The sequence below is a fragment of the Vulpes vulpes genome, chromosome 6 (genome assembly GCF_048418805.1).
Source record: "Vulpes vulpes isolate BD-2025 chromosome 6, VulVul3, whole genome shotgun sequence".
NCBI classification, from domain to species: Eukaryota; Metazoa; Chordata; class Mammalia; order Carnivora; family Canidae; genus Vulpes; species Vulpes vulpes.
This window is the reverse complement of record NC_132785.1, coordinates 130261737-130501633: the sequence shown is the minus strand read 5'-3', so window position 1 is coordinate 130501633 and position 239897 is coordinate 130261737. Positions and strand designations below refer to the sequence as shown.

General features: G+C 65.1%; 9 protein-coding genes and 1 long non-coding RNA gene across 26 annotated transcripts; 2 read left to right on the top strand and 8 right to left on the bottom strand.

Annotated features, from left to right (window-relative positions):
* Window positions 1–1827: 1827 nt before the first annotated feature.
* AHNAK2 (AHNAK nucleoprotein 2) lies at window positions 1828–33639 on the top strand. Its single transcript, XM_072760488.1, has 9 exons — window positions 1828–1865; window positions 4008–4147; window positions 12363–12421; window positions 12534–12632; window positions 13209–13313; window positions 14020–14161; window positions 14465–14649; window positions 14803–16938; window positions 16981–33639. Exons 1-9 carry the CDS (start codon window positions 1828–1830, stop codon window positions 33250–33252), a joined length of 19176 nt encoding a protein of 6391 aa, XP_072616589.1. The 3' UTR covers window positions 33253–33639.
* Window positions 33640–35972: 2333 nt separating this feature from the next.
* Window positions 35973–43332, bottom strand: PLD4 (phospholipase D family member 4). 2 transcript variants are annotated; one of them, XM_072762496.1, is made up of 10 exons: window positions 43207–43332; window positions 40606–40799; window positions 39944–40127; window positions 39649–39769; window positions 38992–39119; window positions 38248–38448; window positions 37478–37617; window positions 37176–37341; window positions 36999–37095; window positions 35973–36482 (listed from the first exon to the last, which is right to left on the bottom strand). In XM_072762496.1, exons 1-10 carry the CDS (start codon window positions 43231–43233, stop codon window positions 36280–36282), a joined length of 1461 nt encoding a protein of 486 aa, XP_072618597.1. In that variant the 5' UTR covers window positions 43234–43332; the 3' UTR covers window positions 35973–36279. The 2 variants fall into 2 exon arrangements, with proteins under 2 accessions (XP_072618597.1, XP_025868466.2); XM_026012681.2 differs by having other exon boundaries at window positions 40606–40805; window positions 43207–43328.
* An 11975-nt stretch (window positions 43333–55307) lies between these two features.
* Window positions 55308–80851, bottom strand: CEP170B (centrosomal protein 170B). Of its 3 annotated transcripts, none has more exons than XM_072762495.1 (19): window positions 80717–80851; window positions 77923–78054; window positions 70824–70913; window positions 69023–69101; window positions 68240–68298; window positions 67088–67226; window positions 66254–66358; window positions 65622–66104; window positions 64606–65330; window positions 64356–64526; window positions 63810–63900; window positions 61931–63631; window positions 60554–60797; window positions 58625–58784; window positions 58183–58326; window positions 57957–58045; window positions 57512–57605; window positions 57358–57409; window positions 55308–57250 (listed from the first exon to the last, which is right to left on the bottom strand). In XM_072762495.1, the coding sequence occupies exons 2-19, from the start codon at window positions 78025–78027 to the stop codon at window positions 57015–57017; spliced, it is 4767 nt and encodes a 1588-aa protein (XP_072618596.1). In that variant the 5' UTR covers window positions 78028–78054; window positions 80717–80851; the 3' UTR covers window positions 55308–57014. The 3 variants fall into 3 exon arrangements, with proteins under 3 accessions (XP_072618596.1, XP_072618594.1, XP_072618595.1); XM_072762493.1 differs by lacking the exon at window positions 80717–80851 and adding an exon at window positions 79270–79862; XM_072762494.1 differs by lacking the exon at window positions 80717–80851 and adding an exon at window positions 72511–72643 and having other exon boundaries at window positions 77923–78055.
* A 6620-nt stretch (window positions 80852–87471) lies between these two features.
* On the bottom strand, window positions 87472–102391 carry LOC112930312 (uncharacterized). Of its 3 annotated transcripts, none has more exons than XR_012002335.1 (3): window positions 101787–102391; window positions 95235–95332; window positions 87472–94300 (listed from the first exon to the last, which is right to left on the bottom strand). It is a non-coding gene; the product is annotated as an uncharacterized lncRNA (long non-coding RNA). The 3 variants fall into 3 exon arrangements; XR_012002336.1 differs by lacking the exon at window positions 101787–102391 and adding an exon at window positions 101541–101778; XR_003237099.2 differs by lacking the exon at window positions 101787–102391 and adding an exon at window positions 100313–101286.
* Window positions 102392–109124: 6733 nt separating this feature from the next.
* On the bottom strand, window positions 109125–112580 carry ZBTB42 (zinc finger and BTB domain containing 42). The gene has a single exon (XM_072762491.1). The coding sequence runs from the start codon at window positions 112470–112472 to the stop codon at window positions 111258–111260; it is 1215 nt and encodes a 404-aa protein (XP_072618592.1). The 5' UTR covers window positions 112473–112580; the 3' UTR covers window positions 109125–111257.
* An 804-nt stretch (window positions 112581–113384) lies between these two features.
* LOC140599253 (uncharacterized) lies at window positions 113385–116163 on the bottom strand. The gene is made up of 3 exons (XM_072760487.1): window positions 114859–116163; window positions 113542–113739; window positions 113385–113440 (listed from the first exon to the last, which is right to left on the bottom strand). The coding sequence occupies exons 1-3, from the start codon at window positions 115751–115753 to the stop codon at window positions 113385–113387; spliced, it is 1149 nt and encodes a 382-aa protein (XP_072616588.1). The 5' UTR covers window positions 115754–116163.
* Window positions 116164–117492: 1329 nt separating this feature from the next.
* AKT1 (AKT serine/threonine kinase 1) lies at window positions 117493–137243 on the top strand. Of its 5 annotated transcripts, none has more exons than XM_072762485.1 (15): window positions 117588–117707; window positions 119537–119660; window positions 119981–120119; window positions 128351–128479; window positions 131547–131658; window positions 131800–131947; window positions 132082–132213; window positions 132293–132358; window positions 133538–133606; window positions 133715–133840; window positions 133912–134040; window positions 134121–134335; window positions 134748–134835; window positions 136266–136368; window positions 136480–137243. In XM_072762485.1, the coding sequence occupies exons 3-15, from the start codon at window positions 120074–120076 to the stop codon at window positions 136557–136559; spliced, it is 1443 nt and encodes a 480-aa protein (XP_072618586.1). In that variant the 5' UTR covers window positions 117588–117707; window positions 119537–119660; window positions 119981–120073; the 3' UTR covers window positions 136560–137243. The 5 variants fall into 5 exon arrangements, with proteins under 5 accessions (XP_072618589.1, XP_072618586.1, XP_072618587.1 ...); XM_072762486.1 differs by lacking the exon at window positions 117588–117707 and adding an exon at window positions 118802–119080; XM_072762488.1 differs by lacking the exon at window positions 119537–119660 and having other exon boundaries at window positions 117493–117707.
* A 3612-nt stretch (window positions 137244–140855) lies between these two features.
* SIVA1 (SIVA1 apoptosis inducing factor) lies at window positions 140856–145320 on the bottom strand. 2 transcript variants are annotated; one of them, XM_026012686.2, is made up of 5 exons: window positions 145001–145304; window positions 143599–143793; window positions 142711–142867; window positions 141277–141360; window positions 140856–141032 (listed from the first exon to the last, which is right to left on the bottom strand). In XM_026012686.2, the coding sequence occupies exons 1-5, from the start codon at window positions 145116–145118 to the stop codon at window positions 140975–140977; spliced, it is 612 nt and encodes a 203-aa protein (XP_025868471.1). In that variant the 5' UTR covers window positions 145119–145304; the 3' UTR covers window positions 140856–140974. The 2 variants fall into 2 exon arrangements, with proteins under 2 accessions (XP_025868471.1, XP_025868472.1); XM_026012687.2 differs by lacking the exon at window positions 141277–141360 and having other exon boundaries at window positions 145001–145320.
* A 3795-nt stretch (window positions 145321–149115) lies between these two features.
* On the bottom strand, window positions 149116–165856 carry ADSS1 (adenylosuccinate synthase 1). Its single transcript, XM_026012682.2, has 13 exons — window positions 165596–165856; window positions 158808–158910; window positions 156660–156722; window positions 155842–155892; window positions 155450–155516; window positions 154509–154616; window positions 154327–154408; window positions 153429–153555; window positions 152763–152917; window positions 151801–151925; window positions 150895–150992; window positions 149551–149700; window positions 149116–149475 (listed from the first exon to the last, which is right to left on the bottom strand). Exons 1-13 carry the CDS (start codon window positions 165785–165787, stop codon window positions 149423–149425), a joined length of 1374 nt encoding a protein of 457 aa, XP_025868467.1. The 5' UTR covers window positions 165788–165856; the 3' UTR covers window positions 149116–149422.
* A 2876-nt stretch (window positions 165857–168732) lies between these two features.
* On the bottom strand, window positions 168733–198071 carry INF2 (inverted formin 2). 7 transcript variants are annotated; one of them, XM_072762478.1, is made up of 23 exons: window positions 197886–198071; window positions 184207–184606; window positions 182016–182131; window positions 181789–181948; window positions 181329–181362; window positions 180314–180455; window positions 179689–179830; window positions 178861–179538; window positions 178349–178494; window positions 178215–178276; window positions 177583–177685; window positions 177271–177356; window positions 176856–176956; window positions 176115–176185; window positions 175901–176008; window positions 175742–175812; window positions 174990–175110; window positions 174312–174476; window positions 174090–174192; window positions 173749–173910; window positions 172813–173418; window positions 172301–172357; window positions 168733–169666 (listed from the first exon to the last, which is right to left on the bottom strand). In XM_072762478.1, exons 1-22 carry the CDS (start codon window positions 197955–197957, stop codon window positions 172302–172304), a joined length of 3705 nt encoding a protein of 1234 aa, XP_072618579.1. In that variant the 5' UTR covers window positions 197958–198071; the 3' UTR covers window positions 168733–169666; window position 172301. The 7 variants fall into 7 exon arrangements, with proteins under 7 accessions (XP_072618579.1, XP_072618582.1, XP_072618584.1 ...); XM_072762481.1 differs by lacking the exon at window positions 197886–198071 and adding an exon at window positions 195606–195745; XM_072762483.1 differs by lacking the exon at window positions 197886–198071 and adding an exon at window positions 194588–194703.
* Between the last annotated feature and the right edge of the window lie 41826 nt (window positions 198072–239897).

Here is a 239897-nt window from a genome sequence, read left to right as displayed (position 1 = left end):
AGGCTTCTGTTTCAGGTTGAGCCTGGGGCTGGCCTGCCTGGGGGTGGGGAAGTGGCGGTGTGAGGGGGAAGGACCCAGCAGGTGGGGAAGGGCACTAGCCGTCTGGGGGCCCCCGCCACTCGCTCCAGGCATGAAAGCCCAGATCTCCCCAGCACAGCCCTCTGGGTGGAGGCAGGAGGAGGCCGACCGTGCACCCCGGGCTCTGGCAGGGGCCCCGGGACCTGGGAGGTCACTCATCAGGGAACACTGTACCATTGTTTATTCGGCTAAGGTGAGTCAGGCACCTCTCGGCTGCACCGAGGAGTCAGAGAGGGCTTCCTGGAGGAACGTGCGTGTGGCCTGGAGAGCCTTGGCCGGGGGACAACAAGCAGATTTACAGGGTGGGTCTGGGGATAGGCGTAGGGGTGAAGAAGGGTAGAGAGGGCAGGGGCCAGCGGTTGGGGGGGTTTGTTCCCAGGGCGCTCGGGGCTCCACACGGGTTCGGGGCAGTCCCCATGGGAAGAGATGAGGCCGGGCAGGGGAAGGGGAAATGGAGAGGCAGAGGGGCCCAGCGGGGAAGTGGGGAGAGCTGGGGGGCTCCTAGCTGGGTGCACGGTGGAACCCTGTGTGCGCCGATCTCCCCGGAGGAGCCTCCCCATGGGCCAGGCCCCGCCCAGCTCCTGCTTCTACCTCCAGGCTTCCCTTTGTTTGTCTTTTTTTGGAAGCCGCAGGCCGCTGGGAGCCAAGGGTCCAGCTCACTGGGGTAAATATTTAATAGTTAGAGACACTTTCTCTAACGGAAAGGTCCCAGGAGCTGGGGCAGGGGGGCGGCAAGTGGTGGCCCCGCCCACGCCCAGCCCAGTAGCCCCCCTTCCCACCTCGCTTCCTGCCCTGCGCTGACCCCTGTGGGTGGGGGTGCCATGCCCCCCCCCCCGTTGTCAAGAGGAACCCCCTCAGGTGACTGGCTCCGAGCCAGCCGCCCCTGCCTGCGGGGTGCACGCTGGGGTCCGGGGCAGGAGTCCCGAGAAGGGCCCTTCGGCGCGCCTGCCTGGACACAGCCCCGGATGCGGGCGCCCGGTGCTGAAAGGACAGTGGAGGTTCAGAAAGGAGCGGCTGGGGACAGGAGCTCATGGGGCCCTGGTGCGGGCCTCCCTGCCCTGTCAACACCCGCTTCTGCTGGAGGGGCTGCCCCGGCACTGGTGGGCACTGCTGTCTGCTGGGCGGGAGACCCCTTTGTTTGGGGGTCAAGCCCCTGGTGGGGGTCAGACCATGGGCTGCCTGCATCAGGTCTGGGTGCTCTGCATCCCCCGCCCCCACCGGCCCTGCACCTCTGTCTCCCATGCATGCTGGAGGTCCCTCCTGGGTGGGGCAGAGGATGGCCTCCCACTCCCACAGGGCACTAGGCCACGTGCAGGACCCCTGGAGGAGCAGCTCCCTCCCCGGCAGGCCTTACTCCTGGGTGGCACCAGCCCCCGGGGGCTCCTCTGTGACACATCTCCTGAGAATGCGGTGCTTGGCCCTGGCCACCTCCCCAGCTGATTCACTATCAGCTGCCCGTGGGCCTGCCCAGCCCCTGCCCAGCCCTTGCCAGCCCCCGATTTCCTGTGGTGACGCTGAGCAGCAGCCCAGGGTGCAGGGGGCTTTGAGCGACGACTGCCTGTGAGGTGGGCATTGGCAGGCGTGTGCTGGACGGCCTGGATCTCAGGACCCTTGGTATGGCAGGTCAGCAGACACCCTGCAGCTGGCCCAGCACCACCTGGGGCAGGGGACCAGGCGGGTGGGGTCCTCGGTTGCTGAGGAAGGGGGCGGGGCCCTACACGGGGCCCCCTACCTGCAGGAGAGTCAGGTATGACCCCTGTGGGACTGGACACCAGCACAGGGGCAAGGTATGGAGGGCGGCCCCCTGACTCTTGGCCCTACAAGGTCACGGTGGCCTGGACCCAGAGCCCTGAGCCTCCGGCTTGAGTCCCTGCCCGCCCGGTGCCCCCGGCTGTCCCGCACATCTGCAGGTCCTGCTGGCACCCACCTCCCGTCTGCAGGGGCCTCACCCGGACACAGCGCTTGCCAAGGGCTGCGGGCAGCTGCCTGTGGGGAGGGAGTCCAGGGTCCGAGCTGGGAAAGCGCTTTGGGCAGAGCAAGCCGCATGTGCTCACAGGGAGTCTGGAGGGAGCTGGGTGCGGCAGGGGTGGGGGGTGAGGGGTGGCAATGTGGGGGCGGGGGGAGGGGGGAGCAGAGCACAGGGAGTTGGGGGGCGGGGGCAGGCCCAGCCACGCAGCGTGGGGCGACCTGGCCGCATCTCCCTCTGGCTGCCGAGGTGGGGGCCCATGTGCTCCAGGACCAGATGCCTGGGGGGCAGTGGGGTTCCCGAGGAGGGGGACGAGTGGCTCTGTGGGCTTGGGGTCCGGGGCTGGAGAGTGCGTGGCCCACTCTGAACCCGCAGCAGCCTCCTTCCGGCTGGGCTCAGCCCTGGCCTGGGGGCGATGAGAGAGCCGTGGGGTGCCAGGCAGTGTGGGGTGCCAGGCAGCGAGTTCCCAGGTGAGAACTGTCTGGGGCTGTGGGAGGGGTGAGGTCACCGCCAGCCGGCCTGGCCAGCTTTCCCGGCTCACTGTAAATAGAGTCATTTGTGACCGTTAAATTTTTAGAGAGGGGAGGCTGGGAGAGGCCTGGGTACAGCACCTCCTTCCTGGACTGGGGGCCCACCCTGGGCCTCTCGCCCACCCTGACCCAAGAGCACCCCTGGCCCCGGGACGGGCTAGAGCCTTCTGTGTACCTGGGATCCCCTTGAGCGGCCAGGTGCTTTCCCTTACTGTCACCCCCTCCGTGTCCCCATGGGCGGCTCGCTGCCCTCGGCTGTCCCCAGAGCCCCCAGTTAGTGGCTGCCTTGCCGATCGAGCCTGGGGTGGCGGGCAGGGGTGGGGTGAAGCCATCCCACCACCACCTCTCCAGGGCTGGGCCTGACCCCTCACTGCCCTGGACCCCCAGGCTGGGTCCCTCAGCTGGGCGGGCCTGCTCAGACCTGCTTGTTGGGTGCAGGTGCCAGCAGCCAGCTGAGCCCCACCCCGCAGGGCCCCGGGGCAGGGCGGGGCGGCTTCGGGATCCAGCAGGAGATCTGCTGATGGCACAGGCTGCGCGGTCCTGCCCAGGCCTGCCGGGGCTCCGGGAGCTGGAGGGGCCCAGGAGCCAGACTCTGCGTCCTCCCACCCGCCCCCTGGGCCCCTGGGCTGGGGGCTGGGTCCTGGGGGTCCCGGGAGGTGACAGGAGGTGGTAGGCCAGGCAGTTGGCGCTTCGGGGAGGGCGGAGCTGGGGTCTTCAGGCTCAGAGAGGCTGCGTCTCAGCTCCCCCTCAGGCCCCGGTGACGCGGGCGCGGGTCATACACGCGGGTTCCAGGGCCCTGCGGCGCCCAGCTCGTCGGAGGCCCCCGCTTTGGGCAGAGGCTGCTGCGGAGCTTTGGCTGAGGGGCTGCAAGGGTGAGGGGTGCACGCCGAGGGGCACGGGCAGACCGAAGGTCACTCACTGGCCCAGGCCGCGGCGAGCTCGGGCTCGTCCTGCTCCGGCCTCGGTGGTCTCTGCCGGGGAAGGGGCTGGCTGTGCCCTGGGCAGGGGTCTCGGCACAGCCTGACGTGCCGTGTCGCCCCGACGTCGCAGGTGGAGCAGGCGTTAGCACCCCGCGCGGGGCTCTCTTGGAAGGGCCTGGGTACCCCTCAGGCTGTGCCTTCCCTTCTCTGTGCCCCCAGCCTGGCCAGCTTCCAGCCTCTGTCCCTGCACGTACAGGGAAACTGAGGCACGGGGCCAACGAACAGCCTGGGGGGGTGGGGGGATCCTATCTGACATCTGCGGCTGCCTACCTGTCTACACAGCAGGACCGGACTGGACTGCGCTGGCGGGTGGTAGTGACTCAGACATCCCCAGGCGGGCGTTTCCTTTCCCAGTCAGCTGCTTGGGCTGGGGGGGGGGGGCACCCTGGGGGAGGGGCCTGGCCCGGCTCCGGGCCTGTGAGGGGGCCGCCCAGCCCCCTGGTGGGGCTCCAGGCCAGCGAGGAGGAGGCCAGAGGAGGAGGCCAGGGCGGGGCAGCGGAGCGGGGCTCTGGAGGGGAGGGACCCAGGAGGGCAGCGGAGGGAGCGCCAGCTGGGATCTTCACTCTGGGCAAGTTGGGAGGACATCGACCTGGGTAAGCCACTGCGGCTGTCTTCTGTACCTGCCCTGCCCCTGTCCCTGCCCCCTGCTCCCAGCCTCCAGCCCCCTTCCCGGGGTTCAGCCCTAGGGTACCTGCGCCCCTCACCACCCAGTAGGCCTGTGGGGGCCGGGTGGGGGCTCGGGCTGCGGGCTGAGCAGGGCTGTCATCTCCCAGAGCCCCTGCCCTGCCTCATCCCAAGCCCACGTTGGTGGGACGGGCCACCAGGTCGTGGTGGCCGAGGGCACCGACACAGCCATCGCCATCCCAGGGCAGGTCCCCAAGGTGGGACCATGTGGCCGGGGAGGATTCCTCAGGTGACGTCCACCATCCTTGTTTGGTGCACTGGGGACCCCGGGAGTTTGGGGCGGGCGCTTCCAGCGAGTGCAGGCTCCCCTGCAGCGGGGCAGGTGGGCAGCGGTGGGCAGGACCTCCAGGGTACCGGCCTTTCAGCTCAGAGAGAGAAACAGGCTCAGGCCCACTCCCCTCCTGGCTGCTGGGCCCTCTGGAGTCGGAGGCCGGCGTGCCTGCCTCGGTTTCTCCAGGTTCAGAAGGACCCTCCCAGCCCCACAGCTCGGCGGCACCCTCAGGCCCGTGGACTTGCCCCTTCCCAGGAGAGCTGCCCTGCGCCTCCTCTTTCTTTCCCCATCTACTCTCTGCACTGGCACTTATTATGCACCTACTGTGTGCAGGGCTCTGAGTGTTGGGGACCAGAGAGGAAGGGGGGCAGTGGCCAGGCTTGGACTGAGAGTGGCCGGGGTGGAAGAGCGAGGTGCCGGGGCTGGGGAGGCTGCTGGTGTGCAGCACAGTTTGGAAGGTCTGGGCCCAGGCAGCGGTGGGAGGGCTGTGCACGGTCTGGGGGCGCTGCAGGGTGACACGAAAGTCCTGGAAAGTCCTGGCTGCAGCCGGGCAGCAGCGGGAGGGGTGTGGCTGCGGGTGGGTGCCAGCCCTCACTCCCAGGCCCAGCCGGCCAGGCGAGGGCCAGGCGAGGGCCTTGGGGGCAGAAGCGGGAGCCGAGCTGGCCTCCCCACGCAGTTACCTTGGGAGGGCCTCGCTGCCGGCTGTTGCTGTGGGAAGGCTGAAGGTCTCATGACCAGTCAGCCGAGCCCAGCACTTTCCTCGCGCAGTTCCAGGCTGGGGTGAGGCCTGAGCGTGCCGTGCGCCTGTGTGGGCACTGGGCTCCAGGCCCAAGGGTGAGCCTGCCTCGTGGGGTCCTGCCCCCGCGGCTCCCTGGGTGGCTGGGGGACTGTGCGCTGTGCTCGGGGAGGGTCCCAGGCCCGGCACACACGCCCACGCTGGATCTCTGAGGCCACGGCCGGTCCCGGTTGCAGCTCCCCTTCCTGCCAGTGTCCTCGTTCCCAGGCCCACCACTGCCCTGGCGACATGCAAATGCGCCCACTGTCCCTGGCCCCTCTGGAGGGCGGCCAGTCTCCATGCAAACTGGGCTTTTGTTAAGCACACTTGCCGCTGAGAACCCCCACTTGGGGGGCTGCCTGGAGAGTCCCGGGCTCGCCCCAAGTATTAGAGTCATTATTTCATGTGGCTGCTGAGCCGAGTCCCCATGGGGCCCGTCTGTGGGGCCCGGGTCAGGCCGACGGACGCTGCCCCTGCACTCACGGCCGAGGGGGGCCCTCGGGTCACAGGGCCCGGCAGGACGATGCTCTGGGGGTTCCTGGGGTGCCTCGGCCTCCCGCCCCGGGGTGCAGGTCCGAGGCCGGCAGGCCCCTGGCAGCTCTGCCCCGCAGCAGGCAGGATTTCCTCCTTCCTGTTTGTGTGACCCTGGGCCAGGCTGGGGCCAGCTGGTGGCTCTGAGGGGCGCCCAGGGACCCAGGGCTTAACCCCGCAGCCCCACCTTCCAGCCGGTGGCCTCGGGCTGGGCCCGCCCCCTCCAGGGCCTGCTCCTCACCCCCCAGTGGCTGCGGGTGCGGCTGCGGCTGCGGGTGTGGGTGCGGGTGTGGGCAGTGCAGCTGGCCCGCGGGAGCAGGGCAGTGGGCTTCTGGGCCTGCCTGGGTCCCCAGGATCCCGGTGCGGGCGTGCACCCACTTCCACGCCGCCGCCCCCTGCGCCCTGGTCTTCGATGCCTACGAGACACCCCGGGGTCGATCTGGAGGTGCAGCTTCCCAGGGCCGGGGATCCCTGCCCTGCCCGGAGCCTTCCCTGCGGTGGGCCCCCTCCCCCGGCCCGGCCGCTGGCTGGAGGCCCTGCCCGGGGGTCCTGTCCCGGGCCTGTGGGACTCCGCCCCCCGCCTCTCCGGGTCGCCTGCCCGGAGAGGGGGGAGAGGGCGGCCACCAGGATCTTGTTTTGTTGTCTGACTCACAGAAAGGGCTGCGGCCGCGGAGGCGCTGGGCGGCGGTGAGCTTGGCAGCCTCCCCAAGCCCCTGGCCCCTCCCCGGGGCACACCCTCCTCTAGCCCCTGTGGGTCCCCTATGCCGCCTCCGTGGGACTCAGCCAGCCCCTGTGCCCCGCCCCAGGTGGCCGCCCTGGGCAAGCGGCTCCCCCCTCTTCCAGGCTGGGCATTCTCATTCCTCGTTGCTAACACACGGCGACCCCCCGGGGCTGGGGGTAAGGGCCTGGGGGGGCCTGGGTGGTAAACTGAGGCCGGAGAGTAGGGCCGGCCGCCGTCAGCGTCGGCTGCTGTGCGGGGGCAGCAGGCTCGTGGAGAAGAGGCGAGGCCGGGAGTCAGAGGCAGGGCTGTCCCCACTCTGTGTCCCCACCCTGTGCCCCCGCCCTGGCAGGCCCTCTGGTTCTCCTGGGCGCACGCAGCAGCCCTCAGATGCCCACTGGGAAATCAGGGCCCGGAGGAGGGACGGGCTTGCTCAGGGCCACACAGCAGCTTGGCCAGAGTGCAGTAGCCCAACCCGCGCTCCTGCAGGGACTGGGCCCCCATGTGCTCCACAGGGACAAGGACCTGCCCGGTCCCCGAAGTGGGGTGCCCACCCCACGGGGCTGGCTGGGGCACCCGTGGGGTTGGCAGGGGGCACTTGTCCCCCTGGTCCCCGGCAGTGTGGGCGTCTGGAGAAGGGGTGTCCCCAGCCCCAGGCAGGCATGCCAGGGTGTCCCCAGCGCTGTCTCTTCCTGGAATGCGTAGTACGGTCCCGGGGGTGGGGGGGCTGGAGTCGTGTTGCTGGAAAGGCCGTGAATACGGCTTTCATTGTTCAACCACGACACAACCATGGAGAGTCCACTTCTCCTTGTGCGGCGTTGGCACGGCGCTCCTCTGCACGTGGGTCCTGCCCGTCTGAAGGTTCAAATCTGTGGCCGTGAAGTCTGTCATTTCCTCATTTCAGTTTCATGGAGAATTTTTTAAAGTCTCTCTTGAGAAGGAGGGCAAGTTGTAAGTGTGTGGCTTGAGGCATTTTCCCCAGGTGGCCACACGCGTGTCCCCGGGACAAGGCGCAGCCCCTCCACTCCCTGAGGGTCTGTGCCTGCAGCTGAGCTGGCTGAGAGAGAGAGAGAGAGAGAGCGAGCAGGCAGGAGTGGGGGGAAGGGCAGAGGGAGAAAGAATCCCAAGGAGACTCCCCGCTGAGCGCGGAGCCTGAGGAAGGGATCGATCCCATGACCCTGAGATCGTGAGCTGAGCCAAAACCAAGAGTCGGTGCTTGACCGACTGCGCCCTCCAGTCTTGCCCGTTTTTCTACTGGGTTGTCTGTCTTTTCCTTCTGGTCTGCAAGAATCCTCCGTGCGTCCTGGGGAGGAGGCCTTGGTTCCGCCAGCGCGCTGCACGTCTCCGCCCGGTCCGTGGCCTGACGGCTGGCTCCCTCGCGGGGTCTTCTGGGGAGCGGAGGCTCTTCGCCGTGACCTAGACCACTTTCTCAGCCATACCCCGTGGGCCTAGCGCCTTCCCTGTGCTGCTTAGGATTTGTTTCCCTTCCCCCAAAGTCATTCCTATTTATCTGCTGGAAGCTTTACCGTGAGACCTTCTGCTCGGGTTCTACAGCCCACATGGAATCTCTACTTTCTGGGGCTGCCATAATGTTGAGATTAACGTTTTTCCCGGGGATAGCCAACGGCCCCACGCGGGCGACGGAAAAGACCGTCCATTTCCCGCAGCTTTGCATCTGTGAGATTGGTTCTGGGGTCCTTGTTCTGTTCTGTTGGTTTTAATTGGCGTTTTCCTGCCTGGCTAAGGAAGTTGACCGTCTTTTCTCGTGGGCATCGGTACAGCTTCTTTTGTCAAGGGTCTGTTCAGAGCTTTCGCCCATATTTAACTGAGGTGGGGTTGTTTTTGTTTGGTGTTTTTGTACTGATTTGTCAGAGTTTATCTGGATGCAAGTCCTTTGTCAGATCTACACGTTGCCTTTGCATCTCCTTAAGAATGGCTTTCAAGACCGGACGTACTTAATTATGATGAAATATAATTTATCGCATTTTCTTTTGTGAGTCACACCTTTGGTGTTCTAAGAAAACATTGCCTCCCCAGGGTGGCACAGAATGTCCAGTGTTTTCCTCTGGAAGGTTTATAGTTTTAGGTTTTACATTTAGCTCTATGATTCATTTTGAATTCATTTTTATGTGTTATGTAAGAGTCCAGGTTTTTTGTTTTGTTTTGTTTTGTTTTCCAAACACACATCCAGTTGTCCCAGCACCATTGTTGCAAAGACTGTGATTTTCCTATTGAAATAACCTGGCCGCTTTGTCAAAAATCAATCGACCAATTCTGGACTTTCTATTCTGTTTCATTGATCTTTCATAGTTATATCAGACTGTGTTGATTCCACCGGGCGTGATTCAAATTGTCTTTTTTTTTTAAACTTTATTTTTTTTATTTTTTATTTATTTATGATAGTCACAGAGAGAGAGAGAGAGAGAGAGAGAGAGAGGCAGAGACACAGGCAGAGGGAGAAGCAGGCTCCATGTAAGGAGCCTGACGTGGGACTTGATACCGGGTCTCCAGGATAGTGCCCTGGGCCAAAGGCAGTCGCTAAACCACTGCGCCACCCAGGGATCCCTCAAATTGTCTTAAACTTAGTGAAACATTTTATTTATTTCACTTTTTTAAAAGATTTATTTGTTTTTGAGGGAAAGAAATGGAGTGCATGAGCGGGAAGGGGGAGAGAGCCAGAGGGAAGGAGAGACTCTCAAGCAGACTCCCCGTTGAGCACAGAGCTGAGATCGCAACCTGAGCTGAAACGAAAAGTCGGATGCTCAAACCACTCTGCTCCCCAGCCCCCCCTTTCCCCCTAAACTTACTGAGACATTTTCAATGACACATAGTCATTTCTTTTTTTTTTTTAAATTTTTTAAAGGTATTTTTTATTTATTTATGATAGTCACAGAGAGAGAGAGAGAGAGAGAGGCAGAGACACAGGCAGAGGGAGAAGCAGGCTCCATGCACTGGGAGCCCGATGTGGGATTTGATCCTGGGTCTCCAGGACTGCGCCCTGGGCCAAAGGCAGGTGCCAAACCGCTGTGCCACCCAGGGATCCCCACATAGTCATTTCGGCACATAGTCTATCTTGGTGAATGTCCCACGTGCACATAGGAGGGAGGTGTATTTTGTTGTCCGAAGGTGGAGTGGTCTCCTAGCGCCAGTGTGGTCTCACCGGTTCACAGGTGGTTCACCTGTTGTTACGTGTCCTGTTTTGTACCCAGAGGAGGACTAGGATCTCCTGTCCAAATTGTGGATTTAAGTGTCCTGTCAGGGTTGCCAGTTTTCTCTTCTGTGTTTATACCCTCTGTTATTAGGTGTATACAGACATTATTAAGTTCATTGGTTTTTTTTTCTTTTGAAGAATTATTCCCTTTTTAAAAAGATTTATTTTTTTATTTGAGAGCGAGAGCGTGAGTAGTGGGAAGGGGCGGAGGGAGAGGGAGAGAGAAACCGAAGCAGACTGTGCTCAATGTGGAACCTGAGATTGTGACCGAAGCCGAAACCAAGAGTCAGACGCTTAACCGACTGAGCCCCCCGGGGCCCCTCTACTTTCATTGTTATGACATGTGAGGATAGTAAGTGCATCGTGTATGTTTTTCTTTCCTTTCACTTTTTAGCCGATCTAAAGCTTGATGTTTATAACCCAGTGCTTGTAAATAGCATATGGATAGGTCTTGCTTTTTTTTTTTTAATAAATAAGATTTTTTTAATTTATTCATAAGACACAGAGAGAGAGAGAGGCAGAGACACAAGCAGAGGGAGAAGCAGGCTCCATGCAGGGAGCCCGACGTGGGTCTCGATCGGGGGACCCCGGGATCCCGCCCCGGGCTGAAGGCAGGCGCTAAACCGCTGAGCCACCCAGGCGTCCCAGGTCTTGCTATTTTAAATCTCCTCTGACAATCTCTACCTTTTGGTTAGAATTATTAAGTCCCTTTATAGTTAATGTGATTGTCCGTGTGGTTGGTTGAAATCCCACCGTCTTGCTAATGGCTTCCTATTTCATCCTTGCTCCGTTCCCCCTTCTTCCTTACTATATTTTGGGATTGACTAAATACATTTACGCATATCTAACTACGCAGTAATATATGTTATACATATACCCACACACTCATTGTAGGTATTTATAGATAACGTAGTTTTAGGATTCCATCTCATTTCCACTTCTGGCATATTAGCGACGCGTCTTCGGTAATGCCTCCTTTGTGGCTCATATGGTGTATTCTGTACCCGTCGCTGTGCACTGGCCTCGTGTATAACGTGAGAACCTTAGAACTCACCAGGAACTGCCATTCCCCATCCCCATCCCCATCCTTCAAGCTACAGTTGTCATTTGCTTCACGTCTACATGTGGTCAATTTCACATTTTGTCGTTTTCATTTTGTGCGATTATATTTTTCTTTTTTTTTTTAAGATTTTTAAATTTTATTTATTCATGACAGACACAGAGAGAGAGAGAGAGAGAGACAGAGAGACAGAGAGAGAGGCAGAGACACAGGCAGAGGGAGAAGCAGGCTCCATGCAGGGAGCCCGACGTGGGACTCGATCCCGGGCCTCCAGGATCACGCCCCGAGCTGAAGGCGGCGCTAAACCGCTGGGCCACCGGGGCTGCCCAGATTATGTTTTTCTTTCACGGCGCAGTGGAGGGATCACTTACACGCCATAAACCCTCCCCCCAGTTGTGAATGTACAATTCAATCGTTTTTAGTAACTTTATGGAGTTGTCCGACCATCACCACGATCCGTTCTGGGACGTTTCCGCCCCAGACTCTCGTGAGCCTGTTTACGGTCCACGCCTGTGTCCACGCATAGCCCTAGTAATGTTGACTTCCTTCTGGCAAAGTACAGAAATTTCAATCCAGCGTGTGCGCAGTCCCCCGCCCCCTCCCGTGGTGGCCACATATGGACCGCATCTGTATATGCTGCGATTCCCACGAGACGGCCCCGGATGAGCGCCTCTCGTCTGGGGAGTGGACAGACTGGCCTGTGCACTAACCCCGCCTGCTGGTCTGGGGAGTTGAGGCTGTTGCTGTGCTCACGTGGCTCCTCTGCCCCAGCTCACGTGGCCTGCAAAGCCTAGACTAGTCACTGTCTGGGCTTCTAGAGAAAAGTTGCCCAACCCCTGCTTCCTACAACCTCGTGCCTATTTTTTTTTTTTTTTAAGATTTTAATTATTTATTCATGAGACACACAGAGAGGCAGAGACACAGGCAGAGGGAGAAGCAGGCTCCCTCAACGGGGGACTCGATCCCGGGACCTGGGATCACGCCCTGGGCTGAAGGCAGATGCTCAACCGCTGAGCCACCCGGGCGTCCCGTCGACTCCAGGATATCCATGTAGCCTGTTACAGCTTCTCTTCCTCAATGACAACCTCCCTTCCCTGAGCGGTGGTATTTTCCACCTACAGCAGTTGCCGTGAAGTGTGCGCAGCCCCCCTCCGTGGGCATTCAGAGAGCTCCCGGGAGTTCTGTTCCCGGGTATGCATCACAGGCTCTTGGCGTGTCCTGTAACTTTTGGTTGAGTGCTGGACACTGTGGGTGAGATACCGCAGCCGCCGCGGACTCTGGCCGCCCCAGGGCTGTCATCGTTGTTACCCTGGGTTTGTTAGCGACCTCCTTGGCCTCCATCTGTGAAGTCCACTTTGTGCGGGCTCACTGCCATCTGGCCTCACGTCACAACCTCCCCACCCCTGCATGTGCTCTCAGACCCAGGGTCCAGGATGGGGCAACACGGGCACAAACACAGTGCACGGCCTCGCCCGGGCCCCGTCCCCTGTCCCCCCGGGGTCCACCATCTGGTCTCCCCACCTGCAAGGCTCCACTGACTCATCCTCTCTCTTTGCAGTGTCTGGCCGGCAGCTGCAGCCCGAGGAGCCAGATGCAGAAACGGAAGAGGACCAGTCTGTAAGCGAGGCCCCGGGAGCATGCACGCCCTCGCCACTCAGCCCCCAGCCTCTCCTGGGCCCTGGGCAGAGCCCAGGTGGCTGAGGGTTACCTGGTTTTTGTCTCCCACCAGGTGACGGAAGGACCCGTGGACGAGATCATTCGGCCACGCCCACAGGGGTCCTCACCTGTGTATGAATACGCCGCTGAGGGTGCCAGCTTTGGACTCCCGGTAAGGCTGCTGGACAGGGACCCCCAGGCTGAGGGACAGGCAGCTGGGGCCATGGGCAGCCGCGCCTCCTTCATCAACCCCCCATTTGTGCAGCCACGCTGCCCTGCCTGCTGCCCACTGGGCCACAGTTATACCCCTCCCGCCATCCTCTCTGACCCCTCCGTCCCCCAGGACCCCTCCGATCAGCGGGCCAAGACACAGCTGAGGTAGTGCACGCGTGTGGGAGAGAGGCTCGGTGCTCTGGATGTGTGCGAACACACGTGTCTCTGGAGACGAGGCCGGGGGTGGGGGGGGGGGCGGGCCGGGCATGGGAGCTGGTGAATTTACTAAAGGACTTGTTCTTGCCGTGTTTCCTTCTTACCCTGCACACAAAACCCCAGTTCCTGTGGGGTTTCCCTGGGCGTGGGTGCGGGGCCCAAGGCTGGGCCCTGCAGGAAGCAGCAGGACCGAGAGTCACCGAGCCCCCTTCCCATGAGACCAGCGCCCTGTGCACACAGCACTGCTCTGGGGCCTCCTGGCCTCCTGAGTCCTTCCCTGGGCCGGGCAGGGGGTGACCTCTGGCATCTGTGGCCGCAGGACACACCGAGCAGGCGGGCTTCCTCGAGCTCTGGAGGACGGAGATCCTGGTGGAAGCGAGACTCAGGGGACTCACGGACATTCTCCAGGATGAGTCGTAGGCAGGTGGGTGAGGCAGTGCCTGAGGGTCAGGGAGCTGGGGTCTCTGCAGGGGCCCCTGGAACCCAGACCCCCGGCTGGGCAGACCCAGGCACACAGACCTCAGTGTTCTTGGCTCTACAATGGGCAAAGTGCTGCCCACTTCCTACACAAAGCATGGAAGGTGCTAGATTCTGGGGCCTCCCGGTGAGGAGGGTGCCCTGCCCCGAGGCAGCCTGTGCTGTCATCGGTGGCTCCCTCAGTTCTAAAGCTCTGCTGGACCCAAAGCGCCTGGGGTCAGGCTGGTCGCACCGTCTGCTGCGTCAGACTTGCACTCGTGACCCTTGCACTCGTGACCCTCCTGTGTTTGAACACCAGCCTCCTTGCGTGCCGTTGACGCTCGGAGTGCGTGTGAAGAATGAGCAAGCCTTTGGCCGCTGAAGGCCCCCTGTTTGCTCACCAAGCCTGCTGGGCCCGGACTCGACTCCCTAGTGCTGGCAGGAGGGGTGCTGCTCCCAAGGGACGTGGCCGGCAGCTGGCTCTCCTCCAGCACGTGGACGCAGCAGCCTGGGCCCTGGCTGGGGGCTCCCACTCATGCCCTGTGTCCCCCGGATGATGGGCGGGACTCTGGGGTCCCCGTGCTCATGGGAGGTAGGGCCCCACACCGATGCCCACGATGGCATAGGAAGAAGCTCACGATGGCCCTGACCTGCTTCTGCTCCGGTCCACGCAGGAGGCAACAGAGGTGACGCTGCAGACCGAAGTGGAAGCTGGGGCCAGCGGCTACAGCGTCACAGGTGGCGGGGACCAGGGCATTTTTGTTAAGCAAGTGCTGAAGGACTCCTCAGCTGCCAAGCTCTTCAGCCTAAGAGAAGGTGTGCTGACCACCCCCACCCCGGGGTCCCCGACAGGACGGGAGGGACCTGGGGGGAAATGGGCCATACCTATACCTCGGGGTGCCCCCGTTGACGCTGCCCAGGCATGTCCAGGCGGTGGCCACCGGCCGTGCAGGGCTTCCTCGCCGGGGCCCCGGGGTGGCCTCCTTCCCAGCAGGGCCCCTGGAGGCCGGGGTGGGCTCCCTGTCAGGGGGCCTGTCTCGCGTGCCCCTGGAGTCGCATCTGTCCAGGCCATGGCGGGACTGGGAGCTGACGCCCTGGGCCCACCCTGTCTTTGTCTAGGCGATCAGCTGCTCAGCGCGACCATATTCTTTGACAACATTAAATATGAAGACGCTCTCAAAATTCTTCAGTACTCAGAGCCCTACAAGGTTCAGTTCCAAATCAGACGGAAACATCCTGCCGCAGAGGACGAGGAAGGGGCCTCGAGCGGGGCTCAGCTTGGCCCGGAGGGCAGCGAGGGGCAGGTGAGGCAGCACGGCGCGGAGGCTGGGCGCCGTCGGGCCTCCCCGCCCCCGGGACTGGGGCTGGGGGCGCCACCAAACCGTCCTCTGTGCTCTGAGCCCAGGGCTCAGATGTCTTGTACCAGCAGCGCCAACTTCACTGTCCTTGTGTTTCAGGACAAAGATGTCGCCGATGGGTGCAGAGAGACCCCCCCGCAGACCCTGGAGGGGAGCGGAGACCGGGAGAGACTGCTCGCCAAGCCCAGGGAGGGCAGAGGCAGGCGGCCCCAGAAGGAGAGGCTCTCCTGGCCCAAATTCCAATCAATAACGAGCAAGCGCAGGCCAGGCCCGCGGAGGTCACACAGCTCCTCCGAGGCCTATGGGCGGGGAGGTGCCCCGGACGTGTCCCCCACAAGCACAGACACGGAGGCACAGCCGCCAGCAGAGGAGCAGGAGCAGAAGGCAGGCCCCGACGACCAGCGGAGGAGGAGCTTCCTGAACCTGAGATTCAGGGTGCGCTCAGGGAAGGCTCCCACGCTGGAGGGGCAACCAGGCACGGCGGGCCAAGGCGGACCACTCGCGGCCGGCACTGTGGAGGAGGCCGGATCCCACGAGGACAGCCAAAAGGCCAGTGAGCCCACCATGGACAGCAGGAGAGAGGACAGGACGGCAGAGGTGCCAGAGGGGCCACTGGCTCTGCCCAGCCACAGAGCCCTGGGGGAAGGGGCCAGCGTGGCATCCAGGCGCCGGAGGAAGACAAAGGAGGTGAAGGACCAGGAGGACGCTGTGTCAGAAGGAAGGCCGGGGCCGGGCTCAGCCCCACGACAAGGTGGGGAAGGGCACGGCATAGAAATTGGGATTGCCAGATCAGCTCTGCAGGGCAAAGGGGACACACAGGGCCGCCAACCAGAATTCCAAATCCAAATCCCCACCACCTTAAAAACACCGCGGTTTAAATTTGCCAAGGAAAGAATACAAGAGACAGAGGAGGCCACAGCAGTGCAGGGACAGGTGCACGGGGAGGCAGGGACCCTGGCAGAGAAGGCCCCCTTCACCGAGGAGCGGCGGCAGGAACCCGAGTTACCTGCACCCAGGAGACCCTCGGTACACCTGCTGGAACGAGAGGCAGGAGCTGAGGGAGCCGAAGCAGCTCACGGGGATGGACACCAGAAGGAAGGGGAAAAGGACAGAGATGGGAAGGAGGACCGGACGACAACGCTCAGGTTCAAAATTCCCACTTTTGGGTGGTCACCAAGGAAGGATGGGAAACCAGCAGGAGAAAAGCCAGAGCTGGAACTGGACGGAAAAGGAAGAAGCACCATTACAGTGTCCACGGTGCACACTGAAGGAAGAGCAACACAGAGAGAGGGTGAGGAGAGAAAACCTGACACCCCAGGGATCCACCCAACAGTGGGGGAGGACCTAACATCCGACGGCCAAAGGAAGCAGGCCGACCTGTCCCTGGGAGACAAGGGGGTGGCCGCCAGAGACAGCAAGTTCAAAATGCCAAAGTTCAAGATGCCGTCCTTTGGCGCGTCGACGCCGAGCAAGTCCTTGGAGGCGTCCGTGGACGTGTCTGTGCCCAAGATCCAGGCCGAAGTGTCCGTGCCCTCCATAGAGGCCGACGTCAAGACCACTGATGTGACCGTTGAGCTCCCACCTGCCGACCTAGAGCTCACAATCCCCGCGGCCGGCCTGAAGCTCCCTGAGGGCCAAGTGCCCGAGGGGGAGCCCCAGGAGCCCTCGGCCGCAGCCGGACTCAAGGGCCACCTGCCCAAGGTACAGATGCCCAGCCTCAAGATGCCCAAAGTGGACATCAAGGCGCCGCAGGTGGACATCAAGGCGCCCAAACTGGACCTGAAGGGCCCCAAAGCCGAGGTGAGTGCCCCCGACGTGGAAGTGTCCCTGCCCAGCGTGGAGGTGGACACCCAGGTGCCCGGCGCCAAGCTGGAGGCCGACTTGTCCCTGGGAGACAAGGGGGTGGCCGCCAGAGACAGCAAGTTCAAAATGCCAAAGTTCAAGATGCCGTCCTTTGGCGCGTCGACGCCCAGCAAGGATTTGGGAACTTCCGTGGACGTGTCCGTGCCCAAGGTCGGAGTGGAGGCCACCCTGCCCTCCGTGGGAGGGGAGATGCGAGCTCCCGAGGCTGCCGTCCAACTGCCCACTGCAGATGTGGACCTCCCTGGGGGAGAGCTGGAGGTGTCCCTGCCCGAGGGAGAGGTGTCTGTGTCCGGGCTCAAGGGCAAAGCAGAAGGAGTCAAGATCAAGGGACAGCTGCCCAAGGTCCACATGCCCAGCCTCAAGATGCCCAAAGTGGACATCACGGCCCCGCAGGTGGACATCAAGGCGCCCCAGGTGGACATCAAGGCACCACAGGTGGACATCAAGGCGCCCAAACTGGACCTGAAGGGCCCCAAAGCCGAGGTGAGCGCCCCCGACGTGGACGTGTCCCTGCCCAGCGTGGAGGTGGACACCCAGGTGCCCGGCGCCAAGCTGGAGGCCGACCTGACCCTGGGAGACAAGGGGGTGGCCGCCAGAGACAGCAAGTTCAAAATGCCAAAGTTCAAGATGCCGTCCTTTGGCGCGTCGACGCCGAGCAAGTCCTTGGAGGCGTCCGTGGACGTGTCCGTGCCCAAGATCCAGGCCGAAGTGTCCGTGCCCTCCATAGAGGCCGACGTCAAGACCACTGATGTGACCGTTGAGCTCCCACCTGCCGACCTAGAGCTCACAATCCCCGCGGCCGGCCTGAAGCTCCCTGAGGGCCAAGTGCCCGAGGGGGAGCCCCAGGAGCCCTCGGCCGCAGCCGGACTCAAGGGCCACCTGCCCAAGGTACAGATGCCCAGCCTCAAGATGCCCAAGGTGGACATCAAGGCGCCGCAGGTGGACATCAAGGCGCCCAAACTGGACCTGAAGGGCCCCAAGGCCGAGGTGAGCGCCCCCGACGTGGACGTGTCCCTGCCCAGCGTGGAGGTGGACACCCAGGTGCCCGGCGCCAAGCTGGAGGCCGACCTGTCCCTGGGAGACAAGGGGGTGGCCGCCAGAGACAGCAAGTTCAAAATGCCAAAGTTCAAGATGCCGTCCTTTGGCGCGTCGACGCCCAGCAAGGATTTGGGAACTTCCGTGGACGTGTCCGTGCCCAAGGTCGGAGTGGAGGCCACCCTGCCCTCCGTGGGAGGGGAGATGCGAGCTCCCGAGGCTGCCGTCCAACTGCCCACTGCCGATGTGGACCTCCCTGGGGGAGAGCTGGAGGTGTCCCTGCCCGAGGGAGAGGTGTCTGTGTCCGGGCTCAAGGGCAAAGCAGAAGGAGTCAAGATCAAGGGACAGCTGCCCAAGGTCCACATGCCCAGCCTCAAGATGCCCAAAGTGGACATCACGGCCCCGCAGGTGGACATCAAGGCGCCCCAGGTGGACATCAAGGCGCCCCAGGTGGACATCAAGGCGCCCAAACTGGACCTGAAGGGCCCCAAAGCCGAGGTGAGCGCCCCCGACATGGACGTGTCCCTGCCCAGCGTGGAGGTGGACACCCAGGTGCCCGGCGCCAAGCTGGAGGCCGACCTGTCCCTGGGAGACAAGGGGGTGGCCGCCAGAGACAGCAAGTTCAAAATGCCAAAGTTCAAGATGCCGTCCTTTGGCGCGTCGACGCCGAGCAAGTCCTTGGAGGCGTCCGTGGACGTGTCCGTGCCCAAGATCCAGGCCGAAGTGTCCGTGCCCTCCATAGAGGCCGACGTCAAGACCACTGATGTGACCGTTGAGCTCCCACCTGCCGACCTAGAGCTCACAATCCCCGCGGCCGGCCTGAAGCTCCCTGAGGGCCAAGTGCCCGAGGGGGAGCCCCAGGAGCCCTCGGCCGCAGCCGGACTCAAGGGCCACCTGCCCAAGGTACAGATGCCCAGCCTCAAGATGCCCAAAGTGGACATCAAGGCGCCGCAGGTGGACATCAAGGCGCCCAAACTGGACCTGAAGGGCCCCAAAGCCGAGGTGAGCGCCCCCGACGTGGACGTGTCCCTGCCCAGCGTGGAGGTGGACACCCAGGTGCCCGGCGCCAAGCTGGAGGCCGACCTGTCCCTGGGAGACAAGGGGGTGGCCGCCAGAGACAGCAAGTTCAAAATGCCAAAGTTCAAGATGCCGTCCTTTGGCGCGTCGACGCCCAGCAAGGATTTGGGAACTTCCGTGGACGTGTCCGTGCCCAAGGTCGGAGTGGAGGCCACCCTGCCCTCCGTGGGAGGGGAGATGCGAGCTCCCGAGGCTGCCGTCCAACTGCCCACTGCAGATGTGGACCTCCCTGGGGGAGAGCTGGAGGTGTCCCTGCCCGAGGGAGAGGTGTCTGTGTCCGGGCTCAAGGGCAAAGCAGAAGGAGTCAAGATCAAGGGACAGCTGCCCAAGGTCCACATGCCCAGCCTCAAGATGCCCAAAGTGGACATCACGGCCCCGCAGGTGGACATCAAGGCGCCCCAGGTGGACATCAAGGCGCCCCAGGTGGACATCAAGGCGCCCAAACTGCACCTGAAGGGCCCCAAAGCCGAGGTGAGCGCCCCCGACGTGGACGTGTCCCTGCCCAGCGTGGAGGTGGACACCCAGGTGCCCGGCGCCAAGCTGGAGGCCGACCTGTCCCTGGGAGACAAGGGGGTGGCCGCCAGAGACAGCAAGTTCAAAATGCCAAAGTTCAAGATGCCGTCCTTTGGCGCGTCGACGCCCAGCAAGTCCTTGGAGGCGTCCGTGGACGTGTCCGTGCCCAAGATCCAGGCCGAAGTGTCCGTGCCCTCCATAGAGGCCGACGTCAAGACCACTGATGTGACCGTTGAGCTCCCACCTGCCGACCTAGAGCTCACAATCCCCGCGGCCGGCCTGAAGCTCCCTGAGGGCCAAGTGCCCGAGGGGGAGCCCCAGGAGCCCTCGGCCGCAGCCGGACTCAAGGGCCACCTGCCCAAGGTACAGATGCCCAGCCTCAAGATGCCCAAGGTGGACATCAAGGCGCCGCAGGTGGACATCAAGGCGCCCAAACTGGACCTGAAGGGCCCCAAAGCCGAGGTGAGCGCCCCCGACGTGGACGTGTCCCTGCCCAGCGTGGAGGTGGACACCCAGGTGCCCGGCGCCAAGCTGGAGGCCGACCTGTCCCTGGGAGACAAGGGGGTGGCCGCCAGAGACAGCAAGTTCAAAATGCCAAAGTTCAAGATGCCGTCCTTTGGCGCGTCGACGCCCAGCAAGGATTTGGGAACTTCCGTGGACGTGTCCGTGCCCAAGGTCGGAGTGGAGGCCACCCTGCCCTCCGTGGGAGGGGAGATGCGAGCTCCCGAGGCTGCCGTCCAACTGCCCACTGCCGATGTGGACCTCCCTGGGGGAGAGCTGGAGGTGTCCCTGCCCGAGGGAGAGGTGTCTGTGTCCGGGCTCAAGGGCAAAGCAGAAGGAGTCAAGATCAAGGGACAGCTGCCCAAGGTCCACATGCCCAGCCTCAAGATGCCCAAAGTGGACATCACGGCCCCGCAGGTGGACATCAAGGCGCCCCAGGTGGACATCAAGGCGCCCCAGGTGGACATCAAGGCGCCCAAACTGGACCTGAAGGGCCCCAAAGCCGAGGTGAGCGCCCCCGACGTGGACGTGTCCCTGCCCAGCGTGGAGGTGGACACCCAGGTGCCCGGCGCCAAGCTGGAGGCCGACCTGTCCCTGGGAGACAAGGGGGTGGCCGCCAGAGACAGCAAGTTCAAAATGCCAAAGTTCAAGATGCCGTCCTTTGGCGCGTCGACGCCCAGCAAGTCCTTGGAGGCGTCCGTGGACGTGTCCGTGCCCAAGATCCAGGCCGAAGTGTCCGTGCCCTCCATAGAGGCCGACGTCAAGACCACTGATGTGACCGTTGAGCTCCCACCTGCCGACCTAGAGCTCACAATCCCCGCGGCCGGCCTGAAGCTCCCTGAGGGCCAAGTGCCCGAGGGGGAGCCCCAGGAGCCCTCGGCCGCAGCCGGACTCAAGGGCCACCTGCCCAAGGTACAGATGCCCAGCCTCAAGATGCCCAAGGTGGACATCAAGGCGCCGCAGGTGGACATCAAGGCGCCCAAACTGGACCTGAAGGGCCCCAAAGCCGAGGTGAGCGCCCCCGACGTGGACGTGTCCCTGCCCAGCGTGGAGGTGGACACCCAGGTGCCCGGCGCCAAGCTGGAGGCCGACCTGTCCCTGGGAGACAAGGGGGTGGCCGCCAGAGACAGCAAGTTCAAAATGCCAAAGTTCAAGATGCCGTCCTTTGGCGCGTCGACGCCCAGCAAGGATTTGGGAACTTCCGTGGACGTGTCCGTGCCCAAGGTCGGAGTGGAGGCCACCCTGCCCTCCGTGGGAGGGGAGATGCGAGCTCCCGAGGCTGCCGTCCAACTGCCCACTGCCGATGTGGACCTCCCTGGGGGAGAGCTGGAGGTGTCCCTGCCCGAGGGAGAGGTGTCTGTGTCCGGGCTCAAGGGCAAAGCAGAAGGAGTCAAGATCAAGGGACAGCTGCCCAAGGTCCACATGCCCAGCCTCAAGATGCCCAAAGTGGACATCACGGCCCCGCAGGTGGACATCAAGGCGCCCCAGGTGGACATCAAGGCGCCCAAACTGGACCTGAAGGGCCCCAAAGCCGAGGTGAGCGCCCCCGACGTGGACGTGTCCCTGCCCAGCGTGGAGGTGGACACCCAGGTGCCCGGCGCCAAGCTGGAGGCCGACCTGACCCTGGGAGACAAGGGGGTGGCCGCCAGAGACAGCAAGTTCAAAATGCCAAAGTTCAAGATGCCGTCCTTTGGCGCGTCGACGCCGAGCAAGTCCTTGGAGGCGTCCGTGGACGTGTCCGTGCCCAAGATCCAGGCCGAAGTGTCCGTGCCCTCCATAGAGGCCGACGTCAAGACCACTGATGTGACCGTTGAGCTCCCACCTGCCGACCTAGAGCTCACAATCCCCGCGGCCGGCCTGAAGCTCCCTGAGGGCCAAGTGCCCGAGGGGGAGCCCCAGGAGCCCTCGGCCGCAGCCGGACTCAAGGGCCACCTGCCCAAGGTACAGATGCCCAGCCTCAAGATGCCCAAGGTGGACATCAAGGCGCCGCAGGTGGACATCAAGGCGCCCAAACTGGACCTGAAGGGCCCCAAAGCCGAGGTGAGCGCCCCCGACGTGGACGTGTCCCTGCCCAGCGTGGAGGTGGACACCCAGGTGCCCGGCGCCAAGCTGGAGGCCGACCTGTCCCTGGGAGACAAGGGGGTGGCCGCCAGAGACAGCAAGTTCAAAATGCCAAAGTTCAAGATGCCGTCCTTTGGCGCGTCGACGCCCAGCAAGGATTTGGGAACTTCCGTGGACGTGTCCGTGCCCAAGGTCGGAGTGGAGGCCACCCTGCCCTCCGTGGGAGGGGAGATGCGAGCTCCCGAGGCTGCCGTCCAACTGCCCACTGCCGATGTGGACCTCCCTGGGGGAGAGCTGGAGGTGTCCCTGCCCGAGGGAGAGGTGTCTGTGTCCGGGCTCAAGGGCAAAGCAGAAGGAGTCAAGATCAAGGGACAGCTGCCCAAGGTCCACATGCCCAGCCTCAAGATGCCCAAAGTGGACATCACGGCCCCGCAGGTGGACATCAAGGCGCCCCAGGTGGACATCAAGGCGCCCCAGGTGGACATCAAGGCGCCCAAACTGGACCTGAAGGGCCCCAAAGCCGAGGTGAGCGCCCCCGACGTGGACGTGTCCCTGCCCAGCGTGGAGGTGGACACCCAGGTGCCCGGCGCCAAGCTGGAGGCCGACCTGTCCCTGGGAGACAAGGGGGTGGCCGCCAGAGACAGCAAGTTCAAAATGCCAAAGTTCAAGATGCCGTCCTTTGGCGCGTCGACGCCCAGCAAGTCCTTGGAGGCGTCCGTGGACGTGTCCGTGCCCAAGATCCAGGCCGAAGTGTCCGTGCCCTCCATAGAGGCCGACGTCAAGACCACTGATGTGACCGTTGAGCTCCCACCTGCCGACCTAGAGCTCACAATCCCCGCGGCCGGCCTGAAGCTCCCTGAGGGCCAAGTGCCCGAGGGGGAGCCCCAGGAGCCCTCGGCCGCAGCCGGACTCAAGGGCCACCTGCCCAAGGTACAGATGCCCAGCCTCAAGATGCCCAAGGTGGACATCAAGGCGCCGCAGGTGGACATCAAGGCGCCCAAACTGGACCTGAAGGGCCCCAAAGCCGAGGTGAGCGCCCCCGACGTGGACGTGTCCCTGCCCAGCGTGGAGGTGGACACCCAGGTGCCCGGCGCCAAGCTGGAGGCCGACCTGTCCCTGGGAGACAAGGGGGTGGCCGCCAGAGACAGCAAGTTCAAAATGCCAAAGTTCAAGATGCCGTCCTTTGGCGCGTCGACGCCCAGCAAGGATTTGGGAACTTCCGTGGACGTGTCCGTGCCCAAGGTCGGAGTGGAGGCCACCCTGCCCTCCGTGGGAGGGGAGATGCGAGCTCCCGAGGCTGCCGTCCAACTGCCCACTGCCGATGTGGACCTCCCTGGGGGAGAGCTGGAGGTGTCCCTGCCCGAGGGAGAGGTGTCTGTGTCCGGGCTCAAGGGCAAAGCAGAAGGAGTCAAGATCAAGGGACAGCTGCCCAAGGTCCACATGCCCAGCCTCAAGATGCCCAAAGTGGACATCACGGCCCCGCAGGTGGACATCAAGGCGCCCCAGGTGGACATCAAGGCGCCCAAACTGGACCTGAAGGGCCCCAAAGCCGAGGTGAGCGCCCCCGACGTGGACGTGTCCCTGCCCAGCGTGGAGGTGGACACCCAGGTGCCCGGCGCCAAGCTGGAGGCCGACCTGACCCTGGGAGACAAGGGGGTGGCCGCCAGAGACAGCAAGTTCAAAATGCCAAAGTTCAAGATGCCGTCCTTTGGCGCGTCGACGCCGAGCAAGTCCTTGGAGGCGTCCGTGGACGTGTCCGTGCCCAAGATCCAGGCCGAAGTGTCCGTGCCCTCCATAGAGGCCGACGTCAAGACCACTGATGTGACCGTTGAGCTCCCACCTGCCGACCTAGAGCTCACAATCCCCGCGGCCGGCCTGAAGCTCCCTGAGGGCCAAGTGCCCGAGGGGGAGCCCCAGGAGCCCTCGGCCGCAGCCGGACTCAAGGGCCACCTGCCCAAGGTACAGATGCCCAGCCTCAAGATGCCCAAGGTGGACATCAAGGCGCCGCAGGTGGACATCAAGGCGCCCAAACTGGACCTGAAGGGCCCCAAGGCCGAGGTGAGCGCCCCCGACGTGGACGTGTCCCTGCCCAGCGTGGAGGTGGACACCCAGGTGCCCGGCGCCAAGCTGGAGGCCGACCTGTCCCTGGGAGACAAGGGGGTGGCCGCCAGAGACAGCAAGTTCAAAATGCCAAAGTTCAAGATGCCGTCCTTTGGCGCGTCGACGCCCAGCAAGGATTTGGGAACTTCCGTGGACGTGTCCGTGCCCAAGGTCGGAGTGGAGGCCACCCTGCCCTCCGTGGGAGGGGAGATGCGAGCTCCCGAGGCTGCCGTCCAACTGCCCACTGCCGATGTGGACCTCCCTGGGGGAGAGCTGGAGGTGTCCCTGCCCGAGGGAGAGGTGTCTGTGTCCGGGCTCAAGGGCAAAGCAGAAGGAGTCAAGATCAAGGGACAGCTGCCCAAGGTCCACATGCCCAGCCTCAAGATGCCCAAAGTGGACATCACGGCCCCGCAGGTGGACATCAAGGCGCCCCAGGTGGACATCAAGGCGCCCCAGGTGGACATCAAGGCGCCCAAACTGGACCTGAAGGGCCCCAAAGCCGAGGTGAGCGCCCCCGACGTGGACGTGTCCCTGCCCAGCGTGGAGGTGGACACCCAGGTGCCTGGCGCCAAGCTGGAGGCCGACCTGTCCCTGGGAGACAAGGGGGTGGCCGCCAGAGACAGCAAGTTCAAAATGCCAAAGTTCAAGATGCCGTCCTTTGGCGCGTCGACGCCGAGCAAGTCCTTGGAGGCGTCCGTGGACGTGTCCGTGCCCAAGATCCAGGCCGAAGTGTCCGTGCCCTCCATAGAGGCCGACGTCAAGACCACTGATGTGACCGTTGAGCTCCCACCTGCCGACCTAGAGCTCACAATCCCCGCGGCCGGCCTGAAGCTCCCTGAGGGCCAAGTGCCCGAGGGGGAGCCCCAGGAGCCCTCGGCCGCAGCCGGACTCAAGGGCCACCTGCCCAAGGTACAGATGCCCAGCCTCAAGATGCCCAAGGTGGACATCAAGGCGCCGCAGGTGGACATCAAGGCGCCCAAACTGGACCTGAAGGGCCCCAAGGCCGAGGTGAGCGCCCCCGACGTGGACGTGTCCCTGCCCAGCGTGGAGGTGGACACCCAGGTGCCCGGCGCCAAGCTGGAGGCCGACCTGTCCCTGGGAGACAAGGGGGTGGCCGCCAGAGACAGCAAGTTCAAAATGCCAAAGTTCAAGATGCCGTCCTTTGGCGCGTTGACGCCCAGCAAGGATTTGGGAACTTCCGTGGACGTGTCCGTGCCCAAGGTCGGAGTGGAGGCCACCCTGCCCTCCGTGGGAGGGGAGATGCGAGCTCCCGAGGCTGCCGTCCAACTGCCCACTGCCGATGTGGACCTCCCTGGGGGAGAGCTGGAGGTGTCCCTGCCCGAGGGAGAGGTGTCTGTGTCCGGGCTCAAGGGCAAAGCAGAAGGAGTCAAGATCAAGGGACAGCTGCCCAAGGTCCACATGCCCAGCCTCAAGATGCCCAAAGTGGACATCACGGCCCCGCAGGTGGACATCAAGGCGCCCCAGGTGGACATCAAGGCGCCCCAGGTGGACATCAAGGCGCCCAAACTGGACCTGAAGGGCCCCAAAGCCGAGGTGAGCGCCCCCGACGTGGACGTGTCCCTGCCCAGCGTGGAGGTGGACACCCAGGTGCCCGGCGCCAAGCTGGAGGCCGACCTGTCCCTGGGAGACAAGGGGGTGGCCGCCAGAGACAGCAAGTTCAAAATGCCAAAGTTCAAGATGCCGTCCTTTGGCGCGTCGACGCCCAGCAAGTCCTTGGAGGCGTCCGTGGACGTGTCCGTGCCCAAGATCCAGGCCGAAGTGTCCGTGCCCTCCATAGAGGCCGACGTCAAGACCACTGATGTGACCGTTGAGCTCCCACCTGCCGACCTAGAGCTCACAATCCCCGCGGCCGGCCTGAAGCTCCCTGAGGGCCAAGTGCCCGAGGGGGAGCCCCAGGAGCCCTCGGCCGCAGCCGGACTCAAGGGCCACCTGCCCAAGGTACAGATGCCCAGCCTCAAGATGCCCAAGGTGGACATCAAGGCGCCGCAGGTGGACATCAAGGCGCCCAAACTGGACCTGAAGGGCCCCAAAGCCGAGGTGAGCGCCCCCGACGTGGAAGTGTCCCTGCCCAGCGTGGAGGTGGACACCCAGGTGCCCGGCGCCAAGCTGGAGGCCGACCTGTCCCTGGGAGACAAGGGGGTGGCCACCAGAGACAGCAAGTTCAAAATGCCAAAGTTCAAGATGCCGTCCTTTGGCGCGTCGACGCCCAGCAAGGATTTGGGAACTTCCGTGGACGTGTCCGTGCCCAAGGTCGGAGTGGAGGCCACCCTGCCCTCCGTGGGAGGGGAGATGCGAGCTCCCGAGGCTGCCGTCCAACTGCCCACTGCAGATGTGGACCTCCCTGGGGGAGAGCTGGAGGTGTCCCTGCCCGAGGGAGAGGTGTCTGTGTCCGGGCTCAAGGGCAAAGCAGAAGGAGTCAAGATCAAGGGACAGCTGCCCAAGGTCCACATGCCCAGCCTCAAGATGCCCAAAGTGGACATCACGGCCCCGCAGGTGGACATCAAGGCGCCCCAGGTGGACATCAAGGCGCCCAAACTGGACCTGAAGGGCCCCAAAGCCGAGGTGAGCGCCCCCGACGTGGACGTGTCCCTGCCCAGCGTGGAGGTGGACACCCAGGTGCCCGGCGCCAAGCTGGAGGCCGACCTGACCCTGGGAGACAAGGGGGTGGCCGCCAGAGACAGCAAGTTCAAAATGCCAAAGTTCAAGATGCCGTCCTTTGGCGCGTCGACGCCGAGCAAGTCCTTGGAGGCGTCCGTGGACGTGTCCGTGCCCAAGATCCAGGCCGAAGTGTCCGTGCCCTCCATAGAGGCCGACGTCAAGACCACTGATGTGACCGTTGAGCTCCCACCTGCCGACCTAGAGCTCACAATCCCCGCGGCCGGCCTGAAGCTCCCTGAGGGCCAAGTGCCCGAGGGGGAGCCCCAGGAGCCCTCGGCCGCAGCCGGACTCAAGGGCCACCTGCCCAAGGTACAGATGCCCAGCCTCAAGATGCCCAAGGTGGACATCAAGGCGCCGCAGGTGGACATCAAGGCGCCCAAACTGGACCTGAAGGGCCCCAAGGCCGAGGTGAGCGCCCCCGACGTGGACGTGTCCCTGCCCAGCGTGGAGGTGGACACCCAGGTGCCCGGCGCCAAGCTGGAGGCCGACCTGTCCCTGGGAGACAAGGGGGTGGCCGCCAGAGACAGCAAGTTCAAAATGCCAAAGTTCAAGATGCCGTCCTTTGGCGCGTCGACGCCCAGCAAGGATTTGGGAACTTCCGTGGACGTGTCCGTGCCCAAGGTCGGAGTGGAGGCCACCCTGCCCTCCGTGGGAGGGGAGATGCGAGCTCCCGAGGCTGCCGTCCAACTGCCCACTGCCGATGTGGACCTCCCTGGGGGAGAGCTGGAGGTGTCCCTGCCCGAGGGAGAGGTGTCTGTGTCCGGGCTCAAGGGCAAAGCAGAAGGAGTCAAGATCAAGGGACAGCTGCCCAAGGTCCACATGCCCAGCCTCAAGATGCCCAAAGTGGACATCACGGCCCCGCAGGTGGACATCAAGGCGCCCCAGGTGGACATCAAGGCGCCCCAGGTGGACATCAAGGCGCCCAAACTGGACCTGAAGGGCCCCAAAGCCGAGGTGAGCGCCCCCGACGTGGACGTGTCCCTGCCCAGCGTGGAGGTGGACACCCAGGTGCCCGGCGCCAAGCTGGAGGCCGACCTGTCCCTGGGAGACAAGGGGGTGGCCGCCAGAGACAGCAAGTTCAAAATGCCAAAGTTCAAGATGCCGTCCTTTGGCGCGTCGACGCCGAGCAAGTCCTTGGAGGTGTCCGTGGACGTGTCCGTGCCCAAGATCCAGGCCGAAGTGTCCGTGCCCTCCATAGAGGCCGACGTCAAGACCACTGATGTGACCGTTGAGCTCCCACCTGCCGACCTAGAGCTCACAATCCCCGCGGCCGGCCTGAAGCTCCCTGAGGGCCAAGTGCCCGAGGGGGAGCCCCAGGAGCCCTCGGCCGCAGCCGGACTCAAGGGCCACCTGCCCAAGGTACAGATGCCCAGCCTCAAGATGCCCAAGGTGGACATCAAGGCGCCGCAGGTGGACATCAAGGCGCCCAAACTGGACCTGAAGGGCCCCAAAGCCGAGGTGAGCGCCCCCGACGTGGACGTGTCCCTGCCCAGTGTGGAGGTGGACACCCAGGTGCCCGGCGCCAAGCTGGAGGCCGACCTGTCCCTGGGAGACAAGGGGGTGGCCGCCAGAGACAGCAAGTTCAAAATGCCAAAGTTCAAGATGCCGTCCTTTGGCGCGTCGACGCCCAGCAAGGATTTGGGAACTTCCGTGGACGTGTCCGTGCCCAAGGTCGGAGTGGAGGCCACCCTGCCCTCCGTGGGAGGGGAGATGCGAGCTCCCGAGGCTGCCGTCCAACTGCCCACTGCCGATGTGGACCTCCCTGGGGGAGAGCTGGAGGTGTCCCTGCCCGAGGGAGAGGTGTCTGTGTCCGGGCTCAAGGGCAAAGCAGAAGGAGTCAAGATCAAGGGACAGCTGCCCAAGGTCCACATGCCCAGCCTCAAGATGCCCAAAGTGGACATCACGGCCCCGCAGGTGGACATCAAGGTGCCCCAGGTGGACATCAAGGCGCCCAAACTGGACCTGAAGGGCCCCAAAGCCGAGGTGAGCGCCCCCGACGTGGACGTGTCCCTGCCCAGCGTAGAGGTGGACACCCAGGTGCCCGGCGCCAAGCTGGAGGCCGACCTGTCCCTGGGAGACAAGGGGGTGGCCGCCAGAGACAGCAAGTTCAAAATGCCAAAGTTCAAGATGCCGTCCTTTGGCGCGTCGACGCCGAGCAAGTCCTTGGAGGCGTCCGTGGACGTGTCCGTGCCCAAGATCCAGGCCGAAGTGTCCGTGCCCTCCATAGAGGCCGACGTCAAGACCACTGATGTGACCGTTGAGCTCCCACCTGCCGACCTAGAGCTCACAATCCCCGCGGCCGGCCTGAAGCTCCCTGAGGGCCAAGTGCCCGAGGGGGAGCCCCAGGAGCCCTCGGCCGCAGCCGGACTCAAGGGCCACCTGCCCAAGGTACAGATGCCCAGCCTCAAGATGCCCAAGGTGGACATCAAGGCGCCGCAGGTGGACATCAAGGCGCCCAAACTGGACCTGAAGGGCCCCAAGGCCGAGGTGAGCGCCCCCGACGTGGACGTGTCCCTGCCCAGTGTGGAGGTGGACACCCAGGTGCCCGGCGCCAAGCTGGAGGCCGACCTGTCCCTGGGAGACAAGGGGGTGGCCGCCAGAGACAGCAAGTTCAAAATGCCAAAGTTCAAGATGCCGTCCTTTGGCGCGTCGACGCCCAGCAAGGATTTGGGAACTTCCGTGGACGTGTCCGTGCCCAAGGTCGGAGTGGAGGCCACCCTGCCCTCCGTGGGAGGGGAGATGCGAGCTCCCGAGGCTGCCGTCCAACTGCCCACTGCCGATGTGGACCTCCCTGGGGGAGAGCTGGAGGTGTCCCTGCCCGAGGGAGAGGTGTCTGTGTCCGGGCTCAAGGGCAAAGCAGAAGGAGTCAAGATCAAGGGACAGCTGCCCAAGGTCCACATGCCCAGCCTCAAGATGCCCAAAGTGGACATCACGGCCCCGCAGGTGGACATCAAGGCGCCCCAGGTGGACATCAAGGCGCCCCAGGTGGACATCAAGGCGCCCAAACTGGACCTGAAGGGCCCCAAAGCCGAGGTGAGCGCCCCCGACGTGGACGTGTCCCTGCCCAGCGTGGAGGTGGACACCCAGGTGCCCGGCGCCAAGCTGGAGGCCGACCTGTCCCTGGGAGACAAGGGGGTGGCCGCCAGAGACAGCAAGTTCAAAATGCCAAAGTTCAAGATGCCGTCCTTTGGCGCGTCGACGCCCAGCAAGTCCTTGGAGGCGTCCGTGGACGTGTCCGTGCCCAAGATCCAGGCCGAAGTGTCCGTGCCCTCCATAGAGGCCGACGTCAAGACCACTGATGTGACCGTTGAGCTCCCACCTGCCGACCTAGAGCTCACAATCCCCGCGGCCGGCCTGAAGCTCCCTGAGGGCCAAGTGCCCGAGGGGGAGCCCCAGGAGCCCTCGGCCGCAGCCGGACTCAAGGGCCACCTGCCCAAGGTACAGATGCCCAGCCTCAAGATGCCCAAGGTGGACATCAAGGCGCCGCAGGTGGACATCAAGGCGCCCAAACTGGACCTGAAGGGCCCCAAGGCCGAGGTGAGCGCCCCCGACGTGGACGTGTCCCTGCCCAGTGTGGAGGTGGACACCCAGGTGCCCGGCGTCAACCTGGAGGCCGACCTGACCCTGGGAGACAAGGGTATCTCCTTCAGTCATCGTGATCAGCGCAGTTTCCACGTGGAAAGTGATATTTCTTCGTCATTTGGAAAAAGTGATGAAAAAAGTAAAAGTAAAAAATCTCTTTTTAAAATGCCCAAAGTCTTCTCTCCAACTGGTAAAACAGCTAAATGCTCCGTAACCTCTTCCAGGGAATCTGAGGTCGAGTCCTCGAGCCCTGCTCCTTGTGATGGTGTCACTCTTACAAAGTTCCAGGTCACTGTCCCCAGAGGCCCCATCTCCCCCGAGCTGCCTTGTGAAACCCCGTCTGTGTCCCAAGCGGCATCTGAGCCTCCCAGCGCGGCCAGTGATGTTGACCTCACCTCCAGTGAGAGCCTTCTCCTGTCCCAGTCTGAAGGTCCCACGGCCCCAGTGGACACTGCACTTGCTGAATCTGTAGGCCGGGTAACGTTCCCAAAGTTTCATCGACCGAAGTTCCGGGTGTCACTCCCCAAATCGGACCCTGGAGGAGTGGAGCCTGGAGGTGCAGAGTTTGCGTCCCCCACGTCTCCTTCCCTCCCTGTGCAGGGGCCGGACTCCTCCTCCACGGAAGCCACGGCGTTCCCAATGCCAGGCAGCCAACTGCCACCTGCAGTTGTCTCTGCCGCCACCGCGGGCACCTCAGCAGAGCCCCTCGTGGAAGCCCCAGGTGACAGTACAGAGCGCAAGGGGAGAGGCAGTCCCGTAAAAGCACCAAGGCTGAAGCTCCCCTCTTTCAGCTGGTCCCCAAAGAAGGGGGCGGAGTCCAAAGCGGACCCTGGCGTCAGCGTGGTTATAGATGCAGGTGCTCTGGGTGCCCCGCATGGGGTTCGTGTTCCAGCCACAGAAGCGCATGGGGATGTGGCTCTAGGGAAGGAGGAAGAGGCGGGAGGGGTGAGAACGCATGCCCTGGTCCTGCAGACGGTCGCCCCTCCTGGAGTGAAGGCTTCCACGGGAGGGGCCGGCCTGCTCCCGGGAGACCCCGACCGGGCCCACACGGCCAGCGGGGAGGGTGGAATTGGGGGTGCTGGCGCCGCCGCGGGTCCCCCGGATGGGGCGGACGTGAACCTCCACCTGCCACCAGCCCATGTTCCCAGTTCTGACCTCAGACCCGGCAATGCCACAGTGGAGGGGAGCCTGTCGACGGGAGACCTTCCTGTTTCCAAACACGGCCTGTCTTTCGGAGGCAGCGCCAAGGAAGCCGGGCTCGGGGACAGCTCAACAAGCCAGCTTTGTGGGGAGGGGACGGCCCCCTCAGCAGAAGATCCCGTTCTGCTCTCCCCGACGGTTGGGAGCCCGGAGCGGGCCGCAGCCGCGGGAGGGGCGCCGGCGGGGTCCAGGGAGAGCTGGTTTAGGATGCCCTCGCTCCGCCTGCCCGGCTTCAGACGCTCCTCCAAGGAGAGAGCTGGGTCTGCGGGGCCGGGGGCCCAGAGCCCCACATCTGCTACCAGCGCTCCAGGGGAAGGAGAGGCACTGGCTGCAGGGCAGGGTCAGGACGTCCGTGTGCCCGGGTCAGAGGTGGACGCCCCTAAGTCCCCGCAGCCCCTGGAGGCTGGTGCAGACGGGGCGGCTGCTGGCAGCCCGGCTCCCTCCTACTCGGATGTTCTACAGAGGCACCTGGACCTTCACGCCCCTGCGGCAGGGGTATTGGCCTCCGAGGCCAGGGTCCGGCCCGGTGCAGGCTCCCTGCCCCTCCAGGTGCACGGGGCACCCGCAGAGCCCTGCGCCCCTCGGGGAGATGCAGGCCGGCCCCCTGTTCCTGGGCCAGCGGGCCAGGGCCCGGTCAGGGGGGCGGGGGGTGCCGAGGAGCCGCCTTCCCAGCCGGAGGGCCCCCTCAGACTGAGGGCTTCCAGCACCGATCTGCTGTCCCAGGTCTCCGTGGTCAACGTGGGTCAAGTCTGGGAAGACTCTGTGCTGAGCGTGCAGTTCCCCACCTTAACCGTGCCGAGGTTCAGCTTCCCGGCCCCCGGCTCGGAGGCTGATGTTTTCGTGCCCAGCCTCAGAGAGCTGCCCTGCCCGCAGAGTGGGCCTGACACGGCCCTGCACGAGCAAGGCCCTGGTGTGCGGGCCGCCGGCATCCCGACAGCCGCCGAGGCCCGAGGCCCCTCGGAGGCCGCCCCCATCTGCAAGGTCCGGGTGCACATCCAGGGCGCGGAGGCCGAGAGCCGCCAGGTCACCGTGCACAGCACAGTGACGGCCGTGTACACTGAGCTCTCAGGGCCCGAGGCTTTTCCCACCCAGATCGTGCGTGAGTCAGAGGTCCCCGTGTCTGAGACCCAAACACCCTCTTATGGGTTCTCCTTGCTGAAGGGGAGGGTCCCAGAGGCCCCGGCTCGGGCGCGGGTGCACGTGGTGACCGCCGACTCCGGGCCGAGGGGGCGCCTTCCGGAGGCCCCTGAACCAGTGGTCCCGGGAGCTGACCCCGTCTCTGGAGACCTCCAGTCCGACACCGGAGAGCCGTTTGAAATCATCTCCACCAGTGTAGACCTGTCGGGACCCCCAGAGTGCTCATCCGACCTTCACTCTGGCCTCGGCCCCGCTGACAGCTGCTCAGACGAGGAGCCCGCGGAAATTCTGGAATTCCCGTCTGAGGAGGGCCAGGAGGCGGCCGCCGGCCTGGGAGGGGAGGGCAGGGCTCCCAGAGCAAGGCCGGAAGGTAAACGGGCCTCGGGCCTCTTCCGATTCTGGCTCCCGAGCCTCGGCTTCTCTTCCTCCGTGGCCGAGGCGAGCCCCGATGCCCTCGCGGAAGCCCCGAGTGCGGCCCCGGTGCAGACCCAGCCCGCAGCGCGGCCGCCTCCCTCCCAGGAGAAGGGGGGCTGGTTCCGATTCCCCAAGTTGGGGTTCTCCTCCTCCCCTGCCAAGAAAAGCAAAAGTGCAGAAGAAGGGGCGAGTCCGACCGAGCAAACTCCCCAAGACGAGGCGGGTACCTTCTACGACGCCCGAGAAAGCTTCTCCCCCGAAGAGCGGGGCGCCGGGGAGCGGGCCCCGGGGAGCATGGTGGCCTCGGCGGCGAGAACCGAGCTCATCCTGCTGGAGCCCGACGGGGCCGCCCGCCCGCCGTCCGCGCCCAGGCCCGCCAGCAAGTGAGCACCGGCCGGCGGAGTCCTCCGGGGAGGCCCCGCCGCTCGCAGTCCCGACCCCGCGTCCACCCCGCTCCCGGAGTAGGCCCCACACCAGCCGCCGGACCCCTCCCATGTGGGGCCGGGGGGCGGGGCCGTGCCGGCTGCTGGGGTGCTGTCTCCATTACCCACGCTTCCAGAGACCCACCCCTGCAGAGCCCCTCGACGGAGGCTTGCTAACGTCCGCGGGTGTAGACGTCGGGTTGCTAAAGTCTGGCGCATCCCAGTGCCCGTGCAGCCCTGCGTGTGGCCCCCGAGCCCCCACCCCCCCGCAGTGTACACGTTGCAGCCAGGCTGCGGGCAGAGCCTCCTCGGCTGTCCCCTGGATGGGCAATAAAGGACAAGATGCATCCCACCACACCGACTGCGAGGTCTTTTGTTCCGGGTCGGAACACCCCTGCTTGCGCTCCCCCCGAACTCGTCTCTACGGGCTGCCCTAGAAGAGCAGGGCTGCTGCACAGCCCCGGGACCTCGTGGTGGGCCGGGCGGGTAGTGGGTGCACTGTGGGCACAGCCGAGAGAGCCTGCCGTGAGCCAGGGCCGGGGCAGGGTGCTGGCAGCAGGTTGGGTGCTGGCAGCAGGCTGGGACAGGGCTTGGAGCTGCCCAGGCACCTGCCCCGCAGAGGCAGGATCGGAATCCGCGTGGAGCCGGGTTCTGGCCCGCCTGCTAGATCAGAAGCCTGTCTCTGCGGCCCTGGCCTCTCTCGGCCCCTGGCTTCTGACCAAAGCTTCAGAGCCCACCTACCCTGCAGGAGCCCCCTACGCTGGCGCTCAGGGCTGGCCAGCGGCCCAAGGGACAGCAGAGTGGGACACCTGGGTCCTGCTGTCCCACACCCTGGGGTGCCCCTCCCTGTCCCCCTGTTCTCTCTGCCGCCGGGTGAGCCGACAGGCTGCAGCCGGCCCCTTACACGTCAGCATCCTCGCTGGTGAAGAAGGTCCCCGAGCTCAGCCTGCTTCCCTGCCCAGACCTGCGAGGGTCCCGGGACGGTGCCAGCGATGCACGCAGCCCTGCAAGGCGTCCACGGCCTCCCGGACCCGTCTGTGCGTGAGCGGCACTGGCCCAAGCCAAGGCCCGGGGGCCGCCGTGGCCGCTGCCCGTGTCCCGCGCGGGAGCCCCGTAGGAGCAGATACGCGCAGACCCACCCTGCTCTCCAGGGCTGCCTGTGGGGTTGGCGCTCTGGTCCTGGCCTCACAGCCGCCTTGTCCCGGGCGGGTCAGCCCCGAGCTCGCAGGGCTCCGGGCTCCCGGCCACGCTGCGACGACAGGTGCGGAGGCCACCCAGCAGCCCAGGGGCCATCACACCTCAGCGGCAGCCCGGGAGGCCTGCTCCACAGCGGGAGACCCAGCTTGATGAGGCTCAAGAGCCCCCCCCCCCCCAGGATGCCTCCACGTGGCTCCTTCTGTGGCCGCAGTGGACAGACTGACGTGGCCCTCCTGCCCCTGCCCCCCGGAGCCCACGCCGTGTGATCCCGTCCCCTCGGGAGCAGGCACAGCCCATCTCTGCTTGTAAGCAATAGAGTACACAAAGGTGACACGCGTCCTTCCGTGATTATGTGACGGACGTCTGTTGCGGCGTCCTCGCTGGCTGATGAAGCAAGCTCCTCGGCCGTGGCAGGTCCTGCAGAGAAGCCCGTGTGCCAGGGCACAGAGGGGGGCCCAGCAGGACAAGCAGCCCTGGGTCACCCGGCCTGCGAGGGCCGAACGGAGCTGGTGGGACAGGTGATGAGACCCCAGCCCCACTCACACCCCCACTGCAGCCTGCGGGGCGCTGAGCACAGGCCCCAGAGGAGCGGGTCCCTAGGGGCCGGGAGGTCGTATCGTGCGCTGTCGTCGGCCGCGATGTGTGGCAATGCCATCACGTGTGGAAAAGTCACGCAGGGAACGGACACCGCGTGGGAAGACTGTGGCCCCTGCCTCGGGCACCAAGGCCCGGGAGCTCAGGCCTCGACTGGAGCTCCGGAGGAGGAGGAGGAGGCTGACCCCCACCGGGGTTCACAGGACACCCACAGCCTCGCATGACAAACGCCCCGCGGCTTCCTCCTGTCCTCGCTCATGAACTGCCCGTTCTCCAGGGGATCCCACACCCCCTACCTCGGGTGACCCTCCCCTCCAGCCGCGGGCGGGGGCTCACTGCCCAGCTCTTGCTGCTGCCCCCACAGCTGGAAGCAGCCATTCTCCTCGGGGCGGGTGAGCAGGAGCCCCGGGCCTGGCAGGGGTGGGGCAGGCCGCGCTGGGGTCTGCTGAGCAAGCGCCGCAGCCGCGGAGAGGGGGACGCTGGGTAGCTGGACGGCAGTGGGACACCCGGGAGCCTCACTCCGCTGCCCCACCTGGGTTTGCTCCCCGGCGCTGCCGCAGGAGGAGGAGGAGGAAGCTCCCTGAGGTGGGCCCCCATCAGGACCCCTGCGCTGCCTCCCCTCTGGGCGCAGTATCCCGTGCCCACAGCGCTGCCCACTACCCACCAGGCCCACCACGAGGTCCCAGGGGCCATGCAGCAGCCCTGCACACCCTCCCCTCTCCAGGACGCGTCCCCACCGGGCTGGGTCCCTGCGGGTGGCCACTGGACACTGTCAGACAGGCAGAGCAGCCATGCCCAGCAGCCATGCGGACACGGGCCCCGCACACGGTCAGGGGTGCTGAGCTCCAAGCTGGGGCTGGGGGACCTGCAGCCCACGCGGGACTCACACAGAGAGGCAGGGAGGTGCGTCTGTATTCTGAGGCCCCCCTTTGTGGGTGGGGACGGTGGCTCTGTGGGTCAGGGAGGAGCATCCCGGAGGGCTCTCCAGAGGAGGTGGGGTTTAAGAGAGGCTGGTGTGGAGAGCTGAGGGCGAGGAAGCAGTCTCCACCTGCCAGGGGTCGGGAAGTCCTGGCCCCGAGCAGGGCTGGCAGGATGGGCCGCTCGGAGCCCCGACGAGGACAGGTGTGGAGGTGCGGGGCGGGGGGGTGGGGAGCAGCGTCCACCAGGAGCCGTGGGGCCGGGGCGGGCACGGAGCTGGACCTCAGCCCTGCCAAGCACAGTCCTGGCCCTGGGCTTGCCCGTCCAGGCCCACGGCGTACTGGGAATCCCAGTCCCGTTCAAACAGGCGGCGCAGCTGCTCCTGCACGGTGCGCACCCCTGGCCGGGCGCCGGGCGGCCTCTGGCTGACCACCAGGCTCACCCCCGACGTGCTGCTGAAGTAATCTTCCGACCAGTTGGAGGTGCCTGGGGGCGAAGATGGGAGAGAGTCCCTGGATGACTGGGCTCACGCGGCCCCTCTGCAGGGCAGCCGTGCGGCCCCGTCGTGCTCTGGGGACAGAGGGGGCACAGCGGCAGCTCGGCGCTCGGACGCTGCGGCCGGGGCAGCCCCTTGGTCGCAGGGGGGCGATGAGCTCTTCACGCATGGGGCTCCATCCGCACCATCCTGGGACGGAGGCCTGAAAACCCAGTGCTCAGGCCTTGCCGCCCTCCCCGTGGGCCCAGGTAGGGGCTGCGCTGCTGGCCTGGTCCCTAGAGCCCCGCTGGAGATCCCAATCCCCCTCGGCTGCCCTGGGCCCTGAGGGGTCCCTGCGGCCTGTGAGGGCAGCGTCCCCTTCCGCACCCCAGCCTGGCCTCCACTCGGGCTCACGTCCCGGTCCTGGGGGTTTATGAGGCCTCTGGGGTTGTGCGCACTTGCTGGGCCCCCTCCAAGACTCCAGGGTCCGGGCCGCAGGCCTGAGCCCGCCACCCGCGGCTGCTCACCTACGTAGGCCGCCTTCTCCGTGACCACGAACTTGCTGTGGTTCACTCTGCTGAACGGGATGTTGGTGTGATTCCTCCCGGGCACGATGAAGACTTTCTTGGGGGAACAGAGAGGGGGGAGCGTGTGGGAAAGCGGGGAGGGCCCTCCCCCAGCCGGCCCTGGGAGCGGGTCCTCACCACATCCACCGAGACACCGGCCGCGGGGTTGCTGAAGGCCTGCAGGGACCGCAGGCTGGGGAACATGCTGGGGTCCGTGTGGGGCCAGCAGCTGACCAGCAGGCGCACGCGCACACCCCTGTTGAAGGCCGCCGCCCGCAGCGCCGTGTCCAGCACCGGCCAGTACCTGCGGGACGGAGGCTCAGGGTCCCCGGGCCTGCAGCCGTGGGGGGCGGGCTCTCGGCGGGACAGGGGACGGGCGGGGTCCCCAGCAGCAGGGCGGGCCGCCCCGGGGCCGCCGGGCTCCCCTGGCCCACACGCACCTGGCGGGGTGGACGAAGCGCGTGGTGGGGAAATACTCCATCACCGAGGCGTAGAGGAAGTCCTGGGCGCCCCCCATCACCGCCAGCAGCGCTTCCAGGTCCCTGGTGCGGCCGTGCGGGCACAGCACCGGCGGCGACGCCTGTTCACGGGCAGCGGTCACTGAGGGCACCGAGCGCCCCCTGACTGCGGCCCTACCGGGCGCCCACCCTCCAGCGTTTGGGAGCCGGGGGAAGGCAAGAGACACCACCTGGAGAGCAGGGCAGGGAGGAGGGGGCCTAAACTGGTCCCCCCCCGCCCCCCGCCACCACTCCTGGTTGGTGGGACTTCCCGGAACGAGGGGGCTCAGCGGGGCCCGGTGGAGGAGCACCCCCCGCGGTGCGGGGCCCTGACCAGCCAGCGGGGCAGCTGGAGGGCCGTCTGCTGCCGGCGGAGGCGCTTGGCCCTTCCTTCCCCGAGGGCAGAGCCACTGGCTGAGCCGGCCCTCCCGGCTTCCTGGCCCCCAGCTGAAGCCACCTCGGCCCCACCGGGCAGCTTGGAGACTCCCCGCCCCGGGCCGCAGGATGCCCTGCCAGCCCCGTCCCCCGGGGGGCCATGGCCGCGTCCTCCCCCACGCCAGCCTGCCGCTCGCCAGGGGACCACGGCCCCGTCCTGGGCGCTGGCTCCCCAGCCTCTGCCCGGAGGCCCCGACGGGCACTGCGGCAGGACGGGTTCCCCGAGGGCCCGTGCAGCCGGGAGAGCCGGGGCATGACGGCCCCTCAGCCCCTCTTACGGAGAGGTAGGCCGTGGTGGGCACCCCGTCGAAGCGGCCCCGGAGGGGCTGGAAGCGGTTGATGTGGGACCAGAAGTTGTGAGGCCAGGCTTTGGGGAGGACGGCCTTTGGCGTCCCCAGCACCCAGTAGGTCTGGAAGGTCTTCTCCAGGTCGAGGGCCAGGTGGCTGCAGTTGTAGATGACGGCGCCGAGCTCCTTCACCTGCAGGGACGGGGCAGCGGCTGTGTGACCCCCCCCGCCCCCCGGGCAGAGCGCAGCCCCCCACACCCCCACCGGCCCGGCACTGCCTCTCCCGCAGGAGTCACAGCGGACAGGTGCTCCGCGGAGCTGGGAGGTGGGGGCCCGGGGTGCCCCGCCGGCCTTCAACATTGTCTTCCAATGAGCACAGAGACACGTGTTTGTGAAAAGATAGAAAATGCACAAAAGCCCCAGAAAGCCAGAAAATTCCTTCTTTGCGTCCCTGTCTGGCTGCCTTTCCCGCCACGGTCTGGTTTTTATCACGTTGCTTCTCCTAAAGGGATGGTGCTGTGCAGTGGGCAGGTTTCCCCGGATAAAGACACTGGGACGTCCGTCTACGGGGTTGACGTGACGTTCCACGGGGCGGGCGCGACAGCCGTGCGTGACTCCGTAACCAGTGCCACCGGGTGAAGGCCCCAAAGCTGCACGGGACGCCAGGCCCAGCCCCCGGGGGCGCGGGCGGGGATGGGGCCAGGTGCGCCTCCCTTCCCGGGGCTCGGCACTCACCTGCGTCAGGGACCGCCAGTCCATGTTGGCACTGCCCAGGTAGATGTGCCGCCCGTCCACGACCCAGAATTTGGAGTGCAGAACACCGCCGGTGAGCTTCTCCATGGGCACGTAGCGCACCTGCGCACCTGGCGAGAGTTCAGGACCCCGGGGTCCACTGGCTCGTGTCAGGGTCGCCTTCACGGGCCGAGCCTGATCTCGGGCCGACGACCCTCACGGCAGTGCTGCTGGGCTCATGCCATCATCGTCCCCACTTGACGGGCGGAGAAACGCAGGCCCTGATGCCCCGACTGGCCCCAGATCCCCCCGGGCAGCCCGGCTCCGGAGCCCGGGTCCGCAAGGACTGCTCCCCGGCTGAGCTCCCAGCCTGAGCCCACCCGCAGGTCTAAGCAGCGGGGCTCAGGGGGGCCCCAAGGCCACGCCAGGCTCTGCCCCGTGGAATACGGCCTCGGGCTCCCTGGAACCAGCCCCGGCCCCGGGGGAAGCTGACCCCAGCATGCCGCCCTGGGTCCCTCCGTCCCGGGGAACTAGGGAAGCACGGGGAGCCTTTCCCCGCCTCCCCCAGGCCGCCCTGCTCTGCTCGTCCCTGTCCCTGTCCCTGTCCGAGGCACATGCTTACCCCCGGGGCAGAGGCGCCCAGGACGGCCGGGCACCTACCTCGGGCCGCCAGGACCTGCAGGTCCGTGGACTTCTTGGCCAGCGACCGGCTGCTGGTAGCCACCACCAGGGAGATGTTCTTGTCCAGCAGCTGCTCCAGCTTCCGCAGAAGGGCCTCCCCCTGTGAGGCCGGGCCAGCCGTGAGGGGTGACTCCCTGCCCGCTAGGAAGAGCCCAGACCTCTCCCGGGAGGCCCCCCGGCCCCCCCCCACGCAGAGGCAGGGAGCTGTGCCCTGGCACCCGGCCGGGCGGGACGGCCTGCAGCCTCCGAGCGGGGTGGGGAGGCCCGGGCATACCAGCTGGGAAGACGAGTCGTTGACCCCGATGTCAGCCCCCGTGAGGGACCAGTAGAAGGAGGCCACGTGGATGCTCTCCTGGGCGGCGTCCAGCAGCTGCAGCCAGGCCTGGGCCAGGGGCTGGGCAGACGGGCTGCCGGCTGCAGAGGGCAGGTCCTGGGGGATGCTCTCCACGAGGACAAGCCTGCAGAAGGGGCACATGGGGCCTGAGCGGAGCCCAGGTGCCACCAACCTGCCTGCATCACCCGTTCCGTCCCCGCTGGCCAAACCGGGGGGCTCACTGCCAACATGGGGCCCGAGCCCAGGCCAAGGGTGCGTGGAGCGGGGCCCAAATAGACTGGACAGGGCAGGCCTGAGCCCAGCAAGCCGGCGGGGGGCGGCAACAGCCAGGAGGGAGCAGGGCGGGTTAGGGCCAATCCCAGGCACCGCCTTGGAGAGCCTGGGAGCCTGGGGAGCTGTGGCTCCGAGCGGAGATTTACTGGGGGGCAGGCCCTTGGAGGCGGCCCAAGCTGAGCCCGAGGAAGGGCTGGACCAGCAGCTGCATCTTCCAGGAGGCGACAGAGGCCCGTGTCCTCCCACGGGGGGACAGCGGGAGGCACCCAGAGGCGCAGCGCTGAGAGCCGCCCCCGCCCCCCCCATCCTTGCATCGCGGCCTCACTCACCGGCAGGAGTCCTGCAGCGGCTTCAGGGCCTCCCCTCTCGGGGGCTCCCAGGCCCGGCTGGCCCCGTGGCCCCTGGACCTGCTGGGCCCTTCCTCGGGGCACACCTGGCCGCAGGTGGGAGGAAGGTGCACCTGCCACAGGACGTAGGCAAGGGCCATGGCGCCGAGCCACAGCGTGGCCAGCATTCCCAGCACCTGCAACTGGAGAAGGCGTCACCACGGGGCCCCTGGACGCCACGGGTGCGCCCTACTTCGGGGCGGGCTGACGCGGCCCCTCCAGTGCTGACAGAGACTGTCCCTGGCTCCCCGAGGGGACCAGGCCTGCAGCAGGGCGAGGGCAGGGTGGACTGAGCAGAGCCCAACCTGCCCATGTCGGGGGGCTCGGGTGGCCTGGGGCCGTCCCTCGGCTCCCCCTGAGCAGGGACGTGGGCAGGCGAGGGCAGCCCACCGGTCTGGCTGCTGTCGTTGTCGCCGCTCTGCCCACCTGCCCCCGGGTCCCCCGTGCCGGCCTCTCTGTCCTGCGGGCTGTGGGGCATGTGGAGCGGCCAGGCAGGGGCCCCGGCGCTCTCTGTGGAGGCCTCAGCACCTGACGGGGCGACCGGGCCTCACCCACAGCCCAGCCCCGCCTGGGCCGGGACCCCGCAGAGCCTGCTGCCGAGGTGGTGCCTGGGCTGTGAGGCCAGTGCCAGGCTTCCCTCTGCTGCGGGTGGGGCCCTCTGCCCGGAGCCTGAGGCTGGTGTATGGGTGTGTGCGTGCGTGCAGGCGTGTGTATGTGCATGCACACGTGTGTACGCATGACCCCACCTGTGCCTTGTGTGTGCATGTGCACGTGTGTGTGCATGCAGGCAGGTGTGTGATGCACATGTGTGCATGTGTAGGCATGTGCGTGCCTGTGTGTATGTATGACCCCACGTGGGCCTTGCGTGTGCACATGTGTACATGTGTGCGTGCAGGTGTGTGCGTATGTACATGTGCATGTACGTCTGTGCATGGGTGCGCATGTGCGTGCACGCGTGTGTACGTGTGTCCCCATCTGTGCCTCTGACCCACCTGGCCCTCGGGCTGCTCCCCCCTCTCCGTCTCCCTCCCTGGGGGCGTCTGCGTGTCTGAATCTCGCTTCCTTCTTTCAGCCACGCGTGTGGCGAGGCCCGGAGCCATTTCTGCTTTCAGCAGATGGGCCTGTAAGTCGCCGCTTCCCTTCCCAGGGCCGGGCCCCGGCCCCGCTCTCTGCAGGCCCTCCTGGGACCCGGGTAGCACCCCACCCTTCCCATGGCTGGGAGGGCGTGGGGCGGCTGACTTGGGGCCCTTCACTGCTGTCCCAGGGGGTCGGGGGAACTGAGTGAGGACCCCGTGGCACCGTGTGGGGGTTCCCCCCGCACAGCAGGACTCTGTCACCCGCCAGGACACGTCCCCCTAGGGCAGCTACTCCCAGAAAGACCGGGGAGCCAGGTGGGCTGGGCCGCTGCTGGACCCTCCCCGCCATGGCCTCTGATGCCACCACGAGCCGGGCGCCCCCGAGTTCAGCACACCCCCTTATGCAGGGACTGGGTCACCTGGCTAGCCACGCACTGTCCAGATGTCCACAGGCCTGGGCCGTGGTGGGGAGGGGGCCTCGGGGCCCGGGGCCACACTGCAGGCCTCGTGGGCAGCCTAGGCCAGGCACGTGCAGCCAGGCTGTCAGCACTGGCCCCGTGGGCTCCGTGGTTAGTGTCCAGGCCCCTGGGCTTTGCTCTAGGACTGTCCTCCCTCCCGTGGGACACCCTGGCCTGCCTCGGGGTGGAAGAGGGAGGCTGGAGGGGCTGTGTCTGTCCTCAGCCAGAACATTATTGGACGGTGGGGGCCTCAGAAGCCAGAACAAGGACCATAGCAAGGCCTCAGGGCCTCAAGGTGCTCATGCACCGGGCAGAGCCAGGCTCAGGGGGCCGCCCTGCCTCACCACCCCCTCCGCGGGTTCATCAGGCCCTCGCTGACCCTCAAGAGAGGCAGTGGGTGTGAAGCGGGGGCACCAGGGCCTCCTGGGACTGGCCGCTCCCCTGCTGCACCACAGGGGAAAGGCGCCCATCCCCCAGACCCAGACGTCCCCCGCAGAGGGCAGGTGAGAGCCCTGCGGCCCCACTGGGACTTGGAGCTGTCCTAGCACCTCCCCGACCACCGAGGCCCGGGCACATCCTCTCCTCTCTTGGCCGCTGGGAACAGCACAGGGGCCCGGGAGGCCGGCCGCCCTGGCTGCAGACCCGCTCACTCACTGCAGCACTGGGGAGCCCATGTCCCTGGGCTGGGGGGCCGCGGTGGGAGAGGGTGGCCCACTAGGGATCGTGTCTCAGAGCTGTGGCAGGCTGGGGGACCCGGTGGGGCAGCCGTGGGCCCCCAGCCATCAGAGGTCATGGCAGGTGTGGCGCTTCCTGCCTGCAGAGCGTGGGGTGCCGCTGTCAGCTCGAGGGGAGGCTCCCGGCCCGGTGGTCCCTGCTGCGCAGACCAGAGGAGGGACGGTGGTCGGCAGGCCCCGCGGAGGCTCTGCGATCCCCTGGGCCCGGGGTGCTGGCAGCCGGCTTCCCCGGCCTTCGGGCTGGCTCTGCCCCTGCGCTGGGCCCCCTGGACTCACCTCGGGGGGTCGTGCCTTGGCGTCCATCTCGCTGCAGCCGCAGACTGCAGCTCCCGGTCGGGCAGGCTGCCTCCGCCCGAGCCCACCTGCCTCCTCTCTGCAGCCTGCTGCTTCCCCTTCTGCCACTTCCTCTTAGCCCCGAGCACCTCCTTCTGCTCCCCCGACACACATCTGGAGCCCGGTGGGCCAGCAGGAGCGTAGGCCTGGGCATGTTCACCTCCAGATTCTCTCCCCCGGCCCCATGGCCCAGGCGGAGGCGTTCTCCAGCGCAGGCCCGGGTGTGGGTTAGGCCCGGTGCCCCCCCACAGACCCAAGGAGGCCGGGCTGGAGCGAGATTGTTCATTTCTCTGTCACACTAACCAGGTTTAGGGGCTGGTGGCCTAGTGCTGTGGGCTCCACGGCCATGGGGTGCCAGGTCCTCCAGGCCGCTCCTAGGGAATCCCAGCTCCCAATCCCTAGGGTTGGCCTGTAGCCTCGAGGGCCCACAACGGCTGCTGGAAGTCAGCCGTCACCTCCGTGTTCCTAGGAGCATAAGGGACGTCCCGGAGGAGACATCCTGGAAGTCCCATGGGGCACTCCCGCTCGGGCATCAGGATTTAACGAATACCTTCCCGACAGGGTCGCAACACCGGTACCAGCCCTGACAGTCGGTGGTGCCTTGATATGGCCAGTCGCGGTCTGGTGCCGTCCTCCCGAGGCGAAGGGCTGCGGGCTCCTTCCTAAGGGCACGAATCCCGTGGCAGGGGCTCCACCCTCCCGGCCTGACCTCCTCCCTCCCCGCGGAGTCTCGGCTCCTCTTCCTGCTACCCCGGCCCTGTGAGTGAGGCGGGGGCGGCTTGTCCTGGCAGGGGTGCGGCCGGGGGGGGGGGGGGGCTGCCCCGACAGCCACGGGTTCCGCTGGATCTCAGCTCCCCCACTAGTGACGCTAAGTCTGCTTGTCAGTACAACGCGCTCGCTGCCTTGCCGGCGCCTGGATCCTTACCGACCTGCACCCGCTGGTGCCCGCGCGGCCGACGCCTTCCGAAAGAAGGTTCCAGCTCAGCCGAAACATGGCAAGGGCTATCTTGCTTCTCTTGCTTTTTAACTTTATTATCCACTCCCCCACCCCCCAGCCCTGCCGTTTTATCGCGACCCACCTGCCATGTGCACGTCCGTTTCCAGCGACGACATCACGGTCGATACTTGGAGATGCTGCAAAATGCCCACCACGATGGGTTTGGGTGGCACCTGTCACCTCCGGATCCAGTGCTGTTCGTCGCGGCGAGGACGGGGAAGACATGCCGTCCTGGCCACCTCCTAGCACACGGCCCTGCGCTGCCAGGCCCCCGCCCAGGGATCCCCGGATGCCCAAAGTGTGTCCCCACTCCCCCGCCCCCGCCATGCCCGGGTCTGTCCACGAGTTCGGGTTTTGCAGACTCCACACCTGGGTGCCTCCCAGGCTGCGTGACTCAGCTCCCTGCACAGTGCACCCTCCAGGTCCAACGGGGGGCGGGACCCCCTCTATCTCATGGTTGAGCAGCGTCCTCCAGAGTAACAGTCCTAACGCCACTACAAACAATGACACTACGAACTGGAATTTAAGATTTCTCTGCAAGGTCTTTCTCACGATTATGTCTGACCAAGGATGTAAACAGCAAGCACCGTGTTCTAAAGTCAGTCTTTCTTTTTTTTTTAAAGATTTTATTTATTTATTCATAGAGACACAGAGAGAGGCAGAGACACAGGCAGAGGGAGAGGCAGGCCCCATGCAGGGAGCCCGATGTGGGACTTGATCCAGGGTCTCCAGGGTCAGGCCCCGGGCTGAAGGCAGACGCTCAACCACTGACCCACCCAGGCGTCCTAATCATACCCAGACCTTAAGGGCATCTGAAAAGAATTACTGGAATGTTGATAATTCCTAGTAGAAATCTCAGGTGCTCCAAGGAATAGCAATGACTTGAACGTGAAGTCTTGCCACCCCCGCGCCCCTTATAAATCATTTATTAACATTTTGTCTCCCAGGCCCCGGAGTCGCTGGGAGGTCTGTGCTGGTCTGTGGGCGGATGCTTGCCTCCTGCAGGGAGGGCCGCACGCCAGGTGTCTCTTTACCCCCCTGACTAAACCACGTGCCACCGTGCACGACCCTCACTTTCCCTAATAACAGCTCCTGTCTTAAAACCTGCGTTGTCTGACTTTAATTTCCCTACGCCCGCTGTGCCTCGACGAACACTCACATGACTTTTAAAAATATCCTTCTCCCTTAGGTTGGTATGTGTCTGCTCTTCAGATCTGTGTCTCCTAAGTAACAGAGCTGGAATTTATTTTTTTTTAAAGATCTTATTTATTGATTTGAGAGAGAGAACAGACGCGCGTGAGAGGGCACGAGTGAGGGGAGGGGCAGAGGGAGAAGCCGACTCCCCCGCTGAGCAGGGAGCCCGATGCGGGACCCGATCCCAGGACCCCAGGATGGTGACCTGAGCCCAAGGCAGATGCTTCACCACCTGAGCGGTGCCCCCAGAGTTGGAATTTAAAACATATCTAACCTGACCATCTCTGCCTGTTCCAGCTGAGTTTAGTCTATTTACATTTATTGTGATAACTGCTACATTGTTATTTATTTTTCATTCCTTATATTGTGTGTTTGGCCCACATCGTACGGTTCTGTGCGCCTCTCCCGGGTCCCCTGAGTTTTCTCCAGTTTTCCCCTCCCGGTCCAGCTATCCCCTGTCTTGGTGGTCTGGTTCCAATGCCCACCCACACCCCCCTTATCCTTTCCGTGAGCAGACAGGGTCATCCTTCCTGGCCGTCCGTGGTCCACGTGGTGGCCCCAGGGCACGTTCCGACCCACGCACTGCGAGTGGAGACGTCTGGTCAAGGGGCCTCCATCGCTTCCTCCTGCCGCGTCCTGGGCTCCTATGGACGCAGAAGCGGGGGGCACCAGCTTCCCACCTGAAGGACGGTTTCCCCAAAGGGCCACTCGGACCCACTGCACGTTTTACGTCCACAATAAATATTCTTTTTCTTTTTTCACAATAAATACTCTTTTGTTGTGTTGAGGCACTCACCTCCGCGTCCCCAGCGCTGTCGCTAGCTTGTCTTTGCCTTTCTCCCCTGCACCCGTAAGGAGGCAGGGACATGTTTAACATCTTTCCCTCTCCTGGGTGACGCAAGGACCTTCGGGTACCTCGGCACGACCTCCGATGATCTGCAGTGTATGTTGTCTCTCACGTTTGTCCTGTCTTGTCATGTTATGATTCTATTTTTTTTTTTTCATGTTATGATTTTAAACCCCATACATTACACATCTATCATCAGTTTTTCCAGTCAGGCTGTGTGAGACTGATCTGCTTGCATCTCTGTCCGCGCAGCCTTCCTTCTCATTCCAGACCCACCCAGCGTCCTGCCTCCTGAAACACGTCCTCTACAACCCACCTAATAGGAATTCCGCTGCTTATAACATTCTTGGCCGCCAGTTATTTTCCTTCAGTGGGAATGTGCTGAGGGACGCTCAGTCCTTAGCGACATGCAAATGTCTCTAATTTCCCTCCGTTACTGAAGGACAACTTTCCAGCCACAGGATTCTTTTTTTTTTTTTTTTTTTTTTATGATGGTCACACAGAGAGAGAGAGAGAGGCAGAGACACAGGCAGAGGGAGAAGCAGGCTCCATGCACCGGGAGCCCGACATGGGATTCGATCCCGGGTCTCCAGGATCACGCCCTGGGCCAAAGGCAGGTGCTAAACCACTGAGCCACCCAGGGATCCCCTTTAAAGTTCACTTATTGAAGCCATCTCTACCCCAACGCAGGGCTGGAACTCACAACCCCGAGATCAAGAATCTCATGCTCGGGGCGCCTGGGTGGCTCAGAGGCAAGGATCTGCCTTCAGCTCAGGGCGTGATCCCAGGTCCAGGGATCGGGTCCCGCGTCGGGCTCCCCGCATGGAGCCTGCTTCTCCTCCGCCTGTGTCTCTGCCTCTCTCTGTGTGTCTCTCATGAATAAATACATAAAATCTTAAAAAAACAAGTCTCCTGCTCTACCGACCGGAGGCTGGAAGGCCTGAATCCAGGCATGGGCACGGGGTCCCTCTGAGCCCCTGGCACACCCGGCGGCCTCGACGACTCTTCATCCCTTCTTCCTAGAACTTAGAAGGATGCTGGCTCAATGCCTCTGAGTTAGGCCGAGGAAAGGAGCAGAGTACGGAGTCCCAAGGCCCAGAAGGTCCCCTTCATGCGGAGACCATCGCCCGGCTGGGGCCCCCCTGGCAGGGCCACCCAGGGGCCCCGATCCTCTCACATCTTCAAGGGTGCAGTCCGACTTGCTGCTTTAATCCTATTCCTGCAGGTGAGGCTGGCGGGAGCCCCCACAGGTGGGGAAGTTTGAAGGTTCATTACCCCACGGTTCCCCCAGGCCCCCCCAGGCAGCACAGCACCCGGACACGGGCGGAGCGGGCAGCGGGGGGCACTGCCTGGCTCTGCTGCCTGCGGGAAGGGGAGCTGGGCGGGAGCAGCCTGAGGCCGTGTCCCCCGCGGTGGGACTCCCTGAGGGCTCCAGGGGTCTACGCGGAGGCCACCTCCCGGGGGCGGCTAAGGGTCTGCGGTGCACATGGGCCCGCCCCAGGAGCTGTCACCCGCCTCCACCCACATCTACCCGCCCCCTTCACACAACACAGTTTGTTTCGAGTGGTGTCTTACCCAAAGCATGAGTGGACACAAACAGGCTTCTTTGAGTTCATTCGTGGGCTGGTGGGGCTTTTGCCTTTTGGCCCCGGAGTGGAGAATAGCCCTCAACAGGCTCACACACACCCAGCAACGGGGATCCCCCAGTGTCGGGGAGACCCCCCAGTATCGGGCAGAACCCCAGCATCGGGCAGACCCCCCAGCATCTGGCGGACCCCCCAGTGTCGGGAGACACCCCAGCATCGGGGAGACCCCCCAGCATCTGGCAGACCCCCAGCGCCGGGCGGACCGGCCAAGCCAGCGTCAGCCACCGCAGCCCCAGCCGAGGCGTGCTCCGCGGAGTCCCGCAAAGCGTTGGCCCGCGCTCTCATCCTTCAGGCACATTTTGCTCGGTGGAGCCGTCATCCCGCGTGGCTGGAAGCGAGCCCCCCCTTCCTGCCCGTGGCCAGCACCGGGCATCTCAGGGGTCCCCGCACTTTAGGGGCTGCCGCTAACCGCTCTGCCCGCGCTTCTGAACAACGAAAGGAACTTGGCTCCAACTGCCTTGGGGATTCCGTTTATTCCTCTCCAGGGTGCCAGCCCCACCTTTGGTGGGGGGTGACGGGTCCCAGCCACCGTCACGGCCACGGGGATCTGCCGCATAGTTACCAGCCTCTGCACCTGCTTGCACGCCCAGTCTGCGGAGCTCCGCTCCTTCCTGAAGAGCAGTAAAGCTGCAGGCGTCATCGGTGGAAAACGTCTCTCCCCCGTCACTCGGAACGACGGTTTCGCCGGGTGACGATTCTCTCCTGGCGCCTGAAGGGCCCGGCCCCCGACGGCTCTCGGGGGGGACGCACGTCCGTCCACCTGCTCCTCTCCTACCTCTGTCTCCTCTGAAGGTTTGCTCGTAGCTCTGTCTCCTCTGAAGGTTTGCTCTTTATCTTGGGTCCTCCGTGTTTCAGCGTGGCTGTGTCCAGGTGAGGCCGGTTCTCATCCACCGCCCTCCCCCTTGGGAGCTCTTAAATTGGAGGATTTGTGCCTGCAATCATTTCTAGAACATTCTCAGCTGTTATCTCGTTGGAGACGGCCCCTGCCTACTTTCCGACCCTCAGTGTGGAACTCGGGTTAGGTGTGCACGGAGCCTTCACATCCACACCCCACACCACAGACTCTCCTTCCACAGCGGCACGTCTTCGCCTCAACCTTCGGGTCCGGCTGACGTCGGGCCACCCAGCTGCATCTCTGGCTGTTTACCGGCTGCTCTGCGTTCCTGAGGTTCCCACTTCTTACCTCAGATTTTTTTCTCCTGCCCAGAGCCAGGCAGCAGAGGAGCTTCCCTGCCCTGTCACCAGGCGCTGGGTGGGGTGCTCTGACCCCTTGCCCTGTGCGACCAGCCTTGGGACACTCGGCTCTGCGCAGGATTCCTAATTTCACCTCCGCTCTTACTGGGCGAGTGTGGACAGAAACCGCGAGTGCTCAGCCACGAGGAGGTTTCTGGGCCTGTAGCTGCCCCCGCGGGCTCCATACTCCAGCTCCCAGCACCCAGCTCCTGCTGCACGTCTAGTACCGGGCACTTCCCTTTCTTTACCAAAATCTCACATTTGCATCTGGTTTCAATTTTACTTTCAGCCAACAATTGTAGCTGTTCCGGTTGGCAGAGATGAAGCAGAAGTGTGAGAGGCTGAGAAGCCAGGCAAGCAGACAGAGCAGTTTTGGCAGACTCACGAAGCCGGAGAGGAACACGCGGGCATTCCCGTGGTCCAGGGCCTCTAGGACTGGAGGGGTCGAGGCGCTGTGGAGAAAGAGAGCAGAGCGGACAGCGGGGCACCTGCCAACTTGTGCGCTGTGCAGGAACAGGAGGCTGAGCAGAGTGGCCGAAAACCTAAACAAAGCTCCATAATATGGTTCTGGGGACACAAAATTGAGGTCAGACTCTCTTTCAAAGGAGGAGGGTGTTGGTAAGCCCACCTGACTCGCAGGTGGGGCTCTTGCGGACTCCAGGAGAGCAGAGCCCTACAAGGATGGGCAGACAAGACACAAGAGGTAGAACAAGCCCCATCGTGTCTAAAGCTCAGTCCCTGGCTGCATTGAAGGGACCTATCCCTGCTGGGTGATCCTCTCTGTTGAAATATGGCTTCATCCAGGCCAGCTCTGTTCTTCTCCATTCTCAATGTCAGTCGCTTTAAACCAAGAGTCACCAGAGGCACCTGGGTGGCTCAGTTGGTGAAGAATCTGCCTTCGTCTTGGGTCATGATCCAGGGTCCTGGGCTGGAGCCCCATGTCAGGCTCCCTGCTCAGCGGGGAGTCTGCTTCTCCTTCTGCCCCTCTCCCTGCTCCTACACTTATCTGTCAGATAGACAAATAAAAGCTCTAAAAAATTTTGAAAAATAAGTCAAGAGTCACCAGACGTCAAACCATTGAGCCAAGAGCAGAAACAAGGATCCAGGTATTGGGGCTCAAACAAGCTTTGAAATAGCTGTGATGACTATGCTCAGAACAACAAATGACAAGATGGAAATTTTCACTTAGAGAAATTAAGTTTTTAAAAAACATTTTTATTTATTCATGAGACACAGAGAGAGAGAGTCAGAGACACAGGCAGAGGGAGAAGCAGGCTCCCCACGGGGAGCCTGATGTGGGACTCGATCCCACAGGATCATGCCCTGAGCCAAAGGCAGATGCTCAACCACTGAGCCACCCAGGTGTCTCTGAAATATTTTTTTAAGTCAAAGAAATCCTGGAACTAAAAATACAATAAAGAATGCAATGGGGGGATCCCTGGGTGGCTCAGTGGTTTAGCACCTGCCTTCGGCCCAGGGCCTGATCCTGGAGACCCTGGATCAAGTCCCACATCGGGCTCCCTGCATGGAGCCTGCTTCTCCCTCTGCCTGTGTCTCTGCTTCTCTCTCTCGCTCTGTGTGTCTCTCATGAATAAATAAATAAAATCTTAAAAAAGAATGCAATGCATGGGTTGACAGCCAATTGGACAAGGCTGAGGGAGGCCTAGTGAGCTGTAATGTCAGTCACTGGAGAATAAAAGATGGGACACAGGAATAAAATGCATAGAAAACACAGAAAACAGCATGAGAGACACATGGGACATACACGAAGGTTTAACACATGTATAAATGGAGTCCCAGCACGGAAAAGTTGGGAATGGGACAGAATTGTGTCTGAAGAGCAAGGAGACAAGGCTCTCCCCAAACTCCCAAACTAGTGAAAGCTGGACAACACCACTTTTAGAACAGCTACAAACCTCAACACAGATGAGTACAAAGATGCTCCTTATTATAGTAAAGCCACTGGAAAACTAAAAACAAAGAGAAAATCTAAAACAGCCAGAAAAAAGGACATCATTTAGAAAGGCAACAATAACACTTCTGACTGCTCTGTGGAAGCACTGAGATCCAGGAGACAATGGAACGATATATTTTAAGTGCCAAAAAACAGTGACTGCCAACTTAGAATACTGTATCAATCTACCAAGTGAAAGGAAAAGGCAAAATAAAAACATTTCCAGACACCCCTACTCAAGACATTGAGAGGTTTTCTTGCAGCAAACCTATACCGAAAATAAACTCAGTGACGATCTGCTGGAAAATGATTCCAGATGGAAACATAGAAATGCAGAGTGAAAGAAGAGGGTACCAGAGATGAAATATGTCAATACATTTAGGGCATGTTGACAACAGAAAGTAATAAAATAGTTCGTTGTGGGGTTTACAACATTTGCAGAATTAAAATGCCCGATCATGATAGCACAAAGGTTCAAGAGGCAATCAGATTTAAAGTGTTGGAAGGTCTTTACATGGTCTAGGAAGTGCTAAAACTGTAAACTTACATTAGGCCCTAAGTGAGAGAGAAATTTTATAATTGGATTTTATTTTTTTATTTTTTAAGATTTTATTTATTTGTGAGAGACACAGAGAGAAAGGCAGAGACATAGACAGAGGAAGAAGCAGGTTCCTCACAGGGAACCTGATGAGAGACTCGATCCCAGGACCCCAGGATCAGGACCTGAGCCAAAGGCAGATGCTCAACTGCTGAGCCACCCAGGCATCCATATAATTGAATTTTATTTTATTTTTTTAAAGATTTTATTTACTTATTCATGAAAGACACAGAGAGAGAGAGGCAGAGACACAGGCAGAGGGAGAAGCAGGCTCCATGCAGGGAGCCCGACATGGGACTTGATCCAGGGTCTCCAGGGTCAGGCCCTGGGCTGAAGGCCGCGCTAAACCGCTGAGCCACCAGGGCTGCCAGAATTTTTTTTTTTAAAGATTTTTACTTATTTTACTTATTTATTCATAGAGACACACACACACACACACACAGAGGCAGAGACACAGGCAGAGGGAGAAGCAGGCTCCATGCAGGGAGCCTGACGTGGGACTCGATCCCAGGTCTCCAGGATCACACCCTGGGCTGCAGGCGGCGCTAAACTCTGCGCCACTGGGCTGCCCTATAATTGAATTTTAGAATTGTGAATTATTTTGTAATTGCCAGGAATTAGGAGAAACAATTTACATTAGACCATAATAACTGAAGGATGAATTTGATAATTGTTAGGGTGACCACTAAGAGTATAATGAAAGTATTACTAACAAGCAAATGGGGAAATATGGAATAATAAGACAAAGAATACTAGGGCAGCCCTGGTGGCGCAGTGGTTTAGTGCCTGCCTTCAGCCCAGGGCGTGATCCTGGAGTCCCGGGATCGAGTCCCACGTCGGGCTCCCTGTATGGAGCCTGCTTCTCCCTCTGCCTGGGTCTCTGCCTCTCTCTCTCTGTGTGTCTCTCATGAATAAGTAAAATCTTTTTTTTTTAAAATAATGCTTTATTAATCCTAAGGAAAAAAGGAAAGAAAAACAGAACAAGTACCAGACATAGTACAGAAGATTCAAAGTTAAATACACCAATAATTACAGTAAATGTACTAAAAATACTCCAAGTAAAAAATATATATGGTCTTACTGAATTTTATAAGATAAAATCTACAAAAGTTTAAGTAAAAGGATGAAAAATATGCTATAACACTAACCAGAAAAAAGCTAGCACAGCTATACTAATATCATACAGAGTAGACTTTAAGGCAAGAAAAATACCTAGAGATAAAGAAGATGTCGCGATGATAAAAGGGCCCATCAGCCAGGACTGTAACAATTCTAAATTATATGCACCGAATAACATAGTTTCAAAACACATAAAGAAAAACTGGCTCAAGTCATGATCTCAGAGTTCTGGGATTGAGCCCCTGTCGGGCTCCTGCTCAGTGGGGACCCTGCTTCTCCCTCTCCCTCTCTCGCTTGCCTTGTGCTTGCGCTTGATCTAAGTAAAATCTTTCTTAAAATGGACGTAAACATATTCTTTTCAAAGGCACATGAAGCATTTATCACAATTGTCCATATTCTGGGTAAAAAAGCACACTCTATGCCTTTCCAATGATTGAAATAATTTAAAGTATATATTCTGACCACAGTGGAAGTAGGATGGAAGTGAATTATGGAAGAATACCTGTGAGGAGAGCATGTGATGGGATGAACACTCGGTGTTATATTTTGACAAATTGAATTTATTTTTTAAAAAATATTTTATTTATCTATTCATGAGAGACACACACAGAAAGAGAGAGAGAGAGAGAGAGAGAGAGAGGGGCAGAGAGAGAAGCAGGCTCCATGCAGGGAGCCCGACGTGGGACTCGATCCCGGAACCCCAGGATCACACCCTGGGCTGCAGGCGGCGCTAAACTGCTGAGCCGCAGGGGCTGCCTGACAAATTGAATTTAAATTTAAAAAATGTAAAAAAAAACAATAAATATATAGACTAATGTAAAAAATAATAACTGGAAAATTTTCAAATGTTTGGTAATTTAGCAACACATATCTAATAACTCAGGGCCAAGGAAGAAATCCTAATGAATACTAAAAATTTTTTCACCCAAGTGATAATGAAGATACAACGTATCCAGCTTTATGAGGTCAGCTAAAGTTATATTTGGAAGGACATCCGTAGCCTTACATCTGTGTGTCAGAAAAGAAGGAAAGCTGGAAATCAAGGATTATCCATCTCACACGTAAAGGAAGAAAGGAAGAAAGCAACCTTCAGACGGGGAAGAGAGGGGCGAAAACCAACGAATAAACATAAATCGAAGAATAACAGCAAAATTAACGAAACAGAAAACAAATGTGTCATAGAGAAAATCAAGACCAAACAGCTGGCTCTATGGAGAGGATAATAAAATTGATGAGGGCAGCCCGGGTGGCGCAGCGGTTTAGCGCCGCCTTCGGCCCAGGGCGCGATCCTGGAGACCCGGGATCGAGTCCCGCGTCAGGCTCCCTGTATGGAGCCTGCTTCTCCCTCTGCCTGTGTCTCTGCCTCTCTGTGTGTGTCTCTCATGAATAAATAAAAAAATCTTAAAAAAAAAAAAAACTGATGGGACCCCAGCAGGACTGAGCATGAGAGAGTGAAGGAAGGAACCCTCTAGATGGGCCGGAACGAGAGCGCGGAAGCCAGAGGACGTGATGAGCAATCTCAGCGCCCCGACAATTCTGTGTTAATACAGTCATTTTCCCTATTGCTCTTCACTGCTCTGAATTCTTACTGCAGGTGTAATATGCACGTGTGAGGATCCCTGGGTGGCGCAGCGGTTTGGCGCCTGCCGGGCGCGATCCTGGAGACCCAGGATCGAATCCCACATCGGGCTCCCAGTGCATGGAGCCTGCTTCTCCCTCTGCCTGTGTCTCCGCCTCTCTCTCTCTCTGTGACTATCATAAATAAATAAAAGTTTAAAAAAAAGTTTTTAAAAAAAATATGCACGTGTGGGGAACAGAGCTGGCGTGGGAACAGCTGGGACACTGGTGACTCCTGAGCCGGGTCGAGCGACCTGGTGAGCAGGGTCGGTGGCAGCCAGCCGGAGGGCTGACGGCGGGTCAATGCTTGCTCCAGCCCCATCGTCCACCTCCCCTAGGTCCTCCCTGCAGCCAGAGTTGGGGGATGTGACCCACCTGCCCCGGGTCTGAAGACCCAGGGCTCTAGGCGCTCGGCGGTGTGACGTCACCACGGTCACGGTGCAAAGTCAGAGATGCTCCAAAGCCGGGAAAAGTGTGAAGGCATCTGAGGCTGGAGCTCGGCAGGTGCCCGTACCCATGCCCCCCCCCGCGGCTGCCTGTCCCAGGACGGCCTCCCTGAGCGTGCTTCTGGTCGCCATACCCTTCAGTGGCTAGAATAAAATAGCCGTTTTTTTTCTTTTTTTTTTTTTAATAACTCTTTTTTGAGGAGGAAACACCTGAAATTTCCCGGGTTTTCTTTCTCGCCTACGCTGCTCCCTGGTGGCAGCGTCTCCGCACTGCAGCATCCCTGGTCTCGGGTCAAATCGGGTTTTCCAGGCGGCGGCGGCGACCCAGAGCACAGGGCCAGGCGCCCCCACTCAGACACCTCGGGTGGAGAAAAGAGGCCGAGGCAACAGGCGCCGGGGGCTCGCCATGTGATAGAATGATTTATTAGAACAAATTCCATGACAACTCATATAAAATAACCATTTTCTGAAAGACATCCATAAGACCACCCAGGACAAACATACAGAAGTACCTCCAAGAAGCCAGACAAATAAGTTACCGATCCCAAGTCAAAGGCTGGAGGGGGAGGAACGGGAATTTGTGAATAAAAAAAAGTGTACAGCGATCACTGAGGGTGCGTGTGGATGAGAATGGCCACTGTTGGTCTCCAGGGGACAGGCTGGAGGGGACTGTGCGGGGCATGCAGGAGGCCTCCTCCGTGTGGACACAGCAGGCCCGGGGGGCGGGGTCCTGGCAGGAACCCCGTCCCCACTCACACACATACGTAAACATCACGGGGGCGGTGGGGGGACAGGACCCATGCACGCAACTCCAAGTCAGCTAAATGTAAACACGGACACACGCATCACCCGTGGCGGCCCGGACTCACACCCACTGGCCCCCGGGCCCCATCCCGCAATCGCCACTCACACAGGCGCCGGGCACGGTGCGGAGCGACCCCCGGAGCGGCCGGGGTGGGCCAGCCCCGCCCCCACCTGCCCCAGCCCACGGGCTCTTTGGCTTAGAGGCCCCAGAAGCAGCCTCCTCTTGCCCCGGGGAGGCGTGCCCCGCCCACCCGGCATGTTCCCAGCTTAAAGAACCCTGAGAAGGCAAAACTGTCCCTGGGGGCCTCTCCCTGCCCTCCACCCCCCACGGGACCAGGAGCACAGCAGCCTGCGGGGCTCAGAGCTGGCTGCAGGCACCCACGTAATGCCCACAGCGTCAGGGGGTACGGGGGCTGGGGGAGGGGTGCAGCCCAGGGAGCTGCCGGAAGCCTGGTTCCCAGCCCCTGCGGTCCAGTGCTCGCTGCCCGCCCCCCCAGCCTAAAGCCACAGGAAGCCAAGTGCAGATGCCCCGCAGCCCTCGCTGGGAAGACCTGCCCCACGGTGTGGACGCGTGCCTGGGCGTGGACGCGTGTCTGGCATGTGTGTGCCCGTGTGCACAGCCGGTGTGGCAGCAGCCTGCACACTCAGCAGGTTTGGCAATTGCATTGGCACCAAAGGCTTGAAGTACTGGGGTTCCGGCCCCAAACGTCTCCACGGGCCACAGCCCGGGCCCAGGCGGCAGAGGCCGCTGGAGGGCCCTGGCCAGGCGCACCGAGCCCTCGAGTCCTGGGGCTTCAGGGCCCCTCCCGGCTCCGTGTTTGGCACTGAATGACGCCCCCCACCCCTGGCCCAGCCCCTCTTCCCCTGCCTGGCCCGGGCCAGCACCCAGGGAGGGACAGGTGAGCACGCACCCCAGCGCGAGAGGCGGGAGGAGGGCCTTCCAGGCCCGGGGGCTGCTGCCGTGGCACAGACCAGCCTTTCCTTAAGAGCTACAGACAGAAATAACAGCAGTGGAGAGGACGCGGGGTACACACCTGTGACGCCAGCCCTCGGCAGTGGCCCCGACAGGGGCTGGGCCGGAAGGCCAGCGGGGGCAGCCCAGGGGCTGGGCCGTCCCGCTGGGGTGCTGGCCGGGAGCGAGGGAGGGAGTCTGGGCACGGAGGCCCTGCCCACGGGGTCCTGGCACGTGGGGGGTCTCTGTGGCGACCCGTCCGCAGCCGGGAGGGGCCGCAGCGGCCGACAGAGAGGCTGGAGGCGCCAGACCCGGGGCCACGGGGAGGCCGCCCCGGCCCGCGCCTAGATCAGGAACCTCTCTGCGTCGGGGAGGAAGTCGGGGAGGAAGGCGGGGTCCGGGAGGCCAGGGGACCCGCAGGTGCCCCGCTGCGGGAAGCTCCTCAGAGGCAGGGCCAAGGGGGGCGAGGACGGACTCTGGGCAGCCGGCCGGCCCTTCCCAAGCTGGGCCGAGCCCCCGGAGCCGCGGTTCCCGGTCAGCAGGTCCAGGTTCCCGCTGGGGTCCACGATGGCGTTGATGACTGCGGGGGGTGCAGGGTCAGGCCGGCCGGCGGGTCCTGCCCTGCCTCCCACACCCACCCGGCCTCCCTCTGCGGGCGCCACGGCGAGCAGCACCGGCCATACCCACCTTCCAGCTGCTTCTGCACGCGTCTCAGTTCTTTCAGGATGGAGCTGATCTCCTGGAAGTGAGCGGGAGGGGGTGCATGGAGCAGGACCGCCACGGGGACCCCCCACTCCCTGCAGCCAGGAGGCTGTTTGGCGGCGGCGGGGGCGGCCCTCACCTTGTTGGACGTCTTCAGGATGGGCACCTCGTTCTCCGAGTTGATTCTGGCTTCTAGCTCCTCCCAGGCTCGCCCTGTGTTCTGAAAGAGGATCCTGCCACCGAGGGGGGCAGCAAACAGGACAGGGAGGTTGGAACCTACACAAGCGCACCCAGCCCGCTGCCCCCACCCCTCCCCGTCCGTGCCCACGGGGGAACAGAGGCCCGGGGCAGGAGTGGGCTGGCCAGAAGCAGAGTCTCCCTCTCTGGGCCTGACGTGGGGAGTACTGGGGTCGTCCCGGGGGCTCGGGTTGGCGCAGGGGGGCCGGCTGCCAGGCCCAGGTGCGCGCGTGCGCATGAGCACCCCCTGGGCGGTCCTGGCTTTGGGCACATGTTAGCGTCTGCGTCTGAGGGGAGGCTGGCGGGGCAGCTCCCACCGGCCTGCAGAGCCCGGGGGCCCCACGCACTTCATCTTCTCCGCGAGGTGCTCCGTGTTCTCCCGGATGGCATGAGACAGCTGGGACACTGGGTTCAGCATCAGGTTGTCAAAGATCACCTGCAAGGACCAGGCGTTGGCGTGGCACCCGGGACCCCCTGGAAGGCCCTGCTCCCTGGTGCACCCCAACGCCCAGCCTGGAGGGCCCTGTGCACACAGCCAGGCCAGCTTTCTGCGGGGTAGGTGGGGTGACCTGCCTCCTCGCGGCTCCGGGGCCGCATCTTGCTGGCGAGGGGGTCCTCACAGCGGTCGTTCATGTTCTGGTCCACATCTCGAGAGCTCAGGGAGCCGGGTGGCACCTTCTGGAAGTTGAGGCTGGCCTCGGGGATGCGTTGTACCAGCTGTAGACAGGGGCAGGGTGGTGTCAGCCCTCCTGGGGGCAGGGGGCATCCACCCACAGGGGCAGACCATGTCCCTCCCCTGCTGTGACAGTAGGGGGACTGAGCAGACTCGGGCCCCGGGATGCCCCTACCCCCAAACACAGGGGGTCCTGGATCCTGTGCTCCGGGGTGGCCGTGTGGGGAGCCGAGCACAGGACACACGGCCTCGGCGAGTGCCCCTGGCTGAGACTGCCTGTGCAAGGAGCTGCCTGAAGGCCGGGGGTGGGCCAGACCTCAGCAGGGTGGCGGCCGGGCTCACCTCCTCACGGGCAGAGATGGTCGAAGCAGGGGTGCTGGGCATGTTGCTGAGAGAGGGGCTGCGGGCGGGCCCCGGTGAGCCCAGCGAGTCACCGTCCCCAGCCACATCGTGGATCTCCCGGGCGAGGATGGCCACGTCCTTCACCAGCGTCTGGCTCAGCCTGCAGCCCGCAGGAAAGAAGGCAGGTCCTGTCGGGTCCCCCTGGGCCGAGGGCCCGTGTTGGGGAGGTCGGGGAGCAGCAGCCTGATGGATCCCTCCCCGGGCCGACCTCCCCTCGCAGGTGCAGGCAGGCGTCCTGCCCAGGAGGCAGGTGCTGGGTGAGGGTTAGGGGTCAGGGGTGTGCAGCCTCCAGCCTGACCCCAACTGCGCCCACCCGGCCACTGGCAATGCCAGACCTCACAGGGCCCCGAAGGGAGGCCCCAGGAAGAGTGGCAGGGGTGGGGCTGGGGCCAGGCAGGAAGGGCGGGCAGGCACAGAGGTCCCACAACCAGCCTGTCCTGTGTCACCTGAGTCCTCGGCCCAGGCTGGGGTACCGGAGTCCCCTGTCACTGTGCACCACCTCCTTCACTCGACAGGGGTTACGAGCTCCACCTGGAAGCTTCCTCGGCACATGGACGCCTGCAGTTGCCCCAGCAATGGGGCCTCCGAGGCCCACAAGGCCCCGACCTCCGGCCTCCATCGTCCCAGCACTGCCCAGGGCACCTCCCAGCCGGCCCTGAGGGCCTGTCCACCCTGAACGGCACCTGCACCCCTGCCTGGCACGGTCACTGCGCTCAGTCCCTCCCAGAAATGCCGAGCACGGCTGGAGACTGTTCCAGCCGCCCCCTACCCCCAGCGTGGCTGACCTAGACCCCTCGAGATGGGGGTCCCCCAACTGCACCCACTCTCCCTACACTGAGAAACACAGAACATCCCTCAAACTCACAGTGATGCCACATGGGCGTGCACCCCTGCCTTAGTGCCAGCCCCCAGCCGGGCAGGATGCCCAAGCTTGCCCACTCGGGAAGCAGAGGCCCCGAGGCCCACAGGGGCCGCCCACCCCCGCCCCCGCACGCCCCTCACCTCTGAGGAGCCCACCTCGGCCGTCCTCCCCATCGTCAGCCGCTGCCCGCCCTCCATGTCCTGGGAGCCGCCATCCCTGGCCCCTCTCATGCCCCGCAGGCCCTCCCTGCTCAACCTTGAGCCACCGTGGCCTGTGTCCTCTCTGCCTGCATCCCCACGGGCCATTTGCCCAGGAACCACCTGCCTCTGGTCACCTCTTTCTAGGAGCTCAGCAGCCTCAGCACCAAACACCCACCGTTCACCCTAAAGCCCCGGACTCCTGCTCCTGCACGAGCCCCGCAGAGCCCAACCCCCGTGGCACTGAGCCCTGCTCAGCCAAACACTGCCCTCTAGTCCCACTGCCTCTGCACCAGCCTCCCAGCTCCTGGCCTGGAGCTGACCCAGGGAACGACCACGCGAGAGACATGATCTTTAACAAAAATAATACAGTTCTCCCTCATACCAGAGGACCCGCACTCTTCTGAGATCTGCCTCCATCCACCTGCCCGCCCACCTGATATCCATCCACGCATCCGGGACCCATCCGCCCACCCAGGATCCATCTACGCACCTGGTACCCATCTGCCCTCCTAGGACCCAACTGCTTACCTGGGACCCATCCGTCCACCCAGGATCTATCCACGCACCCGGTACCCATCCACGCACCTGGTACCCATCCACGCATCCGGGACCCATCCACCCACCCAGTACCCATCCACGCACCCGGGACCCATCCGCCCACCCAGGATCCAAGCCCCCAATAACCGCATCCACCCCCCGACAAGCAGAGCTCAGGCGGACAGAGCCTCCAGCCCAGTCCCGGCCCAAGGGGCGCTCTGGCCCTAAGGGAGGCGCGGCCTGCTCAGCGGCTCCGCTTGCGCCGCTCACCTGGCGATCTCAGCGATCTCCGCCGTCTGCACGATAAAGCCGTAGGGGTCAGGGTCTTCCTCCTCGTCATCCGTGTCCCGGAGGCCAGGCGCCCGGGGTCGCGCGCGGCCAGAGCCGCCAGCCCGCGGGGTCTGCGTGGCTGTAGAGGCATGGGAGCGTGTGTGTTTGGGGGAGCCGTGGTGGGAGCCGTACTCCTCCTCGGACGTGGACGTGCAATCCGAGCCCTGCTGCCGGCGGCGCGTGCCTGGGAGCGCGAATCGGTTCCAGAAGCAAGAACAGAACAGAGCGGCAGCTCAGCACCCCGTGGCAGCCCCGGGGTCCCAGGCAAGGGCCCAGCGCTGCGCAAAGCCACGCTGCCGGCGCCCCCCCACCCATGCCTAGAGGCCCTTTAGCTGAAGCGCCAGCAGCTGCAGAGCTCCAGGGCCTGGAGGCCACCAGCGGCCCAGAGGCGGGGGGCGGGGGCAGCCTGGCATTTCCATGGGCCTGGGGCTGGTTGGCCTGTGGGCAGAGGCCACAGGGACGGTCTGTACCCATCAGATGGGAGGTGGCAGGCGTGGTGGCAGGGCAGCGTTACACCCAGAGATGCCCCAAATCAGGGCAGCCCTCCCCACGTGGACCGGCCCCAGGCCTGGGTGGGACCTGAGGGTGGCTGAGCTCGGCCCCCGCAGCCCCCTCCCTTGCCCGCCTGCCCCTCGGACCCGGCTCCTCACCCACCCTGCTCTGGGGCCCCGCGGTGGCAGCAAACACACGCAGCCAAAAAAGCGGCGGAGGGGCAGCGGGCTCCCACCCAGCAGCGGTCCTCAGCCTGCCACCACCGTCCCCGCCCATCCCTGCCTCCAGCGGACCCTGCCCCTCAGCACTCGGCGCCCCTAGCGGACCCAGGAGGCAGGGGGGGCCCCACCCCGGCAGCCTCAGGAGCCCTGAGGAGCTGGGCCAGCAGAGCCTACGTTCAGCTCACTCGGGCGAGCGGCCTGGCTGAGCACATGTGCACACACACACACACACACACGCACACGCAGCCCCCCGGGGCAGCAGCGAAGCACCGGCGGCCACAGCACTGTCCCTGCTGGCCACGCACGTGCACAGGCCACAGGCTGCACGGGGCCTCTGCCTGGGGGTGTGGGGGGTGGACACAGCCCTCCCCCGCCACGGCATCCCGCACGCCCTGGCAGGGCAGCCGAGGGCAGAGCACCCCAAGCGCGAGGCCTGGCGCGCAGCCGCGGAGCCCTCCATCCTGGCTCCCCGAGGATGGTCACACATGCACACGGTTCGTGTGTGCGTCCGTGGAGACGGGCCTGCCTATGGGAACAGGGAAGCTGCGCACCCTCCGCCCCGGCTGCCTGGGCCCGGGGCCACCCGCCTGCTCCCGGCACTCACTGGGTGACGAGTATCGGGCACTGCCCGGGCGCGCCCTGCTAAAGGGCTGGCGGGGGACCGCGGTGGCGCTGGCGGCCTTCTTGGCGGCGGCCCGAGCCTCGGCCATGACGGGCTTGCGGCCCGAGCAGTACAGCTCGACGCTGCGGCCGGAGAAGCCAGGCCGCGCGGGGGCCGCCTCGGAGTCGCTGGGCCCTGTGAAGGAGCCGGCCCGCTTCCGGGGCATGGCCAGGATGTCCAGGCGCGACAGCTTCTTGGCCTGCTCGGGGGCGGGCCGCCCCGCCGGCTCCGGGGTGGCTGGGGGGCCCCGCTCCCCGTCGGCAGCCTCCGTGTCCGAGGCCTCCCCCAGCCGGGCCCGTCTCAGCCGGGAGGCCCGCGTGGGCCGCGGGGTGGACAGGCTGTTGGAGCGGGTCAGCACCTGCTGGGCCTTCTGGGAGCCGGCGGGGCCGCGGCTCTGCTCCTCCCGGGCAGCTGGCGGCGGCGGCGGGGCGGCGGCTTTCCGCCGAGGGCCTGGCCTCCCCGCCCCAGCGGCCCCGGGGGCCTCGTGGTCAGAGGTGACCGCGTCGGCGCCAGGCGGGGGCGCCAGGCCACAGCCCCGATCGTCGTCAGGCCAGTCCGAGGAGCCCCGGGGCCCGGGGCCACGCCGCACGGCCAGGCGCCTCCCCTGCTCCGCACGGCCCACGTCGCTCGGGCCCAGCGGGCGCCGCTGCTTGTCCGAGAGCCGCTCACGGGCGCTGTTCAAGGCGACACCCCCCGGGTCCTGTGCCGCCTGCGGGGACGGCGGCTTGTCCCTCTGCGGTCCCGCGGGCTGCGGGCTGGTTGGGCTGGGCCCGTTCTTCCCGCTGAGCAGACTGACAGTGCTGGCCGTGTCCACGTCAGAGTCCCCGGACAGCGAGTCCTCCGGCGGCCTGGGGGCACTGGCCGTGGGGCCCTCTGCCTCCTCCGCGGATCTGGACAGCAGCCGGGCCTCCAGGGCGGCCAGGGCCGTCTCTGTCTCCTTCAGGATCAGGTGGGTGTCCTGGGGGTGCAGGTCCATGCGCGAGGCCCGGGCGGCAGCCAGGTCCTGCAGGAGGGGGTGGCTGGAGATGTGCGGCAGCTGGCCGTGCGCTGGGGGGCCGCCAGCCGGCTCCTTGCTGAAGCTGTCCTGCCGGACCAAGGCCGGGGCGGGGCTCTCGGGCTCCGGGGACCGCCCTGTCCGCAGCTGGATCACCATCCTCCCGCTGGTGCCGACGGAGAGGCTGTCCCTCGCCGGGGGGCTGGCCTGGGCCACCCGCCCCGGGCCCTCCACCTCCCCTGGAGCCAAGGGTTTCCTGGGGAAGGCCGTCTCCCCGTTCTGGTCCCCAATGAAGAAAGAGGTGGGGGCTGGCTCTCCAGGGGCCCTCGGCGAGCGCCGGCCCTTTGTCCATGCCAGTCCCTCCTGGGGGCTCCGGCGTCTCTCCTCTTGCGGGCCCCCACCCCGCTCGGAGCCCCGCCCACCGTCCGACCCGCTGGCATCGCTGAGGCTGTCAGGCTCCAAGTCCTCCTGGCCCAAGAAGCATCCGGCCTGCTCACTGCCTGGCTCCGGTGGCCCGGGGCCGCTCCTCCTGGTGGCCTCGGGGCCCCCAGGGCTGTCTGCACGGTCGCTGGGCAGCTGTGGGAGCAGCCGTCGCTGGCGCACGGGCAGCGTCCCCTCGAGCTCCCCGGCTCTGCGCCCAGGGCTCTCCTCTGCAAAGACAAGGGCAGCCTGGTAGGGAGCGGTCGCTGGCTGCGGGCCCCGGGTGCCTACGGGACGCCCGGCCCTCCGCCAGACTCGGCCGGCACGCTCGCGCCTGCAGGTCCAGTAAAAGGCCTGAGCCCACCCCCAGCCCCAGCCCCACCCCACCGCTGAGCCTGAACCACTCACCTGCCAGGCCTGGGTCCGAGTAGCTGTCAGCCAGGCTGGCCCAGCGGGACACCCACTTCTGACTCCCGGGAGAGCCCGGCACCGTGAGGCCCTGCAGAGCAAAGGGCAAGTGTGTGTCTCCCGCAGGGGGGGCAGGAGGCGCCCGGGCAGCCACAGCAGCTCGCCTGACACCTGGCCCTACCCATGCCATCTCTGTACCCGTGGCACACTCCCCCACGGACGCAGCCAGGAAACCCCGATGCGCTCCTGCGTTTGTCCCCGACACAACTACCTAACCTGAGCCCAGTACAGGTGCTCACAGGCCAGCCGCTGTGACTCAGCGCAGCCCTGCCTGTGGGTACACGGGACACACCCAGGGGCCCAGCCTGACTTGGGGCCTCCGGGCCCGCACTTGAGCCCTCCACGCAGGGGCCCCAGCCCACCTGCCAGGGCACGCTACCCAGCCTCCTCTGGGGCCTGGAATCCGACACAGGTGAGACCTCCGAGCTCACACAGGCCCCCATGCGGGGGCCCCCGCCCCTCCCCAGGCAGCGTCATCCCAGGTACCTGGAGCTCCCCCTGGGGGGCCATGCCCGCTGACCGGGAGGCAAACTCCTGCAGTAGGGCCATTCGCTGGGCTACCCCGTCGCCGGCCTCGTCTCTGTCCCCTCTGATGACAGGACGGAAGGTGGCGGAGGACACCCTGGAGAGCTCAGGAGACTCGAGTACCCCAAAGACCTGCCAAGAGGGATGGCCAGGCCCCCGGGTCAGTGCCGGCCCACCCCCGGCCCGGCCCCCACCGCCCTGCCGTGCTGACCTGGTCGATCATCTGGCGGGCCTCCTCCACCTCCGGGTCCTGCACCTCTGTCTCGATGGTGTAGGTCCCTGCATCACTCAGGCTGTCGTCCTCGTCCTGTTTGCGCGCCTTGGTCAGCTGGGGGTCGGCGGGGGGTGGTGGTGGGGTCGCCGGGGCCACGGGGCTGGCCCCACGGGGTGTCTCGGGGGCCGGTGATGCTGGGGGTGCCTTGTCAGGGCCAGGCCGGGCGGCCGGGGAGCCCTCCCGCAGGCACTGCGCCATGAAGTCCTGGGCCAGACGGGAGCGGCGTCCCACACTGCCAAAGGGCCGCGCGGAGCCCCGGGGGGTGGGCGAGGGCCCCCCCAGCCGCTCCTCTGTCCTCTCCCGCTTGAGCGAGCTGGCCCGCTGTGGCCCCGAGCTGCCGCCCGTGCCCCGCGCCGGGGCAGGGACGCCCGAGCGGTCTTTGTCAGCCGGCCCGGGGCCTCGGCGCTTGTCGGCCTTGGGGTCCCCGGGAGGGGTGTGCGTGAAGGACTGGGAGCGCTTCTTGCGCGGCGTGTCCTGGTCAAAGAACTCGATGACAAAGGCCTGCTGGTTGTGCAGCAGCTCCTGGGGATCTCGCTTCATTTGCCTCTGCAGCCGCACCTGCGCCCCGCCGCCCTCCGCAGGGACCCCGGCCGCCACCGCCGCTGCCGCCTTGGCCGCGGGGTCCTCCGAGTCGCTCTGGGTGCCGTCCTCATGCTTGTGGCCTGGGGGTGGGGGAACCGCAACTCATCAGGCCGAGGGAAAGGATGCAGCGATCTGGGGGGTGGGGGGCTCTTCACCCCATGCCCAAGGTGTCACGTGTGGCTGGGGACCCAGCGCCCATCCCACGGAAGCCACCACGTGTGGCCAAGATGAGCGAGGGGAACACGAGGGACTGCCCCGTCGCGGAGGCAGGTCTTCAGCAAGGAACCGCCAGCGGGCAAGCACTGAGGCCGGTGGGGACGCCCCGCGGCAGGTCCGGAGCCCCCCGCTGGGCCCGCCAGCCCGGCACTCACCCTTCAGGGTGCGGGTGTGGACCGGCAGGTCGCTCTTGGTGCTGTGACGGTCGTCGCCGGGGCCGGCCCGGCACAGCAGGCTCGGGTCATTCTGCACCAGCCAGTCGGCCACCTTGGTCTCCGCAGACACGGCCTCCGCAGGTGCGGCCTCCTTGCCCGGCGGCCGCCTCTGGCGCAGGGAGAACTTGGTCACGTGGTCCTTGATCTTCACCTTGCCGGGGCTGCAGTCGTCAAACTCGATGGTGAAGGAGGCGTGGCTCTGCACTACGGGGGCCGCCCCGCCCGGCTCCCCTTCCTTGGTGGGTGCCTCCTGCGCCGGCCCCTCGGGGGGCCGTGGCGGCGGCGGCGGGGCCTCCTTCGTGGGGATCTCAAAGTAACTGGGCTCCCGCCTGAATGAGTAGCTCTGAGGCTCCACCGAGGCCCGGAAGCCCCCCATCGTCCCGGGGAGCTCCCCGTCCTGCTGCGCCAGCTCCTTGGGCCGCTCTGGGGGGAGGGAGGAACATGTCCTTGGGGGCCCCCGGGTGGCAACGCCCGCCCACCCGCCCCGCCAGGACTGTCCGCTCGGTCTCCCCCAGAGCGGGCATTTCCAGGCCAGGCCGCCTTCAGGAGCTCTAGCGACCTCTGGGACCCACCTGCGTAGGGCTCCTCCTGGCGCCGCTCCTCGGGCGGGGTGCCACCATCATCTTCTCCCCACCAGGAGGGCTGCCCGTACAGGGGGGTGCGGTAGGCCGCTGCCTCTGCACAAGGAGAGCGTTTGACCCTGGGTCGCTGTGGCCCCAACGCAGACCAGGAGGGGAGACCCGGGGCTGGGGAAGCCCTGGGTCCTGGAGGGGCCCTGGCCTCACCTCCCACCTCAGCCCAGGCCCCCCTGCCCCAGGGCTCCAGCCTCATCACCCTGAGGCCCGTTTCCACATCTGTGGCGAGCGACCACTGTGAGTCTGTGACCCTCGCTGTCCCCAGCCCCGCCCAGGCCTCCCTGTGGAGGAGGCACACCTGGGGCAGACAGTCCTCAGCAGCCCCATCCTGAGGCAGGCAACCCCCCAGCCCTGCCTGAGCCCTCTGCCCCCAGAGCCCGCCTGCCAGAAGGACAGGAGGACAGCAGAGTCCACAGCCAGGGCGGGTCCCTTTCCAGGGTCTGTAAACGACTCAACTCACAGAGGGACGACCCTGAAGCCTGGGCCCCCCGCAGGCTGACCGGACCACACGGGTCCCAGGGGTGCAGTGCGCACAGGTGGGTGTGTCTTGGGTGCAGAGGTGTGGGGTGCATGGGTGCCTGAGCTCACCCGAGGGCAGCTTTGTGCTGTGCCCGCCGGGATGCCATGAGCCCAGGAGGCTGGCGGGTGGAGGGGCTGTGCTGGGAGGGGAGCGTGACCCAGATGAGGCAGGTCGCGGGGAGCCGCAGGGAGGCCCGTGGGGGGCAGGCCCGTGTGCACCTCCCTCCCAGGCCCCATGCCATGCCGCCCTACCTGTTCCTGGCCTGCGGTCCCCCCTCTCTGGCCTGGGACCCAAGGACTCGCAGTACGGGGGGTGCTGGGGCAGCGCTTCGCCCTTCCTGGGTGCCGGGCCCTTGATGCTCACCTGCAGCTGGCTGGTATACTTCTCGTGCTGTGGGCAGCGAGGCAGGGGTGAGGGCAGGGCCCACTCCAGGAGGACACCCAGGGCAGCCTGCCTCCCTCTTGGTCCAGGGACGGCCTGCACTGCCCCTCACGCCAGGAGGTCTCCTTCATGACTCCCGTGGAGGTGACATCCTGAGGCTCAAAGCCAGGGGTGCTTGCCCCAGCCTGGGGTGGGGGGTCCTCAGAACACAAAGCTTCCAGGAAGGAGCCTGGAGTGGGCAGCAGCTATCGAAGGTGGTTCATAACCCCCACTCAGGAGACACAGGGGTGGGGACAGGCCCCTGGCCATGGGGTCAGCAGCTCAGGGGCCACGAGAGGCGGGCAGCAGTGGTCTATGTGGGCACACCGTGTAGGTCTGTGTGTGTGCCTGTGTGTGCACACGTGTGAGGGCGTGTGCGTGCAGCGGCCCCACCTGGCTGAGCTCTGCAGCTGTCAGGGCCAGGGTCACACTGGCCCTGCGACTCTGGGCAGGCCACCCACACTGCCCGTGCTGCCCACAGCTCGGGGCCAAGGCTAGTCTCCCCCACGCAGGGTTCCTGGGCAAAGCTCTGGGCAGTGGCCCCAGGTCGATGCTCCATGACTCCCACCAAACGAGCCAGAGCGGAGTCCTCCCACCATGGCCCCCGACCCAGGTCCCTCAAGCCCCAACGGGGAGTACCCGAAGGCACTCATCACCCAGGAGTCCCCCCAGGGCTGTCCCCAGAGGCTTCCCCTCCTGCCCGTTCCCGGCTACCACCTGTGATAGCCTCCTCGAGCTCCTCCCCGCCCCCAGCCAGGTACCGCAGGCTCCTCTCCACGCCCGCCAGCCGCGACGGCCGGGGAGGGCGGGGAGCGACCATCTTCCCCACCTGCTAGACCGGGCCATCCTGCAGGACAGGCCGGGCCAGGCTGACTCATGGCACCACAGCCAGGCCGAGGCAGCCAAGAGATATGGGAGCACCGGGCGGGGCGGGGCGGCGGGGTGCGGGGCCGCGGGGCCCTGGGCTGAGCGCGGGCACTGACCCTGAGCGCCTCCTCGGGGACCCGGTGCTGCACACGCTCCAGTACGTACATGTTGGAATGTGACAGCGAGTTAAGGCGAACCCGGAGCAGAAGAGCCAGGACGGCCTTTGGACGGGGGCATGGGGTCACGTGGGGCGGGCCTTCTCCGCAGGGAGAGACCAGACAGCTCCCGATCGGGTCAGACGGAGAGGGGAGGCCCGGGGGGACCGCGCTGCCCCCCACACCCCCCTGTGCACCTAGCGTGTGTCCACACTGCACCTGCTCGGACAAGCAGCACACACGCGCATGAGTGTGCCCTTTAGCCCCTCACCGCAAGGGCAGGACAGGGCAGGGCAGGCAGGGGATGTGCCCGGAGCCAGGCAGGGCCCCAGCTCCCACCCCAAACCACCCCTCAGCCCTGGCCTCCCCAGGTTCTAGGCGTTGGGGGGGCTTCAGATGGTGGCTGGGCCCACAAGTGGCAGCCGAGGCAGGCAGAGAAGAGGACACACTCCCGCCATGCGTGTGGGGGCCCAGGGGAAGCATGCTCCTCGGGGCGGAGGCACAGAATGCCACATCCGGGCAGCCCCCAGGTCACTGGGGACCCTGGGTCCCAGGGAGGGCTCACTTTTCCTGAAGTCCTGTGTGAGCTCAGACCAGGAGGCAGGAAGCAGGTGCCTGTGATGGGGGGCTTCTGTCGGGGGAACAGGGGCTGGAGCCCCGCCTGGGGTCATGCCTGCTACCCTCTCACACCGGCGGGCCCCTGCTGCGCCCACTGAGGCCCCCACCACTGCCAGGAAAGGATATCGTAGCCGAATCGGATGACGTCATGGAGCTTCAGCGTGATGTACTTCTGGTCCGGGATGCGCACATCATTCACGAACGTCTGGGGGGGGAGACGGGTGAGAGGGCCAGGCCAGCAGCGGGCAGGGCAATGGCTCTGGGGTCCCCCTCCCTCCAAGCTGCTCTGGGCCAGGCACTGTCCCTCTGATGCACATGCACCCAGCCTCACACCACAGGAAAGACAGGCGGCCGCTGAAGGACTGGACTCGCCCAGCACCCCGGGACCCTGGGGTGGCAGTGGCCCCGCGGCAGGGCTGGCTGGGCTAGGTGATGCCCGCTCCCCAGAGATCCTCTTCCCTGCACCAGGGGCTCTAACTGGCCACCGACACTACGCTGTGGCCAGATGTGTGAGCGCCCAACACGCCCGAGGCCTCTGCGGCAGCCCGGGTGACAGCGGGAAGACAGATGTGGCTCAGGCAGGGCCACTGTGCCAGAGTTTGGCGGAAGAAACCAGAAGCGTGGAGGACTGGGGACAGGACAGAGGAGGGTCCCGGGAGCCGAGCAGGAGGTGGGTGCGCAGGGCGGCGTCCCGGGCCAGGGCCGTGGTGTGCAGGGATGGGCAACACGGGCGCTCACTGCCCCCGCAGCCCCACTCAGGTCGGGCTACTGCATCTGACAGGAGGGCCCACAGAGGAGGGGCTGGGGGGACAGATGCCGCCCGGGGGCCCCGAGTGGAGGCAGCTCGGGATGGAGACGGCAGGCGGCCCGAGCTGGGCGGGACAGGGCAGCAGGCAGACCCGAGCACGGCCACACTGGACCCCCCCTGCTCAGGGGTCCCGCATCCCCCAGGACAGGGTATCCCAGTCTGCAGGAGGCCCGCCTCCCCTGCACACCCTAGGGCCCTCCCCCCAGAACAACCCTGCCCTGCGGGAAGCCCTCCCAAGGAGGCCTTGGAGCCACTGCACCTGAAGGTGGCTTCCCCCCACCTGAGCACGAGATCCGGGAGGAGGCCAGGTGGGGACAGAGCAGAGGGATGCGGTCCCCGAGGGGAAAGGACCAGAGCAGGTGGGCAGAGCTGCAGGGGGAGCTGAGAGGGGGGAGGCCAGCACAGGGAGGAGGTCACGACGAGGGGCGGGGCCAAGGCGGAGGAGTAGGTCATGATGTGGGGGGCAGGGTGGGGAAGAAGCTGGGGTGAGGAACACAGGCGGGGCTACTATGGGGGGCAGGGTGTTCTGAAGGGGGACACCACGAAGGGAGGGTGGGGCCCGCAGGAGAGGGAGGGAGACAGAAAGGTCGTGAAAGGGGCGGGGCCAGCAAGGGGCGGGGTCCTGGAGGGGGCGGGGGCGGCACAGGGATGGAGACGTGGTGGAGGGGGCGGGGCCAGCAAGGGGGCGGGGCACGGGGGTCCTGGAGGGGGCGGGGCCGGCACGAGGAATGGAGATGTGGTGGAGGGGGCGGGGCCAGCAAGGCGCGGGTCCAGGAGAGGGGTGGAGCCAGCAAGGGGCGGGGCCCTGAAGGGGCGGGGCTGGCACAGAGAATAGAGCCGTGGAGGGGGCGGGGCCCTGAAGGGGGTGGGGCCGGCACAGGGAATGGAGATGTGGTGGAGAGGGCGGGGCCCTGAAGGGGCGGGGCCAGGAGAGGGGTGGAGCCAGAGAGGGGCGGGGTCCTGAAGGGGCGGGGCCAGCACAGGGAATGGAGATGTGGTGGAGGGGGCGGGCCAGCAAGGGGGCGGGGCCAGGAGAGGGGTGGAGCCAGAGGGGGCGGGGTTCTGAAGGGGCGGGGCCGGCACAGGGGGCGGGGCAGCACCAGCACCTCTGGCACTCACCCCGTTCAAGCTTCCCAGGTCCTTCACCCAGTGCTCGTCCCTGTCCTGGTCGTAGTTGATGACGGCATGCTGCTTGTCCACGCTGCGGGACTGGGGACACACAGACGGCCGTCAGCTGGCCTTCCTGGCGAGGTGAGGCCCAGGAGGCCGAGGAGCCCCCCCACAGGAGCCCCCCACAGGAGCCCCCTCCTCCACCGCCCGGCAATGCCAACACTGGCCACCCAGGCCTGGGAGCCCACAGCGCCCAGCCCGCGCCCCCACACCCGGACAGCCCACCCAGGCTTGACTGTGCCAGCTGTCTCAGCCACTGGAACAGGCCACAGGGACTTGCTGAGATGCCAAGGGCAGGTGCTCCCGCCCCACTGCCACCCAAGCCCCTCCTCTTCTGTGCAGCCCTCTGTGGCACCCGTGGGCCAGATCCCTGGGTCAGCCGGGGCAGGCCTGAGAACCTCTGCTCATCTGGGACATGCTGCTCACTCCCAAGGGCGGGTGGGGGCAGGCAGAGACCACGGGGGGCTGGAGAGGCTGGGGGCTCAGGGAGAGGCCCCCCCACTCCTGGCAGCCTCTCAGGGGCACAGCCTCTCCAAGCGATGGCCACACACATGCAGGATGGGTCTCAGACCCTACAGCTATGTGCCTGCATGCACAGGGCTCACACATGTCCTAAGCACACCCTGCCGCCCACGTGCAAGCGTGCGCGCACACGTGCTAGTGCGCACACATAAGAGCTGAGCACTTCCAACTTTCCCTGGCCACCAGACCTCCCAGGATGGCTCCCAGGACGCACCCCGCCCCCTCAGTCAGGAGAAGAGCACACGCAAGTCCCCACCACACCTCTCCACTGCCAGGCTCGTGGTGCAGAGGCAGGGACGGGCTCATGGGGTCACACTGTTTGCTCAGGCATGGCCAGCGCAGCCACGAGGCCCGCGGTCTTGGCACAGAGCACAGCACCACTGCCCACCCCACATCCACTCTGCTGGAGGCCCTGGGCATCCCTGGGTGGCCCCTGCATCCCTCTTCCGCCACCTAAGGAGACACAGGCCTGGGGACCAGGCCCTGGAGAGGCCAGCAGAAATGGCCAACCTAGATCCAGACCTGCCAAGATGACAGTATGGGACCCTGTGGTCCTGCCAGACAGGGCCTCCACAGGACACCCAGACCTACCTCCAGGTCACATGCATGGGGACAGGGCTGCACACCAGCTCTCCACGGCGAGGGACAGGATGGCCCCTAACCCACGAGAGGGTGGCCCAACACCTGAGTCCCTGCGTCACCATACCATCAGGGCTCTCAGTTCTCACAGCTGTGTGCCCAGACCCTCCCTCCCCCAGGCAGCCAGCCCTCCACACAGCACACTTGCTCCCTGGTTTCCAGGGGAGGCCCCAGCACCCTCCCAAGGCCTAGACACCCCTAGGGCACAGCAAGGTTGCGGTGGGGGTGAGCACAGGCTGTGGCCTAGCCCTGCCCCGCCCCGGGTCACTCAGCTTGGCCGACGTGCCAGGTGCCCTGGAGGGCAGCCCGCAGCGGGCAGGGCTTGTAGGGGCTGTGGCCCTCAGCCCAAGCAGTAGGCAACATGCTCCAGCCCTGCCTGCACTCCCCAGGTGGCCAGCTGGACCCACAGGGATGCTGCCGCAGTGGGGGAGCTGGGGGAGTGGCACGAGGAGGGAATGGGACGCAGGACCCATACCTCATCCTGCGTGGACCTTCAGTCCTCTGGAAGGAAGCAGAGGTGCAGGGGCGATCCAGTGGGTAGAGCAGTCAGTGGGGCCAGCCGGAGCCTCCCTGACACAGAGGCCACCCCTGGGCCATGTGCCCCAGTGCTGCCCAAGGGAGCCAGGGAAGCACGGGTCAGCAGCACAGCCCGCTGCAAGCATCTGCCCTACGAAGCCCCCAGGATAGCCTGGTGGGGGTCCTAGTGCCAACTCATCTGCTCCCACAGCAGTGGGTATCTGACCCGTGTCCAACCGTGAGACCTACTGCCTCTCCCCCCAGACGTCACCTCTGCCCCCATCCCGAACTCCTCACCCAAAGCTGGCGCTCTCGGTCAGACAGCTCCTGGCCACTCCGGCCACAGCCTCTTGCCTGGATGCCAGGCACCCCCTCCTCCATCAGACTCCCCTGCCTGTGCCAGGTGTGGCTCCACCCAGTGCTCACCTACCCCCAAAGGGTGACCCTGTACGGCAGGCCCGCCACCTGGCACAGGTGGGGGTGGGGGTGCAGGGCTTGCTGGGGCCCCCGGCATCCCTTACCTGGGCCTCGGTCTCCTGGCTGCAGTGGGGTTGGCAAGAACCAGCAGCCACGTGGGGGAGCCTGAGCCCTCGGGCTCGTCTCCCCCCAAGCCAGTGAACCACCCCTCTGGGCGCCCTTGTGAGTCCGCGACCGCAACTCCTACATTCCAGCCCGGCAGCTGAGAGAACTGGTGAGGGCTCTGGGGTTCTGCACCCTTTCTCGAGAACAGCCCAGCTGCCCACCTCAGCCCTGTCTGAGGGCGGGCCCTGGCCTCCTTGCCGCCAGGTATCAGCGCTCCGGGGTGCTGCAGGCCTGGGAAGGGGTGGCCACGGGGCTCTTGCCAGCTCCACACCAGCATGCGGGGTGACACAGGCTGGCCCAAGGCGGCCCGGGCAGGCAGCAGGAGGGCGCACCATCCCTCAGGCTCGGACGCCACCTCTGCCAACGAGTAACCCCCTCCAGGGGCCTCCGGGCTGACCTCCCAGGCTGAACAACTCCCTTCTCTCCCCGAGCCTCAGACCTCCAGCCCCTGGACACACCCCAGCACCTTCTGGGCAGCTCAAGCCTGGCCGGGCCAAACCAGACCCCCCTCCCCGCCCCCCTGGCCCCGCAGCCTTCCCCTAGGAATGCCAGCAGCCGAGCGTCCGGCTGCTGCCACACAGCCCCTTGCCCCAGGCACCCACCGGCCCTTCTCCGCAACCTATCACCCCCTGCGGCCCCCTTTCTCCCATCCTCCCAGCCCTCGGTCCAGCCCATCGTTCCTCTGCAGAAACTTCTGAGGCCCCCGGCCAGCCCGGGAGGAAAGGCTGGCCTCGTCCATGAGCCACAGGCCCGGAGGCCTCTCCAAACCTCCTCCCTGCCCTGCCCTGTCCTCTGGCCAGACCGCCCTGTGGGCTCTGGAGATGCCATGCCCATTCTTGGACCTGGGTCCTTTGCCCAGGACTGCCACCCTCCCTGTGCCCACCTTCCCACCCGCCTCACCACCCTTCCCTGCCTTCTGGCTCCTTGGACCCTGCAGTGCCCCCCAACATTTGCACCCAGAGCCTGGACTGCCCCATCTAGTCCCCAGGCCTACCCTCCACCCACAGCTGGGGCTCCAGCACCAGGCACGTCTCCTGCAAAGCCCCCTCCCAGGCTGCAGGTAGCACCAGGCCCGGTGGGGAACAGGCAGAGGGGCCCCAGCTCCAGAAGCCACCCTCCCAGCGCCGGGCCCCGAGCCAGCAGCCGGCCCCAGATCCACACCTCGGAGGCCGCGCAGCCCAGCACAGAAGGCAGAGCAGCCCCTTGTCCTGGATCAGAGACTTAACGGGACACAAACCAGGGGACGCCCGGTGGTTCAGCGGGTGAGCGTCTGCCTCAGCCCAGGGCGTGATCCTGGCTCCTGGGATCGAGTCCCGCATCGGGCTCCTGTGGGAAACCTGCTTCCCCCTCTGCCTGGGTGTCTGCCTCTCTCTTTCTGTCTCTCGTGAATAAATAAATAAAATCTTAAAAAAAAAAAAAAAAACAGGATACAAACCAGGCCCTGCAGAAAGCAGCTGTGCCACGCGTGATGGGAAATACTGTGAAACAGGCTAATAAAAGGGCCCTGAGAAGCTCCCAACATAGATTTTTGGGAAAAGGTCTAATTGTTTCCAAAAGGTCTAAATGTTTCCAAACTTTATGTGTCCCTGTGCGGAAATTGGGCCCTGCCCGGAACAGCCTGATCCCGGCAGCGGCCAGAACCCGGGGCTCTGGGCACAGCCTCTTGCCAGCGCACCCCGACATCGCCCTGGCGGGGCTGCGAGCGCCCAGGGCACTCCCCGCCTGCCCTCTCGGGGTGGGGGTCTCCAGACGGAGCCCGGCTGCCACACGCTCCTATGGGGCGAACTGGGCAGTCGCAGGGCAGGCATCTGTGCACAAGCACACAATGGCACGCGGGCGCACACACACATGCACAGGCACCCGCCGTGCCCCTGAGTGCCGCCCCCCCAGGGCAAGACCCACGGCAGGCGGCCTCGGCTCTGCACCCGGCAGACCTGGGCCTGCACCCACGTGCACGTGCAGCATCCAGCACCCCGGCGGGGCACCAGCTCGGGGCCAGGCTGGCACCACATGGGACACGGTGGCTGCTGGAGAGTGTGGGGGGCATGGGGCCAGGCTGGCCAGCTCTGCCTCCAGGATGCCCCCCACACTCCCTCTGCCCCCTGAGGTCCAAGCCACAGCCCCTCTTGCCTAATTCATGGCATGGGCCCCCTGGACAGGCCTCTGCTCCCCGGCCTCAACCTTGCGGGCCCCCCGGGCCCCTTGTCCTCCTGAGTGTCCAGTCGGCCCCTCGTCCCCCATCCCGTTCCCAGCGCCACCTCCTTCGCCTTCTCCCCCGGGGAATCATCAGGTCCCTGCTCACATGTGTGTGGCCGGCCCCACCCCTGGCGAGGTGACCCCGGGGGCAGGGTCTCTGCATGGCCCTCCCGGTGGCAGGACAGTGCAGTGCTCCATCACAACTGCTGCGTGACAACACGGGTATGAAGCACGGACCCCGCAGAGGGGAGGCCCGGGCCCTCCGGGAGCACGAGGCAGGGAGGGGGTGAGGAGGAGCGGGCTGGTGAGGACGCGCAGGGGAGGGCGCCGGGCAGAGGGGCTGCGATGACGCAGCTGTAGGACGAGGCCGGGATCCACTGGCGTGTGTCCCCGACCCGGGGTGTGGCAGCAGCGCCACCAGGGGATGCCCAAGCACAGGTAAGGGAGAGGGAAAGTCAGGCCTCGTCCCTGGACCGCTGGCGGGGACCCTGCTGCAGAGGCGGGGGCTGATGGGTTTTGCTCGGTAGCACAGAGCTTGGGCACAGGGAGCTGGAGGCTGGGGACAGGACAGGCGAGGACACCGTGTGAGCCACCTGAGCAGATGTGGAATCCAAGGCAAGGGTGTGACGGGACCTCCAGGAGACGCAGGGGGGGACTGCCCAGTACGCTCAGGGCCCAGATGGGGAGGCTGCAGGGGCTGGACAGCACCCTGGTGCTCGCTCTACACACGCACAATCTCCTGGGGCCTCAGTTTCCCCAACTGCTGGAGGACAGCCAGGGCAGGAACACAGGTGCAGCCGAGCCAAGGGCTGCCCCGCATGAAGGGCTGAGAAGCCCCTGCTGCTCCTGCCCCGCTCAAGGCTCCACCACCGACGAACCAGAACCAGGAACTGGACCCAAACTCGCTCTGGGCGCCCTGACCCCTGCCTCCCGAGCCAGAGGCCTCTCCACCGGCACCTGCGAAGGGCGGCAAGCAGAGTGAGGGCCTGGTGCGGGGGGCAGAGCAGGAAGGGCAGGACGGGGCGGGAAGACCACGCACGCTGGGCCCCGGGCACCCACAGCGTTCCAGGATCTGCGGGCCCCTGTCAAGTGCCGCCTCCTCCAAGAGGTCTTCCTGGCCACCCTAGGGAGACCGGAGAAGCCATCAACATGCCTCACAGCCACAGCACCTTGCCAGGGGTCAGGGACCCAGCACACTTTCAGATCTGCTTCCAATGGCAGAGAACGGGGGTCATGTTACACGACACCATGAGGGAGCAGCTGGCCGCATCCAGGCCTCACCTGGGCCGCTCGGGGGGCCAGGGGTGCACCCCGCAGCCTACACCTGCTCCGTGTGGACCATGTGCTCTGGGGGCTCTTCATATTTGTAAACGGTCTTTAATAAATCAAGACTACTTCGTGCCAGGCGACAACGGAAGAGGAAGAGGGACGTTTTGACGGCGTGAAGAAGCCTGACTGGCGCCACCCGCCTGCCGTTCCCCTGTCCTCAGGCCACTGCTTCCCAGAACCGGCAAACCTGAGCGGTGGCCAAGGAGGTGCCCAACAGGCCTCAGAGATACACCCCGGGCTTCACAGAGACACCTGCCCGTCCCCGGACAGTCCCTGACGCGGCCTCTCCAGCGTCCAACGGCAGGAAGAGGAATAAGGGGACAGGCTGTGCCAAGCCGCAGACACCAGGCGGCCCAGCAAGCAGACAGATGTGGGGGCTTGGCCGGTCTAGTCAACCAAGTCTGAGGACCTTTGCGGAGAAGCCAAGGGGTCCAGACAGGGACAGCCTCGCTCTCAGGAGAGGGAGACAGACGACATCTGCCATCTGCGTGTGGGGAGCCCGAGCCCCCCGTCTGCAGCCCGAGCCCCTCGCGTCCCAGGAGTGGGCAGTAGCAGCCCGGCTGGCACAGGGAACCAGGGCCTGAGCGAGGCCTCACCCTGCACCCAGGACACGTGTCTCCTTCTGGGGGTCCCATAATGGGGGGCGTGAGCGTAGGGGCAGGGGCCAGGGCTGCAGGAGGCCCGGCTGGATCACCCCCATGGGGAGCAGCACAAAGGACGGCTGAACTAAGGGGAACCCTGAAGGGTCAGTCCACCTCCCCTCCGTCCTCGTTCCCAAACAGCCAGACCCAGACTCTGAGACCAGGGCTTGAAGGTCCTGCTTGCCAAGTGCACGGGGTGCTGGCGCCACCACCCTTTTCTACCTGGGTGCCTCAAGGGGCGCCAGCCTCCCCTCGGACAGCTCTGACGGCCAGAGTGGGCCTCACGGTTCCCCAGTCTGCCATGGCCCCAGACAACAAAACCACAGATAGGTCCACTTTCCAGCACCTTCCAAAGGTGGGTCCCCGACGCCCTGAGAACCTGACAGAAGCCTGAACAACCTCCGACACGCGGAGGCGGGACTGGCCTGTGAGCACACACGCAGGCCTGCACTCGCCCCCCGTGGGTCCCAGGCGAGGCGGAGGCCCAGGCGGAGGCCCAGGGGAGGCGCGCAGCACTAGGCTGCCTCCAGGGCTCTCAGCAGGCTCCTGCAGCAGGGAGGACGGGCGCCGTCCTGCCCTGGGCCCGCCCCTGCCTTCTCTGCCCCAGAGATGCTCACACTCACCTGCAGCATGAGCTCACACTCATCACGCCCCACGAAGATGAGCTCTCGCGGGAGCCGGTGGCGGGTGCCGCTGCTGCTCACCAGGAACCAGGAGGTGACACTCATCTTGGCGCTGGCAAGGCCCGTCTGGCCCTGAGGGGAAGGAGGCGTCAGAGCAGGCTTCCCTTCCTGGGTCCCAGCCCCTGGACGCGAAAGGCCGGCGCAGATCCGCCCCCTGACGTCCAAGCACCCCCGTGGCAGCACAGCGGCCACCACTGGAGACGCTGGGCCCAGCCGCACGAGACCACCGCCCTCCCTGGAGTGCGCCTGCCCCTGTGGACGCCTTCCCCAGCTAAGTTCTCCTGGCCCTCCCTTGTGCTCTGTCCCCCCAACCCAGGTACCCGGCGTTGAGTCCATGAGGCACGGCCACACTGTCCACGTGTGAAGCTGCACACGTCCTCATGACCCAACCAAGAACAGCTCTCGAGTGGGACTCGCCATGGCCCATCAGGGTCCCCACAATGCCAGGTGTACAGGGCCTGACCCCGCCCTGGACACAAACTCTGAATCAGAGGACCTATTTCCCCCACCAGACGCTCTGGGGTGGGCCCGGCAGGAGGACCAGGGGGTGGGGGGACAGCTGAAGACAGGAACTCTGAGCCGTCAATACAGCAATCGCTTACAGGAGACCCAATACCCCCGCGTGGCCACAGTGGCCATCCCGCAGGGGTCCCCAGGCCAGGACAGCACCAGGTAACGGAGGCATCAGGCTCCAGAGCCTACAAGGCCCTGCGGGCATCAGTGAAGGAGAGGTAGGAGGGGCTGGTATAGTCAAGATGGGCAGGCAAGCGCCATGGTAGCTGGCGAGGCACGGTGGGGGCAATCTGAGTGACAACAAGGGCCCATGCCACCTCGACACCAGGCTCTGGGGCAGCAGCCTGCCCACGCTCTCACATAGGCGCCCCGCTCACCCAGGGCAGAGCTGTGTGGCTCCAGCAGCACAGGTGCATGGGCACCAAACATGCACACGCTCACAGGACACACGTGTGCACAGGGCCTCCATGCGTACCCAGAGCACTGCCCACAAGAGTCCTGGCCACTCTTCTCTGCACAAACACACACACACACAGGATAGATCCCACCCCGAGCACTGCCTGTGTGCCAAGGGGTGCCCTGGGCTCTGAGCCCCCTGTGACCTGCATCACCCGCCTTCCCGCCAGCTGGGGAGGCAGACAGCAAAGGTGAGAGGCTCTGAGAAGGTGTGAGTGTCCCAGAGGAAAAATGAAGCAGTGGGTGTGGGGGGATGGGACGGGGGGGGGGGGTGTCTGGGAAGGCTCCTGGGGAAGGCATCATCTGAGCAATGCCCACCAGGAGCGGGAGCAGGAGAGGAAGCAGATGGATGGAAGTGGGCTTGTCAACATCTGGGGACTGTGCTGCAAGCAGAGGAAGTCACCGGTGCAGATGCGGGGGGGTCACAAGGCTCGGGGAGTCCTGGGCGTGTGCTGGAGCCAAAGGGTAGTTCCAGGACCTGCCTCATCTCTGGGAGGCTCAGCACAAAATGAAAACGTGGCCGCCTTGCCTATAAGTCATGAACAACTTCAAAGACGCCGGGCACGGAGCACTGGGCAGAGCACATGGTGCAAGGGCGTGGGTGGGTGCGGTGGCCAGCCGGGGAGGTCCTGGGGTCACAATGGGACTCCGAGGACAGGGCACAGAGGGAGGTCAGACGATGAGGGAGAGAAGTGACAGCGGGAGCAGTGGGGGGATCCCCAGTCCCTGCGGTACCCACGCCCAGAGGCCCAGCCTCAGCCCCCTCCCGGGCGGGCGGTGAGCGAGGCCACCACCAGGACCACGGTCCATGAAGGTCCAAGTGCCCGCGGAGCCCTCAGCACACCCACAGGGCACCTGGGGCAGGCAGGTGGGAACACCAGGAAAGCCCCGCCCCGGCGCCCCAGGACAGCGCGGCCGGAACCCCCTCCCCGGAGTCCCAGGCGCGGCCTCAGAGTCCACCCGGAGCGCTGGGCCCTGCAGGCCGAGGGGGTGGGGACCTGCCCCCCCCCCCCCCCCCGCAGGGCTCCGGAGGCCTCCGCAGCCCCAACCTCCTCCAAGGCCCCTCCTCCCGGCGGTGGGGGAGGGGAGGCCTGGGCCCGGCTCCGGCCCCATCACCGCGCTTCCCAGCCCCCACCCCCTCCTCCATCACCTGCCACCCCCCACGGGCCGCGACCCCACCCGGCGGAGGGCGCCGCCTTGCAGCTTGGGGAGGCCCAGGCCCGAGCCGGCTCTGCGCGCTGCCAGGGCCGGGCCCGCCGCCACCAGCAGCCCTTCCCGACCGGCTGGGCCGCGAGCTGGGCTGTTCCCACCGCCTGGGCCGGCGCTGCCAGGGGAAGCTGCGACACCCCAAGCTGCCCCCGCGCGCCCCGGCCCGAGGGAGGGGGAGCGGGATGGGGGAGCCGCGGGGCGGATGGGGCAGGGCCGGCGGCGGGGGCACCGCAGCGGAGGCCGGGCCCGGCCGAGCCGGGAGGCAGGGGCGGCGGCGACACGGCGGCGGGAGGCCGCGGGGGGGCCGCGGGGCGGGGGCGCCCTCTGGATCCGCCGGCGCCCGGCCTGCGCCCCCCCGCGGGCCGCCCCCCCGCGCCCCGGCCCCTCCCGGCGGCGGGGACCCTCCCGGCCAGGTGCGCCGCGGCCCACGCCTTTGTCCGGCCGCGAGGGCCCGCGCCCCGCCCGCCCCCCGCGCGGCCCCGCAGGCGCAGGTGCGGGCGCAGGAGGCCCCGGCGGGCGCGGGGCGCGGGGCGCGGGGCGCGGGGCGCGCTCTTACCTGCGGCTCGCCCGGCCCGGCGCGGCCCCGCTCGGCCCGGCCCCGGCCCCGGCCCTCCCGCCCGCCGGCCGAGCGCTGGGCGGGGCCGCCGCCTAGGACATGCCCGGCGCGGCCAGCACGCTCGCGGCAGCCCCGGCCGAGCCCACGGCGAGCGGCGGCCCCGGCCTGGCGCGCGGGTCCCTGACGTCTGCGGGCGCCCGCCCCGCCCCGCCCCGCCCCGCGCCGCCCCGCCCCGCCCCGCCCCGCGCCGCCCCGCCCCGCCCCGCCCCGCCCCGCCCCGCCCCGCGCCCCGCCCCCGGAAGCCAGGTTAGGGCGCGCCCCGCCGCCAGGTGCACGCCGCCCGGGTCCGGGTCCCTCCCCGCCCGAGCCCCCGCCCCGCCCCCAGGCCCCCTCGCCGTCGGGGTCGGGGTCCCCCGGCCCGCCCCCCCATGCTAGCTCCCACCCCGCGGGAGCCCCCTCCCCGCCTGGCCGCCCCCGCCCTCCCCCCACACCTCCCTGGCTGTCGGGTCGGGGTCGCCCCCCATACTGGCTCCCACCCCGCCCGAGCCCCCTCCCCCGTCCCCTCCCCCGTCCCGTCCCCCCCCCCCCCCGGTCCCCTCCCGGTCTCGCCCCGCCAGGGCCTCGGCTGGGGGACCCGCCCCCGCTTGCGGGGACGAACCTAGAACCTAGGTCCGGGAGCTGCCCCCGCGCCCTGGCCCTGGGCCTGCGGGTTATCGCTTAACCGGACTCGGACTCGGGAGCCTTCCCCAGCCCCTAACCTTGAGCCCCGCCCGCCCGAGTGAGGGGGAGCTTGGGGTAAGGGGGGAGTCCCCGAGGCCCGGGGTGGGGGGCGAGGGGCGGGGTGGGTCGGGACCCGCGGGGCTCACCCCTCCCGGGGTTAGGGCTCGGGGACCGGGAGTGGGAGGGGGAGGGACTGACGCTGGGGCGGGGGCAGCGTGGGTGACGCCTGGCGGAGCGATGCCTCCCAGGTGTGGGGAAGGCCTGGCCAAGGGCCGGGTGCGCAGTGGAGGGAAGGCCTGGGAGCCGCTGAGCCTGGCAGCCCGAGGCCCCCTGTGCCAGCTCGGGCAGCCGGGCCCCCCGTGGGAGCGGGCTTGAGGGGGCGGGCGGAGCAGGCCCGGGGAGGGACCTGCAGGGGGGATCAAGACGCTTGGACTTCATCCCAAGGACAACGTGGCGCCGCAGGAGGGTTTGATGCCAGCCAAGACCTGCCCCGACGAGGGTATTAGAGAGCTCTGGATGCCCGGGAGAGGGGGCGGGGGCGGGGAGGGTCAGGTATCCAGCCAGAGGCCCTGGGCTGGACAAGGTGGAGACAGGAGAGGGAAGAGGTTGGCCTGGGCATTCCCGGCTTGCCCCCCCTACACCCTGCCCTGAGCTCCCGACTACACTAGTGGCCCCATCCCCCACCCGGGCTTCCGGGAGAGTTTGGCCTCCAGCCCAGAGGTTGGGGAATTTCCCCAACTACCTGCTGGACGCAGACCAAGCCTCTCCCTGAGGCCCCAGCCCTTGCCCAGTGGCCCTTTCCTACCCTGTCAGGGCTCTGGGGCCAGCCCTCACCCAGAGCTTCACCCACCTTGGTAAATGGCCCTAAATAAAAGTCCTTTTCTCTCTTTGTGTCTTTTTCCTGCCAGGATCCTGACTTCTTCCAAGCAGAGGGAGAGGGGAGGCAAGTACGGTTCCCAGCAGTGACCTGGACAGCCTGCTGTCCCTGGAAAACAGGTGACCAGGTGTGCAGGGGCCAGCCGCTGAGAGTTTGACACGGGGTGAGGACCCGGAGGACAAGCAGGTGAGCCGTCCAGTAACATCTGGGAGGCCAGGACAGAACTGGGGAGCAGCTCTAGGCGCCATGAGGTATGGGGGAAGACCTAGAGCCACAGGGAAGGGCTGGAAAGAATGAGGCGCACCAGCCAGGAACCCACAGAGGAGCGACGGAAAGGAAAACAGGGCAAGTGGGGCCACAGCCCCCCCAAACTGATCTGTACACTGAATACAACCCAGTAGAAGTAGCTACAAGATATTTTTTTTTACAACTGCATAAACGAGTTCTAAAGTTCACGTGGCGAGTAAAGGTACAAGAATAAACAGGCTGGAGGGGCGCCCGGGTGGCTCAGTCGGTTGAGCGTCCGACTCTTGGTTTTGGCTCCGGTCCTGATCTCAGGGTGGTGGGATCGGGCCCTGCGTCCTTGTCCTCAGGCTCTATGCTCAGCGAGGAGTCTGCTTCTCCCTCTCCCTCCACGCCTCCCCCTGTTCTCTCTCCCTCAAATGAATAAATCTTTCAAAAAAAATAGGGCCACCCAGGGGGCTCAGCGGTTGAGCCCCTGCCTTAGCCCGGGCCATGACCCCGGGGTCCCAGGATCGAGTTCCACATCCGGCTCCCCACATGGAGCCTGCTTCTCTCTCTGCCTGTGCCTCTGCCTCTCTCTCTCTTTCCCTGTGTGTCTCTCATGAATAAATAAATAAAATCTAAAAATATATATATATTTAAAAAAATAAAAAGAATAAATAGACTAAAAGTGCTGAACCGGACGTGTTCTCAAAGAAGATGCGCAGACAGCCACGGCACATGGAAAGGGGCTCAACACCATCCCTTCTAGGGCGGCGCAAAACCTCCCACACCCATTAGGATCGTTACTATCAAGAAATGTAGGTAGAAAAAAAAAAGAAGAAGAAATGTAGGTAGATAGATAAACAGACAGATAAAATAAGTACTGGCAAGGATGTGAAGAAATTGGAGCCCTGTGCACTGTCGGGGGGAATATAAAATGGTACAACCGCTCCGGGGAACAGTGTGGCAGTTCTTTGAAAACTTAAAAATAGAATTATTATATGATCCAGCCATTCCACATCTGAGTGTTCACCCAAGAGCTGAAAGCGGGGACAGGGACAGACGTCTGTCTCTATGCTCAGTAGCATTACTCACGGCAGCCAAGAGGTGGCAGCGCCCGGTGCCCCTTGATGGACAGATGGAGGAGCAAAAGGGGACCCATCCCTACTGGGGGTGGAGGGATGGGGCGGGGAGTGTTCAGTGGACAGTTTCAGTTTGGGGAGATGAAAAAGGTTCAGGAAAAGGGTGGTGGTGGTGGTTGCGCAGTGATGTGGATGTACTGAATGCCACTGAACCGTACCCGTAAAAATGGGTCAGACGGTAAATTTTATGTCATATATATTTACCACAACAAAAAAAGAAAAACGAAAGCCGCAGAAAATCCTGTAAAATTCTGTAACAGAAGGCTCTAGTTGTGCTGGAGGGCAGACTCTCTCTTAGAACCAACCGGAACATTTCGTTAGGGGCAGTTCACTGGCCACACAGATCAGAGGTTTGTGTCACCATTTAGCATTTGATTATTTGGCATTTACAATCCATGAGGAAAAGGTCATTATTTAATTAAGCGTATTGGGACAACTGGCAGCCATCTGCAAGAAAAGCATTGGACTCCTATCTCCATAATAAAATCCTTGTGGTCCAGAAACATAAGAAGAAGAAGAAAAACCCCACAAAAGCGTTCCAAGAAAACACAGGAGACCTTGATAGCCTCCGGATGGGGAAGGCTTTTCTCAGCGTGACACAAATGCAGAGGCATTAAACGGGAGAGTTTATAAATGGATTAAATTACAAATTGCAACATTTTGCATAGATACAACCTTTTAGGCCCAGGGATACCTAACATGGGGGTGCGGGGGGGACTCGGTAAGGCATGCGCTCAGCAATGGGCCGGCTCCCCTAACCCAGGGCTCCCCTAACCAACCCAGAACTCCGTAAACTAGTGAGGGGAGGGAGTGTCCAGCAGCCTGGACACGTGCAGAGGGAACCAGGAATAGTATTTGCCGAAAAGCGCTGAACTTCACTCATCATCCGAGAGGTGCAAGTGCGTGCTCCCCGCTCCCCGGAGGCGGTCCTCTCCCCCTGCAGGGACACTGAGGAAGTCTTGAAGGGGGTCAGGAGGGGAGGGGATGGAGAGACAGGCGCACCCAGTTACGCCCAGTTACTTCCCCACTTCCCCGAGTGGGAGGGTGCGGTTGGGGTGGGGAGCCAGGGCCCGTCAGCCCCAGGACAGCAGGTGTCTGGCCAGCCCTGGGCCCTGCTGGGGTCCGTCCCACGGGAACGCCCACACGCCTGCACCCAGCCGTGATTCCCATGGCCACCTTGCTCCTGCCAGCAGAGCTAGAGACAGCCTGAGCGTGTGTCCGTGCAAGGGCACCCCTGAGTGAGCAGCCTTGGGCACAGCAGCATCCTGGGCCGCACGGAGCCTTCTCTTTGATCCTTGAAGTGACCCCGCAGCCCCTCTGACTCGACACTGTCTGGTCCAGTGGTGGCCTCGGCACGTGGGAGCGGGGGGCCGAGAGGCCTGGTTTCCACCACTTACCTGTGGCTCGGCTCGACGTTTTTTAAACCAGGAAGCCCTTTAAAGATGACAAAACACGGGGCGCCTGGTGGCTCAGTGGTTGAGCATCTGCCTTGGGCTCAGCGCATGACCCCAGGATCTTGGGATCGAGTCCCAGGGAGCCTGCTTCTCCCTCTGCCTCTGTCTCTGCCTCTCTCTGTGTCTCTCATGAGTAAATAAGTAAAATCTTAAAAAAAAAAAAAAAAAAAAAAAAAGATGACAAAACGTGCTGTATTCTTTAGGGAAGAGACTCTGCCCTGCAGAATGTGCCAGAGTCGAGGGAGCACCCAGCAGCTCCCGGGAGCTTCGGGGTCAGGCCGGCCCCGAGCTTTAGGTGGAGCGAGGAGACGGCCTCCGCTCGGGGATGTCAGAGATGAAACAGAGTTGCCTGTCCCCAGCCAGGGCCCCGTGGCCCTTTGAAGCCATCAGGCTCTGCAGCCTGCAGGTGAGGTGGGGACTGGACCGGCCTCCTCCTGGGCCTCATAGCTCCCCATAGCTCCGGGAGTGGAGTGTGGTCGAGCCCTCATGAGCTGGACCTCGGTCAGCCCAGCTGCCTTGTCTTCCTCGGGAGGGTGGTGGCATCAGGGGTCCCGGAACTGTGACCATCCCTCCCCTTGCCTTTGGATTTTTGCATAGCTTATGACAGAGGGGTGCCCGACACACACCTAGCAGACGGACCCCACCGGCTCTTCCCTGCCCAGTGGTCTGTCTGGGCTGGGCCTGGCACATCCCTGCCAGTGACCAGAAGCCAAAGGTCAGCTGTAGCCAGGCGCTGGGTCCCCCGGAGGTGGGGCCAGGGGCACCTCCTTGTTTGCATCCACCGTGTGGCTGCCCGGTCTGCATGGGCCTGTCTGGCCTGGGAGGGGACAGGGGCCACGCTTGTCTGCAGGCCCTGGGCCCACGGGCCCCCAGCTAGGGAACCCTCTGGGCTTGCCTGTGGCCTGAGCACTGGGACAGCGGCCATGCTCAGGGACTGGAGACAGTGACCCCGGCAGAGCCTCCACACTGGCCTCACTCGCCACAGAGGCCTGGAGCCCCCCACTCCCCCGACAACCCAGGCTTGCTGGCCTCCTAGACACCAGTCCTCTGGACTCGGCCTCAGGGCTGAAGGTAATTATCTGCACGCAGCAGGAGGCCGGGCCGGAAGCCTGAGCTGCATTGAGTCCACGTTTAATTATTCACGCCAGCTGAGACCACTGTGCTGGGGGGGCACCCACCCGCCCTCCCGGGCCCAGCTTGGGAGCAGCAGGGTGCTGGGCTGGAGCAGAATGGCATGAGCCCCAGGACTGGTACACCCAAGGGGTGAGGGCGGGGGGGGGGCGGGCTGTGCGGTGGTGTCCACGAGGCCCTCTCGGAGCCTCCTTCCATAAGGACAGTGTATCTGGGACCTTCTCCCTCTGCCTGTGTCTCTGCCTCTCTCTCTCTCTCTCTCTCTCTCTGTCTCTCATGAATAAATAAATAAAATCTTTAAAGAAGAAAAAAAGGGACGCCTGGGCAGCTCAGCAGTTGAGTGCCTGCCTATGGCTCAGGGCGTGACCCTGGAGTCCGGGGATCGAGTCCCATGTCGGGCTCCCTGCATGGAGCCTGCTTCTCTCCCTTCTGTGTCTCTCATGAATAAATAAATAAATGAATCTTAAAAAAAATTAAAAATAAAGAATCTGCTGGCACCGCTCCCAGACATGACCCCACACAGGTCACCGACAGGTGAAGGCAGCGTCCATGTCCCACTGTCCCCCCACACCCCTGTCCCCACTGCCCCTCCCCCCCGTGCTCCTGGCTATAGGACAGAGTAGGACAGAGTAGGACAGTGAGGAGCTAGGAGAAGGTCCGGTCAGGAGGCCCCGTTGCTCTCGTGCGCCGTCAGGGTGGGGCGCAGAGCCCATCTGCTGAGAGCCCGGGCTCATCACACCCCGACACTTGCGCACAGCCCTGCAGCTCCCCTACAGACAAGGCCGCGGGGTCCTCTCAGGGCGGCCGTCCCGGACCAAGGAGGGCTGCTCACCTGCTGCAGCTCAGGCCTCCCGTGGCAGGTGCAGGGCGCTGTGGGATAGCCCACGTCCCCTCTACAGTCCTATAGTCCGGAAGGCCCCATCTCATCCCTTACTGAACGGAGGCAGAGAAGGCTTCCGCTGCGGCTCTCATCAAAGACTTCTTAAGATATTGAAATGTCCTTTTTTATTAAGCAAAATGCCTTTCTATCGTGATTCACATGACGGAATTTTTGGTTCCATGTCTCAGATTTACATTTTACTTTTATACGCTTTAGATACTTATGTTTATTTTGACACTCTACATTGATTTGTGTATTTTGACGCATGCACAGGGGTTCTTTGTACAGTTTTTCTTTTTAAAGATTTTATTAAAAAAATAAATGAATAAATTAAAAAAAAAGATTTTATTTATTCATCCATGAGAGACACAGAGAGAGAGAGAGAGGCAGAGACACAGGCAGGGGGAGAAGCAGGCTCCATACAGGGAGCCCAATATGGGACTCGATCCCGGAACCCCAGGATCACGCTGTGCTGAAGGCAGACGCTAAACCGCTGAGCCACCAGGGATCCCCTCTTTGTACAGTTTTTTTTTTTTTTTCAGTTTTAAACTTCTAATGGAAGCCGACATGTTTTTAAAATGCATCACACCAGCAGATGTGGATGTCGTTAGGCATGACGTCCCTGTGAGCCCACCCCACTCCCGGGGCCTGGGGCCGCACCTCCTCGGGCCCTGTCCTAGCAGCACCTGCCAGCTCTGCGTGCTTCCTGCCCCAAATCAGGCATCCTGCTCTACAATTTCAACACACATCACAAAGCCCGTGGGTGTTGGCTGTATCCCGAACACGTAGGCCACGCACACTGTTTTCCTGGTTCTATGGCTCCAACAGGGCAGTACTGAACAAAACGTAGCGAGGTTTTGTGGCCTCACACTGGACCCAAATCAAATGAGGCAGAAATCCAAGTGCTTCCAAGTGAAGATAAGTGATTGCAGCCTCCCAGACGCAGGCAGAACCGAAAGGCCCAACTCCCAAGTATCAGAACAAGATGTACGCGTGCCTGCTGCTCTCTTTTGCAGTAGATAAACCGGAGTTTTCCGACTATTCTGGAATTGTGCTAGTGCTGAGCGGAGTCCAAGATTCCCACGGAGAAACCACGTACCAGGGGAGTCAGACAATCCTGATGAAGGGTTTTGCTCTCAGGTCCAAGTGTATAAGGAGGAAAAAAAAAGAAAAATACTCTATCTTGACATGTTTTCTTTCTTAATATGTTTCTTACCTAAAATGAATGCAACCTACTTCTCTCATTATTCTGTTATACAGTTAAAACACAATACATATATAATTTTAATAATTTCTTACAGGAAGTCATCTAGTAGGTTGATTTTACCATCTCCCTGTCAAATGTATGGCACTCATTATAGTTTATTGCACCACTTAATTTTTATTTTTTTATTTTATTTTTTTAAATTTTATTTATTTATTCATGAGAGACACAGAGAGAGGCAGAGACACAGGCAGAGGGAGAAGCAGGCTCTATGCGGGCAGCCTGATGCAGGACTCGATCCCGGAACCCTGGGATCATGCCCTGAGCCGAAGGCAAGATGCTCAACTGCTGAGTCACCCAGGAGTCCCTAGACCATTTAATTTTTAATCACAATCATGAAACTCCATGCACCCAAAAGTAAAGTCTCAGCACAAAGCAAAAACTTCTGCTTCGAGCTGTGATGAATAGCAAATACTGGACAAACCTGCCTACAACAAGTCTAAAAGCTTCATTGAAAAGCACATAGTAGGGCAGCCCGGGTGGCTCAGCGGTTTAGCGCCGCCTTCGGCCCAGGGCGTGATCCTGCAGTCCCGGGATCGAGTCCCGTGTCGGGCTCCCTGCGTGGAGCCTGCTTCTCCCTCTGCCTTGTCTCCGCCTCTCTCTCTCTCTCTCTCTCTGTGTGTCTCTCATGAGTAAATAAATAAAATCTTTAAAAATGAAAAAAAATCAAGTAACTGCAATTAAGAGCTCGATGGCTAAGTCCCATGGCCGGTTAGCCGTGGACTCCCCCTGGAGGAGAGGCTGTCAGCGGCTCCCGAAGGAGCCCCCCGCCGCCCCTGCTCCTGGGAGGCTAGCCCCCAGCTCCGTGGCCCACCGGGGCCGCCCACCCCCCCGCCCCACCTCCCTCACCGCACACGCTGGCCTTCACCTCGGGGTCTGCTGCGGGGACACCCTACCGACAGGGGCGTCCCGGCATTAGGGAGCCCTCGCTCCGGGCAGGGTGGGGTGAGAGGCGGCCACTGCAGGGCTGTGGGCAAGGGGCCTGGGGCCTGTGGGAGGGAGGCAGCCTCAGGAAGAGGGGTCTCTGGGTGGGAAGGAGGAGCCCGGCCTTCTGCAGAAGACCCACAGCCCCCCTTCGTGGCCTCCGAGCCCCCCAGCTCGCCAGAGAACATTCCCGAGGTGAGGGGCTCTTCCCCCGGATCCCGGGGCCCAGGGTGGCCTGGGCTCTGGCCCCGTCCCTGCCCGGCAGACAGCGGCGGCCCCGCAGCACAACCTAACTCCCCGTGGCCTTCGGGGCCACACCGCAGACCCGGGCCTGCGGGAGCCTCTCCCCTCCAGCCCCGTCCCCAGTCTGTGAGTGCCGGGGCCACCCCTCTGCCACCCCCACCCTTGTCCTGGCAGAAGGCCCCTCCCGCGGGGCACTCGCCCACCCGCCTGGCTCTGCCCTGGACGTGCTGTGCTGTCACACGCGTGTCACACTGCATCCACCCCCCAGTTAAACCCGCGAGGGCCTGCCTGGCTGGATGAGGAGGGCCGAGGCCAGGGCTGCGGGTCCCACCGCTGGGTCACCGCCTTCGCCTTCCCACCCAGACTCCGGGCACCACGTCCCCTCTGCACCCACTGCGCTGTGAGCCAGTGTCCCGACCCGGTGTCCTGACCTGCGGCAACAGAGACCTCTCCGCCGGACCAACCCACGGCCAGAAATAGAGGCGCGGGGAAGGGGCCTGAGCTCACAGAGCTACCCTGGAGGCCGGGCCGCCCCCCCACCCCCTAACACAGAGGGACAGAGGAGCGGCCGTCCAGCCTGGAGCGCAGACGCAGGTCCTGCCGTCCCGGAGGCACTCGTGCTCCACCCAGCAGCTTGTGGTTTGCAGCGAGGAGTCCCGTGGCTTCTCTGGGACTCAGTTTCCTTACCCTGCCATCAGGAAGGCTGGACGTGGTGCCCCTGCGCCAGCGGCCGGGACGAAGGAAGGAGGGGGCAGGAGGGGCCGGAAAGAGCCCCCGCCTGGCAGGGTTGGCAAGCACAGGAGCCAAGAGGAGCCCCGAGCCACCTAAGTTGGGGGCTAGGGGAGGGGCGAGCTGTGAACTGGCCCCAGAAGGGGGACAGATGAGATTTTTGTGTTTTTTTTTTAAAGATTTTATTTATTTATTCATGAGAGACAGAGAGAGAGGCAGACACACAGGAGAGGGAGAAGCAGGGTCCCTGTGGGGAGCCCGATGTGGGACTCGATCCCGGGACCCCAGGAATCAGGATCCGAGCGGAAGGTAGATGTTCAACCACTGAGCCACCCAGGCGTCCCAGATGAGGTTTTAGATATGTGCTTTCTTTTCCTATAAGAGAGGGGCCAAGAACCACGCAGCCCCTTCTACCTCGGAGGGGCCCCAGGGACAACTGTCACCTTCTTCTGACTTTCCAAAGCCACAGGGAAACCCGGGTCCCAAAGCCAACATGCTCATCCTTTTCAGCTGGTTGCTTTTCCCTGAAGTTGGGGGGAGAACTGGGGTGTGAACAGGCATGAAGGCACTGGGGGGTCACCAGGGGAGGGGGCACTGCAGCATCCCCGTGGTGGCAGAGAGCTGAGGTGTCAGGGAACCCTCCTGAAAGCTCTGCGCCAAGGCCACGGCCCAGTCTGCTCAGGCTGGACTCCCAGAGCCCTACCCGGCTGTGAGCCCCTGACTCTCCCAACGGGGACCCCGCCAGCTCTGCCCCGATGCACCAAGGACAGGGGTTCCAGGAACATGCCCGCTATGCCGCGTCGTGGGCACCCCTGGCCCAGCCTGGGTAGCTCAGAAGAGCCAAAGACCACAGACTGCAGAGAGCAAGGGGGGGCAGCAGGAGGTTCCAGACAGCCCACCGCGGGGGCCAAGGAAGTCAGGGAGGTGTGGGGGCAGGCCGGGACGAGGTGGCGATGGCCAGGAAGGTGGGAGGGGCAGGATGTCACTGGCTTCACTGGTTTCTCAGGATGGGGAGCCTGACAGGTGCGGATGGTGGGCAGGATGATGGACTCCGTGGGAGCGTGGCAGGGAGGCACAGGAGAGCCCGAGAGGGCCGGCTCAGGAGGGAGGGACACTTGCAAGACTGAGCACCACTGTATGCCTGCTTCTGGGAAGCCCTGGCCTTGCCTTATGCCCGGGGGTGGCACATACCACCTGCACTAAGGGGGGTGGGGACTGGGGTAGGTGACAGTGCACCCAACAGCTGCACCGGCCTGGCTCCTCATGGCCCTGCGCAGGGGGCTCTAGGCTTCCCCTTCTCAGCCTTCAGGCCTACGACTGGGGGCTCACACTCACACCCCAGGCTGAGGGGAGGCATCGGCGAAAGGGCCAGGCCGTCCCACACAGGACTCTTGGATCCAGGCGAGCAGGGACCAGTCTCACCTCCCCCCCAAGCACCCTGGGTGGGCAGGGAGCAGACGGCTTGTCCTGCGGGGACCACAGCAGGTGGTGAGCAAAGGAGGCTGGAAAAATGCAGGAGGAGCAGTACTGACCCTATTCCATCCCACAGGGAAAGGCGGGCCTCCGCCTCCCCCCAGCCCACTGGTAACAGATGGTACAAGAAAAAGAAGATAGCCATCCCACTTATGAATATAGATGGCAGTAGGGTAATTAGCATAAATATTGCAAATTACAAAGCCACCTCGATGGGAGGATGAGATGCTTGACTACCTGGACAACCTGAGACACTCTAGTAAAAACTACTGGGATTAATAGAATAATCTGGTGAATTGGCAAGAAGAGAAGCATATGGAATGATCTGTCTTTTATTTATTTTCTTAAAAGATTTTATTTATTTATTCATGACACAGAGAGAGAGAGAGAGAGAGGCAGAGACACGGGCAGAGGGAGAAGCAGGCTCCATGCCGGGAGCCCGACGTGGGACTCGATCCAGGACCCCAGGATCACGCCCTGAGTTGAAGGCAGACACTCAACCACTGAGCTACCCAGGTGCCCCTTTTTTTCTATTCCAGTAATGAGATTTTAAACTAGAAAATCTGGGGATCCCTGGATGGCTCAGCGGTTTGGTGCCTGCCTTTGGCCCAGAGCGCGATCCTGGAGTCCCGGGATCGAGTCCCACGTCGGGCTCCCAGCGTGGAGCCTGCTTCTCCCTCCTCCTGTGTCTCTGCCTCTCTATCTCTATCTCTATCTCTCATGAATAAATAAAATCTTAAAAAAAAAGATGCATGCAAGTAAATGCCCACAATAGCTGAGAAAAGAGCAAAAGGGGATAAAGTATAAAAGATGCAAAAGGGCAAAGGACAGTCTGCCTTCCCAGATACTAGGCCAACCTCTAACGCTACTATAACCCAGTAAATGTGGAACTGTTTTAGGAATAGACAGACAAATCCCCGGACCAGAGTGGAAATTCTAGAAATCGTCACCAATCTACAGGTGAATTTCAGCCAGGACAGCAGAGGAAGGTGGCTTCAGGGGGAAAGGCCCGGCTGCTCCATAAGTGGTGTCAGCACGAGACAACCATCCGTAGGAAAATCTCCCATAGCGTGTCAGTGCCAAAACCAGATTGACTAAATCATTAAATATAGAAATTGAAAAATTGGAGGGGAAAGAAAACAGATCAGCATATATGTAACTCAGGTTGAAAAAAACATGTTAATCCAAGCAAGGTCCCCTAAAACTATAAAAGAAAGGTAGACATTATTTGCTCCATGGAAATACTGCATTTTGTATAGAACAGGAAACAGTAAACAAGTTCAATATAAAAATGGTAAATGAAAAAAAAAGTGATAAATGGGGGGGGGGGGGGCACCCGGCTGGCTCAGTCAGTGGAGTTGGGACTCTTGATCTCAGGGCTGTGAGTTCAAGCCCCACATTAGAGGTAGAGATTACTTTTTAAAATATGGTAACTTTGGAAAAAAAACATATATTTGTAAAGCAGACAATAGACAAATGATGAATATCTATAATACAGAGAAGGCTTTGGAAAAGTGAAAAGAAACCATTTTTTAAAAGTTTTATTTGTTTAAGTCATTGCTTAACTGGTGTGGGATTCGAACTCACAACCCTGAGATCAAGAAATGCATACTCTTCTGACTGAGCCAGCCATGTGCCCCCAAGAAATGATTTTTAAGAACTTTTTTAAGAAAGGGACACCTGAAAAAAAAAGAAAGAAAAAGAAAGAAGAAAGAAAGAAAGAAAGAAAGAAAGAAAGAAAGAAAGAAAGAAGAAAGAAAGAAAGAAAGAAAGAAAGAAAGAAAGAAAGAAAGGAAGGAAGGAAGGAAGGAAGGAAGGGACACCTGGGTGGCTCGGCGGTTGAGCGTCTGCCTCTGGCTCAGGTTGCTGTCGCAAGGTCCCGGGATCGAGTCCACATCGGGCTCCCTGCATGGAGCCTGCTTCTTCCTCTGCCTGTGTCTCTGCCTCTCTCTGTGAATAAGTAAATAAAATCTAAAAAAAGAAAAAAAGAAAGAAAGAAAGATGGACAAAAGGTATAAATAAACAATTCAGGGAAGACAAAGACAAGTGGTCACTACACACATGCATTCACTCCCTGTTGGGGAGATGCCCAGTACAGCACCAGTGACACAGGCCTCCACCCTCAGGCCGCCAGACACTGGACGGGGGCTAGTGCCTCGTGGTTCTGGGGGTGGAGGGGTCAGGGACCTTCACGCTGGTGGAGGCGCCTCGCAAAGCAGCCTGTCAACCACAAATAACATCAAAAAGACAAATAGGTATCACTCCCCCGATTGAGAATTTCTGCCATAAAAATAAAACCTCCATTGCAAGGAGCATGTTGACCGACGCCTCGTGTAGCGGCCTTCACGGTGGCACAAGGGGGAAAACTCTGGTCAGTAGAGCGAACGCCAACCTAGGCAGACACGTCCTCTGGCCATTCGTGCACTCAACAGTTACGTGCGGAACTGTGTGCGGGACACTGTTTTAAGATCCAAGACTGGCAGTAAACAAATCAAAGCTCCAGCCCTTATGGAAGTTTTATTCTAGTAAAAAAAAAAAAAAGAGAGAGAGAGAGAGAGAGAGAGACAAAAAATGTATTTAAATGTTAGGTAGTATCAAGTGCTAAGATCAAAAAAAAATAATTCAAGAGACAAAAAGAAATTAAGAAAGCAATTCCATCCTCAACAGCATCTCAACAAATTAAATATTTATTTTTAAATATTGACTGGCTGGCTCAGGCCGTTCCGCGTCTGACTCTCCCTTACCGCACAGGTCACGATCCCGGGGCGTGAGATGGAGCCCACTTGGGGCTCTGAGGGCAGCAGGGCGTCTGCTCAGGATTCTCTCTCCCTCTCCCTCTGCCTCGCCCCCCTCCACTACCACCAGCACCACCCCCCTCCCGCGTGCATGCACACTCTCTCTCAAAAATTAAAAATAAAAATAAAAAGAGAGAGAGAGAGAGAGAGAAAGAAAGAAAGAAAAAAAAGAATTAAATATTTAGGAATAAATCCATCAAGTTGGTAGAAAGAAAAAAAAAGGATTAACTATTTAAGAATAAATCTACCCAAGTTGGCGAAAGCCTTGAATGCTGAGAACTATAAAGCATGGCTGAAAGGAAATTCAGAGGACCTGCATAAACAGTGGCGTGGAGTCACTGATCAGAAGACTCAACATTAAAAAAAAAAAAAAGAAGACTCAACATTGTTCAGGGTCAGTACTACCCAAAGCAATCAACACTGTCTCCATGAAGCTTCCAGAAGCCTCCCCCACAGAAATAGGAAGGCCAATCCTCAAATGCACGTGGAATTGCAAGGGGCCCGAAGTAGCCCCGCTGTCTTGAAAAAAAATAAAGTCGGAGAACTCACACTTCCTGACTTCAAAACTTACTGCAAAGCTACAGTGATTAGAACAGTATAGCGCTGGCACGAGGATGGGTGTAGAGACCAACGGAATAGGACAGAGAGCCCAGAAACAAACCTTCACACGTAGGCCTCTCGGTTTTTCACGAAGGTGCCAAGACCACTCAGTGGGGAAAGGACAGTCTCTTCAGCAAATGGTGCTGGGAAAACCGGCCACTGACAAGCAAAAGAATGACGTTGGACCCTCACCTCATGTCATAATCAAAAATTAACTCATGGGGCCCCTGGCTGGCTCAGCATGCGACTCTGGATCTTGGGGTCGTGAGTTCAAGCCCCGCGTTGGGCATAGACCTTATTTTTTAAATAATTAATTAATTAATTGGCTCAAAATAAATCGAAGACCTAAACGTAAGAACTAAGGCTATTAGGTTCAGAATAAAATATGGGGTAAAGGGATGCCTGGGTGGCTCAGCGGTTGAGCATCTGCCTTTGGCTCAGGGCGTGACCTCCTGGGACCCCTAAGTGTATGGGGTCCCGGGACCAAGTCCCACGTTGGGCTCCCTGCATGGAGCCTGCTTCTCCCTCTGCCTCTCCCTCTGTCTCTGCCTCTCTCTGTGTGTTCTCATGAATAAATAAATGAAAGCTTTAAATAAATAAATAGATGAATGAATGAATGAATGAATGAATGAATAAATAAATCGCAAGGCGATGCCATTTCACCCCTACTGGCATGGCTGTCATCCAAAGACACCCAGTAACAAGTGTCGGTGAGGATGTGGACCCAGGGGCCCTCGTATGTCACTGCTGGGAAAGCACACGGTGCAGGCGTTTTGGAGACACTTTGCCAGTCCCTCAGCAATTTAGGCCTGGCAGCTCCCGTGCGATCCAGAGATTCAGCTTCCAGACACCTGGTCACGAGACTGAGAAACATACGTCCGCACAAGCACGTGCATGTGTGTCCACGGCAGCAGCAGTCACGATAACCCGGAGGACAACCAGCCCATGCCCGCCCGCAGCTGAGCGCAGGAACAACGTGCGGTCCCTCCGCGGCGAACATACTCAGTCATGACAAGGAACGAGGCACTGGCGCCGGCTGCCGCGTGGACGGTCCCCAAATCGTCGTGCGCCGTGAAAGGAGCCAGTCGCCACAGGCCACCTGTTGTGTGACTCTGTTTACATGAAAGGTTAAGTCCGGGGACACAGAGAGCAGAGCTGGGGCGGCCCGTGCGGAGGGGGAGGGACTGCACATGGGGACCGGGTTTCTCTTTGGGGTGACGAAACGCTCCGAAGTTAGATGATGGTGATGGATGATGTTGGCACAACCCTGTGAACACTAACAGCCCCTAAGCTGTACCCTCCGAAAGGGTGAATTCTATGGTATGTGAATCCTATCTCAATTTTTTACGTTTTTAAAAATAATGAAGGGATCCCTGGATGGCACAGCGGTTCGGCGCCTGCCTTTGGCCCAGGGCGCGATCCTGGAGACCCGGGATTGAGTCCCACGTCGGGCTCCCGGTGCATGGAGCCTGCTTCTCCCTCTGCCTGTGTCTCTGCCTCTCTCTCTCTCTCTCTCTCTCCCTCTCTGTGACTATCATAAATAAATAAAAATTTAAAAAAAAATTAAAAAAAAAATAAAAAGATAAAATGAAAAGTGAGAATTAGAGGCTTTGCCTACAAGCAGTATCTCACGTGGGGTGCTTGGGGGGCTCGGTCAGCTGGCTCCTGGTTTCGGCTCAGGTCACCATCTCAGGGGCGAGAGATCGATCCCCGCATCAGGCTCTGTGCTCAGCGGGGCGTCAGCTGGAGATTCCCCCCCTCTCCCTCTGCCCCTCCCCTCCGCTCGCTCTCTTTCTCTCAAATAAATAAATAAAATCTTAAAAAAACAAAACACTATTGCTCCATCCAACACATGGATGGATCCCGAGCACATCTTCCTAAGTGAAAGCAAGCGAGATGCGGAAGAGAGTGTGGGCCCGAGTCCCTTCGGATGAAGCTCCAAACCGGTCAGAGCCGGTGTGCGTGGTCCAGGTCGGGGCGCCCCCGAGTGGACACAAGGGAGCCCGCTGCGCCCGTGCGCTGGGAGTCCGCAGGGCCGCCTACTGCACGCCCAGCTCCGGGCTCCGCACCGTGTGTCAGGCACACCTCGAGGCAAACGGGAAGTACAGAAGCAGCGTGATTCTGAACACGGTGCCACTCGTGTAAGTTTAAAACACACACGTGAAATCCGCTTGAACCCTGTTTAGACAAACATAATCACTTTACCCGGCGGGCGCGGCCAGGAGCGCCGCCCCCCACCCCCCATCACAGGTCGGGGTGAAGGGACGGCGGGGAGGCGGTGTGTAAGCGGAGCTCATCCTGGCCCGGCCGCCCCTGAGCCCTGGTGGCCCCTTCTCTCCCCTCCTCCGCGTCCCCAAACCTCTCCCGCCAGGGCCCAGGGAGGGGCAGCAAGCCCTGTGATCACCGGCCCTGGGCAGCCGGTCAGCTTGCTGGGTCCCCGGGGAGGATGCAGGCGGTGATCTGCATCCCAGGAGGGAATCTGAGGGCACCTGAGGGCACCCCGAGACAGCATCCTAGGCACGTAGACTGGGTTCCCACAGAGGGCCCCCTCCAGAGGCCCCAGACGGAGCAGCTTGGGGGACAGGCTGCAGTGACCATAGGGGAGAAATGAGCAGAGGGACAGGACTGCGGGGCAGAGGGCAGCTGGGTGTGGACCCTCCGCGGTCCTGGGGGTCCTGGAGCCCCTCCAGCTCCCACCCTCCTGGGACTGCTGCTCCCAAGCTGCTCAGAGACCCCCGGTGGGCTCCGGGACCCTCGGCTGCCTCCTCCACCAAGACCACCTCTCCAGGGCCCACTTCTCTCCCACCGACCCCCTGGCCCCCCCCACCCTTACGGGCCCCCATAACCTCAATACCCAGGCCTGTGCTGGCCCCCCCTCAACTCCCAGGACCCACCCATGCCTCTCTCCTCCCCCAGCGCCGGGTCAGAGCCCAGGTCACCACCCTGGTGCCCCCCATCCCCCTCCGTCCCTGTCCATAAGATCCCGGCCCTGGCCACCTGCCTCTCCGCCTCCCGTCCACACTGGCAGCCCAGCAAGGCCGTTACCGCCTACTTGGTGGAGGTGGTGGGGGGATTCCAGGCCTTGCCTGCCCCGACCAGTGCGCCCCCCCCCCCCCGCCCCTGCCTGCAGAGCCACCTGCCTAAGCCTTGCCTAAAGCCCCCGTGCCTGCCCTTCTCCTGGGAGCCCCCACGGCCGGGTCGCCCGGGTCTCCCCAGTCCCCACCCCGCGGGGCGGGACCCCAACCTCCACCTGCGCCAGCTGCACTGGGAGGGCAGAGGGTGCTGTCTGCAGCCGCTCGGTGCGGAGGGGGTTTGCGCAGACCCGCAGCGCATCCCTGGGACAGGCGGGTCCTGCGCGGGCCACCAGATGGCGCGCTGGTCGCGGGGACGAGGCCCGAGGCCTCCCCGGAGGTCCCAGGATGCTGCGAGGAGGCCGGAAGCCCCCCAATCCCAGATGCAGAGAGCCCCCAATCCTGAGGGCCGCGGGAGGCTGGGAACGTCCCGCTGCCAAGCAGCCCCGAGCTCCTGCAGGAAGGGGGTCTCTCCCCGCAGACACCTGGTTCCACGCTGCCGCAGAGCAAGGGTACAGGGCTCCCCTGGGACCTGAGGATGACTGAGGACCCCGTCCCCCAGCCGCCCCCTGGCTGACCCAGTCCCACAGCTTTCCCAGTGGACCAAACCTCTCCCCCAGGAGCCCTCACTGGGAACCGCAGAGCACTCGACCCTACCCAGCAGGGCCTGGTTGGGCGAGCTGCGTGGCCACCCTCCCAGGGGCAGTGCCCACGCAGCCTGAGCACAAGAACCAAGGTCCTCCTGCCTTGGCATCTCGCCCCAGCCCCCCGGCCCGCCCCCTGCACTACCGTCTTGCACTACTGCAGCCCCCTCCCTGGCCCCGCTCCTTCGGCTTTGCACACGGCAGCGAGGAAGATGCGGCCAGAAGCCAAGTCTGAGCTTCGCACTCAGGGACCCAACGGTTCAGTGGCTCCCACTCACTCAAGGCCAAAGTCGAAATGTCTCCAATGGCCGCAGCCTCTCCCGTCCCCTGCCCCCCTCGCCTTCCTCCTCCAGCTCCAGACATACTGGCCAGCTCATGCACCTCCGCACCCCAACAGGCTCGGCCTGAATCTCCTCCAGCCTCTGCTCAAGCCAGCCAGGCCATCGCCGCCACGACCTCACACCGTCAGCATCTGGCACCCCAAAGACTTCCTTTCTTCTCTCCTATTGGGCCACAGGAATCTGCCACCTGCCGTTATTAACCCCCCCCACCCCCGGACCAGGCCCCAGAGCATACCTCACCCCGTTCCTGCCTCTGCTCCACGCCGGCCACGGCCCCCTGACCTCGCCCAGGAGAAAGGCTCCCTCCCTCCTGCACCCCCAGCACGCAGGACGGGACACTGAGTCAGGGTTCCACGGACGCAGGCGGAGTTTCCAAACCTTCCAGAGTTCTCAGGCGACATCCCTCCCTCCGTCCGTTCATCTTCTCCTACGCGTCCACCCCTAGGCACCCATCCACGCACCTGCCCCTGAACACCCGTGCACACTTCCATCCGAACAACTGTCCACGCATCCATCAACCAATCTCGGTCCATCCACGTGTCCGTCCATCCTTCCATCCTCCACCACCACCCGTTCTCAGCCCGTCCGGTCATCCAGCTATGCCTGCTGTTTGGAGGCATCTCAGCTCGTGGGGCGGGGGGGGGGCGGTAAACCCCGTGTGCCCCATCCAATCCCACCTTTCCTGCCTGTGTTACATCTCAGACTCAGGCAGAGTGCACAGGGTCAGGCAGCAGAATAACCCGGCTCGTTACAAGTAGCCGTCTCATAGCCAGTGTAAGCACCACCGCGCCCCGCTAGTCCTCCCTGCGGGCCCTACCCGTGACTCAAGGCAGCTGAACCGGGGCAGAGGCGTGGTCCCGGCGCTCACACACTCCAGCCCCTGGGGCCGAGGAGGAGCGAGGTGGAGCCGCCGCTGGGACCAGCGATTACCTCCTTCTTCTGGGTCGTGGTCCCTCAAAGTTAGGGGTGCAGGATGGGCCACGTGCAGTGGAGACTCCCATTGGTGCCCTAGCCCGGCGCTCAGCGATGCTGGGGTGAGTCTGGTAGCGGCGATGCATGTCCGGAGGTTCACCGGCCTCTTACCTTCTCCTTCCCTCTGCTTCCTAAGACGAGGATTACTGGGGCTAACGCACGACCTGGAGCTCAGCTGGAAGCACGGCCTACGCCGACCCTCCTCTCTGACTTCATTTCTTTCTCCTTGGGTACGAGCATCACGTTCCAGCGAAGGACAAGTGTGCACGCGGCGCTCAGGGGTGTGCCCTGGACGGGTGCTGTGTCTCCCCCCACCCCCAGACCACTGGCTCAGAACGTCACACGGTCTGGCTCCTTGGCCAGCGGGATCTGCATGGGGGGGAGGCCGTGGGAGTCACAGGCAGGAGCCGGGGGTGGGGTGGGCTGAAAACAGGCCGGGGCCGTGCCTGCCCAGCCGTCTGCTTTGGTGCTGGTGGAACCTCTGCACCCACAGCTCTCCAGGCCTCAGTCCTCACCGGGGTCCAGACGCAGAGAACCCCACGGCTGTACGGCCCCGGATGCACACGCTTCTGAGCTCATCTTTCAGGAGAAAAAAAAAAGGTGTGGATAGGTACAGGCACATGCGACACCGGCGCGGCTCCATGCACAGGCACCGGGCTACGGGCGGGTCGGGCTCGGCCGGACCGCGGCTCCCTGACGTTCAAACTTGCGTGTCCTTTGTTCTACTCTTCTGAGAAGTAGCCGGGGAGAGAGCCCGGGAGGGGACAGGGAGGGCGCGGCGGGAAGCAGAGCCCCGGTGGGCAGGACTCGATCCCAGGCCCCGGGATCATGGTCTGGGCCGCCGGGCCCTGAGCATCCGCTGTCTTGGCCGCTCGAGCGGGTTCGTGTCGCGCATCTTTGCCTTCTCCCCGCGCTCTACGCTCCACGTCTGCGTCTATTTTCTCCTCGACTTTTTTTTTATCAATTTTTATTTATTTATGATAGTCACAGAGAGAGAGAGGCAGAGACACAGGCGGAGGGAGAAGCAGGCTCCATGCACCGGGAGCCCGATGTGGGATTCGATCCCGGGTCTCCAGGATCGCGCCCTGGGCCAAAGGCAGGCGCTAAACCGCTGCGCCACCCAGGGATCCCCGTCCCTGGGCTTTTTTAAAAAAGATTTTATTTATTTCTTCATGAGAGACAGAGAGAGAGGCTGAGACACAGGCAGAGGGAGGAGCAGGCTCCATGCACCGGGAGCCCGACATGGGATTCGATCCAGGGTCTCCAGGATCGCGCCCCGGGCCAAAGGCAGGCGCCAAACCGCTGCGCCACCCCGGGGTCCCTTCTCCACGACTTTTACCGGTTTTCCAGACCCGGTGACTCTGCGCTTCTGGGGCCCCCGCACCCCGCGGTGCTGGACGGGCTGGCGGGGTGGGGCCCGGGGCTGCCCAGCGACCCTGCCTCCTGCCCCGCCGCCCGGCCTGGACCCCACGCGGCTCCCGGGGCTTGGTGCCGGCGGCCCTGCGAGGCCCCGCGGTCTGGGGGTCACCGGGGAGGGCGCGGGGTGATGCGCTCCGCGGGGGGGGGGGGGCTCCGGGCCTGTCACCTGCTCGCCGCGGGGCCTGCTGGGAACCGGCCGAGTCAGGGCCCCGCCGCTCGGGGTGCGCAGGGGCTCGGCGGGACCCGGGACACACGACGCGGCCACGCAGCGCGGGCGGTGCCGGGCCTGGAGCTCTGGGGCCGCGGGGGGGGGGGGCTGCGGTGACCCCCGGCCCGGACCCCGCGCTCCGCCCCGGCAGCCGCGTGCGCAGGGAGCAGCGCCCCGGCCTCCCGGGGGGTGGGAAGGCGGCTCCGCCCACGGCCGCGCCGCGCCCCCGCGCCCCCCGACGGCCGAGCGCCCGGGGCGGAACCCGCGGCCGCGCGGCTCGCGTTCCCCGGGGGACTGACTTCCGGGCGCGGCCCACGCTGCCCACGTGACGGGGGAGCGCGCGGGGGCGGGGCGAGCATGCGCGGCAAGGCCGGCGCTTCCGGGTGGGCTGCGGCGGGGGCGGGGCCCGGTGGGGGCAGGGGGCGGGGCTCCCGAGGAGGGGGCGGGGCGGGGCTCCCGACCCCAGACCGCGGACCCCACGCCCTGGACCCCGCACCCCCAACTCGCCCCCGACGCTGCGGACCCCACGCCCCCGACTCTGCACCCCCAGCGCTCGGCCCCGGACCCCGACCGCGGACCCCACACCCCGGCCCCGCACCCCCAACTCCAGGCCCCAGCCCGGACCCCCAGCGCTCGGCCCCGGACCCCGCAGCCCCGGACTGTGGCCCCCAGTCCTCCGAGCCCCGGACCCCGGACCCCTCCGCCCTCCAGGCCCAGGCTGCAGCCCCGCCCCGAGGAAGCCGCAGGCAGGAAGGCGGGGGCGGCCCTGGCCTGGGCGCAGCGGGGTCCGCACACCCTGGGGAGGAGCCGGGTGCGGGGCGTGGGGGCCAGAGGGAGGCCAGGCCGGGATGTGCTGCCCCGGGAGGAGCGGCCGGTGTGCCCGGAAGTCGGGCCGCGGCGGGGACGGGGACTGGCGGGCCCGGGGCTGGCGGGGCGGGAGGAGGCGCCGCAGAGCCCCGTGCGGGGGCGCCGACGGGCGGCCGGGGAGAGCCGCGGCTCGGGGAACGGGCCTCGCGGCGGGTCCAGGGCATCGTCCAGGAGGCACCTGCAAGAGGAGGCACCTGCTGGGGGCGCCGGGGGGCAGCCGGGGGGCAGCCGGGCCTCCGACACTTGGTTCAGCTGCGGCCAGATCTCGGGGCCCGGGACCAAGCCCCACATGGGGCTTCACGCTCAGGGTGCAGGTGGCTTCGGGACTCCCCCTGCCCTGCCCTGCCCCTGCCCCTGCCCCTGCCCGCTTGCACACACTCTCTCCAAAATAAATATGTTTGGGCAGCCCCGGGGGGCCCAGCGGTTTAGCACCGACTTGGGCCCAGGGCGTGACCCCGGGGTCCCGGGATCGAGTCCCATGTCGGGCTCCCTGCATGGAGCCTGCTTCTCCCTCGGCCTGTGTCTCTGCTTCTCTCTCTCTCTATCTCTGTGTCTCATGAACAAATAAATAAAATCTCTAAAAAAAAAAAAAAAAACGTTTTTAAAAGAAATGGCATTTGTCACAGGAAAGGATGAGACTGGATAAGGGACAGGCAGTGGCAGTGGTGCCAGTGTGTGAGGTGGGACAGAGGTGAAGCAGAGCACGAGGCAGGGAGACGCCCAGAGTGTGGGCAGCAGGAGCAGCGCACCATCGGGAGCAGCCGTGGGGGAGTCGCGGGGTAAAGAGCTTCCCCCCCACCCCCCGAACCAGGGGAGCGGATTCTGGAGTCCACGTGGAAATTGAACGAGCAAAACGTGGTCAAGGAAACTGAAAAAAGAAGAGGATGGAGCGGCCAGCCCCGCCGGACAGCAGAGTGTGTCACCACTGGGCTGGGTGCAGCGGGAGTAGTGGGGCCGCAGGAGACCGTGGGAGGGCGGTGGGAGGCACAGGCCGCAAGCCGCGGCACGACTGGGAGCGTGTGCGGGGTCACGAGTGCCGGCGGGGGTGGAGCCGTGCCACGCTCACACATGCTGCTCCTGCCCATCTGAGCCCAAAGAATCGGCGACTCCTTTGACGTTGGGAGTGGAGATGCCCACTGGGAAAAGGGACGCAAGACGTGAGCCAGGCGCGGGCCCAACGAAGTACAAAAGAGCCGTGGGGCGGGGTCTCCCGCAGTAGGAGCCTTGCACATCAAAGTCGCACCGAGTTGCAACTCCTTACCTACTAGATTTGGGAAAAAATCACGCACAGGGTGGGAACTCACTGTGGTTGGCACGTGGCCAGGGAGGTGAGGACGCCGCTGTGCCGGTGACCGGGCGTCTGTCGGGACTGCAAGTACGTCCACCTGCCCAGAACGGGTGCCTGATGCCTCGGCGTGCCCAGCCTGCACCACCACGGCTACCGGCCAGAGCGCCGCTTAGAACAGCGAAACCCTGGAAACCGCGCTCTGTGTGTCTCAAGAATAAATAAAATAAATTTTAAAACCTCTGGAAACCACCCAGGTGTCCACGCCAGATCAGGTGCTGACAACCACACGATGCGACACGGCGTGGCCCTTCTTACAAGTTTCGGCGTCGGGGAAGCGTATGTGCTGCCCCGGGAAGATCTCTACCCTCTGTTTTCAGGAGAAGAAAAACACCGTTGAGAACGGCTCCTCCGGTGTGACGCCTCTCTGGGAACACTGGGGGACACCCAAGAAATGAGTAGGAGCGGGAGCCCAAGGCAGGGGCGCGTGGGGCACGCGCCGGAGGAAGCAGCTCCGGTGTCTGGCTTTTAAGGACGGCGCCACGGAGGGAGCAAGGGAGGGGAGACGTTTGCGGGCTCAGGCAGCCGTGTGACAATGGAAGGGGTGAGGGTTCCATGTTTAACCCGACTCCTGTACGTTGGGGACTGATGACCTGTCATGTGGTTCGAAATAAAACCAGGAGACGGGTGGGTGGCTCAGCAGTTGAGCGTCTGCCTTCAGCTCAGGGTGTCATGCCAGGGTCCCGGGATCGAGTCCCGCATCTGCCTCTTTCTCTCTCTGTGTGTGTCTCTCATGAATAAATAAAATCTTTTCAAACAATTAAAAAATGTTCGCTTGGAAAACCTAAAATACAAAAACAAAAACAAATCAAGGTCTCCGGCAGCCTGGGTGGCTCAGCGGTTTAGCGCCACCTTCAGCCCAGGGCATGACCCCAGGGTCCTGAGATCGAGTCCCGCATCGGGCTCCCTGCGTGGAGCCTGCTTCTCCCTCTGCCTGTGTCTCTGCCTCTCTCTGTGTGTCTCTCATGAATAAATAAATAAAATCTTTAAAAACAAACAAAAACAAGGTCTCCCCACCTCTCCTGTCCCTGGAGGGAGGGCGCACCTGCAGGCCTCCGGGGGACGTTGTAAGTGGCTCTCAGCAGCGGCCCAGGGACACGGTGGCCAGTGGCACCCCGTCCACACCTGCACGGCGGCCGCTCCGCTTGGTCCCCTGCCGCTGGTCACAAGCCCTCACCTACGTTTTGCCGCGTTGAACGACAGCCTGACGCGTCGTCGCGCACACGCCCGAGCTTCTCTGTGGGACGGACCCCTGGACCTGCCGGGTGCAGGCCGTCGTGCCCTCCGAATCAGACGGGCGCCAGCTCAGGGCCGCCGGGCTCGGGTCCGGGCTCGGGTCCCGGCACCGCCGCCCCCTGGCCTCACGGATGAAGGGTGTGACCAAGCTGCCATCGTCGCCAGCCTGCAGCATGGTGTCTCTAAGCATTTTATTACGGGAAGTTTCTCGCTGCGGGTAGTGGGAGCGACAGGCTCCCCGCGCCCAGCCCCGCCCCCGCAGCGGCTCGCGTCCCGTCCTGCTCTTCTGTTCCGGCCCTTTCGCCGTTTTATCGGGTGTTTTAAATGTACATACATCAAAATGCACAGTAAAATTGGGTACATTTTGGCAGCTACGTGGCATCCCACCCTGTAAACCTCAAGAACTGCCCACCGGCCCCCAAGAGTCCCCTTGCATCCCCAGTTGATCCCCGTTCGAATATCCGAATATCCGATCTTTCCCGTGGACGCTCCTCGCCTGCCCCGGGGCTTCATGCAGGTGGCACTGCAGCCCCTCCCGCCTGCTGGCTCTCCAGCAGAACAGGGACCTTCGTCCTCGTCGTTTCACCAGCTCCTCCCTTCATTGTCACATGGCGTCCCGAAGGGGGGGTGAGGCTTCTGCAAGGGGTGCGTTCGGGCTGCCGGTAGCTCTCCGGTACCCTGGCTATCACTACCAGGGACCCCTGGGGAAGGTCCTGTGGGGGCGCACGTCTCGTCTCCCCCGATGATCCCTCTGGGTGGAAGTGGAAGCGTCAGGTCCCGTGACAGGTGCATGTTTCGCTTCCCCGGGAACCGGCCTCCTTTCTCCACGTGGCGTGCGGTTCCTGAGTTCCCGCCGGTGGTGTGAGGGTCCAGGGCACCACATCCCACCCGTGCCCCGGGGCGTCGGGCTTTGGGTTTCAGAATGGGCGCGGACTGAGCCCCACCGCGGTGCCCCTCGTGGCTACTGGTCCACCCGGGGCCTCGGGAGCTTCTGAGGCGGGCCCGGCCCCCCTGGCTCTGCAGGCCTGCACGCCGCCTGGCAAACACTTGGGCTGTGCCGCGGGCGGTGCGTCCCGCACTCGGCTAGGATGGGGGCATGCGCTCAGCGGACGCGCCATCCTTCCCTGCGGGTTGCGCAGCGTCGGGGGCGGCTGCGGCCACTCAGGCTTGAGTCCCCGGGGAGTTAGAGGCCGCCGAAGACCGAGGCCTGGGCAGGGGAGCCGGGTAGAGGGAAGGGGCCAGACATGGTGAGGTGGCCACGCCGGCGGTTCCAGACATGGGCGGGCCAAGACTCGTAACAGAGAAGCTGCTCCGTCAGGCAGACGGGGACACGGAGCTCGTGCTGCGGTGCAGGGGCTGGCCCTGGGGTTCCAGGGGGGGTGCGGCTGTTGTGCGACCCAGGCTGGGGGGTGAGACTCCAGTGTGGGCCCCGTGAAGGTGTGGGCAGGACGGGCTCGGGCCCATCGAGGGCAGTCCTCCCCGAGCTGTGGCTCTGGCCCCGGGAGACGGCAGGCAGCTGCGCCCAGCGGCCCGTGGGTTGCCCAGTGCCCTGGACGGTGAGCTGGATCCTCCGCAAACGTCACCGACAAGAAAACCGCAGTGGCCGGCTCAGACCTGGGCCTCCGGGTCCCTCTGAGCCCCAGGGGTTGATTGTCAGGGGTTGGAGTGTCTCTCTCCAGAATCTGTGTTGGAGGCCTCACCCCCCAGCACCTTGAAGTGTGACTGTATTTGAAAGTCGGGTCTTTAGAGGGTGATCAAGTTAAAATGAGGTTCCCAGGGTGACCCTAGTGCACTAGGACTGGTATCCTTAGAGGAGCGGTGATCAGGACACGGACACAGAGAGGACAGCCGTACGCCTGGAGAGACCCCAGGAGCAGCCCTGCAGCACCTGGGTCTCACACGTCCAGCCCCTGGAACGTCGGGGGTGTAACCGCCTGCGCTGTGAGCTGCGGCCAGCGCGCACCGGACTCCCCCACGGTGGGTTTCCCCGCACACAGGCTTCCGTTCAAATTGCTGAAAACAAAGCCATTTGGCTCCACTCAGGGAGTCCCCGCGCCCCTAGATTTCCGGGGATGCCCCAGACCCACCAGGTCTGCAGGGCCAGCGGCGGCCAGGCTGGAGCCGGGGGGTGCGGTGTGCGTGCCTGGACACAGCCTCCCACCCCGCCCGCCCCAGGGCCCGGCCAGCTGTTCCCGTAGTCCTCCCACAGCCCCGCGTGCGTGCGTGGAGAACCCTGCAGGGGGCTCTGCCGGGACAGCTGCAGGGGCACGCAGCAGGGACGACCAGGGCTGGTGACTCCATGAGGAAGCCCAGGCCCCAATGGGACCGGCACCGGTCCTCGAAAGCCAGCATATCCAGCACCCCCAGGACGAGCTCGGCTTGCTCTTTGGGGCCCGCTTGCCAAGGCCCTCTGCCCCGGGTGCCCCTCTGGGCTGGGGACGGCCCACGGGGACCCAGCTGTGTCATCCTTGCTGTCATCCGCGGCGGCAGCGCTGGCCAGCACCTAGTGGCCGCTGCCCCCGTGTGCCCACCGGGCACGACCCCGATGCCCCTCTGCAGTGCTGGGCCGTGATTCCCGTCTGACACGTGAGAAGACTGAAGGACGGAAATGCCCTGGGGACAGGGACGAGGACGAGCACCCGGTGGCCCTCCCGCAGGGTTCTGTGACAGGCAAAGGAGGGCTGCTGCCCAGGGTGTGGGGGAGGTCAGGTGGGCATGGGACGCCCAGACCCACTTTCCCTTCGATATGGACAAAGGAGGTGCGGTGGGACGGAAACACCGGGAAGCGGGCCCGCAGGGGAAGGGGGAACGGGCACGGGCTCGGCGCACCCCTTCCCCACCGCTTGTCAGCGTGCAGGTGGCCAAGCTCTAGGTCCTCCCCCACTTGAAAGTTGGCCCAGACTTTAGGGTCAGTTTCTGTGGGGATCTACTGTAGAGATAGTGCTGGCGGGGCAGGGGGATAGGAGGGAGGAGGAGGCCCCAGGCCCTTCCACGCGCCTCAGTTTACCATCCAGCCAGTGGGTCCGGCCGGATGGCTCCAGCCCTTGAGCAACAGGGCTGATGGCTTGGGTGATGGAGGGGGCAGGGAGCTGAGTGTGCTGGGCGGCTGAGGAGCCCCGGGAAGCCCCGTCCCAGCTCAGCCCTCCCCCAAGGGGGCCTCTCGGCGCCCTCCTCCCCTGCCTGGTTGGCATGGCAACAGCCTCCTCCCCTGGTTCTGAGAAGGCTGAGTCACAGGCCCAACTGGGAACATGACAGGGTCTCCCTGCAGGACAGTGGCCCTGGTCCAGGAGGAAGGCTCAGTGGGAGGCAGGCTGCGTGGGGGAGGGGAGGTGCCGGGCGCGACCTTCCAGAAGCAGTGACCTGCATTGGGGTCAGGATGGGTCAAGGCCTCAAAGTATAGCCCCAAGCGTGGCAGCCTTTTTAGCACCACCTTTGGGGACCCCTTGGCTTGCCCTTCGGTCTGCTTTGGCTCTTCTGGAGGACACTTTGGCCAGGACCAGGTGAAAAAGGCACAGCTCAAGGGAGTGCCCAGAGGGCCACCAGCTTCATGTCCCCATGCGAGGGCTGGGCCAGGAGGGCCACGTCCCCTCTGAGCCTTGCCCACCTCACCAGGTCTCAGCCTGCATCCTGCACCCCCCAGGGCAGGGAGGGCAGCCTGAGGAAACGGGGTGTGTCACCTGTCCAGAGCCCTGCCCTACCCGCCCCCCCACAGGGCACAGCAGGCGATGAGACATGGGCCCCAGAGTGGCTGCCTCCCACCTGGGACCCTCCCCTGCCCCCGGGGCCTCCTCTGCCCCCAGCGGTGCCCACACTTCCCGCACACGCTTGGAGAGGCACACACTCCTGTCCCCAGGAATAATCCCGGCCACCTTCACCTGGGGCGGACTTTATTAGCACTGTCATGAAGAGGATGATGTGAGCACAGGAAGACAGCAGTCCCTTCCAGACTGCCGTGGCAGGGGGCGCCTGCAAACAGAACCGCCCGCCGAGCGCTAAGCACAAGCAGGTGTCCCCGGGTCCCCGGGAGCTGCCCAGCCCAGGCTGTGGGCACGGGGCGGGCCGGCCCCGAGGACCCCGCACGGCAGGCTCCCCTCGGGCTGCATCTCCGCGCCTCTACCACGCGTGCCCACGCACTGTGTGCGTTAAATACATAAATAGAGATTTCTTCTGGACTGTGTGGGTTCTCAAGTTAAAAACTAACCACTTCCCTTTACATTAACTTCACAGTAACTGCAGAAGACAATGAATCCAGTGTTGATAAGTCAGGACGGGAGAGTTCCCCATGGAACCCCCGGGGAAAACCAGGGCCGCCACCACGTCTCCCTGCTGCCCGCTGGGGCGGTGGGCATGGCTCGGCCTCGGCATTCGCTGGACACACACAGACACACACACACACGCACACACGGGAACACCTGGCCACGGAGTACAGGACACTGAGTGCGAGGTACCAGCAGCCCTTCCAGAGGTGTGGGCCGAGTACCAGGGCGTCCCCTGCCCGGCGCTCTCTGGTCTGCAGCCAGTCCAGGGCCTCTGAGCCCCACGCACCAGGAGAGGCCCTGCCACGAGGGTGGGCTGCCCACACGGCAGGGGAGCCGAGGGCGCGCAGGGAGCCAGCCCCTTCTGTGCACCTGCTGTGAGGCCGCCGGTCATTCCACTCCAGACCAGGCAGACAAATAAATATGACATCAAGTGTTGCCAGGAGACGAGAAAATAACTTAAACTGGGCTGGACTCTGTCCTCAGTGCCTCCAGTTGGTGGATACCAGGAGTCCGGGGGGCTCTGTCGCCGGCAAGACCCCCAGGAGCTGGGACAAGCCCCCGCCTGCCCTCTCCCTTGTCTTAATCACAGAGATTGTGGCAGCAAGATCTGCTGGGTGACGGCCACCAACTGCAAATGCAGAGATCAGTCCCTTCCAGGAGCTGTGGGTGATAGCGGGGGAGCTGTGACCCCAGGCCGGCAGGAGCTGATCGCCTCCTTGCTGGATGGCTGCTGTCACCCAGCCCCGCTGGAGGGAAGGGAAAGCCCGCAAGCATCGCCCGAGTAGAGAGCAGCATCTGGAAATGACCCGCAGCAGGGAGGCAGGCAAACCAGCGACGTCAGGGTGAGGCCCACAGCAGCCCAGTAGCAGCCTGCGAGACCCAAGCCCCCCCCCCCCCCTCGCCTGGGGTGCTCAGAGGCACCCGGACCCTGTGCTCAGGCAGGGAGGCAGCACGGCCCATCGGCCCGACGCCTGCGGGCAGACATCTGGCAACCTCGGGGAGGGGAAGCTCTCCGCGTCTGAAGAGAATCATCTCCAAATTGCGACTTCCTCTCACTGACGGAATTGAAGTGTGGTCAGGATCCGAGCCCTGGGGGACCCACGTCCCACGCCAGCACCTGGAACTCAAGAGCCACTCAGCTTCCTGCTGGTTCTGGTTCTGCCTCTGCGCCCTGCCGGGCTGCCTGCGCTCCCAGCGCCCAGGGCTTCCTGGGATGCTCCTGCTGCCACCCACCAGGAGCGGCCTGTTCCACCCGAGTGCCCTTTTTGGGACAGGCTGACAGCTTCTGCGATGTGTGCCTTCCCTACCAAGCACGGTGCCAGGCTCACAAGGGAAGGCCCGAGTGAGTCAGGGAGGTGGTCAGGAAAGGCCCCTGTGGGAGGACAACAGCGGTTCTGAAGCCAAGGAGCCTGGGCCGGGGGCTCAGGGCCCTCGGGATAGCCCCTGGAGGTGACAGAGGGGACACTGGCTGGAGGGATGGAGAGGAAGACAGTGCTCACGGTCAGGGCACAGCTGGGAGCAGGAGTCCTCCGGAGGGTGGGGGAGGAGCGAGGCAGGAGGAGGGTGACCCCAGCTCTGAGCCGCCGCCGGCGCCCGCGGTGGGGGCTGCAGTGGCCCCTCTGCTGGGAGCGCGGCACAGGGGCGCCTCCGGCTCCCCAGCTCCCATCCCGCGGCCTCCACCCCAGGTTCCACCTGGGCGGCCCCGCCCTGCCTCGGGGCAGGTCACAGCAGCAGGGACTTGACCAGGCCGCAGTGGAACTTGCGGACGTGGCGGTAGAGGTCCCCGGACTGCGTGAAGCGGCGCTCGCACCAGCGGCAGGCGTGCGGCTTCTCGCGCGTGTGCACCACGGCGTGGCGGCTCAGGTTGTGCGAGTACTGGAAGGCCTTGCCGCACTGCGCGCACGTGTAGGGCTTCTCGCCCGAGTGCGTGCGCTCGTGCCTCTTCAGCGTGTAGGCGCACGAGAAGGTCTTGCCGCAGAGCGGGCAGGTGGGCGCCGCGCCGTCGGGGGACAGCCGCGCCCGGGGGCCCTCCCGCTCGCGGAAGTGGGCGCTCAGGTGCCCCTGCAGCACGTGCGCGCCGGGCAACAGCTTGCTGCACAGCGGGCACACGCACGGGGCCCCGCGCCCCGCCGCCGCCTCCGCGCCGCCCGCCGCGCCGCCCCGCCGCGCCCCCGGGGCCCCGGCCCCGCGCTCGCCCGCGCGCGCGCAGGGGGGCTGCGGGGGGCCGCCGGCGTCCTCCGCGTCCGACCGCGAGCCCCGCGACTCCTTGCCCCGGGGCGGCGGGCCGCACGCGGGGGTCTGGAGGGCGCGCGGGGGGCGGCCGGGCTCCCGCCGCGGGCCGGGCTTGAGCGACAGGTCCAGGGCCGCGTCCGGGTCCCCGGGGGCCGGCCAGGGGGGGCGCCCCGGCGCTCGCGGAGGGAGGGCGCGCGGCCCGGCGGCGGGGGCGGGGGCGGGGGCGGGGGCGCGGGGCTCCGGGGAGCGCGCGGGCTGGGGGCGCGGGGCGCGGGCTGGCGGCGGCGGCTGCGGCTGCCCGTGCCCCTGCCCCTGCCCCTGCGCCCGCGGCGGCGCGCGCCCCCCGTCCCGGAGCCGGCCGCGGCACACCTTGACGACGTCGTACATGTGCAGGTAGCTGGCGGCGGCCAGGACGTCCTCCACCGGCAGGCCGCGCAGCTCCAGGCGGCCCTCGTACATGAAGTCCAGCAGGCGGCCGAAGGCGGGCGCCGTGACCACGTCGCCGTTGAGCCGCACCGCGTCGCGGCCGCCGGCGGGCCGGTCCCTGTAGAAGAGGTGGAAGTAGACGCTGCAGGCGGCCAGCACGGCGCGGTGGGCCGGGAAGCGCGCGGCGCCCACCAGCACGGTGCAGTCGCACAGGAAGCCCTGCAGGCGCTGCTGCCGCAGGCGGACGAGCAGCCGCGCGCCGTGCCCCGGGACCTCCATGCCGCCGCCGGGCCGGGCGCAGACGGGGCGTCCGCGCAGCCCGCGCTCCCCGCCGCGCGCCCCCGCACCTGCCCCGCGGCCAACGGACGCCGCCGGCCGCGGGGCGGGGCGCGAGCCGCGCGCGCCCCCCGGGCCGCCGCTGAACTTCACTCCGGGCCCGCCCGCCCGCCCGCCGCGCCCCCCGACGCCGCCCGCCGCCGCCGCCGCCGCCGCCGCCGCCGGCCCCATTTATGGCAGCGCGGCCGCGGGGAGCGGGAGCGGGAGCGGGAGCGGGGCGGGGGGAGCCGGCGCCCGCCCCCCGCGCTCACCTCGCCGCCGCCGCCGCAGCCCCGGTGCGCGCCCTCCCCGCGGCCCCCCGGTGCGCGGGCTCCGGGCGGCGAGCCCCGGCGGGGAGGGCGCGGGCGGGGCGCGCTCCAACTTGGCCGGGCAGACAGCGCCCGCCCCGCCCCGCCCCGCCCCGGAGAGAGCGAAACTCGGGGCGGGGGCGGGGGCGGGGGCGGGGGCTGGAGGGGGCGGGCCGAGCGCCTTCCCGGAGCGGCGGAACCGCTGAGGTCACCCGCGCCCCTTCCCGGCCCGCCCCGCCCCGCCCCGCCCCGCCCAGCGGGGCCCGGCAGCCGCCAGCTGGGGCACCGGGCCGGGAGGGGCGAGGGCGCGGCGGGGAGGGGACGGGGCCTCTCGCGATGTTTGCCGCCTGCGCCCGCGTGTCGGGCCCCCCACGGGACCCCGCGGCGCCCCTCGGCGAGGGAACCGCGTCCGAGGCCCCGCTCCTCCGCGGGCCCCCGGGGCTGTGACCCGAGGGCGCACCTGGCGGGGCGCTGGCCGTGGGACGAAGGAGGCGACACCCGGAGCGGGGCGTAAATTTTGCACGCGTGACACCCCCTTCTTCTTTCAAAGCCTGTTTTTGAATGCGGCTCATTTGGTACCTTCTTCCGAGCACTCGAGTGGGATCTCCACCGCGGCATCCAGAACTGGGGTCCCCACCCTATCAGGGGAGCCCTAGTGCAAGGTCTGCAGGGTGGGGGAGCAGGCACCCTGAGCTGCGTGTCCCAGGGCCTCGGGCACAGGGTACCTGTCAGCAGACCCGGCGGAGATGGTGCCACACACCTGGACGGAGGAGTCCCGAGTGGCCGAGGGTCCAGCGCAGGCACAAAAGTGTTTAGGAAGGGGGAGACCCTGTGGACTGCAGAGTTGGCATCCTGGGGACAAGGTGCAAGAGCAGCCCCAAAGGTGTCAGGGTACACCTGGTCTGCAGGGAGACGGAAATAACCTGAGTGAAATAGAAAGCGAAGATTTTGAAGAAGTTGGGGCCCCAGGGGTGGGACGTACTGCGGGCCGGGCGGTCTCTGGCCGTCTCTTCCCAGGGGAATGATCTAAAGGGGCTGCCCTGATGGAGCACCTCGCCCCGCTGCGCAGCTCCCCTTCACGGCAGCCCGGCTAGCCCGGTGCTCTGGTGATGGCACTGGCGTGATGGGGGAGGTTAGTTAGGTCAGCGGCCACACAGCAGGCCACCAGCGGGCAGTAAGTCCCTGAATCAGGATTCGAATCCTGATGGTCTCCTGAGATCCCACCGGCACCAGCCCCGCAGCCCCACACATGGAGAATGGGTTCGGGAAGAGGAAACCCAGCCAGGGGTGGGTGGCAGGTGGAAAGAGGCCTGGACTAGGGTGGAGGAGGTGCTGGCGGAGGGGCTGGACTGCGAAGGCTGGGACCCCAGGTTGCGGATCAGTGGGGAGGCCTCCAGCCCGCTCCTCAGGAGGAGGGAGTGGCACCTGTGGGGTGGGACGGACAGAGCCACCCAGGGGTCCTATTCAAATCCTGGGGGGGGGAGATCTGAGGACTAGTCCAGCGGAGCTAGTATCTCAAGTCTATGGCAAGGAAAGCCACATTTTTACACTAAAAAATTACTCCGTATTCATTTGAAGTTGAAATCTGACTGGACATCCTGCAGTTTTCTTTCCCTAAATCTGGGAAATCCAAGCACCCTTGGAACCCTGAACCCACAGGGCACTCGGCCATGGAGACTGCCCTGGCTCCCAAGGTGCATCCGCTCTGGCCACCCCGACCCCTGGCCCCTCCCCCCACCTCAAGGAGGGCCAGCCCCCCTCCCGGCCCCCCTGGAGCAGGCTCCCAGCAGGAGGAGCCGAATTCAGGCAGGTCAGGTGAACCCTGGTGGGACTGCCCCTTGGGGTCCTGTCCAGCTCTCAGCCTGCCCCCTGCCCCCCCTCGACCTTGCATACCGCCCTCGACCCCCTGGAACCTTGAGATCCTCATCTGCAAAGTGGGAGGAAGAGCTGTCGGGCCCGGCACCCAGTCCCCGGGGTTCCCATGGGTCCCCCCAGACAGTGGCCTTCCCCGACCACCCCAGCTGAGCGCCGCCCCAGCCCACCTTCTCCTTCCGCGGCCTTGGCCTTCTCCAGAGCGCTCCCCGTGTCCAGTGACCGCGCCACCTCGTGGCTTTCCCGCCCTATCCTTGACGCTGACGAGGTGGCTCGGCACCAAACGGGTTCAGAACACGCCTCTGGAGTGAGTGCGGTGGCTTCCGTGAGGGACGGACGACCCGCCAAATCCTGGCTGCTCCTCGGCCCTACCTGTCCAGGGTTGCTTCCCCAGTGGGGCCCCCGAGGCCGCGGAGGCGAGGAGGGAGGGCGGCCCTCCTGGGGCTCTGGGCGCACAGCTCCCCAGGCAGCCCAGAGGGAGGCCCCGGGGCGGGCAGGGTGTCCTGGCCTGTCCTGCCTGGCTAGTGGGACAAAGTGCTCCTTGGGGCCCTGACCGAGGCTGTGGGGCGTGGAGAGGGGCCGCAGCAGGTTCGGACGCTGCCTGTGGGAGCTGAGAGGCCAGCCCAGCTGGGCGTGAGCTAGAGGAGGGGCATCCCCGCGGGGAGAGGGGGCCCCTGTGCCTCTAGGTGGAAGTCGTGTCCCTGAGTTGGGTGTCCCTGTCCCACCCCCCACTGCCCAGGAGGAGCCGTCCCAGGCAGCTCCGGGAAGATGGCACCGGGAGGTGCCCCCCTCCGCAGCCCTTGGATCCCCTCTCTGGCCCCGCGAGGTCCCCGGGCGTGAGGACGACAGGAGGCCACCGCAGGCGGAGCCTCCCTGGACGCAGCTGGCCGGGCGGCCATCTGGCCTGGGAGCTGCCCTCGGGCCCCGCCCTCCAGCTGCTGCTGAGACCAGGCAGCCCGACGGCTGGCAGCTGCAGAAGGTGACAGGCCCGAGGCCGCGGAGCTCCGGAGGGGCAGGCAGCCACCCTCCTCGGGGCCCTGCTGCAGCACTTCTCGTTGGAAACATCTGGCCGAGGGATCCCCAGGGGCCCCAGCGTGGGCCGGGGCGGGCAGACAGGAGTGGGGCCTCGTCTTGCCATTCCCCCTGAGGTGCAGAGGGGGTGTCCTGGAGGGGAGCGCTCTGCTCTCCCTCCGGGAGGTCTGAGGACAGGCACACAGGGGGCGCAGAAACGGGCGCGGGGCTCCCGGCACGTCTTGGGCCCTTGGTGGGCACCGGAGGTCCGTGCAGAGCCGGCAGGGGGGCCTCCTGGAGACGGGCCGGCGGCCAACAAGCCGGAGGTTTAGGACGGTAGGACTACGGCGGTGCGGCCTCCCGGCCAGGACGCCTGTCCTCTCGCGGCCACTGGGCCCTGGAGCGGCTGGGGAGTCGCCACATCTTCCATGAGAGGGCGCCCTCCCAGACCCCCCTCCCCAGTGGCTGCCGGACACCACCGACCCCCACCCCGTTCTCTTCCTGTCCTCCGCCTTCTCCACAGCGTGCGTGGCCAGGGGGGCGGGTACGGACACCCTTCCTGGGGCAGCAGTGGGTAGGTGGGAGTCCCAGGGGGCCAAGGGGAAGGTTTGCAGGGTAAGGGAAGGACAGATGCGGGACATCTGGTGGGGAGCGAGGAGGAGTGTCCCCCTGAGCAGGGGAGAGTCCTCTAAGGACTATGACTGTCCCTCAGCCCCAAGGAGTCTGGCAGGAGCCCCAGTTTTGGGTGTAGGTGCTTTGCTGGCCGCTCAGCTGGGCTGCACCTGCCTCTGACCCAGATGAAGTATCTATACCCCCCAGGCTGAACTCTGACCCTGGATAAGGAACAGAAATGGGCCTCTCCCCCGCAGAACACATGCCGACTCCAGGAGGGTAACTCACGGAGTTTTCCCTTCACAGAAGGATCCCTACGACTTGGAGGCCTCGGGGATGGGGGGAGGGGCAGCTGTTGGAGAAATCTCTGGCTCTAGCCAGCGCAGGGCCTGGGGAGGGGTCATCTGCAGTGTCCTCCCGCCTCGCCCGCGCCTCTGCTGCCCACCCCTGCCCAGTGGACGGTGGGAGGCCGGGGCCCCACTGGGGCGGCAGGCTGGGGCCTGGGCTGCCCTCTGACAGCCCTTCTCTGGGTGCCTGTCCCAGCGCAGGACAGGCTCCCCCGCCAGGTGTGCGGTGGAAGCCGCCTACCTGGTGGATGCCCCCCACCGCCCCACAGTCCCTGTGGCCCGCTTGTCCCGCTGTCATCGTCGGAAGCCCCCATCTGCTCCTGTAGAGCTGCCGGTGTCTTGCTTCGGGGCCACGCGCAGCTCTGGGAAGGCCGGGCCAGGGATGGGGGGTCGTGCCCAGGGCAAGGTGGCTCTGCAGCCGGGGCCTGGGGCCCCTCCCTCCGCAGCCCCCCCCCCTCCCCTGTCCCGTGCGCGCATTGCAGCAGGGTCCCAGGCCCCATGGGGGGGGCAGGGGCCTTTGACGGTCACCTCGGCTGCGCCTCCCCCCCCCCAGCATCCTCCCCCCGCGCACGGGGCCAGGAGCCCCGGGATGGCCCCACCGGCCGCGGCGGAACCGGGCCGTGCCGGGAGACTGAGGCCGGGCAGCACGCGGCCGCGGGGAGCCTGGGCCGCCGCCTGCCGCGCGCTCCCGCCGCCGCGCCCTCGCCCCGGCCGCGCCGGGGGCGCCCCGGGCGGCGGAGGCGGATGTGGGCGGGCGGCCGGGCGGGGCGGCGCGGGGCGGGGAGAGGGCGGGCCGGCGGCGGCGGCGGCGGCGGGACGAGCGCGGCGGGCGGGCGGGCGGCCCAGCGCACCAGCGCAGCAGCGCAGCCGGGGACGCGAGCCGGCGGCCGCCACGAGCACCGGGCCCGGCGGCGCGGAGCCCCGCCCGCCCAGCGCCCGCCCGCCGCGGCCTCCAGCCCGGCCCCGCCCGGCGGGCGCGCGGGGATGCGGAGCGGCGGGCGCCGGAGGCCGCGGCCCGGCTAGGCCCGCGCTCGGCCCGGAGGCGCCCGGTGAGTGCCCCCCCGCGCCCCGGCCCGACTTCCTCCCGCGGGCGCTTTGTTGGCGGCGGCGGCCCGGGCGCGGCGGGGGGCGGGGAGCGGAGCAGGAAGTGGCCGAGCGGCCTGGGCGGGGAGGGCCGGGCCGGGCCGGGGCGGCGGGGGTGCGCCCGCCTCCGTCCTGACCTTGGAGGCGGCGCGGGGCGCGGGGCGCGGGGCGCTCGCGGGGTGCGCGCGGCCGCGGCAAGTTTGCGGGGCCCCGCGGCCGAGCCCTCCGCTGCCCGGAGACAAAAAGTTGTGCGCGATGGCGAGGTGCCCGGCGGCCCACAAAGGCCGCGCCCCTGCGGGCCTGCAGCCTGCGCCGGAGCGGTGGCCTGGGGGTGCCGCCCACCGGCCCGGAGGCGGGGGCGCGGGCCGACCGGCTCCTGCGCGCTGTCCGGGGCTTGGGGGCCGGGGGTGCCCCGAGCCCCGCGCCCCGCGCCCCGGTGCGAGGGGAGGGCGGGGGCGCCGGGCGGGCCTGGGTCCCTGCCCTGCGCCAGCTGAGCCCGCGGTCCCACGGCGGCGTTTGGGGGCAGAGGCCGGGGCCCTGAGCAGGCAGCGCCCCGTGAGCCACCCCCTAGATAGTAAGGACGCGAACAGCCCTCGGGGTGGAGGCCCCTGGGTCCGGAAGCCGCGGGAAGCGGGGACCCCGTCGCTGCGGCCGCGCGCCCCGAGTGCGCCCAAGGCTGCCCCGAGGCTGCCCGCGCTGGCCCGCGCGTGCGTCTCTGCAGATGCCCCAGCCTCACCAGCCTGTGCCCGCACAGATATATTTTTACACGCGGGCCCCGACAGCTGTCCGACTCTGTCAGCCCCACGTAGGCCAGGGTGGGGGCGGGGGACCTCCAGAGGTCTCCAGGCCAGCCCTCTGCCTCCGGGCCACGCCCACGTGTGTCCCCAGAGGGGCCCGGCCTGCCGCGGGGGCTCGGAGCCCTGTCCTTGGAGGTCTTGCTCGGGCGCTGGGCCGCCACTGGCCTGCGGGGCACGTTGGGCACTTTCTCCCTGGGCAAAGTGTGTTCCCCGGCCTGGCGGTACACACAGCCAGCGGGGGCTTCTCGCTCTTCTGAATTTAGCCTAAGACCGCAGGTTCCGAGCAGCCGCCTCGGGGTCCCCACCCTGCCCCAGGAGGCCGGGAAGCTGCGCGGCCGGAGGGTGCCTAGACAGCTGTAGGAAGAGCCGTGCTGGGCTCGTTGCGGAGGTCCCCGGCGTCCTGGGCCCGAGGTCCCCAAGTGGAGAGGCTCCCGGGGTGCCCTCGGCAGTGCTCGCGTGGAGGGCTCGCAGAGGACTGCGCCTGGGAAGAGGACTGCGCCTGGGAAGAGTGCTCTCTCCCAGGACGCACAGAGTGGGTGAAGGTGTGAACTGGGTTCTGAGGGATGCCTAGGAGTTCATCCAGCAGGGAGCGACGGGGAGGGCCCCTCAGGTTCAATGGCCAAAGTGTCTGCTCCAGGGAAGGCTGCTGGTGGGCCAGGGCGGGTGCCAGGGCCTCTGCATTTGTCTAGAGCACCCCCCCATTTGTTGCCTCCTGAATGCTGTAATTATGGGTCTGTGACCAGCCTGGACTGGGTGCTTCTCAGAACCTCTCTTTGTCCCCGGGGCCGAGCCTGGCGAAACCAGAGATGCCTGGTCCGTGCTGGCCGGATGAATGAACCAGATTCAGACCAGCAGGGGTGCTGTGGTTTAGGAGGGGCTTGGGGTTTCTTGGGGGGAGGTATTTTATGTCACCCCGGAGGGCTCCGGGCTCTCATTTGCGCCAGCCGCCTGGTCTCCTGGCCCTACTTTGTTCTGTTTGAATTTCTCCTCTTTCCTAGTTTGGGGCGAGAAGGAGGAACCCCGGCCTGTGGGCAGGGAGCTCAGGGGCACTCACCAGGGCCCTGGAGAGGCCAAGCAGCATAGACCAGAGCAGTCAGAGGGGCTGCCTGGAGGAGGTGGCAGGTTAGGGAGGGCCTCTGGGGTGGGGAATGGTCTGTGGCCAGGCGGGGGGAAGTGGGAATGTAGGAGGGCCAGGAGACCCTGGGGACCTGGGGGTCAGAGAGGGGTGGCAGGGGGATTGCAGCCTCGGCCCCAGGGAGCAGGGCCAGTAACCTGGACTCTGTCGGGGGCCGTGGTGGGAGCCATGGGGGGTGGCTGTGGCTCAGAGCTGCGAGGGGGCGGGAGGACGCTGAAGGAGACCCTGGGTGCGCAGGGCCTCCCAGCCTCACCGTGGGGCTGGAGGGGTGGACACAACCTCACACGCTGCCCCTTGATTCTTCCAGAGGCTGGGTACGCCGGCTGGGCTCGGGGAGACCCTGCTGAGAGGGGCCAGTGAGGGGCGCTGGGGTGGCCCCGGCCCGCTGGAGCAGGGCGCCATGAACGACGTGGCCATCGTGAAGGAGGGTTGGCTGCACAAGAGAGGTCAGTGCCCGCGGGGCTTGGGGCTGGGGAGGGGGTCCCGGGGCCGGCTCCCCTCGGGAGGCCGGGCTGGCGTAGTGGCCGCCTGGCCGGGTCCCTAGGGCGGGAGAGCCACCGCCACCTCCCTGCCCGCTTTCCTGGAAGGCAGGGAGGACACTGGGGCGCGTCCAAGGCCTGGCTCGCTGGCGGCCCGGGGCACTGCCCGAGGGCTCCTGAGGCCAGGGCCGAGGTGCTGCGCCTGGCCTGCTGCCTGCCTCTGGCCTGGGCTGGGGGGGCTCCACACACCCCGGGGCCCGGCACGGGGCGTGCATGTGCTGGAGCAGTGAGCCGCCTGGCCCGCGCCCGCCCGGCCTGCCCTGTCCGCACCCACGGGGCCCCGGGCCCGCGGCCCTCTGTTGCTCCGGGATGGGTAGTGGCGGACGGACAGGCCTCCCGTCCAGGTGCCCCTGGCGAGTGACTGCCTCCTGGCCCAGAGCGGGAATTAGCTGCCCCCACCCCACTTCCTCTTCCTCCGGACCTGTTCCTGCCCAGGCTCTGGTGACCCCAGCTGGCTAGTCAGCCACTCCTCGAGCGCGTCCTGCAGCAGATGGCAGGAGGGTGCCCCGTCCCCACCGCAGGGTCCCACGGGCTGTGGGGAGGGGGATCCTCAGACATGGGAAGCAGCCAGGGGGCGTGGCAAAAGCAGGTGTCTGGGCTTTGGAGGGTGCACAGGGGCTCCCCAGTGGAGCAGGCCGGGGAGCTGGCCGGGGAGCCGCAGGAGCGGCGGGGGGAGGCGCAGAGGGGCAGGGAGGGGCTGGGGCTGCCGAGCGCTCGAGGCGCAGGGGCAGGGATGTGGTCAGCTGTGTTTCTAGAGCTTGTGTGGCCGCTGCACGGGGACTGCAGACAGAGGCCAGGACGCTCAGGGCCCTGCGGTCCGGGGGAGCCCTTCCGCCTAGCTTCCCCTAAGAACCCGGCCCCCCGCTTCCGTCCTCCTCGGCCCCCCAGGACCCCTGGCCAGCCCTCCCCCTCACCTGCCCCGGGCCCGGCAGCAGCACGCGTCCACAGTCCCCTTCGTGGGACCGGTGCCTCTTCATCCTTGACAAGCGTTTGCTGACCGACTGTTAGATGAAGGGCTGACCCAGGAGGTCCTGGGCTTCGGGGCTGCCCAGGGCCCCTGACCCAGGCACGGGGACGTCCCCTGCCAGCCGGGCTGGGGCAGGGGTGCCTTTCCGGTTGCTACTCAGGGCATGTGCCTTCTGAAGGGGCTGTGGGGTGTCGGGCCAGGGGGCATCCGGAGAGCTGAGTTTGAATCTGATTTGGTTGCTTTGTGACTGTCCCCTCCCCCCCAGAGCAAATCTGTTGAGCTTTCAGGGCCTTGGTCTCCCCATGTAAACGATAGGAATGGTGGCAGGGCACGGCCTGCTGACGTTTGTCACGCGGCTTGTGGGGGGCCTCCAGTCAGGGTGCAGCCAGCCTTAGCAGCCTCCAGGCCCCAGCCTCAGGCCAGGAGAGGGGATCCCAGCTCCCCGTGGGGAGGCGGGTGTCCAGCTGTGGGGAGTGACTTTGGGGCTGTTCCCACGGTGACCTGATGCCACGTGCCGGGGCCGGAGCCCTCGTGGTGGGTAGCGGGGAGGCCGGCCTGGGTGGGGACGCTGGGGCTTGAGCCCTGCACTGACCCGTTCCGGGGGCCAGGCAAGCCCTCCAGGCCTCAGTGTCCCCGTGTGTCCAGTGGGGAGCGGGTCCCCGGGAGAGTGAGCCCAAGCTGCTGAAGGCTCGGGTGGGTGGGCGGCAGGCTGGGCCGACGGGGACCCCAGAGCCGGGTGGGCTTCTGAGCAGAGGCGGCTGTCCTGACGCACGTTAGCCGAGTGATAAGCAGACACCCGAGCCCAGGCCTGGCTGCTGGAGGCTGGTGGGCTTGGCATTTTGCTCAAAAAATGTGCATTCTCAAAGCTCCCTTATGTGCATTCTCCTGATTTCTAAATGTTCACAATTAAAAACCCACGTGCGCTCCAGGGCGTAGGTCTAGGCAGCGGCCTGCGGCGTCCAGTTTTGCCTTACAACCACCGTGTGCGAAGGTCACGGCCTGCGTGTCTGCAGCTGCTCTGGGGCTCCCCTGCCCCCCGGGCCCCGTCTCGGAGCCCAGGACAGCGTGGGCACCGTCCGCCCAGCCGGCTTGTGGTTCTCCTGGGGGTCAGGCCAGCAGGACCCGGGGGACCAGGAGAGGGGAGGAAGGCAGTGAGGAGCTGGGCGGATGGAGGGGGGCTCTGGGCCTGGGCGGGGAGCCCCGGGCACCCATGCGCTGACCCTGGCCGGCCATCGGCCAGGAGGGACCCGCAGGGAGTGCGCTCGGCTGGCCTGCGGCCCCCAGTCTGGGAGCTGGGCTTGAGGGTGGCGGGGTGGGGGGGTGGGGGAGAGCTACGCTGGGGGTGTGGGCGCCGCTGCTCCCGGGACCTGTGTGGCCGGGGGTCAGCAGGCCTGGCCTTGGCCTGTCCCCGCCCTGCGGTGCCCCGAGCCCTTTCCAGGTCCGGGCGCCCTGGTGGGGCCTGGGCTCCCCGGGCCGTGTTTCTCCCACTGCCCCTCCCTCAGCTGTGGCTGGTCCTGTTTCCTGCCGGGGCCCTGGCATTACCTGTGTGCCCCACGTGGCTCTGAGGTGGGGGACAGTGGTGACGCCGTCCGTTACCCCGTCCCTGTCCTGCGGGCCTCGTGTGGGTGCGGGGGACCGTGGAGGGTGCAGCCTGGCTCCCCTCGGAGGGGGTGGCAGCTTTGCCGAGCCCACGCCAGCGCCAGCGGATGGGCCTGTTGAACACACTTGAGCATATCCCGCCCTGGGGTCAGCTGTTGTTTGTTGCGGGGGGGGGGGCTGGCCGCCCCCCGGGGTGAGGGGCTCAGCAGGACACCGAAGCAAGCAGGGATCCACTCCCCTGGCGCGGTGGCCTGGCTGGAGGGCAGGGCTGCCCCTCCTCGGCTTCTCTGGCGAGGTGGCTGTGGCTTCGGTCCCGGCAGCCCCCGGTCCGTGAGGCAGCTGGTGCCGTGCGGGGTGGGGTGTGGGGCCCGGGGCTGCCCCAGGGCAGCTCGGTGCAGGGGGGCCAGGCCTGGGGGCGGGAACCGGGCTCCAGGGCCTGCTGGCCCTGGCGTGTGGCCGTGGCCGTGGCCACCACCACTGGGGGCTGTTTCCTGTTTTGTGAACATGTTGGCTTCTCCGTGCAGAACAAACAACAGAAGAGGAAGCTGGGGTGGCTCGCTCGGGGGGTGAGGGGTCACCGCCCGCCGGCCCTGGGTGCCTGGGCCCGTGCTGTGGCGTGCTGTCTGAGCAGGGCTGCCCTGCGGGGGCGGGCTCCGTGCAGGGGGTGGGAGGGGGGTCACAAGCAGGGGCGGGGCAGGGGCCTGGGCGCTGGTGGGCCGTGCTCCCTGCAGCGGGCCCTGGGCAGCACCACGCACTGATGCAGGAGGGGCGCGAGGCCCGGGCTGGGGGGCGGGGGGGATGCGGGGGGGCGGCCCCGAGCGCCGCGCCCAGACCCCCACCTGCCGCCAGCTCTCGGGAGAGGCGAGCCGGGTTCCTAGAAGTGCTGAGGAGCCGTGCGGGTGGGGGGGCCTGGCTCGGCTGCCCCTGGCGTCCCTCCTGCCCAGGCACACCCGGCCGGGCTCGGGGCCAGCGCCCCCCTGAGGAGGGTGGGAGCCCATGGCGGGGGCTCTGCGCCTGCTCCCCACAGCGGCCTGGTGCCTGCCGCTCCTGTCGCTCGGCACGGGCGGCCCCAGCCCGGGGCTCCTGTGCTCGGCTGGCCCAGGTCCCTGGGGTCCCAGGCCGCGGTGGGGTGGGGGGGGCGGCGAGCCCCAGGCCAGCTCCGGGACCTGCACATTCCCTGCGGCTGGGCCCGCACTTGCTCCCGCCGTCAGGTGTCCCCAGCCTTCAGGAGTCGGCCTGCGTTTCGGGGCATTAGACTTGATGCCCTGTAGGGGAGGGGTTCCTCCGTGCTGCTTCTGCCAAGCCCGGGGGCTTGAGGTGGCGTCTCTAGACTCTGGATGTGGTTCCCAGATCCCCAGGGGGCCCCATGACCGCAGCCCCCGTCCCCAGGCCTGTGGCCCAAGAGGCTGGTGTACACGGGGGAAGCTGGTGGACCCACAGCCTGGCGGCTGCCCACTCCCCTCCCAGCCCCCAGGATGCTCGTTGAGGCGGAGGAGTGGCTGCGGCTGCCCCCGAACCCCCCACCCAACCCAGCCTCCCCGAGCCCCTCTGCGGTGGGGCCAGGTGCACGTCCATTGGAGCGGGCGGGTGAGGCGGGTGACCCAGTGGCTGGCTCGTTGGGGGACACTGGGAGGGGGCGGGGGCGCGCAGGGAGATGAGCAGGGGCCTAGCAGCTGGCCGCAGGGCAGTGGGGCTGTGGCCTCTCCGAGGGGGCGCCGAGTGAGCCGTGATGTGGGTGAGGGTCTCCGGGCTGCGGGGGTAGGACGCCAGCAGTGAGCCTGTGGTGTGGGCGGGGGCCCCCGGACCAGGGCGCAGGCCTGGGGACCACGCCTCGTGGGCATGTCCCCGGGGCTGGACTCAGGCGGCCCCTCCTCTGGCCAACGTGCCGATGTAGGTGGTGCCCACGGAGGAGGTGGGTGCGCGGGGAACACGGCGGCTGGAGGGGCGTCTCGGCTGGGGTGATGGGCGGGTGGCCGTGCCCGGGAGAGGGTCTGGACGATGTGGAGGTTGGTGGGGGGCACCGTCCTGGGCAGGAGGGAGCGCCCGGCGGCCCCCAGTGCCTTCCTGTGTTTCTGAGGCTGCCTGTGTCTACCGGGCCGTGACTCGGGGGCCTGCCTGCGTGGGGGCAGAGCCGAAGCCCTGTGAGCAGCTCAGCCTGGCCCGCAAGACCGGGTCTCTGCTCAGCATCGGTGACTGTGAGAGTCCTCAGTTTCCCCAGGGAGCCAGGGGCATAAGGAGCCCCCCCCGCCAGGCGGGCCCTCCGGGAGGGCAGCGTATACCCTCCTCCAGCGGCCGCTCGTGCCCTGCCGGGGGCCGACCCCACAAACGCTGCCCTCGGGACGGCTCAGGGTCACGGGGCGGGTTGGCGTGATTCGCCCCGCCAGGCCCGGGGCCGCGTGAGTGGGGCTGTGTCGGCTGCTGCACCGGCAGAGGCCTGGCAGGCCGGGCCCCCCGAGATGACCCGTGCCCGCCCCTTCCTGGAGGGCGGCGATGGATGGGCTGCCGTCAGCGGGGCCGTTTGCTCACTGTGCTGGAGAAGGTAAATGGGCGCCCGGCAGCTGTCGGCCCGCGATGGATGTGTTGGCGGCAGGGGACCGCACGGTCGCCGCTGTCAGCTGGCGCCCGCTCCCCGGGCCTGCTGGGGCTCGCTTTGCTGTGGAGAAACAGCTCGGCGCCGCCTGGCACCCCGCCAGCCGCCGCCTGCCACCGCCACCGCTGCTGCGGCAAAGTGTTTATCTAGCACTTTCCCCAAAAACTGGGGACTGGGAGGGAACGTTCGCGGGGCTCGGGGCGTGGCGGCTGAGTGGGCCGGGGCCCAGGGGTGACGGGCCGGGTCACGGTGTGGAGGACTCTCGGGCGTCAGGCCTGGACTGAGCGTGCGGCGCGACCCCCGACTGCCCCCCGCGTGGGTGCCAGCCCTCGGTGTGCTGCCGCCCGGGCTGCCCTGGCCATAGTGCGGCTCGGGACCCATGCCCGGGTGGCCCGGAGGGCGCAGGCCCGCAGCCCCTGCCCGTGCCGTCCCCAAGCCCTGTCAGTGTGACTTGGGCTGCGGGAGGCCAGGGCTGCCTACGAGGAAGCCCCTCCCTCTGGGGTCCCCAGCCTCTCCCTGGGGACGAGCTGGCTCCGAGATGAGCAGTGTCCGAAAGGCCCCTGTAGTGGAGGATGCGTGGGGCACGTGCCGGAGCTGTGGGGCCCTGAGGGGGGCAGGAGGACGTGGGGAGCCCTGGTCCGCGGGCCTGCGTGTGCCCCACTCCACGCCGCCAGGGCAGCTGGAGCCCTTACTGCGGGTGGACGGGCGTGGGGTGAAGCTGGGGCGCCGAGTCCTCTCTGCTGGCCGGGCAGGACGCGGCCTCCGAGGGCGGGTGTGGGGCTGCAGGGCCGAGTCGGGGCGGGGAGCCAGACGCCGCCCGCCCTGCCTGCCCGCGGGGGGCCAGGGGCAGACCGTCTGGGGGGGGCGCCTCGCCCGCGGCGGGGGTGCAGGGTGAGCTGTGCCGAGCGCCCCTGAGGCTGGTCCCGGGGCTGTGCTGGGACCCCGTGTGGGGTGGACGTGGTGGACATGGTGGACGCAGTGGACGGAGAGCCCTCGGGGGTCGTGGCCTGGCTGCGGGCAGGCGTCTCCCCGAGGCAGTGGCAGGGGCCCCCGTCGGGAGCAGCGCCCTGATGGCACTCGGGCGTCCGTGGTCCTCAGCTGCACAGTGAAGGCTGGAGTGTGTGTCCCCACCCTGACCCCACGGCCCCAGCCCCCGAGGACAGCGGTGGGCAGGCACAGGGTGGCTGCGTCCCCCACTCCCTCCGTCCTTGTCAGCCCAGCGCTGGGGGGAGGGCTCTGGGGTCCCCGACATGTGGCTGAATGTGTTCCCACGCAGCCCCAGCCCGGGGCGCATCTGGCACCGCCTCGGCCCCCTGCCCGGCAGAAGGGGGTCTGCGAGTCTCAGAGCCTTGGCTCCAGCCTCCCCGCGGTCCCTGCTCCTCCTCGGGGGGCTCAGCTGTGTGGGGCACGGCGGGGGGACAGCTGGGGGCCGACCGTGGCCGCCCTTGATGCCCTGGGTCTGGGGCTGGTGGAGGGCTCAGCCTCGTGCCTGCCTGCGTTGCTCCCGGCCCCCATCCCCCAGTTCTGGGTTCCAGAACCTTCCTGGCCCTGCAGTGGGGTGGGGTGAAGGCTGCTGGAGTGCTGCAGGTGCGCAGCCAAGTGGCCGGGTGAGTCCTGGGTACTGCAGCACCGGCACCCCTGTTCCAGGGATCCTGGACCCCGTGGGGAAACTGAGGCCCCGGCCGGCGTGTGGGTGCGGCTGAGCAGGCGCACATGTGCCGGCTGCACGCACGGGGCACGGTGCCGGGCGCGGTGGGGGCCGGCGGCAGTTGGTGAGTCAAGATGGATTTTCGGGGCGCCGCGCTCGTCACTCCCCCGCCCGTCGGCGTCCCGGGGAGCGGCAGCTGGCGGGAGGGGAGGCACTCCATCAGGGGCCGACAGCGCCAGACTGCGCGCAGGCGGGTGGGAGCGCGCCCGGCCCGCGCGGGTGGTGGGCTGCACACGGCCCGGAGCCTCCTCGCTCGCGCCCACCCGCGGCGCCGGCGGGGAAGGGGTGTGGGGGAGCCGGGCGGCGGCGGGTCCCGGGCCCCCGAGGCCCCCCCAGCCTTCCCAGCCGACCGGTCGCGGGCTTGGGGGCTCGGCGGATCCGGTGGAGGTACCGGGCGGGTCGCTGCCCTCCCTCGGGTCCCTCTGCGCCAGCCGTGTAGGGCTGGGGTGACCCCCGGCCCCACCCGGTGTCGTGGAGCCAGGGCTGGGTCTCAGAGGCCACTGGGTTGGTGGAGGCGCTGGGCAGTGAGGCGGGGAGCCCCCCACCCCCGGTGCCTGGCCCTGAGCAGGCCTGTGCTGGCGCCCCTGCCGCGGGGACCCGGCCTCCCCCCACCTGCTGCCCGGTGGCCCCTGCGATAAAGCAGTTGTCTAATTAGTAAGTTCTCGTCGCTGTGCAAACTCCTTGCTCGGCAAAATGGAAATGAAACATTTTTTTTCCGGGTGTCAGTATGAAAAATGACAGTCGCTCGAACATCGCTGAGGACATCTGCTCTGCTTCTTAAGTGTGAACGCCTGTTTATGGCTGATGTGGCGAAACTTGGGGAGCACTTCCCCGTGTACCTGGGTAGCCCATCCGTGGGCGTGGGGGTCAAGGGTGGCAGGTCGCAGCCCGGGGAGCGCACGGACACCTGGGCCTGGCTTCACTGTGATGCCCACGCTGTGCACGGTGGCGGGGAGGGTGGGAGGCAACTGTCCCAGTGCCCGGCCCGGGGGGGCAGGGGGCTGCTGCAGACGGCGCCCTGAGTCCCACTCGCTGTCCCCTCAATGCCACAGCCAGGCTCCATCCTGCAGGCCGGGGGCCGCCGCCTGGCCGGACCCAGGTGGGTGGGGGGAGCCCTTAGCCCTGCCACGCCGGCACCCCCGGCCGCCCTGCTGGCAGCGAGGGCAGCGTCCTCGGGTTAGCGTGTCCTGGGTGCGTGTGCCAGGAGCGGGGTTTCCGTGGGCAGACGGGGCAGGGTCCGGCGGCCGCGGCCCCTCACCGCGCCGTGTCCTCAGGGGAGTACATCAAAACCTGGCGGCCCCGGTACTTCCTCCTCAAGAACGACGGCACGTTCATCGGCTACAAGGAGCGGCCCCAGGATGTGGAGCAGCGAGAGTCCCCCCTCAACAACTTCTCCGTGGCACGTAAGTGCGTGCGGCCTCCCCAGGCCGCAGCTGGGCACCGCTGGGCGCGGGGGCCACCCTGGCTGGACAGGAGGGCAGGGCGGCAGGGCTGGCTTTGAGTCCCCGTGGGAACTAGCGTGTGGCTGGTTCTGGCTGCCGGGAGCTCCGAGACGGGCCACCCAGACCTGTCCCGGGGCCCGCTTGCTCTGGCGTCCGAGGGCCTGGCCGAGGGGCACAGCCTGGGGACAGCCAGCGGGCTGGACGCCACCTGGAGCTCACCGGGGTCTGTCCACAACGGCCCTGGGTGTGGAGGCAGGACGAGAGTGCGAGAGGGGCACTCGGCTTCCAGGAGCCTCTGTCCCCCCAGGAGGAGCCCCCAGAGGCCTGGGCCCTGTGGTGGTTTGTGGGGGGCAGTGCCACGCAAGGGGCCTGGGGCAGCCTGCAAAGCTGGAAAGCCTGGTGCTTTCTCTAAACTCTGCGTTCCGGTGGCCTTACTCTGTACCTGCAGGGGTGGGGACAGCTGGTGCGACCCCACCTGTGGGGCTCGGGTGACCTGGGCATGGAGCTGGGCCGCCCGGGGCTGACCCGGGACACGGCCCGGAGCGGTGGGGGGGACGGCTGAGTGATGGGCTCCTGAACTGACAGACCTTCTGGGTCCCTCTTGGGATGCCACCCGGGGTACGAGGTGCCCGCTGTGGGGGTCTGGCCTCCACCCTAGGCTCCTTTATACATCTCCACGCTCCGGGTCCCTCTGCCTTCCCTGTCATTCAGCCTGGGAGCCTGGGGTCCTGTAGCTCCCCCACGTCTGGCCCAGGTCTGGTCCAGAGTCTCGGGGAGGTGGCAGGGGTGATGGGGAGGGACTCACGGCTTCCGTGCGGGCGGCAGGGACATAGAGCTGGGCGGTCCTGGACCTTGGCTGTCCTGCCCACCCTCTCGGTGTAGCCGGTGCTGTGCTGTAGGGGCAAGGGGCATGGCCAGCGTACCCCCCCGAGGGCTTCTGTCCGGCGGGGAGCATAGCCCCTGCCCTGTAAGTCTCCCGCCTGGGGGTCTCCCAGGGGACCTTTACCATGACCTGGGTCCACTGAGTCCTGACCCCATCCGCGTCTTCAGGCTTCCTCGGAGCAGCCATAGAGTAGGGGCTCCAGGGTGACAGGAGACCAAGGAGGTAGGCACCCCTGTCCCTGCAGCCTGGTGGCTGGCTGGGCTCCACCCAGTGCCTCCTTGGCTGGGGTGGGTGGCACCTTGCTGGCAGGGCTGTGGGGACCCTGGGGAATGTTCCCTGTGGGCAGAGTGCAGGGGGGATGGGGGCGACTCTGCAGAGGCTCTCGGGAGGCAGGCGCCATTCAGAGGGGCTGGGGATGGGGCCCTGAAGCCGGGGAGGTGGCTGGGTGGGGGCCTCTGTGGCTAGGGGCTTCTCCTTGGGGATGGATTCCAGGGGTGGGGGCACAGGAAGCCAGGGTGGGACGGACACCAGGTGCCTAGGTCCTGGGAAAAGCTGGTGGTCTCTGATGAGCGAGTGGGAGGTAGGTGTGCGGGATGGAGAACACAGGCCACAAGGCTTTCTGTCCCCCATCCCCATGTTGACATAGGCCAGGCCCAGCCCCGGTAGACCACTCCTTACCTCTGCCGAGCCCGGCCAGGGCCCCCTGAGGTTGCTAGGGCCCTCACACACACTGGGCCAGCGTCACCCTAGAATTTCTCAGCGGTACCCCGGACTGGCTCACACCCCTCTTGGGGCCTCTGCATCCCCACAGCCCCTGTGCTGCTGGTGTGTATGCATTACTGGCGTGTGTGCGTGCTCCAGCTGTGTGCCTGCTCCAGGTGTGTGTGTGCTCCAGCTGTGTGCCTGCTCCAGGTGTGTGTGTGCTCCAGGTGCGTGCGTGCTCCAGCTGTGTGCCTGCTCTAGGTGTGTGCGTGCTCCAGGTGTGTGTGTGCTCCAGCTGTGTGCCTGCTCCAGGTGCGTGCGTGCTCCAGCTGTGTGCCTGCTCCAGGCGTGTGCATTCTCCTGGTGTGTTTGTGCTCTTGCTGTGTGTCTGGTCCTGGTGTGTGCCCGCTCCAGGTGTGTGCACTCCTGGTGTGTGCGTGCTCCAGCCATGAGCGTGCTCCTGGTGTGTGCGTTCCAACTGTGTGTGAGCTTCTAGTGTGCGTGTGTTCCAGGTGTGCCCGCGTTTCAGCTGTGTATGAGCTCCCAGTGTGCGTACATTCCAGCTGTACGTCTGCTCCGGGCGTGTGCAAGTTCCAGCTGTGTGAGCTCCCAGTGTGCACACATTTCAGCTGTGTGCTCCAGGCGTGTGCATGTTCCAGCTGTGTGCGAGCCCCCGGTGTGCACGCATCCCAGCTGTGTGCCTGCTCCAAGTGTGTGCCTGTTCCGGCCATGAGCATGCTTCTGAGCTCCTTAGTGTGCGTGTGTTTCAGCTGTCTATGAGCTCCCGGTGTGCACACATTCCAGGTGTGTGCATGCTCCAGGTGTGTGCGTGCTCTGGATATGTGTCTCCGTGTTCCTGCCATGCGCCTGGAATCCCCAGCCTCGGGTGGTGGTGGGGGAATGCCATCGTGTGGGGTGGGTACAGCCTGAGCAGCCTCCAGGGAGGGTCATGTTCTCCAGCTGCCTGCCCAGGACAGGTGACATCTCTGAAGGGTGAGTCCCCAGCGGCCTTTGCCCTGGGACTGGCCCTTCTTTGGGGGGGGGGGCTGGGAGTCATGGCTGGGGAAATGGCTGGGTTCCTGCTCGGGGGCCAGCTGCTTTTCCTCCTCTGTCCCGCCCCTGGGGCATCCCTCCTCCTGTCCCTCCGGCCAGTTGAGCTGCCTGGCATGCAGCATGGGCTCAGAGACCAAAGGACCCGGGGAGAGGATGGCATGGGGCCGAGGTGACCGGGCCTCAGCCAGCCCTGCGGGGGCACCTCACTGCCTGCAAGCACAGTGTCAGGGCTGGAATAGGGGTCCCACCCCTGGTTTTACAAGCAGGGGAGCCAAGGCGTGGAGTGGGAATGGGATAGGGCTTTGCATGACCTGGTGGTGGGGTCCCGGGGGCGGGGGCAGGTGGGCCCTGTGGGGGGGGTGCAGACTCACCTGCCAGCCCTGCCCCCAGAATGTCAGCTGATGAAGACTGAGCGGCCCAGGCCCAACACCTTCATCATCCGTTGCCTGCAGTGGACCACGGTCATTGAGCGCACCTTCCACGTGGAGACACCCGAGGAGCGGTATGAGATGGATGCACGGGGCGGCTGGGTGCCCGGGCCTCTGCTCCCTGGTGGGGAGGGCACACGCCCTGTGGGGAGCCAGGCCTCGCTGTCCCCCGTGTCCAGGCCGGGGTCACGGGGCCTTACGTGCCGGCCCTGCAGGGAGGAGTGGACGACTGCCATCCAGACAGTGGCCGACGGGCTCAAGAGGCAGGAGGAAGAGATGATGGACTTCCGGTCGGGCTCGCCCAGTGACAACTCGGGGGCTGAGGAGATGGAGGTGTCCCTGGCCAAGCCCAAGCACCGTGTGGTGAGGCGCTTCCCCAGCTCGGAGGGGCCTGGCCGCCCCATTGTGGCCACCGGGAGCCCTGTGGGAGGAGTAGGGCTGGGATGCGGGATTGTGGGGGGGCCCGGGCCCCCCTGACCCCAGGCGCTGCCCCACAGACCATGAACGAGTTTGAGTACCTGAAGCTGCTGGGGAAGGGCACGTTTGGGAAGGTGATCCTGGTCAAGGAGAAGGCCACGGGCCGCTACTACGCCATGAAGATCCTGAAGAAGGAGGTCATTGTGGCCAAGGTGGGGCACGGGGCCGGGGCCTGGCCGGGGTGTGGGGGCGGGCAGGGGCAGGCGGGGCTCACCGGGCTCTGTCTTCCAGGACGAGGTTGCCCACACGCTCACGGAGAACCGTGTTCTCCAGAACTCTCGGCACCCCTTCCTGACGGTGAGTCCTGGAGGCGCCGGGCTGCCTGCAGGGGTGAGGCTCTGGGCCGGGGGCTCCCTGCCACCAGCCTGTCCGCGGAAGCCCCGCGTGCCTGGCCGAGGGTGGGCACACCTGCGAGGATGCCGGGAGGCGGGGGTGGTTTGTGCCCCCGTGCACGGAATGGGGTCTTCCTCCCCCCGCTCTGCCCGAGGCCCTGGGAGGCCCCCAAGCCCCCGTGCCTGCCCTGCACGCCCCCTTCCGGCTGCTCCCCCCTTGAGGCTGGAGCCAGGAGGGTCTCATCCTGGGGGGCCCTCGGCCCAGGAGGAGCGTCCGGAAAGCTGTTAGCCTTAGCGCCGTCCAGGGCTCGGCCGGCTCCTGGAAGGTGTGGATGGGCCCGCGCTCACCTGCAGGGTCTGGCCGGGCGCTGCCCCCACCCGGGCGGGCTCTCCCTGGGACCCCCCTCCCAGGCCGCGTCACCTACTCAGGGTGTCCTCAGCCCAGGGGACCGCCTGATCCAAAGCAGGAGCAGAGTAGGGAAGGGGCTGTACTTCTCTGAAGTTTCTGTTCCTTAAAACATTTTCTTAGGAGAAGTGACGGACATTTTTAGAAGAAGGTCTCATTTTTTTGCCCGGACTCGTTCTTTATGCTGGCTTTGCCTCAGATTTGTGTCACCTTGCTCCTGCTGCTCGTGTCCAGGCTGTGTCCTTCCCTCCCCCTCAGCGCACCCCCACGACCACAGCACCCTGCCGCGCTCGACAGGGCCTCCGGGGTCCGTGCACGCTGCCCCCCCCCCCGCCCTGGCGGTGGCACCCCCTCCTGCAGGTTCTCCAAGGGGACAGGGCTCACGGGGCACAGCTTATCCCCGCTGCCCGAGCCTGTGGCCGGTAGAGACCAGCCTGTCCTGTGTTTTCCGTGGATGGGGCTCCTCCCCGGCAGCTGGGCTAGACCCGGGGTCAGTCACTTGTGGGGACGACTCGGTCCCCGTACGGCCAGGCGGCCGGGAAGCTCTGCCCCAGGCGTGTCCTCCCCTTGCCGACCGTACCCCGTCCCGGGCTGGGCCCCGAGCCCGGGGGCAGCCTCCACGCGGTCCCCAGGATCGCCAGCTTCCGGGACCCTACCTGCTGAGATTCAAGACCGGCCCGTGGGCGTGGGGCGTCCTGCGGGGCCCGGGGGCCGCGTACCAGCTCTGCTTCCTCGCAGGCCCTGAAGTACTCCTTCCAGACCCACGACCGCCTCTGCTTCGTCATGGAGTACGCCAACGGCGGCGAGGTAGGGTGGCCGCGGCGGGCGTGGCGCTGGCCCCGAGCCCTGGGGTCCCCGCCCGGGAGGCAGGGTCTCGGCCCGCAGCCCGCACACCCTCACGCCCTCGTCCCGCAGCTCTTCTTCCACCTGTCCCGGGAGCGGGTGTTCCCCGAGGACCGGGCGCGCTTCTACGGCGCCGAGATCGTGTCGGCCCTGGACTACCTGCACTCGGAGAAGAACGTGGTCTACCGCGACCTCAAGGTGGGCGGGCGGGAGCGGCCTGGGGGGTGCGCCGCAGGGGGTGGGGCTGGCACTGACCCGCCCCCCCACAGCTGGAGAACCTCATGCTGGACAAGGACGGGCACATCAAGATCACGGACTTCGGGCTGTGCAAGGAAGGCATCAAGGACGGAGCCACCATGAAGACCTTCTGCGGGACGCCCGAGTACCTGGCCCCCGAGGTGCGCACCTGCTGCGTCCCCAGGGGGCCTGGGCCCCGTGTCCCCCAGGCGGCCTGTGACCCGCGCCCCTGCGTCCCCAGGTGCTGGAGGACAACGACTACGGCCGGGCGGTGGACTGGTGGGGGCTGGGCGTGGTCATGTACGAGATGCTGTGCGGCCGCCTGCCCTTCTACAACCAGGACCACGAGAAGCTCTTCGAGCTCATCCTCATGGAGGAGCTGCGCTTCCCGCGCACGCTCAGCCCCGAGGCCAAGTCCCTGCTCTCAGGGCTGCTCAAAAAGGACCCCAAGCAGAGGTGAGCCCGCGGCCCTGAGCCAGCAGGAGGCTGGTGGGCCACCCCACCCCCGTGCCCGTGCCCCCCAGGGCCAGCGGGCCAGCCTCCGGGCCACGCTGGTGGCTGATGTGTGACGTCCTCGGCCAGGGCCGGTGGGGACCTCGCAGCCTCTCACACCTGCTCAGGAAGACCCTGCCCTGCCTCCCCGGTGTCCTCCTCGTGCAGGAGCCTGGCCCATGGCCTGGTGTTGTCCACAGCCCCCAGGGAGGCAATGCCATCCCTCGCCCCCGACCATCACCCTCAAACCGGCTCCCCTCTCCCGTGCCCCCTGCACCGTCCTCCCTGCTGCCCCGAGACCCCAGCAGGAGGAGGGCCCGGTGAGGGGCCCGAGCCCTGAGCCAGGCATGGCAGCACCTGACGTGTCCCTCCGCAGGCTCGGAGGGGGCTCAGAGGACGCCAAGGAGATCATGCAGCACCGCTTCTTCGCTAGCATCGTGTGGCAGGACGTGTACGAGAAGAAGGTGCGTGCGGTGGCCTGGCGCATCTCCCCGCTTCTCCCCCCTTCTTCAGGCTTACAGGGTCTGCACGGTGGGATTTCCTCCCAAGCCCTGCACAGGGTCCTCCCGCAGGGCCTCCCTCGGTCCAACCCCCAGAGGGAGTGTGGGGGCGTGGACTCCCCGAACCCGGCGCCCTGTCAGCTTTGGGCCTCAGGATTCCCCGTCCCTGAGGCTGCCTGTGCACAGTCCGTCCTGCCGCTCTGAGCATGCGGGATCAGGGCACACCACCCGCTTGCCTAGCGCATGCAGGAGGCCTCCCAGGAGCGAGGCAGCTGCTGCTTGCCCCCATCCCTCTGTCCTTCGCCTTCTGAGGGACTTGGGGGGCGCAGTGGCCCAGCAGGTCAGGAAGCCTGTACCAGGGCATGCTGCACACCTGTCACCAAATAGACTCCCACCTGGTTTCCATCCTCCCCTCCCCTCTCCTCCGCCCCATCTGCGAGACGGGGCGCCCCCACCCTGTTCAGCTCCCAGCCACTTCCCTGCCCTGAGGTCTGCCACCACCGGGCCCTGCCCTCCGACAGCCCAGCTGCTGCCCAACCTTGACCCCTGCTAGCTCACGAGGGACAGCCTGGAGTACTGCAGGGCAGTGCTTGCTTGGGGGACCCTCCCACGGGCACGTCCCCTACAGTTCCCCTCGCAACCTCTGCAGCCTGACTCAGCCAGCTGCGCTGTTGTCCTGGAGCCACCAATGAGGCCAGCCTGGCCACGCACTCAGGACTGTCCCTTCCCCGTTGTGCCAGGCGAGGCCCTGGAGGGCTCCTGCAGAGGAAGGCCTGGCCTCCTCTCCTGGTGGGAGGTTGGGCAGGGAGGGCCCTGGGAGCCCTGTGTGGACCTGGGGCATGTCACATGCACCTCATACCCCAGCACTGGCTGCTTCTTGGGTCACCCCCAGCCACTGCACGGGAATACTACTCACTGGCCCTGGTGAGGGGTCAGGGGGCCGTGGGGATGGGCCTGGCCCTCTATCATGAATGATCAGAGTGGAAGCCCCTGGCAGCTGGGCCAGTGGCTCTCTGGTCAGGAAGGGGTGTGCACGGTACCTGAGGGTGGGGCTGGGAGCCCATCCTGGCCTGTGGAGTCCCTCTTCATCTCCTTCCTACCTCGTCAGAGAACCAGAAAGTCATGAAAGCTAGAAAAGAGAATGGACTTGTGGCCTTCTGCGCGGGGGCTTGGGCCTGCAGAGCCAGCCAGCTGCGGGGCCAGCTGCGGGGCACCCGGGAGCCCGGCCCGGGGGGCCCCTACTGGGGGGGCCGCGTGTGCAGGGCCTAGGCCGCCCCCTCTGTGCATCTCCCTGCCAGAGCCCCGTTCCCGGGGGTTCCTGGAGGGGGAGAGCTCAGGCCCCGGGGCAGGGCAGAGTTCAGCCCCTGACCTGCCGCCCCTAACCCCCCCCACAGCTCAGTCCGCCCTTCAAGCCTCAGGTCACGTCGGAGACGGACACCAGGTATTTTGATGAGGAGTTCACGGCCCAGATGATCACCATCACGCCGCCCGACCAAGGTGAGCAGGGAAGCCCGCCCAGCTGCCCCGGGAGGGCCTTGGGGCCGCCTCCGCCCGCTGCCCGGCAGCGCCCCCGGGGTCTGAGCGCGCCTCCCGCCCGCCCGGCTGCAGGTGACAACATGGAGGGCGAGGACAGCGAGCGGAGGCCCCACTTCCCGCAGTTCTCCTACTCGGCCAGCGGCACGGCGTGACCAAGGCCGCTGGCCGCGCCGCGCTGCCCCCGCGCCGGCGAGGAAGCCCGGCGGGACCGTTGGGATGTCGTGTGTAGTCCCGGATGCGCTGGGAGGAGCCGCGCCCCCGGGGATGGGGAGACCGGCGGCCCCAGGAAGGGTCCTGCGCGCTTCTCTAATTTATTTCATCCGGGTCTCCAGACACGGCCTTGGCCTTCAGAACGATTAGCCTCACGTAGGAAAAGGCTGAGGACTCGCGCAGCCACGCGCCTGCGGCCCCCGTCCCTCCCGCCGGCTGTCCTGGCCCAGCCTGGCCGTGGCACGCTGGCCTGGTCCCCTCCCGGGGCAGGCCAGGCCGGGCTCGCCCGAGAGGCAGAGGAACGACGTTGCAATCCGTTGCTGTGTATTATGCTATTCACGTGCATCGTGGGGTTTTGTTAATCTTAGTGACAAGAAAGCCCCCCTCCCCCCCTTTTGTCCCTTTGGGGCCATCCCACTTCGGTGGCGTCCCAGGTATCACGTGTCCTCCGGAGCAGCTTCACTGGCCCGCCGTGCGCCCAGTGCCCTTCGGAGGGGCCTTCGGAGCACCCTCCGCGCCTCGCGGCCCGACGTTGTGCTGCACGGGGCGCTTTTTACATTCAACTTTACTATTTTTACTATTATGAGACTTTCCCTCCGAATTCTTCAATAAACACTGCTTTTCAACTTTGTGGCTGGTTTTGGTGGGTGGCGGGTAAAGAGTGAGGCGGCCGGTGCGTCGGGGGGCGCCCCCAGATCAGCCTACCCCGCTGAGGGAAGACGGCCCTCCGTGGCAGGGCTCACGCAGCGGGGACATGCCCCGGCAGTCCACACGCCCAGCCGTGTCACCCCCGTACAGTCCAGGAGGCCTGGGGGAGGCCACGCAGCAGGTCTGGGACTGCCGGGTAGAGGGGTGCAGGTGGCCCAGATGGGGCCCAGGAACCCAGTGGGACGCGCTGCAGGCGCCACCTGGTGGATGCCCGGCGGTCGCTTGCTCGGAGCAGAGCCAACTGTCCAAGTGCCTGCGAGCCTTGGCTTCCTCACCTGGGGACTCCCCCTGCAGGTGTGGCCGGGACGCCCGGACGTCTATAGGTCCTGGTGCATAGGCCTGGAGGTGGAGTGAGGGCCCCTCCCTCTCTGGACTCCAAGGTGATCCCAGGTGGGGTGGCTGCCCCTCCTGCTGGGGGCACATCTGGCGTAGCCCCCCGACACGGGGGCACACAGCTTTTTTAGAACCACAAACACACACAAACGTTACATAGTACAGGGAGCTTCAGAGGTAAGAGGAACGGGCATCCCGTCGGACCCCGCGCTCCGTCGCCGCGGTGTGAAGTGGTGCGGCTGCTGGGAGCAGGCTACGGCAGTTCCTCAAGACATTAGACACAAGAGATCGTTGCATTTTAGGTTAACACTTAGGTGTTAACACACTTAACACCGTGAAGAGGAAAGGCAAAAGTGCATCATAGGAAATAAGAGGAAATCCAGTGAGATGCTTCCATGGGCCTCAAGCTTGGAGCAAACAGTGACTGCAAGTGGCAGGTGTGGGGGGAGGAGGGAGGTGCCTGGAGCCGCTGCCAGGCGGCTCACCTCTTCCCACAGGTGATGCGGGGCGCCGTCGGTCCCAGGACAGGTGTCAAGGCCGAGGGCATGGACATGGCACCCCATAGGGGGTGCTGAGGAACGAGTGAACGCCCTGAACTTGTGGGTGGGAGCAGTAGGGGGTGCAAGGAGATGGGCACCTCAGGGAACTCCCGGGGGCCCAGCTTGTCCCAGCAGGCAAGGCCTGTGCAGGCGGCAGGCGGGTGGGGGCCTCAGGTGGGGGCAGTGAGGCCGCACCACCTCTCCTGGCCCACCCCCACCTGCCTTGCCGGCCCAGGGCAGCCTCAGGAGGGACGTGGGTGGGGGGTGGGAAGCGGTGCTCAGCCCCTGGGCTAGCTGGGGGCTGCGGGCGACGTGGGGTGCGCTGCCGCGGGCATGCCCCGCAGAGCTGGGGGCGTCGGGCTGGGCCTGCTCTCCGGGGGCGGCGGGCCCGGGGATGCGTGCGCATGGACGGAGTCGATCAGCCCTCAGGTTTGTCTGCCTACGTCATCCTTGACCAAGGCGCTGGGTCTGCTGCTCGCACTGCAGGCGGCTGAGGTGGGACGGAGCCGAAGAACCCTCTTGCTCTTCTGGGTCCCATTTGTTCTCACTCCTTTCATCTTTCCTGCCTGACTTTGGATTAAAGGACTTTTTCCAAACATCCGTCTTATCTCCTTTATTGGCTTGCTTACCAGTTTTCCCACGGACGTTCCGTGTCCATGGAAGGACCCAGCCCCCCGGCTGAGCAGCTCTGAGGGCCCCCAAGCCCCGTGGCTTTGGGATGCCCAGCGCACACCCCGTATTTCTCCATCTGCCTTCCAAGTGCCGTTGGGGCCCCATGCACAGCAACAGGGCAGGGCACACTCCCATTTCCAAGCTCTGTGTCCACAGATGTCAAAACTAAACTCCTATTACTTCTGCTTTCAAGAGTCAACTGTTTGGTTTTTTTTTTTTTTTAAATATAGGTACATGTGTCACTATGCAGAATGACACATGCCTCTTTAGAAGCAATTTTTAAACATTTTTTATTTGCTTATTTTAGAGAGCGAGACTATGCATGTGTGTGAGCAGGGGGTGGGGCAGAGAGTGACTCTCCAGCAGACCCCCTGCTGAATGTGGACCCTTATATGGGAATCAATCCCAGGACCCTGAGGTCACGACCTGAGCCAAACCAAGAGTCGGCCGCATAACCCGCTGTGCCCTGACCCGACTTTAACCATTTCTAAGCGTGCAGCTCAGTGGCTCTACATGCAGCAAGTTGCTGTTGTGCGGCTCTCACCACCGCCACCCACCTTCCCAAACTGTCCCAGTGAAGCTCTGACCACCCCCCCACCTCCCACCGCAGCCCCTGGTGCACCCCCATCCTACTGTGTCCATGAATCGGACTCTGCGAGGGGACAGCATGAGGGATCACAGGATTGGTCCTCCCATGCCCGGGTCATGTCATGGGCCCCACATGCTCACAGTCCATCCAGGCCACAGCAGGGGTCAGGGCCTCCTTCCCCGAGGCCGGATACCCCCCTGCGGCCCAGACAGGCTGGTCTGCTGACCCCCTGGTCTGTCGATGGACACACAGGCTGTTCCCCTCTTCTGGCCACGGGGACTCACACCGCAGTGAGCACGGGAGTGTACACGTCTGCTCGTGTTCCTTCTCAGTTCTTTTGGGTAAACACACACAGTGGAGGGGTGGCTGCATCATACAGGGTTGCTATTTTTAACTTTTTGAGGAACCACCACACTTGTTTTCCACAGTGGTCAGACCATCTTACACTCCCAACAGTGCACAAGGGTTCCAGCTTCTCGGCATCCTCGCCAACCCTTGTTTTCTTACTAATGGTCATCCTGATGGGTGGGAGGTGGTGTCTCCTTGCGCTTTTGATTTGCATTTCCCAGATGACCAGTGTGACGTGCTTTATTTGGGCCACGGCCTGTAGGTGACGCCTGGAGAGAGGTCCCAGGGCTTCTGCAGGAAGCCAGACGAGAGGAGGTGGTCCTATGATGACTGATGGGCAGCTTGCCCCGATGGCACATCAGCCTCTTCTGTGTGTGGCCCTTCCCATCTGAACTTTGGTGGTTTTGATGCTTCACCCACAGTAGCACGTCACAGCCTGGGCCCTGCTCCAGCCTGCCACCCTGTGTCCTCTAAGAATCATACCCCACTATCCCCGGACATATCTGCCCTGCAGGGGACCCCCATGTGTGGGGACCAGGATGGAGGCACCAGGAGAGGGAGACCCACAGGCTGCTTGTGTGACCTCCCCTGGCTTCCTCTGCCGTCTTCCTGGCCACCCTGCTGCTCCTGTTAACTCCCCTCCCTTCAGGCCACTGCCCCAAATGCATTGAGGACATGGCGCAGCTGGCTACCCCTCCCTGGAGAGCAGGGACTGTCCAGTCACCTGGAGCCAGGCCACGCAGGCATCTGAAAAACCAAGTGGACACCCAGATGGGGGCACGTAGTGGTGGCATTTCAGGGGCAGTGTGGGACATCACATCCCGTCCCGCCCCAGCTGCTCTGGCACCATGGTTCTGCACTCTGGCGTCAGAAAGCCTGGATCCAAATGCTCTCTCGTCATCACTGGCTGGAGGGGCTGCAGTAGCTGACTCTGGATGCCCGTTTCCTTTTCCCATCTATACACCTCACAGGAAGCCCAGGGGGCCAGCACACCACCTGTGGGGCGCTGCTCCAAGAGGCCACGCCCCCAAACCGGTAACTGAGTCCTCTTGTCCAAATATAAAAGGTTTATTCACTTCTGCCCTCGGTACAAAATATAAAACAGACCCCCACCCCCCACAGTTCTACGGCATCGACACCGGTGCAGTCCATCCGGGAAGACCAGCCCTCAGGCCTCGAACATGGCGCAGCTGGCACAGAGCACCGACTCGTGAACGTCACCACAGCTGCAATGTCACAGGGAAGAGAGAAAACGGCTTTTAGGGGCTCAGTTGTGTCCGCCTGGATTGGTATGTTGTGGTGCTGACCCCAGTCCCTTGACTGTATCTGGGGACAGAGCCGGGAGCCGCAGGCAGAGCTAGCTAAGCCAGGGCCACACCGCAGGCGGGTGGGCCCTAACCCCACACGCGAAGTTACCGCCCACTGCTGTCTGTCACAGCAGCCCTACCGGACTGAGAGCCGACGGCCCACCTGTGGCCCCCCACACGGGAACCTCCTGGCATCCAGTTAGGATTTACTGGACCACAGTAGTTCAGCAAATCGCAGAGGAGGGTCCTCAGGAGAGACCATGAAAAGACAAGAAAATTGGAAAGAGGCCTCAGTCTGAGATGCGCCATCAAAAAGGCAGCGCAGCTTGCCACCAGGCGGGGAGGGGAGACGGTAAGCCCGTGGCCCACAGCACAGGACGTGCCACAGGCGACCAGCTGTGGGCAGGACGCCGATGGCCGCAGGGCTACTTGTTAGTGGAAGCAGAACCTTGCACAGCTCCCAGCTCTGTGGCCCTGGATACCAGGACCCAAAGGGGCTGCCCCTGAAGGGGAGGGAGCAGCAGGCCCAGGCCGCCTTCTAAACCTGGGGATGCCACCTCAGCCCTGGGACCTGGAGCAGGGAGCCCGTCCCCCGGCCGTAGCTCTAAGAAATGGACACTCCCTCCCCCATCACAGGGTGAACTCTGTAGGTAGCTGGGGAAGAGGAAGCAGAAGATAAAGGCCAGGAGGACACCGTCAGGACAGGAGGAAGGCTGCCACACACGGAGGGGGAGGGGGAGGGCCCAGGAACTCCTCCCTAAACCTGCAGGCTGCCCAACTGGGTCCCTCCCCAGGGAAATGGCCTCGAGGCACGGGGGCCCAGCCCTCTTCAGTCTGCACGGAAACAGGAAAGTAAAAATAAGCTCGCAGAAGCAAAGGGAAGAGTATTCCACATGCATAACTGGCCAACATACAACCCAAACAGGACAGCAGGGGTTCCCAGGACCCACCCCGCCCCTGGCTTTCCCAGGCTCTGCCGGCTGGCCCACCTGAGGTGGGCTTCTGCCTTCCACGTTTGGCTTTAGCTGCTATGACTAAGCTAGTGTGAGGTCTGCACAACCAGCTCCAAGTCTGCGTGGGGGCCTCGTCTTACACTCCCAGCCGGCGCCAGAAGTGGCCACTGGGGTGGGAATGGTACCTGGTGCCTCTCAAGCAGGCGCGGGATCCAGACAGCGGAGGCAGACACGCGCACTCAAGTAACACACTAAGCAGACGTCCGTTCTGGCTCGAGACAGCCCGCACCCAGCACACACATACAGGCCTGCGCCTGCTCCCCACCCCCACCCCTGCTTCCTGCACTGGCGAGCAGACCAACAAGAAAACCATGTGACGCAGTCCTTACGTCAGAGCCTGAAAGATCAGATCACGAAGTTACTGAGACAGAAAACTATGAGCAAGGCAGAACTGGCAGTCTACGTGATCTGCAGTTCCGTGACGAAAGCTCAGTCTTCAGAAAAACTTAAAACCAGGCAAAGCAGTTATCGGCACCACCGCGTCCCCAGGGGCAGTGCCAGGCGTCCGCTCTCCCAACCTCCAGGCCTCAATGTCACAGGGGTGCTCAAGTGCCTGCGCGGGCACCCCACGGTCAACCACTTACTCCACAAGGGCACACAGGGCACAGGCCACGCCCCCGCAGCTGGAGCAGACGTGCACACACCGCCCACAGAGGGCACGCTCACACTGGCCACACGCTGCCTTCCCGTCCACGGCTCGCACACACGAGGAACAGGCTCTGGTCGCTGCCCCGGAGGGGTCTGTAAGAAAGAAACGCCATCCGTCAGCCCTGCAGGGATCTGAAGTGCTGGAGGCTGTGGGGCCACCGACATCCCGACCGGACTCCCTGCAAGCGGGTCCTCCTGACACCCTACAAGAAAGCACGGCCCACAGACCCTTGTTCACTAGGGAGACCCCAAGTGCCCGGGAGCATGTTACAGGGCTGGTTCCGTGACTCTGGGTTGAGCGCTCCTTCCATTCCCACTATTCAAATGTCGGTACTGGAAGGATCGGTTCTTCCCACTGTGGCTTGTATGAGAACTCTTGTGGGCCCCGTCTCGTGTATCCAGCACCCGTGTCTCAAAGTGTGGCCCTGCATCACTGGTTAACAGAGCTCCTGGGCCCCAGTCCAGGCCCTGGGGAGGAGGACAGCAGGGACTATGGCTCTTAACCAGCAACAAAGGTGGTCGTCTGAGCTGCACACCACACAGGCGCCGGACCGGCGGAGCCACCCAGCTGAGTCTCTGGATCTTGCTGCACGTGGCTCCTGATCCCCCAGCTAAAAGCTGCTTCACAACCTGCATGCTTGCATATCAGCTGGGGGTGGGTGGGGGTTAGAACCTCCTAAGGTCGGGAGCCTCCTGGTGCTCACCAGCTCCTGCCCCTGCAGGGAGGGGAGGAGAACCTCCCAGGCAGACAGTGTCAGGAGTCAAGTGCTCAGATCCACCCTTAGCGCATGGCTGGGCAAGTGCCTGCTGTTGGCCTCACTCACCAGCTTCAGAGGCCTGCGCTCGGCTCCTGGTCAGTCGGCCATCTGGTCCAATCAGCATCTGCCCACGGGCTACCCGAAGGGCCTCTGTGGGGCCAGGCTTTGGGGACTCCGGCAGGTCAACAATGGCACAGCCTTCCTCCCACAAGTGGTCCATGTAGGCCTGGGCCCCTCGAAAAAGGAGTTGCTTGGTTTTCTCTGAGGAAGAGAAATCAGTCCCAGTGTTCACAGCCCTGCGACGTGGAAGCCCTGGCACTGCCCCCTCATCCTGCCAGCTGCCGTGGCCAGGCCTCCATCGTGCTGTCATCCAGCCGCCCCGGCCCAGGATGCTCCCTGGTGAGCTGGGGACCACTGGGTCTGCTCGCCCTTCCTTACCCGGGCTCAGCGGCCACCTCCGCCAGGATGATCCTGTACCACGCAGCCCTCCCCAGGCTCCCTCTCATGACCTTCCACGCGGTTTTCCCGACAAGTGGCCTCATGTCACTGCTGTTTCTCTCCTGCCCGGCACCCTGCAAGCCGGCTGGTGTATAGCACAGAGGACGCTCTGGGCTTCAGATCACTCATTCACACCAGAGGCTCAGGGCTGGGCCTACAGCCCCGGCCAGCGCGCACCCCCTTCACCTACCACAGAGCACGACAGAAACCGGCTCCTGACAAAGCGGTCCTGGAGCTCTGCAGACGCCTGTGGGCCCGGGACACTCCCACCTGAGAGCTGAACTGGTGGCTCGGCACCAGCAGCAGAGGCTCTCCGTCGCGCCACACGTCCGCCATCGGGGGCTTTCACAAGATCAAACGCCCACCTCCAGCCCCCAAATGCTCTGTGATTCCTGCCTCCCCCACGAGGCCAGGCCCAACAGGCCCTGGAGGCCGTTGGCTGCGTGTGTCGTGGACGGTGACTCAAATGGGCGGCTGGTGGGCCCTGCCCCACGCAGCTCCTCCTCGCCTTGTCCTGGGATCCCGCGGCCCGGCAGTGGCCCGGGGTGACTGCCCGGCTGGAACGCCCAGGACCTCAAGGCAGCGGGAAAGGGCTGCCGGACTGTCCCCCGCTTGCAGGTAAGCGGCCTGCCTGCCAGCCCTGACCGGGTCAGCCCCAGGCTGCGCTCAGCTTTATCACTCGAGGGCTCAGAAAGCCTCGTCTGCGACCCAGGGCTGCACGGGAGGGCCGGGGACAGCGGGGGAGGGCGACCCCGAGCCCCGCTCTGCAGCCACAAGCGCGGCGGCAGGGGAGCCTCACCTCGGGCAGCTCCGGGTACTCACCGGCGCGGCCCGGCGCCCGCAGCCCCCGCAGCCCCCGCCCGCCGGGCCTCCGCCTCCCCCTCCCCGGGGCCTGCAGCGGGGCCGACGCGGGGCCGGGGCGACGCCGCCGGCTCGGGCCCCCGCGGGCGGGAGGGCGCCCCGCACTCACCGAAGACCTCCCGCGAGTGCTGCTCGCCGCACACGCCGCGGCCCAGCTCCCTCTGACCCACGCGGACCTTCAGCTGCAGGGGGGCCGCGTCCGCGAACGGACAGCCCCGCTTGGGCATGGCCGCCGGCCCGGAGCGGCGCAGCTCCGCCGCGCGCCTCGCCGCCACCCGTGACGTCACAGCCGCGCGCCAACGCGGCGCGGCGCGGGATAGGCCGGCAACGAGGAAGGGGGCGGAGCTCGGCGGCGGCGCGGCGCGGGATAGGCTGGGGGAGAGGACGGGGGCGGGACCCGGCTGCGCGGGAAAAGCCGAAGGCCTGGGCGGGGGCGGGGTCCGACCGCGGAGCGGGACGCACGGAAGGCAGCGGCGTGGGGAGAGAGGCTCGGAGGGTGCGCCGCACTGGCAGGCCGGGGGCGGGGCTCGAGCGCGGCGCCGGATAGGCCGAGCGTAGCTTGGAGGCGGGGCCGGCGCGCCGGGGGCGGGCATTGCGTAAAGCGCGCCGCGGGATAGGCCACGGTGGAATGGGCGGGGCCAGGGCGGGGGGCGGGCCGCGGCGCGGGATTGGCCGAGCGTAGGTTGGAGGCGGGGCCTACGCGCCGCGGGCGGGCCTTGCGTAAAGCGCGCCGCGGGATAGGCCGCGGTGGAGTGGGCGGGGCCGCGGCGGGCGGCGCGGGAGGGGCGGGGCGGCTCGGGGTTCGGCGCGGGGCGGAGCCGACGCGAGGGTTGAAACTGGTTCCCCGCCTTCGTCCAAGCCGCCGGCGCGGGAGGAGGATCCGCGCTCTCGGAGATGCGAGGTCGGAGGAGCTCCTCGTCCTCGCGGAAGTGGGCAGGCCGGTCGGCCGCGTTTCCGGGGCGGCGACGTCACTTCCGGCCGGCGGAGGGCGGCCCCTGCGGGGTGTGGGCCTAGTCGTGCGGGGGACGTTCTCTGGGGGCGCGTGGCCGCGCTTGGAGCCGCTTCGGGGCCTCCGAGGACGCACGCGGGGCCGAGTGGGTGTCGGGGGCCGGCGCGCCTCATGCCCACCCGCCGGCAGCGCCCGGGCCGGGGTCACGGCCGGGGTCACGACCGAGGTCACGGCCGGGGTCGCGGCGGGTGCTGAGGCTGGCGACACGGAGGGAGGGAGGCACCGCGGGGTCCGCGCGGCCCCGGCCCCGGCCCCGGGGCTCGAATGTACCGAGCGGGTCAGCGCGGCCCTGTCCAGGCTGCCGAGGGACCCTGCGGCCCTCCTGGGCGGCCGCCGACCCGGGGAGCGCGGCATTTGCAGGAGCGCGCAGGAAGCCGGGGACATGATGCTGCGTGGGGTGAGCCTGAAGGACGGATGCTGGACTGTGCCGCTAACCCGAGACACCTCACATCGACAGGCTCCCAGAAGCAGCAGAGGGGGTGGCGGTGGATGGGGGTGGGAATCGGGGTGGGGATCGGCGGTGCTGGCCGAGGCCATCTGTGCAGCCCCCCCTTGACGATCCTGCGCTTGGAAGATGCTGGGAGCAGGTGTCAGCTGCTGTCCCTGCAGCCGCGGCGGCCAGAAGATGGGCTGCCGTGTGTTAGCCGAGCTCGGGTGGTAAAGATCCTACTGTGCGTGCATCGGCTCGTCGCCCCGAACACCCCGTGCCCACGGTGGTTCGTGTGCCAGTAGGGCCTGTGCCGGACGTCAGTTCTGTCTCAACGCTAGGAAAGAAGCTTCTCTCCAGCTACAGTCCCGTTCGGAGGTGCAGGGAATCGGGTGATCCAGGAATCCCCAGGGCGGACACGGTTCAGCCCGTAACATGCCGGGCTCTGCGCTGGGCTCTCGGAGCGGCGTTGAGGACAGCCAGCGGGGTCCCTCCCCCCGGCTGGGACAGATGTCACCGAAAGGGAAGTACAGGGGCCTGTGGAGGGACAAGGTAAGGACACCCGCCCTGCCCAGGCCAGAGGATGCTCCGAGAACACTTGCCGCCCAGGGTCAGGCTGAGTGTGAAGCAGGTGCCGAGCGGCCTAACCTCAGAAAGTGGGACGTTGTGGAAATGAACGCCCACCAGGTTGAGGAGGGAACACGCTTCCCCTGCCCAAGAGACACACCGCGGACACGGCTGGCAGGAGGTGCATTCTCGCCCGTGTCTGGTCAGGGTGGCCTCGGGGCCCTAAGGTTTTGAGCAATGACCACCTCAGCCATCCCAGGGCTGGGCAGTCGCTGCGCTTGCATCCCTGTGAGTAACTTAAGTTGCAGCGTAATTTAGTTACGGCAAAGTCAAACGGATGTGCTCCCGGAGCAGTGCCCGGATGAGCGAGGGACGGTGGCGTCCGTGACAACGAGCGCATAGGCTTGTGTGGCCACAGGAGGCCTTGGCTCCGCTCCCCTCCCTGCAGCGCAGCCGCTGTCCTAGAGCCTCGGCAGCTCACTCTGCAGACGCACGTGTGCGTTCGTGTTGGGCCCCTCAGCGCGCCGACTTTGAGCCCCTCGGCGAGGTTCCTTCGTTGCTGAGTGAGGTGGGTGTGTGCTGCACCACCGCTCGCTCACTTGCTGACCGACCTGGGCTGGCGCCCGGTTTGGGCTCTGGCGAAGGCAGCTCCCCTGGATCCCCTCTAAGGATGTCTCTGGCCGTCCAGCTCCCCTCACCGGTCAGCGCCTCGGAGCGGGGTGGCCGAGTGCAGGTAAGTGAACGTCCAGAGAACTGGTGGCTTTTCAGGGCACTTGGAAGAGCCCAGCAACCTGGATCGATTAGGGATTTGTCTCCCTCGTGTGTTGAGCTGAGACCACTGCGGGCCCCTCCATGCTGGGGCTGTTACGGGTGCAAAACAGAGAGCGCCTTACCATCGCTCAGACCCTCCGACACCTGCTGCAAAGGGGGGCTGCGTGCCCCCGCCCACCCCTCAGGACGGCCTCCCGTCCCTGGGAGTGAGGAAGTTGGCGCCACGCAGGAATCATCGCCCCCATAAATTGGTCTTTTCAGCCTGCAAAACGCTAGTCACATGAGGGCATCGCCTGAGGCTGCCTCTGCAAGATTTTGTCCGGAGCTGGAACAAAATCTTCAAGCGAAGGATTTAGCGGCCACTACAAGGTAGAGAATTGAAAATTTGGCAGCTAATTTAAATATGCGGGTCAGCCTTCCAAAGCCAGGCTTGTAGCTTTTTATACAGAATGAAATGGTTTCTCTTTCTTTTGAAAAATGCCTACCCTGGGTGGCTGTCAGAGGCGTGCATCCCTCTGCTGTGGCCAGACGGCCCGCTCGCCTGGAGAAGCGTGTCCCCCTGGGGGCACCGAGGCCTGGGGACGGCTCCTGCCTGCCTCGGGGCTCCTCCCGTCCCCCTGCACATCCCGAAAGGAAATTCTCCTCGGGAAACGGAAAGGACCGTGTCGGCTGGTGCTTCTCCCGCGGCCTCCGGGTAGCTGTGCTCTCGGCGACTGGAAGGCCAACGAAGCGGCTGCGACCCGTGTTCCTGGCTTGTTTCACGTCGCCCAAGACTGTTCTGGACACCGTTTGGAGCCGTTTGCTAGTGTGCATGAAGGCTCAGAATGGGGCCTGCTCACCAAGGATGCTGTCCCGCGGTTAGCGTGTCCTCGGTGTGAGCCAGCCCCGCTGGACCACCGAACCTTCGGGCCCTGCGAGGTCCCCGGGAAAGCCAGCCCCGTGGGCACCGACCCACTCCCCGAGCCCAGCTGCCAGCGCCAGGTTACAAAGCCGGTCTCCCCGTCTAACTCCTTCCCTCACCAAAGCGATCTCCCCAGGACAGTTACTTTTCTCCATTTACCCCAGGCTCCGAAGAGCTCCAGGGGGCTCCTCAGCTCCCAGCGGAGACCTCAGGAAGCTCGTGGCAGCTGTGGCCAGCTAACAAGTGACCTGCTCCAGCCGGTGACCTTTGGAGGGCTGAGGGCGGGTGCACACGGCTGACATGAAGGGGGCTGCTGGGGCGCTGCCTGTACCCCCACAGGGGCTCAGAGCTCAGGCAGCGGCGCTGCAAGGTTCCCCTCTGGGACGCACTGAATGCCTGCGGTCTGCCCACCTGGGCTCGCTCCCGCTTGCCCTCCAGACAAGCACACGGCTTGGCTGTGTGATCCCGGAAACCTGTGTCACCCCGACTGGTCACGCCAAGCGTTAGTGTTCAGAAGTCAAAACAAAAGGACGGTCAGAGCCAGACGTGTACTGGTCACCACCGCTCGGTGGCTACTGGATACGTTTATTACTAAACTGCTCCAGCTGGCCACACCACGTGGGACAATGCACGTGCCGTAAAAGTTCTCTGTTCTGAGTACTTTGGCTCATTTTAAATAGCAGGATTTAAAAAATAAAAATGTACACAACGCTGGCTGTCAGATGTTGGGGTCACCGTGGAAATCAGCTGAGCTGAAGGCTTAGAAACATAAAAGTACAGAAAATACTTCTCCTTCCTCCTTTCGGGCGTTGACTTGGTGGCTGTGGATGCGGGGTGGGGCCGCGGCTGCCTTTGCCTAAAACAGCTGGATCATCGAGTCTCTTGATTTGCCGACACCAACCCATTTCACTGGAAGGGAAAGGGAGGCTCAGCCCCGGGTGTGGGGGCCGAGGGCAGGGTGGTGGCGGGGGCACGGGCACCCACCTGCCACTCCGATGTGATTCTCCACGAACCGGATGTAGTTCTGGGCCTGCGGGGGGAGGTCCTCCCACTTCCTGGCGCCCGTGGTGTCCGCCTTCCACCCAGGCAGCGTTTCATATTCGACTTCGACCTTCTGTAGTATCTCCTGGTTCGCTGGGGAGACAGAGGGGGGCGGGGGGGACCCATGTCCTGAAGACCTGGTGCCCATTCGGCAGGGGTGGGGGTAGCTGCTCGCCCTATTTGGCCAAGCGGCCCTGTTTGGTCTTCAGGGGGGTGGGTGAGGTGGTTCTGGGACATTGGCGTACCCCTTCCAGACCAGGGGACTCGTCCACCCCGGACACGGATCTGCCAAGTGCTGGCTCAGCTGCGGAATTCCATGGACCCCACTTGGAAATTTTTTTTTTTAACATTTAATTTATCCATTTATTTAGAGATCTCTCTCTCATGAGCACACGGAGCAAGGAGCAGAGAGAGAGAATCTCCTGCAGACCCTGCCCTGAGCACCGAGCCCGAGGCAGGGCACGATCTTCGGACCCGAGAGCATGACCCAAGCCAAAATCAAGACTTGGATGCTTAACGGGCTGAGCCACCCAGGTCCACCCCCCTTGGAAATTCTGAGGGTCCTGAAGTGTGAAGGGATCTGTGTGTCCTGTTCCCAGGGCAAGGCCCCTGCTGCCGCCGGGACTCCGTGGCTCCGGCATGTGGCTCCCAGTGGACGCCACCCATCCCTCACTGATGGAAGGCGCTGGGACAAGCGGTCCTACTGCCAGCGTCCTCACTGCGTGCTCCCTGGGCCCCGGATCCCGGGGGTCACACCACCCCCCTGCTGTGCCTTCTCAAAGGTCAGGGGTCAGCAGGGCCGGGGACACGGGTCGACAGGACACATGCAGGTCCTGCAGCCAAGCGGCACTGGTGGTTCTACGTGTGCACTTGGGGAGCGTGAGCGCGGCTGCCCCGTGGCCGCGGGTAGAAGTGGCTGGGGCGGGCGTCGAGGTGCGTAAGGAACTGGGCCATCCAAGGAAACATGACCTGCGTGCTTTTAAAGAGGGGACGTGCGGTAGCCCACACCTGTCCAGGGAGCTTCCAGCGTGCCCCGGAGGTGGGCCTTGGTAGCACATAAGCGTCCCTGGGGCCTGGGGTTAGCAGGGGGCTGGCCTCCACCTGCCACCCCAGGTGTGTCTGTCCCTCTGAGCCCCTTCCCTGGGCTGCCCCACAGCCAGCCGGTCCCGGTCCCCACTCCACCCCCATGGGAGGGAAGAAGGGGGCTCCCCACAAGCACTCACTCTGCATACTTCCCGTGCAGACCGGTCCCTTCTCAGAAAAGCCACCGTACCCCGTACCTCGTACCTGGGAAATAGGGGATCCTCTTCCCGTTCAGCTTGTATGAGACGCCGACCTTCACCTCGTCCAGGGCATCCAGGATGTCCAGTTTCGTTAAGGCCAGCCTGTCCCCAACCAGCAGACGGCCACCCACTGGAGAAGCTGGGGCGGGCTGGCCTTCTACCCTTGCGTCCCCCCTGCTGTTTACGGCCACCGGGAAATGCAGACAGCAGCCCCGGTGACAGGCAGGCGGAGGGGGCCCTCACCTCGGGTGCCCCCACGGGACCCTGCTCCCGCCCCCCTGACCCTGTGGGCCCTGCGATGGGGCTGCATTCAGCTCCTCTGTGGCCAGCACCCCCAGGGACATGCAGGGACTGTGTCCAGCCCCCGGTGGCAGCGACAGCGGCCGCCTCCGCCGGTTCTTCCTGGCACGGGCTCTGAGCCCAGGGCCTCATCCTGTCCTTCCTCCCGTCCAGGCCAGGCCTGAAAAGCCTCGCAGGTGGGTCTCTGTGCTGCCTGAGCCCGTGGGGGCGGTGCCACCCTGTCCTCCGCTTTGCCGTGGCCTCCGCGCTCAGAGCGCAGCCTCTCTGGCACCTGCTCACGGTGTGGGGACAGTGTCTCCCTCCGGCCGCCCAGCGCCCAACCCGTGCAGACCCAAGGGAGGTCTTGGCAGTCGGGTCCGGCCAAGCCCGGCGACGTCCCACTTAGAGGGCGTCGTGTCCGTGAGGACAGCTGCGTAGGCCGTCACGCCAGGTTCCTCTCCCTCCCGCGATGGCCGGCGTTAACCTCCTGCAGGTGCCAGGACGCCCTCTGGCCGCCTGCTGTCGCCCTCCCCACAGGTGCTCAGGAGCAGATGGCAGGCCAGCTCCGATGTCACCCCCGTCGGCCCCACCGTGGCCCCCCCCCATAGCCCGTGCTGGGTGGGCTGCTTACGCGGTAAAGCCGTTGACCATGTGAGCGTATCTGAGAATCATCAGGTCCAACCAGCCGCAGCGCCTCTTCCTGCCCGTGGTCACCCCCCACTCGTGGCCACGGCTCTGCAGCAGGTCCCCGATTTCCTGCGTGATGGCGGCAGAGCAGCGAGGTCCACCGCGGCATGAGGGGGGGCCTGAGCCTGGCGTTTCTCTCTGTGCCTCCCCCTCCCCTCCTCCCCTCCTCCTCCTCCTCCCTCCCCCCTCCCCCTTCCCTCCCCCTCTCCCTTCTCCTCCTCTCTCCTCTCCTCCTCCTGCTGTCTAACCCTCTTCCCCCTCTTCCCTCTCCCTCTCCCCCCTGGGGACTGTTGGATGCTGTACCCCCTGACAAATCCTTCCTCGTGCCTGGCCTCCCCCGTCCCCACGTCCCTGGCAGGTGTGCCCTCAGCCGAGGCTCCCACTGGTGAGGCCGTGCTGACCAGCGGGGTCCCGTGTCCTTGAGCGCCTGCTCCTGGACACGTGGAGGACCCGGCCCTGGGGACGGCCGCCTCCTGCCTCCCGGCTATGGCCCGTGCAGGTACGTGAGGATGGGGGGGCCGGCCCCGTAGCTCAGCTTCAGGGGCAGGTGTGTGCTTGTTTCTGGGTGAGGCCCCGTCCCTGCGCCTGCTGCCCCTGCCCCGACAGCCACGGGGTGTTCTGGATGCGGCGCCCTTCCCTCCCCACGCCGGCCTCACAGCCCCCGCTCAGGACGTGACCTTGGGCCCTTGCTGAGGAAAGGCGGCCAGCGGCACCCTGAGGGCTCCCCGAGCTGCCCGCATGGGGTGCTCTGAAGGGCTGGTCCCCGGGGCTTCCCGGGAGCTTCTGTGGCACGCGACCCGGCGGATGCCCGCCTCTGCCCTTGCCTGTGTCCCTGCTCTGCCCAGCACGGGGCCGGGCTCTGCCTCTGTGGCCCCTGCTGTGGCCCCGCCGGCGCTGGGGACTCACGTTGATCTGCTCGGTGGGGAAGGCGCCAATGCCCACGCGTGTGGTGTAGGCCTTCACCACGCCATACACCTCGCCTATGTTCTGGGGGGGGATGCCCAGGCCCGTGCACACGCCGCCCACGGTGCAGTTGGATGACGTCACAAAGGGGTAGGTCCCTGCAAGACAGAGCCGTCAGGGGCGCCTGCCACCCCTGCAGAGCAGCCCGGCCCAGGGCTCCGGCTTGGCAGAGGGCAGCGTCTGGGTCGGCCTCCTGCACGTCCCCTCGGCGGGTCTCCAGGGCGAGTGACCCAAGGGACCCTCCCGGGGGAGTGACCTGTGTGGGCACCGTGCGTCGGGCCGCGGTGGCCCACGTAGGAGTCTGCGGGGGAATAGAGACAGAAGGTTGCCCCTGGCTCGGAGGATGGGCGCTTCCCCTGCCTGTACGAGGTGGCCTTGGGGCTGGTGTGGCCGTGGGGTCAGGACGGGACGTGCTGAGGGCCCACAGCTCTGGCCGCTCCCCTCCCGTCTAGGCCAGCTCTGTCGCCTGCCCCCTCCCAGCTGAAGCATGAGGACGACGGGCAGCAGCGTGGCCCCGGAAGGCAGCCCTGCACACCCACTCAGCGGCCAGCCTGGTCCCCGGCAGGCAGCAGAGGGGGGATCGCGGGAGCAGCCGGGCCGGGCACCTACCGAAGTCAATATCAAGGAGGGCCGCGTTGGCACCTTCCACCAGGATTTTTTTGGGGGTGCCGTGGAGCGCCTCATACATAAAGTAGACACCGTCTCGGACCATGGGTCGGATCCGCTCTGCAAAGCCCTGTGGGGAGGCAGAGGAGGCTGCGGTGGGGCCAGGCCACGGCCCCCCACTCTGGGCCCTCCTGACGGCCGGACGCCCGGCACATTCCCTTCCCGCAAGGGGCCTGGCCTGCAAACCTGTCCCGAGACCCGAGCCACCCCGGCCCGTCTGGGCGTCGTCTGTGACGCTCGCACCGGCCCCTCCTGCGGCCAAGGGCTGAGCTGCATCCCCCCGCCCCGATCTGTAGAAGTCCTGACCGCCCCCCCACCCCCCTGCACCTCAGAACGTGACTGTTTGGAGACAGGCCTTTATAACAAGGGGGTTACACTGAGGTCACTACGTGGGCCCCCATCCAGTGGCTGGCATCTTCACTGGCCTTGTTCACAGCGCCCGAGAGCCAGGAGCCCAGCTTTGGAAACTTCCGGAAGGGCTCTGAGCTCCCCTCATCGTGGCCCTGACCCAGTGCTGCCCCTGTGTGAGTCAGCCAGGCCCCAGCCTCTTTCCCCAGCACATCCTGGGAAACGTCCCCTGTGGGAAAGTGGGGGGCCTGAGGGTCCCCTGCCCCTGGGGAGGCACCCTCCTGCCCTCACTGGCATGAGCTTGCACAGGGGGCCTGTGGTTGCCAAGAGGGCCGGCCGCTCCATAGCAGTGCCCGGGACAGTGCACCCCCCGAGTGTTCCCTGGGCTGCTGTGCCCCCGCCATGCCCCCCCACACCACGCCATGCCCTCCCCCACCACCCCCTGCCTCCCCCCACATCCCTCCCTCCCCACCACGCCAGCACCCCTATCTACCTTCAGCTTTTTGAGTTGCCCTTCGACGTCCACTTCCAGGCTGGGGAACATGGACTGGTGCTGGCGGGCCAGGTTCTTGAATCTGCGGGGGCGACAGTGACTGCGACCCCTCGCCCCGCCTGGGTGACTGCGCCCTCAGCACTAGCCACGGTCCCCCCTGGGGCTGCGGCCGGCTCAGGTACCTGGCGGAAAATTCATCAAAGTCCGACAGGAGGTCGCAGACGCGGAGGCCCGTGCGGGCAGCTTTGGAGGAATAGGCGGGTCCGATCCCCTTCCTGGTGGTGCCGATACTGCAAGACGGGGCGGCCGTGAGCCTGGGGGTGGTCTGGGGGTGCTGATATGCAAGAGGGGGCTGGGAAGGAGCCGGTCGCTCAGGGCCCTGGGCTAGCACCCCACTGCCTGTTTGCACCCCTCGAAAATGAGGTTGAGCTGGAGGGGCTCTCCCTGGCAGTACCCCGGCAGTCTGGGGGTGCTGTGAGAGCCCACTGGCCCCTCCAGTGGCTGGCTGTCAGGGATCGGGGCCTGGGGCCCCCGCAGGTGGTTCTGGGCCAGCCCTAACCCTGCCGTCATTCGGGACCTGGGGCTCTGAGACCTCCGGTCTGCGTCAGGCCCCCCTGCCCCCTGGGCAGGCGGTGACGATGCTCTCTGCCCGCTGCTGCCTCCCGGGGGCTGGGTGTACTGGCCATGCCCACCGTACCCACTGCCCGCCACCGCCCTGGCCCTGGGCTCAGGGAGTGGCCGCTCGGGACTGCCCCCGGCTGTCCTGTGGACGAGTGTGTGTGCGTACCTGTGTGCACAGGGTGTGAGTGCGTGCACACATGCGGCCAGTGAGAGTGTCACTTGATGGGGCAGGACGGCCACAGCCTCTCCCTGCCCTGGCGTGGAGAACCACTCCCACACACGTTCTCATGCATATCTTTGGAGGACAAAGGAATGGGCGTGGGTGCTGGTGGGGCCCTGGTGGCGCTGTGGCCCGTGTGTGTGTGTGCGCGTGTGTGTGTGCACGCGTGTGTGTGGTCAGGCTGGGCTGGGATGCCCGCAGTCGTGCTGGCTTCGGGGGGACCCCGCTCCCCTCTGGGCACACCCCAGAGCTCCCAGACTGGAAAGCCACCGAGATACTCACTTCTTCCCCTCCTGGGCTTGCCGCTGCACTTCCTGCAGCCCGTCCACCGCCTGGTGAAAGTCAAACACTGCGCGGCCAGGCGAGGGGCCCCAGTGGGAGACAGACACAGGGTTATGGGGCTCCCCTGCGCTTGCCCGGGCCTCCCGGCCAAGTGGCCCCATTTGAAAGGGGACTAGAACCGCCTGTGCTGAGCGCAGTCTCACAGGGGACTGTGAGCCCTTGCGCCTGTTCTCCCTCTGCCGAGGGGACCGTGATCCCGACCCCCTGCCCGCTCTGAAGGTCCTGAGAAGGCCCCGTGGAGCTGCGTGGGCTCCGCAGGTGGCGGGGCCGCGGTGGGGGGGTCGCGCGGCAGGTGGTGGCACCCGGCCTGCACCCGGCCCGGGCGTGCTTACCGAGGTGGGCGCGGTCCGAGATGACCAGCCTCTTCTCCCAGTCCTTCAGACCTGCGGGCACGCGGCACGCGGTCAGCCGTCACGGCCAGAGGGCCAGGCTGGCCCCGCTCCCCGCCACCCCCGGGCAAGAGAGCACGAAGGTCGCCCCGGCTATCTCCCCCTGCAGAGGGCCCGGAGTCTCCCCCAGGCCGCCCCACCTCTCCCCGCGGGGCCTCCGTCCTGGCACGTCCCGGGCTCGTGTCCAGGCTCAGGCTCCCCATGCTCCTCTCGCTCCTGCCCTGAGTGCTCCGGCCCCGAGGCCGAGGCCCGCTTCCTCCTCGGACCCCGTCAGGGCATCAGGGCGGCTGCCTCTGCCTCTCAACGGCCTTCAGGGGGAGCAGCTTGCCGTGACGCCCTGGCCCAGTGGCCTCGGCCACTGCCTGTCCCCAGGAGCCCCCAGGAGCCACATCCTTCCCTGGAGGCGGGGCCGGCCCAGCGGTCCCCAGTCCTGGCCGGACATCAGGGTTTCCTGGGGAGCTTCATCAAATTCCAGGGCTTGCTGACTGTGAACCGCCTGGTGCCACACCTGTCCTGCGAGCTCCCGCAAACACTGAGCCCCACGGCCAGGGTCCGGGGCCTTGGGCTGCCCTGCTCTCCGCATCCTGGGCCAAGACCAGCTTTCTGCACAGCCAAAGCCCGCGGGGGGCGGGTGGGGCCCGGAGAGCTGGGGAAGGTGACCCTGCCCCTGCCTCCCAGGACCCACCCCGGGGGGGGTGCTCCCCAACACGCCGCTGGGGCCTCGCCCGGGCCAGGGAGCATGGGTGGGGACTCGGACCTACCTTTCTTCTCATTCTTTTCTGCTTCTTCGAACAAGCCCGGTAAGTGGACGACCACCCCGTTGCCTGCAACACAGCACAGGGCGGGCTGGAGCGTATGGTGGCCGCCAGCCGCTTAGCTTCAAGGCCGCACGAAGCATGTGCCCCTCGCTCACAGCAGCCCTGTCCCCAGGCTGTGGGCGACCCAGGCCTCCAACCCGCGCGCGGACAGGTGAAGCACGGGGGCTCCAGCACACACTGGAACCCTGCTCAGCCTAAAAAGGAAGGAAATTCTGGCACCTGCCATGGCACGGATGGGCCTTGAGGACACGGTGCCGAGTGACAAGGCAGGTCACCGAAGGACACAGCCCTGTGTGATTCCACTCACAGGAGGTCCCTGGGGGAGTCGATGCACAGGGACAGGAAGCCGAGGATGCACCAGGGGGTTAGTGTATAAAGGGGACAGAGCCTCAGGTTGGCGAGATGGAAGGTTCTGGAGACGACAGTGGTGGTGGGTGCAAAACAGTGTGAACCTGCTTCACGCCAGCGAGCTCTGTGCCCAGCAATGGCTAAGATGGCAAGTTTGTTGTGTGCTGTGTGTATTCATCACAACAGAGAGGGGGCCTGGTGAAGCATCTGCAGAGCCCGAGGCTGGAGGAGCGGGTGCCGACGCTGTGGTGGGAGGGCCTCGGGGCCTCCAGCAAACGGCTCGGGGGCACTTCCTGCAGGGGCCACAAGGCTCTAAGGCTGGATTGTGTTGCGTCCCATGGCACAGAGATTGTACGTTGGTGGGGCTGGTGCAGTTTACTTGCACAGCACGAAGATGGGAAGGCAGGAGAAATGCAGCCCCCAGCCCTTCCCGGGAGCCAGGCAGGGGCTCTGGGGAGCCGCGTCTTCTCTATCCACATTCACCAGAAGTGGGGTCCACGTACGTGCTTCACGCGGGCAGAGCCTGAGGCCCGAGAAGGACGGGGACGCACCCAGGTCACACCGCACGATAGCGTGGGGTCCAGGCCAGAGCGAAATGCTAGCCCTCTTCTCTTAGAGCGAAGGCAACCGGGCCGGGCCACCTGCTGCCTTCCCAGGAGGAGCCCCCGGCCCCCACCCCCGGCCCCGCCAAGCCTGCCGGTGGCACCGCCTGGGCCCGAGGAGACCAGACATGGGTCCAGGTGGGAGTGGCGCAGACTGCAAGCCACACCGAGTACAAAAGGTCACCTAAATGCCACGGTGTCCTGAGATGACAGCGGGGCAGGCCCGGCGAATGTCGTAAGCGGAGCGTGAGTGCCGGCACGTTCGCCCCCTGCAGAGCACGCCGGTGGCCAAGCCGAGACCCCTCGACGCTCCCTAGTGACCACCCAGCCTGGGCTCCGACACCGGGCGCAGCACCTCTCATCAAGCACGGCCTCTGGCCTCGGTTCCCACCACGTGGCCCTGGAGAAGGCTGGGTCAGAGCCCCCCCGAGGCCCCCGCCCCCCCAGGGCACCGGCTGGGCCCCGAGGTGAACTCGCCCACGGCAGTGGGCCCGAGTCTGCACCCGGGTGGGGGAGGCTCTGGGCGCCCCCTCAGCTCGGCCTGTCCACACGCAGCTCCTCGGCCAACACTTGCCCCAAGTCCTCACCGGGCCCACACCCGCAGCTGTGGCCCCCGCTTCCCCACCGGGGCGGGGCAGGGGCACAGGAGTCCCCAGCGTGGCCTTGCTGCGTCATGGACAGGGCCAGAGGAAAGGTCTGGGACGCGGTGGGAGGCCAAACCAGCGGCCTGGCCGGGGTCGGGCGGTACTGGGGGCCGCCTGGGGGGGAGGCTCAGGCTAAGAGCTGACCTCAGGACAGGCGGTCAGGCCCGGTGGCCAGAGGGGGGTGGGGGGGAGACAGAGCAAGAGACCCCACAGTCCTAGAGGCCGGGGGTGCTAGCCGGCCAGGCCTCCGCCCCTGCAGCAGGGGTCTGGCCACTGCTCACACACACGCACCTGCTTGCTGCACCCCTGCGCGTACCCCTCCGCACGGCACACTTGCTCACGTCCTCACACCCACACCCCTGCACAGGTGTGCAGCCCTCGCGGTCACTCGCACGCCGCTCAGCGGGGCCTCCTGCCCTCTCTCCCTCCGGCCAGGCTGGAGGGCACCCAGGCCCACCCCGCCGACACACTCGGGACCCCGGGCTGGGGGGACTCACCGATGAAGGACACGGCCTTGGTGTTGATGATGCCGCTGGGCAACAGGTGGAAGTCGTACTCCCTGCCGTCCACCACTACGGTGTGGCCAGCGTTGTTGCCCCCCTGGGAACAGAAACCTGGCTGAGTGTGCAGGCACCTGCGGGCGTGGACCTCCCCTGGGCGGGCCTGCCCAGCCTCACCCTGGACCAGCTCCAATCACGTCAGGAGCCACGTCGGAGGCTTAGGGCAGTGGGTCTGTCCCCCGGGGCCCCAGGATGCTGTCCACGCGGTGGTTGGCTCTGACGGATGTCTGGGTACGCCAGGTTAGTGACCCCATCCACGGACGAGGAGTAGGGGCCTGACCGGGGGACTGGCTTGGAGGGGACCTGGCCTGGGCTGGTCCCACCGTCCCCACCCCGTACCCTGCCCGGGACCATCTCCTGGGCACACGCTGACGCCCCAAGGAGGCGGGCTGGGTACAGGTGGCACCTGCGAGCCGCTCTGGAGGTCCCTCCTCTGATGCAGGAATGAGGGCCAACCCTTCCAGGAAGCACAAGCCCAGGCCCCCCCAACCCGAGCTCCGTGGTGGCAGACAGTGGGTGAGGTGGCACCGTCGTCTGGGGTGGGGTGGGGTGAGGGACAGGGGCAGGCACTGGCCAGCAGGGCCCGCACCCCCAGTCCCCATAGCAGGGGCCGCTCCCTTGGGGCCCGTGCCTCCCATCTAAAAATAAAAAGGAAAACACGGCTCTGAGTCCACCTGTGTTCTGGGGGACACCCTCCTGCTGCTGACGGCGGCTGGGCTGGGCTGGGGGGGGTGAGGGGAGCCCAGAAGGTCCAGCCGGGAGGGAGGCCCATCCCTCCACCCAGACAGCCCAGGCAGGGGGCTGGCCCGGCGCCTGGGGACAGTGAGATGCAGACGCCACAGACCCCAGGCCACGGGCTTTCCCTCCCGGGCCTCACATCACACATCCATAAATGAAGGTGAGGGGCTGGGGCCCTAACGCCCCACCCGGGCTCGCCCCGCGCTGTGCCAGCCGCCCAGACGGCCCTGCCAGGAGCCACTCCCGGGGGGGCCCACACACCCCGGCAGCCCGTGTTTGAGGTGCACGTGGACGGTGTGTGCGGCGTGGAGGGCCTCTCCCACGGACTCCCGGGGTCACTGCAGCGCGGGTGTGCCACCCGACGGCCCCGCGGCACGACCGGGCCACCTCCCCCGGCGCCCCGTGGCCAGCAGGGCCGGGTTCCCTGGCACCTCCAGTGTTGCTGTCGGAAGTGACCACAGGCTCTGGGGGAATGACGGTGGACACGACGGGCGCCCTGTGGGGGGCAGACGGGAAGGACGAAGGGGGCGGAGGGGCCTGGGAGCCAGGGGTTGGACTCGGGACTCAGGATGGAGGTGGCGCTGGGGGTGAGCCAGGTGGGCTGCTGCGGAGGGGGGCGGCTGGAGGGGAGCGAGAGGAAGACAGCAGGAGCTGACGGGGTGAGGCCACGGGGCGGGGGCAGCGGGCCCAGCCTCAGGCAGACCCCCCCCCCCCGCTCTGCCCTGGCGCTGACGCCCCTCGCACGGGCATCCTACACGGCCACTGCCACCACCGTGGTGGTGGGGGGGCTGGGGCCGTGGCCTCTATCGGTTCACCCGGGACCTGGGTCCCTTCCCAGAGAAGGGAGGTGGCAGCGGGATCTGGGCCGGCGGGGATGCAGGCCCTCTGCCTCTGCAGACGCTCCCCCCACGGCCACTCCCCGCCTGCCGCAGCCCGGGCCAGCACCCCCCGCCCCGCGCTCTCCCCACGCCCAGTGCCAACGTCAGCTGGCCCGAGGGCACACACAGACGAGCACTGTCGTGCACAGCCGCACCTTTGTTGGGGGTAAACACGGGCACCTAGGAACAGGCAGGGGCCATCGTGGGCCAGTGGGCGTCAGATGACCCCGGGCAGCCCCAGGGCCCAGACGTCAGACCACGATCCACTCCCAGGGCCACGGGCCCGCCCCAGGATGCCGAGCCCGGGGCCTGCTGACCGCCGGGAGGGCTGTCCCAGCAGCTCTGCAGAGGCCCTGGGGGACCGTCCCAGAGAGACCCCGGTCTGCCCTCCCCCGGGTGGCAAGTTTGGGGCAGGAACACCCCCCTGCTGTCCTTAGGCTTTAGCCCGATTGCTAAGGGTCGTCTGCAGGCCCAAGGAGAGCCGGGCCAGGGGCTGGGGCTGGGGCTGGGGTCGCCGCTCGGCCAGCTCCCGCCCGGTGGGGAAAACCAGCTGGAGGGAGGAGCTTGTCCAGGGTCCCCGGGAGAGACGGTGAGGACGTGTGGCTCAGCTCCAGACCCACTGCCCCTGCCCGACCCGCCCAGTCACTTACAGTCCCCCGTGGATGCCCCTGCCTGATGCCTCCCAGGACACAGGGATCTGAGAAGGGGAACCTGGCCAGCTCTGACCCTTCCTGCCCCTGCAGGAGTCCAGTGGGCCCCCCCTCCTTGGCACCAGGGGGTCGGCACCAGGCCTGGCAGGGAGCCCCCAGACACCCACAGGGCCTGTCACCAGAGTGGTGCCCATAGGCCGTTCAGTGCAGACACCCCCCAGCCCACCCCCCACATCTAGAGAGTGTGGCCTCTGCTGCCCTCCTTGGTACCTCGTCCCCACCAGGCCCCAAAACCTGGAGAACAGAGAGCCCCAAGAGCATCCTCCCGGCACCCGTTCTCTGCGCCCCTCAGCCCCACCCCACCGGGCCCCTGAGTCTCGAGCAGCGTGTCTCCCGGGGCCACTCCCAGGCCCGAGGGACCGGCTCCTGCAGCCCCGCTGGGAGGCAGCGGCGCCCCGTGAAGGCCAGAGCTTCGGGCCCCACGTCTGCTCTGGCTCCTCAGGTGCAGGCCCCGGGAGCGGGAACAGGGTGGGCTCAGCTGGCCCAGAGAGGCTCCCACCTCCTGGGAGGCAACGGTGTGTGTGGGGCTGTGAGTGTGCACCGGGTGGGGGCGCTGCGAAGGGGCTCGGGGCTGCCCCCGGGGTGCCCACTCCCCCTCTGCACACCCGCGGCTCCGTGAGGCTCCCCCGTGAGCACATCCTGCATACGTGTCACCCACACACATACCCCTGCTCCCCAGCATCTGTCCCGTTCCGGCCCTCGTCCTGAGCACCCTGTCGTCGTCTTGGATGGCCTTCCGCTGACCTCCGACCTGCCCCCACCCTCACGACCCACTCAGCCAGCACCACCCCCCTCCTGTTCTCTCTGAACCCCCCACGACACGGGTCTCCATGCTGCTCTGGACGGCTCCGTTGGCCACAGTGCCCCCTTGGCCTTGGTCCCCGGGGACGCACCAGCCTGGCTGGCTGTCCCGTGATGCAGCCCCCTGCCCCCCACCCCCATCCCGTCAGCTTTGAGGGGCCTAGACCTCTGAGCTCCAGACTCCCCGTCTCTCCAACATTGCTGATCTTGTGTCCCTGACAGCCCCGGCCCCATCCCTGCCGGCCTCCCCAGCCCAGCTCACTGGAGAGGGACCAGCTCGTCCACCTGTGTCCATCGTCCATCCCCAGCTCTGCTCCGACTGCCAGACAAGTGGACAAAGGGAGCAAGGAGGTGAGGAGGGGAGCGGGGAGCTTCCCTGAGGCCCTGGAGCCGCTCCCGGCCAGCCCTGCGTGACGTTGGGGTCCGGCTGAGTCTGGGTCCTGGGCCGCAGGAGCAGCCGGTTTTATCAGGATCCTGTACGGCGCACAGCAAGGAGCCGGCTCCCAGGGTGGAGACACCGGTGACCAACCCCCGGCCTCCTGCCCGTCAGGGTAAACCTGAAGTCCACCCACCTATGCAGCGCTTGACCTCGTCTCACTCACGCATCCAACCCAAACACAAAGTTGCCCTCTGCACAGTGAGGCACTGGGGCAGGTCGGGGGAGCCAGAGGTCGCGGGCTCCGGTGGGTATGCGGGTCTCACCTGCCCGGGGCGGACGTGCCCAAGGCCACAAGGGGCTGTGCAAGCCGGGGGACCCTCCCTCTAGACCCCCCACTGCGTGACCAGTGCCATCACAGGGTGCAGACACGCAGGGCAGGCCTGCTTCTGGCAGCGACACCAGGCACTCCCGGCCCCACTCCCCATGGAGGGCCCTGAGCAGTCTGGGGTTTGAGGTGATCCCCACCTGGGGAAAGAGTTCCCAGGACACCAACAAGCAGCGGGACGGGACGTGGAGGGGTGACCTGGCTGGCCCCCGCCCCTTCAGGATGGGGTGGTGGCATAGACTGCGGTGGAAACCGAGAGAAACCCACCACCGCACCCTGCATGGTGCCCGGTCACGCGTGAAGCCCCAGTGCCACTTACAGGCAGCTGGGACGGAGGGAATTTTAAACCTCTACCCTGGTGGTCCTGGGCAAAGTAACTTCGGAAACGGAGGAAGAGCTGGGCGTGAGCAGCTGGCCGCGGGGGCCTGGGGCCGACTCCAGGCCGGGGAGAGGGCCGAGCAGGGGAAGGACACCGGTCGCCATGGAGAGTGAGCCCGGTGGAGGTGTGGGGACCCCACGGGGCACCCAATGCCATGCAAAGACAGTGCAGAGGACAGGGGGTGCCAGAGCCACTGGAGGCCAGCAGCAGTTCCCCGGGGAGCCTGCACCCCAACCAGCAAAGGGAGGCCTTCACGGTCGTGCCCTGACCCCAGCGCCCCAGGGCAGCCCCACAGACCCAGGATGCTGGGGGTGCATGAGGGGCTGCCGGGGTGCCACGGAGACGGCATCAGCCGTGGCACATGTGGGATCTGTGCAGTGAGAAGGGGAGGCTGTCCCCCACCTGGAGAACGAAACAGCAGGAGGGACCCAATCCCGAGGCCAGGACGGTAGTGCTGACCACAGGCCCCACGTGATGGGCAGCAAAGAAGCCGGGACGGCTGTGGGGGTGCAGGTGGGTCTGGCCCCAGACCGCGGACGTGTGCTGAGTCGGAGAAGGGGAGACACAGGCCCGCGGGCGGCGAGGGTCAGCAGAGGCAGAGGCGGAGTGGAGCCGGGCAGCTGTGGGGGATGGAGCTGCCACTCGGGACGGCCCCAGGCCCAACGACAGGCCAGGTGACCCTCTGGTCACTGGGGCTGGCCGGCTTCAGCCCTTCCAGGCAGCCACCCAGACGGGACTCGTGCCCACCGCAGGTGCCCTGCCGCCTGCTTCCCGGGGCCCCTTGCTCCCACGTGCCGCCTGGCTCCCGGGGTCAGGGCGGGTTTGGCTCCGTGCACCTGTGGCCACGACTGTGGGCGTCCTGCGCACACGCCTAGGTAAGAGGCAGCTGCAGCCTTCCCCAGGGCAAGGCCCAAGGGCCCCAGGTCTCCGAGGACCCACACGCGCCGCTCGTTCTCACTCCTCAACTGTTCCCTGCCTCACCAGCGGGTCGGGCGGCTGGGGAGGGGCCAAGGCGCTGCGGGCTCCTGGGGCGGCCCCCAGCTACCCCCTGTGAGTCAGCCGGGGCCCTGCAGGGGGACACGCATCTAATCTCGGTCTGAGTCGGGGGGGTGAGGGGGCGCTGCCTCCCCGGCCCCCAGGTCAGCTGACGGCGCTCCAGCCTGCTCTGCGGCCGAGCAAGACTGCCCAGTGACAGATGGGGGACGGCGGGGCCTGGCCTGCTGGCCCAGGTGGCAGCGCGGGGAGGCCCCACTCCATGGGCAGGAGGGCCTGCAAAGCGCCCCAGTCTCTTCAGGACGGAGATGGGCCACCGGTAGACTTGAGAGGCTCCCCAGAGCCAGCAGGTCCCAGGGCGGGCGCTGGTACCACGTGCCTGGCCGCGGAGGGACAAGGGCCGCCGGCCCATGCAGCAGGGCACCCCGAGGCCTCCCTGGCACCCGGAGGCTCTGCGGGGCCGGGGCGGGCATGCTGGCCTGGCCCGGGCGGAGGGGGTGTGTGGGGGTCTGTCCTGGTCCCAGGAAGCACCTTCCAGGAATGTGCTGTCTGCCCGGGGCAGGCGAGGCCAGACGGCAGCTGAGGCGTTCCCTGCGCCAAGCGCTGGGCCCAGGTCCTTCCCCGGGGGGTGTGCCCCAGCCCCAGCCCTCCTGGCAGGAACTCGGGAATGAGGCCACAGACCAGTGAGCAGCCGGGGCGGGGGGGGGGGGGGGCCTTCCCCTTGGGTCAGCCCTCCTGGGCCTGGCTCTGAACCCCAACCCGGCCGAAGCCTGCACCCACGCTGGCCCCTCTGTGCCCAGCTCTAAGTCTGCCCAGGCAGCAAGTGTGGCTCTGGGCCCTGGCACGGGGGCAGGGGCCCCAAGGGAGCCCCGTGAGAGCAGCCTGCAGCTGGCAGGGGCCACCCTGGGCTCCTGGGGACACAGCCTGTGTCTGGCCTCCCCCGCGGTCACCCTGGCCAGCCGTCCCCGGCCCCTCCCGCTCCCCCGAGGCTGGCCGGGACCCTCCTTGCCCCTGGCCTGTCTGGGTCCCGGCCCACTGTCCTGCCCTTGCCTCTGTCTCCTCTTGGCCGGGCCCCCGGGGGCCACCCCGTGGCCAGACCCAGACAGAGCGGGGAGGGAGGGCGTCTCAAACCAGCCAGGAGCTGGGGGGCACCCCGCCCCCAACCTTGGGCCGGTGTCACACCCCGGGCGCACCCCACCCCACCCCCTGAAGATCGGGTGTCCCCAGCTCAGCACAGGTATTTATAGCTCCTCCCTGGCCGCGGCCCGAGGGGTGGGGCTGGCGGGGAAGGCGGTCCGGGACCAGGGCGGGGGAGGGGAGCGTGTGCGGGCGGAGGGTCGGCGTCCGGGCAGGGCGTCCAGGAAGGGGAGGCATCCAAGAGGCGTGTCCAGGTCGGGGCGGGAGGACAGGGAGGACAGGGTCCCCGGGCCGGGGGAGGAGGGGGCTCACGGGGGGCCCGCACCTGGCAGCGGCTGACGATGTCGGCGTCCGTGGCCAGCAGGTCCACCACCTTGCCTTTGCCCTCGTCCCCCCACTGCGCGCCCAGCACCACGGTCACCCGGGAGCCCGTCGCCGCCGCCTCCTGCTGCAGCCGCCCCCTCTTGACGCCGCCCGTGCCGGGGGGCCGGTCGTTGGAGGCGCGGGTCCCCGACATGTCGGTCTGGCTCCTCTGCTGCGCTGGGCCACAGGACGCCCCGCAGCCACCACTAAAAGGAGCCGGCCCGGGGCAGGGGGCGGGCCGGGGGCGGGCCTGGCGGGCGCACTGGCGCCTCTCGGTGACCTCCAGGCCGCTGGGTCCCGCCCCCGCCCGCCCAGCCACCACGGGGCGCCGTGTGGGGCTGCGGGCACCTCCTTCTGGAGCTGGGGGCCCAAGGACAGACCGTGGGCCCCCAGACCCAGGCTTCTCCTGCGTGAGCGCTAACGGGGCACCTGTGCTGCCCTGCTCCCAGACCTGGGTCCCCACTCCACCGTGTCCCCATCAGGCCTAGGACCTCAGGGTTTTAGAAACTCGGGGGTGGCGGGGGGGCTCTCTCCAGGTCAGGAGTGCCACTTGTAAAAGGGGAGCGTGTCCTCACGCTCCACCTGGAGAGTCTGCATCCTTGGGCGCTCGGGGCCCGCACCTGCCCTGAGGTGACCCTGGGTCCCCTGGACTGATGCATGTGCTCTGGCCGCCAAGGAGAGAGGACAGCGTGTCCCCTCCCCCAACACACCCACCCATTCTCTCAGGGGCTCAGCGTCCAGCACAGGCGTGCGGTGGCGGCAGCAACAGGAGCAGCCGGCAGGCTCCACCAGGCGGCGCAGCCTCTGGTCTGCAGGACCCAGAGCCCAGGGAGACGGGACCCGTGATGGCAGGGCCACCTGGCCGGGAGAGAGACAGCCAGGGATGCTCCCAGCCCCACGCGCCGGGGTCTCCAAGAGGCCCCACACCAGACCCCTTTCCTGGCCCGCCTACCAAGGGACTGGGCTTCCAGAGACCATTTGCGACAGTCTGCTGGGCGCCCGTGTTCCCACCATCTGCTCCACCCTCTGGCCCACCTGGAGCCCCGACACCCCGTGTGGACCCGGCTCTGGGAGCAGGGGCCAGCGATGGAGCCCTGGGGCAGGAGCGCTCTATTAGCCCCTCTCCCCAGGGCCAGGAGCCAGTGCCCCTTCTCTCTGGGGGCTGGGGGACGGCATCTCAGGACAGAGGGACCTGCCGCCCAGCTGTTAACCTGTTGCCAGGGCTCAGAGCCACTGGGCTCCGTGGGCGCCCGGGGGACCAGAAGCTCCCATGGAGGGAGAGTGGTCACACCGAGGTCACTCACAGATGGTCCCCGCAGAGGCCGGCACTGCCAGCCGCCCCCCTCGGTCCTCCCGCTGGGGCCCTGGCTCTGATCCCTCCGGGTCCTGGGCCCTGTTCTCTCACATGGGGACACCAACAATTCCTTTCTCCCAGCACTGCGAGGGGGGGACGGGGGACAAACACCACAATGCAAGTGACAAGTGGGGTGTGAGGGGCAGGCTTCACCTCCTTGCCTTCCTGGGTGGCAGCACCGGCCCCCGCCCGCGGGAGGGGCTGAGCGGGGCCAGGAGGGCCGCCCGGACTCTGGGTCTGCATGCTCCGAAGGCAGGCCAGGGTGAGCCCTGAGGGCTCAGGCGGCGGGAGTGAGCAGCGGGACAGGAGCTGGAGCTCGGAAGCCTGCAGTGTGGACCGGGAAAAGGCAGGATTGTCGCCGCAGGGACCACCAACGTGGGAAGAAGGGCTGTTTGCTTGTTTCCAGAAGGCAGCTGAGGCTCCTGCACGCCCGTGGGGCCCGTGGAGGGGCGGGCGCCGAGCCGGAGTCCTGTCACATGCGGGTGTCTCCCTGTGCTGCAGGGGTGCGGGCTCGGGGCCCTTGGAGGGGGCACCCGCAGGTCCCGCGGGATCTGCAGGGCCAAGGCCGGCCGGCAGGGGCGCAGCTCCCCTAGCCGGGGCCTATAAATAGCCCGGGGCCTGGGGGGAGTCCGGCTTTTCTATAAACAGCCCGTCCTGGCCCAGCAGCTGGGGCCCCGCCAGTCACACGGCCCGGCCTGAATTAGAACGGGCCCCCCTGCGGCGGCCTGTGCACCGTGGGCCCGTCGTCCCCAGGGCAGTGGCAGTACAGGTCGCCGACCGTGGGGGACTCACCGCGTGACCTCTGGGCCCCCCGCTCCAGGGGCAGAGCGCACCCCAGGACCACAGGGCACGCGGTGGTCCCGACACAGCCCTCATGCGCACCCGCACGGCCGCCAGCGCCTGGAGCGCCAAATAGGGCCTGGCGGGGACGACACACCGGCCGCCGCTTTGTGGTCCTGTAAGAAGTTAAAACCTCAGCCTATGAGAAAGGGAAGCCCACGTCCACAGCAGTTTCACTCGGAAGCACCCCCGGGGTGGGGGGCCAGGGGGCGTCACCCGAGGAGGCAGAGCCAGGCCGACCCGGACAGCCGGGTGTTACTCAGCCACGAAGAGGAATGGAGTGTCCACACGCGCTACCACACCGCGGATCTCCAAGACACGCTACGTGGGAGTCACCGGCACGTGGTGTGACCCTTTGCAGGAAACGTCCACAGAAAACCAATCTATGGGGCAGCCCGGGTGGCTCAGCGGTTTAGCGCCTGCCTTCGGCCCAGGGCGTGATCCTGGGGACCCGGGATCGAGTCCCACATCCGGCTCCCGGTGCACGGAGCCTGCTTCTCCCTCGGCCTGTGTCTCTGCCTCTCTCTGTGTGTGTCTCTCATGAATAAATAAAATCTTAAAAAAAAAAAAAGGAAGCCAATGTATCGAAACAGAGAGCAGATTTGGGGGCCGGCAGAGGCAGCATGGGGAGTGAATGCTAAGCGGACTTTCAGGGGATGATGGAATATTCTAGAATGGACCATGGTGCTTGGACACCTCGTACATCTGAAGAGTCACTACCTATACACCAACGGGGGGTGAGCCTCCTGTAAGGGGTGTGCTCACCTCCCGCACTGGGGTCTGCTCAGCACCGGCTCGGCCCCGGGTGCTCTGTGAGGCAGGCAGCCCCCCCCACGCCCCCCCCATACACGGCACTGCCTGCCCCCCCGCACGTTCGCCCGCCGCTCTGAACGCCACGCAGCCACTCCCTGGGCCAGCTCTCCTTTATTGGTCTGAGCCTCTCCAGATGCCAGCCTTGGGCTACCTCTCAGCCTGGGGGGGGTGGGAGGGGGTCGTGGCCAGCCTCCTGGAGGAGGCGGCGGTGGCAGGGTGCGTCACTCCGTTGACAAGGTGGCCAGGCCCTGGCCGTGGCAGCGAGGGCGGACACCCTGCTACCCCAGGGCTGTATGTACCGGGATGGGGGCCGACTCCGTGGGATCGCCCGCCGGTCTGCGGAGCAGGGGGGCCGTGGCCTGTTTGTGCGGATGCTGGCCAGCCCGCCCCTACCCAAGGCCCTAGGGTCCTCGCTCCCTCCCTCCCACGCACCCACGCACAACTCAGCTACCACAGAAGAGCAGAAGTGCATACGCAATCCTATTTCAGTTAAAACCCGCTCTGCTCCGGCGCAGCTCAACAGGTGGAGGGGCAGAGCGGGAGCAGGGGCCGGGGGCTGAGGCCTGGGACGGGGCGGCGGCAGGGTCGGGGCTCCCGTGGCTTTGTGGGGAGAGGGCTCGAGGGCCGGTCTCCAGAAGCATCCGGGCCGCTGGCTGGAGGCCTGTAAGCTGGCGCCCTGGGGACACGGCCCCTGCCCTGGGGACTCAGCCCTGCGGGCAGCGCTGCGGTGCATGCGGGTGCAGGCGCGGCCATCGGCATTCAGGGAGCAGACCGCGGGGCGCTGGGGCGTGCAGGCTGTCTAGGAGGGGCCGGGGCCGGGCCGGGCCTGTTGGGGTCCCGGCCACAATGCCCCAAGAAGCTCGGGGAGCCCCACGTCCCTGGAGGGTAAGGCACAGAGTTTTGGTTTCCCAGGGGCCCGGTTCCAGCCTGGCCCGGGGGAGCCCCACTCAGCGGCACATCCGGTGACCCAGTGCTGGGGGGGCAGCCGCGGGCACGCTCACTTGGCTTTGGGCTTAAGGCTGAGGCCTGCGGAGCGAGAGGAAACGGCAGCGTTAGCAGGCGCGCGGGGCCGGGCTCCGGACGTCGTCGTCATCGTCGTCACCACCACTGCCCCATGGCCGCACTGGGTCCCCCTGCGTCCCCCCCCCGACCCCGGGCCCTTGCCCTCGGGCAGCAAGACCCTTCCAGGAGGAAGGTGCGGGGATGACCCCCAGCCAGCTGGCTCCTGTCCACCTGCACCTGCCCAGGCTGGATTCGAGGCCTGCTCTGTTCCCGCCCCCCTGCCCCTCTCCTACCTCCCCGTTCTCTCCCCCCCAGCTCAGCTCTCCCCCTCCCCCTTTTCTCTCCCCCTCAGCTCAGCTCTCCCCCTCCCCCCTCCTCTCCCCGCCAGCTCAGCTCTCCCCCTCCCCGTTCTCTCCCCCTCAGCTCAGCTCTCCCCCTCCCCCTGTTCTCTCCCCTCCAGCTCAGCTCTCCCCCTCCCCCTGTTCTCTCCCCAGCTCAGCTCTCCCCCTCCCCCCATTCTCCCCCCAGCCCAGCTCTCCCCCCTCCCCCCGTTCTTTACCCCCCCAGCTCAGCTCTCCCCCGCTCCCCCCGTTCTCCCCCACAGCTCAGCTCTCCCCACTCCCCCGTTCTCTCCCCCCAGGCCCAGGCCACACCACCTCCCCTCATCAATCCCCACTGCTGCGTCTCCCCACAGCATCCTCAGCTGCATCCCAAGCAGCCCCTTACACTGGAAGCCTCCTGACTGGTCTTTTCCCAGCTCGGTCCTGAGGGCCAGAGCCCACCCCCACAGTTCCCTCCACCCGCAACTCCCCCCAAGCCCCGTGGCCCAGGGCTCAGCTCTTTCCCCCACATGCCCCCTGTGGGTCTCAAGCAGGCACAAAGGTCACTCATCATCCAGAGCAGGGTTTTTGTCTGCACCTCCCCCACCCCCCACCCTGCCACTGTGCCAGGATCCAGGGCAAGGCAGGGCCAGGTCACTGGCTGTGGGATAAATGGCCCGAGCACCTCCTGAGGTGTCATGTGTGTGCAATTCCTGCTCCAACACAGTCCGGAACCCGTGGGTGGGGGCATGGGACCCACCCGAAGTGAACGTGCCTTCCACGGTTCCAGCGCACACGGGACAGAGGCTGGAGGTGTGGTCCCGGCTAGGATCTCAGTTCCCCAACCCACAAGGGGTGACAGGCCTGCCTGAGGACACCTGCCTGGGCCCTGCTGGGGGAGGGGGAGGGGCGGGGAGAGCAGCCCCCTTCCTAGGAGGAGACCCCAGGTGGGCTCAGGGGCCAAAGGGCATGACGTCCCTGGCTTTGAACTCCTTCAGGGAAGTTGAGAGCAATGCAGCAAATGCTGACCGTCACTTTGCTACGTTTTGCTAGTTGTGGCTGCTTCAGGGTGAAGGGTACGTGGTGTTCACTATGATCTTACAAGTTCCCTGTCAGGTGTCAGGGTGAAGTTTTTCCAAAAAAAAAAAGTTGAGGCGATAAGGAGGCTGGGATTCCTTCCTCCTGCCTCCAGCTGCCGGGATGGTGGGCCGGGGCAGGGGAGCGAGCGTGCAGCAGCAGACCCCGTGCCGGGGGACTGGGAGCCACCATCCCCCGGGGCTGATCCCTTTGGGAGCACAGACTCGTGCTGGGCACACGGATGGTTCACTGGGCAGCGGCCACATGTGGCTGCCGGCCCCCCAGACCCCCAGACCACACGGCCCAGCGTCCCCCACACCCACCCAGGACCAGCAGCTGGGCCCCGATCCCAACTCCTAAGGGACCCACCAGTGCAAGTGTACGGCTGTGTTTTATGCTCAGAAAGTAACCCCAGAAGCAAACTCTGGAACTGAGGTTAAAGACTATACCCAGCAGCGCCCCCGACTTCACCCCTGCCCTTGCCTCTTCAGGGCACTGCTGGGTCAAGGGGGTCAGCCCAGCGCGGTGGCACCCAGCCGGATGCAGGTGGGTGGAGAACCAGGCGGCCCCCCAGAACGGGATCTGCGCTCCAGCAGCACAGTCCAGAACACAGTAGGGACCCCAGGCCTCCATCTGCATCTGTGAGCTTCTCGGGCCACGTCAGGGGGCACTGATGGTCCTGCCCATACTCAGGGGGCCTGGGGGGCCTGGCACTGTTGCCCAGGACCTGCCTACAGACCCATTTGTGGTCCTGGCTGCCAGGGAGAGGGCTGGTGGACCGCTACTCCCTGGCAGCTGGCCCTGGGACTGTCCCTGTCCCTCACTCCTCCCCGGGGGCTGGGAGTCAGGAAAGCCACAGGTCAACCAGACTGCATGGGACAGGGGCAGCCTGTCCCGCTGGGCCTGGGAGGCCAAGCTGCCCCTGCCCTCTCTGACCTGCACCCTGCTCCCTGGAGGGCGCCCCAGGTGGTCTTCCCCCCCCCCCCCCCCCGCCGCCCTCTCAAGGCCCGTCTGCCTGGCGCGCAGCTGAGGTCGCACCTTGCCACCGCGCAGACACCAGCTAAGCAAGGCTCCCGCCCTTGCAGAGAGGGAAGGGACGACAGAGGGCCAGGCGCGTCCCACCACCAGCGGCAGAGGAGGGCAGGGCTTGCTGACAGGCCCAGGCAGGCTGGAGGAAGCCAGGTTAGTGCCCGGGAGGGGCTGGGCGCGGCCCCTGCCTCTGCGGCCACCGTTAGTGCGCAGCGCCAGCTCGAGTACGTACCTTACTGAATCACACACGATCTTTTTGTTTTATTATCATCAGGGGCAGGGACAACCTCTGCTTTCAAATAAGAGAAATGCACTCAACGGCCTACTCCTAAACTACCCTGAACTCAGAGCTGGGGCCGGCGACCTGGCACTCGGGCTGCGTGGACGAGGAGCCAAACGCGGCTGGGCCTCAGGCAGCCCCTGGCTCCACGGCCCGGCTGCCACTCCCTGCTGGAGGCAGCGCAAAACGGGGGTTAGTGGCTTAGGGGCGTGGGGACGAGGCCAGCGGCCCCCCCCAGAGCTGCCCCTCCCAGTGCGTCAGGGTGGCCACCTCCTCTCCTGCAGGCCGTGGGCACGTCCCGGGAATCACCCGCTCTTGGGGGGCAGGGGAGGGAATGTCTGGGCTGCAGCATGAGGCTCAGGGCCCCACCGTGGGACGGATGAGCCCCAACCACACACTAACGCCTCCCAGCAGGGCCCTGCTTTGAGGGGACAAGGAATGATGGGAGGGGAGCCCCGAGTTACCTTCCTGGCTCCTGGAGGGGCGCTTCTTCCTTCGCCTGCCCATCCGCTTCGAGGCCTGTCCCCGGGCGCTGGGGAGAGTGCCGGACCCCGAGGAGTCCGTGACTGCGTCCTCAGAGAACGACCTGTCCAGGGATGTGTCCAGCGCAGAGTCTGGGGCTGTGTCCTCCTGGTCCCCATCCCCGTCCCCGTCCCCGACAGGGCCTGTGGCGGGGGGGTCGGTGCTGCGGCCGCGGGCGGCTGCCTCCTGCGGGGCCCGGACGGTGCTGTCGGCCTCGGCCAGGCAGACGCCCCGAGGGACTGTGGGCTCTTCAGCGTCTTGGGCCCCGGAGGGCTTGTCACCCGAGATCCTGAGAGGCTTCAGGGCCTGGGCCCCTCCCAGCACCACTGGCCAGGCGCCCTGAGGAGGCGGGGGCCCCTGGGGGTCCTCGGGGGCCAGGAACTCGCTGGCATCGGTGTACCAGGAAGAGCGTCTCTCCTGGGGCCCGGGCCCGCCGTCCTCGGGTGCGTCCACGGTGGGCTGCGGGCTGGGGGCGACGGCGTCCGCGAGGTCCAAGCCCTGGGGATCGGAGGTGGGGCCGCCGCCTCCCACGGGGCCTCTGGCGGCCGCTGTGGACACAGGGTAGGACCGGCGTGGGCGGGCCCGGCTCCCAGGCCCCGACTCGGGGTGCGCCCCCAGGGGCTCCGTCCATCCCAGCCCCGCAGAGCCGCCTGGCCCGGGCCTTCCCGGGGGGGCTCCGGAGAGCGGGCCTCGGCGTCCAGGGTCAGCCCACGCGGGGCCTGCTTCCCCCGGGGCAGCCACGCAGAGCGCAGCACCCCTCCCGCAGGCCCGGGCCGGCCTCTCCCGCCACCGCAGCCCGGAGCCCCGGGGCCCCGTGTCAGAGCCCCCCGCCCCCCAGCCCCACCTCTCGGGCAGCGCAAGGCGGGAGAGGGTCTCACCAGGCGCCCTGTCCCTCGGGGGGTCTGCGGCGGCCGCCTTGCTGCCCCCCTCCGCGTCCCCTCGGCCGCGGGCCGTCTTCCGCAGCTGGAAGCCCTTCCTGATGTCGGCCAGCAGGGCGTCGATGACACACACCTCCTCCTGCTTCCCGACGCCCCTCCTGACTGAGAGGCCCCAGAGACCCTCAGAGATGCCGCGGTCCCTGAGCCCACCCGGCTGACCCTGAAGGTGACCTGGAGGGCTGGGGGGCCACCGGAGCCTGGGGTCGGGGTCGGGGGAGCGGCCCACGTGCAGACCCGGCCCCGCGAGCCCCCCCACCCCGGCCTCCCGGGCCTGGCCTCACCAGGCTTCCCATCCTCGCCCCGCGGCCTCCGCGCCTCCTCCTCCGCCAGCTGCTGCTTCCTCCTCTCGGCCTTCGCCGCCTGCTCCTTCCGCTCCTTGTTCTCCTGCGAGGGGGACACACGGAGCCCGTGACCCCCAGCCCCCGAGGGACGGCCGGGCCTGGCGCCGCGGGGCCATTCCACCTGCAACGCCTGAGGTCGGCGAGGGGCTGCGGCCGGCCCACCTTCAGGGCGCGGATGAAGAGGTCGCGGAAAGTCTTCATGATGCCAAATGTGTCCTCCAGGGACAGCTGCTGGGCGTCCTCACACAGGTAACTGGCCAGCTCTAGCTTCTTCTGCTCGATGGCCTGGAACACCTCATCCAGCGCCTGGGAGGCCTTGATGATGGTCTGGGGGCGGGGGGGCACGGTCACAGCCCTGCGGGAGCCCCACAGTGGTGCCACCTGCCACCACGGGGATGGGGCCGGGCTGCAGGAGGGTGATGGCCACCTGCACTGGCCCCCACAGGCAGCGGCGTCTGGGTGGGACCAGGAGGTCTGGATACTGGGGTCCCTGGGATCAGGGAAGCCCCACACTTATAGGACCTACTCCGGAGACCAAGGACAGCAATGCAACCCTCCTGCAGCGCCCCAACCCTGGGGTGGTCTTCTCCCACGCTCACCTGGCCCTGCCTTGTTCACTAGCCTAGCCTGGCACAAACCCTGCGGGGCCCCCAAACCCCCAGATGTCATTGGGCACTGCCTCCCCCGGCCCAGACCACCCCCCCGAGGTTGCCGGGCACTGCCTTCCCTGGCCCAGACCCCCACCCCGAGGTCACCAGGCACTGCCTCCCCCGGCCCAGACCACCCCCCACAGGTCACCGGGCACTGCCTCTCCCAGCCCAGAACCCTGCTCGAGCTTGCCTGCAGGCGCTGGCTGTACTGCTCCTGCACCTCTGGAACAGAGGAGGACACCTTCCGCTCCATCTCCAGAAGCTTCTTCAGGTTGCTGCTGGACTCAGAACGGATGATCTCAAGATTGATCCTAAAACATATCCCAGAGCCAGGTGGGGTCAGGAACAGCTGATATCCGGTCTTGTGGGGCCCGTGGGGGTCCTCAGCCCGCACACCTATGGGGACAGTAGGGGACACTGGACTGCACCCCTGCAGGTCACCAGAAGCAGTCAGAGCTCTGGAGAGGGCCATGTGGTGCCGGTGACGGACAAGCCGGGACAATGACCCAATGCTTCAGCCTGACTTTGGCTCTCAGGCCTGAGAACCCTCTGTAGCAGCATGTACCTGCAGTTGGAAGGTCTAGGCCACCCTCCCTGAGTTGCGCCCCCCCGGGCTCAGTGACCCCACGGACGCAGCCCCACCTACCCCGGCCTGTTTCCCCATCCGTACAAGGGGAGTGGCACAGCCTTCCCCGTGGGCTGCTGTGAGGATCCACCTTGAACAGAGGCAGTGTCGGCCTAGCTCCTGGTGTGACTGTGACCAGGTCACACCCCATGTCTCCTGGGCCTCAGTGTCCACCCAAGGTCTATCCCGAGGTGACAGTAAGCATTCTCTGGGGCAGGGGCTCCCGGGGGCCCAGGGTTGTGCTGCGGCCATGAGGCCCAGCCTGGCCCAGCCACCTCCCAGGCCAGGACCAGAGGGGGGCGGGGCGGGGTACCTACCCTGCCGCCTGGGAGGGCTGCTCCAGGTCCTGCGGCAGCTGCAGGAGGTCCGGGTGGCTCTTCTCCGCCTCCTGCAACAGGACGTGTCCCCTGAGCGCTGCTGTGGCCACACCCTGGCCCAGGGATGCCCAAGCCTCAGGGGCCACCCTGAGGACCCACCTCCAACACGTGGTGCAGCAGCGTCACACGGCTCTGCTGGGACTTGGTCTCCGTGAGCTTCAGCAGTGTTTGGATCTTGAAGCCATCAGCGTCCCCCGTGTGGCTGCCCTGCGAGGGGCAGGGTGAGCAGTGAGTGCCATTGAGGCTTCGGGGGAGGGAAGTGGGGGGTGGGAAGCAGCAGGGGATGGGACGAGCTGGGGCGGGGCCCACTTACATAGTTGAGGAAGTTTCCAATTTTGAGGATCAGCTGGCAAAAGACGGGCAGCCGGTGGCTGTTGAGCAGGCCTGTGGGAGGGCGCCAGGGCTGAGGGAGGGGAGGGTGCTGCGGGTGTCTGAGGCTGTGGCCCGGGGGTCTCAGCGTTCTTCACTCCCCTCCCCTAGGCGCTTCCCCCAAACCCCCTCCGAGCTTGGTCCAGGGCTGGGCAGGGGGGCTGGAACCCCCTCCAGGTTCAGGGGCTCTGGAACCAGGTGTGCCACTCTTAGCACTCACTGACCCCTCACCACCCCGGGGGCAGACGACCCCTGCCCCTTCCTCTGGGTGACGCTGCTGAGAGCAGCCTTCCTGAAGGTCATGGCTGTGGCCTCCCGGGTTCTCAGCTAACTGCCCTTGGGGCTTCGGGGAGGGGAGATGGGAGCAGACGTGCGTCCCTGCCCTGGGGCTGTGGTATTTTCCTGCTCATCCCTCATTTGGAGAAGCGGTGAGCGTACGGTGTCCCGAGCACATATCTGTGTATGCACGCCTGTATCTGCGCACGCCCATGTGGCTGCGTATGCGTGTGCATGCGTGTGTATCTGCGCACATGCAGCCGCGTGTGTGCACCGTGTGCCTGTGGATGCGCACGTGAGTGCATGTGCTCGGTGTGTGTCTTAGAGCAGGGACACGTCTATGTGGGGGGAGGCCAGCAGCCACGGGCCCCCTCCCTGTCCTGAGGCCCCAGGCTTGCCCCCCACTCACTGTTGCAGGCAGCAAGTACCAGCTGGGCCTTGGGCTGCACCATGTCCAGCACGACGGCCGTGCCCTCGCACAGCAGCATGCACTCCACCCGCAGCTGGTAGCTGGGGACACAGCGGGACGTCAGTGGCTGGGCCCCCACCTGCTCTGGGCCCGCGGCTGGGGGCTGCTCACAGGCCGGGTCCTGGGCCGGGTCCCAGGGCGCACTCAGCAGGCCTGGGTGGGGCCCCGGAAGAGCACCAGGCAGGGCTGTGGCCTCCCAGCGGGACGCCCCTCCCTGCCAGAGCTGCGGGTGTGTGAGCGCTGAGTGGAGCCCCCACGGAACAGGGTGCACGGCCCCAGTCTGTCCCCGGGTCTGGGCCCGCTCGCCCTGCCCCTTCCCCACCACGGGCCCCGGGGCCCAGGCCTGCCCGCTCACCAGGGAATGGCCAGCAGAAGGAGGTAGAACTGGTCGGCGTTGGCCAGCTTGGTCCGCTCCTCTGTGAAGGAGCGCAGGTTTTCAATCTGCGGGGAGGAGGCCACTCGTGGGGTTCCAGCTCCCAGCCCGTCCCAGGGAGCCCCCCACTGCCCGGCACCTGCATCTACCTGCTGTCACCACCGTCCCCTCATGTGCGGCATGACAGCTCCCGGTGTCTGCCCACTGAGGCCCCAGGCGGGCTGAGCTCCCAGCTCCCAGCAACCCCGCTCCTACCCTTGCCGGGGAGCCCCCGGGGCACTCACCCCCACTCACCTCATGCTTCTCAGGAAGGAGCTTGAGGAGCTGCTTGAGAACCTCCACGTCGAATTTGCTGGTGTCCCCAGCCTGGATCATAGCAGCGACGTCCTCGTTGGAGCTGCAGGAGAGGGGGCGCAGTGGGGGTGGGGGCAGAGGGAGCGCAGCGGCCTCCTGTGGGCCCCCGGGGACCCTGCGGTCGGGACTGCCCTCAGCCAGGACCCCTCTGCTGCTCACACCCGTGAGGCTGCAGGGGCCCAGCTGCCGGGGGCACACAGGAACCAGGCTGGGGGCTGAGCACCACACTCCCAGTCTGCACCCTCTGCCTCCTCCTCCCAGGGGGCTGCTCAGGACCGGGGCACGCCGGCTCACGCATGCCCGCGAGCTGCAGGGAAGGACTCGGCGGCTGGGAGTCCCGCCCGCCTGGGGCCTCAGCTTCCCGGGGTGGGGGTGCGGGTGGGGGTGCGGGTGGCACGGCTGGTCTCCAGGGCCCGCCCCGCGAGGGGGTGTGTACTTCCCAGGAGCGGCCTGCAGAGGGCACCGTGGAGCCCAGGACGGCGGGGGCGGGGCCGGGGCGGGGCCAGGACCGAGGGGGCGGGGCCAGGACCTAGGGGCCGGGCCAGGGGCGGGGCCTAGCCCGGGCCGCTCACCACTTAAACTGCTTCAGGAAGATGTTGAGATGCAGGCTCTTCTTCGCGTCCAGAAACGTGACCTGGAAGACAGCCCGCAGGCGTTGGGACGTGCAGGGCGGCCAGGCCCCGGCCCCAGCCCGGCCCGGCCCCACCTCCTTGGGCTCCTTCCTGGCGGCAGCGGCCGCCGGCTCCTTGGCCTTGGCCTCGGGGAAGCAGAAGAGCCGCTCGATGCTGCAGAAGTCAGGCTCCAGCACCAGGGCGCCCGGGCAGCTCAGCGAGGCCCACATGGAGCTGTGCTCTGCGGACCAGGTGTCCCCGTCAGGCTCACGGCCACCCCGGGGCCCGAGAGCCCCCGGCCGCCGGCACCTGCGGCATGTGCAGGTGCCATCCAGGCCTTCCAGCGGCCCTGGCCGTGACCCGCTCCGAGCATCCGCACCCAGGGCCTGGGCAGCGCAGGGGGCGGCATCGGAGGCACACCTCGGCTTACAGCCGTGGGCACGGGGGGGGGGCCACAGGGTCTTCAGGCATGACCTCTGACCTGTTCCCCCCAGGACCCAGGGCTACGTCGGGAGCAGGGACTGAACCGCCGCCCTGGCCGGTAGCAGGGGGACACAGACACACAGGGCCGGGCCCCTGCCCCCCGCGGAGCCTGGGGCGCCCTCACCTTGCGCCACGTTGGACGGCAGCTTCTGCCAGTTGAGCTTCTTCATGCGCACAGTGGGAGGGTTTACTCGCCGGTGGCTCGGGACCCAGGCAGAGCCCAGGCCCGGGTCCCTGTGGGGCACGATGATCTCCTCCTCGCCGCCACCCGCCGCAGAGGAGCCAGAGGTACCCGGCAGGGGTGGGGGTGGAGGGGCGCCCATGCCAGGCGGTGGGGGTGGGGGTGGGGGTGGGCACCCCGGGAGCGGCGGAGGTGGGGGAGGCTGGGCCCCACCAGAGACAGGCAGTGGGGGTGGTGGAGGGGGTGGGGGGGCTGGGGCCCCCAGGCCTGGCAGTGGGGGCGGTGGAGGGGGAGGGGGAGGAGGCCCTGCCCCCAAGCCAGGCAGTGGGGGTGCAGGGGGGATTGGGGTGGGCGCCTGCGGCTCCAGGCCCTTCGGCTCTGGGGCAGTCACGCTGCTTGTGCTCTGGACATCGACCACGTGCCGGCTGGTGAGGTCTGCCTCGGGCTGCTGGTCCTCCACGCCCGGCTTCGGGGTGCCGCTGTTTTGGGGCACGCTGCCCCTCCGACTCTGGCCGAGGTCCGCCTGGACACTCTTGTGGGCCTTGTTCAGGGGACTTGGGCGTGGCCGCCCCTTGACAGCCAGGAGCCGCTCCACCATCTCCTCTAGGGTACACTCCTGGACTGTGGGGGTTCGGGGTGAGGGCCCAGGTCAGAGACGTGGGTGCGGGGCGGCGGAAAGGCCTGCTCACTGCCCCCCGGCCGCGGGCGGGTCAGGCCGAGGCCCGAGCCCTCCCACAGCGCTCCCAGGGCCCCCGCGTGCCCCGCGCTCACCATCGCTGGCCAGGAGCACGGCCCGGTTCACCAGGCTCTCCAGAGCCTCCCAGAGCAGCTGGCTGGAGGGGAGGCCGGGCTCCAGGTAGAGCAGGCCCTGCAGCACGGACAGCAGCTGGGCGGAGGCCGGGGAGCAGCTCACCTGGGCGCGGCCGGAGAGCGGGGGTCAGCGGCCGAGCCCTTGCCGGGCGGGCTGACAACGGTGGGCTTCCGAGGCCGGGACCGTCCCCGCTGTCGCCGTCCTGGGCCTGGTGAGGGGCCGGAGCCCGGGTTCCCTGATGGCCACGCTGCGGCCAGCTGGGGTTGGACAACTGTCCGTGCCGGGCGCTGCCCTGTGCTTGGAGGGACGCCGCCCAGCATCCCTGGTCTCTGCCCACCCGAAGCCAGCGGTACCCCTGCCCACCCCAGATGTCTCCAGGTGTCCCTGGACGCCCCCCGGGGACACGTGCCCGTGGCTCTGAGGGACAGGAGGTGCCGGCCAGGGAGGGCCAGCTGGACCAGACACCGCCCCCCGGCCCCTGCAGCTCCATGACGTGGCTCCCGATATGGCCTCAGTGCTCCGGCCCCGGTGGGTCTGCCGGGGTCACGGCCTCTGACCCCGGCCGGGAGACAGGCCCCGGCTCACCTTGTGGAACACAGAAGCGAACACCTCCTGGTGGCTGTTCATGTTGACGCCGCCACAGACCCGCAGGAGCTCCTCCTCGTCCTCCGCCTTGGCCTCCTCGAAGGCCTCCAGCTGGATCAGCAGGTCGGCGTCCTCCAGGTCCCTGGGGTGGGGTGGGGGGCACAGGCTGAGGCTGTGCCCTACCAGCCGCCCCCCAACCTGGCACACATGTGCAGACGACCCGGGCAGGGCTGTGCTGGGCACGTGGCCACTGTGGCCAGGACGGGCGTGGCTGGAGGTCACCAGTGCCCTAAGGCCCTTGAGAAGGGGGAGAGAAAGTTCTCACACCTGGGGGGGCACGCTGGCGGCTTCCCAGCATGCAGGGGTGCTGGGAGGGCAGCACCCACACCACATGGAGGGGTCCGCCCTGGCCTCTGTGAGGGGCAGGCCTTCCGGCCTGGGCAGTGGGAGCTGCAGCGCGCACGGGGCCCTGCACCTGCCGCTCACCTTGGCCTGGCCGGCGAACGGCGCCCCTGGCGGCAGGGCGGGCCCCTCTCGGCATCTAGCAACCTCACACCCAGGCTCCTCCTCTGGGCCCCCCACGGCCCAGCTGACCGCCCCCACCCAGGAGAGTGCACCTCATGGGGCCCAGGATGGGGTTTCGCGGCTACGTGGGCTCCCAGGCACCACCAAGTTTGAATTTCAGACAAACAGCAAATGATTTTTAGTATAAGTGTATCCTATACGACATCTGGGATATACTTGCACTACAGGAGGGCTCTGCTGTCTACCTAACTCCCACTTAGCGGGGCGTCCTGTGTTGCACCTGGCAAGCCCGGTCCCTAGGGGCAGCTGCCCAGCCCCCGGTTCTGCGCAGTGACCCATCAGGCAAACCGTCGTCACTGGGACCGGGGCCCACAGGCTGGGCCCACTGGGGCTACTGCTGCACGTCCCCTCCTGCCCGTCTGGGGGTACTGCTTGGGACCCAAGGGCCTCAAGGTGAGCCTGGCTTCGGAGAACAGTGATGCCGACTCACCGTAGCCGCGTCAGAATGTCCAGCAGCTGCAACCCTGGGAAGGGACAGTGGGGTGAGCGGCCTCAGGGGCTGCTCTGGTCAGCTCCCACCCCGGGGCCGCTTGCACCTGCTCCTGCCTTCCCCTCTGCTCTTGCCCTGGGCTTACTGCCACCCCCAGGATACTCAGCCCAGGGGGCAGGAGGGGGACCCTGCCATTCTTACAGGTACCAGCAACACTCTGGAGGGGACACGCGGTCGTACCCACTCAGTGGTCATTGCCACCCCTGGCAGGACAGCACTGGGGGGTCAGCGTCACATTGAGAGCCACCCCCAAAGGCCCCGAGTCCACCAAAGGGAGCAGGTGGGGGCAGCTTCCCAGAGACCTCCCCTGGGGTCCTGGAGGGGAGCGCGTGGGCCGGGTCAGCCAGGGGGCACCAGAGGCAGAGGCACAGCGGGGCCTCCGGGGGGCGTGGGCGGTCACCAGTGAACTCCCCGCGCAGCTGGGTGCGGGTGCGGAGGTCCTCAGGGCCCAGGATGATGGCATTGATCACACTGAGCAGGGTGACGACATAGGGCACGTTGTCGCTGTCAGAGAGCTCGTTCATGATGACGCTAAAGCGGTACTGCTGGTTGCACACCGTCTGCGGGGTGGGCAGGGGTCAGCGTGCGCCGAGGCCCACCACGGCCCCAGGCGCCCCCGAGGCTCACCTTGTAGTGGTCTAGGGCGTCCAGGGTCAGCATGTGGCCCTCGGGTGAGTAGATGCACAAGGCAGCCAGCAGCTCGAACACCTGCTTCTTGACCATCACGTTGGACGTGTCCAGAGCTGTCAAGGGCAGGTGAGTCTCAGGGGGACCCTTCGATCCCAGGCCTGGGCTCCTCCTTCTTCTGTCCCCCCAACCCTGTGCCTGGCTGACCTGACTCACACTTCACCAGGAAGGGCAGGACCTGCAGCTGGGCTCCAGGGGGCGCTCTGCACCAGCCCACTGGCCATGTCAGGGGCTGGCCTGGCCTCTAGGGTGGGCTGGCCTCTGGGGTGAGCTGGCCATGGGGGTGGGCTGGCCTCAGGTAGTTGGGCTCTGGGGGTGGGCTGGCCTCTGGGGTGAGCTGGCCATGGGGGTGGGCTGGCCTCAGGTAGCTGGCCTCTGGGGGTGGGCTGGCCATGGGGGTGGGCTGGCCTCAGGTAGCTGGCCTCTGGGGTGAGTTAGCCTCAGGTGGGCTGGCCTCGGGGGTGGGCTGGCCTCAGGTGGGCTGGCCTCGGGGGTGGGCTGGCCTCGGGGGTGGGTTGGCCTCAGGTGGGCTGGCCTCGGGGGTGGGCTGGCCTCAGGTGGGCTGGCCTCGGGGGTGGGCTGGCCTCGGGGGTGGGCTGGCCTCAGGTGGGCTGGCCTCGGGGGTGGGTTGGCCTCGGGGGTGGGTTGGCCTCAGGTGGGCTGGCCTCGGGGGTGGGCTGGCCTCAGGTGGGCTGGCCTCGGGGGTGGGTTGGCCTCAGGTGGGCTGGCCTCAGGTAGCTGAGCTCTGGGGGTGGGCTGGCCTTGGGGGTGAGCTGGCCTCAGGTGGGCTGGGCTCTGGATGGACTGGCCTCAGGTGGGCTGGCCATGGGGGTGGGCTGGCCTTGGGGTGGACTGGCCTCGGGGGTGGGCTGGCCTCAGGGGTGGGATGGCCTCTGGGGTGAGCTAGCCTCAGGTGGGCTGGCCTCTGGTGTGGGTTGGCCTCAGGTGGGCTGGGCTCTGGGATGGGCTGGCCTTGGGTGGGGGGGGTGGACTGGGCCCTGGGGTGGGCTGGCCTCGGGGTGGGCTGGCCTCGGGGTGAACTGGCCTCGGGGGGTGCTGACCTGCCTCTACTAGGGTACCAGAGAGGCAGGTGCCACAGGGAGGGGCTCAGAGGCGGGGGTCTCGGGCTGGGCTGCACTCAGAGTGGCTCCTGCTGGCCCTGGCCCCAAGGCCCACACTGGCACAGCTCCCCGGGCTGAGCTCCTGCCTCCCACCTCATCCCCTGAGCTGGGCAAGTTTTGGGGGTGTCCCTTATGGGCCTTGGTGAGAGGCCACAGAGGAGTCTACATGGGCACAGCCAGGCCCGAGCTGCATAGGACAGGCCGGAGGTAGCCTCTGCCTTGCTTACCCACACGGGCACTCACCCACCCACGGGCCGACCCACCCGCGCTCCCCAACAGAGCACCAAGCATCCAGGAGATGCGGTTGCTGCCAGAGAGCGGCACAGCCTGGCAGGCAAGGGACGCACAGTGACCTCTGTTCACTCAGGGCCGCCTGAGGTCACTCCCACAGATAGAAGACTGAGAGCAGCCTGGGGAGACTTCCTGGAGGAGGTGACCGTGAGTCAGAACTTAAGCAGTGAACAGGTGCACGAAGGCAGAGAGCAGCCTGAGCCAGAGTGGAGGCTGGGTGCTGGAAGGCGAAGCCCCCCGGGGGTGGGAGCAGGGCATGGACAGGGTAGGGGTGTGGGGAAAGGGGGAAGAGGACGCCGCCAGCCGCCAGTGCTGGCCAGAGCCGCAGGGCTGCGGGCCTGTGAAGCTCAAGGCGCTTGGGGCCAGGCGGAATGTAAGCGGGTCTCCTCAGGTGGACCCAGGTGAGCCTGGCTGCCAGGGCCTGGACCAGGGTGGCAGGTTCCAGGGCGGAGGGAGGGGTGTAGGCCGGAGAGGGGGGCAGGGTGAGGCGAGGCCAGGCGAGGCCAGAGAGCAGAGAGGGCAACCAGGTGCAGCGGCTGGAGGACCACGCTGAGCTGACCCGGAGGTCTTCTTCCTCCAGGAAGCCCTCCCTGCCTGGCCCGTGAGTCCTCTCCTGTGACCCCAGCCCTCCCTCGGCCCTCCCCGGCCCGGAGCCTCACCCTGACCGACCAAGGGGGCGTCCGCGCCAGCCCCCCCCCCCGCGGCGGGCCGCGGCTCACCCAGGGACAGCTGGCGCACGTAGGCCTGGTTGCTCAGGATGTACTCGATGCCCTGCTGCGAGTTCATGACGGCGCGCACGCAGCTGATGCAGGTGAGCTGCAGCAGGGCGTCGGCGATGCGGGCCACCCCGCGGCCGGACAGGCGCGCCAGCGCCTCGAGCAGCAGGTCCAGGCCGCTCTGCTCCAGGAACTGCACCATCCAGCCGCCGTCGCTGCCCTCCAGCCGCTTGCGCAGGCCCGAGTAGTTGACCACAGAGGGCATCTGCAGCAGCCGGATGCACAGCTCGGGCTCCGCGCTCTCCAGGTTGGCCTCGGTGGGGTCCGAGTCCTGCGGCCCCAGCTTCTCCTTCAGCGCCGCCCACTTGCGCTGCACACCTTCCTTCACCGACATCCTGCCGAACTGCAGGGCGGGGAGACGGGCGTGACTCCCGGGTCGGGGTGGCGGGGGCGCCCCGCTGGTGGAGGGACCGGGAGAGGCCGGGGCGCCAGCGGGGGCAGTGTCCTCGGTGTCTCCCAACCCCCGCCGCACGGGGTGGCCCTGCTTCCCGCTCACCCCAGGCCTGCCCCGGGGGCGGGGGGGACGCTGTGCCCTGGTCCAGTCAGGGCCGCCACCGCCCACGGGCTTCCCCTGTGCCAGCCAGGCGCTCCTCCCCACCCCCGACGGCCGCCACAGCGGCCACCGCCCCCCTGTCCCCCCGGGGTGCTGGGAACACCACTGACCCAGCGGTGACGGTGCAACAAAAGTGGTGTCTCTGGGGCTCCCTCCCTTATCTCGTCCCAGAGCACTTCCCCTGCCCAAGGGACCAGATAGGGACAACAGGGTGTGGCAGGTCCAGACCCTGGGCACTTCTGGGCTGCCCAGGCATCGGGTGCATGGCCGGGGAAGGGGCTGACCGGTGCCCACCCCGATGGCGAGCAAGGCCGGGCCCCGTGAGGAAGCAGCCTGGCCAGGCGGTGGCCTCTGGGGCCCTCAGCATCCCTCTGTGGGCCGGAGGACCGGGCGTCCCCCTAGGCCGAGCATGTGCAGCCTCAACAGGTGTGACCCCTACCCAGAATGCTCCCGAGCACAGGCCTTTCCCCAAGGAGGACAGGCTGGCTGAGCCTCTGTGCCCTCGCCACACCCACCGAGTGCCCCCCCCCGCAGGGCCCTCGGCGGTGACGCTGTCCTCAGCCACAGCCCCTGGGGCCTGGCCTCACGGTCAGGGGCAGCCCAGGCTCTCCTGCAACCATGTATGGCTCGGGTCTCGTACTTACCGTGAGGAGGGCGGCTCGGAGCTGCTGAGACGGCGCCCGAGAAGCAGAGCCCGGAGGACCACTGCCTCGTGCCCGGGGCCCGGCCCGCCACCAGCTCCCCGGCACCCCAGCACCCCCAGATTACAGGAGAGAAAGGGCCGTGGCACCTACAGCAGCCAGGCCACAAGCCCACCCCCAGCGCTGGGAAGCGCAGAACGGAGCCAGCCTGGACCCCAGTCAGGGGGAGGCTGTCCAGCCCGGCCCCCCTCTCGGGGCTGCCCGACCCGCCAAGTTAGGGGGCGCCTCTGAGTGTGGACAAGAGCCCAGGTGCCCATCGCTGGCCCGGCCCGGGGTCCCCAGCACCCAAGGTCGGCTCTCCTGGAGCCCCGCACCCCCTGTGCCTTGGGGAGCTCTTGGGTATCGTCCGGGCTCCCCCTACCCCAGGCATGCGATGCCCTGGCACTCCAGCAGCCCCTCCTCTGTTCGCAGTAGGTGCAGGCCGGGAGCCCAGCCCCCCACCCAGCCCCCCGGGGAGGCGGCCTGGCTCAGCAGGCTGCGGGTCCTGGGAGGGCCCCACTGTCCTCACCGGGACCTCTGGGAGCACCCGGAGAGGCAGTGGGTGTGGGCGTTGCTGCAGCGGCATGTGGGGTGCCCGTCAGCCCTCCCTGTGACCCCATGGCCTCCCCTGTCCCCCTCAGGCCTTGACCCTCTCACCCCCTGCCCCACCGCCCACTCACCCAGATGCGCAAGACCTTCCGGCTGCCTCTGCCCACCCATTCCAGGCCCTGCCTCGGGCTGCCCGGTGCGCTGTCCTGGCTTCTCATCACCGCTGACCACTGAGCCGCCCGGCTGCCAGCGGTGGCTCCGCACAGGGACGCTGCCCGGGGAGAGGGCCGCTCCCACCAGCATGAAGAGCACAGCAGAGGGGCCTCTGCTCACGCTGCCACCCGCCGTGGGTGCTGCCGCTTAAAGACGCAGCCAGGACTGACCCTCCCCTCCCCGCCCCGCCCCCGCCCCACTGGCCCAAGTCCCTGTTGCCTTGGCACAGGCTGAGCAGCTGGAACTAGAACTCTCCCAGGCCGGGCCCCCAGCATCCTCCGGGCCTTCTCTGGCCAAGAGCCCCAGGGGTCCCTGGCTGCAGAAGACAAGCTCCGGGCACAGCGTGCGTGGGCTAGAGCGCCCCGACCTGACACTGCCAGGTCCTCTCTGCGCACCCCAGCCCCCGGGGCCACGGGCTCACTGCCCCGGGAGACCCCTGCAGGGGCCCCCTCGGTGCACTGGGGGCTGGGACCAGGGCAGGCGGAGACCAGCCCCCTCCAGCTGCTCGTCCGCCAGGGATCCTGCGCCCTGACTCTCTCAAGCTGGTCACGCCCCTCCTTGTACACATTGCACACGTGCACATAACCACGCACGTGCGTGTGAACACACATCATGTAACACGTACACACGGACGTGACCGCCTCACACACGCACATGGCGTTACACGTGCACCACAGGATGCACAGAGGCACCACGTGCGCGCACCGCACGCCCGCGAACGACACCGTGTGACCGCAGGAACAATCCCCGCGCTTGGGACGGGACAAGCCAGCCGGCGCCCCCTCCCGCGGCCTGCAGTCGCTGCCAAAGGCAAGTGCTGGTGCCCGATCCAAGGGGCTCCGCGCGGGATAAACAGCCCTTGCCTGTTCCCATGGGGGGGGCGTTTGAACGTTCCTGCCAGGAGCCCCAGAGGGAATCAGGGAGAACAGCGTGGGGAACAAGCCTTCCCGGCGACACCCGGGACCCGCGTGGGAGGCAGGAGCCAGACTCCTGGGCTTGCTTGTGCTCGCGGGGAAGTCACGCTGCCCTGGGCTCCCCGGAGGCAAAGGGACAGCAGCTGTGGGTTCCCAGTGGACGAACGGGACCCGGGAGCAGGCAGTGAGCACCCAGGGGCACCCCGGGCTGTTGTAATACCGTCCACGGGCGACCGGCCCGGCCCTCCCGGGGCCAGAACCCCAGGCTGCAGGCCAGGCCTGGCGCCCAGACAGGGCGCGGTGGCAGGGACCCTCCCAGAGCCGGCCAGGCTGGGGCGGGCCGCAAGCTCAGGAATGTGACCTCGGGGCTCCCCACCCCACGCGGGGGCGGGGCCGGCCTGCCGGGGGCGGGGCCTGTGCAGGATTCCGCATTTCCAGAGCCTTTTTTGCAGTGGGCACCACCTGCTGAAGAGCACGGACTGTCTCCCAGGGTCCGAGTATCCGGAGTCTCAGACCCTACCCCGACCCTGGGGCAGCTTCAGCACCCCCCACGTGCCCCGCAGGCAGACCGTGCCTCCCCCTGCACCCGTGGAACTCGGATGGGCAGGGGCTCTGCAAAGGAGGATGCTGGGGCTTGGACATGAGTGGCACGTCCGTCCCCGATGCTGCTCAGCGGTCAATCTTTTCTGCACTAAAGTGGGGCTCCCGCTGCAGGGGGTCATGCCTCCCCCCCCCCAGAACCCTCCGGGGTCAGCCCACTGGCTGGGGTGTGCTGCTGGCCCATGCTCAGCCAGCCCACGTCGGGGCTGCCCCGAGGACCGGAGGAGACCCGCCGCTGGTCACCCATCTGCTTCCTGCCCACGCGCGGCCGGCCCCGCACAGCAGCACCGGCCGCTCCATCCGGGCACCACACGCCCAGGCAGCTGTGCTGTGCTGACTCATGGGAAACCGCCGCCCCTGCCTGGCAGTGCTCTGAGTGTATTCACAGGGGGACGGGGGACACAGGAGCACGGGCGAAGCTGCCCCCCCACCCCGACCTCAGAGTCCAACCTCTGCTATGCAGGTGGAGAAACAGCCAGAGAGGGAGCATGTGTCCTGGGCATGGCTGCTGGGCGGCCCCGGCCTGGGTCCCCTGGGCTCTGAACCGTGTGGTGGGGTGCAGACGCCCACGCCAAGTGCCACCGCTCGGCTCGGGCGAGGAAGGGCTTTGGCCTTCTCCTAGACCCCCGCGAGGGCTGCTGGGGGGCCTGGGGCCCAGGGGTGGGAGTGAGGCGTCGGGAAGGCACAGGCTGGGGACCTGGGCCCCCGGAGGGGGGTGGGCTACTGTGGGGAGGCGGCTTCCCGGTGGCCCTGCCAGCATCGCACAGGGGCTGGGGTGCTTCTGGGCCCAGAGCCAGCGAGGGCGCGGGGGCGGGGTGCAAAGAGGGAGCTTGTCTTCCTAGGGGAAGGCGGGTAAAATGGCAGGAGCGGGGTTCCGGGGCTGCCACACTGTATTTTTAGCTCCAAATTTTTCCACTGCCTGGCAACCCTTGTATTGTATTTCCAGCAGCAATTCCCTGGAGCTCAGGGGCAGCCGGGGCCCTGCGTGACTGGGGGAAGCCCCTGGAGCCGAGTCCTCCTCTGGCTCCCCAGCCCCGGCTCCCCTGGGCGTCCAGGGCTCGCACCACCTTCCCCACCAGGCCATTAGCCCTCAAAGGACTTGCCCGCCGTGGGCGCCTCCCAGGTCACGGTGCTGTGCACAGTGGGCCTTGGGTAAGGACCAACCACCCAGTGCCTCCCCGCCGCCCACTCACCCACAGGCACGGAGCACAGGGCCTCGGCCGAGGGCGCTGTCCTGGTTACCTAGGGGTACCCAGCCCCCTGCTGCCTGCCGTCGCAGGTCCCAGGACGGCCAGCAGGGCCTGTGTGTCCGGAGGCCTCACCTGGCCCCGCACCCCCACCCCGTGGAGGAGGCCGGCCAGGCCACTGCGGCATCGGGCAGCAAACAGAGGGGCTGCCTGGGGGCGGGGGGCATCAAGACTTCCACAGCAGCGCTGAATTAAAAACAGAGACAGGAAGTAGGACACGGCGCCGTACCGCGTGGGACTTCAGCCATGCAGCGACACGCCACGCAGGACACACGCCCGGATGCGAGCAAAAGTTGCATCTGGGGTGAATGTGGTCGCTTTTATCATTAGAAAGAGAGAAAGAGCACAGAGACAGAAAAGGCCCACCGTCCCTGGGGGACCTGGGCTCGGGTGGGGGAGCCGGCCACCAGCCCCGGGCGCCGGGGGGCAGGGCAGAGCGGGCGCTGGGCCCCCTCCTGCAGCGACGGGGAGTGGAGGGGGTATGGGCGGCGGGTGCTGAGCGCCGGGAGGCCAGGCCTGGGCTTGAGCCACTGGTCCCAGGGTCCGGGGGCGGGTGGGGTGATGGCAGACCTGGGGCGCCCGCACGGCCTGTCTGGTCCTCCACGGTCCCACCCTCCCGGCTTAGGAGGAGAAGCGGCGGAGGGGGCTGCCCTGGTGAGGTGAGGAGGACACACCTGGGCAAACAGGAACCCCCCGCCCCAGGGCATATCCCGGGCTGGGCGCTGCGGGCTGCACCTCCCGGGAGGGCTGGGGGTGGCCTGGGACGCCAGGCTTGCTGACGGGGAGGACAGGAAGGGCGGCGGCGCCCGCGCCAGGAAGCTGAGCTTTCGCTTCCACCTGCTGCGGCCCGGCCTCCGCCTCCCTGCCGCCGAGGGGCAAGGCCCGTGGGCCTCCCTGGGGGTCTGGGGGCATCCGCAGGGTTCGGGTCCTGAGTCTGGCGGCCGGGGGTGGGGAGGGGCCGCCCGCCCTACGCACAGGAGAGTGGCACGGGTGGCTGAGCCAGTCGCGGCGGATGCTTGAGGGGAGCGATGGGTGCAGACCTGCGGTCGGGTGTGGGGCAGCGCGAGGAAGGTGGCGGGGCGGCGGCTGAATCGGGGGCTGCTCTACCGCAGGCACCTGGCCGCGGCTTCCAACCGCAGGGCTTCCAGTGGCCGCGGAGGACCTCGGGCTGGCCGCCCCAATCCCTCCTCCCCGGGTTCCGGCCCCCAGATCAGAGGCAGCGCAGAGACACCTCCTCCGGGAGGCCCTCCGGTGTCCCTCTGTGTCTCCCTCCGTGTCTCCCTGCTGCCCTGGGGGGAGGCCTCTCGGGCCTGGGAGGACCCTGATGCCTGCTCGCCTAGGCCTCAGGCTTTGGGGTGAGGCTGAAGTCTGCCCACTGCCTGCCCCAGCAGTCCCTGCCCCTGGCCCCGGCCCACGTCCCAGCTGGAGGCCAGCGGGTGAACAAAGCAGTGGATTGAGGGGGGGAGGGGCCGCCGGCCGTGCCAGGGGCCATGGGGGGCAGGGGGCAGGGCACAGCTCAGGTTCCGGGTGACATCAGGCTCTGCCGCTGGCTGGCTCTGTCCCCGGGACTTCCCAGGGCCCGGGTTCCAGTCCCCAAGTGGGGATGAGCTGCTCAGCGCCAGCCCGACCCATCCACGGAGCGCCATCGGTCAACCGGGCCCTGGAAATGCCAGCAAGTGCTGTGCCCACTGCCCCCCGTCCCCTGCGCCCGCCGCCGCGCGTCCTCCTCCTCAGCCAGGCTGCCGGGGGCCCACACTGAGCTGGGACGCAGGCCCGCTCCGTCCCTGGACCCCCTGGCTCGGGCAGCCTGGCCCGCCAGGTGAGCAAGACCCCGGCGTGCAGCAGGGGACGCCCCGAGCCATTCCTGGCCAGTTGCCCCCGCCAGGCCCATCGAGGACCTGGTTTTCTCATCTGTGGGGTGGCCAGGACGTTCTCCAGGGGTGCACCTGCCAGCTACAGGGCCTGCCTGGCCTGCAGCGTCCCTCCCGGGCTGCGCCCCCACCCCCACAGCAGCCTGGGAGCACCAGGCAGGGCCCTAGGTGCCTCCAAGAGGGCAGGAGCCCATCTGGGCACGTGGGGCTCCTGTTCTCCGGCGCTCACGTCTGCACACGTGGGAAGGTAGACACGGACGGGCAGGGGGGGCGGGCGTGCCCTCCCCACCTCTGGGGGGGTGAAGAGCAGACGCCGGCCTCCCTGCTGTTGCATGCAGGCGGCCGAGCCAAGCCGTACTTGGGAGCAGAAGTGGGGACCCGGGTGGCGGGGGAAGCAGGCTGCACACTGAGGCCACACCCAGGGCCCGAGAGGACCCAGGACCAGGCGCAGATGGGGAGACCGAGGTCCTCTGGCATAGCTGGCCAGCCCACGCGGGCATCCACACCCACGTCCACCAGCACTCAGCAGGGCCGAGGTGGAGCTCAGAGACCCCTGCCCCACCGGCTGCGTGTGTGCGTGAGTGTGCGTGAGCAAGTGTGTAGGGCAGGCTGGGCGCGGGGCCGGTGCAGGGAAGCCATCACCCAGGGCTGCGTGTGTGTCCGGAACTGGCCTCCTCCGCCCTGACCCACTGCGCCCTGGGCTAGCCTCGAAGTTCAGGCCTCAGTGGGTCTGCCTCCACCTCCCCAAGTGTTTCCCGACTGGTCTCCCACCCACAGAGGGCTCCAGCCCGCAGCCCTCAGCAGCCCTGGCCCCTCACCCTGCTCAGTCGGCCCGGGCCACCCCTGTGGGAGCAGGGGGCCCCGGTCCACCCTCCCACCTCCCAGCCCCTCTTCTGGCTCGGGCCCAGCTCACAGGAAGGGGGGCGGTGGAGGGTGCTGCAGCAGCACACGGGTGGGAGGGGACCCCGACCTGGGCGCCACCGGTGGCAGAGAACTGCAGGCATGAGGTGGGGCTGGGTGGGAGGGTGGCCATGAGGGGGGCGGGCAGGAGACAGCATCCTGTCCTCAGGTGGCCCCAGGGGAGGGGCCTCTGTGGTCTCGTCATCTGGGCACCCGTGACCTCTGTGACCACCCCGCACTGCAGGAAGGGCCGCCGGCCCAGGGGTCCAGCTCAGCAGGCCTATGGCAGCCGCCGGGTGCCCCGGTGCCTGCCCCCTCCCCTGTTTGGAGCCCCGGGGGTGCTCCCAGGCCTGGACCACGTTCTCCTATTCCCAGAGTGGTCCAGCGCTGCGACCCCGAGGGTCCTGTGATGGTGCCGAGCGACACAGGGACAGCCTCGGTCGCCACGTGCTCCCCTGGGGCCACCAGTGCTCACCCTGACCCCCGTACACCGGCCCTCTGGGCCACCGGAGCAGTGAGGGGAGCATCGAAGCAGATGCACACAGTAGGAGCTTTATAAATGCATCCTGCCAAAACGGCACCACTACAACCCAGCAGCTCTGTGCCTCAGTTTCCTCTTCCTGAAACAGATGATGACCATAGGACCCAGGCCTGGCTGGGTAGGCGCCAGGGTCGGAAGCCGTGGGGTGGGAAGGTGTGACAGGCTGGCTCAGTCCTTCGCTCCTCTGCACACGGACCCTGCTCAGGACGCCGCTCAGGAGGCCCCGAGAGCCCGCGCACCCACCCACTCCCTTCCTTGAGCACCCCTCGGGAGGACAGTCAGCAGCGGCCCCTCCTGGGAGGACAGGCCCCCCGCCCCCCCTCCTCCCCGCCTGGCTGGGGAGGCGGCTGGCGGGCACCATGAGAGCTTCCCTCCAGCTCAGAGTTACCTCTGCGGGCGGGGTAGACGGGCAGCTGTGTGGACAGACCCCACACCAGCTCAGGACCCTCCCGACTAGGGTGAGGCTGGTAGGCGGCCACGTGTCAGAGCCTGCTCTCACACCTCCAGTGATGGGGGGCTCATCCCCTCACATGCACTCCTTCCTCCCCAGTGGGTTGAAACCAGCGTCCTGGTCTCGGACGTCCAGGGGCCCCCAGGCGTGGTGGCTCTGTCTGGGGACGGCCCCGAAGAGACCAGCTCCTGCCTGGCCTCAACCTTCCAGTCCTGGCCTCTCTCCCCCAGACTCACCCCTGTTCACTGTCCCGAAATAGAAGCGGACATGCCTTTCCCAATCCGCTGTGTCCACTGGGCCTTGACCCATGCAACTACTAGACACCTGCTGTATGCAAGCCCACAGTGCGGGAGGGAGCCAGGGAGCCGAGTCAGGTGAATCCCTCTGACTGGGGGGGGCTCTGTTTTCCGGTTCCTCCTCTGGGTGCCCCGGAGAGCCCTCCGCCCCAGTGCAGAGCCGGGCGGCGCCCCCTGCACCCACAGCAGCGCCCCTCCCCAGCCCTAGGAACCCGCTAACTTTTCCAGCCTGGAAAATCACTGCACTTTGATGAAAGGCGAACAGGGTGTACGTGAGGTTAGGAGCGCCCGGGGGCCGGCATGTGAGGTGTGTGCAATTAGCTCCGACAGCTGTCAGCACCTCCACAAAATGGGGGGGCTTCACCTGAGAGTTAACTCTGCAGTTAAGCAGCAGAACCCCGGCAGAGAGGCTGCCTGGGTGCATCCCAGCAGGGCCGCCCCCGGTCCCCTTGGTCCCCCCCAGCAGGGCCCGCTGCATGCACGGGCCGTGACCACCCGTCCATGAGCCCCGAGCTCCTGGGCCGAGAGGAGGATGGGGCCGGGGCAGCGGTCAGCGGGGGGCTATTGCCCCGACTTGGCTTTTTAAACCGAGAGTTGATGCCGTCCTGGTGAGGGAGTGCGAGGCCCCGGACCCCAGACCCGGCACCCTCTCCCCGCAGGCCCCCTGCCCCCGGCAGCCCTGTGGCGGGGCTTTGAGGCATTTGCTCTGGGTGTCTTCCCTGCCATGCCTGAACCCTGTCCCCATCATTCAGGTGCAGATGGGGAAACTGAGGCCCAGAGCAGGCAAGCATCCTGCCCAGGTCCCACTGCCTGGGGAAGCAGGGGGTGGGGCTGGTGGGAAGAAGGGAAGTTCCCAACTCCAGCTCCCCCGAGGGTGTGTGTGCCGGACCCAGGCAGGGCCACCGCCCTCTAGGCCACAGTGACTCCTGCGTGGCCAGCCAGGACAGGGCACTAACGCCGCGGTCACCAACGGACCCGGCCCTGCAGCCCCTGAGCTCCCCAGGAACAGCTGGAGGCTGATGCAGGCACCCGGGTAACCCCCCTTCCTCCCTGAGGTCATGCTCATCCCGGGGTCCCTCCTCGGGAAGCGGGTTCCGGGGTGGGGGCGCACACAGCAGCCTCCAGCCCCACCCGGGGACCCCGGGGCAGCGATGGGGGCCGCGCCCGGCCCCGCGGACACCACCACGGACACCAGGGGCGGGCGGGACCGGCCGCCGACCCGGAGCCGAAGTTTATTTCCCAACTGTGGCTGATCCGCGGTCGGGAGGTGGAGGCGGCGGCCGCGGGGACGCGGAATCCAGCCCCCACCGGGCGGGGCGCGGGCCAGGGCGTGCGGGCGGCGTCTGCGCGCGGGTGGGCGCCCGGGGAGGGGGGTCCCGGGGAGGGGCGACCGGGGGGGGGCCGCGGCCAGCACGCACCCGCGCCGCCCCCGGCCTCCCCGGCCCCAGAGCCCCGCGCTGGGACTCAGTTTCCCCGGCGGCTCCTGCGGGCGCGGAGGCGTGGACTCACCGGGCGGGGCGCGGCGCTCGCTGGGGTCGGGCCGGGGCCGCGGCTGCCGGGCCCGGGGCTCCGCTGGGCTCGGGCTGGGCGCGCTGCGGGCCGGGCTGGGCTCCCGCTCCCTCCGCGGGGCGCGCGGAAGAGGAGGGGCCGCCCCGCCCGCCGGCGGCCACGTGGGGAGCGGGCGCGGCCCGGGGCGGGGCCGGGGGGGTCCGGGGCTCCCCGGCCCCGCCCGCGCCCTGCGGCTCTGGCCCCCGGCGGGGGTGGCGGTGCTGGAGCCGGGGAGCGGGGCCGCCCCAGACCTCCCCGTGGCCGCCCGGCCCCGCCCGCGCGCCCCCCCGCACCCCTGCAGCGAGCTGACCGCCCAGCCACAGGGCTCCGGGCAGGGGCCCCTGCAGACGCGCATCCGCCCCCCCCACCTCCGAGCACCCCTGTGGGAGACCCGCTCTTCCCCGCCCCTGCATGGAGAGCACCGCCCCCCCAGCCCCCTCCAACCCGCGGCCGCCCACCGGCCTCCGCCTCCGGGAGCCCCCGCGTGCTCTGCCCGGGCGCCCCCTCCTCTTGCCCTGCCTCATCAGGCCCTGGACACCTGGACGGCGACCCCGACCTGGCCCGCGGTGGGTGGGCCCGCCCTCAGCAGGCTCAGAAACCTGGCTGAGTCGCTAGGGAGAGGCGGCCCCCAGCCCTGGAAGTCCCTTCTGATATCTGACCCTCATTGGAGCTCACAGGGAGCCGATGGCCCCAGGCCTGCGGGCTGGGGCGGGGGGGGGGGGGGCGCAGGTGCGTCAGGGGCAGGTGGGGGCAGAGCCCTGGCGCCCGGCCGGAGCTCGCTCAGTGTGAGTCAGGCCGGGACTTGCTTGAACTGCCAGGTCCCACCTGTGAAGGAGAAGGACGCAGCCTCTAAAGCTCGTAATTAGGGCAAGAGGAGATGTGGACAGAGCAGCCCTGTCCCCGGTCTTGCCTGACAAGCCTTTCCCGAGACCTGCGGTGCTCAGTCCCCCGGGAGGCAGGCGGGGTGGGGAGGACTTACCGCCGGAGGGCACGGTGGGCAGAGGGCAGGGCACCGGTGCAGGTGCCAGGGCCGGGCCCACGGGCTTTCTCAGGCTCACTCCTGCTTCTGCCCAGGACCGCGTGCCCGGCGGGTGGGGACAAGGGCTGGCCTGTAAATGCCCGCTCCCAGGGGCGTGTGCACCCCTGCTCAGCCCAGGAAGCCGTCTTGGGTCCGCCCCCGTGCAGGGGTGGCTCCTGGCAACAGGCCATTGCCAGATGAGGGCCCCTGAGTACCCAGGGGAGCCAGCCAGGAAAGGTGCCTGCCGACTCTTGGACCCTCTCCAGCCGGGAGACTCGGGATGTGATGGCCACCCCTGGATGGGGACCCAGCGATTCCTGGAATGCAGCGAGTCCTTGCACGGGCAAGTGTGCCTCTGCCTGGAAGGCTGACCAGGCCCCTCCTCCCCACCCCCTGCACCTCTCCCTGCCCCTCTGAGCTTTGGGGCTTCCTCGGGGAAGCCTCCCGGCCCTCCCCGGAGCGGGGTGTCCGGCCTCTCCATGCTCTCCTGGATCCGGAGCCCGATGCCTGGCTCTGGAGGCGCCTGGAAGTGGGGTAAGACACGGGCCGGCTGACTCATTGCCACCCCGAGCAGGCGCCTGGCGGCTACCGGCTGTGGTCACTGGGTGTGCCTGTTGACCTCGTGGATGGAAGAAGGCAGTGGAGGAAAGAGCGACCTTCTAGCCTTGAGCCTGGGCTGGGAGGATGGCCTAGCCGGGAGCCCGGAGCTGAGCAGCTTCTCTGCACCCCTCACCCCTGCTCTCACCCCCGGGGCCTGGGGCGTGCGCAGAAATCCGGAGCCTCACCCAGAGACTGGAGCGGAGGCCTGACCTGGCCTCGGTCTGCGTCACAGCCAACGTGCCGGCCCTTCTGAGGCCCACTCAGCCGTCGGGTCCCCTGCCCCGATGGAGCAGAGGGACTTTGCAAGGTGGACTCCTGCCCAGGGCTCTCCCCGCTGCACCTGCCTGGTGCAGGTGGGCCCCAGGGCAGGGGGGGTCATGCCCCCACCCACCCCCGAGGCCTGAGTCGGTCACCGCAGGCCAACGGGTAACCGGCCAGCAGGATGAAGAAGGCAGGGATGTGTCCGTGTGCGGTGGGCGGCCGAGGCCCGGGGTCGGGCAGGCTGTGGCTGCGGGCACTGGCCTCAGGATGGCTTTCCCCTGGCCTTGGGCTCCGACCCACCAGGCCTCAGCCTAGCCTTGGGACATATAAGGGCCCCCTCAATCCTGCTCCCCACTTCTTTTAGTGCCTCTGACCCCCAGGCATGCCCCCGTCCAGGCCCCATTCCGCCCTGGTTTCCTGTCCCACCTCAGAAACTTCCTGCAGCCACACCGTCCAGCACACTGATGATGGACGTTCTCTCTGGAAGCTGTGTCTACCCGGCGGCCCTTCCTGGGGCTGGGTCTGCTTTTGGAGCTGGGGGTGCCCCCGTGTGCACTCCCAGCTCTGGATACCCGGATGCCTGAGGCCAAGAAACACGCTGGAGCTCTAACCCGTGGTCAACGGACTAACACGGGGGCCGGAGTTCGTGTGCCACCTGAGCCTGACGCTGCGGGAGCACGCGCCCCCTGCACACGCTCGGGCATAGCACGGCCCCGCCGCCCCGGGCCTGCACAGAGCTGGCCGCCACCCCTTGTCAGGAAGCAGAATTCGGAGGTTGGGATGAGCAGGCTTTGGTTCTGCCAGCGTGAGCTCTGCTGGGAGCAGGAAGGCAGGCGTGGGCATTTCTCAGAGAGCAGTCTCCCGGCCTGACATGTGACGCGGAGGTGAAAGCCAGGACAGCCCTGAGTGTGGGGGGTGGACGCCCAAGGGCCCAGAGACCCCGAGCAGCAGCCTGGCCCTCGGTTTCATTTCCCTGCACAGGCACCCGAGTGCTTTTTATTGCTTTCATTTTGAAACCTGCTTCCTTAGTGGGATGTCCTGAGATGACCTCTGACACTGCCACAGGATGGAGTCAGCAAAGGCATGCCAACCCACCCACCCCCGGCCAGCCGCCAGCCGCCCACCCCCCCACCCACCTGTCTACCCCCACACCCTCCCACCCTTCCTCTCACCCACCATCTGTCCATCTCCCCACCCACCCACCCCACACACACTCCCAAACACCCACCCACCTGTCCACCCACCTGTCCATCTGCTCGTTATGCACCCATCCATCCACCCGCCCTTCCATTCATCTCCGCGTCCACTCGTCCACCCACCCACGCACCCACCCGCCTGCCCACCCGTCCATCCAGCCATCCACTTCAGGGCTCATTCTACCTGGTGAGTGAGAAGCTGGGTACCCAGCGCTGCCACAGAGCAGCTGTGACACCTCGGGCAGCCACTCTGCATCTGTGCTTGCTCATAAGGACACAGCACCTCTGAGCACCTCCAAACGGGGGAGCTGCAGTGGGGGGTGGCTGTGGGCCCGTCTCTCCCTCAGCACCCACTCACAGCAGCCTCTCGGAGTTTCCCAGCTCAAGCTGCAGGGAGCCCCCGGGTGCCTGCCTGTTGTGCCTGGTGACAGGAGGTCGGCGTGGGTCGGGGCCTACCTCTGGTGGAGGATCGGGGTCCAGGAGGTGGGACCAGACAGCGACTCCCAGGAGGGACAGTGGCTGGGCAGGTCAGTGGAGGTTTGGGCCAGGCAGTGGCCTCTCCCCTCTTCGTTTGAACACCCACGCACACTCATAGGACACGCTCGTGGTTCGCAGAGCCTGTATCTGCGAGCTCGTCCACTGCTTAACACGCATCTGGACCCTTAAAACCACAGCCATTTGGGAGCATGCCCAGGTGGCAACGACTTTGAGTCCCCCAGGGGCAGGCCCCCAGCGGAGGTCCAAGGAGGCGACGCCCTGCCTCCTGGTTTCTTTTTCTTTCTTTCTTTCTTTCTTTCTTTCTTTCTTTCTTTCTTTCTTTCTTTCTTTCTTTCTTTCTTTCTTTATGATAGTCACAGAGAGAGAGAGAGAGAGAGAGAGAGAGAGAGGCAGAGACACAGGCAGAGGGAGAAGCAGGCTCCATGCACGGGGAGCCCGATGTGGGACTCAATCCCGGGTCTCCAGGATCGCGCCCTGGGCCAAAGGCAGGCGCCAAACCGCTGCGCCACCCAGGGATCCCCCTGCCTCCTGGTTTCATTCCACCCCGTGAGTGGGGGTCCTTCTCGGGCCTATCCTGTAACGCATTTTCCGCATTTTTGTCCGTTTGTTGGAGATTTCGCTGTTGAAATGGCTGTCCAGTGTGGGGACGCGCCTCCCGAGCACACACCTGCGGGGGGAGACTTCCGTCAGGTGCCGGGTACCAAGCGGCGGCCCGGAGCTCAGAGGGAGCCCGTGAGCGCGTACGGATGACCCTTGGCTGGCGGGTCTGCTTAGACGGGGGCTGTTGAGTAGATCCGGCCGGTGCGTGAATGTACTTTCCTTACGATTTTCCCGTAACGTGTTCCCTTCTCCGGCTTCCTGCGAGAACACAGCGGATGATCCACGTACCTCACAAAACACGTATGAACTGGCAGTTTATGTTACCAGTGAAGTTTTGGGGGAGTTAAGAGCTGCATGGGGGATTTTTGACCGCGTGGGGCTTAGCACAGGTCCAGGGGTCAACTCTACACTAAATAAGGTGCTTGTAGCCAGAAACACACACGGAAGCGGGTTGTGTGTTGATCGGCCAGTGAAATGTTGGCCAGAGGCTGGTGGACCCTGACCCTGCGTCCCCTAGGAGCAAATTCGGCGTTCGTGGTGACCGGGGACAACCACCACCAAGGCCCAGGCTGCTGAGACTGTGCAGACGGCACCTGCTCCTTCACTGTCCTCTGCACCCGCAGGCCAAGGACGCTGGCGTGTTGGTGGAGCTGGCCAGTCTCCGGGTCTGTGGTCCCTCTGTCCCCAGCCTGCTTCCCTCCGGCCCCTCTCTGAGCTGGACAGGCCAGTGATCCCTGGGTGTCAGGCAGTTAGTTGGTGGCCTGCCCTGAGGGCCGGGGTGCCCAGGGTCATGGCTGGAGATGCAGCCTGCCAAGCAGGGAGCAGCCCGGGGCTTCCGCAGACCCCCAGGGGGACAGGCTGCCCCTTGCCTCCCCTTCTCTTGGTGGCCACAGCTGCCTCCGAAGGTGTACACGGACAAGCGGTTTTCTCCGTGGTTCTGCACAGATAGGTCAGTGTGATGGGGGCAGAGAGCCGCTGAGCCCTGACTGGTTTGTATACTGGGGGGCTGTGCCCCTTTGTCCAAAGAAAGGCTTCTGCAGTCGATGAGGGGGCACCCCTGGGATGAACAGCCTCGGTCCTGGGAACTGGGGAAGGGAGTCATTGGGGGCGCACCAGATGGAGTCCCCCCGGGGGGTTCCTTAGGGCTTCGAGGGTGAGGAGGGCCTGGGTCCCACTATGCCCCCAGCCCAGGGTCTGCTGTTGCACATCAAGGGTGGGTCTTCTCCTCCCTCTAGAGAGGCAGGGCTGGGGCGGGGAGAGGGGACGGGGCTCAGGGCCAAGGGCGTCCAGGCGGGGGGTCGATGTGTCCGACTCTCCCTGGCGTTCTTGGAGAGTCGGGAACCGGGTCGGGAACCGGGTCGGGAATCCCTCGCTGGTGGTTTCTGGCTCCTGGACCATGTTCCTTGGAGACACGGCGCCACGCCCGGGCGTCTCAGGTCTCCACCAAAGTTCCAGGGACGAAGCCTGCTGACAGAGGCACTGATGAACGGAGTCGCGGCTGGTGGCCCGGCGCCCCCTCACTGGGGCCCAGCCCTGGCCTTCACCCTGCCCCGGGGACCCCAGCGTCCCAGAGTAACCCGAGTTGGGGTCTGGCCTCCGTTTTGCCCCTGTCGTCCCTGAAGTGGGCGCTGAGCCTCTTCGCCTTTACAGAAGAGCATCCACTCGTGCACCTCCGCCGTCCGTGGAGAGCGTTGACAGACTCACAACAAGGTGGGGACCCGGTGGTGCGCCCCGCTGGCCTGCTCCGCCCTCAAAGCCGGCCGAAGGGGATCCCAGGGGGGCCCAGCGGTTTAGCGCTGCCTTCAGCCCAGGGTGTGATCCTGGAGACCCGGGATCGAGTCCCACGGAGTCCAATGGAGCCTGCTTCTCCCTCTGCCTGTGTCTCTGCCTCTCTCTGTGTGTCTCTCGTGAATAAATAAATAAAATCTTCAGAAAAAAAACAAAAAGGCCAGCCCAGGTCTCTGCTCCCAGCCCCTCCCAGGCCTCCCCGCCCCTCGTGCGCCCCCTGCCCCAGTGCCCAGTGGGCCTGTTCGTATCCTGCACAGCTGCTGACGTTTAGGAGTTGCAGATAACCAGAAAGTTCAAGCCCAAATGTGGTCGTTCTGCAGACACTGGTCACGCCAGTCGCTAGCCTGAGACCTCTGTGCAGGGTGCTGGCTCTGGGGGGTGGCCCCGCCCCCTCCCTCTGGCGCTCCCAGGCCCTCCCTCCAGGGAAACTCTCTGCTCCTCCCCACCAGTGGGCCCTGCTCTCCCGCTGAACTTTGACCTCTCTCTCAGGCACCACACGGCTTGTGTGTGATTAGCCTGTGGTGTCCTGGCCAGGTGTGGCCCAGGGGGTGCACCTCTGAGCGAGCTCCCCCGCCCCAGCTCTACAGGGATGCCTCAGCATGAACCCCGGGCTGTCCCACCAGGCTCTCCCCTTTGGGCCCCCCTACCCCCCGGGTGGCACCCTTCTTTCCTTTCATGCATCGATTCCTTATGACTTTGGCCATATATATATTTTAATTCATTGATGAGAGACACAGAGAGAGGCAGAGACACAGGCCGAGGGAGAAGCAGGCTCCCTGCGGGGAGCCCGATGCGGGACTCGATCCCCGGACCCCGGGATCACGCCCTGAGCCAAAGGCAGACACTCAACTGCTGAGCCACCCGGGGGTCCCAGTTTGGTCATATTTTAAAACTGAACTGGAAATCCAGCTCTAATTCGATGAGCAGAGCGGTGGCAGGGCTCGGCCGCTGGCGGGTGGTCACTCGACTGTGTGCACGGCCGCGCCCTTTGCCAGGGGGGGCAGCTCTGTTGTGGGAGCGCCCGCCAGGGCCCTTCTAGAGTCGGTCCCCAGCCCCACCAGCCCCTCTGGGAGCGACCAACGCACGTGGAGGCCACGGAGGCGAGGGACAAGCGTGGCGCCAGACTTTCTGCCCATGGCTGTCACGAGGATGTCCTTTGTCTTTTTCCCATTTTAAATCGTGTCCGTTGTTTATGTACTGAGCACAGATGCATCATAGGATCCCTATTCAAAGCTGTGCAAGGGGGACGGCGAGGGGCCCCCTCCCTGCCTTAGCTTCTCGGGAGCCCTTCACACCCCTCCCGCGGGAGCCAGAGCTATTTCTTTGCACGGTCCAGGCTGTGAACAGCCCCAGCACCTGGTCCCCACCCCACACCCCCCAGCGTTTGCTCCTCGGGCACTGGACCCGGCTGGGGAGGGCGCCCAGGGAGGTTTGCTGAGTGAGTGCGTCAGCCTGAGCTCAGTTTCCAGTGGGTGGGGGCCCCGTGGGTGGGCTGCGGTCCGAGTGAGCCCAGAAAGCAGCTCCTGCATCCTCCAGCCAGACCCCACCTGGCCGAGGGCAGGCCCTCTCTCGGGCCCACCTCCCACACGATGGGTTTGTGTGTCTACATTTCCCGCAGGAAGAGCTCCAGGGCTCCAGCACCCCAGCGGGGTTGTGGCTGGTTCGGTCCCGGCCAGGGGACCCTGCTGACCCCAGCCAGCAGAGCCTGGACTCTTCTCTCCCCCGCCCCCCTTGTGCCAGGGAAGAGGCGGCCAAGTCCTTCTCCCAAAGCTGCTGATTCAGGCCTGAATCATCACGCGCTTCCCTGGAGTGGCTGCTGGTGGGGGGAGTGGCCCGGAGGGGGCTGGGCGGGCTGGGCGTGGGGGGGGGGCAGGGGCCCTCTGACCACCTCCCCAGTGGCCCTGTGCAGGCAGGGGGTGAAGCTGTGAGCTGCATTCCACAGGCGGGCCTGGTCGGGCCTGACAGGCCTGGCGAGGGTCCCCTGGAGGTCAGTTATGCCCTGGGGACAGTGGGCCGTGTGGCCCAATGGTCGGCCCCAGGCCCAGATCCTGGCTCTGTGCTTGTCTGCTGCCAAGTCCTGGGCAGGCACCCCGCCCGCTTGGAGCCGGAGGGCCCCCTTGGTGCCCCAGTGGAGGTTCGGGTCCCACCGGGGCTGCCCCGAGGGTCGAGTAGTGTGAGTTGTGCGAACCCCTCTGAGCAGTGGCCTCCACTGTGTGCGAAGATGAGAGCCGGGCTGTAGATGCAGGGGTGGGAGGTGAGGCCCAGGGGTAAGCAGCCCTTCGGTGACCCGGGGGGACAGCCGGCCACTGTAGGCTGGGGGCTGAGGGGCAGGGCTGGGGGGTCAGGAGGGCTCCTCCGGACAAGCCGCGGAGCAGGTCAAGGAGGGCAGGAGAAGGGGTAGAGTGGGCTTGACCCGGGATGGGGGACAGCCCCGGGGTAGGGGGGAAGCCGGGAACAGGGCCAGGCTGGCAGGAGCTGGTCGCAGCAGCCAGGAGTGCAAGTGTGAGTGTGAGTGCACGTGTGTGACTGTGCATCAGAAGTCAGCTTCCGGTTTCTGCCGCTGGGAGCACGGGCCACCCCTGGGCCGTCTGTCGGTTAGGCCGTGGGAGACGTGGGTGCCCGACAGAGAAGCCAGCCAGGCTCCCCCGTATTTGCTGCGGACGAGGTGAGCTGAGGCCGGTGGGGCACGCGGTGCTTGCGAACGCTGGGGAAGCTCAGGAGCCCTTCCTGACCACCGCGCTGCCTCCCTCTGGGGCCTCAGCTCTGCTCTGCGGGGACCCCAAGAGAAAGACGGACAGCCGGATCTCTCCGGGGGTGGCTGGGCGCCCCGCAGCCCTTGGCCGGGCCCGCCAGGCCTGGGACCTGGGAGCCTGGCTGTGCCCCTGGCCCTCTGGGCGGCTGGCCCAGGGCCTGGCCTCGTGGTTCGCCTGGTCGTGTGGATGTGGGTCAGTGGCCACGGCTCCAGAATGTGCGGTGGGCAGCCCAGTGGCAGAGTGTGGGAGGAGCCCCAGGCCCCACCTGGGGGGGGTGCTCAGAGCAGCAGGTGTTACCACCTGTCGACAGATGGGCGCCCCGTGTCCCAGGGGCTAAGAGCTCGTTTGAGGCCACACGGAGGGCAGGAGCCATGGCCCGGCTCGAAGCTCACATGGGGGGTCCCCCACTGGAGCAAGGCTCCACCCCGGAGAAAAGCAGCCGTTCAGCACCGCAGCCCCCTCCACCCACGGCCCCCCACTCCTCCTCTCCCCTTCACCTGGTAGGAGGCCAGGGAGCTTTGGTTATTCCGAGGACCTGCAGGCCCACAGGAGGAAGCCAGGAGGGCGCTAGAGTCTGCGTGGGGGTCAGGGCCTTCGGGAGCCCCTGCTGGGACTTCCCTGGCCGGAAGGTGCCCCTCGGTCAGGCAGCAGGGGCCCCGGGCCTGGTTCGAGCAGGTGTGCGGCCGAGGGAGCTCCCTGGGGTGGCCCAGGGTCTAGGGTCCTGGACAGCCCCAGTCCCTGGCCCCGGAGGCTCCCCGAACTCAGTGTCTGCAGCAGTCCTGGTGTGGGGGGAGGGGCGGGACGAGAGGGGGTGGGCGTGGGGTGCCTGCCGCTCTCTCGGGGGCGGGGCGGGGGGCTCTCACGCGGCCCTCTGACAGGTGTGCATGCAAGTGTGTGCCCGTGTGTGCCCTGGTCCTGGGGCGGCTCTGCGGCAAGGCCAGGCAGGAGGGGGAGAGGAAGGGAAGCTGGGGAGGCAGAGAGGAGCTGGTGGGGGCCCCCCCGAAGGGCCCTTGGGGACTCCCGGGGGAGGACTGGGGTGAGGGGGAGCAGCTCTGGGCTGAGGGGCCTGGTGATCCCGGGTGGGTCTGCACTGCTGGGCTCGGGCTCACACTTTCCTGGGAGGAGGCTGGTCTGTCTGGTTCCTGCAGCATTCCACACTGACTCCGCATCTCCTTCTGGAAACTTCTCTCGTTCTTCTCCCTGAGGACTTCCTCCTAGCCCTCCCCTCCCCCTCTGCTTGGCCCTTTCCCAGTGTCCCTGAGAACCAGGGCTCAGCCGGAGCTGCCCAGCCCTTGCCCCTCCCTGGACACCAAGGGGGAGCCCAGAACACAGGGTCCTCCCTGCTGCTCAGGGGTGCTGACGTCAGCAGGTGGGCAGGAAGTGAGGGGCTTTGGAGGGGTCTCCCCTAGGGCCGAGGGCGTGCAGCTGGGGCCGCCTGGGGTCAGCCCAGGCTGGGGAACCGGCAGCCCTTCTTCGGCCAGGCCTGGGAAGGGGGTGTCCCGGCCCCTCCGGCCCCTCCGGCCCCTCCGCCCAGCGTTGTCCCCGGGGACTGGGGACTGGCGGGGCAGGTGGGGGGAGGGGGCTCCCAGGCGGGGGAGGGCAGGCTGCGGCTGCTGTGTGGGGCTGAGGAAGCAGCTGCGGTCTGAGTCATCCTCCGGAAAACGAAGGAGGCCGCTTCCATCACCATCTGTCTCCTTGGGAAGAGGAGGAGGAGGAAAGGGTGGAGGGCTGGGGGGGAGGAGGGGCTGCGTCTCACCTTGGGCCTTTCCTACCGGGTCCCTGGGCCTGACTGCGGTGGGCATGTGGGGGGGGGGGGTCTTTCCCAAAGCAGCTCTCACTTCAGCCCCCACAGGGCCCTTGAATCAAGGGGCGGAGGTGGGGGGGGTCCCATGCTCTGCACAGCCAAGCAGGCTATAGCAGGGGCTCCTGCCAAGGGGCTTCTCAGGATTCCCCCTAGGGACTCCCCCAGTTCAGGGACCCCAGAACCTGCAAGCCGGTCCTGAGCTTAGCACAGCACGGGGATCAAGTACCAAACCCCTCCCCCAAGCCTTGTAGTGACCCAGATGTGCCCTGGGGCTCTGGGAACCTTGGCACCCCCACGCGGGCAGCTCTGGGCGGGCCTGGGAGACCAGCTGCCACCCCGGAAAGAACCCTGCGGGGGCTCTGACAAGGCTCGGCCCTTCCCCTGTCCCCCACCTTCCTGGTCCCCACGGCATGGGGGGGTGCTCCCTCTGGGAGCCTGCCTCCCCGCTCCTCTGGAGTTGTTAGTTTCCATCGCGTTACGTGCAGATGGGACAACTGAGGCCCCAGAGCGAAGGGGGTCCTGGACCCCTAGTCTCAGCGAGGATCTCCCCCAGGCTGCAAACCTGGAGCTGGGCCATGTCCGTGGGTTCCGGAGTGTGGAATATGGGGCATATCCCAGCAGGGCCATGTGCTCGGATGAAGGCTCGTGCAAACACTAACTGCTGGGAGCTGGCCGGCTGCCCTCCCGCATGCCCTCCCGCATGCCCCCCGAGCCAACGAGCGGGTGTGCTCCCTGCCCCTCCTCCGGCTTCCTACACGCCTGCTTTGCCTCTCTGGGTTTCAGGCTTCTTGGGGCTGGCGGGGCAGGGGTGTTCAGGGTGATCGTGCACTGCTCCTGACCTGTCAGAGCCAGCAGGAAGCCACCGGATGGTGGGGGACGGCGCCCTGGCCCCTGGTGCTGGTGGGGGTGCCCACAGGGGTACGCCCAGTCCTGGTAAGGGCCAGCCCCGCGACCGGGTTCTGGTTCAGAGATGTGGAAGTGGGCAGGGGTCTTTTGGTTGCAAGAAACCCAACCCGATGGAGGCCAGGAGAGAAAGAGGGATGGTCCCACCAAAGTCTCCTCTTCCAGGCGCCTGTCTCAGCGTCGGCGTCAGCTTTGTCTCTCCCTCCCCGCCGCCCTGCTCTGGCCAAGCCTGCCCATAGCTCACTGCCTACGGCTCATTGCCTGGGGCCCTTGCAGGAAGGGCCATGCTGGTCATGAGGGGCCCCACCCCCGGGAGAATTCTGAGGACGACCCCCAGCCTCGGACATTCTCAGCCCACATTCTGGGGGCGAGGAGTGTGGGCTGCTTTCTACAAGGCCTCGGGTCAACAAGGGGGCCGCTCTCCAAAAAAGGAGGGCCGGTTAGTAAGACGTCAGCAGGGGCTGTGGGCCCGACTGGGAAGAACCCCCTCCCTACAGATGGAGGTGGCCTCCCTGGAAAGATGTGGCTCCCAGGGCTCAGGACCCCAGGTGGGAGAGGCCTATCCACCTGGACTGGACATCCGCACTGAGGAAGCCTCTGGAGGGCTGCCGGGAGAGGCTGGCAAGCTTGGCTTTGGCCACAGGGGTGCTCAGCTATCTGGCAGCGGCTCCTTGGTGCTGGGTATTGAGAGGTCACCTTTTATGTGAAATCAGGAAGAGGCTGGAAGACTTCGAAGCCGGTAGTCAGGTTCCCTCCTTCCCATGTCAGGCTTCCTCTTGCCCGGGGCACAGCAGAGCATTTGCATTTTATAGATACAGAGTCTGAGCAGATTAACCCCGAGGTGGTAAGATGTGTCTGAGCTGGGGGTTTCCTGTCAGCAGGCACTTCTTTTGCTTTGCCCTGGCTCTGTCATGGGATACTTAAGGCTACTTGGTGTTAAAACCATTACAGTATCCAGTATCCATCCATCCATCCATCCATCCATCCACCCACCCACTCATTCATCCATCCATCCATCCATCCATCCATCCATCCATCCATGCACCCACCCACCCACTCATTCATCCATCCATCCATCCATCCATCCATCCATCCATCCATCCATCCACCCACTCATCCATCCATCCATCTATCCATCCACTCATCTATCCAACCATTTACCTACCTACCCACCATCCTTTTACCCATCCATCCACTCATGGATCCATCCACCAACTTACCACCTACCATTTATCCATCCACTCATCCATTCAGCCATCCACCTACCCACCCACCATCTACCCATTCAGCCATTCATTCATCGACCCACCCACCCACCATGCATCCATCCATCTATCCACTACCCATCCATCCATCCATCCATCATTTGCCTACCCACCCACTCATCCATCCATCTATCCAGCCACTCATCTATTCAACCATCTACCTACCCACCCACCATCCATCCATCCATCCATCCACCAACCTACCCACCCATCATTCATCTATCCATCCATCTGCCTACCCACCCACCATCCACTTATCCATCCATGCACTCATCCATCCATCCATCCATCCACCCGCCCACCTACCCACCATCCATCCAATATTTATTGAGAGCCTACTGTGTGTTGGGTGCAGGGTTGGTACTTGTTCAACCAGGTAAGCAAAGGCACAGCAACACCCTTGAATTGTGTTGCCAAATTTGGCAAATAACAATACAGGACAAAAAAAAAAAAAAAAAAATACAGGACATCCAGTTAAATTTGAATTTCAGATGAACAATGAATCTGGTTTTGATATAAGTATATAACTGTGTCCCACGTATTACACGGGACATGCTTAGGCTGAAACTTGTTGTTTGTCTGAGATTCAGATTTAGCCGGGCATTCTGTGTTATCTGGTAGCCCTGCCCTGGTCGGCTCATGAAACAATGGGGTGATAACACACGTCCGCATTCCACGCGAAGGATCTAACTTAATCCTTTTCAAAATCTATGAACTTGGGGATATTATGTCCATTTTAAAATTGTGAATACAGAGGCTCAGAGAGGTTAAGAGAGTTGCTCAGTGGGTGATGGCTAAGCCAGAAACACAAAAGAGATGTTTTGGGTTTTTTTGAAAAGTATTTGTTACTAAAATATCAAGCCAGGCAAAAAGAAGTTACAAAAAGAGTCTGTGGAAGTCTTTTTTTTTTTTTTTTTGTGGAAGTCATTTTAAATCTGACCACCATTGTTCAGTGGCTGAGCTTTATTCCAGACATCGTGCTTTGCAAATACAATGTAGAGTGAAGGAGGTTGGAAGTCACTGAAACGCAGAAGGGATAATCCTGGAATGCTTTACCCTAAAATCAAACATCAAATTTGTCTCATTTGGATTTATTTTTTTTTTAATCTTTATTTATTTATGATAGTCACAGAGAGAGAGAGAGAGGCAGAGACATAGGCAGAGGGAGAAGCAGGCTCCATGCACCGGGAGCCCGATGTGGGATTCGATCCCGGGTCTCCAGGATCGCGCCCTGGGCCAAAGGCAAGCGCCAAACCACTGCGCCACCCAGGAATCCCTCATTTGGATTTAAACAGAAGGAATTGCTGAGTTTCAGGGAAATGTCTTATGACCACAAAGGAGCCTGGTTCTCAGATCGTCTCCCTAGACTGGAAGGCACGGACACAGGCGGTCCTGTCTCTGCCGCCGTGGTGGGCGCCCACTGAGCCCGCGTGGACGCGGGCCCAGCACTGTCCCCGACTTCCTCCTCTGCTTCCCGAATGCGCGGCACCTGTGGTTCCTCCCGGGACAGGGTCACCGAAGTGGAGCATCTGATGGCACCACCTGAACCGCGCTGTGACCAATGTGCCGAGGGAGGAGCCCGTCCTCCCACCCTGCCCCTGAGCTCCCCTCATTTCCCCTCCTGCTCGCACCCCTACCCAAGGATACCCGAGTGCTCTTCGCCCCGTTTGTCTCCTGGGCTTTGGTCTTCCTACAAGGGGGACCTCCAGCGTGAGCTCCCCGGCGTCTGCTTGCTCAGTCCAGCACGAGGTCCGGGGGCTCCTGTGTCGTCTGCGCCATCCCAGTGGGCGGCCGGCCCCCCATTTATTCACCGGTGTTGACGCTGACGGAGAGGCCTCCAGCTTTTGGCCTCTGCGTTGCCCTGAGCGCTCTAGTACGTGTTGTGGGACACGCGTGTGCCCGTTTCTGCTGCGTGACTCTTAGCTGTGTGTCTGCGTACGTTTAGCTTTAACAGATCGCGCCAAACACGTTTGCCAAAGCGGCTGGTTGTGCCAGCGTTCGCTGTCCCGGAGACGTGCGAGAGCTCCGGTTAATCCACATCTTCAGGGATCCCCGGGTGGCGCAGCGGTTTGGCGCCTGCCTTGGGCCCAGGGCGCGATCCTGGAGACCCGGGATCGAGTCCCACGTCGGGCTCCCTGCATGGAGCCTGCTTCTCCCTCTGCCTGTGTCTCTGCCTCTCCCTCTCTCTGTATGACTATCATAAATAAATAAGCAAAAAATTAATTTAAAAAAATCCACATCTTTACCAATAATTGGAAGGTTTTGTCTTCGTGTTGACCCTTCTGTGGGTTTGTGGTATGACCCTGTGATTTTTTTTTTTTTTAAGATTTTATTTATTCCTGAGAGACACAGAGAGAGGCAGAGACACAGGTAGGGGGAGAAGCAGGCTCCATGCAGGGAGCCCGATGGGGGACTCGATCCCGGGACCCCCAGGATCACGCCCTGAGCGGAAGGCAGACGCTCAACCCCTGAGCCCCCCAGGCGTCCCTCATGCAGTGATTTTAATCTGCATTTTCCTCCTGGTTGGTGAAATGAGCGCCTTTTTACATGTTTACTGACTGTGGACACTCCTACTTTGTGGTGTAGGCTGCCCGTTTCCCTGTGGAGTTGATCTTTCTCCGTTGGTTTGCAGGAGTTCCTCACATGTTTGTACGTCCTGGACGTAAGTCCTCGATGCTTTGCTGCACATCTGTATTGCATATGCCCCCCCGGCTGTGACGCGCATAGTTTTACTGGTGTTTTAAACTCCGCGAGGTGCCACAGGCACTGTCGTGCGCTGTATCTTTGCTTGAATTTGTCCACAAACGTCATCGTTTCAGGACTTCTTCACCTTTTCCTACATTTTCACGCCTACACCCGGCTCCTTTGCCTCTGGCGTTTGGTCTGGTAGTCCTCTGAGCGCAGGGCCGGGCAGATGATGGACCCTGTTTGTCTCACCTTCTCCTCGGAACCGTGTTTTGGGCTGACCTTTCCCCCCCGCCTGCACCCCGAGGAGCTCCTCCTCGTCTCCCGGCTTCTCCTGGGTGTCAGTCACATTTCCTGCACTTTGCTCGTCTAGTGATGTGGGGCTGTGTCCTGCACATCGTGGCTGCTATGTTGCGGGGGCTTGGGGCTCTGTGGGGTTCTCTTTCAGAGCATTCTTCTTTTTTTTTTTTTGATGTTGTTGTTTGTTTATTGAGGGGTTAACTGAACGGGACTCAAGCTGTAAACACTGCCCCTCTGTGCTGTGAGCTGAGCTGCTTAGAATCTGTCCTGTGCAAACAGAGCTCACAGAGCAGCCAGGGGCTTGAGCGGAATTCATCAGGGAGGATTCCAGGCTCCCTTTCTGGGGTCGCCCCTCACTTTCCATCTGCTGTGGTTACCCCAACTCCGTCCTCTGGGTCTTGAAGCCAGCAGGACCTGGGCCCCCTCAGGGTTTTGGCCTGCCCTCAGATGTAGAGGCACAGCGTGGGACACTGACCCAGCCACTCCTGTCTCCTGAGCATCTGAGCACGAGTCTCTGTCTGGCTGTGGCTGCTCTCCATGCTGTTGGACAGTTGTCTCTGTGTCCAGCAATCGTGGACTTTTCTGCACCAGAGCTGGTCCAATTGGAGCCACTTGGCCATTGAGCAATGCTGGGGCAGTTAGGACAGAGGAGGGCTGGGTCCCAGGCCCAGTCGGGGTGGACCGGGGCAGGATGGGGGCGTCACTTGGTGAGACTCGCTCTTGCTCTGGGTAGCCTTGGTTCGGGGGCTGTTCTCATCAGAGATTTAACCAGGAGCCTGGGTTAAAGCCCATCCTCCTGCTGGACACAGCACCAACATCTCACAAGTGTTTTGGGGTGGGTGGGACCAACGGTGTGTCCGAGGACCCTGAAGCCTCTAGTTTTGTCACTGTTACCCCCGTGGGTGTGGGAAGGTTCTCTGGGTTCTCTTTCTGTCATTGGGGCTCCCTGCCTGGGCCCCGCCCTGTCCTCGGCCTCGTGCCTGTAACCCACAAACACTCCTGGTGAGCAGGATGCCCGCGATCATTGGCTGAGTGGGCTCTCCCCTCTGGGGATGGGTCTCCACGGCCCCACTGCTCTCTTAGACTCAGCCGTGAGGCTCTAGTGTGCGTGGCCCCTCTTATCGCCATCAGGAGTGACACCTTCCACGGGGGACCCACCCATTCCTGCCCCTTCAGGCCCAGCACCATCAGCCTTCCCAGGTAATAAAGATCAGATGAGAGGCAGGACCAGAAAGTCTGTTGAAATCACCGTTTTCCATATGACATTGAACAACAAGAAAAAGCCCAAACTTTTAAAACATGAGCACCTTTTGCCCCAGTGATACCAATCCTGGGACTTACTGCAAGATGATGATTTATTTTTTTATTTCTTAAAGATTTTTGTTTATTTATTCCTGAGAGAGAGAGAGAGAGAGAGAGAGACGCAGAGACACAGGCAGAGGGAGAAGCAGGCTCCATGCAGGGAGCCCGACGTGGGACTCGATCCCGGGCCTCCAGGATCGCGCCCTGGGCAGAAGGCAGGCGCTAAACCGCTGCGCCACCCAGAGATCCCAAGATGATGATTTAGAATGTGCGTGAAGAATGAGCTCCAGGGGATCCCTGGGTGGCTCAGTGGTTTAGCACCTGCCTTTGGCCCAGGGTGTGATCTCCGGGTCCCAGGATCAAGTCCCACGCCGGGCTCCCTGCATGGAGCCTGCTTCTCCCTCTGCCTGTGTCTCTGCCTCTCACTCTGTGTCTATCATGAATAAATAAATAAAAATCTTAAAAAAAAAAAAAAAAAAAGAACGAGCTCCAGGAGGTTGATAGCAGTGCTGTTTACAATGTTGAAAGGAAAACCCTAGAAAGAATGATTTCCCCACAGGAGGTTAAGAAAACATTTGGGTTTTTCAAAGGGTATTAAGTCACATGGTTGTTAAAAATATTGCAGCAGGGGCACCTGGGTGACTCAGCAGTTGAGCGCCTGCCTTTGGCCCAGGGAGTGATCCCCGGGTCCCGGGATAGAGTCCCACGTCAGGCTCCCTGCGTGGAGCCTGCTTCTCCCTCTGCCTGGGTCTCTGCCTCTCTCTGTGTCTCTCATAAATAAATAAATAAAATCTTAAAAAAAAAAACACATTGCGGCACATTTGGCGGAAATGGGATCATGTTCTGTGGTTGATGGAAGTCAGCAAAACCCAAAGCAGAGGTGTTGACGGCGTCTGTGTCCACATCACACTCTGAGTATTCGCTACCTTTAGGTTGTTCCTATTCTCTGACTTTCTAAGAGAATGACTATTTTTTGGGCCGTGTTTTGAGGTACAACGTATGTGCAGTAAATGCATCCGCGCAGGTGTGCAGCTTGGCGAGCTCTGACAGCAGCGCGACCCACGCCCAGAACAGGATGGGGAGAATTTCTCCTTCAGGGAGCTCCCCGCCTCCTGCTGGTCCCGGGGTTTGGGGCCAACACACCAATCCGCGGACCATGTTTCGAGCTAGAAGTCGGCCGCCGTCCCGCGTGGCGAGCCAGGGTCACGGAGGCCGGGCCGGGCGGGCGCCCCGCAGGTGCCGAGGAGGGACCCGGGCTGCCAGTCCTGCAGCTGTGAGTCCCGGTCACCTGGCCCGAGGCACAGAAGGCCTTTGTCCTAACTGGGCTGTCACCTGCCCTGCGACCTACTACGGGAGGGAGGGAGAACGGGCCGCATTCCAGGGTGAGGACTCGAGGTCCTCCCTTCTCGGCCGCGCGCACCTGTCAACCATTCTCAGGACGGAGCTGGGCCTCAGCGGCTGTGGGGTGACACCTCTAACCAGCGGCCCAGGCAGTGGCGGGCGAGGGTGGGGCCCAGTGCCGCGGGGCCCGGGGAGGAGCTTGTTCACTTCTGGAAGCTGAGGCTCAAGATCGCGGCGCCGCAGGGCCGGTTCCGGGGACCAGGGCCTCCGTGACTGGCAGAGGCCCCCTCCCTGCGGGGCCGCTCAGGGCGAGCGAGACCCGGGCCTTGTCCTCTTACAGGGGCACCAGCCCAGTTGGGTCAGGACCTCACGACCTCACTTAACCTTTGTCACCACCAACACCACCCCACCTGGCCTGTCCCCAGGTCTAGTCACCCTGGAATTAGGATTTCAACAGGGCAGTTTTGGGGGTGACACAATTCAGCCCCCAGCAACAGCTACCCCGCCTGGTGCTCCCCACCCTCCTCGTCACTTCCTCCCCAGGTGGCCCCAGGTCTGCCCTCCCGGGCTCCTGGCTCCACTCCAGGAATGCCCCGGCTTCTTTCCTCCTGCACCAGCGGGACCTGGGTGGGGGACTCGGCGGGGAGGGGCCCAGTCCTGGGCCCGGGGACGTGGGACGTGAGGCATGCGAGCCGCTGGAGGACTGGAAAGCAGCACGCCTGCCCAGCACGATGCTTACTCCTCTGGTCAAAGAGAAATCAAACCCTTCCTGTGAAGCTCCTGGGCTCTAGTTCTTTATGGAGCCTGGTGAATGACTGGGCCTTCTTGACTGAGAGAGCGCCCCTCCCTGGCCTGGATTCCTGCCCAGCTCGCAAAGCCCCTGGAGAAGATGGTGAAGAGTGAGTGTGTGTGTGTGTGTGTGTGTGTGCACATGTGCCCTGAGAGGGTGGTCCCAGCCTCCCCAGTCCCCCGCCCAGGCCCTGCCCAGAGATGAAGGAGTGACCTCATCCAGGTGTGGGCACGTCTCCCAGCGCCCCTGGAACAGCCCCCACTCTCCGAGACAAGACCTCATCACACAGTGACTTTCAGGTGGCAGAGAGGGGAGCAGAGCTTTTCGGGGGCCGGCTTCCCACCAGGGCACCTCCAGGGCCTGTTTTCTCTGTCCTGTCCCCGTTGGTGGCTACACGAGCTCTTCCCCATTCAACCTGGGGAAGCCACAGGTGCAGGCAAGGTTGGATTTAGGGAACTAGAAAAACCAAACAAGACCCCGGTGGGAAAGCCCCGGCACTGAGATTGTCCTGACGGGAGTGGGGTGTCGTGGGAGGAGAGGGCCTGCAGGGAGGCAGGAAGGGGACACTAGGAGGTGGGGGGTTGGCCCCCAGGGGAGGCTGCAGGGGTGGCGCACCTGCCGGGATGAGGGGTTGTTGAGAACAGGAGGATGGCTGCCCTGGCACCCACCTCCCCCCTCGGCCTCCACGCTGGGTGGGCGAGTGATCAGCAGTTGCGGAGCCCTTGGTGGGGGGGGCAGGTTGAAGGTGAAGCTCTGACGGTGGGGGGGCTTGCTAAGGGCACTTCTGGCGGGATGTGCTTCTGATGCCAGGCCTTCGCTCACCTCCGTCCCACACTCTCCCCCTGGAGCCAGCCTCAGATTGATGGGGGAGCGAAGGCAGGCTGACGACACGGCACAGGAGGGGGTCCCCCCACCCCGCAGGTGCTCCTGCTTGCCCTGAGGCTAGGGGAATGGTCGGAGACCACAGCCCAGCAGGACAGGAGCCTCTCTCAGTGCACCAGTGTCTTAGGGGTTTACAAGGAAAAACACTCTTATCAATAGCCGATAGCCGAACTTCCTGGAGCCCTAACATCACCCTCCCCTCCATGGTGATGTGGGAAAACAAAGGTGGAAGGGAATGTCAATAAAATAAAATTTCCTTATGACCTGCAGCCCATTGACAAACACAGGAGGCAGGCCTAGTAGAACATTCCTCCAGGAAGCTCCCCACTGTCTCAGTGTTAATGCTTGACTAGAGGGAAAACCAGCCGAGCCTGCCAAAGGCCAGGCCCCAGGATCCTGAGAGTCCTCTTTAGCATATCAAAGACCTCCTGGCCACCTCCCTCTGTCCTGATCTCTCCCAACTCCGAAGTATGTAATCAGCCACCTCACAGCCCGGGGCTGCAGCTATTCCTGCCCAGGGTCGTCCCTGTGCTTTAATAAAACCACCTTTTTGCACCAAAGACATCTCAAGAATTCTTTCTTGGCCATCGGCTCTGGACCTCACCCACATTCCAAAATGACATCAAGGCCCTGCAGGCTGGGGGCATCACAATGCCGGATTTCAGGTTGTACGACAAAGCTGTGGTCATCAAGACAGTGTGGTCCTGGCACAAAAGCAGACACATAGATCAATGGAACAGAATAGAGAACCCAGAAGTGGACCCTCAACTCTATGGTCAACTAATATTCGACAGAGCAGGAAAGACTCTCCACTGGAGAAAGGACAGTGTCTTCAATAAATGGTGCTGGGAACACTGGACAGCCACGCGCAGAAGAACAAAACTGGACCATTCTCTCACACCAGACACAAAGACTAGTGGGATTAGTGGGACTTCATCAAGATAAGAACCTTCTGCACAGCAAAGGATACAGTCAACAAACCTAAAAGACAACCTCCAGAATGGGAGAAGCTATTTGCAGATGACTAATCAGATAAAGGGCTAGTATCCAAGATCTATAAAGAACTTATTAAGCTCAACACCAAAGAAACACACAATCCAATCATGAACTGGGCAAAAGACATGAAGAGAAATCTCACAGAGGAAGACATGGACATGGCCAACATGCACATGAGAAAATGCTCTGCATCACTGGCCATTGGGGAAATACAAATCAAAACCACAATGAGATCCCACCTCACACCAGTGAGAATGGGGAAAATTAACAAGGCAGGAAACCACAAATGTTGGAGAGGATGCGGAGAAAGGGGAACCCTCTGCACTGTTGGTGGGAATGTGACCTGGTGCAGCCACTCTGGAAAACTGTGTGGAGGTTCCTCAAAGAGTTAAAAATAGACCTGCCCTACGACCCAGCAATTGCACTGTTGGGGATTTACCCCAAAGATTCAGATGCAGTGAAACGCCGGGACACCTGCACCCCGATGTTTCTAGCAGCAATGGCCACAATAGCCAAACTGTGGAAGGAGCCTCGGTGTCCATCGAAAGATGATGGATAAGAAGCTGTGGTCTATGTATACAATGGAATATTACTCAGCAATTAGAAACGACAAATACCCTCCGTTTGCTTCCACGTGGATGGACCTGGAGGGTATGATGCTGAGTGAAATAAGTCAATCGGAGAAGGACGGTGTATGTTCTCATTCATTTGGGGAATATAAATAATAGTGAAAGGGAATATAAAGGAAGGGAAAAGAAATGTTGGGAAATATCAGGAAGGGAGACAGAACATAAAGACTCCTAACTCTGGGAAACGAACTAGGGGTGGTGGAAGGGGAGGAGGGCGGGGGTGGGGGTGACTGGGTGACGGGCACTGAGGGGGGCACTTGGCGGGATGAGCACCGGGTGTTATGCTGTATGTTGGCAAATCGAATGAAAAAAAAAAAAAAAGAGGCCCTGCAGGTTAAGGCTCCGTCCCACAAGACTGCCCCTCCCATCCTCAAGATGCCAATGGCCAGTTGTCACCTGTGCTTCTGACCAACTGGCTGAGGTCGGAGATTTCAGGGACCCCCTCTGTGGGTTCGATTAATTTGCTCACAGAAGCTGGAGAAACATTTTACTTACTAGATCACCGGTTTATTACAGATGCTATGACCCAGGAGCAGCCGACTGAAGAGGTGCGGAGGGCGAGGGAAGGGAAGGGGCGGGCCTTCGTCAGGCCCCTGAGCTCAGGGCTCTCCCGGAACCTCCAAGACTTCAACCACCAGGAGCTCCCCGACCCCACCTCATCCTTTTCAGCTTCTTATGGAGGCTTCCTTGCACAGCTGTGATTGACTAAATCATTGGCCATTGGTGATTGATACAACCCCCCCCATCCCCACCCATTGCCCCTCCCAGAGGTCAGGGGTGGGACTCCTGAGCAAGCAGTCCCAACCTAGGGGCTTTCCAACATCACCTCATTATCATACAAAAGACAACCTAAAGGCTCTCAGCACTTAGAAAATCCCCGGGGTTTTTAGGAACCCTGTGCCAGAAGTCAGGTGAGAGCACCTGTCATCACCAGGTGGGGACGTGACCTGTCCTCTTCGGACTCTGAGGAAATACCACCAGGCTGGGCAGCTCACAGGAGCCAGAGCCAGAACCAGGGCCAGGACCAGGGCCAGAGCCAGAGCCAAGACCAGAGCCAGGACCAGAGCCAGGACCAGGGCCAGGACCAGAGCCAGGACCAGAGCCAGGACCAGGGCCAGGACCAGGGCCAGGACCACATCCAGAACTAGAACTAGAGCCGGAACCAGGGCCAGAGCCAGCAGCAGAGCCAGGACCAGAGCCAGGACCACATCCAGAACTGGAACTAGAGCCGGAACCAGGGCCAGAGCCAGCACCAGAGCCAGGACCAGAGCCAGGGCCAGAGCCAGGACCAGGGCCAGGACCAGGTCCAGGACCACAGCCAGAACCGGAACCAGAGCCGGAACCAGGGCCAGAGCCAGAGCCAGAGCCAGGACCAGGACCAGGGCCAGGACCAGATCCAGAACCGGAACCAGAGCCGGAACCAGGGCCAGAGCCAGGGCCAGAGCCAGGACCAGGACCAGGGCCAGGACCAGATCCAGAACTGGAACCAGAGCCGGAACCAGAGCCAGAGCCAGGACCAGAAGACACTTCCTCAGGCCAGAGTAGCCGGAGGCGCTGGACCAGAGCCGGGGGAAGGAGGACAGCTACTTCTAAGCGCGGCGTGGGAAGCACCATCCCGGGAGCAGACGGCCCGAGCATGTAAACAAGCAAGAAGACATAAAATCAAAATACAGCAAATGGGTTAGATCTATTTAAGTAGGTGCAGGAGAACATTATTGATAAGAAGGAAGAAGGGGCGCCTGGGTGGCTCAGTGGGTTAGGTGTCTGACTTCGGCTCAGGTCAGGATCCTGGGGTCCTGGGAAGGAGCCCAGAATCCGGCTGCCTGTTTAGCGGGGAGTCTGCTCTTCCTTTGTTCCTTCTCCCTGCTTGTGCTCTCTCATACTTTCTCTCAAATAAATAAATAAAAATCTTTAAAAAAAAAAGAGCAAGAAAAGAATAATAAGAAAAGGGACCTAGTGGAAACATTAGGTTTGATAAGCATGACCATAGATGAGAAATAGCAGGACGGGGACAGCTGGACCAGGGGCAAGTTGTGTGGGCAGAGGGAGCACCGGAGGGGCAGGAGGAAACCACAGCGAGATGAGGCTGGAGATGCAGAAGAGAAGCTGAAAGACTGAGAGGACAAAGTGGAGGTGGCCCTGGACACAGGAGCCCCCAAAGGCAGGGGAAGGTGCCAGTGCCCTGAGCCCTGGCTGTGCGGGGGGCCAGGAGGGCGCCACACTCACAGGGGGGAGCACCAGGGTTGCAGTCAGGCCCCCAGAGCTCTCAGCGGGGATAGAATCCACCTGGGAAGTGTGGGGTCAGCAGAGTCCAGGAAAACCCTCTGGACAGCAGGGCGGGGGGCAGAGGGGCAGGTGCCACGAGGAACAGGCCGGAAGAGCTGTGCAAGTCGGCACAGGAGCTGGACTTCACCCTAGAGGGAGCAGGAGAGATGAGTTACAGTCGGATGCTGTACAGAGACGCTGGAAGGAAGAGAGCGGAGTGTAGCGTCCCTGCGGGCACGGGGGCGCCCAGGCAGAGGCCCACGAACCCCTCCCCGTGTCAGGTACTGGAGGCTGCACAACAGAGCACCCCAGCACTCAGTGGTGCAAAACACACCCACCAGTTGCTTTCTGACACACCCTGCGAGCTTGGGCTTGGCTTTCACTTGGGCTCAGGTGTTGCTTGGGTTACTGTCATCTGAAGGTGCGACTGGGGCTCTGGGTTGGCTTCCACAGAGACAGATTCACATGGTGAGCAAGCCGTGTCCCCTGTGTACCCCTCCACGTGTGCCCCTCCCCGTGTGCGCCTCCCCCATGCCTGCCTCCCCCCGTGCACCCCTCCCCATGCACCCCTCCCCGTGTGCGCCTCCCCATGCGTGCTCCTTGTGTGCCCCTTCCCGTGCCTGCCTCCCCTGTGCCTGCCTTCCTCGTGCACCACCCTGTGTGTCCCCCTATGCGCCCCTCCCCCGTGCGTGCCTTCCCGTGCGGCCCTCCTGTTCGCCTCCCCAGGTGTGCCCGATGCTTGAGCATCCTCACCACGTGGTGGCTGACTCCCCCAGTGCAAATGCTCCAGGAAATCAAGGTGGAGGCTGGAATCCCATTTATGACCTCACCCCAGAAATCAACATTGCGACGTCCCCTGCTGCCGCTGCGAGCCCCGTGAGCATGATGTGATGTGGCTGGGAGCACACAGGGGCAGGAGTGCTGGCGCCAAGGACACCCAGGCCCTCTTGGAGGTTGGCTATCGCTTCAAAACAAGCTTAGAGACAGTCAGATATGACCCATATCAGAATTAGAGAAAAACTGAAAATTATTTTGGAAATGCAGATGAAAGCAGAGGCGATACACATAAACAGAGGTAAATATTTTGAGAAAGAGAAAAGGAAGGTACGGACACGTGGAAAGATTTCGAGAGAACGTGCCAAATACGGAGAAGGCGTAAAGACCTGGTGGATGTTTCTCGGAGAGGAGGTACAGGGGTCACTAGCACAGAAACACACGATCAGCACTTGGGAAGGGCCAGTGCGAACTGCAGGGAGGGGTCACTTCAGGCCCACGAGGATGGTCACACGGAGAGTGGTGAGCAGCCGAGCTGGCGAGGGGGTGAGGCTGGACCCTCGGGCACCGTGATGGGGACGGAGGGGACTGGACCCACGGGACTGTGCTGCGGCCTCCTGGGTAAACAGGCTGGCAGTTCCTCAAACTGTGAAACATGGAGCTTCCGAGTGGCCGGCACTTGCGCCCTTTGGCACACACCAAGAGAACAGAGAGAATCGAAGCTCTGTCCGCACAAGAACTTGTCCGTGACCCTTAATAGCATCACGTACAACAACCGAAAGGAGAAGCAGCCCAGACACGCGTCACGCGATAACAAAATGCGGGGTGTCCCTATAATGATGTTCAGCTGTAACCAGGACTGAAGCGTGACTCGGGGACAGGAGCGGAAGTTAGAAACAGCGCTAGTGGGGCGCCTGCGTGGCGGAGTCGCCCAGCCTCTGGCTCTTGCTTTCAGCTCAGGTCATGACCTCAGGGTCAAGGGATCGAGCCCGCATGGGACTCTGCACCCAGTGGGGAGTCTGCTTGAGATCCCCTCTTCCTCTCCCTCTGCTCCTTCCCCCCTTGTGAACTCGCGCTCTCTCTGGGTCTCTCTCAAATCGATAAATAAAATCTTTTAAAAGAAAGAGTAAAAAAAAAAAGGCCACTACGCTAGCTGTGAGAAGCCAGTCCAGCAAGGCCGCGAACTGTACGGCCCATTTATGGGAAAAGTCCAGAGTAGGGGAGTCTGTAGACTCAGATGGAGCATTTGGGTGGCCAGGACCTGGGACTGCTGAGGGGTGTGAGGTTTCTTTCGGTTCGGGGGCGATGAAATGTCCTGAGAGCGGATGGTGGCTACGACTCGGTCGCACAACTTTGCAGAGACGCTGGACACCACTGCACTGTGCAGCTGAAACGGGTGAATTTTGTAATATGCAAATTGCGTGTGCACCAAGGTGTTTACACAAGAAAGAAAAGGAGCCAAGAGCCAAGGAACAGGACTTCCTGGGGAAAAGCCCAAAGCGCTGGCACAGAGCAGACGCGGAGTCAAGATCCAAGACAGCTTCCCCGGAGCCAACACCTCCGAAGCTTATATATTGAAAGGACGCGTCACGCACTCGGGGAAACTGACCCCGGATGACTAATCCTGAGACGTAGTTTTGTAAAGTGATTAAATCCTGGGACTCTTAGGCCTTAAAATACGTAAGGAAAAGTGTGGAAAACAGGCGCCGCAGGTGGATGGGACCGCGACACGTGCGGGCGGAGGACACCGCGCCCGCGGGGCCAGGGACCCGCAGGCTCTGGGGCCCAAAGGACTCCTCGCAACACGACGAGCTCCTCCCAGAGGGCAGACGGGGCTGGGGCTGCCCGCGGCGACTTAGGTCGCTGACCGAGTCACCGTCCCTGCCGGGCTGCTGCTCTCCCGGAGGTGGCGGGAGGTGGTGTCTGCCGGAGGCCATGCAGGTGCACGCGCCCAGGGGTGCTCCCAAGCTCGAGGTCCCGGGACCACCGGGAGAGGCCTCTGGGGACAGGGAAGTCACTTCCCCGGCCCCAAGGGGCCTTTGGAGGTTCGGGTAGGCCCCTTCCAGGACCGGGCCCTCCGCAGCCCCTCTGGGCGTGTCCCTGCTCACCCGCGCAGGACGGGGCGCTCATTCCTGGCCCTGCGGCCCCTTAGAGGCTTCCTGTCTCTGCCAGGTGAGCTCCGTGGGCCCAGGCCAACAGCGGGCGCCTCCCGCCCGGGGAGCCTTTGCTAAGGGCCCCGCAGTCCTGCTGGAGACCCCTCTGTGCCGGTTCCCCACCCCGACCAGGAAGGAAGGACGCCGGGCTGCCTTTGCACAGCACAAGCTCGGGGCAGGGGGGTCCTCAAGGCCAACCCCTGAAGACCACTGAGGGGGGCTTTGGCTCCATATGGGGGCTGCACGCGGGGCCTGCCCTGTGGGGTCCGGCCTGCTCAGGGGACTAACAGCCTGTCGTTGCTGCCAGCGGCGGCCAGCAGTGCTGCTGCCTGCCGGGTGGTGTCCCCGGCTAGTGGAGGGGAGGGCAGGGCGGGAAATGTCCTGTCCTGCGCCCCTACTGCATGCTGGCACCACGAGGACACTCAGAAGGCACCAGGCGGGAGCCAGTCACACCCCTGCTTTGCAGGAGGAGACCTGAGGCTCCAGGAGGGGCCGGGCCTTGGGAGCCAGGAGGTGAGCGCCGTGGAGGCCAGACCTGCCACGTGGAGGAAAGGATGGTCCTCAGGTGTCCCCTGCCCTGGCCTGAGCACCCACACCAGCCGACGGCCATGGCTGCACCCACCCAGCCTTGCACCCCCCCGTGTGCCCTCCTCGTTCTGGGCTTTGAGGCTGAGGCTCTGTCTGCCAGCCTGACATGGGAGGGACGGGGCACCCAAGGGGACTCGGGCTGTGCCAAGCACACCCTTGCAGGCCGTGTCCACGGGCAGGTCACGCAGCTCTTGGCTGGCCAGTCAGGACCGGCGCTGGGTGACCGCTGGGCCCGGGTCCTCCCTCCACCACGTGGGGCAGCCCAGGATCCCCGAGGGTGCCCGGCACCACCTTCCCTGGAGCTCGGGTGCAGGTGCTGGGGGACCTCAGCTGCGAGGAGCCCTCACCGGTGCCAGAGCCCCATGACATCATCACGTCCCCGTCCATCTGCCTAGGGTGGGGGCCAGCGAAGGGGCGGTCAGTGCCTCCAGCCAAGCCCCTCAAGGAGCGGATGGGCAGCTGGCGGGGCGGGGGGGGCTGAGCTAGGACCCTCCACCGCCCCCTCTGCCACCTCACCTCGGCAGGCCTGGGAGCCCCTGCGCCCACCCTGTCCGTTTGGGGGCGAGGCGCGCCCTCTGGTGTCGACAGGCGGCACCACCCTCCGTTGTCTTGGCTGACGGGTGGTCCAGCGTGGGGCGGGGGCGGGGCGGGTCAGAGGGCCCAGCGGTGGGGGGGGGCACACAGGTTGGGGGAGTGAGGTCCAGTGCCCTGACTTGCAGGGGCGCCCGCGATGGAGGGGCCGCCTCTCCCCCGCCCTCCCCTGCCTTTGTGCAGGCGGGTGACGCCACCCCTGGGCCGCTGGCCTGCAGGCAGCTGGCTGCCCCCGCCTCTGAGGATGCAAACGTGCTGCTGTGCCTGCGGGATCAAAGCGCCTCCTGTCCCCCAGGGTGCTGAGGTGGACACAGGTGCTCAGAGATGACGTCTTTGAAACCCCAAGTAGGGGAAGTTGGGCTCTGGACACTATCTCTCCCTCCCTTCCTCCCTCCCTCTCTCTCTCTCTCTCTTTTCTTTCTTTCTTTCTTTCTTTCTTTCTTTCTTTCTTTCTTTCTTTCTTTCTTTCTTCTTTCTTTCTTTCTTTCTTTCTTTCTTTCTTTCTTTCTTCCTTCCTTTCTTTCTTTCTTTCTTTCTTTCTTTTCTATTTATTTATTCATGAGAGACATGCAGAGAGACGCAGAGACAGAGGCAGAGGGGAAGCAGGTCCCTGCGGGGAGCCCGATGCAGGACTCGATCCCAGGACCCCGGGGTCATGCCCTGAGCCTAAGGCAGGTGCTCCACCGCTGAGCCACCCAGGGGCCCCAAGGACACTATCTTTTTCACAATCAGTAATATCTGGAGTGGAAACAGGGATTACGTGGGACCCCCCCCATTTCCTCCAGCGATGCATTTCCAATCCCAGTATCCATTTGCTGCCGAAAATCTTATCAAAAAGTATAACATAAATCATTTCTCAGGGGTTTTGTGAGCTAACAGCTGTAAAAATAAATCCGGAGAGAACAAAGGGCCTTCCAAAGTGCAGGAGGAAAAGCGACGCTGCGGGTCACACAGGTACTTTAACCACAGGGTTGGTGACGGTGACCGCAGGCCTTCCGGGCGCCACGCATCACGTTAGGCGACAGTCCGCGGGCAGAGCGCGCTGCTAGTACAGGTGACGTTGTCCTTCTTGCGTCGATGACGGTGGGCATCGGGAGAGCTGGGTCGTGTGGATATATGGAGGAGGTCCAAGGCGACGTGGGTGAAACCCAAACATGCTGACGGGAGATGCGGTGGAGTCGCTGCTGCGTGACCGCGCTGCGCCGGGTTCTAGGACAGCTGGCCAGAGATCCATCAGCATTTGCACCTGCAGGTGCGGATGGAATGTTCTGGAGTGACAGTGCTGCTCTGTGTCTTGGCCGGGGTGGCTCACACGGCGTCTGCTTTGGTTAGAATCCTCCGTAGGGGGACTGGGACGCCTGGGGGCTCAGCGGGTGAGCATCTGCCTTCGGTGTGACCCTGGGGTCCTGGGATCGAGTCCCACGTCGGGCTCCCTGCGTGGAGCTGCTTCTCCCTCTGCCTGTGTCTCTGTCTCTCTCTCTCTCACTCAGTGTCTCTTGTGAATAAATAAATAAAATCTTAAAAAAAAAAAAGAATCCACGGTAGGTACCCTAGGATGACGGTCACCCCCTCCCCGCCCGCGTGCCCGAGCCCCCGCACCCCCGAGCTGCTGTCTGTCGGATTTCCCGGGTCTGGACATTTCATATGAACAGGATCTCATGGCAGGTGGCCCTTTGTGACTGGCTTCTGCCCCTGAGCGTCGTGCTTTCGAGGGAGGGTGCCCTGGTCCCTTCGGCGGCTGAGTAATGCGCACGCCAGCACACATCTTTCCTCAAAAGAAAAAGGAACCGTAAACAAATCCCCAAGTGTAGTTAGTGAAGCATCTGTCTGCTGAGGAGCGCCCGGAGGGTGGGCAGGTGCCTGCAGCTTGTTTGGGAATGTGTTCCACCGTGAGGCAGCTGAGGGGGAGCTGGGGGGAGAGATCCGGGCACCGCGGGCGGCCCACCCGGCGGGGAGGGCGTGGGGTGCCCGCCTGCTGCGTGGGGCAGTGTTTGAAGGGTCCTGGGGAAGGAGCCCTGCGCTGCAGGCACAGGCCGGCTGTCCCCCCACGCCCCCGGCCTCGAGGACCTGCTGCCTGGGCCCCGGGTCCCCCCGTGAGGGTGGACGGTGACGTGGCCGGACACTCGGGCCGTGGAGACCTGGCGTGACCCCCAGCACGTGGAGCGCGGTTTCGAAGTCATGTGCTCGCTGTGAAAACCCAGACGGCACGGCAACAAGTGTCACTCAAATGTCGCACAAGGGCAGGGGGCCGGGGTGGGGGGTGGGGGGCCGGGGCCTGGCTGTGGATCTCGTGTTCCTTCCACGTCCAGCCTCGTGAGGGAGAGCGTAGCCTCACACTTTACCTCTGCCGGAAGCGCTTGCGGCCGCACCGCGGTCTGTGGCACCAGAGTCCTCGACACGAAGCTCATCAGCCTCTGGGATCCCACAGTTCCTTGCCCCTGCAACTCGAAGACCTCGGATTCGCGTGGGCACGAGTCATGGCAGCCGAGCTGTCCAGGGCGGTGTCTGTGGATGCTTCAGGGGCTTTAACCTCAGGTCACAGGTGCGTGGTTCCCCCAACCCCCGCAGCAGCAGCAGCACTGCCCAATGCACGTGCAGGACCCCCAGGTGCACGCGCAGGACCCCCAGGTACACGCGCAGGACCCCCGGGTACATGTGCAGGACCACTTGGTGCATGCTCAGGACTCCCAGGTGCATGCACAGGACCCCTGGGTGCAGGTGCAAGACCACCAGGTGCACGTGTTGGACCCCCAGGTGCATGCTCAGGACCCCAGGTACACACTCAGGACCCCCGGGTGCATGTGCAGAATCCCTGGGTGCATGCGCAGGACCCCCAGGTGCACGTGTAGGACCCCCAGGTGCATGCTCAGGACCTCCAGGTGCACATGCAGGTCCCTCAGGTGCACACACAGGATCCCCAGGTGCACACCCAGAACCCCCAGGTGCACACACCCAGGACCCCCGGGTACATGCACAGGACCCCCAGGTGCACATGCAGGATCCCAGGGTACATGCATGGGACTCCCAGGTGCACACTCAGGATCTCTAGGTGCATACGCAGAGCCCCTGGGTGCACACACAGGACCCCCGTGTGCACGCGCAGGACCCCCAGGTGCACGTGTAGAACCCCCAGGTGCATGTCAGGACCCCCGGGTGCACGCTGCCGGTCCAGGAGGCCGGGAGGTTAGCACCTTCACACCCACATCTGTGCTGTTGGCCTCGGGCTTTGCTGCGCCGGTCAGGGACCACCGCTGGTGTCACCTCCCCTTTGGGGAACCCACGGAGACTTCCTGGGGGTTCCCTCACCTGCGCTTCTTTGTTTGGCATTGAAAGGAACGCAGTCTTTGTTGAATGCCGAGTCCTGCACACCTACTAACTCGCCTTCTGTGACTCTCCTCTTTCCTTCACTCATTTCCTCTGGCACCTGCTGCGCAAGGTACGTCGGCCTCCCGCCGAGATGCCATCCGGGCAGATTCTCCTTGGCTTTCTGGCGGCTTTTCTCCATATGCTCGGGAGCAGAAGGTTAATAACTGTGATGTGGGCTCCGTGGACGTGTCAGTCTGGCTCCGCTGGGGCTTGCGATGCCCTCTGCCAACCCTGGAACCTCATTTCCAAATCTGACTTCCTGCGAGGCTGCGGGGCTCTGCTCCGGAGGGGTTCCAGGGGACAGAATCGACCATCCCAGACCCGGACCAGTGGACGGAAACACGAAGACCAGGAAGCAACGGGGCACAGAGGGATGGCTGAGCCGACGTGGGGGGTCCCCTGGCCCCTCCCGGGAGCCGCGGGGCAGGCAGACAAGTAGGCTCACGGCTCACAGGTCATCAGCCTGGACTCCTTCTTGGGCTGGGACTCTTGATGTGACGACCGGGGTGCTCGCTGCGGCCGAGCCAGGTGGCACGTGTCCCCCCCGAGACGGCACAGGCCGCCGTGGGCTGGGCCTTGGGGGCCTCCAGAGCACGCGGTATCTGCTGGGGTGGCTCTGACGTCGTGATGGGGGATCCGTGGGCCGCAGCCGTGATGTTCAGCTTTGCCTCCGCGTCACTCAGGGGTCACAGGCTCGGGGATGAGATGCCAGGAGCTCAGAAGCTGTGAGGCTGATCCCCAGGTGTGTTCTGGGATGGACGCCGGGCCGGTTACCTGTGACGGTTAGCTCGTGTGTGACCGGGCTCCGGGGTCAGTGGGATTCTGGGCATGTCTATGCAGGTGCTTCTGGATGAGATTAACATCTGAACTGGCGGATGGAGGGAAGCCCGGGCCTCCCCACGTGGGTGGGCCTCACCCAATCAGTCGAAGGGCCTGAACACGCCCTCTGCCTGCCTGTCTTCCTTCTGGGACCTCCGTCTTCTCCTGCTTTTGCACTTGGACTCACACCGGGACTTCACCGTCGGCTCCCCCGGTCGTCAGGCCTTCCGACCTGGACTGGAACTCGCTCTTGGCTCTCCTGGTGTCCAGCTTGCGGACTGCCGGCCTCGGACCTGTCATCCTCTGTAACTGCGGGTAAGTCACTCTGCACACACACACCCCGTATTGGAGAACCCTCCAGAGAACTACTTCTACTCTACCTACACGCGCCACTTGCATTCTGACCCGCTGGTCCCCCTCAGCTCGCCTTCCCGTTCTTTTTTTTTTAACTTTTTATTTATTTATTTATTTTTTGAGACGCACGGCCTGGTGTGCGGCACTGGACCCCGTCCCTCTTGAGAAGGACCTCGTGACGGCGTTTGTGCAGGTGCAGGGCACGGCTGCTCAGTCACAAGGGTCCCGGGGGCTTCCGCCTCCCGAGAGGCCGACACCCCCCGGGACTCGGCAGCGGGTGGAGGACATTCTTTATCCAAATACGCTGTCCTTAGTTCATCGAGTACTTTTGCCCTGAAATCCTACCTTGTCTGATAATGATACCGCCGCTGGTTCTGCCTTCCTTTAACAACAACAACAACAACAAAACCCCTTCACCTGGTACATCTCGTTCCTCGGAATGGTTTCAAGCTGTGTCATTTTGTGTTGGGTGTGTCTCTTGTGAACACCACAGCAGGACTTAAAAAATGATCCACGTTGAGAGCTTTTGTTTGTTTTAAAGATTTTATGTATTTATTAGAGAGAGAGGGAGAGAGCGAGCGCAGCAGCAGGGGGAGGGGCAGAGGGAGAGGGAGAAGCAGAGCGCCCGATGGATGCGGGGTTTGATCCCAGGACCCCGGGATCACGCCCTGAGCCAGAGGCAGGTGCTTAGACTGACTGAGCCACCCAGGCGCCCCGAGAGCTTTTGTCTTTTCCCCGGGAGCTCCCCGCACGGACGCTGATGGCACCGGCCGGCCGTAGGTGGGTATCTGATCCCAGCCCGTGGCTCCGCGGGCCTCGCCGGCGGCCCCCGACACTGCGGCGAGCGCCCCGCGATGCGTCCCCTCCTGGCGACCATCCTGCAGCCACAGGTTCCTATTCCCAGCTTGGAGAAATGAAGTGAGTTCCCAGGGTCACAGGGCGGGTGAGGGGTAGAGTCGGGACAGACCCCGGCCTGGCGGGGAGATCGGCATCCCCAGTGTATTTAACTCGTGGTCAGCCCTACATTTTTTTTTTAAAAAGATTTTATTTATTTATTCATGAGAGACACAGAGAGAGAGAGAGGCAGAGACACAGGCAGAGGGAGAAGCAGGCTCCATGCAGGGACCCTGACGTGGGACTCGATCCCAGGACCCCGGGGTCACAAGCTGAGCCAAAGGCAGGCGCTCAACCGCTCAGCCACCCAGGTGCCACCCCCCTCTTTAAAAAGACGTTTTATGGCTTTTTTTTTTTTTAATTTTTATTTATTTATGATAGTCACAGAGAGAGAGAGAGAGAGGCAGAGACACAGGCGGAGGGAGAAGCAGGCTCCATACACCGGGAGCCTGAGCAGGCTCCATGCACCGGGAGCCTGATATGGGATTCGATCCCGGGTCTCCAGGATCGCGCCCTGGGCCAAAGGCAAGCGCCAAACCGCTGCGCCACCCAGGGATCCCATTATGGCTTCTTTGTTCATCATGATTTCTTGATTTTCATTTCTCCCCCCACCCCCTTTCTTCAGTTTACACCTCGTCTTTGCTGCTGCGCGCACCTGACGGCTTCCTTTTCCCGGAGAGGGTCCAGGGGGCTCGTTTCTCTCCACATATCGGACAACACGCTTCCCCTTCACGTCTGAACGGTGAGCGGCTTGGCCACGGAGCTCCGGGGCCCCAGAGCCTCCCCCGAGAGCTGTCACCGTCTCTGAGGGAGACACCTACGCCCACCTGACGTCCGGCACGTCACAGGCCACCTGCCCGTTCCCAGCGGCAGCTTGTCTTTTTCAACTCTGGAGTTGAGAGTTGTCACCCGCACGTGTGGGGTATGTGACCTTTTGTTTCTTTTAATTGTTCTTCCTGCCTGATGTTCTGTGGTTTGCGACCAGGCCTTTGGTTGGCCGAGCAAGACCTTAAGTCTTTGTTCAGATCAGAAAAATGTTCTGATCTAAAAAATTAAAACATTTATTTTAAATGTGTAATTTTAAAAATAAGACATTTTAAAGTGTAAAACGTATTTTATTTTATTTTTTTAAAGATTTTATTTATTCATGAGAGACAGAGAGAGAGAGAGGCAGAGACACAGGCAGAGGGAGAAGCAGGCTCCATGCACCGGGAGCCCGACGTGGGATTCGATCCCGGGTCTCCAGGATCGCGCCCTGGGCCAAAGGCAGGTGCCAAACCGCTGCGCCACCCAGGGATCCCTGGATTTTATTTTAAAACGAAATAATACATACGTGGGGCACCTGGGTGGCTCAGTTGATAGTGTCTGCCTTTGGCTCACATCATGATCTCAGGGTCCTGGGATCGAGCCCCGAGTCGGGCTCCTGCTCAGCGGAGAGTCTGCCTCTCCCTGTCCCTCAGCCTCACCCCGCCCCCCCGGCTTGTGCTCTCTCCCTGTGTCTCAAATGAATAAAGTCTTTAAAAAATTATATGTAAGGTGAGCAACATGATGACCCGATGTGTGTAACCCAGGAAGTGATGACTGTGGTTGAGCTCCTCACGCTGTCACATCGAGGGCACCTGAGGTCTCCTCTTCTAGAATATTCCCAGTACTCAGCACAGGCCCATTAAGTGTAGTCACCAAGCTGTAAAATGAGCTCAGGACGGAATCAGGCTACAAGGAAAACTGGTTTTAACAACCTTTCTTCCCTATTTCTTGGTCTCGTCTTCCCCATTTTGTCCTCCTAGCGCGTCTATTGCACAGCTGCTGGACCTTCTCTTGCTGTAGCTTATCTTACTCTTTCCGGAACAGTTTGCCCAGCGACAGGAAATAAGCCTCGAGTGTAAGTGGCCTTAGCCATATGGACACGTGCCATACTACCTTGTGGACACCCGCCACTTATTTACGAAGAAGCTGAAGGATGGTGGCCCCAGCGTGGGTTCAGTGGCTTGTGTCCGTGGCTTTTGTATCCTTCTCCCCTGCCATCCTGTGTGTAGACTTGTTGCCTCTTGGTCACAAAGTGGCTGCAGGTCCACGCACACTGTGTTTGAAGGCAGGAAGCAGGGGACGCCCGTGAGGTGTAGAAGATTCCTTGGGAGCCTTACGTCTTTCATGGGAGAGGAAAGCTCTCGGCCAGGGGCCCCTCGGCAGATGTCCGCACGTCACGTGACAACCGTTGCTTCCAGAGAGACTGGGGAAATGAACTGCTGGCGCTCTTAGGCTCTAGAGTGGGGGGTGGGCAGGGAGAAAGGAACTGGTGACCGTGGGGACAGCGCCTGCAGCCCGTCTCCGCGCTGCCCTCTGTTTGTATTAGTAAGTAAAGGACCAGATCGGTCAGAATTTATTGCTAACGGCATCACGGGTGCGGCTGCCGCGTGGGCTCCCTCCGGCCCTCCCAGAATCATGGCCTGGCCCCGGGGCAGCAAACAGGACCAGGGGCCCGGCAGGTGCACGTAGTTGTCGCTGCCTGTAAGCACAGGGCCTGGGCCCGAAGCAAGGCCTGCCTGGTGCGCCCGCGGCCCCCTCTGTGCCCGGAACCTGGCTGCCCACAGCACGTGCTCCTGTGTCCCGCGGCCCTTGTGTCCTGTCTCACTGGACGGGGCGCAGGACCTCTGGCCTCCTCAGGGCCCTCCCCTGCTGGAGGAAGCGACTTAGCTCTAAAACCAAAGCTAGTGGAACCTAGGTGAAGGGACCGGAACGCGGTTCCAGGCAGGGAACAGCAAGTCAGGAAGCTCTGAGGCCAGAGATGCGCCTGCTTCCAGGAGCCTTCAGAGGGGAGGAGGGGACAGTAGGCTGCCAGGCCAGGCCGGGCGGCCTTGCTGTCTCTCTGGAGACCCGGGAGGCTCAGGTGAGCTTTGAGCAGGGTGGTGCCGGGGTCAGGCTGGCATTTGAGGGGACCTCTGTTGCGGTGTGTGCTGCAGGGGCGGCAGGTGTGCGGCAGGGCGGATCCGGGGGACCGGCTGGTGGGTGCAGCAGGGATGCAGCCGCGGAGTCAGGGTGCAGGGATGAGAGGGACAGGGCAGGCCTGATGCTGACCCCTTCCTGGAGACGGGAAGACCCTGGGAAGACCCGCCGTCTCCCGGCGCCTCTCCCTCCCAGGTACTGGTGGCCCAAGGGAGAGGGGCTGGATGCAGGGGTGGGGTGGACCCAGGGGCCAGGGCCGGGGTGGGGCGCTGCTGTCCGTCCTGCATCTGCGTGCAAGTCCACAGACCAGTCCGTGGTGACAGTCCCGAGGGCCTGGCCCCCTGGGGATGATGGAGGCGCCCGGGGGCAGTGACCCCCTGGACTAGGGGGCAGGGGGGCTGGGGGGGGAGCGGAGGGGGCTGGTGGGCGCGGTCCCTGCAGGCATCCCGGGCAGCGGGAGGGGGGCCTGAGCAGGGGCGGCTGCCTGGGGTCCCGTCCGGGTCAGCACCCCCTCCGCGCCCCCCCCCCCACTCTCCATCTCTCCCGCGGGAGGCCGCGCCCACACTGGCCGCGCGAGGGCGCCCGAGCTCCACCCGCCGCCCCGGCCTCCGGGACCACCCCCCTCCGCCGCTTCCAGCCGCTAAACCGGGCTCTCGGGGTGCTGGGGCGCCCCTGGGTCACGCGGGGCGGGGGTGTGGGGGGGAGGGGTGACGGCCCGGCCCTCCCTGCCCTCGGAGGGGGCCTGTGGGGCGGAGCACAGTCCCCGCGGGGGGAGCGGGCGCACAGGCCTGGAGGGCTTCCTGGGGGAGGCTGGCGAGGAGCTGGGGGCGGGGCTGGGGTGCAGGGTGCAGGGTGCAGTGGGGCCTCGCCCGGGGGCCCCGGGGCTGGGGAGCCGCAGGCAGAGCTGGGCAGGCGGGCGGGCACCCTCGCCCCTCGTTAGTATTTATTCAGCCCTCGCCCCGTCATTCAGGAGCCTCCTAAATATTAATTTTCAATTAAACATTTACAGGAAGGAGGCTCCTCCTCCCCCTGCAGGAACCTGTTTGAAGCTGGGGCTGGTGGTGGGTGTGGGCAGTGGGGTCTGCAGGGAGGCCCGGAGCAGAGGCCTGCCCTGCCCTGACCTCGGGGTGGTCCCTGCTGACTGGTCAGGACACTCGCCAGGTCCCCACGGTCAGGGCTCAGGTGTCCGGCTGCAAAGTCAACATGGTGAGCCGCGGCCCGGAGAGCCCCATCAGTCACGTAGGCACCAGGAAGGGTCACTTGGCAGAGAAGGCAGGTGAGGGTCTGCAGGAGCGGCTAAGTAGGCTGACCCCAGGCCCAGGCTGGCGGTGACCTCCCGTGGGCCTGCCGCAGACCCCAGGGGACAGTGGCAGGGCTCTCCAGGCTGCCCTGCGGCCTCCTCCACTCTGGGCTATCATTTTTGCAGCTGTGGGTTGGGTGGGGGGGTCGGTGGTGGTCCTCCAGCAGCCTGGGCGCACGTGTCCTTGTCTGTGTCCCTCCTGAGCCCCAGGGTGACCCTGTCCATGGGCAGGGGAGGGGCGTGGTGCGTGTTCACCTGCAGCCGAGCTGCAGGGCCCTGCCTAGGGTTCCCCGGGGCAGGCCCAGGCTGCCCTAACCATCGGGGCCCTGTAGTAAGTCTGGGGGCTGAGGACCCCCGGGCCTGCCCTTCTGCGTGGCTGAGGGTTCCTGGGGGTGTCCCCGGGCCCTGGCTCTCAAGTGTGATGCCACCTGACGCCTGGCACAGCGAAGGGTCCCCTCTGCCCGCGTCCTTGCAGACCCTGCGCCGGGGAGGGGACGGAGTGGCGGCCCCGGTGTGCACCGGGATTTCTCCGCTCGCCTGGCGAGCCGCTGGCGGGCCTGTGTCCGTGGGCTGCTGGGCTCCTTCCCCACACGCGGGCCACCCCCGCGGCTCCGCTCACACTTCCTTTTACATTTTCTGCCTCCGGTCCATCTGGCACCAGCTTTTTATAGGGCGTGATGTGGGAACCCAGCTGCACCTCCCGGGAACGCGCTGCCCCCCGGCTCCGCACCCGCGCTGCCTTTCTGAGTCCGCGTGTCCCCGGCCTGCTGGGGCAGCTGGCTCTGTCGTCGCCGCCGTGATTCGCGTGTGGTCCTCCCGGCTCTCCCGTCCCCGCGGGGGCAGCCTGCCTCTTGTCTCCGCTCCCTCGGCAGTCAGCACCCGGCTCCGAGGCCTTGGTCCTCCCTCCGGGACTTCACAACGGGGGTTTCCAAGTTTCTTGAAAAGGCCTCTGCTGCGACTGCGATCTGTGTGGTGTTCACCTAGAGGGCGGCCTGGGGACAGCTGTCCGCGCTGAGTCACGCAAGGCGGGCGGTGGCGCGGCGTCCCTTCTGATTTTGTCCCTGGCTGCTCGGTGGCCTCGGGGCTGCCGTGATCGCTCCTAAGTCCCGATAGCTCCAGCAGTTGGTTGATCCGGCTGCTGCCACAGGACGGTCCCATCAGTGTGCGGTGGCCGCTCCTCGGTCTCGCCTTCCAGTCCCTGCACCCATACTTCGTGGGGGGGGGGTGCTCAGGCGCTTCCACACTTCTTGTGCGACGGGGGACACCCTGACTCACTGCAGTCTGGGATTTCTCTCTTAAGTCTGATACTTCAAGAGGATTTTTTTTTTTTGGAAATAGTTTTTATCAAGTGAAGGCTACTCCGGGAGTTTTCAGAAATTATAAACAGGGGTCCCTTCCTGCGTCTGCAGACACTCCCTGGGGGAGCTTTGCCCTTCTGGCCCCCTTAGGGGACCCCGTGAGCCGCAGCAACGGTCGGATGCAGCGCCGGCTGCCCTCCGGGCCGCGCTGTGGCCGTGGGGACCCACGTTTGCGGGAGGCCATCGCTCCTAAGGCCCACGGTCATTTCACGTACCTCTAGGAGGGAAAACGCGCCGCCGAGACAGCTCTGACGTAGAGCTTCAGCGCGGGGACGTTCTGTTTCGTGTTCCCCCGAGGGCCCCTCAGGCGTCTGGCATCACAGCGTGTCCCCGCGGCGCACTCGGTGCCCACGGAAACATGACAATTAAAGCAAAATAGAGGAGCCGGGCTGTCCCGACGTGCCCTCACTCTCAGGAAGGACTCCTCCGCGTCACTCCGGGACTTGACTCATCCCTGTTCTTGGTTTCTGCACAGAGCTGTCCCCCGTGCCATCAGGAGCGTGGGCAGCGAGGCACCGAGGCTCCGGGTTTCCTTCCCGGCTGCTGTCGCCCATCTGGACCCTTGATGCTGGCGCTTCCCTCCTCCTTCCAGGGCGCTTCAGGGGAAGGCGTCCGGGTGCACTTCTTCCTCAGATGGCCTTTCCGTGTCTTGTGGACAGAAGGCCCGGGCTGTCCCGGCCGCGGGGCACGTGCAGGGGGACTGCCAGGGATGGGCAGCCGCTGTGTCGGGGGGGGGGCCCAGATTGTCCTGAGTCCTGTCCTACCCCAGCTGGGGTACTGAGCTCCGTTCTGTACTGACCCCCTGCAGGTGGCACAGACCCCACTGGGTGCGGGGCAGGGGCCCACCCCAGACACTCGCCGCGTGTTAGGGACACTGAGCCACTGCTCCTCTGACTCTCTGGCTGCAAACCCGGGGTTCCCGTGCTCCCCCCCAGGGCCCCCCACCGCCTGGTTCAGTAATTCCATGGACAGACTCACAGACCTCATGATGGAAGTGTTGATAGAAAGGCACAGATCAGGGGCGGCCTGAACGCCTGTGGCCTCTCTCTGTGGACTCCGGGACGTCACCCCCTGGCACACTCATGGGCACCCAGCCTTTCTCGGGGTCTGATTACGTGGGCATGACGATTGGACGGTTGGCCGAGCCGTCCCAGCCGTCCCTCAGGGCCACGCTCTGCCCGCGTGGTCTCCGGGTGGAGACCCACCCCTCCCACGAGCTCCGGTGTGGTCCGGGGTCTCCTGAATAACAAGGACCCCCTGCCCGCGGGGACTCCGGGGCCCGACCACCACCGGCAGACGAACTCTTGGTGATCTGCGCAGCCGCCTCATGGATGTGGGAGCGTGGGAGCGGAGATGGCCCCGCGGGGACGTGGGGGGAGGTGGAGGCACGCCATTGGGGTCTGGTGACCGCCCTTCGTTCAGGGCACCAGGGCTGTTCAAGGCCCAGTGAGAGAATCGGTGTCCTTTCCTGTCCTGTGCTGGTGGGCGAGCTCGCACGGGGAGCTGGGCACCCAAGCTGCATCGGGGTGCGGGGTGGGGGCCGTGTGGAGCGGGGAGCGGTCCTGGGTGACTGGCCGTGATGTGTGTCGGACCGAGTGTGCCCCAGAATCACCGGCGCGAGGGGGGCCCCGGCTCTGTGTGCGCTGTCCTGTGGGCAGGTCATCTCACAGGCCCCGAGTGGGGGGCACCTGGGTCCCCGAGCGACCCCCAGGCCCCGTGCGTTCAGCAGAAGCAGGGTGCGTGGTGCAGGTGCAAGGGAACCAGCGTGAGTTGGCTCCTGGGTGAGTCACACGCGGAGACCACACCAGGGCAGTGGTTGCACGAGGGAAACTTGATTTGCAGCAAGTAAGGAGGTCACGGGCAGAAACTTCCGAAGCCGTGACTCCGAGCAAGGGGGGGTGGATGCCTCGTATTTAGGGTGAGGAAGCGTATCCAGAAAGGGGAGCCTCGTCATCGCATGTGGAGGTGGCGTGAAGTCGTGCGCGCGCCTTGACGAAACACGCCTCTCCGTCCAGTGCCTGTTGTGTAAGCGAGGCCTGTGCTCCCCCTTCGGCAGGGGCTTGGGTGTTGTAAGGAGGGAAAGGTAAGTGTGGTCACTGCGTGGGTCAGTCCACGCACCTGCACAGCCGGAGGCGGGGCTTGAGCTCACGCTGCGCCGGGCCGCCTGGGCGCCGTCCTGCCTGAGGGGCCGCGCCGTCCTGTCCTTGCCCGAGTCAGGACATGGGCTGGGAAGAGCTCCAGGAAGAACGTGGGGTGAAGGTGGGCGGGTACAAGCAGGTGGGCGGTCAGGCTCAGGTCCTGGGGTCTGGCTGGTGGCCCCGAAGCTGGGCGCCCCGGGGAGGCACCTGCACACTCTTTCTCTTCCCTGGAGAGGGAATTTCTACAGGGAAGCCTGGGCCTGTGTCCGCGGTGTGATCCGGTGCCTGTGGCGAGGCACCAGGTGGCCTGAACGTTTGCGTCCCCAGATTCACACGTGGAGGCCCTGCTGCCCGTGCGATGCTGTTGGGGGTGGGCCCTGGGGGGGGGGTCAGGGTTAGATGGGCCTGGAGGTGGGGCCCCTACGTGGGGTCCGTGCCCTTGTATGGGGGAGACGGGGGTCTGCGTGCCCGTGGCCCTCAGACCTGCAGCCTGCAGAGCTGCCAGAAGGAATGTCCGCGTTTAGGTGCCTGGCCTGCCGTGTTGGCAGCTGGAGGCCCTTCTCATCCCTGTGCCCTCTCCATCCTCCTCTCCCCGGATTCCCCGGCCACCCAGGATCTGCCTCTGGGCCGGGCACATACCACTGTGGGGGCAGGCCTCTGCTGTCCCCCTGCCCTGGGCCCTGGTCACCCCAGATCACAGCCCTCGCCCCCTGCCTCCCTCCTCAACAGGAGCTGTCAGAGCAGGCTCTGAGCTCAGGCCTGGAGGCTCCCACTGGCCACTCAGCAGCTTTGTGCCCGGAGTCTCACCAGGGAGGGCTCTGCTGCCCCCGCCCCCATAGGCCTAGGTGTGTGGGGGCAGTGGCAAGGATGGCGCTGGGCTGCACCCCAGGCCTCTGGCTGGACTGGGCACGGAGTCCTGAAGCCCTCCTGGGGCAACGGCAGCAGGTGCCCGGTGGAGGGAGATGCCTGTGGAGCAGGTCAGCCTCCCTCAGCTGGGGCCACTTGGTGTCTAGGGCTGCCTGAGTATCCCCCGTGCTCTGCAGAGGGCCAGCATCAGGGCAGCTGGGTGAGTGAATGGATGGAAGGTGGGGTGAGGGATGGGGGATGGGAGGGTGGAGGGAGAGAGCAATGCAGGGAAGGAGGGGTGGAAGGATGCCGGGATGGGTAGAGGGTAAGGTGATACAGGGGTAGAGAGATAGAGGGATGGAGGGGAGGGGGAATGGAGCGAGGAGGGTGGAGGTGGAGGGTAGAGAGGTAGAGTGTGCAAGGGTGGAGAGAGGAGGCTGGAGGAATGGAGACGGAGTGGAGGAGGTAGGGCGGGGGTGTAGGGTGGAGGAGTGGAGAGTGGAGGGTGGAGCATGGAGGGGTCAAGGGTAGAAGGTGCTCCGCGTATATAACATTAACTCACCCCTAAAATAAGAGGCGGTCGGTCCGACAGCCCGGGGTGCGACGGCGGGCCTGGTTGTCCCGTGGGCAGGGCAGGAGGCTCAGAGGTGGGGTGTTCTGCGGCCCCACAACCAAGGGGTGGGCCTCACAAATGGCCTCAATGGGGCCTGAGTGGGAGCTGGCTGGGCAGTGGCATCCCCAGAAGGCAGCAGCCAGGGTGGGCGGATGGGGACCCCCCTGTGGGGGGGCCGGGCTCGCTCCCTGCAGGCACCAATCGGCTCATGGGGAGAGCCCCCCCCAGCTGGCAGGGTGCTCCCTGGAGCCTGCTGCCTCCTCCGGCGGTGCCTCCCTCCACGTGCAGATCCCGGGGCACACGGACCTGTGCATGTGCGCTCCTTCCTGCCGGGGGTGGGGGGCCCAGGCCACCAGCTGCCCCGTTGGGTCTGTGCGCCCACCCTGCTTCCCTGCCACACCCGCAGGGCTGGGTGGGGGGGTCCCACAGAGGCACGGGGAGACAGGGGCTGGGGTGACGGATGCTAGGGGCTGAATTGGGTTCCCCAGGATTCTCTGGAAGCCTGACTGCCAGCGTGGCTGTATTTGGAGAGGGGTAAGTTGAGGCTGAGGGAGGTCAGCAGGGCGCAGCCTGGGTCCACTCAGCTCACAGGAGGGTCCGGGTGGGCGCTCAGTCCTGGCTGCGGTTGGCTGGATGTCGTGAGAGGAAGGGAGGCCCCCACCCGGTCCCCACCCTCCTGCAGGCCCAGGCCGGGCACCGCAGCGTGGCTCCGTGGCTCGCCGCGCGTGGGGTCTCTGAGCCGGCCCTGCTCGGCCGTCTCCCTCTGTGGGGCTGCCGTGGAGACCTCAGGCCAGGCGCGCCCTGGGGCGGACTGCGGGGGTGCGGCCACCCTGGTCCCGCGGGGCCCCACGGGACGGGCAGATGGATGTTGCCTGTTAGAGGCATTTCCTCAGTGCCAGTGTCCCGCGCGCCCGACCTGGCCGCCGGGAGGAAGACGGGTGGGCCCCAATGTGTCGAGGACCAGGCGGAGGATTTAAGTGCCCAGGAGTGACAGCAGGTGCACGGCGGGCCACTGAGGGGGCGACAGCTCAGGCCGCGTCTCCTGCCCCGGCAGGGGGTCAAAGGTGACAGCCGGTGGCCCCCTCAACCGTATCCTCGGCTCACTCTTCAAATGGGGATCCGTGTTTTTTTTTTTCTCCTTAAATTGCTCGGTCAGCGGCGTGTGTGCTCGCTTCCTCCATGCTCTGCGCCGTCGGAGGTCTCAGGTTGAGGCCGGAGCCGGACGAGCTTATCAATACGTTCCTTTATTTTATTTTATTATTTTTAAAATATTTTATTTATTTATTCATGAGAGACACAGAGACGGACACAGGCAGAGGGAGAAGCAGGCTCCATGCAGGGAGCCCGACGTGGGACTCGATCCTGGGACCCCGGGGTCACACCCTGTGCTGAAGGCGGCGCTAAACCGCTGAGCCACCCGGGGATCCCCAATACGTTCCTTTATTTGTTTATTTTGTGCGGCAAGAAATCTGCGGCTCCACCAACATTATCAGCACATTCTCTGTTTTTCTTCCAGAAGTTTTGCAGCTTTGCTGTTCACCTTCCGGTCTTTGATCCATCTGGAGTTCAGTGTGCGCGGCTGTGGGAATCGGAACCGGCCCTCGCCACGTGGAGGACACGTGTTCCTGCACCATTTGTTAAACACCCCGCGGTTGATCGCGCTCGGGACCGCACTGGCCGCGGCTGCGTGTGTGGCCGTTCCGAATCGAACTCATTAACGTTGAATAAAATGCAAAACTCAGCTCCGCAGTCCGGTTGGACCGGTCCTATTTCTAAGGCTCCATGGTCGCACGTGACGGGCAAACAATTAGAAAAATGAGCGAGGGACACCCGGGTGGCTCAGCGGTTGGGCATCTGCCTTCAGCCCGGGGCCTGATCCTGGAGTCCCGGGATCGAGTCCCGCGTCGGGCTCCCTGCATGGAGCCTGCTTCTCCCTCTGCCTGTGTCTCTGCCTCTCTCTGTGTCTCTCATGAATAAATAAATAAAATCTTAAAAAGAAAAGAAAAGAAAAGAAAAATGAGCGAGGACAGGACAGATGGGAGGAGCCGGGAAGCGGCTTACTGGCGCGGGCGCTCGGGGACCTCTGCAGCTGGAGGCCGCGCTCGGGAATGCCCAGACCGCAGGGGGCGGAGAAACCCACGGTCACACACCCCACAGCCTCCAAAGGCTTCAACTTCCAGGAGGGACGCGTGGGGAGAGGGAATGTCTGGATGCGCCCCGTGACCGCCCGCCGGGAACCGTGTGAGGCGCCGCTGGAACCGCCACACAGAGCAGCCGCTGGGCGGACCGAGCAGAAGGCAGGTGCTGGGGTGTGTGTCCCTTGGAGTCTTTGTTTCTGAGTCCTGTGCCCCCGCCCGCACCCCGCGGGGAAGGACTCTCGGGAGCTGGTGCCCGGCGTCCTCACACTTCACCCCGCGCACCTTTGCGCTCGGCTGCGCTCGCTCTGCATCCTCTCACCGCGGGGGTCACGGCCCTGAGCACAACCAGACCCTCCTGCCAAGTCACCACAACCCGGGGTGGCCCTGGGGACCCCGACCTGGGAGCCCCGGTTAGAGCGCGTCAGATCCATCCTCCTCTCCTTCCAGACGCTTCCACGGTGCAAACGCCTTTCCTTTCCTCCGGCCTGTACCCTGGGCGGCTCCTTGAGCCTCTGCCAGC

What these genes read in the sequence shown, in the direction of transcription:
- LOC140599253 (XM_072760487.1), bottom strand. Translation starts at nt 115,753, where the DNA reads ATGTTTCCAACGAGAAGTGCTGCAGCAGGGCCCCGAGGAGGGTGGCTG. An exon ending in CAAGGCCGCGGAAGGAGAAG is followed by an intron (nt 113,740 to 114,858) that starts GTGGGCTGGGGC and finishes TATTTCACTCAG; the next exon opens with GTTATTTCCGTCTCCCTGCA. An exon ending in TCCGCCGGGTCTGCTGACAG is followed by an intron (nt 113,441 to 113,541) that starts GTACCCTGTGCC and finishes TGGGGACCCCAG; the next exon opens with TTCTGGATGCCGCGGTGGAG.
- SIVA1 (XM_026012686.2), bottom strand. Translation starts at nt 145,118, where the DNA reads ATGCCCAAGCGGGGCTGTCCGTTCGCGGACGCGGCCCCCCTGCAGCTG. An exon ending in GCACTCGCGGGAGGTCTTCG is followed by an intron (nt 143,794 to 145,000) that starts GTGAGTGCGGGG and finishes TCTCTTCCTCAG; the next exon opens with AGAAAACCAAGCAACTCCTT. An exon ending in TCCCGTGTGGGGGGCCACAG is followed by an intron (nt 141,033 to 141,276) that starts GTGGGCCGTCGG and finishes GTGACATTGCAG; the next exon opens with CTGTGGTGACGTTCACGAGT.
- ZBTB42 (XM_072762491.1), bottom strand. Translation starts at nt 112,472, where the DNA reads ATGGAGGTCCCGGGGCACGGCGCGCGGCTGCTCGTCCGCCTGCGGCAG.
- PLD4 (XM_026012681.2), bottom strand. Translation starts at nt 43,233, where the DNA reads ATGGACGCCAAGGCACGACCCCCCGAG. An exon ending in ACTGGCGGTCCCTGACGCAG is followed by an intron (nt 38,449 to 38,991) that starts GTGAGTGCCGAG and finishes CCGTCCCTGCAG; the next exon opens with GTGAAGGAGCTCGGCGCCGT. An exon ending in GGAGAAGGCGGCCTACGTAG is followed by an intron (nt 36,483 to 36,998) that starts GTGAGCAGCCGC and finishes CTTCGCCCCCAG; the next exon opens with GCACCTCCAACTGGTCGGAA.
- AHNAK2 (XM_072760488.1), top strand. Translation starts at nt 1,828, where the DNA reads ATGACCCCTGTGGGACTGGACACCAGCACAGGGGCAAG. An exon ending in TTGGGAGGACATCGACCTGG is followed by an intron (nt 4,148 to 12,362) that starts GTAAGCCACTGC and finishes CTCTCTTTGCAG; the next exon opens with TGTCTGGCCGGCAGCTGCAG. An exon ending in CCAGGATGAGTCGTAGGCAG is followed by an intron (nt 13,314 to 14,019) that starts GTGGGTGAGGCA and finishes CGGTCCACGCAG; the next exon opens with GAGGCAACAGAGGTGACGCT.
- AKT1 (XM_072762488.1), top strand. Translation starts at nt 120,074, where the DNA reads ATGAACGACGTGGCCATCGTGAAGGAGGGTTGGCTGCACAAGAGAG. An exon ending in CCGAGTACCTGGCCCCCGAG is followed by an intron (nt 134,041 to 134,120) that starts GTGCGCACCTGC and finishes CTGCGTCCCCAG; the next exon opens with GTGCTGGAGGACAACGACTA. An exon ending in CATCACGCCGCCCGACCAAG is followed by an intron (nt 136,369 to 136,479) that starts GTGAGCAGGGAA and finishes GCCCGGCTGCAG; the next exon opens with GTGACAACATGGAGGGCGAG.
- INF2 (XM_072762477.1), bottom strand. Translation starts at nt 186,263, where the DNA reads ATGAGAAGCCAGGACAGCGCACCGGGCAGCCCGAGGCAGGGCCTGGAA. An exon ending in GCCGTCCAACGTGGCGCAAG is followed by an intron (nt 178,495 to 178,860) that starts GTGAGGGCGCCC and finishes CCTGGTCCGCAG; the next exon opens with AGCACAGCTCCATGTGGGCC. An exon ending in CCAGGAAGGAGCCCAAGGAG is followed by an intron (nt 178,277 to 178,348) that starts GTGGGGCCGGGC and finishes GCTGTCTTCCAG; the next exon opens with GTCACGTTTCTGGACGCGAA.
- CEP170B (XM_072762495.1), bottom strand. Translation starts at nt 78,027, where the DNA reads ATGAGTGTCACCTCCTGGTTCCTGGTGAGCAGCAGCGGCACCCGCCAC. An exon ending in ACCTGGGAAGCTTGAACGGG is followed by an intron (nt 69,102 to 70,823) that starts GTGAGTGCCAGA and finishes CTCCCCCCCCAG; the next exon opens with ACGTTCGTGAATGATGTGCG. An exon ending in CGTCATCCGATTCGGCTACG is followed by an intron (nt 68,299 to 69,022) that starts ATATCCTTTCCT and finishes ACTCGCTGTCAC; the next exon opens with ATTCCAACATGTACGTACTG.
- ADSS1 (XM_026012682.2), bottom strand. Translation starts at nt 165,787, where the DNA reads ATGTCGGGGACCCGCGCCTCCAACGACCGGCCCCCCGGCACGGGCGGC. An exon ending in CAAGCCCAGGAGGGGAAGAA is followed by an intron (nt 154,617 to 155,449) that starts GTGAGTATCTCG and finishes CCCGTCTTGCAG; the next exon opens with TATCGGCACCACCAGGAAGG. An exon ending in GAATCACATCGGAGTGGCAG is followed by an intron (nt 149,476 to 149,550) that starts GTGGGTGCCCGT and finishes TTTCCCTTCCAG; the next exon opens with TGAAATGGGTTGGTGTCGGC.